The 288,358-nt window shown below is 45.9% G+C and overlaps 3 protein-coding genes and 1 pseudogene across 11 annotated transcripts; 2 read left to right on the forward strand and 2 right to left on the reverse strand.

Moving 5' to 3' along the window:
• Nucleotides 1-13,374: 13,374 nt before the first annotated feature.
• On the reverse strand, nt 13,375-168,923 carry SMOC1 (SPARC related modular calcium binding 1; the record flags this gene model as incomplete). 4 transcript variants are annotated; one of them, XM_082649739.1, is made up of 12 exons in its annotated part: nt 13,375-15,260; nt 20,475-20,719; nt 30,270-30,375; nt 32,139-32,221; nt 32,777-32,969; nt 50,165-50,245; nt 52,250-52,339; nt 66,478-66,525; nt 68,632-68,731; nt 102,832-102,944; nt 104,073-104,238; nt 168,807-168,923. In XM_082649739.1, the coding sequence occupies 12 exons, from the start codon at nt 168,903-168,905 to the stop codon at nt 15,244-15,246; spliced, it is 1,341 nt and encodes a 446-aa protein (XP_082505865.1). In that variant the 3' UTR covers nt 13,375-15,243. The 4 variants fall into 4 exon arrangements, with proteins under 4 accessions (XP_082505865.1, XP_082505863.1, XP_082505862.1 ...); XM_082649737.1 differs by having other exon boundaries at nt 52,250-52,306; nt 168,807-168,905; XM_082649736.1 differs by having other exon boundaries at nt 13,375-15,257; nt 168,807-168,905.
• LOC309818480 (coiled-coil domain-containing protein 115-like) lies at nt 79,620-100,808 on the forward strand (annotated as a pseudogene). The gene is made up of 2 exons: nt 79,620-80,180; nt 100,633-100,808. The product of its transcript is annotated as a coiled-coil domain-containing protein 115-like (transcript).
• A 62,983-nt stretch (nt 168,924-231,906) lies between the features above and the next one.
• Nucleotides 231,907-254,903, forward strand: SLC10A1 (solute carrier family 10 member 1). Its single transcript, XM_082649740.1, has 5 exons — nt 231,907-232,350; nt 242,847-243,057; nt 250,724-250,902; nt 252,445-252,641; nt 254,433-254,903. The coding sequence occupies exons 1-5, from the start codon at nt 231,995-231,997 to the stop codon at nt 254,537-254,539; spliced, it is 1,050 nt and encodes a 349-aa protein (XP_082505866.1). The 5' UTR covers nt 231,907-231,994; the 3' UTR covers nt 254,540-254,903.
• A 2,990-nt stretch (nt 254,904-257,893) lies between these two features.
• SRSF5 (serine and arginine rich splicing factor 5) lies at nt 257,894-263,175 on the reverse strand. Of its 5 annotated transcripts, none has more exons than XM_082647845.1 (8): nt 263,041-263,175; nt 262,008-262,149; nt 261,608-261,678; nt 261,372-261,470; nt 261,022-261,091; nt 259,732-259,805; nt 259,171-259,281; nt 257,894-258,716 (listed from the first exon to the last, which is right to left on the reverse strand). In XM_082647845.1, exons 2-8 carry the CDS (start codon nt 262,131-262,133, stop codon nt 258,443-258,445), a joined length of 825 nt encoding a protein of 274 aa, XP_082503971.1. In that variant the 5' UTR covers nt 262,134-262,149; nt 263,041-263,175; the 3' UTR covers nt 257,894-258,442. The 5 variants fall into 5 exon arrangements, with proteins under 5 accessions (XP_082503971.1, XP_082503973.1, XP_082503969.1 ...); XM_082647847.1 differs by having other exon boundaries at nt 257,894-258,713; nt 263,037-263,172; XM_082647843.1 differs by having other exon boundaries at nt 263,037-263,172.
• Between the last annotated feature and the right edge of the window lie 25,183 nt (nt 263,176-288,358).

The following is a 288,358-nucleotide window of genomic DNA, read 5'->3' on the forward strand; positions in this document are numbered from 1 at the left end:
TGCCCTGAGCTACATTTTGGTGCTACCGTGAAGAGTAAGATAGAGTTCCTGACCTCAAGAAACTCACAGTCCAGAGAGGCCGGTAGAACTCCTTTTAACCAAGACTCTTTTGGTTACAAGAAGAAGAAACCCATTAAGCTAGTTCAAGAAATGAAGGGGGCGGGGGCGATACTGCGGAACCCAAGGCAGGAGCACGGCAGGCCACGGGGGCCTGAAAGCCCTCAGGAAGCAAGGCCACGTTCCACCTTCCCGAAACCGCACAGTGTCCCCCGTCTTTCCTCCTTCTGCCTGTCAGGCCTGTCCACGTCCTCCCCCTCCCAACGTGCTCTTGCTTTGTTTGTCTTGCACGTGGCCGGCACTGCCACCAGCCCTTACACTCTGCCATGACCTCACAGCTCTGTTCCCCACAACGAACTAGAGCGTCCCTTTTTAAATCTGAGTGCGGGTTCAGTGGAGAAAATGTGGCCAATTTTCCATCCCCAAAGGGCCAGTCCCCAAAGGCAGAACCCTTGTAGAAGGCCGTGTCAAAGGAGTTGGGGTGCCGCGGCCTGATTACTTTGTGTCCTGTGTCCACTCCTGGTCCGAACAACTCAGGTAAGGAGAGGAGGGTGGCGACCACGTTGTATGTACTGTCACCCTTTCCGAAAGCTAAGTGATGGGAAGAAACCTATGAAGCACATGAGCCATCAAGGTGTGAAGAAAAATTACAGTTCTGTGCCATGAGCGGTCAAGGAATGGCATAGACAGGGCATCACAGGGACATGACAGAAAGAAACACTGACTCAGCCTGCAAGAACTGAAGAAGGCTTCACAGAGAATGGAACAGTTAGGCAGGATCTTGAAGGGAGAATAAGTAGTGATTTAACTTGTTGAGGGGGCTTGGTGGTGAAGAACATTCGAGAAGAAACGGCATGCTCGAAGGCACAGGGGTGAATCAGGGGCTGGTGGGGTCATGGGTTAACAAGAGTCGTCACGGCTAGAGGATAGCGTCCCAAAGGACACAAAACAACACCAAAAAAGCAGTCCGGGAGAAGGACTTGGCTGGAAGACTCAATTTTTTGCCAGCCACAAAGTTGATCATGAAAAACGCCCTTCAGCCGATGAAACGGTAGACGCAGAATCAAGAAATCAATTCCTCCCCATCTTTCCCCTTTTGTGGGTCATTTCTGGGTTATCCAGATGTTAGGCTTTGTCAAGAGAGAAGCTGGGATGAACCACAGAGAATGAGGAAGAGGAATCTGAGGACCTGGTACTAGTCGAGATGCCACCCCTGACTCGTTCTGTGGACTTGAGCCAGGCCACCTCCTCTCAGCTTCCTGAACTACAAATAAGGTTTTAATAGATGGCCTCTGAAGCCCATTACTTCTACCTTTAACACTGAGATTCTAGAATATATATACAAGAGCAGGGTGTGTGTGTGTGTGTGTGTGTGTGTGTGTGTGTGATCAAACTGCCCGTCAACCTCATCAGACAGAGCACAGCAGATGTCCATTTGCAATCCATTGGCTCCACGGCCTGTCTATTGGTGTGAAAAAGACACGGCCAGCCGTGGTGCACATGTCATGTTCAGCATTTTTTTCCTGGCATAGCTGCAGCATTCCCATCCCCTTGATTCATTTATTACTTAGAGCAATGTTAGCTGCTATAATAAAGAAACCCCAGTATGTCAGGGCTGAGCAAAACGAAAAGTGCATTTCTCACTCACGTAATAATCCAGTGAGAATGGTCCCAGTCAGCAGGTGGCTTTCTTCTACACGAGGCAGCAGGCTTGTCAGTGTTTTAAAACAAACATTGTGTGTAAAATTCTGGATTTGGCCTTCTCTGGCCACACCGCGTGGGCTTTCCCTCATGGCAACACTCCAATGGAGCTGATCAGTGGTCACCCCATGTAGACAGGCTTTATGTTCTCGATTCACCAGAGTCCCTACCCAGCCTGCCACTTTCATTCACAGGACCTCCTGGTCCCTGGAGCCATTTATGCATGTGACACCTGCTATGGGGTCAAGGTCTGGGTTTTGCATTTTGGCCTTCCACGTGTTTGGTGCTAACCTCCAGTATTCTGTGAGGTTTCAATCCCAGTTATACCACTTTTACCTTTCGTGGGATTTTTAAACAAGTACTTTAACCTCCCTTAGCCTCAGTTTCTCCAATCCAGACATACGGCTGTTGCAAAGGTTAAATGAACGATTTTTCAAAGCAGTTATCATAGTGCCCTATACCTAGCATGTACTCTGGAAATATTCCTTTCATCTCACATTAATGGTTTGTGGTAAAATCCCTTACAGCTGGTGCTATCAGGGTCTGACATGTTCCAGGGGACTGTCAGTGTTCGGGGTGGGGTGGTGGTGATGGATGGCCTCAGGCCACTTCATCCAACATACCGTCCCTCTATATGTTGGTCCAGGCAGGCTCCACGGAAGTGGAGAGAAGCTCTCCATGGTCTTGCTTCTGTAGCAGGAGCAGGTCTCTAGCTCCTCAGACTGCATGGGGCACAGAGGTTAAGATTTAGAGGGATGGCCAAGGGGCACCAAGACCCCCAGGTCAAGCAAGCCCCTTGGAACATTGGAGAAGTGGGGCAGATACGTCTGGTATCAAAGAAAGAGTGACAAAGAAAGGGACAACAGCCCATATAGAGTCTTTCATGCTAATAGTAAAGTGGGTCACGGTGGACAGAAATACCTGAGGGCTTGCAGAAGGAGGTGAAGCCTTGGGAGAAGCCACGTAGTCTGGCCAAGGTTATCCTGCAAGTGAGTGGCAGAGCAGGACTTAACTACATAGGTCCACCAGATTTCAAAGTCACTGCTTATTAACTGAATATGCACCTGTTGGGTGTGTAAGACCAGCATTGTTTACTTTCATAGTGTTGAAGAAGAAAGTTAGGAGCATAAATAGGATGACTTGTCTTGGTTTCTCCAGGACTTTCCTGGGTTTAGTACTGGAATTCACATATTTTAGGAAACCCCTCAGTCCTGGGAAATAGGGATGGTTGGTTACCAAAAAATATTACAACTGTCTTACAGAGTAAGACTTAGTACAGAATTGCTACTACTAGTAAATGGTAGTCGCTGCACACACACCTTCTACTATGTCATGCTGTCATCTTTTCCCAAACATTCCATGTCCCATTACTCTCAGCTAGCACTTCAGCTGGATGAAGTGGTGTGAATACCTGGTGTGAAAACTCAAAACTTCATCCCACAGAATTTGAATTCTTGGTGTATTGCTCCAGTTTTTCATTGATCAGTATCCTCAGGAAATGGAGTATGAAAAGGCACCCCCAATGAATCCCGAGGTTCCAAACATAGTCCTTCTTACTCTCATTGTGTAGCAGCCCAGTTCCCCCCTAAGTAACTGGGATAATCACCCCACCCAGCTCAGTGATCTCTTCTGCCTGTTAGCTTCTTGGCATAAATAATCCGAAATGGCTAGAGAGTATGTTCAGCTTCTAAATCATCAGAACCATAACTGTGTTCCCTGGTGGAGGCATTTCTCCGTTAGGCATTACGACCTCCAGACCTACTGAGCCCAAGGTTGTAGGGGCAAAAAGTAAAATTCTTCAAGAAGATTATTGGGCATAATGATGAGAGGGGTCACCCCACCTCTACTCCTTGATCCTCAGACCTATGCATCCTGTCTAGAAGAAGTCAGCACTGTATACCGGCCCCCAATTTAAAGCATACGCTGCATTCGGTGGGATAGCATCCCAACCTCACAAGGTATTATCTCCTAACTGGTGCTACAATTGAGCCTGCAAGAGGTCATTCCAATATTATGTCAAGACAGCCACATTTGAGTGATAAGAAATGTGCTAAGACCAGTGCCTCTGATGAAAGGCTGTGTTAAAAAGATATCATGGCAATAGATAAGGCACTCTGAGTCCGTGAAAGATGTTAGCAGAAACACTATGGCCAAATCCCTTAAGCTTGTTTTCTATGTCTGTGAGTCTATTTCTGTTTTGTAAATAAGTTCATTTGTATCATTTTTTAAGATTCCACATATAAGTGATAGCGTATGATATTTGTCTTTGTCTGACTTACTGCACTTAGTAGGATAATCTCTAGGTCCATCCACGTTGCTGCAAATGGCATTATTTCATTCTTTTTTATGGCTGAGTAATATTCCATTGTGTATACATACCACATCATCTCTACCCATTCATCTGTCAATGGATACTTAGGTTGCTTCCATGTCTTGGCTATTGTAAATAGTGCTGCTATGAACATAGGCGTTCGTGTGTCTTTTCAAATTATAGTTTTGTCCAGACATATGCCCAGGAGTGGGATCGCTGGATCATATGATAACTCTATCTTCAGTTTTTTAAGGAACTGCCATACTGTTCTCCATAGTGGCTGCACCAATTTAATTCCCACTAACAGGGTAGGAGGGTTCCCTTTTCTCCACACCCTCTCCAGCATTTATTATTCATAGACTTTTTGATGATGGCCATTCTGATCAATGTGAGGTAATACCTCATTGTAATTTTAAAATATCAAACAAGCAAAATCTTTTCACCAACTCAAGGATTTTCATTGACCACTCCCCAGTGACAAATTAAGAAAAGATGCTAAAATAGTGACTGCAATTTTCACTGTATTCCTCCTGAAAGCTCGGGGCATAGCTAGGGTATGATCAGGGTGGTTTAGGAGAATTCAGGAGGAAGCACCAAGAGTCAGACTGGGTGAGCCAAGTTTAGGACAAGACATAATTAGCTATACAAGGAAGACAGGTGAGGACACACATCCCGGGCAGTTTGGCAACGCTGTATGGAGAAGTGATGGAGAGAAGACGGTGGCTTATTTGTGGAGACCTGGGTTCAAGTTCTGCTGTCATATCTCCAGCAGAGTGACCCTGGCTATGTCATCTAAGGTGCTGAAGTCTCATGTTTTTCAGTCCATTACATAATTAAGGTATTTTACCTCCTCTAGAGTTTGGGGGATTAAAATATATAACTGATAGAATTTATGCATCTCACTGCCTAGTAGATTTCTCATTATTTATGTTATTATTGATATCGTTGCCCCAGGAGAAGGCATGAGAAGTGAAGGCACTGAACAGCGTGGGGCATGGAGTGGTGTAATGTACACGATTGAAGAGTGGACTGAATGTGAAAGCAGCAGGGCTTAACTGGACGTACACCAGTGTGTCGTGCCAGCATCACAACAATGAGATGTGCACAATTTTCAGGAGAGTGTGTGTGGGAGGAGTGGTTGAAGATCACAACCAGATCAAGAAATTTAGCTTTGTGGGCTAAACTAAGGCAACTATATTCATCTCCAAATCTATTGTATTAGTCTGCTCAGGCTGCCATAACAAAATAACACAGACTGGGTGGCTTCAACAACAGAAATTTATTTTCTCACAGTTCTGGAAGTTAGAAGTCCATGATCAAGGTGCTGACAGGGTTGGTTTCTGGGGCGGTGTGTCTTCCTGACTTGCAGATGGTCACCTTCTCACTGTGTCTTCAAATGACCTTTTCTCTGGGCACAGAGAGAGATCTCCGGTATCTCTTCCTCTTCTTATGAGGACACCAGTCCTATTGGATCAGGGCCTCACCCTTATGACCTCTTCTAACCTTGATTACCTCCTTAAAGGGCCCATCTCCAAATATAGTCACATTGGAAGTTAGGGCTTCAACGTATGAATTAGTGGATGAGACACAATGCAGTATCCCCCCACTGAGGGACTTTGAGCAGGAGGGTAACATGATCTGATTTGCCTTTTCATTAGCTCAGTCTGAGCTGTCTGCGTTGTGGAGGATGGTTGAGGTGGGGAGTGGATGGAGGGGAGACCAGAGACCATTTACAACTATCGACCACTGAAGGAAGCAGATGGAATGGTGGCAGTGGGGCGGGGGGGGGGGGTTGGAAAGGAGGTCCCAGGGGAGAGAGAATTAAGAGGGGGAGTTCACAGGACACGGCAACGGACTGGATGGACAAGGAAGGGAGGACATTGTAGGGAGGAAGCAAGCAGGGCTCTGGGGTCCCAGGCTTGGGGGAGTGGCTGGCTGGTGTGCCTGGCACTGAGGAGAGGTGGGTGGAGATGGCGTGCCCAGTTTTAGTTATATTGAGTTTTCGGGGCTTGTGGGACACCCAAGTGGAAGTGTCCAGGAGCCTGGATTCAGCAGAGACCTGAGCTGAGTCTGGAACAATCTCTCTAGCAGATTTCCAGAGCAGTTGCCATTCTCCTGAGAGTCTATTCTGAAATTACTTAAAATAGCCACACGCTGCCCTGCAGCCCTCCTTAGTCACCAGTGTGAAAACCTCAAACACCAGCAACCCAGCAGAGACACCTCAGACAACTTCTAGTTTGTTTTTCCAGTTTGAGGTGTCTCATTCTTCCCAACCCGTCTTCCTCCACCCCTCCCCCAGGCCTTTCATTCCTCTCACACGTCCCCTCCCCGACCATAGTTTTTCCCTCCCCCCCTCCGAACTCAGCCTATCTTGGCTCTTTTTTTTCTTTTTAACATCTTTATTGGAGTATAATTGCTTTACAATGGTGTGTTAGTTTCTGCTTTATAACAAAGTGAATCAGTTATACACATACATATGTTCCCATATCTCTTCCCTCTTGCGTCTCCCTCCCTCCCACCCTCCCTATCCCACCCCTCTAGGTGGTCACAAAGCACCGAGCTGATCTCCCTGTGCTATGCGGCTGCTTCCCACTAGCTATCTACCTTACGTTTGGTAGTGTACATATGTCCATGCCTCCCTCTCGCTTTGTCACAGCTTACCCTTCCCCCTCCCCATATCCTCAAGTCCATTCTCTAGTAGGTCTGTGTCTTTATTCCTGTCTTACCCCTAGGTTCTTCATGACATTTTTTTTCTTAAATTCCATATATATTTGTTAGTATACAGTATGTGTCTTTCTCTTTCTGACTTACTTCACTCTGTATGACAGACTCTAGGTCTAGCCACCTCATTACAAATAGCTCAATTTCATTTCTTTTTATGGCTGAGTAATATTCCATTGTATATATGTGCCACATCTTCTTTATCCATTCATCCAATTATGGACACTTAGGTTGTTTCCATCTCTGGGCTATTGTAAATAGAGCTGCAATGAACATTTTGGTACATGACTCTTTTTGAATTATGGTTTTCTCAGGGTATATGCCCAGTAGTGGGGTTGCTGGGTCATATGGTAGTTCTATTTTTAGTTTTTTAAGGAACCTCCATACTGTTCTGCATAGTGGCTGTACCAATTCACATTCCCACCAGCAGTGCAAGAGTGTTCCCTTTTCTCCACACCTTCTCCAGCATTTATTGTTTCTAGATTTTTTGATGATGGCCATTCTGACTGGTGTGAGATGATATCTCATTGTAGTTTTGATTTGCATTTCTCTAATGATTAATGATGTTGAGCATTCTTTCATGTGTTTGTTGGCAGTCTGTATATCTTCTTTGGAGAAATGTCTATTTAGGTCTTCTGCCCATTTTTGGATCGGGTTGTTTGTTCTTTTGTTATTGAGCTGCATGAGCTGCTTATAAATTTTGGAGATTAATCCTTTGCCAGTTGCTTCATTTGAAAATATTTTCTCCCATTCTGAGGGTTGTCTTTTGGTCTTGTTTATGGTTTCCTTTGCTGTGCAAAAGCTTTGAAGTTTCATTAGGTCCCATTTGTTTATTTTTGTTTTTATTTCCATTTCTCTAGGAGGTGGGTCGAAAAGGATCTTGCTGTGATTTATGTCATAGAGTGTCCTGCCTATGTTTTCCTCTAAGAGTTTGATAGTGTCTGGCCTTACATTTAGGTCTCTAATCCATTTTGAGCTTATTTTTGTGTGTGGTGTTAGGGAGTGCTCTAATCTCATACTCTTACATGTAGCTGTCCAGTGTCCCCAGCACCACTTATTGAAGAGGCTGTTTATGAGCCTTGACCTTTCCCCACAGCTCTCTCAGCCGCTCCTGATTTCCTTCTTGCCTCTCTTCCCCCTCCCCCTGCACATCGCTTTACCTCTTGGTCTGTCTGCATTTTCTTTCCTCTCTAAAGCATACACATCTTCTCATAGTTTTTCTTCCTTTGCTGCCAATCACAGCCCCATAATGTGGATCCCCTTCAAGGAGGCTTTCTAACTCCTGTCCCACTCCCTAAAGGTGCATTTGTTTCATCTCCCCATTCTGCACCAGCCCCGCTTCACGCTCTGGACCCTCAGCGTGTCTTCCCATTTGGTGTGCTTCCTCATCCCCTGGAACGCACAAACCTCCTGTAGTGCAGGACCTGTTTAGCTGTGCACAGAAGAGCAAAGAGCCCAGACAGAAAGGATCTGTCTGTGAAAAGTGAAGGGAGTTACCTGAAGCCAAAGGTAGCCCAATGGCTGAACCAGGATGAAAAGCTGACCTTCTGACTCTAAGTCCAGGACCCTGGGAAATTTACAACACCAGGTGCACTAGGGTCTACACAGACCCTGACATCTCACCTCAGCTGGGCTCCTGCTGCCTCCCAGGGGTCCTCCCTACCATCTCCCGCTGACTCCCCACTACCCTCCCTAAGGAGAATGCTGCAAAGCTTTCCCAAACCTCCTGCCTCAAGTCAGTAGACCTCCTCTGGTCACTGAGCTCTGCTGGGTCCTGGTCTCCACCAGGCCATTCCACACCTGGTCAAGGATTTTAAAGGGACCTAGGTTCAATGGGGTCAAATTAAATACTCTGGAGTCAGCTCTGCCCCGCATGGCTCGACCTGGGTCTCAAGGGTGACCCCTCAGAAATCAGAGTTCGCGTCTTTAATGGGGAGGAGGGATGCTTAGAGAAGAGAGTTGCTAAACACTGGGCGGTGGAAAGGATGGGGGACTGAAAAACCTGGGGTTTCTGTTTGCAGCTACATAGCACATGTCTAAAAGTACTCCCCTTAAAAAGCTCCAACTCCTTCCTCTGGGCCAGTATCACAGGGGGTTAAAGAATAACAGAAATGGGCCGCTCATGGGAATTTAGGAGATGTATTTATACAGCACAGAGGTCTGTGGGAGGAGTGGAGGTGAGTGGGTCACCTGGAGTCTTACCTGGTCCTGGGGTCGACGCCCCGAGGGCAAAGTTGTCTAGGACAGCAGGCCCATTAGGGCTCTGAGATGGTGGGAGCCGGAAGGTCCCTGGGCCTGGAGTTGGAGCTACTGGGAGATTCTCTCTGGGATCATCTTCCCTTGAATCTATCACTAAACCCACCATAATAGGACTTTGAGGGGAGAACATTTTCTACTTTCCCGGAATTGGTGATAAGGACCCAAAATGAAGAAAAAAGAGATGCAAAGTATCCCATATCATAAAGAACAACAGCTAGGGCCTGATACCCTCCCCAAAGAGGGCATGATACTTGAAATAGCTTTGCAACTAACCACCCTTCCCCATCCCATTCTATAAAAGAAGGTTGGGGGGAGAGAGCGGAAGGAGATAGACAAGAAACTCTGGGTGGCTTCCTCCCCTCCTTGAAGCTGAAAAATCAGGGAGGCTCTGAGAGAATTGTCCGTGGGGATTTAAGCTGGCTGCTGGCCTGACATCTCCTTTCCCAACTGGGCATCTGTGACGCAGCAGATTTGCTGATCAGTCCCCTCTACCTAGTGAAGCAGGGAGGGGAGAAGAAGGAGAGATACAGAGCCGAGAGAGGAGCCATTGAGGGTCGACCTGCACCCCATCAACTGGTACAGGAAGGATGTGTAAGTCTCCCACGGGTGAATGGACACCCCAGAAGGGAGCCAGGTGCGAGCCATAATTCAGGTACAAAACCCAAGGCAGGGTCCTCGGAGCAAAATGGACACAGGGTATATTGCTGTAGGGAAGTGTGGAAAAGGTCAAGCCAGAGCTGGACTTCCCACATAAAGGCCCTGTGCAGCGGGGGGCCCTACCCAGACCCGGCGTGGGCTCCATACGAGGACCAGTATTTGAGCATCTGCTACAGAGAGGGCAAGTAGCGCTAACCTGAGAAGCTGCTACAATGAATGGAGAGGACCACAACTGTTGTCTGTTAGGAGGCCGCCACGGTGTTCCTTTCCCTCTTCCCTACCCCATCATCTCAGGAGAGCTGCATCAGGATAAAGTGGAGGACGCATTGTCTCAGAGCCTGACCAAAGTCCCACTGCTCTCTCCTCCAAGCCAGTTAACGACTGTGCCAGGGCAAGGAGGGGAGGAGTATCTAAATCAAGCTGGAGATTGAAGCTTTGTCATTGGCTGGAACTGAGCTTGTAAATACCTGAAGTAACCAGGAAGTTATGGGAACTGCCCAAGTTGTCCTAAGGGATCCCCTACACGGAGGAAGGAGGATATGCAGAGGAGCACAGTGAAAGCGATGACTGCAGAGGGAAAGTTTCACATCTGTACCCCAGGGTACTGCTATTCCCCAACTGCTTTCACCCAGCGTTGCTTGACGCCCCACCAACTTCTCAAGCACTGGGGGCATGGCTAGTTACTCCAGGGCCTCAGTTACCGGAGACTTAGCTCCCAGGTGGGGTGGGGGGAGCTCACAGGAAGGAAGGTGCATTCACCCTCTGCTTTACCAACGACGGGGAGAACGGTAATTACCGTAAATGGGATAGATCTGTCAGAAATAATAGACGTAAAATGCACCATGTAAACTGTGAAAAGCAAGTCTTTTTATTCTTGGACAACGTAAAAATTGCAGATTTTTTCAATATGGAAAACACAAAGATAATCTACATTGTGATAGTCACCAGAGCTGTTCACCAAATATTTCTAATTCTCCTTCTGGCCACTCACCAACTGCCTTTGAGCTAGATGGGACCATGCGACTTGCTGTAGTCATTGAGATGTGAACAAAGTGACGTCACTTCCAGATGGAAGCTTTAAGAACAAGGGTACAATTTAGCATGTTCCCCCGCCCCCTCCCGCTTTTTTTTTTTTTTTTTTTTTTGCCTCCGAGAGCATGGAGAATGGAGCCGCCCTCAACCTGGGTCCCTGATGAAGAGCAGCGCCCCCTGCTGACGTGTGATGGATATGTTCCAGGAGGGAGAAGAATAGCTTTGTGATTTAAGGGTGCGGGGGATGTATGTTACTGCATCTCATCCTGGTCTCTCCTGATTCTTATGGGTAATTCACCAATGTGCCCATCATCCAGTGAAAACACCACATCCAAGTATTCAGTGCCCCTCCGCCACCAAGCGTGTGGATGAGCAAGGTTGCCCTGGTTGGGTGTGTCACACACAGGATGGTGCACCATTAGCTGTAGTACAAAGCTTTGCTACGAAGACCCCAGGCAAGAGGACCTTCACAGAGCAGCTGAGGGAAGAAGGGAAGCAATGCAGACAGTGGGAGGGATGAGGCTACACCGATGAGGTGTTGGCTGGGGTGACATAGAAGAGTATAAGGGATGAGCCAGACCTGTGTCACACACCTAGCACAGGCATTCATTGGCAGGCATATAACCAAGGTCATGACCCTTCCCTGTATTAACTCAGGAAAGTCACAGAAAGGAGAGTCGTGATCCAGGCCATAGGAATGAGGGCTTGAGTTGGTGGTACTGCATGAAAAAGGTCAAGTTTCACCTGTCACCCCTTGTACAAGTAAAAAAAAAAAAGTCAAATGCCACAGACCAGAAGATCAGGTTGCCAGGAAGCTCCTCAGCCTCCTTCGTGGGCACACCTGTGGCCCTGTGGGTCATTCAGGAACTTGGGAGTAAATGGCCGGATGAGCAGGCTGGCTCTCTCTCTGGGTTTTTTCTACAAGGGCTCTGGTGCTGCCAGCTTCCCATCCCACCCAGATCCCCTGGGGAACCAGGGGTGAGTACCAGCCTGGAAGCCCCTCCTCTCATGGCATCTGAGGGGCCCTGGCAAGATGCCTGGCCCCAGCAGCAGTCACCTCTCTCTTTTTTTTTTTTTTCTTTCTTTCTGGTCGTGCTGTGCGGCATTTGGGATCTTAGTTCCCTGACCAGGGGTCAAACCTGCGCCTCCTGCATTGGAACTGCAGAGTCTTAACCACTGGACCGCCAGGGAAGTCCCAAGTCATCTCTTGACAACATCCCCAGTCTTCCCCTCCCCACAGAGGCCAAGCATGCCTCAGGAGACTTTTGGTGAAGGAAGAAATAGGATGGACCTACCGTTCACTTCTCCTTGACCGCTGCTGGGAATGGCCCTCCTGTCTCTGGAGAAAGCAGAGGAAGGCTGAGCGGGGCTGCAGGCTGGCTCTGCCCCCTTCCCACATCAGCCTGGATCTCTCTGCAGAGGCTAGGTCAACCCCAAGTCTCCCAATGAGGTGCTGCATGGGCAAATACCTCCCTTATTTCTCTTCCCCAAATCCCTGAAGCCCATGAGAGACCTCTACAAATTAGTGGTTTTTAGTAAGACTCTAAACTATGCAGAGAAAAAAGTGTACTCACAGCTGAATGCAGCCACCCGGGGTTAAGGAGGGAGAAGGCTGTTGTTCTAGCCCCTCCAGGAAGGCATCTGGGCAGTGGGCAGAGCTCTAGGCCTGGAGAGGAAGATCTTAGGGTGACACCCAGCTCTGCCTTTCCCAGCTGGGTGTAACCCAGCAAGTCACCGAGCTCCCAAGTCTGCGTCCACACCTGTGAAATGGGATTGATGACGCCAGTAGCACTGGGCTGGGGTGAGTATTAAGTATTTCAGGGCCCGTGGACAGAGCAGCTCAGTGTCAGCACTAGAGAAGGGGGACCTATATGACCCCATTCAAAGGCTGACATCCTTTCCCGGGAAAAAGCTGAAGGAGGCTAGGGGAGAATTTCTCAGGGGCGTTATCTTCTGTTCACCTGCAAAGGACAAGGGAACAGAGGTGACAAAAAGAGACTGGTGAGGAAGCCACATCCGGGGACAGCTGCGTGTGGGCAGGGGTGGGATACAAAGGGAAAAGACGCCCCATAACACCAGACACAATCTAGAGCCTCATCTCTGCTGCGATGTCCACGCTGAAGGCCTCCAGCAATGCCAGGCAGGCCAGCAGCCTCGACCTGAATACGTGACCTGAACATGCGTCCCACAAAAGTGGGGCACGGACGGTGTGACCCTCATTGGGGGCCTGCTCCCTGTCTACGGCTGCTTTCCAGCCTGGGGTCTTGTGATAGGATGATGGCCACAACGCCCACTCCCACCAGCCTGAAGCCACAGAATGGGCTACCCCCAGCCCTGCCCCAAAAGCACCACCACCAACATCCCCTACCTTCCTTGTGAGGGCAAGAGGGAGAATTACAAAGAGGGCACCAACACTGCAGGTGAGGGCCCAGGGCATCGACGTCCTAACCGCAAAGTGTGGCGCCACCTATCGGCCACTTTGGGGTTCCTTTCCCATCTAGCACCTCAGACTTCCCAAGGTCAGAGTGGAGGGCACCCGGGCCACAGAAAACAACTAGCCTTTTAAGGAAATGAAACCTTTCCATCAGAGGAAGCCACCCAAAGAAAGAGGCAACAGCCACCAAGATTGACTCATTTTTATTTTTTATAAAACAAGCTACAAATAGTCTCCCTCCCTCCTCACAAAGGAAAACCACAGAACACAGCCTCCACATATGTGTGAGAGAGAAGATGCCCAGGGGAGAGTCTGATGTTCTACAAGGAGGTGCTTCCTCCTGGCCAGAGTAGGGGACTGGGGTCTCCTGGAAAGTCCATCCGGTTCCAGCACGCTGAGCTTTCTGGTCCAAACTAATGGGCTAGGGCTGCCCTTCCACCTTACCGTGCTGGGATGGGGCCTCCAATCGCCCTAACACAACCTCTGGGACTTTCACCCAGACAGCAAGAACCTTCTCCAGTCAGAGGATGGGATACCGGGATGGGGTACGAGATGCAGGAGATGTGGCCAGATTTCCAAAAGCAATCCATAGGGGCACAAGTCCTGGGCTACTACCCAGCCTCCCTCACTGCTGCCACACCTGCTCATGGAAGGGGTGCTAAGTGCCACGTGTTGCTCTTTGATGACTGTCAGATAGGCATGGTCACCCGGGCAGAAGAAGCTGGCATCTGACCCGAAGGCGGCCCAGCACATTGGATTCCACACAGTAAAATGTCTGTGGAAAGCTAGGCCTGGATTTCCCCGTAGCTGGGTTATTATCTCTGCACTTCTAGGCGAGGGCAGAAGTGGGAGGCCCAAGATGAGCTTTGCTCTGGAATTGGCCTCAAGCGTGGAAGCCTTTAAGAGCATTTAAGGGAACAGGAAGAACCTCAGTACTGAGTTTTGGGAAAAAAAGGCTGAGTTTCCAACAAGGTGACCAACACAACTCTTCCCTCAGGCTTATGATGACCAGAGGATGGCAAGGGGAGATAGAGGAGAGTGGAAGTAAAAGCCTAGTCTGACCTTGGCCCTGGGAGCCGTCTCGGGAATCCTCACTCGTGGGTTTGCAGGAGGTGAGAAGCCTCCTGTGGGGACCGCACTCATCAGGGCAGGCCTTCTGTCCTCTTCCCTCCGCTGCTCAGATACTAAACAGCTACTAAATAAAAGGCCCCTCTGTGTGTCTTTTCCTTCTTTGGCTCCCTTCTCATGCTTTACGTGGAGGAGATGCTAAACATGGGTGGAAATGTTTCAACTGACCCTAACGCAAATCCTTGGAGGACAATTTGCTCAGTGGGCCACCAGGACACTGTGCACCCACGGGGTCAGGGCCACCTGGGGATCCGGATGGCAGGAACACATGGGCACGGGAGCTCTCCCTTCAGGGGCCCCTCACATTGTCCCACACCCAGCCTCCCTTGAGAGGGTCAACCGCCAAGTGACTTGCCAGCTCTGACAGACACAGCAAGAGGCGGTGCCCTCCTCCCACTAGAAAAGAACTAATGGAGTCTGCGCTCTAACCACAGGGGTTGTTCTCCAAACAGAATCCAAGCGGGCTGGGGATGGAGTTCTGGGTTCCAGAAAGCTGGCCCGTGGGTCCAGAGCCCTCACAGCCCAGAGCAGGAACAGGGAGGGGAATAAACAGACAGCAGTGCCAATGGCTGTACAAAAGAACTATACAATTTACATATATAATTATATACAGTATACAAATCTCTTTCTTCTCAGTCCCAACAAGACCCTCACCCCCTCAGAACCCTAAACGTTGTCAGTAGCAGATCCAAAACCTTAACAATAAAAGAGAACAAACAGTCTTTCTTCCCTTTCCTTTTCCCACCGTGGTATTAGATATTGGTGTTTAAAAATGAAACCAAAAAGAAAACACACAAGTAAGAGTTATTAAAAGTGCAAACACGGTGGGCACCACTCATGTTACATGGGATGTGGCTGGGCTGTGGGCAGCGTCCAAGGTCAGGTGTCTGGTGATCCATCCTGCCTCCCTGGTCTCTCCACCTGCCCTTTGGTTTTCTGCTCCTTAGATGAGGCGTCCTACTGAGAAGGGAGGTATAAGTGAGAAGTTAGGGTTGGGTTTACGAGCAATCCAGCTACACATGTCCATCTCCTCACCGGAGGAGGCTTTTCTACCTGCTGTTAAACACGGGGCTGGGTGGGACACAGGTAACCTGGACTTGCAGACAAGCCCATGTTTCACCAGCCCATCTTTGCCACCACGAGGCATCACAGTGGCAACAAAATGAGGCTGCCATTCCAGAGAACTAGGTTTTGCCCAGTAAACACAGTTGGGGGGCGTGCACTCTGTACAAACCATCCTACTCCCAGATGCCAGCCTTTCAACCTGGGGCTGGGGCGGAAGTGGTAGGTGCTCGTTTATAGGTGGGAATGGTAGGATCCTTGTAGCACTAACTAATCTTTCTCTTGTGTCCTCAGCAAACAAATCGAACATGGGAGTCCAAGTAACTTGGCCAATCCCAACACTCCGCTGCACTACCGAAGCTGCATCAGGGGGCCCATAGAAAGGACCCCAGAAAGAAGGCAACTTACTGAATGGGTTTTTGCCTGATCATTTTCCCTGGGGGAAGATGCCAAAACAGGAACTTAGGATGCTTGAGTGGCCTTGACCCAGAGAACTGGTAGGGCTTCTTCTATACCTGGGCCCCTGGCCCCTCTAGTGCCCAGAATGAAGAGGGCACTTGGGGAAGAGCCAGAGATTGTGTGGCCAGGCTTCCTGTTCTACCCGGGTATACCCCTTGTTAGCCAACACCTTTAAACACAGTCCTTCTTCCCTAAGGCCAGGGCCCCCTCATTAGCGGAGAGGGGCTTTAGTGCTGATGGACATTTGCATAACCTTCTTGGGTCCTGGCTCTCCCAGTCGCAGAAGGTCAGGTGGAAGGAATCTTAGCCATCATCTGGTCCAGCCCCTTCACTTAACAAATCCAGAAACTGATGCTCAGAGCAGCTGAGGAGCTTATCGGAGGTCCAAGGCTTGTTCTGCCGAACACCCACTCCACCCCATGGGGTGCTGATCGGTTTTGGAGGCTCTGCAGGGCCTAGGTCTCCTAAGGGAGGAGCGGGGAGCTGCAAGGCAGGCACACCAAGAGCTGGGCCAGCTCCACGTGGGCCCTGGAGGCTGTGTGATTTTGTGCACAGCCCTTAACCCCTCTGGGTCAGACTGTGGAGCAGGAATTAGGACCACAGCTGCGCTGCTTCTGCTGTGCCTCTCACAGGGAGGATCAACTGAATCCACGGAGAAAGGGCTTGGAGGAGTGTAACGTGCTGTGGGGATACACGCCCACCCTCAGCTCAACCGCCCCCAACTGACACTAACATTCCTTAAGACCTGAGAAAAAAGACAGAACACAGGGTGGGGTAGGGTGAGGGGTAGATACCGGTATATCCAATGTCACGGATGAGAAAACAAACTTGGAAAGATAGCGGGACAAGCCGAAGGCAGGCGGGTGGGAGGTGAGCCAGGTTGCCAGGCCCTGAATCCCATCTTTCATCTGCTCCAGCCAGCAGCTGCTTCTCTCAGGGCTGACAGGATCTACACATACAGAGGACCTCAGATAGTCCCGCCCACCAGGCTGAGACTCAGGAGAGAAAACATACAGCCAGCGGTAACCAGCTCTCACCCTGAAGGCTTACCGCACTAATCCCTTCACCAAAATATCGCTTCATCCTCAGAGCAACTGTATATGGTTCTAATAAAACAATCAAATTATCCCCATTTTATGAGGATGAAACTGAGGCTTGGAGATGGCGTAGCTTTTACGTGGTGAAGCAAACTCAGACCTGTCTGCTTCCAGAATCATGCTCTTAACTACCAAGGAAGGCAGGGGAGAGAAAAGGTCCGAGCCCGGAGCAGGTCCATCCTTGGGCAATTCATTGGGAGAGCTGGCAACTTTTTTCAATGGAAGAACTCGGCTCCAGCCTGCCTGCTTCAGAGGGTGGTGACAGTAATCCTAATGATGGTGCTTTATATGCTGGGAAGGGCCAGTTAAGAAAGACCAGCCCTGAGAATTTAGCTCCCCAGTGAGGAATCCGGTTGGTAAAAATGCCTGTGTTCATGGGGCATTTCCCGAAAATTCAGTCCCTCACACCCAAAGCTACATTCACCCCCAAACTCTGTCCTCCCCACACCCGACTTCTGCCCCCAACTTGGTGTGCAAGCCCCTTTCAGCCCACCAGAGGGCGCTGCACAACACCAGATGACCAACATCTGCTCCATTCCCTACATACCATCTACCCAAGTGGCTTTTCTGCTGCTCCGCAGAGGAGAGGGACCCTGCGAAGCTGCCGGCAGCCTGGGGGTGCGTTACTCTACTACTCCTAATTTCTTTTGTGCATTCACCACTAACCACGTACTGAGCTAAGTCCATCACAGGCACCAGCTTGTTAAACCACACCGAATCTGTGAGGCAGATGCTATCATCTCCATTTTGCAGATGAGGAAATTGAGGCTCAGAGAGTTTGGGTAGCTTGCTAAAGATTACAGAGCTAGTAAGTGTCAGGCCTGGATGCTTCCTCTGGGTTCTGTGCACCTGGTGCCCCACAAAGCTTCAGAGGACAGCCGGGAGGCCTCCTTGAGCTCGGTGGACCCGAGGTCACCACACTCAGCCTCCCCTTGGCCGCTGTGTGCTGCACGGACCTGAACTACCAGCACAGGAAGGGGGCTGAGGGCAGAGGGGCTACAGAGCTCTGTGATTCCAACCCCACTGAGCCCAGAAGTGCTCCTGGGTGGGCCTGGGGTCTATACTAACACTGGGTAGTCTCTTTCCAATACTGGCCCTCAGGCTGTGCTCTGAGAAATGGGCACAGATTCCAAATGCCAAAGCGTAATGTCACCATACAGGACAATCCCTCTCCTATCCCTTCATCATTTGACAAGGATCTAATGCACTGTTACTGGGCGCCGTGCACCGTGCACTGTGCACTCTGCCTGAGGTTAGAAATTGAGAAGGCACACCCACAGCTACAGGGGAGCTGCAGGGGAGAATCAGGAACGTGAACTGCAAATGCAGTGTGATAAGGCTTCTGACAGCGGCAATAATCTTACGGAGGAGGATAGTAATATTGAACTTCCGCGGAGTTCCTTCAATGTCTCAGGCACTATGACAACTGCTTTGACTCACTGTCCCAGTGAATCAGCACAACAGCCCTATGAGGTGGATATTATGATTATTTCCATCTTCCCGATGAAAACACTGAAACCCGGGATGGCTGAGTAGTTTGTACTTGGGTGAAAGAACGAGTCTGTGGCCGAGGCAGGGTCCTGGGGACTCAGAGTCGTGGGAACACAGAGAGGCATCCTCATCAGACAGGGGTGCCCAGAGCGATGTCACTCACCCAGGGCCACACGCCCCAGAACAAAGGCCAGAACCCAGTGATGGAGCGGGCAGGTCCCGAGACTGGGTACCTCATGGTAACTCAGCCACTTCCCCAGCTACCTTTTGGGTTTACACTGTCAAACGAGGGTTAGAACGAGGAAAAGCCCTCATGTTTCCTCCAAGGCAATCTCAGCATTTCCCAAGCTTCCATTTCAAATAAGTCAGCACCACCCGAATTGGTATCTTCAGCCCAGACCTTTCACTGGTACTACAGACCCTCTAATTCTTTGGGTGCATCCAACTTGACACGTCCAAGCCATCCTCGTCACCTTCCCTGTCCCCCTGCACCCGCTCGGCTCTTCCTCCCACGTGGCCCAGCTCAGTGAATGGACCCACTGTCCAGTTGCCCAAACCAACCTTCATCCTTCTATGCACTCAGTCACCAGGGCCTGCAGGTCTACCTAGTCACCTCTACCCACTACTCTGCATCCCCTACGGGGTTCTTCATAACTCAGGCCTCCATCACCTCCTGTCTGGACAGCCACAGCCTCCTACTGGGGGCTCTGCCTTGCTTATCCCCAATCCATTTCCCACACTGCACCAGAATAATTTTTAAGCAAAACTGACGCTCTTGTGTCTCTGACTGAATCCCTTCAACAGCTTCCCCACCGCCCTTGTAGAGCTGAAACTCTCTCACCTTGCCTCCTACCCCTTCCCCTCCCCTTCCATCTTCAAACACGCATCTCAGTCACACTGACCTCCTTCAGCTCCTCTAGAACTCTCCTCCCTCACCTCTGCAGCTTCACTCTTCATTTGCCTCGGCTCAGAACACTCTTCCTTCCCCTGATCTTTCTGCTTGGCCACCTCTTACTCATTGCTCAGGGACTGCTGTAGAGCAGGGGCAGAAAACTTATCTGTAAAGGACTAGCTGGTAAGTATGTTAGCTTTGGTGGTCATGTACAATATACAATAGTTTCGGTTGTATATTCTTCATTTTTGAAAATTACATCCCTTTAAAAATAGAAAAACCACTCAGCTCACAGGCTGTACAGAAACAGGCCGTGGACTAGATTGGGCCCATGGGCCACAGTTGGCTGACCCTTGGTCTAGACATCACCTCCTTCCCAAAGTTTTCCAAGCCCGTCTGCCCCTGAGCGGATGGGGGTGCCTTACGTACGTTCCTACAATACTCTGCACTTGCTCCACTGTGACAGAGATATTAGGTGTCCACCAGAATTCACGCTCTCCTCCTCTTCTTGGGTTCCCAGCCTTCCTTACTGTGGGGTGTGGTCTAGTGACTGAGTTCAAGCCAGTGAAATAGGAGAGGTGACGTGTGTCACTTCCAGGACTGGCCCGTCAACCCCCCACCACAGGCACTGCTCCAGGCTTTACGCCATCTGGCTGGCTGGGAAGGGAGAAGACCCCCAGGGTGACCCTGGATGCCACATAATAAAGATGGCAGAGTCATTCTCAGCCTGAATCTCAGTGACTGCACACGAAGCAATCCCCACTCCTATTCCTTCCCCTGCATACACCATACACACACACACACCCCTAGGACCTGGAATCGTGGTGAACTACTATACGGGCAAGATGAACTAATACTCACTGTGCTGAGCTGAGCCATTACATGTGTGGCTGTACTTGTCACTGCAGCCTGGCCTCTCCTAATACACCCTCATAGCACTTACCACAAGGTATGTAAGTACTTCACTATGTGTCTCCTCCATAGACTGTGGAAGGACAGGGACCTTATCCATCCATTCCTCACTATATCAGGCGTCTAGCGTGAAGCATAACACACTCCCAGTAAGTAGCTGAATAAACACGCACCTGGGACCTCATCTACTGGGGGAGCCCTCGGCCCCCGGGCCCGGGCGGGGCAAGTCCTAGTGGGCCAGGAGCATAGGCGAGCACTCACCTTCTTTGCTGACACCCAGGCAGCCCTTCAGCTCGGCAAGTGAGATGGCCTTGTCCTTGTTCAGGTCACAGTAGTCAGTGAAACGCCGGGCGCATTTCTTGGGCTTGGCTTTCTTCTTCACGTAGCGCTTGAAGGGCTTCATTTCCCTCTTGTTAATGTCGTCGCTGCTGTTGCTGTCCAGCTGGCTGAAGTACCAGTGCACCACTCGCTCCTCCAGGGTGTGGCTGGGGTCTGGCTCTGAGAACCTGGGCCACGGGCAGACACCCCCATCCCCAAGCACACCGCTCAGGATCCTGCAGGAGCCACCAGCCCAGCCTCAGTTCCCTCCCACGTGCTCAGATGCCAGGGCTGCCGGCAGCCGGGCAGAAACGGCTTCTCTGAGCCCAAGCCCTCCCAGCCCCCATGAGCCTGCAGCCGAATCAAGCCATCCTTTCCAACTTTGAGCCACAAGACTGGACACTTCATTCTTCGGGGGTCCCCAAGTAGGTGAGCCCGCCACCCCCTCCGCCACAGCCAGCAACGTTCTCATACAAGACAGATGCTCAAGACATATCGGCTGGATATAATTCACCTGAGAAACCACAGGGATCCAAACTGTCCTTCTCCCAGCCTGGTGTTGCTGCCACACAAGCTGCCCGTTACACATGAACTTGGCATCCAAATGGACGTGACTATGGGAAAGGGTGCTCAGAGCCTGCACCACCCACCCAGTGCCAGTCCAGGTCCTGGGAGGGCTTCCAAAGCAGGAGGCAGAGCCCCTGGCTTCAAACTGCTGTCTTCGCGAAACAGAGCCAAAAAAGTGAAACCGAGCAGCAACGGGTCAGTGTGAAGTTCCCGTGGGCCGTCCCTATCAGGTATCAAGTGCGGTAAGAATTGAGGAAAGAAGGCAATTGAGATGGACGCAAACAGAGGTTCTACAGCTGGCAAGTCCAGACCTACTAAGCGTGAGTCTGTCCACATAGAGGTTTTAAGACAGGAGGCCCAGGGTGGACCCAGGAAGCCACATGTTAACTACAACCCCCAGGGGATTCTGCTAAGAAGCACTGGGCTACAGTAACCAAGAAAGCTTCCCGGTGTCGAGATGCACAGCGGTGACCGCATCTAACACAGCCCACGTATGCGTGGCGACCGTAACGTGACAAGAGCAATGCCTACACATGTAATGTACACAAGGCCCACCCATCAATTTCATTTACTCATGATGCGTCTCTTCTAGAGGGGGTGACTGGGGTCTCTGGCCAGGAGAACAGAGTCACACGAGTCCCATGGTTCCTGCTGCCGGGGCTTGGCACGGAGTGAATGTGGTCAAGGCCCTTTTGTTTAAAGCCCTGGGTAACTTTCCCTTGGTTGGGGGACTAAGGCTGAGGTTGGGAGGTCCACACATTCAAATACTTAGTCTGCAGGGCACTGGGACAGACTACGTGACGACCATGGGTGAGAGGCATGGGCAGAGGGGCTCGCTGTCACACAGGGATCCTACACCAGGGATTCAGTGCCTGCCAGCACACTCTGAAGCTGTACCCGGCAAGAAAAATATTCAAGGCACTTCCCAGTGCCTTGGGGTTCTTCTCTAGGGTTTGCCGAGTTTTCCGGGAGGGAGGGGACCATCCCTGACACCTTCGCTATGAATGAGCCAGCAAACTCCCTCCGCTACCCCAACCCCCAAGTGGCCTCACCATTTAGGGAAAAAGATGTTTCATTACCAAAAAAACGCCAAGCATCCCTGTTGAATGCCCACTCCTAGTTAAGTGGATTGCAGTCTTGGGCAGGTCCCCCTGGGCACCCTGGACCAATTCCAAGAGAGCACAATTAGTGGATCTGCCAGCAGGACCTCATCTTGACAGGTCTGGCGCAGGGAGCACCTGGGGAAGGTGTGAGGGACCGTCTGCTTCTGGCCCTTGGGGAATCTGCTAGGTCTGTCATAGAAACCAGGCTTGGAAGGGCTTTCAAACAGGCATGGCTCAGACTGTTGTCTCTGCCAGTACATGGTTCTTTGGTGGTTTTAAGCTTCCTCTACTTTCACTGCAACATTCACTCTCGAGCCTGCAGGGTATACCAGGCGGGCCCCAGAACATTCTCTATCAGGATGCTCGTGGAGCAGCAGGGAGGGTGGCCAGCTCCCTCGCAGGGCACCCTGCCTGCCCTCGCCTTCTCCTACACGCGAGAGAGGACCCAGCTGCGGGAGGAGAGCCAGGAGGGACCCAGGGGAGACACTCCAGCTATTCCCACCCAGGCTTTCTAAGGCGGCCAGGGGAGGGCCTTCCCCCTCGGCCCCTCCCGTGAGGGGGCCACGAGAACGTCCCCGCGAAGGCAGCTCCTCCTTTAACCTTTAGGCTCAGCATAGCGTAATGTCTACCTAGAGGCTGGAATAATAAAACCTCACTTGCTGAGACGGGAAGGGATGAGGTCATCCCGCCTAGACGCCCAGCCAGGAGAGGCCTGCTGCCTCCAACACGTGTTCCTGGGCTCCCGCCCGCCTGCCCAGTTCTCAGCGACTCTGTTGCTGGAGCTCCCCGCACCTTCCTTTGGGCTAGGCTGCGGCAAGAAGCAGCTCTTCTCCCGCGCTACAGCCTCTAAGCGTTTCCTCTTATGCCAGAGAGTGACTGTCATTTGGGGGCTGCTCCGTTTTTCCTCCCTTCCCTGCCTCCTTGTCTGGAGAACCGTGTTCCTGCCGTCCTCACTCCCAGCAGGAGCTCCCCAGCCCAGAGCGCCCATGCTTTCTGCCCGCTACCCCCCGTATGTCCCCCATACCCCGCAGCCGAGGACACGTCCCAGGAGACATCCCCCGAGGGCCCTGCAAGCAGTGCCTCTGCCTCCCTGTAGCACTTCCCCAACCGGCAGCCTGCCCTGTGGGCCTGCCTCTCCCCGCCCCCGTCCCCAGCTGGCGTGAGGCACTCTGCTTCTGAAATCCTTTGACTTCCAGAATCCCATGCTACCCCCTCCCCAAACATCAGAGCCAGGCTCCACATGTGTAGCTAGGCAGCGCTAGGGTCCTATTTTGGAAGCCAAGGCTTTGTCTAGGCCAAGCGCCAAGTACATTTAAGGCAAGAATTTCTTAGTGAGGGTGCGGGGCAGTGGGGTGGGATCATGGACCCTCAGAAATCGTAAACAAAGCCATAGCCCCTCTCTCTAAGATGCACATGCACCCAGAACTCTGCAGATTTTAGGGGTTTAATGGACTCCCTAAACCTCATCCAAGGTCACGGACTCAAGTTAAGAACCCTCATCTAGAGGGAAGGAGACTCCAGCCATGATCCCAGAAGAATAAGTCTGAACCTTCTGGAAGAAGATCGGGTGAGACAAAACACAGTAACTGGGAGGGGCTTGGGGGTAGTTTTCATGCTTCCAACAAAGCATACGAGAAAAAAGAAAACTACTGAAGGCATCTGGCCCAAAACGCTGAAAATGAGGTTTTGGCTTCACAGCGGCCTCAAGTCCCCAAACTACCATGCTTCACGCAAGAACTAGTTACGCCTGACATCTATCAGGAGTCCTGATTTAGCCAAACCAGTGGTGGGCACGTGTGAAAGAAGACACGAGAAGCCTCTGTTAACTAAGGAGAAGCTAAGGTTTTCCCAGGGGCGTGCTGGATGGGGTGGGGCAAGAGAGCCTCCCTGAGTCTCCAGGAACCTCTCAAGCAGTCTGTGCTGGTGGAGTCCTTTCCATCACAGCTGGACTCCTCACAATTCACCCCTGACCTCAAAGCCACAGCCCACCGAGCCCTCCAGCTCTGACAGCTTTCTAGCAGGATCCTTTAAAAACACTGGCAACTTGCACTCCCAGTTCTAGGGTTACACGGGCATCAGACTCCCGGCCTCTCTCTCACATAGGCTCACAGAACTGGGATCAGAACCGCTGGAATTCAGAGCTGCTCATCAGGCCAGGGCTGGGGACCCTATGTTAGAGAGTGTGACGGTTCTTTAAGATCACTTAACGGCGATGCCCAGGTCCTTGCTACGGGCCTGCCTACAGACACAATTCCACTCCCATTAAAAGGGCTTATTGGGTGAGTAGAGGATCCAGGTTTCCTCGGATATGGTGTGGAGAGACGCAGTGCAAGGCTGGCGTCAGCCCCGCCTCTGGGCTGTTTTGGTGGCCGTCCTGTTGCCTCCCGTCTCCAGCGATGAGGAAAACCACTAGAGCCAGGTCCCTCCCTGGACTGGCCGGGCCCCGCCGAGTCTTCTCCCAAATTAAGAGGCGGCAGGTGCCACCCTTCCCCCGCAGCCCTCTCGGTGTCGCTCCTGCAGCCTCAGCCCGCTGGGCCTCGGCTGCAACGCACAGCTGGAGAGTCAGCCCCTTTTACCACAAGGAAACTGGCGCTGGCCAAGATCTCGGGCCCAATTCCGCTGTCCCAAGCAGTTTTAAACAAGGTGAGGTGGGCTGGCCTGGAGGCACGGGCCAAGCCAAGCAGGCCAACGGAGTGCCATCTGGAGCGGGGTCCGGGCCCTGCCAGCTGTGCGGGTGGGGAGAGTTGGGAAACGCCAAGTCAGCTGCATTCCAGCCTCCTCCTTGTGAGAACATCAACAAGTCACCGCACTGGGCAGGAAGGAGGAAGCCTCAGACCCACGGTCTCTTCTTGCAGGGCCACGGGAGGGGCAGCGAGGCTCACGCGGCCCCGCCCAGCTCCTCTCAACGTTGACTTTTCCTAGGGTGGAGTGGAGAAAGGAGAGGGTTCCCCTGCGCTAGAAGGCTCTGCCAGCTAGGATCTCAGAACTCCCCCTTTGGGACTGATAAATGCTGATGGGGAGGCTGACGTAGCCAGTGGGGTGAGGGGCCGGGGGCGGAACTCTGCCTTCTGGAGCGGGAAGGATGAAGAGCATAATTCAGGGCTTCCCTGGTGGCACAGTGGTTGAGGGTCCGCCTGCCGATGCAGGGGACGCGGGTTCGTACCCCGGTCCAGGAGGATCCCACGTGCTGCAGAGCGGCTGGGCCCCTGAGCCATGGCCGCTGGGCCTGCGCGTCCGGAGCCTGTGCTCCGCAAGGGGAGAGGCCACAGCAGTGAGAGGCCCACGTACCGCAAAAAAAAAAAAAAAAAGAGCATAATTCAATGATCTAGCAACCTTCACTGAGAACAGCTCTCATCTAATGATACCTGCAGGCCACCCCCTCCCAAGCACTAGCCACAGATGTTTCCATGGATACCCCATTCTACTTTGCCTATTTTTAGATTTGGGCAGCACTGCTTTCCCCCTAAATCAGGCTAGAAGACCAGAAAAGGAAGTAGATATCTCCCTCTTCCACTCCCTACATCCAGCAAGTCTTCAAATCCTATTGATTTCATTACTAAAGCTTCAGTAAATCATCCCATCTGCCACAGCTTTAGTCCACATTCTCACCACCGTTCCCTCTGGTGTGGGCTGTAACCTTCCTGCCCCATTTAGCTCCCCTCCCCCCGTCTGGCTTCTGTAGGAATGCCCATCTAGTCACATGCCTCTCTGTGGCCCTCTCTGGCGCAAATCACAAGACCCAGGATGATCTGGGCTCTGCCCAGCCCTACAGCCTCATCTCCCACCTGTCCACAGCCTGCCTCCCAAGCTTAAACCTTACTCCTCACAATTCCTTCCACAGACCCTACCTCGTTCGTACCTCGCTACCCCTAGGGTCCCTCTGCTGGGATACCCTTATTCCTGGTCCATCTAGGTCGTGGCATTTTCTCACTCGTAAGTGAAGATGTGGCTTAAATGTCACCTCCTGTGGAAAGCCTTCTCTCACACGCCCTCCCGCCCCTGAGTCCCTGCAGGACTTCATCTGCCTCTGTTGTCACATTGGCTTTACAGCGCACTCACGTGATTACATAGCTTTTCTCCCAGGAGCTCCTCCAGCCCGGAACCATGCCCTCATCCCTGTATGTCCCCAGAACCCAGCACAGAGCTTACGCCACGGGTAAGATGTAAGAGTTTGTACAAAGCTAAAATCTCCAAGCCTGACAGGTGGTGGTTTGGGGGGAAGACACCCTCTTTTCTGCTCAGCCCAAACATCCTCCCGGTCCCTTCTTCTCACTGTCCCCAAATAGGACTGTTTCCCGCTGGCCCCAGCTGGTGTCCAGCTTTAACTGCCACACCCTGAGAGGACGCAGGAGGGATCAGCTGTGGCTTCTTTGACCTTGCGCTTGCAACCTCAATTCTACCTGAATTCACAGCCAAGGCCCAAACCCAGGAACCCTGGATTCCATAATTCTCTTCGCCAGCCCTGCTCCAGATGTGCTGCCCTGTGCCTTGGCTCTCCCACTGTAGAAGGCTGCCTGACCAGGGGCTGTCCACAGGGTGCCCAAGTCCCTTGGTCCCAGCCAGGGCGCCGTAAGGCCCTGGTGACAAAGAAGCATTACAGTGAACTTCAGGGCTAGATCTGGCCTCATAATTAGTCTTGAAGTCGTTGCTGGAGCCTCTGACGTGTGCCAAGAAAAAGAGGCCTTATTGAGACATCCCTCTCTGTATCTAACAGGGATCCATCCATCTATCCACCCATCCTTCTGGCTATTTATTCATTTAACAAATATTTACTGAGCACCTACTGTGTGCCAGGCACTATCCTGAGTTCTAGGAATACAGCAGGGAAGAAGGCAGAAAACGCTCCTTCCCTCGTTGAGTTCAATTTTCATTGGGTAGCGGAGACAGATACAAATAAACAAACCAGCAAAACATCAGATAGGGATAAGCACTAGGCTGAGAATTAAAAAGCGGTGTTGTGGGCTTCCCTGGTGGCGCAGTGGTTTAGAGTCCGCCTGCCGATGCAGGGGACACGGGTTCGTGCCCCGGTCTGGGAAGATCCCACATGCCGCGGAGCGGCTGGGCCCGTGAGCCATGGCCGCTGAGCCTGCGCATCCGGAGCCTGTGCTCCGCAACGGGAGAGGCCACAGCAGTGAGAGGCCTGCGTACCGCAAAAAAAAAAAAAAAGTGGTGTTGTGATAGAGGGTGACAGGGCTGCTCCTTTAGTTTGGATGGTCATTGAGAAGATGATATTTAAATGGAGCAGTGGGGCCAGTCACGGGAGGATGGGAGACTCACATTCCAGGCTGAAGGAGCACCTGGCATGGAGGCCCTGGGGCAGGCAAGAGCTTGGCCTGTTTGAGGACCTGAGAAGGACCAGTGGCTGGGACATAATGACAGGAGGGAGCAGCATATGAGAGAAGGGTGAGCGCCAGCAAGACCATCCTGCACGGCCAGTTCGTGGTCAGAGTTCGGGCTTTTTGCTTTTTCAAAATATATTAGGGAGACCTGAGAGGGATTTAAACTCAGTAAAACCGGTAACCCTGGCCAGCCACCTCCCTGCATAACTGATTCTTTCTCCTTCTCTCTGCAGGCCCACTCCCACTTCCTTGATTTCTAAACTATTTCTTGATACATCTTGTCTGTCTTTTGATTACAAGTCTACCCTCCAGGTAACACAATTACCAAATGCAGTTCAAACCTTTCATTCTCATCAAAACCAAACATGGTCAGGCTCACATGAGCTTGAAATGAAAAACATGTTTAGGAAAGAATTTTTTTTTAAATTTCTCCCAACATTATATCATACCTAAAAGAGGTTTTTGGAAACCACAGCAACAAAAACTCCCTTCCCTAATGACACACTGGGATTAAAAGCATTTACGAACTTCTTAGTTTTTATTTTCTATAAAAATGCCTTCAGCCTGCTATCTGAGGGTCAAGTGTCCATCCGAACTTGCCCTGGCAGCGGGCCCACCTGTGATTTTGGCCTCCCGGCCCAGGACCTAGCTGGGTTTGGTCCTTTCCCTGGCACTGAAGGCTGCCTGGATCCGAGGTCAGGCCGGGCTCAAGGGCTGCACTCCCGCAGAAGCAAATGGGATGGAGGGTGAAGTCCTGTCTCCTTAGAACCCAAGTAGAAGCACCAGGCAGGCTCCCTGAGCAGTGGGTCAGAGCCAGCAGCCCTGGAGATTTGTGGGTGGAAAGCACCCAGACCTGGAATTGTTAAGGCCATGCCCCTTTCTCGTTTCTTTTTTCCCTCTCTTCTAAAAACCATAAATAGCTCATACCCATTTTTGCATGAAACAACAGGTATGTTTTCACATTCCAAGCATAAATAACAAAAAGGCATATAATACTGAATATGCCTTTTCATAATTTCCTCTCCCTCTTCCTGGAGGTTCGGACACAGCCCTCTCGATTTTAGACTTCCAGTTGCTGAGCACCATGGGCTGCCTCTGGGCAGTTCTCATCTGTCGACCTGTCAGACCCTGTCTCCATCTTTTCAGACTTATTGCTGTGCTCCTCCCAGGGGAGGCCTGGACCCTTCCACAGGGTGAGCAAAACAGAGCAGGGCCAGAAACCAGCCTCAGAGCTCACAGGACCATGGGGGTTGCTGAGAGCAAGCTCCCTGGACAAGCAGTTTCCTAGAGTGGCAACCCACAAGGCGGCCACTGCACTCACTGTGATGTGACATAAAAGTGGGTTTTCAAGATTGCTGCCCTTGTCTGCCTTGGGACACAGAACCACTGACAGCTGTGTTGGGAGTCCTGGTGCCCACCCCAGATACACGCCCTGCTGTTGTGCTGATGCAGTCACGCTGGGGCCCTTCCACCAGCTTGGGGGCCTGGGCCTGTCTCGTGGTGGCACTCCTTGCCCTCTGGGAAGATGCGGAGGGACTAGCGCTCCCTCCTTGGTGAGCCACGTAAGCTGAGAGTCAGGCTGCCCATCCCTGCCAAGCACATGGTACTTCCCGTTGCTAAGGAGCCAGAACTCTCCCTACGCCAGCCGTGCCTCCCGCTCTGGCTTCATAATGGGAAGCCCTTTGGGACCTGCATCCTCTGTGTCATCTACCACCACTGTCATCTCCTCCACCCCCTCCTCCATCCACCCCAGCTCAGCCATACTGAACTTCGGACGTGCACTTTCCTGGGGTCACAATGTTCTTTCCTTTTTCCTGGAATGGTTTCCCTTCTTTTACTAGCTGAGTCCTACCTATCCTTCAAAACTCAGTATCACCTCCTCCGGGAAGCCTTCTCTGACTCCTCCAGACTAAATTAGCAAACGCTTCTCTGTTCTTTCACCTCGGTTCTAGCACTTACCACACAGTTTGTATCTTTCTACAGCCTAGTATCCCCATTAGGCTGCATTCTTTGAAGGCAGAGACATGCCTCGCATCCTTGGATTCCCAATCCTTAGCCCAGTGCTTGGCGTGCCATGCATGTTCAATAGTTCTGAGCAGAGGACAGATGAATGCATGCGTGCTCCGATCAACTGACCCAATGGGTCCAAATTAGTGAGCGCCGGCGATGCTGGTCGCTGGGGAGCGTGTACCTTTCGGCCTCGGGTCAGGACTGCCTCGGTCAGCATATCAGCTCCTGAACTAAGCTGGACTTGGCTCTGGCAGTGTCCAATCCCACTGCCCAGAGTCCCTTGGGATTCTCAGGAAGCCAAACTGGCACGCGGCTCCTGCCTTCTCAGAAAAGAAGAAAACCACCAAATGCTCTGGACTCCCTCCCTGCCATCCCTGTTCCCATCGTATGCCCATCCCCCTTCCTGCCATTCTGGACTCACTCCAATGCATCCATTTCTGAGACTGAAGCGCTGGAAGTCTCCAGACACTCCCGGACTTGCCTATAATCAGGTAACTACAAGCTAGAGAAAAGCAACTCCCAAAGACTAGAAAGGGGAGAGGGGCGGCGAGATTTTGGGTGGAAGGTGAGACAAAGTCACAGCTACGCGGTTTCAGGAAGAGGATCAACTTCCAGCTCTTGTTCTACCCACCCCTCCCCACTCTCCCAGGGACCCGCAGCATCTGAAAAGTCAGGGGCCCCGTGGTCCCACTGGGCCTGAGTCCCGCTCGCATTCTCACCTCCCACCTCCAGTGGGTGCTGCTGAGTTAATGGCCTGCACCATATCAGTGGTGAGAGCATCCAGTAGGCTGGTGATAAATTCCATTTTCTTCCCTTCTGGACAGCCTGAAAGACAAAGTGAGACTTGAAGGCAGATGCCAGGTAAATGATCAAGTAAACAGCTTCCTCAACTACCACTGTTTCCTCAACCTCTCCAAGTCCTTCCTGTCCAGCTAAATCCACTTTGGGAACTGTCCACAGCTCAGATGATCCTCGTAAACCTCCATGGTTCCTCTACCCACAGCCCGCAAGGGACCAATCGACCAAACAGATAATAATGCTCTCCATGTTCTTCCATTCCTCAAATCTTTTGCTGAGTATCAACTCAGGCACTATGCTAAATGTTAGGGATATTATACACACGGTTCTTCCCCTCGTAAAGTCCATAGTCTACTGGGGAACTCAAGCTAGTTCTGGTACAGGAGGACGGAGCGACTCTAGCAGCAAGGACCAGGTGCTGAAGGGGCACAAGGAATGCAGAGAACTCCAAGGTCAAAGTTGCCTCAAGTAGATCTACCTGTTTACCTATCCAAGAACCTCCTCCTTTTCTCACATCTCTCCTCAACCAGCTTAGATTATAATTATCAACCCTCCCTTATAAGTACTCTCAAACCCTTTGTCTCTCTATTCCGCACTGTGTGATTCCAGCAAAACCCCAAGCGTGGATGAACCTTCTCACCGATATGCCTTCTCCAAGTCTACACCCCCATAGCTGAATAGTGCTAGCGCAAACACCACCACGCAACTGGAGAGACGGTTTTCCTGCAAATTCATGACTACCAGCCCCAAATGGGCCCTCAACACTGCCTACGATCCTCCTCTCCGCAGCAAGTATTTCATTCTCTGCTCTCTGCAAATCCCCTAGGTCTCCGGTTAAATGCTACCTTCTCAGAGAAACCACAGATTCTTCCTGTCCTTCTCCCAGCACCTCACTCTTTCCCTTCAGAGTACCTGTCACCACCTTTTATCTCTGTTTGGATTCATTTATTTGTATACTGTCTCCCCCACTAGACAAGCTTCACTTCGGTTTTGATCATTAGACGAACCCAGCGCCTGGCACATAGGGGAATCTCAAGGGACATTTGTTGAAGAGATGGCTAGAAGGAGGGACCCTGGTCTCTACGACTCCATTCTCATGACAGAGTGACCTACAAACCTCACTTGGGAACCCCTAGACTTTCAGGAGCCTCTGTTTTCAGTCCTCCTTCGGAGTCCTGATGGGGAATAGTAGGCCCAGCTCCCACCAGCACTGACCTGCATCTGTGCTGATTAAGACTACAGTGTTCTGGGCCATCAATATTTAGTACTCTTATTGTAACTCACTGGTAGAGAACACTATAAATAAGACAAACCCAGCCCAGCAGCCATTTAGAGGTGAGCCCTGCCTGTGAGCCTTGTGTCATACCCCAGTGACAGTTCTGGGCCACCAGGAATCATTGCCCCTCAGGACAGCCTTTCCCTGTGAGCTGTCTTCTCTTTGCAGCCCTGGGGAAAAGGGTCCACAGCCCCCAGATCATTTTCCCAGTCACCCTTAGAGAAAGAACTGTAGAGCTTTTAAGGGTACGATTTTAACCCAGTGACTACATTTTAAAGATAAAAAGGTAAAAGCAAGGAGGAGAAACAGTGTGCTCAAGAGCACAGGACTAATTAGGAACACATCCCAGACTGGATGCAGATCCCATGGCTCCTGCGACGCCCCTGCCCAGTGTCCCCGCTCCACCTTACGGATGGGGAAGCAGACCCAGAGGAGGGCGCTGCTTCTGCATGATGAGGGGCTGGAGGAACAGGAAGAGGTGAAGGCACCAGCAAGGGGTAGTGTCGTCTCCTACCTGGCAGCTCCCTGTCCTTGAAGGGGTCGTCCACCTCCGCACTCTTGGCCCTGGCGTCGCTCTCACAACTGGGCATCACGTAGCTAAGAAGAGAGAGATGCAGGGGGTGAGGAGGGGCTGGAAACTGAGCTGATTTCAGCTCCTACTCCCAGCAATGATCTGTGTGGTCTCAAAGCCTAGATCTCCCAGAGCTGGTAGCAGAATATCTCCTGGACTGTCCAGCAGCTACAAGGCAATCCCAGCGTCAGTGTTCCCACAGAGACATGTTCAGGCATGTCATCTTAGTCAGTCTAGTAGAGCGCTGTTACCTTATGTCTGCACACAGGATCTTTTTGATCCATAGAACCTAGTGACTCAGGCAGGGCAATCACCTTCTCACTGGTGAACTGAGGTTCAGAGAGGTTACCTACTTTCCCAAGGTTGCCCAGCTAGGAAAGGCCAGACCTGTGACCAGAATCCAGGATACTGGGACCTCATCTGCCCACAAGCAGAGATGCTGCTCCCCTAGTGCCTCGACGCCCACCAGGCCAGGACAATAAAGCCAGGAGATGTGAGGTGACAGCGTAACAGGAAGCTGGCTCTCCTACCCCAGGCTTCACCTGAGGGGTGAGGGGCAGGACGGGCTCTGGGGGACTTACCGTGTGGAGGTCCCAGGCAGCGGACGCCCCGTGTCCACCAGCACACACCAGCAGTAGCCAGTGGATTGGTGGCACTGCACTGGCTTATAGAGCCCCCCGGGGGCACACTCGGGGATGACAATGCCCTCGCGGGGATTCTGCCGGGCCTCTTCCAGGGCGCTCTGTCTCTCCTGGTCACAAGAGTGAACTTTCTCTGCAAGAGAAGACACAGCCTGTGGTGATTCCCACTCCTGTGCCTTCCCTGCCAGGACCTGGCCTGGCCCTAGGGAACTGATGGCTGGCTGGTGAATCACCAAGGGGAGCTGTGTCTCCCACACCAGCCCTTAGTGAGGGGCTGGAGGCCCAGAACCTCCCTGCGGCCCCCTAGAGGCGGGGGCAGGAGCCTGGCTGCCCGGCGAGCTGACAGCTGATGCAGGAACGCCCGTGTGTGTGGACACTCTCCCAAGCCCAGACGTAGTAGGACAGGGCCAGGCCACTGTCCTCAGGGCAGGGAGATGCTTTGGTGCTTGGCACCCAAGGGGAGCAGAAACAAGGCCCAAACCCACTCCCTTCCAGGCCTCCAACAGGGCTGAACGGAGCTGAGCTGATTACACAACACTGCTTCCATCCAGTGCGAGAGAGAAACAGGCCCGCGGGAAGGTGTCTGTACTCAGCGGCCTCACGAACTATGCCAACGTCTCTGAACAGCCAAACCTGGTTTCTCCAGAGTCAGGCCCAGGCTGAGGCAGTGCACGGTGTCCTGTGCCAGGCCTGGGGGCCTCAGACCCACACGACTCCTGACCAGTCAACCTGCCTGACTTCCCTTTCTTGTTTTTTTGTTGATTCTGTGGGGATTTTTTTTTCTTTTTTCTTTTTAGCTATTAAAAATAAATAGCATTAAAATAAATAAATAAATAAATAGCATTAGGTTCCTTTTCTTGTTATAAAGAAAAATTTGAAAAAACCCTAATCCCACCAAAGTTAAACACTACTTGCCCTGGACCTCTTCTTTTCCATGTACACATACATAAATACATATGCACACATCTACTGTTTTTTGTTTTTTGGTTTTTTTTTTTCCGGCACGCGGGCCTCTCACTGTTGCGGCCTCTCCTGTTGCGGAGCACAGGCTCCGGACGCGCAGGCTCAGCGGCCGTGGCTCACGGGCCCAGCCGCTCCATGGCACGTGGGATCTTCCCAGACCGGGGCACGAACCCGCATCCCCTGCATCGGCAGGCGGACTCTCAACCACTGCGCCACCAGGGAAGCCCACTGGGGGTTTTTTAACAATAAAAGGGACCACATCATATACCTGTACTATCACTTTTTTGATCTACTTATTTATCTCTTTATTTATTTACTTTATTATCACTTTATTTCTTTCATGAACAATATTCCGCAACTTTCCCCTTGAAGAAGATGACAGGAATCGTCTTGGGTATCCCATGATATTTTCACAGTGTTTTACAAAAATACCATTCCGAGAGCCAGGAATTTGGTATCAGCAATGTGGAGATTCATCCTCCTCACTGAACAACAGCACAAATGATGAAAATACAGAAGCTCAACTCTGAAGGAGCCAAACCCTTTGAAATAATGACTCTGGTAATGATACACATATGAACCGGACAGATGTTGAAGCAGACTGTAGGTGCACACAGAGACGCACAGCAGCTCCATGCTGTCTTAGAGGGAAGTCAGATGATGGGAAATGCTTTTTGTCTCACTCTGAGGAAAAATGCTGAAAAAATTCTCATTGCAGGGTGAGGGAATATTCCCTTAAGCGCATAAAAATATCTGAGAGTCAGGGGACAGGTATGAATAGTACATTTGCTATTAAAATATAATACTGATCTGGAAAATGAAAAAAGAAAAGAACTATTGTTTTCATAACGCAAACACAGTGAAACTAAACAGAATCTCCTTAGCTAGAGGAACAGCAGTTTAAAACAGTTGACAGGCACTAGACTCGAGATTCTGAGCCCAATTATAACTACCACCAGAACTGCCCCTAAGAGGCAGCTTAGGAAAGAGACATAAACTGATTGGAAAAGGGGGGTCCATGGGGAGACCTGGCCTGAAGACCCAGAATTTTGAGTTCGGCCCCTGGCTGGAATGGAGCCTGGCACCTTCCAGGGGATTACGCAAGAGTTTTTCAATAGCTCTCCCAACCCCAAGTTGGTAACTTTCTTTTCCTACCTCATAGTTCATGCCACAGAAAAAGTGACAGAGGAGAAAAACCAAAGGAAAACAGCTTTTTACCGGCACCGCGTTCGTGTAACAACGTCTGACAGAGGCTTTAAATTAAGATCTTCCAGGCCAACATTCTAAAGCCATAAATCAGATAGAAAGCGAGATGCGAACAGAGGTGGAGAAAGCTTCCCCAGGGACAGAGCAAATGATGGACCTGACTTCACAGCATTGGGGATCCTGAAACTGCGGGCATGTGGAGACCAGCCAGCCGAGGAGAGGGGGGAACCTGTGGTTTGGGGACTGTCGACAGATTTCTGGAAGTCCTTGAAGGCTGTTCTGAAAGGTTTGTAGCCCGCTTCCATAGAGGTTGCACGGAGTTCCACGGAGGATACTACAAACCATACAAACGGTGACGCTCGATAATTTGGAAAGACTGGGGGTTAGCGTGGAATTCGAGAGAAGGTGAAATCCAGGGTTTCTTGTCTTTATCTGCTTGCTTATTACTTTATGACGATCCCTGCAAGTTCAAGTGCTCCTCTAAGAAAGAGACAGGAAAGGTTTATAATCACAGCGCCAACTGTTTATGAAGAAAACACAGAGAGTTTGTCTTCCGACAGAGACAAAAATCTCCCCTAAGAGCCTCTTTATGCTACTAATAGTCAAAGCAAATATTCATGGAGGAGCAGGAGCCAGGCAGGCGACAGACTAGGGGCTTTACTTGCCGAATCTCTTTGTCTGTGTGAAGTAGGCACCGTTATTATGCCCATTTTGTAGACAAGGAAGCTGAGTCGTGGAGGGATTCATGAATTTTCCCAAGTTCACTCACCCCGGAGACAGGAGGGCTGGGGCCCCAGTCAAGGGCTTCTGACGGTCAAGCCTGTCTTGCTGAACTCTAGACAGAGGTTACTGTCTCTAATTATTTGCTTTCGGGGAAAAATACATTTATTTTTATGGCGTGAAGATCCGCCAGGCCAGTCGCTTTGTAGACGCCCCAGATCTGCTGCATTTGAAAGCAGATGTGTAAAAACATGTACTTATCCATGTGAAACAGCACTGCTTCTTCTGAACCAACGACTTTCTCAGCCTAAGCACACTCCAAACCTTGTACCCTCGTATTTTTCCCTCTTTGCCTCGGAACTGGAACACCTAAGGCCAGGTTTGTAACTCACCCACCATTTACAGACAGTCACATGAATAATAATGGCTAACAGCTACCTGAGCATTTATGGTGTGCCCAGCTCTGTACTGGGCACTTCCACTAGCTCACTTCAAACTCATCACAGGCCTCTAAGAAAAGTGTTATTATTATCCTCACTGAGCAGACTGGCTGTGTGATTTCCTCAAGGTCAACAACTAGGAAGTGGCAGAGCCTGGATTCCAGCCCAGGCAGTCTGCTCCCAGGCCATGGTCTTTATCTCTCTTTAATATCAGCTCTCACTGCCATGTGCTAACCTGATTTTTAATCTAACCTATGTTTTTCTTTTACTTGGTGTGGTAGATCGTTACAAAATGGTACCAGTGAATTGCACCTCCCTGTATTCAGGGTAAACCCCTCCCTGCTGACTCTGATTTGCTTTGACCAATGGAAAGGACGGGGGTGACAGTGTGTGGTTTCCAGACCTCGGCCTGAAGAGGCCTTATAGCTTCCACTTTCCCTTTCTTGGAATCCACCCTGAGACCACCACATAAGAAAGTCAGTCCAGCCTCCAGGAGGATGAAAGGCCACATGGAAGAAAACCAGAGCGGCTCAGCCCACTGCCAGCACCAACTTCCGGGCGTGTGCGTGAAGTCATCTTGGACACCCCAGCCCAGCTGACCCTCCAGCTGGACAAGTCCAGGAGTCAGTGCAGGTAGAATCAGTCAAGGAACCACCCAGCCAATCCACAGACACATTAGAAAGAATAAATTATTCTTGTTGTGAGCCACTATATTTCTGGGTGGTCTGTTACGCAGCAATAGATAACCGAGACACTTAGACTTGCTCAACTCTTTATCAATTTACCCCGTAAGTATTTCTGCAGCCCTCTCAGACCCTTCAGCCAATCAATCAATCAATCGACCAATTATTCCTTCAGTGCTTCTCCAGACCTCATGTGAATACTAATCGGTACATACCAGGGGGCATAAGCTTATTCTGTATCTGAGGACCCAGAAGCCAGCCCCATCCTTAGGGCCACTGTCACCCTCTGCCTTTCTCAGTCACCTCCCAAATGAATCTTAAAATTCACAACTATCAGATTTTCCAGATACCAAGAAGGCACCTTCCAGAATGCAAGCCAGGGGATCTATTTCAAGGGCCTCTTCATGACCACTGGTTCAGAGAGGAAGCTCCTCAGAAGTGGAAACTCACTGTTCTAAAACATTCAGCCTCTGCTCAGGGAAGTTCAGGGGAAGATGACAAGATTAGAAGGTCTGGCCTGATAACTATGAGAATGGCCCGGGACCATCTGTAAATACTTGGAAGACATACACAGCGGGGGGACAGGGAAATATCAGGGCTGCCCAGGGCGACACGGGAATACCTAGCCACACATTCTTACACACCCATGCACACCCAGCCCCTCTAATCCTGTTCCCAGAACCAGTGAGAGCCGGTTCACTCCCCACCTGGCAGTGGATGGTTTAAATCTCACTCACCAATCTCTGACTGCCCGAGAGAAGAAACACAACAGAAAAGTAGCCTGTGGAAGGAATGAGAACGTGGTCCAGCCCTTGCCACCGGAAAGCACACAGCCCTCTATCCCAACAATCACACGGCAGCCGAGCAAAGCAGGGCTAAGTCCGGGTGGGAGTGGGCAGGGAGGGGGACCGGGGAGAGGGAGACCGGGCTGAGCCAGACAACACAAACCCTGTGTGCAGGCCCAGGGCCCGGGTTCTCAGGTGTCCAGCCAAGACAGGAGGAGCGTGGAGGTCAGCCCCGTCTGCTACGGCCAGCCCCTGCCTCTGTGCCCTCAGTGACCTGTGGTAATTAGGAGCAAAGGAGAGCGTGGACAACCTCAACCCTCAGCTAATCCCCAATTTTGATTTTAGCCCACAGTTTATCCTTTGTTTCTGGAACTTTTTCTACTTTATCATCTGTTTCTTTTTTCTTCTTCACTTAAGAAAAAAAAATGTCCAACAAACATAAACATTAAAAGATTTGAGTTTCAGGTCCTTGGACTGGTCTTTCTTTCTGGCTGCGGCCTTCCAGAGGAGGAGCTGCTGCAGGAAGGAGCAGACAAAAAAGCTGGGATGCTGGGTAACCCAACACCTGAGTGAGCAGGTCCTGGTGAGCCAGTCATATCTTGAACTCTTGGGAGAAAGAGCAGCGGAACCTTATGGTGATGGAGGCCAGGGGAGACAGGAGGAGAGAAAAGGCAGTAGTCAGAGAGGATCACTAGCAGTCAGGGTTCTCCAGAGAAACTGAACCAACAGAAAAAAATAGATAGATGATAGATAGATAGATAGATGATAGATAGATAGATAGATGGTAGATAGATTTAAAAAATATATATATGGGTATGGATGTATATGGAGAGAGAGAGAGGGCTTCCCTGGTGGCGCAGTGGTTGAGAGTCCGCCTGCCGATGCAGGGGACACGGGTTCGTGCCCCTGTCCGGGAAGATCCAGCCGCGGAGTGGCTGGGCCCGTGAGCCGTGGCTGCTGAGCCTGAGCGTCCGGAGCCTGTGCTCCGCAACGGGAGAGGCCACAACAGTGAGAGGCCCGCGTAGAGCAAAAAAAAAAAAAAAAGAGAGAGAGCGAGAGATTTATTTTAAGGAATTGGCTCCAGGCTGGCAAGCTGGAAATTCAGGTAAGAGTGATGGGGCAGTCTCAAGTCCAAAATCAACAGGTCAAGCCAGCAGGCTAGAAACTCAGGCAGGATTTCTATGTTACAGTCTGGAGGCAGAATTCCTTCTTCAAGAAATCTCAGGTTTTGCTCTTAAGGCCTTCAGCTGATTGGATGTGGCCCACCCACATCACAGAGGGTCATCTGCTTTACTTCAAGTCAATTGATTATAAATGTTAATCACATCTAAAATAATACCTTTGCAGCAACGTCTACACTAGTGTTTGACCAAACTGGCTACTGTGGCCCAGCCAAGTTGGCCCCTAAAATTAACCATCACTAGGTCCCTATGAAAAATGAGACCAAGAAAAAAGCCCAATCTTACAGAAAACCATACACAGAGAAGCTGAGAAGAGTCATAGGTCATAGAGACATGAATTGGGAAGATGCCTTGATGAATGATGCCATCTTCCCAGAGAAAGAACCAGAGGCTCTTCTCTGAGTGGCGGCTCAGTTGCTAATTAAGGGCAGCTTCTCGGGCTGCCCTGACTAAGCATTGCCTATACTACAGACAAGGGAAGTGGGATGCTGACAGGGCTGAGGGCAATGTCCTGAGAGAGGATGGTACTCCTGGCGTCTCAGATCTAACGTGGGATCCTGAGTAACAGAGGAGATAAGGCCAACAGAGAGGATGCAGAGGGGGTCAGGGGCCTTCCTGGCCCCAGGCTCTCACACAGGCTGGTACTGGGTGTACACTGGTACCATGGCAGGCTCTGGAGAGGTCAGAAAAGTTTTGTCAGACGTAGCAAGAAGAAAGAACTAACCACAAGATCTTAACTTACCCTCATTCCAGGCCTCCTCCATCCCCAAAGCTTTCCCTGGGGGGTCCCACCTAGAGCAAAGCCTCTCTCTGCTGAGTCTGTTCCCCTCCTGGACCCCTCACCCTTAGCACCAGGACTTAACAAGACTGCAAGCTATCGCGTACTTCCTGATCCTTCCCCACACCCATCCCTGACCTGCGGCGCCTCACTCATAGGAGAACCACAGGGTCTTGGGTATAAAGGATCCACAGAGTATTTAGCCCAAGAACCCCTCTATTGCTGAATCTCTGCTGTTCCATCTCGAGCCACAGGATTCTGTTCTAGCCTCTGACACTTCAGGGTGGGACCACCCACCTCTGAGTCAAGGCCAAGTCATGGGGGATGAGACCACAGAGGCCAGAAAAAGAAAATGTGTCCCTTTGACTCATCCTGGGAAATGCCACATTCAATCCTCAGACCATCCGGCACTAGATTTTCTTAAGGGAAAAATCAATACACAGTTACCCGCCTGAAAAACAAGAGGAGCTTATCTGTGTTTCGTTGCAAAAGGAATCATCCCACTGGGCCAAGAATATTAAGGGAAACACTAGCGTTGTGTCGGCTACAGTTACCCTGAAGCCCCTTCAAATACCTCACACCCACTTAGCCTCTTATCAAAAATGAATGAAATGCTGAAGGATAACCCAAAATAACAAGGCTTCTGTTAAAAACAACTTTTCCTGAATCACAACATGAAATTCCAGAGGCGTAAGAAATCACATGGCTCCTGCCTCGGGAGCCTCTGGGTCGGCGTGAGCGGCGTGCGCTGTCGGGACAGTTGCAGAGAATCTGGCCGAAGAGGAGACTGCAGGAGCAAAAGGAGGGACCAGGGGGACCCAGCCTGAAGGCACTGACTCCCCTCTTTTTGAGGGCTTGGCCCAGGGACTGGACACGTGGTCTCCAAGGAGGAGATGCTGCAGAGTGCATGATCTTGGGGAGTGATTCACAGGACATCACTGAACAGCCCTTTCTGTTCATTTGGCCACACGGGGTTCAGCACCCATCCCCTGGAACACTGCTTTTCTGCCCTCCCGTCATGTCTGGCACCAAGCGGCCACTTGGCCATCACCAATCCCCAAGTCTCAGAGTCCTCCAGGGACTCTGAGAAAACCCTGAAGAGGAGGGGACCTCAAAGAACCATTCCTCAGGGCTCCCTTTGGAACAGACAATGGTCAAGAAAACAGAGGTCCTGTCAGGGCAGGGAAGAGGCAGACTCCCTGATAAACAGAACAAAGTCAGTCCTTGAACTTGTGCTCAGGTGTGCATCAAGTAGGGGCGGAGGGAGTGAGAACAGAAACAGAATATGCACAAATTTACAATGTCACCTCTTCCACCGGAATGGGTTTCTCCATTTAATTTAATCTGAAGGCCCTTTTCCCCATAGAGTAGGCAGGCAAATGATGTGAAAAAGATAACATCATCACCCAATCTTAACCTACAAAGGGACCTTGGACCACATGTCTGGAGAAGGGCACCCCTTCTGATGAACTCACTGGCCAAGTGAAGAGATGCTGTTCAGCTCTGGTCATGGGAGAAATGAGGATGGTGTGAAAGCTCAGTCAGATGGCTGTTCCCAAACACCAGGGGGAACTCCAGCGGTCAGAGGGAAGAGTTTCTAGGAACAGGAGTCAGGGTGAGATGGGGATACCTGGGCTTCCTCGCCAAGGCTGAGAACAAGAGTAAGCGCCTAGCACTCCTGCCCCTGCACACTCCAGCCCAGGCCTGGCACGTGGGAGTTTCTGTCACTGCTCACGGAAGTCAACAACGATCAGAATAGAGGCAGAAGAGCTCGGTGATCAAGAGCGCGGGCTTGGGGCCAGATGGATCAGCCTCCACCACTTGTTAGCTCTGTTTACTTTAGCTCTCAAGTCCCTGTAAAGGTAGGGTAACCACAGCACAGGCCTCACAGGGCCATTGTGAGGATGAAACACAATAGTATATGTAAAGCATTGAACCCAGGGCCACAGGTAGTTGATAAGTGGTAGGTTATTAGCTGGTCTAGGGTAGCAGTGTCCTCAGTCAATGTACAGCAAACCCGGCCTTCCTGACCCATCCCCGTGAATGACCAGTCTCTCAGGTGGACTACAGGGATGACCTGCTCTAGGTACAGGCAATGAGGGGCACACTGTCTTTAGTTTACCTAAAAAAATAATAACATAACTAAGAACCAGTCTACTTTCAAAGATCACTATGTCAGCAACTCAAAACAATGTCTGTGAGAGAACATCCCTCCCCTCTGGGGTGGACCGCGCCTCCGCCCCTGTCTTTGACACACCACTGCCTGATGGTCAGCTCCTTCCTTAGATGCTCCTTCTGTTTCTTTCCTTGGCCCCCTTAGCACCAAGTAGAGGCCTTGGCACACGAGAGCTATTGATGGGCCTGTGGCCCTGGGCAAGGTCCTTGCTAGTCCAGGCTCCTTTTCCTCATTTAAAATGAAGTGGTGGCACATATGGTCACCTCACCTTTGACAAAGGACGCAAGAATATACGATGGAGAAAAGACAGCCTCTTCAATAAGTAGTGCTGGGAAAACTGGACAGCTACATGTAAAAGAATGAAATTAGAACAATTCCTAACACCATACACAAAAATAAACTCAAAATGGATTAAAGACCTAAATGTAAGGTCAGACACCATAAAACTCTTAGAGGAAAACATAGGAAGAACACTCTATGACATAAATCACAGCAAGATCCTTTTTGACCCACCTTGTAGAGAAATGGAAATAAAAACAAAAATAAACAAATTGGACCTAATGAAACTTAAAAGCTTCTGCACAGCAAAGGAAAGCATAAACTAGACGAAAAGACAACCCTCAGAATGGGAGAAAATATTTGCAAATGAATCAACAGACAAAGGATTAATCTCCAAAATATACAAGCAGCTCATGCAGCTCAATATTAAAAAAACAGACAACACAATCCAAAAATGGGCAGAAGACCTAAATAGACATTTCTCCAAAGAAGATATACAGACTGCCAACAAACACATGAAAGAATGCTCAACATCACTAATCATTAGAGAAATGCAAATCAAAACTACAATGAGGTATCACCTCACACCGGTCAGAATGGCCAGCATCAAAAAATCTACAAACAATAAATGCTGGAGAAGGTGTGGAGAAAAGGGAACCCTCTTGCACTGTTGATGGCAATGTAAATTGATACAGCCACTATGGAGAACAGTATGGAGGTTCCTTAAAAAAACTAAAAATAGAACTACCATATGACCCAGCAATCCCACTACTGGGCATATACCCTGAGAAAACCATAATTCAAAAAGAGTCATGTACCACAATGTTCATTGCAGCACTATTTACAATAGCCAGGACATGGAAGCAACCTAAGTGTCCATCGACAGATGAATGGATAAAGAAGATGGGGCACATATATACAATGGAATATTACTCAGCCATAAAAGGAAACGAAATTGAGTTATTTGTAGTGATGTGGATGGACCTAGAGTCAGTCATAGAGAGTGAAGTAAGTCAGAAAGAGAAAAACAAATACCGTATGCTAACACATATATATGGAATCTAAAAAAAAAGAAAAAATGTTCTGACGAACCTAGGGGCAGGACAGGAATAATGACGCAGACGTAGAGAATGGACTTGAGGACACGGGGAGGGGAAAGGGTAAGCTGGGACGAAGCGAGAGAGTGGCGTGGACATATAAAATAGATAGCTAGTGGGAAGCAGCCGCATAGCACAGGGAGATCAGCTCGGTGCTTTGTGGCCAATTAGAGGGGTGGGATAGGGAGGGTAGGAGGGAGACGCAAGAGGGAGGGGATATGGGGATATATGTATACGTATAGCTGATTCACTTTGTTATGCAGCAGAAACTAACACACCATTGTAAAGCAATTACACTCCAATAAAGATGTAAAAAATAAAATGTAAAAATAAGATGTAAAGAATAAAAAATAAAATGAAGCGGTGGTACTAGAGGCTACGGTTCCCATAGCGCAGAGCTTCCCCACGGCTCAGAGGGGGATCCAGCTCAGCCTCCCCCACCCCAGGGGAGCCCAAGCACCAGCAAGTGGCTGAGTGAGGCGCAAGGCTGCTGGGGGCCTTCAGATTCGCCCCCATGCCTGGCACCCCTCTCCACGGTCATACTGTGTCCAGCCGTCTGTGGCTCAGAGGCTCCCCCCAGAACAAAACTAACAACGCCTGCCCCACGTCCCCGAAGCACCCACTCACAGGAACGTTTGCAGGGGGCTCTGTAAATAGGGCACAGTGTTGGGATGAAGTGTAGTGGGTGAGGGGGTGTAAGGGACAATTACAAACCAACCAGCCTGTCTAAATAATTTCTCCCTGGGGCACCTAAAATGGCCATGCACTGTTCACTGTTGTCTGAAGCAGTGACCTCGTCCTTCCCACACAGACAGAAACGGAGAAGTGGAGGAAAACAAGATATTTCTTCTAGGATGGATTGTCCCAATATAGTATATAGGCATTTTTTTTCAAACTTTTCCCCCAAAGCATCACTGACTCACATCCACTCAAATTTTAGAAAAGGCTCCACCTCTACTGACTCATGCCATTAAGTGAGCTCATATGACCCTTCCACCAAAAAGAATACGAAACGCTTCAGAGTGGTTTCGCAGGGACAAGTACTGAGAAGTGGCAAGCTGGCGTCTTTCTAGTTTTTCTCAGTAACTTTGTTGACCTTGACCTGATAAGCTCTGTCCTTTAAGGACAAGAGCTAGCAAATAAAAATTCAGGCGAGAAGGAAGGAGGGGTCACGGGTCAAGGCGGGGAGATGGAAGAGATATATTTTAATGTGTCAAATAAAGTATCATAACTTCACACTTCATCCCCCAAACAATAATGTTGCACATGTGAGTGTGTTAGTAAGATATATACCCTGTTTACTTCCAAAGCCATTTTACAAATAAACACAGAATGAGGACCCTCGGACCAAAGCAGCGATAGTAGTTGCCTTCTAGCAAAGTGGCAGAAGCCGATTACAATACCTCGGCAGGGCCTTCAGTTAGGTCTTTTTAGCAGCAGAGGCCAAAGGAGAACATTGGGATGTGGTGGGTTTGCCCTTAACGCCACAAAGCATACATACTGAATAAAATCTTTGCTGGTGGAGCAAGTTCCAGACCCCCCCCAGCCACCACTGCACCTCTGTGTTCCAAGCAGACAACATGGGGTGCAGGATCAAGGCCACAGGGAAAACTAATTTTAAAACCAGGTTAAGATGGACTGTGGAGCCAGGCTCTCTGAGGCCTCCAGACGTGTTTCAGCTCCTCCTGGCAAAGGGAGAACTTGAGAAAGGCCTTTGTTGCCAGGGAGAAAGCCATAGGGATGGCCACCCATGCCTGTCCCCGACTCTATTCTACTGGCCCTGGTGGACCAAGACACCTGCATAAGATAGATGGGCAGACGTCCAGAAGGCCAGTGATAGACATAAACACCAAGGATCTGTTTTTATACAGGTATTTTAAATGCACACGAGCCCAGCCCCATCCGCGGCGGCTAACGTTCGTGGATGACTCGTTCTTCCTTCCAGCCACGTTGTGTGTGAGGTTCCAGGTGGCTGTGAGGTATTTGCTTACAACAGCTACCGCTGGTTTCCCTGAGAACTGTTTATTTTTCCAGGCCTAAGGTTATTACATCACCCCGCGGTTTCTGGGCAGGCCAAGAGCACTGGTTTGGGGGGTGGGGGATCCAGCCAGGAGGTGCTGTTGCCTCTGTGACCCCAAATCCCAGTCCTAGCAGCAGCCAATCCAGCAGGAGCTTCCAGGTGAGGGAGGAGCATACAAAATGTGACCAATGGGCCCAGAAAGCAGGCCTAGAAGAGCACCGATCCGAGCCTGGCAGGTCAGGACAGGAGCCTGTAAACAGCTTCCTTGTGATGTAGATGGTGAGAGAGGCAAACACTCTCACTTACCAGGGGGACAGGGGTCACTGTCATGGCAGAACTTATAAGAAATGCATTTCCACCTTGTGTCCCCGCTGATGGCTTGTTTGCAGGGAGCAGAGTTACCACCAGCCGCTGCATTCACAGATCTACAGAAGGAGGGTCTGCTGGGCAAGGAGGTAAGGAAGGAAAGCCGGGGTCCTTTTGGATTTAACCCACAGGGCCAGGTTCTAGGGCTTCTTGGAGTCCCAGATCAGATCGTGAAGGAAGTGAACTAGAAAAGATGGAGAGAAAGGAAAGAAAGAAATGGGGGGGAAGAAGGGAAGTCCAGTGACCTCAGGGTGGCCACAGGAGGGAACCAGGCGGAGACAGAGGCAAGGGGCCTTCGTACATGCCTTGAGGGCATGGTTTGCGATAAGAAAAGAGTGAAGGCTCACGCGACCACATTTCCTGGGAGATGGCCTTTTCCCAGAGGAGAAAGCACAGAGTTTTGTCATACAGAAAGAGAGAAAAAACAAGACTTCTATCAATCACAGCTGTGGGAAGGTGCCGGCATGTAGTAAAATCCAAAGCAGTAAGATACGGATGAAGGATGAGATGAAGCCTAATTATTGTCATTTCCTTAATCTCTTTACTCTCTTCTCTAAGATGTATTATAGATGATTACAATGTTTTGAAATTCTAGTTATATTGAGAAATGCCTTCGTCACTAGCCCCTGATACCAAAAACTCAGCAAGAGTTCCTGTTTTCTTATAAAAGCAGAACAGAGTCTCTGGCCAGCTTGCATAGGAGAAGATGCTGTCTCTCAAATTCTAGGATGTTCGCCGCCAGGTGTGCTGTCTGCCAGGTTGCAAGAAGAAGTCCTGGTACAATGGAGGCAAGAATCAAACAGAAGTCCAACAGGCAAACCTGCTGCCGCTGACCCTGCCACATACTCAGAAGGAGACACTGACCATGATGAACACATGACAAAGCCTTAAAAATGAGGGCCAAAACCTCCAGGAGGAGGGAAGGAGACAGGATAAGTCTGCAGGCATGTGTGTCATGTTATTGCAACACTTCAGCTGCCCAGTGGAACCTTTCCAACATCAACAGTCCCCAGGCCAGAAGACAAACCTGGCGTCACAGGGTCTGAGTGTGAAAGAAGGATGTTTGGGGTGTAAAAGAAACTGGGATGCCTTTTTGCCTCTGAGAGAGAGAAAGCTGAGAAGAAGAGCTCTTACTCAGTTGGCTCTCAGAGTCCCACTCCAACCTCCCCAGAGGCAAGGGCAGAAGCTCTCCTGGACCCAGAATCTTTCATTAAACTCTAATGGGAAAGTGTCCCAGGGGCCTGACTCAGAGGCTCTAGTCCATACCAGAACCAGCCGCCCGGACCCAAGTTAACATACAAGTCTACTGACTTCTCATCAGACCAAGTGAGATCATGTGAAAAGTGGCTAGCACAATACATCAGGATATTCCATTGAGTTTGTTTTCAATAATTCACGTACACCTACTATGTGCCAGCCATTTTAGATACATTAAATTCTCAGAAAAATTCTGCAAGGCATTAATGATTTTAACTAATAAGTAAGGAAATCAAAGCTCGGGGTAGTTAATTAACTTTCTCAAGGTAACCCAGCCTCTCAGTGGGGAGCAAGCATCAGAAGCCAGGTCTATAGGTTTGCCTGATACCAAAGCCCAGGCTTCTACCATTATGTGGTTGATCTCATCTACGTACAAAAGATTCCCTACCCCCCACCTATGAAGGCCAAGCCTCAGGATGCTTCCTGGGCAACCCACTTGTGAGAGCACACACAGGACAGGATGTTAAAGCTCACGTGAGAGCAGAGAGTGCAACGTGAGCTGCCTAAAGAGTTTTGCGCTGATGCAGGCTTCCCCAGGCATGTCAGGAAACATCTCAGGAGGCACAGTCCCTACTTCTAGGAAAGGGGCCCCAAAACCTGAGAAAGACACACACCCCTACACACGCTCCCACCCAAATGCTTCTACTTCAACCTTATATAACGGGGCCAGCAAACTTCTTTTCTGTAAAGGATCAGATCATATCTTAGGCTTTACAGGCCAGACGGTCTCTGTCACAACTCTTCAACTCAATGGTCGCAGCACGGAAACAGCCATAGACAGTATGTAAAGAAATGGACATGGCTGTGTTCCAAGACAACTTTGTTTGCAAAATCAGGCAAGCGGCCATTTGCCAACCTCTGTTACATGCCTATGTGACACAGTGTCCCTCACACCTAATTACATCAAAAAGGTTGACAGGCACTCAGTCAGTTTTACCACCTGATCATGATGGAGAGTGTCCCTAGTTTATTAGAAAATGCCTATGGTATCGACCTCTGATAATGATTGCTGGTCTCAGTTACTCCCAGGGAACCTTTAGCTCTCCTCCAACTATCCTGTCCTATACGCTAAACTTACAGACATAACTGGGGCAAACCAGGAAAAAATAAAGGTGGCTGGGTGCCTCTCACAAAAGGAAGGGGATTGTACCTGCCTGGAAACCATTTTTCAATATGATCCCATACTCATGCAATTGGAAACTACACAGGGGAAGAATGAGTGGGAAGGGGAAGGACTTGAGCGGAAGAAACATCACCAAACTTGACACTGCCTCTTTACTATACACAGAGAATGCAGCCCAAGAAGACAGGCGCTCTATTCCCAAAGATAAATCATTTTCTCCAGCCCCACCACTTACTAGCTGTGACCCAGGACAAGTTACTTCCTCTCTCTCATCCTTTGACTCTTCATCTGTAACATGGGGATAATAACAATACTTATAGGGTTATGGTGACACTCAAATGAGATAACACATAACTGATACGGACTAGCTATGATGACACTGATGATTCTGACTTTACTGATGATGATCTTTTCTCCTCACCCTTCTCCAAAGCAAACACGTTGAGCTAGATTCGCTAATAGATATAACAGACAGGCAGTAAAGCCCTTGCCTTCACAGAGTATAACTTGGGTAGAGAAATTAACCACTGGTAGGCGGAAAAAAATCATGGAAGCAGTTGCTAAATGTCAAACGAATGCTTCAGGCAAAAGGTGCTGTGTAATTTCAGAGAGAGCTCTCCTTCTTCTCTACCCCTTGGTCACCGTATGAGAATTGAGCCTCCTACTGGGGCTCTGCAGACCTGCTGGGGGCTCAGGGAATGCGGGGACCTTTTGCAGATACCACTTCCAGATACCACAGGCACCAAAACCACTTCTCTTTGACTTATCATATTTGCCTAACAGTGAAGGGGGAGTGGAGGAAGGATCTAAGAAGCTTCCTAATAGATGTTTTTGCTTAAGGTAACAATCACAAATGCTTTTTCGATTGAAGAATTCTCACTAGAAGAAGTATCGTTAATAGTCCCATTTTCCCTACCAATGATGATGATAATAATAAATACAATTGTACCTACAATTTATCATGCACATACTATTTATCACTTAGCCAGACATTGGTTAAGTACCATACAGACTAACTCAGTTAATCTTTACTCACCGTCCTTTAAGGGAGAGATTATGATCCTGGCTGAGAACTGAGGCTCTGTGGGCGTGGCCGGGGCAGGGGTGGGGCAGGCATTTAACTTGACTGGGTCACTTACCAAGTGTTGGAGCCAGAACGAGAACCCCTGTTTGCTGATTCCAAAGCCTGTGTTTTAACCATGGCACTGTTCTGTCAAAGACTCTGGCCCACGGAACGCCTCATGGGCTCCTTCCCACCCCAGCATCCCACACCTCCTCCAGCTTCTATCAAACAGGGAACCAGACACATGCCGAGGTACTCAGCAGAAAAAATCACCCAGGGCTATGTGACTTCACCTCATGGTCTAAACCTTTCCGTGCACTCCAGTCCCCATGACCTTTAGGACAAGGCTGGCATACTATATAGATAAACCAAAAGGGGGGCAAGGACAGCACACTCGTTCATTAATGGTCATGCAACACCCTGCCTGCCAGGGGAAAGGGATGTATCTTTAGTTTACAGTCCTTGCTGTCTATCAGGAAACGATGATATGGCTAAATTCAACAACCAGGCGTAAATATACCAAGTAGCGTTTCTCACAACGAAGTCTGAGGCTGAAAGAAGGATGATCCCCACCCCGGACAGAGATACAGATTGGATCTGTTAATACATTTTCCTGTCGATGGACATCTGGTCTTTTTTGATGGTAAATGAACTTTATCAACTTTGGTCTTCATTGATGGTAAATGAACTCTAATCTGACCACTCTTCAGAAATTACCACCTTTCTACAAGGGTTCAGCCAGTACCAAAACCTGAACACTCACAAGACCCTCAAAAGATCAAACCAGGAAAGGTAAGATTGGAGTCAGCTATTTAGAGCCTTAAAAACACATAGATCCAAGGCTCTTAAGGTTTGAAGTCCAACTTCTCTATGCCCAGCCATTCTTCTTTCAAATTCTTCTGCATGGCATATAGAAAGTCAATTAAAATATTAAAACATACCATCACACTTTTTTTTAGCTAAAAGGATCAGCTACTCATGAAAGACGATCCCTAAACTATTAATTGAAGACAAAGTTGGAAGGGAATAATCCCATCTCATCTCTGCATTTTACAGCTGTGGAAAAAACTGAAGGCCAGACTTGTTAAATGACTTGCCCAAGCCCACACAGTGACAGTCACGAAGCAACCATACAGCACCCGTGGACAGATCAAGTACATATCAATACATAATCCAAGGCAGATTATTTACCTGAATTTCTTACATTGGTATTGTTCAGTTTGGAGTCCTTGATTACCAAGTGCTTAATCCAGAGAGTGGGAGCTGTGATTTCTGAAAAAAGAAGGAGAGAGAAAATAATGTCTGGGCAAAGAGAGTATGTAACTTGAAGTGTAACCCTCAGACTTTTTAACAGCTTTTCTAAAAGCCTGAGGCATCAAGGCTTGAGCCATCTCCCTCATCCCATATCCACTTTGTCCCAACACCCTCTTGCTTCCTTTCTATGGAAGATCATCTCCCCATCAGCTCATAGGAGCCAACCAGGGCCTCCTGTGCTGGGAAGCCGAGTGGTCAGAGTCCAGAGGCACTGAGCCACTCCATCCAGGAATAAAAATATTATCCCAGGAGGTGAGGAACACGCGCCAAGCCAAGCCTTTCTCAGCTGCTTCCCTGGAAGAAGATTTAAAGGGGGTAAATCAACAAACGAATGCCAAAGAAACCACAGAGACCATTTTAGAGGAAACAGCTGAGCCGCAGCAGGTTTTAACTTGCTGAGATTCTGCTTCACGTGGGGAAGAAAGTAATGGGTCTAATGTGTGCTTCAATCCCCTTTCTAATAGTTTCTCATCGAACAGAGGCTGAATTCCTCCATCCAGAGAGTTCCAGCGTGCCTCCAGGCTCTCCAGGGGTGGGGTCACCCAGTGGACAGGTGCCATGGAAGTCTGAGGATGACCCTGAACACACTGTAGAGTGACGAGATCTTCCATGAGTGTGTTGGGAAGGTCTTCCAAGCTGACATGGTCTCCATTCCACTCCCCCCTCCCCAGTCAATCCTCCAGGGTCCCAGACTTACCAATGATCTAGGACATTTGTGGATCACAGAAACATTTTAACTTCTAGGCATGAACACACACATATGTTCCACTCCATGACCAGTTGCAAAGGCTATTTCACATTTCTATCTAAAGCTGAGCCTGGGCTAGAGACATCCTTAGCCACAGAACCAACCAGTGGCATCATTTCTTTTTATTCCACTGTCCAGTCTTAGAATCCAAGCCTGGATATATTCGGCTGAAAGCTGCTGAAAGGTTGCCATATATTGCACTGAGCTCCACATCTCATTGTCAGACTTTCTAGAAACCGCACTCTGCCGAGTTTCCTGCCCCTCCTCATGGGAGCCTGGAGTACTTAGCAAAGTACACTGAAGAATGTAGGCCCTGAGCAGCTCAAACTCAAATCAAAGCCAGTCTTCTGCACCCAAGCTCCTCCTGTCCGTTCCTCATACCTCCAGAGATACCCAACCTCTATTTTGCCACCAACCACCACTATTTCTCTTGACCTAGAATTTCTCCTCTCCCAAATGTCTCGACTCAACTCTCAAGGTCCCTACAACTCAGCCAGACCAGCTCCAGACATCAGTCTCTTTCCTGCTACTTTCCTCACTATATCCCATCTCCACCATATTCTCTGCTTTGCCCACGCCAGTGCCCCTGCCTGGAACACCCTGATTCCTCTCCCATGTTTTCAAAATCCAGCTCACGTTCCCTCTCTTCACAGAATCTTTTCCCATACCACTGTGATCTCTTTCTTCCATACGTGTCTATCACAGAAAACAAACAAACAACTGAGACCATAGAGTTCCATACAGAAAGTTCTCCTATAGTTGCCGATCTCTTGAGAGCAAGGGCTTCCATCTCGTCTACTTCTCCTTTGTCCCCCAGAGGCTTCCCACAATGCTGGGCACAGAGCACGACAGGAACTTGTTAAGTGCTGATTCATTTAGAAAAGGGATGCTGCCGGCCTGTCTTTCTCAGCCCCGGCTCCTTGGTCTTGGCAGTCCGCGGGGTCCATCCAGGCTCTGTTATTATTGGACGTTAGAGCCAGGCAGGAAGCCTGGCAAGAAGAGAGGGCCTTTCCAGAAGTGGAGGGTGTACTAGTTCCTGGGAGGGTTTGCATTTTTTTTAAAGGTTAAAACAACCTGGCTTAAACTGGGAAAAATTCAAATTAAAAAAGAAAAAAACAATAATAGTAAAGCTTAAACAAACAACCGAAGGAAAGACCTCCCCAAATCCGAAAATGGGTGGGAGAATTCGAATCTGAAGTAATACAAGAGCTTACCGTCTCCATCGAACACCGGCTGGGTCTCCATCGTGGGTGTCGGCTTAGACCCGTCATCTGAATTGAGGGTTAAAAAGAATCGAAAAGAGACTACCATTATTGAGGTAAATACTATCTACTCTCCAGCACTATTGAATGGTTGGGGTTTGCACATGGCCCGGCCAAGTCCCAGTGAACAGACCAAAGAGAAGGAAAAGAAAGAAGAAAAGAACAAGAAGGAAAAGAGAATCACAGACAGACACCAACAGTAAGACAATCCAGGTGTGTGCTTGCCATTCCAGGGAAGGGACCCAAGTTGTCATGGCTCTGGAGGGCCCCTTCTCATAACTCTGTACCAGCGTGACTCCGTCAGCCCTTGCTCTTTCCTCGGGAGAGCTGGGAGGGCTATCTTCACCAGCAGCCCTGAGTTTTGGCCAGAAGTGTTAGGAGATGTTGGCACACTTGTGGCATCAAATTCTGATATCCCCAGCTCCTTCCTGCCCTCTTGCAAAAGGTACTAGCCGGTACCTTTTTAGTGGCTTTCACTGAAGAGCTTAAGGAAAACAAGACAACATGGCGCCATTTCCTCCCAAAGTCCCAGCTATTTCTCCATCCTCATCTAAAAGCAAAGTGAAGGTAAGAAGGACATTTCTCTCTCCAGCATGCTGAACTACAAAGAATGGGGAATCCTTAGAACACTTTGAACTCTTGAAACAGCATGCACCCCAATTCCCAAGCAGAGGTGGGGGCAAACAAAATGGGAGAAAACATGAGTAATTGCACCCTGGGTTTGCTTTGAAATTTCTAATACAGATGATAGGAGCAGGGAGTTCTCAGTAACAAAGTTCTAATACTTATGGTCCTAGTAGTGTTGGCAGCTCTCTCTGTAGACCAAAAACCTCTACTGATCAGAGTAAGTTCAGACTTTATTTACCTTTCAGGACTCTGAATTATGTTCATCAAGATCCCAAAAGCTTAATTTTGAACAGTGTTTCTCAACTTTTTTTTTTTTATTGCCCATCTAAAGAGTATTTTTAGACTTTTTCTCCTAATTAATTTCCTAGTGAAATGTTAATAACGAAGATACATTGCATACCTGTTTGTGTACTGTATGTATATCTGTGCTTTATATGGAAAAAGAGCAAGTGCTCTCTTGTGCCCTAAGAACCAATTTCCACCTCCTTGGTGAAAGCTGGGAGCAGGCATCTTTACCTGTGTTGAGAACGCATACTTCCGAGATTTTTCTGTTTTCTCCCTTGGGAGGGGGAGGGAAGAAGAGCACCGTGGTCTCGGACACCGTGGTTCCACAATCCCTTCTTCCCAAGACCCCCAGAGATCTTTTAGGACTGAACGCTCTATTCTCCAAGCATTAACTATGGAGAATGCAAGTTCTCATATAGCCTGCAACGCCAGTCAGATCATCGATAATGACAGCCTTCACCATTTGGAGCTCCCAGAACTCTCGGCAGAGTTCCCTGCATCTTATCATGGGAGAGAGAAAGAACAGAGTCCTGATCCCTTTCTTACGCCAACACTCCACCTCTGGGATCTTAAGATTCAATAGCTATGGAGACCCTAACCCTCGCTTGAGGCTGAGGCCAGCAACCTGGCAGTTGTGTGACACCTGACCCTGCTATAATTCTCATGTGCCAATGTAAGACCCAACTCCCGCAGCGGCCAGGGTGATCCTGACCTATCCGACAATCACCCGCAGACGTGAGACGTGGCAGGAGGAGAGGAGTAATGAGGCTGAATATCTTATTTGCCTCAAACTGGGATCCAGAAGAGCCATCTTTTGATGCCAAACTGTGTACGTTTGATCTGGAAGTCATTGAGGGAGAAGAAACACAGAGCAGAGCCACACAGTGTCATTTTTAAAAATGGCATCACTTCCCTGACTCTATTAACACCTCTTTCCATTGAATTCAGTGAACCACTGAATGAAGTTTTTTGGCAGCTGCAATGCACATTTGGTTGCTGCTGCCGGATGCAGAGTTCACAGTCTAAATAGACCTGCACAGTGTGCTCAGCCCCTCCACACAGGGTGGCTTCATGTCAGGAGTCTTAAAGGGAACAAAGGGAAAGTGAGAAATCAAACATTCTCAGAGGGACGGCGATGACAAGCCAAGTGAAAAATGGCTTATGAGATATTTTAATATTCAATTAAGATCCCCCCGTACTCCAAGAGCTGTATCTCCCTCTGGAGCAGGACGACAGAAAATACTCCGTTTACTTCTCCCATCATCCACACGAGAGTCTGGGACTGGCCATCTGGTCCAGCAATCAGTAAAGAAATCTGCTGCTCAAGGAGAGGAAGGAGGGTTTCCAGTCTCCCCGGGGAAGTCGAGGACCTCCACAATTACCCAGGTGCAGGCCCAGAAGCCCACATAGCATGAAGCCACGTGCAGGGAGTGAATCTTCCTGCAGGGTAGGATCACCGAGGGTGAAGACATACAGCTGCACTGCCGCCATGGAGGCCCTAGCTGGAAATCTTTATGAAGTGAGAAGAGACAAAGTGCCCTGCTGCCAGGAGAGCTACCTGTGAAATCCAGCAAGCCCCAAGGATGGGCAGCCAAGCCAAAGCCAATAGGACCCTCTGACCATCATCTCCGGGCACCTGGGCGCCTGGCATCCAACCCAGCAAACAAGCGCATCCTTCTACCAAACACAGGTCCAAGGCCTGGGTCCAAGGTCCACATCAGGCCTGCTTCCTGGCAAGCCCTGGGGCAACACCAGGACCTACACTGGGCCCGGGGGAGAGAGAAAAGCTTCCGCATGTGCCCCTGGCCTCCCGGTCTCCAGTGGGGTCACAGTGCAGATACCGGCTTTGCAACCAACTAAGTTGGGTAACCTGAACCTCTCACTTTTCTTCTCTGGGCAGTGATATCCTCTTCTAAAAGTGAAGGATGGCTGCACTCCTAGCCTCAGGACACTGGGTAGCTGTAAAAGACTCTAAAGGCCTCTTAAAGAAGGTATTAAATCATCGAGTGTTAAATCATCTTATCCAACTGCTTGCTTTTAAAACTGGATTTGTAGAATTAAAATTCTATAAAGTTTTAAAAATAAAAAATAAAGTAAACCTTACAGCTCAATAAGAAGACAAACAGCCTGATTTTAAAACGGGTAAAATATTTTAATAGACATTTCAAAGACGCACGGACAGCTAATAAATACATGAAAAGATGCTCAATATCATTAGTTGTTAGGAAACCACAAATTAAAACCACAGTGAGATACCACCACATACCTACTAGAATGGCTAAAATTTTTTAAATAGACACTATCAGGAGACAAGGATGTGGAGAAACTCAAACCCTCCTTCCTTGCTGATGGGAATGTAAAACTGGGTAGCCATGATGGAAAAGAGTCTGGCAAATTCTTTAAAAAGTTAAACATAAACTTACCATTCAATCCAGAAATTCCACTCCTGGGACTCTATCTAAGAAAAATAAAGACATATCCACCCAAAGACATGTATACAAATACTGATAGCAGCATGATTCGTGATACCCTTGAACTGGAAATAATCCAAATGTCCGTCTACTGGTGAAGAGATAACCAAATTGTGATGTACCCATACAATGGAATATTACTTAGCAATTAAAAGGAATGAATTACTGATATGCGTAATAATATAGCTGAACTTCAAAAACATTTTACTAAATGAAAGAAGCCGTGTGCAAATACTACATATTGTTTGATTCCATTCATATGAAATGCCTAGTAAAGATAAATCTATAGAGACAGAAAGCAGATAACATGGTTGCCTGGAGGAGGGAGTGGGGTATAACTATAAATGGGTACAAGGTTTCTTTGGGGGTGATGGAAACGTTCTCTGGTAATGACCGCACGTCTCTATAACGGTACCAAATTCATTAACTTGTACATTTACAATGGGTAAATTTTATGGTATGTGATTATACCTTAATAAAGTTTTTAAAACAAAGCGGGGATGGAGTACCAAAGTCATCACAGGTAAATCGTCAGGTGGCAGTAGCTAGATTATCTGAGCAATCTTTAATTTGGGGGGAGACTCTCCTGTATATCTTAAAGAAAACTATATCTGAATCTCAATTTACATGAGTGCATATGATGATTTCATGTGTGTGTATATTTAATCTTGGTGATTCTTTTAGACCTCAAATAGTAAGACTTTCTTTCTCTTTGATACCATAATACTCTTTCAGACCGAGAAGAACATAGAACACTGAAAAAACCCGATTCAAAGATGACCATTTCTTTTACAGGGAGAAAAAAGTAAATTAGGAAACATTAAAAAAAAAAAAGGCAAATCTGAGAGAATTTCTCAAGGATGATGTCAAGATCAACAATAATAAGTGTTACCACATTTTGCAACACTCAGAGTTTCTGGCAGGTGGTTTTCTTCATCTATTCTCACCACCGGCCAGGGCAGAGGAAGTCACCAGGCAGATAAAAAGAGATTGAGTTTCAGCGCAAGAAAGTGATTTGCTCAAGGCTCCAGAGGCAGTGAGCAAGCGGCGCTGGAAACCACCCAGGCCCAGAGCGGGGCATCTGGCCGCACGAGATCCCCCAGCCCCCAACCACGCCTCTCCTTGCAGGTGCAGCCCCAGAAAGCCGCAGCCCCCGCACGGGCTCTTCGAGCCTATCCAGACAGTGGGTTTGTGTGACAGCACAATTCTTTGCCCTGCGAGAAGGCCTGGCCCACGCACAGACAGCTGGAAGTCACTTCGACCCCTGATGACACCGTTCAAAGCCTCCTCTGTTTGGCTTTTTGATTCCTGATTGACATTCGCTGGCGAGTGGAGATAAATGCGGGGCTGAGGACAATGTTGACCGGCTCTGACTATTCTCAGGGAAAGACTTTTCAGAATAACAAACAAAACAAAACAAAACCCCCAAAACATTGGTGTGCTTATGGGACTGAATAGAGCCCAAGAGGTCCAAGGAAGCAGGGCCGGGCCTTTCAAGGGGCTGGCAAGTCCATTGAGGAGTTAATTGTTTGGGTGTACAATGAGTTTATTCTGACCACATACAAAGAGCTTTCTCTTCCAGGTCCTTCAAAAGCAAATGTGTCAAAGGGGCCAGAGGAGGAATCTGTATTAATGGCATCTCTTGGGGTCTCTGAGACTGAGGAACATTGGAGAATGACAGAAAAAGAAACCACCACCCCCGTCCTGAGACTCGGAAGGTCTCTCAGTGATCCCAAGTCCCCTTTAATTCTTGGGCTCTGCCCAAACCATGTCCATCACCGGCCACCCTCCCTCTGGTATTCATTTAGGCTGCCATTGGCCGTCTTTTACCAAGACATGGAGATACGCTTCAGCCTGGTAGAAGTGCTGGAAGGTTCTTGCTTTTGAAGGGACCACATTTATGCCAGAGCCACATCCCCCTCAGTATGCGACTCAGGGACCCAGTGTGAAAGTCAAGATGACTTATTCTGGGCCTCCCAGGGAGACAGTGGTGCCTGTTTGCAAAAATGTCCCTTAAGAACCTGGCCTGAATCATACCAGGAGGAGGATGGAATGTTAGTTAACCTCAACCTTTCCTGAGATGCATGTCCCATGACCAGCGAGGCTCAGAAATATACTGTGAGCTGTCTTGATCCTGACCTTGGAGAACACAAGTTATCTGGGTACTTCGGGTCCTTTCCAGAGCAAGAGATGAATCTTTTACATGCCATCTACCCACTTGCACACTCCTTCCCGAAAAGAGCTTAAAGCTGTCTTTTTGCAAGCAGTTGCCCACACCGTCAAGCTCCACATTTTCTTGTGTAAGAATGGAAACAAGAGGCTGGTGAAAAAGGTAGACCAGAGATGGAAGAAGGGGGCGTGGTGACAAAGCGGAGAAGTAGGGGAGAGGTGGCACTGGCAGCAGCAGACTTGGTTCAGGGCTGGGTTCACCCAGAGACGGGGCTAATTTTTTAAAAACTCTTTATTTTGAAATGATTATACAAATGATTTTGCAACAGGTAGTTGCAAACAAAGAGGCCCCATGTACCCTTCACCCAGTGTCCCCCAGTGATACGGATAACATCATAATAGTATAATATCAGAATCAGGAAATTGATATTGGTATAATCCAGGGACCTTATGCACATTCCACCAGTTTTTGCATGTACTTATTTGTCCGTGGGTGGGTGGGTGGGTGGTGTGTCGTTCTATGCAATTCTATCCATGTGCAGATTCATGCAACCACCACCACCATCAAAATATAGAACTAGCCCATCACTACAAAGATCTCCCAAGTGCTACCCTTTTATAATCACACTTCCTCTCCTCCACCCCGTCTTTCACCCCTGGCAACCACTAATCCTTTCTCCATCTCTATAATTTTGTCATTTCTGCAATGTTATATAAATGGAATCATGCAGTATACAACCTTTGGAGGTCAGACTTTTTCACTTTGCATAATGCCCTTGAAATCCACCCAGTTGTTGCTGCATGTGTCAATGGTGTGTTCCTTTTCATTACTGAGTAGTATTCCATGGTATGGACGCACCTCAGTTTGTGTCACCCATTGAAGGACATTTGGGTTGTTTCCACCCTTGGCCATTACAGATAAAGCTGCTGTGACTATCTGTGTACAGGTTTTTGTGTGGACATAAGTTTTCATTTCTCTGGAATAAATGCTCAGGAGTGCAATTGCTAGAGTATATGGTAAGCATATGTTTTGTTGTTTAGTTTTCTAAGAAACTTCCAAAGTATTTTTCAGAGTGGCTGCATCATATTACATTCTTACCAACAATGTATGAAAGATCCAGTTCGTCTGCAGCCTCATTAACATTTGGTATTGTCATTATTTTTATTTTAGCTCTTCTAATAGGTGTGTAGTGATATCTTATCATGCTCTTAATTTGCACTTAAAAAATTTTTTTGTTGAAGTATAGTGATTTACAATATCATGTAAGTTTCAGGTGTACAGGACAATTAAGTTTTTATATATGTATATATGTGTGTGTATATATATATATATATATATATATATATATATTCTTTCTCAGATGCTTTTCCCTTATAGGTTATTATATCATATTGGGTATAGTTCCCTTTGCTATATAGTAGGCCCTTGTTGGTTAATTTGCACTTTCTTATAGCTAATGATGTTGAACACCTTTTTGTGTATTTATTTGCCCTCTGCATATGTGCTTTGGTGAGATGCCTATTCATTTATTTTGCCCATGTTTAAATTAAATTGTTTTTCAACTGTTAAGTTTTTTAGCATTCTCTGTATCTTCTACACACGTCCTATGTCGGAGAGGTGGTTTGTAACTATTTTCTCCCAGTCTGTAGTTTTTTAATTCTCTTAGCAAGATCTTTTCAAGAGCAAGTTTTTAATTTTGATTAAGTCCAATTTATCAATATTTAAAATTTTTGGATCACGTGTTTGATGTTTTCAGACACCAAAGCTCAAGGTTCACCTAGCTGTAGGTTCTGAAGATTTTCTCCTATGTTTTCTTCTAAAAGTTTTAATAGCTTTAGATTTTACATTTAAGTCCAAGATCCACTTTGAGTTGGTTTGTGTATAAGGTGTGGGATTTAGGGAAGGTCTCGGGGAGTTGTTTTTGTTTTTGTCTGTGGAAGCCCAATTGCTACAGCACCATTTGTTGAAAGGACTAGCCTTCCTCCGCTGAATTTCTTTTGCACCTTTGTCAAAAATCTGTTTGCCATGCTTGTGTAGGCCTACTTCTGGGTTCTCTTTTCTGTTCCGTTGATCTCTAGGTCAATAGGACAGTGAAAATACTCTGTATGATACTATAATGGTGGATATCACTACACATGTGTCCGTTCCCACAGAGTGTACAACACCCAGAGTGAATCCTAATATAAACTGTGAACTTTGGGTTATAATGATGTGTCAATTTAGGTTGATCAGTTGTAACAAATGTACTCACTCTGGGGGCAGATATTGATGGTGAGGGAGGCTGCACATGTGTGGCAGCAGGGGGTATATGGAAAATTTCTGTACCTTCTTCTTAAATTTAAAACTAAGTCATTAAAAAACAAAAAGAAATAAAATAAACACTGAAAAAGCTGTGGAGTCACCACATTTGTTCAGATGATCAAACGGAAGCATGGATTGAAAATTCATAAAGGGTCATGAAGGGAATAAAACACTAAAGATCTCTTGGTTTAAAAAAAATCACATAGAGTGATTCCTCCCACTTTCTTTTTCTTTTTGAAAATTGTTTTAGCTCCTCTAGTTCCATTGCCTTTCCACATCAATTTTAGAATAAACAGCCCTTGAAACTCATGGCTTTCTTTCAATGGGTGCAACAGGACCGAAGAGTGACAATTCCTCGGCCTTGACCACAGGAGCTACGTGGCGCTTAGAGCTGGAGAAGTAGTTCGGATGTGGCCGTGAGGCCTGTCCACCCACAGGCTGCAATCGCTGGCTCCCTCCAGCTTGCTGGGCCACAGCTGGAAGTGAACTCATTCATCCAAGGAACAGTGAGCAAAAGGACATACTCTCAGTGGCCTGCCAAGCTCTGGGCTGTCTCACCTGGACTTTGGGGGCACCACAAAGGTACCAGGCATAGGAATCAAGAACTTGCCGGTGGGCCATGCTCATCCCAGGCAGTCTCCTCAAGGGTCTTTCCTTAGAGGCTCTGGCCGTGGGAGCTGCCGACCAGGGCGTTTGCAGGCGCCACCTGCCTTCCCTCCCCTGCTTCCAAGCATCCCAGCATCTAGAGGTCTGTGCCCCTCTGAGAGGCTTCACCTCCACCCGAAGACACCCTCTACAAGAAGAGGCTAAGAACCATTAGAATGTGAGCTCCACGGGGCGAGGGCTCTTATCGTTTCACTTGTCACTGGATCCTCAGTAACTACGAAAGCTGGCACTTAGTAAGGTCTCAATGAAAATGTGTTGAATGAAAGAATAAAAGAGCCAAGTACGAAAACACTAATGGTTACTAACAACGCCAGGGACTCATTAGAATCCATGGCTAGAAGGCTTTTCCAGATCACTAAACCCCATCTCCTCTCTAGTCCTTGGAAATCAGGATACGGCAAGGATCCACACTCTTCGTTTAGCATCCTCCATGCATAAACTTTCTTTTGGAGACCACAGAATAGGGGCTGAGATGGAGGGCGGGGGATGCGTAGACGGAGCCCTGCTGGGGCAGTAATTAAGCGTGGGTAGAGGGAGATATGGTACATGCATGAACACTCAAGCACCCTCGCGCACACTCCTTCTACAACCCATCTCTTCAAAGCTGATATCGTGATAAGCCAGGCTTGGTCCAGGGTGGCTCAGACGCCAGAAAGCAGCAGTAACGTGCATGCAGAGAGGAAAAGAGCCACCTCTCGTGGGCCTGGAGCTGCTTAGGCACAGTTTGTAGTAGGCACGTAGCAGAATGAATGCTTCTCCACAGGGAATTCCCATGTGAGCCGAGGCCAACCCACAGAGGTCATTAGCTGCCCAGCTCCATTCAAATCCAGCCCAGAAGCAGCCGCACAGCACAGGGAGATCAGCTCGGTGCTTTGTGACCACCTAGAGGGGTGGGATAGGGAGGGTGGGAGGGAGGAAGACGCAAGAGGGAAGAGATATGGGGATCTATGTATATGTATAGCTGATTCACTTTGTTATACAGCAGAAACCAACACAGCATTGTAAAGCAATTATATCCAATAAAGATGTCAAATATATATATATATTTTTTTTTTTTAAAAAAAACAAAGAAAATAAATCCAGCCGAGGCTGGTAGGTAATGGACTTGAGCTATCTGATGGCAAGGCTGACAGATCAGTTACGGATCCAGCCTCCCCCCCTGTGCTGGGGGAAGAGAAAAAAGAGGTAGCTGGGAAGAGGGTAAATTCACGTGAACAGGGGTGACGCTCCACGTGTAGAATGCTCTGAGATTGCCAGGCTTGCACACCTCAGCCAGGCTTGAGGCAATGAGGTAAACCTCCTGCAGGTGTGCTTAACCACCATGAGGGTGGAGGCTAGAGGCTGCTTGGTCCCCTTCATCTGGGAGACCCGCCATCCACCATCCCTGCCCTAAGCACCTCCCTCAGCCCTGAGTGAGAGTGCCGCTAGCTCCGTCCCTTGAGTGACAAAGGTCTCCAAGTTGGCACCAACCTGTAGACCAGACGTCAGGAGAGATTCTAAAAACTGAGACCCAGAGAGGGACCTTGGAGAAATAACTGTGACTCACTCTTGACTCGGAACACAGACTACGGAGTAGCCAGTGGGGGACTGAAAGAAGTTTCAGCGAATTAAAGGTAGGCTGGATTTTGGAAGTTTCGCTTCTCTCCAAGATTGGTTTGACAAACACGGAAGCCCATGCAGAAAGTGTAAGCAGTTTGCTATTGTTTTTATCCTTCACTCATTTTCCTTATACTGCTCACTCCCAGACCTCTAAGAAGCAGGAAAAGAGAAAATTGCAGAAAACTCCCAATAACCCTAAATTTTCATTTGCCACCTATCGAAGCATCACCCTGGGATCTCTAAGGTCCTGGGCGCTCGGGAGAAAAAGTTCCCAGAGAGCTGCCAGAAATCATTGCCCAAGCGCTCTCCCGCTATTCTCCCATTTAATCATTCTTCACCCGCCCCACCGACACCCCACTGGAGGCTGAGAACTTCCCTTCCACACCTCATAAGTAATGAAGCTCAGGACCAGCCCCTGACTTTGTATTTGGTTATCCTGGAAACCCCCCAACTCACCCACACTTGTTAGCATCAAGACCCCTAAAAGAGGCACCTCAGGAAAATCCACAAGCCTTGGGGGGCCAGGAAAAGCTTCTCAGGGTAAAACCACCATCTCTAAACATATTTTGCTTCCCATCCACTTTCCTGCTTCAATGGAAACCCAAAATTCCTTTCTGTCTCTCAACTTCTGCAGCTTTCGACTGTTTTAGCAGCAGATCGTCAGAGCTCAAGGGGCTGCTGGGGGTCCTTTCCTCTCTTCTGATATTCCTCTGTAGCATCAATAAAACACATGTGGATGCACGTGTGCCCTCCACCCCCCAAAACACACACATACTCCTTCCATCTCTCTCCAAGGGCGAGGATCGACGGAGAAGGGAGGGGCAGCAGGATGGGAGTGCCCCAGATCAATGGATATTTGAAACTCAAACACATGGCCCGGGACCTACCCTGCATGTGTTAATTACCACACATGTGCCCATAAAGGAGTCTGTGAAACACAAGGGGCCCAAAGAACAGAGCGAGGCAAGGACATTCCAAGGGATTAAGTAAATAGTCTGAAGTTCCGACCCTCCTCCCCTCCCGGAGCACATGCATCTGGGTAAGATAACCGGACCGCCCTCCCTCCGTCCCCCACTTCTCCCCTCAGGCCCACACCTGTGGACCCAGGATCAGGAGCGACCCAGACCTCCTTGCGAGCCAGACGGCTGTGACCTGCTACCGCCTGGCCTCTCTCCCTCTCCCCTGCCTCCCGCTATCTCCCTGGGCCTCTTCCCCCAGCCTCCTCCCGCTCTGCCTTTCTCCTTTTTCTCCTCCTCTCCTTTGGAGGACTGATTCCTGGCTGGCAACCAGACCCTCCATCGCACAATACGCCTTTTCATTCCAACCCGGTGGAGAGAACTGATCCCTCCAAGCCCCATCCGTGGAGCATGTTCAAAAGGCAAGAGGGTGGGGAAAGAAGGAGCTGGGTCCGTTCCTCCCCCCCCCACCAACCCCCCAACACACACACCCAGACCCCCGGCCTCGCCCCCGTTCTGGCCATCCTCCGGGCCTAGCATCCTTCTGGGCAGGTCTTGGGCTGCAAGCTCCGGCTCCAGGGAGATGCCTTCTAGGAGACCCCACATGTGGGCATGAGCTCAGACAACGGCCCTTTGTGTCCTCCCACCTGCTGCCCTCCGGAGCACATTCCATTCTTAAGCGGCAGCTGAAAAAGGGACCTCGGCGGGGCCGACACAGGATATTATAAATGCCCTCTCGCACCCTGGTCCCATTCAAACCCCAGCTTCCTGGACAGGTGTGGCTTCAGGTGGCCCTTCCTACAGGTGGCCCGAACCTGCTTTTCACTGCACTGCCCATGGCAGACAAACAGAAGAGATTCAACACCTCTGTGGACCCTCCGAAGTAGAAGGAAAGAGAGGCCACTGGGCGGAAGTCAAGTGTCCAGGGGCGAGTCAGCCCTAGCATCTCCCCCACCCCTCTGCCAGCCCTTTGCACCAAAAAGGAAGCCTCCACACAACCATCTAGGAGGGAGGAACCCCCCGGGGTAAGGGAGCAAAGAGCTAGAAACTGCTGGAAACTTATCCCCCTGACACGCGGCTTCAGACTCTACCCCCCTGTTCCCTGCATCATCCTTGGAGGAATTGGATTCCCCCGCCTTCTTCCAACTGGATCAGCAAGAGCCCGCCGTGACCACAGGTCTGGTTCTTACTGTTATCCACAGGGTACAAAGCCACAACCAACTGGAAAGGACAAGCGGGGAAGTACTTCTCTGTGCAGTTGAAGAACCAAAACCCCCTGGTTGGCCCTTCTTGCTGCAGGTGCCTCATTCAGCATCGTGCACTCCGTTCCCTTTGGTGGGGAACGTCTGGGTGGTCCGTTTTGCATGATTGCTCTTTTTTTTCCCTACCACCAGGACCTCATGCCCAGGAATAAAGGCTATGCTCCTGAAGACTTCAGTTGCAACAAGCAAAACTGAAGGCAGCTCCCTTTTCCAACCCCAATACATTACAGGCAGACACGCCACTCACAGTGTTGATGATTTCAGATCTTTGCAGAAAGAAACGTTCATCCCCTCTCCTCCTTTCCCTCCTAGGAGGGAACTACCAACACTTGAGGCTGTCTCCCCCTGTGCTTGGAAGGACCTGGAAAGGTGCTTGCTCCCTTCTTTCACCCACTTACTCGTTCCTGCTCGCTGGAAGGGGAGCAGCCCGTAGGGTCGCTTGGTCCGTGGTTTCTAGTGGGTGGTGGTATCACCAAGCTCCACTTCCATGTCTTCTTGGAGGGACAGCATGCAGCGACAGCATGTTCTCCAGACTCTCGGCTCCTGCGTTCAGGCAGTGGGACTCTGCCTCCTGTTCTGGTCCCCAAGGAATAAGCACTTGGGGCAAGGTCCAAGGCTTGGCCTTGGTCTCCCTGTGACCGCGGTGGAGGATAAGCCTGTACATCCCACACTGATCCTTGCGTGCCCAACTCTCCACATGGGTTCTTACGAGCCTGAAGTGCCCAAGGCCCAGATTCAGGTGGGAGGGCTCAAACTCAGTCGACACCTCCGGTCTGAGTTTCACCCGAGGACACAAAATGGGGCTTCTGAAGTGCTTGCCTGTACAATAAAACTGATACCTGTTTTCCATGCAACTACCAGTGTGTATGCTGTCCTAGAAGTAAGAAGCGGTGAAGCCTAGTGTCAGCACACTGGAAAGTATGGTCAGCACATCCCAAGGACCTATTCCTCATGTCGGCTGGTCCACTGAACAGTGCTCAGACAGATGCCCTAGTCGGGCCAGCTGCACAATTTGTAGGGCCCAGTGCCAAGTGAAAATGCAAAGCCTTTTGTTCAAAAAGCAGGGAAAAAGGTGCCACAAAAGACACTAAGATATCAAGCCTTATCCTCTCTTCCACAGTCTCTCTCCTGACTTGTCACGATGTTTCTTAATTTGCTATTTAGCATTGTTCTAGGTAATGAAAAATGAAAATTCTAAGCGTACTATGGAAGCCCTGTAGCCTGCATCACAAGAGCCCTCTGCCAATGAGGCTGCAGCAGGTAGGCATAGTACACGTGTCTCTTCTGCTCACACACACACTTCTTTGTCCCACTGGACTATACTTACAAAACCCAAGTTCAAAGGAAAATAATTAAGAGTTTCAAGATAACAGCTGCATAAGTCACCTGCCCATGAAGCATCTAGTCTTAGTGCAAAGAATCTGGATGTGCTGGGACAATTATCAAGGAAAATCAAGGAGGAGAAAATGTTCAGATGGGTTTCCAAAATAAAAGAGTCAGGGCAGACTTGGGCATCCCTGCCTTCGTTGTGCTTTTCTGTTTAATGCTGGCTACACTGGTAGCTTATTGACTGAACTTCCCAGGAACCAAGAGTCTCAGGGTCCCTGCCAGCTCTGTGCACTGCACTTGCTCACCTCTCTCAGAAATTCTGGGAGCTTGGTCCCCACCGCCGTACGAGCCTTACTTACCTCCGGGCTTCTGGGAGGAAACACAGAATAAGAATGGGAATTTTCTGCAGGGCACTTTTAGCTTTCACCCCAGGCTCCTTCCATCTTGTCTAAGAATGCCTGCTTGGACTGGCTTTAGAAGCAAACATTCAGATAAAGCGTGAAACTCCACTCACCTTTCCTTCCTGAGTTACCCTGGCTCACGGGCTTATCGGTGACTGAACCTTGGGTGAGAGGGGAAACAAAAACACAGACATTCAGAATGCGTCGCGATTGGTTTCTTTCAAAGAGTTGGTAAAGCCTGATGTTATGAGCATGTGGTTATGTATATATATATATTGTATACACATCTAGGAACATTATATACAAAGTGAGTACATACACACATGCGACTGGCGTTTGTTTAACATCAGTGTCACCGATATCACAGCACTGTTGAGATGAACAATTATTTCCAGGCTCCCTGGCAATAGTCTTGACCAGATTTTTACAAAATTCCACAACCACATAACTCCTTTGTTGAACATTCCACGGACTGCCCCTCACCTCCACTTCCCACCAACTCCATGTTCTGAGCCCTATCCAGCCAGGGGGGCCAACTGCAAAGAAAACCCCTCTCGCTGCAAATGCAATGACTGACATCCCTTGCTGGTTAGGGCAGGAAATCGGCGATTTTCCATCTGCATTAAGTAGAAAATTGTTGGCCCAATTGTAATGAATGGGCCAAAATAGTCTGAGGCATGGAAGCAATTTTCTAGATGCAGCGTGTTCCTCAAGGAGGGGGCAGTCCGGGGGGTTGGCCAAACGCTTTGCCCTGCACGTGCTCGGATGCCCTGTGCCGCCATCCGACGGTCCTGACCCTGTTGCACCTGCCTTTCCCATGACACCCAACCCCGCACATGCAGGGCACAGCCAGCCGAGGCACACCAGGGCATCTGTGGAAGTCCCCGCGACAAAAGAGGAGAAACACATCGCAATCCGTACCCAACCCCTTCTCCGTATACTAGCTTTGTGCGAATTCAATTATATTTCCCTGCATGACTTGTTTCTAGCACGTTTGTTTGCTTTAAATGAAACTTTCCAGGTCATTTGCAAGGAGGCCTCGTTCCTCCCCCTCCCCACACCAAGCTCAATTAAGGTTTCCAGTTTCCATGTAAACCACAAATGAAGTAAACTTTCCTTTTTGGCCTGCACATTTTGGTTTCCTAATGTAGATACTTACTGCCCTTTCCACTCACTTTTCCCCTTATATAGCAGGGCTGGTTGAAAAATGAATAAATTTGGGGAAAAAAGGAAAACGTTAGGACAGCAGGACTGCCTTTGGAATTTCCCAGAGGTTTTAGAATAATGTTTTATACTTTGCTTGCACTTAAAAATTAAAAATAAGTAAATAAATAAAATCTCATATACACAGATTACAGAGAAATAGGACGCAGCTGGTGGATGGGATAGGCTTTTTTTTGTTAACGTGGGCTGAGCTGCATAGTGAATTAAGGGAGTGTCTTGAAGTCCCTTCCCATCTGAATGGAAGTGGGAAGTGGGAAGCTTGCCTAAATCCGTAATGCACAATCCCACAAAACTAAGAACAAAATTTCTCTACGCCTATAAAGTTGGAAATAAAAAGGACTTAATTTTTCCTATGGACTCACCCAGAGGGTTGTTACAAAGCAGTGGTTCCCTAACTTGTCTCATCATGAGAACCACCTGAGAAGCTTCCTAAACATGTGGACTCCAAGTCTCCATGACCACTGGATCCGAACACGGAAGGAGAAGCCTCCACACCTGGGTTCTTTTTGAATTCCCTAGGCACTGCTGATGACAGCCAGATTTGAGGGCCGCGGTTATGAATGTTTTCCATCACCATACGTTACATTGTTCAGGGGTTGCAAACATATGGCAACGTAGACCACCACTCTCCTCTCCTGCACCCGTGAAAGACATCACTAATTGGTTGTCACAGCCTTTGATGTTGAACTCCAACGCAGTCTTGAAATTTATCCCAGTAAAGTGTGCACCCAGGGCCACTACCAACCAAGAGCACACAAGGTACAAACTTATATGCCATGCTCTCTAGAGGTTATGGCCAATGCTTGAGAAAAGAGCATTGAACCAGAAACTTAAACTCAAAATAAATACATACACACAGACATACACTGACCCTATCACCCAGCTGACAACAGAGCAAGCATGTTTGGGTAGACTCCTCCCTGACCTGGAAGAGGGCTCATGACCACCACCAATCTTTCAAAAGTGCACCCACAAGATTCAGGAGACCATCCAAGGGGTCCCTCTCCCACCCATTTCTTTCTTCCCGCCCTTCCCTACGGTACCTGAACATACAGGAGTTTTATTCTGCACAGAAGAGCCACTGATGGGCTTCCCATCTGGGGTGACACACCAGCAGTACCCCGTGTAAGTGTGGCACTGCACCTGTTCGGGGAAGTGGGAAAGGGAAAAGGACCGTAAGTCTTGGGTCACAGTATCCACAATCACCTCCCACCTCCTTCAAAGCATCCCCAGCATAGCGGAGAACTCCTTCTACCTCTCACCCAGCATCCCTCCCCCGAGTGTCCCTAGAAGGCTGGCCAGACAACGTTGATTACATTTTCTGTGTGACCCCCCAGGAGCAACCATAGCAATTTACTGTTTCCTTACGACATTTAATGCTTAATCTCTTATACCGTACTCAGATACGTCCGCTGTGTATTCCATCCATTTGTAAAAAATTGATTGGTGAACTAATTTGGCAAGTACAAGTTGGAATGTCACCACTGTAGGTTGATATGACCCTTCTTTAAGAAGCAGAGACAAGGGAAAAGCTTTTCTTCTTTTTCTAGCTTTTCCCAGCATCCGTTCCTATAGTCAGCCTGCCTATTGATCACATGGCTTTCTTGAGAAAAGGGCACATGTGATGGGGTTAAGGTGAAAACAAGGCCACTTGTGCCTGCAGATTCTAGTTCTAGATGCCCTGCTGCACCACTGTGTGATCTTCCTCAAGTCTCCGTGATCAGGTCCACGCTGTCTGGGAACAGTAAATAAGAATGAAGCTTGTGGCTTCATTCGGAGTAACTCTCCTTTCTCTCTCAATAGCTGTCATTCTGTCCATGTCCTCCACCCCACCCCACCATCCTTTTCCCACCCACTTTCTACACAAATCAGGGCATCATCCCCCTGCGTAAAACCCCTCGATGACTGGCCATTGTACTCAGGATGGAGATGATGCCGATTTGCACGAGCTTGAGGGCGCCCATGATCTGCCCCCTGCCTATCCCCACAGCCTCATTCTACTCCCAGGTCTCCATACCCACCATTCCAGCCACAAGCTGGAATGAGCCTCTGAGGCTCACAAACACATCCTAGTGTCTCATGATTCTGAACTTTTGTTTGCTCCAACTGGTCAATCTGCCCAGAATACCATTCCCCAACCCATCCCAGCACACTCCCAAACCCTCTGTCTTCCCACCCCATTCATGATGCACCTTCTCCTTGAGGTGCCCCCAGCCTCCCCACCTCCTCTCCCTCCTTCCTCCGACCCTCCACACACCCTGGTTCCCCAAATTCAGAGCCCTTATTACAATGAGCTTAACTGCTGATCTGTCTAGTCTATCTCCCCCATTAGACTGTGACCTCCCTAAGGCAAGGGACTGAACACTGGCTATTTCTATATTCCAAGCATCTAGCACAATGCCTGACGTTTATTGTAGGCATTTGATGAGTTGAATAAATGCATGAATGACCATATTTCCTAAATTCTTGGTCTCCATCCATTCTAAAAATATAACAATTTAAACAGCCCTGCCACATTAAATGTAGACCTCAATTACAAGATGTGTGCCAATTGTGCAGGCATTAAATTGTGCGGAAAAGGTGCCTCTTGGGATCAAGGACACATTAGAATTGAGGATAGACAATAACAGCATACAAACCAAGTGGTGAGGGATACAAGGGGTACAGGGGTAAAGGAGAGATTTGACAGCCTGGGTAAAATCCAGACGTTATCAGCAAGACAGAAAAGCTACAGAAAAGGCTTCTGCTCTCGTGTGGGTACCAAACATCGCAGCTTCCCCCAAAACTAGTTGCTTCATTGAGACCTACCCATAGAAATCAGGATAAGAACAAGATGTAGGGCATCTTGTTCCTACCAGTAAAAACTGAGTGTTTTTATTTACCTCTACTGTCCATGCAGGGAAACTGTAGTCAATGCCTTTACCCCAGGACCATGTTTCACTCCTGCTTCCTCTCGCGGAGACAATCCCTAACCCCGTGGCCATGGTTCCTACCCCAGATTCTCACCCAAGGTCAATGTCCTAAGGCAGGTTAGTGCTACCTTCTGAGGAAGCCTAAGGGTGGAGTGGAAAGAAACCCAGACAGACCTGGGTTTGAATCCTGATCCAGCCAGTTACGAGCTGCCATGTTACTTAGCTCCCTGAGCCCCATCTATAAAATGGGGATAACAGCGCCAAGCCTGAAGGGCTCTGACAATGAAAACAGTGTGAGTCCAGTGCCTGGCACGGGCTGGTGGCCGGATGCAGGATGGCTACGGCAATGATTGCTCTCGGCTGTGTCAGAAACACCCGGCAAGCCGGCCTCCTAGCGGGCCAGAGCTCCCCTGGGAACCCCCAGAGGTTCAGGTGGGAAGTACTGCTGGAAACTTGGAGTTCACCCCTTCAGATTCTGTCCAGCCCACAGGGGATGGCTCTGAGGGAGGACTCCTTGCCAGTGGCAGCATTTTAATGGGGCCTGGCTTGCTGCTTCTTCCTCCTTGGCCAATAATCACCTCTGGGGAAGCCTGTCTCTAGGGCCAGGTGGCCACGCCGACTCACCCCCAGGCCCCTTGGCTCCCACGGCCAAGGCCAGCCTCCCTTTCCGTGAGGATGGTACCCCACCCAAGTCCAGCTCCGAGGCTGCACGGAGCGCCCCTCCTCCTGGGCCTGCAGAGTCCCAGCCGAGGCTGCTGGGGACAGAGCACATGCCTGCAGAAGAGACTGAGACCAAAGCTTTGTTTTGGCGGATTTAATCTGACCTCGCAGCTCAGAAGGTCCCAAGGGCCACATGCTCACTGAGAGCGCCCACTGCATCCGTATGGGCTCGGGGCCACTGCCTCCCAGCCCCCAGCCAGGCCCACAGGCCCAAACACGGGCCCTTTCTCCCCAGGGCCCTCGGCATTTTCCTCAGGCCAGGCTGCAAGGAACAGACTCCAGATGACAAAATCCTCAGGCTGAAAGCTGCTTCCAAGTCCTTCAGCATTTTATAACCGGAATTGAATGAGGAATTGTTGCCATGTTCCTCTGAGGCTTGGAATCCACCGTTATGGGCACACCTGCCCCAGGTGTGCTGCAGGAGAAGGAACAACAGTGAACACAAGAAGACCCAGAGGAGGCAGGCAGGGTCTCTGCCTGCAGGAAGTGCTGGGAGTGCCCAGCAAGGTCACTTCCCTTTGCTGAAGGAGCGCTGAGTGAATGGACCCATGGTTCTCAACTGAGAGGTTGTTTGTAAGTTGTCTTGGGGAGTTTCCAAGATGTCTTCTTGAAGAAAAAGAAGTTACAAGGAGACGGAAAGCAATGGTCACGAAGTCACACTGCAGCCCACCTTCCTTAACTGACCAGCTCTGCCACTTCATTTTAACTGAACCACTGAACTTTCCAGCCCTCTGCAGCTTTGGAAAGGTTCGCAGTCAAACCAAGCTTCAGCCTGTCCATGACTATTTAAAAAGGGGGAGATAATAATACCTCCCTCACTCAGTTGCTGGGAGGATTAAACTACATAATGTAAATAAAGCACTCAGTTCACATGGTAAGTGCCCAGTTAAACTTAGCTATTTATTTTTATTATAATTATGTTATTTTTTAGCCAACTCTCTGTACACTCAAAAAAAGCACAGATTCTCTGGTAGAAACTAAAGAACATTCTATTCTGACCAGCCCCAAGGGAAGGGGTGGTCTGAAATCAGCAAAAAGTGTGAACAAGTTTGAGTAAAGGCAGGGGAAGCTTGTTTTCATATAGAAATAGTTCTGTTACTGTCAGATGAGAGAAGTCAGGTTTCTTGCAGAAAAGCAATCAGGATGTAAATTCTATGGAATCGATGGTTTATATATACGTGATCAAGAGGTAAATCCTACCTAGTTTCACCTTCTCCCTTGCAAATGTATTTATTCTTTTAAATTAGTAAGTAATCCCCTTTGCTCTATCTCTGCCCCACAGCCCACACACCAGCCTCAAACTAATCAACTCTCAGACTTAATCTATGGGCCAAGAGGAGCTGACAAGGCAACTGACTATTTCTAGTGTCTAGCATCTAGTGCAGTTTTCAAATCTCAGGGTTGTTCTAGCCAAAAGGTACAGATACAAACCATGGCATTTGTGCCTACCCCACTCTGGAATATTCTGGGAAGGCTAAAAGGTAAATTGATGGGTCTTCCTTAAGAGACAAAAAGTGTTTTTACATCAACCTAAGTGAGGTTACTCTCTGGTTATACTGTAACTACGCTGTGCATATATATCTGGTACTCCTAAAGGTGCTTTAAAAACAGTGTGTTCTTAGGTAGGTAAATTTCATCTCTGACTCATATACTTAAATATTTTGGGCAAGAAGCCCTTTGCAAAAACAGCCCAGCGGTGTACTTCAGGTCAACCTTTCTGTCCAAATTAAGGCAAATCTGAAATTATTTTAAGCCTGTTACATTAGGTCAACTTGTAGACACCTGGAAGAACGTGGGAGGCTAGCACTCCCAGTGAGTGCAGTTGAGTGACTGATGAGCAGAGGAGAACAGAGCGAACACCAGCTCACAGGGCAAAGCCAATGGGGCTTTGGAGGAAAAAGGGAGACAATGGACCATGTACAGAGACAAGGATCACTCAGGTGCCATGCCCCAAATGGAAAACAACACCTTCTACATTTACAATGACTTTTCAATCACCACCATGACAGACACATTATCTCTTTTGGGTCTCAAGGTCACCCAGTGTGCAAATCTTTCCTAGGAGAGGTACAGGGAGCAGAGGTTACTTGTTCAAATGTTACAGCTAGTTCATAACAGCACAGGAATTCAGATACCGATCTCCAAGCTCTCATAAAATTTCAGAATTGACAGAGCTGGAAAAAGCCTTAGGGATCACCAGTCTCATCCAAACGCTTTACAAATGAGGAAACTGAGACCCAGAGACAAGAGAGGTAGCATCATGGCCAGAACCTAGTCCTGGCAGACAGAAGTACCCCCCAGACCTGGAAGGGAGATGAAGAAAGGCCTGGGTCCCAGTGCTGGTGTCTGAGCGAACTGTCTTTGTGCCCTGTAATTCTCTGGCAGATGGAACTCTCTTGGGGGAGAGGGAGAGGAGGTAAGATAAATATTCAAATCAAGAGTCTTTTGCTCCAGTTTGAGTGAGAGGCCATATCTGGAGTAGTTCGGACAATAGCATGCGGGCCTCTGCTGTGCCCCCCGGCCAGCCTGCTTTCTTCTGGCTGTTCTTGGGGGGCTTCTCAGACAGGGGTCGGATCTTGCATCCTAAAGTAGCTTCTTTGTTGTTGGACTTTTGCTGGTTTTCCTACCAGCTTCCCTAGGAGAATGGTCTCCCTTGAGTGTGTCCACTTCCTTCCCTTCTGGAATGTGAAGCTGCTCTTCCTCCACCTTTATGTCTGTCACTTTGATACAGTGATGAATACAGTTGGTGTCCTATTGGGTGTGACTGGGAATTATTGGAGATGAAAGGGTTCTCTACCGAAATAACTTTGGAATATTGGGTCAAATAAAATTAAAAGATTTCTTGACTGCAGAACTTCTCAGAGCCTTAAATCAGTTCATGATTCAGCTCTGAGAGGAAGATATCATTTGCAGCAATCCATAACTCAATTAACTGTGGGACCCTCCCTTAACTTTGTGTGGGTGAAACCGAATCCCCCTAACACTGAGTTTATTATTTTTAACCTCTCTATCTAAAGCGTTATTCCCTTTCTTGTCCCACCCTTGTTCCCCTCAGGATTGAGGAGTATCAAAGAAAAGGGGGAAACCAAGCAGGACCCTGTGGGGCCCTTCCAGGTACCAAAGCCCCATTTCTTATTTGTAGAAAACTACACTAAACTAAAGGCTTTAGTCTCCTAGGCCTTCCCTGAGTTCCAAAGAGCAGACTCAAGCAGTTACTAATTAGGGAAGTGAGAGAGTACAGAAATAAGGGAAAAGCAGTCAGGCAAGAAAAGTAATGATAGCTTAAACAATACTTCAGTGATAGTAAAACAGAGTCCTAGTTCCTCCTCAAGGGATATACATAACAATCTGACACAAGTCTTTGAGTTGTTCTGCAGAGGATGGTGACTACAAGCTGAATAGAAGCATGTGGACCCCAGACTGGTTGGAACCAGAAAGTTGCTGATTAAGATCCTGAAACATCACCCTGTTACCTCACCACCAACCAATGAGAAGAAAGTCCATGAGCTGCAAGCCTCACCCCAAATGTTGCCTTTAAAAACCCTTCCTTGAAAGCTGTCAGGGAGTTCAGATCTTTTGAGCGTGAGCTGCCCATTCTCTTTCCTTGGCACCCTGCAATAAATGCTCTACTTTCCTTCACCATAACCTGGTGTCAGTGGATTGGCTTTGCTGCACATGGGTGAGGGCAAATGGACCCAAGTTTGGTTTGGTAACACAGGGAGCATTCCATGGTAGTACTAGTGTTTTCTGAAACACGATTTTTTTCAAAAAAAAAAAAAAGAAAGAAAAAGAAAACAAAAAGCAGTATAATGAAGTGCAGGGCCTTGCTATATTTCTCTGCTTTTCCCAGTCATACTTTCTCACTATCCAGGTATCAGGCTTTCATTTAGTTTACTCTTTTTTGAAACAATTTTCCTCTGGCAAATCCCCACCTCCTTTTCTGTAATGCTTTCTCATGCCCTATCTATTAAGAAATCCATCCTGAATTGCCTTAGACCTTCATTGACAACTGGGATCCCCTCCAAGGCACCTCTACCCTGCGGCTACATCACCCCATTCCCACCCCTTTTCTTTGCACTTCTTTTGTAAAATAGAAAAATGTGAACCATATGCAAAGGGACAGGCTTGATTCAGCATTCTTCTAGCAACTACCAAACTTGTAATGAAATGACTACTATCATGTACCGGAACATCTCCTAGTGGGAAAAAGTTAAACTAAAAACAGAAGGCATGTGGCTATTTCTCTAACTCTCCTTGGCAGTGGGAGTATGAGAACTTTTTTTTTTTTTTTTTTTTTTATAATCTTCCAGTTGCTCCAAATCGGTTAGTAGGTTTTTTGGATTAAGCTAATGCACAGTGATAGTTAAGCATCTTGCAGTAGATCCACCCAGTAACTTTGTTTCAGGGCAGTATTTTTAGCAGGCACATTTTCCTTTTGTCTGCATACTCTATAGGACCTCTAAGAAATTGTTTTTCCATGGGTGCCATGTACCCTGGCTGGATGACTGAGTCCCTGGGCCATCTGAGGTTGCCACTCATCCCCCTAGAACCTCTCTCTCCATCAGAAGCTGCAGGAGAACATTGTTTATTGCATTCACAGTAAGATTTACCTGGAGGGCTTATGAAAACAGATTCCTGGGCCCCACCCACAGAATTTCTGGATTCATTTGTTCTGGGGTCATCTGGGTGACATGCATTTCTAAGAAGTCCCCAAGGGATGCTGCTGCTGGTTCGGGGACCACACTCCAAGAACCAGTGTTTTAAAAGACACTTCGTCACTCTATCCTTTCTGGCATTTATCATGAACTACTCAAGAAACAAATACTTTTCTAGGTGGGAATTTGGGAGCAAGGGGCCTTGGGACAATACTTCTCTCCAAAGTTTTTCTGTTCCCGTTGTTCTGATGACATGTGGTCTTTTAATTCATGGGTCTAGTGATTCGTGGCATTAAATCTTCTGGGTGATTTCACACATGGAAGAAAGTTTGATTGCAGTGAGACGAGCAGGGGAGACAGGAGGGATGGTGTAATCCTTTTGGTCTGGCTAGCATGAGCTGTTTCTCCCTCTGTTTAGAAGAGGTTATCCCACAAACTTCCCCCTCATCTTTAGTCAGGTCTGGCTGAGAAGCAACAGGATGCAGAAGAAAAAAAACATGGCTTTGGAGTCAAAATTAGCTGGGTTTAAATACCATCTCTGTGTAACTTTGGCAAAGTCACTTAACCTCTCTGAGCCTATTTATGAAATAAGGCTAATGGTGCCTACCTTGAAGGTTACTGAGAAGACAAAATGAGACAAGATATACAAAGCATCTAAAATAGTGTCATGTGTATAGTATGTACTCAGCACAAGCAGATTTCATCCCTTTCCCCTTCCGTTTTACAGAGAGGATGTAGGTTGTAACTTAAAAGCACTGCTATTCTTGCTGGCTGTAGACACTGTCTCCTGCTCTATGCCAAGTCTAGGGAGGACTGTCTGCTGGGGAATGAGGGATTTTCCTTTTAGAGTATTTGCCTCGTCCTCCAGATTTCAATGGAGAAGATGCAAGGAAGGAAGATAATCCCTCAATTTCAAATCCTCCTAAATGTGGGAGTCCTTGTTGACTATGGTTTTTATGAGTCAATGGTGTAATGTGGTTGCCAACGTGATATTAGTCAAGCAGTAGTGTGTTTAGAACAAGAGATAATCCCATTCTTCCCCAAGCTGTTTATGACCGCATCTGAAATACTGTGTCCAGTTTGGGGAAGGACACTCTATAAGGGGCACCTTAGCAAACTGAATTAAGAGGAAAGAGGCCAGGAGGAAAGAGAGACATAAAACCCTGTGATATGGGAATGAGCGATAGAACTAAAGATCTTTGCCAGGGTGAAAAGAAATATTTGTTGGCTATAAGACAGGATTTCACAAGGACATAATGGTGTCTGTCTTCAGATCTTTCTGTGGAAAGTGTGATTTCTATGGAATCTGTAATTTCCTTAGCTAGAATGGGGGTCAGCTGTTGGAAATTACAACTTTCAAGTCAATGTAGGGAAGGAATTTCCAACTAAATTGTCCCAAAATGCATTATGTTGTCATTGGTGGTAATAAGTTTCCTGTCTTTGGTGGCAATCAAGCAGAAGATAGAGGACTGCTTGGTGAGAGACTGTCCCTGGATGTGGTGGGTCAGGGAGAGGAAGGAGATGAACCAGATACATCTGAGGTCCCCTGTGACCCAAAAGTTCTGTGATTTTACAACTGTGCCCTAAGTTGAACTTTCGCTGGTTAAGAGTAAGGTGGAAATTTATGAACTGGTACCTAATTGTCAGTGTTAGGACCATTTTTCCAAATACATGATGAAAAACATTTTTTGTATTTTCCAAAAAGTGCGAACACCATCCCCTCCACCACACACATAAAGGTATTTTTTAAAATCTTAGTGTTAGGGCTTCAGAGACACAAAAAACTTTACTTTCTTGACTTCTGCCCTCCGATTTGGTGCCTAAAATGCCCCAGGTTTTGTAAACAGCAAATATGACACATCTTGTTCATTCACTTCTATTTCCATTTGAGGGGGAAGATATCAAATACGTTTTTACTTTTTAAAAATATCCAATGGGGGTACCCTCAAGATGGCGGAGGAGTAAGATGTGAAGATCACCTTCCTCCTCACAAATACATCAGAAATACATCTACACGTGGAACAACTCCTACAGAACACCTACTGAACGCTGGCAGAAGACCTCAGACTTCCCAAAAGGCAAGAAACTCCCCCACGTACCTGGGTAGGGCAAAAGAAAAAAGAATAAACAGAGACAGAAGAATAGGGACGGGACCTGCACCTCTGGGAGGGAGCTGTGAAGGAGGAAAGGTTTCCACACACTAGGAAGCTCCTTCGCGGGTGGAGACTGCGGGTGGCGGAGGCGGGGAGCCTCGGAGCCGCGGAGGAGAGCACAGCAACAGGGGTGCGGAGGGCAAAGCGGAGAGATTCCCGCACAGAGGATCAGTGCCGGCCAGCACTCACCAGCCCAAGAGGCTTGTCTGCTCACCCGCCGGGACAGGTCGGGGCTGGGAGCTGAGGCTCGGGCTTCGGTCGGATCCCAGGGAGAGGACTGGGGTTGGCTGCGTGAACACAGCCTGAAGGGGGCTAGTGCACCACAGCTAGCTGGGAGGGAGTCCAGGAAAAAGTCTGGAACTGCCTAAGAGGCAAGAGACCCTTGTTTTGTGGTGCGCGAGGAGAGGGGATTCAGAGCACCACCTAAAAAGCTCCAAAGACAAGCGCGAGCTGTGGCTATCAGCAAAGACCCCAGAGACGGGCATGAAATGCTAAGGCTGCTGCTGCAGCCACCAAGAAACGGCAGCTTCCTTTTTTTTCAGTATAGTTTTTAGCGCTTGTTATTATTGGTGGATTGGTTTTTTGGTTTAATTGTTTTCTTCTTTCTTTTTTCTTTTTTTTGTATTACTTTTTAATTTTTAATAATAATTTTTTTATTTTAATAACTTTATTTTATTTATGTATTTATTTTTTCTTTTTCTTTTTCTCCCTTTTCTTCTGAGCCGTGTGGCTGACAGAGCCTTGGTGCTCCGGCTGGGTGTCAGGCCTGAGCCTCTGAGGTGGGAGAGCCGAGATCAGGACATTGGTCCACCAGAGACCTCCCAGCTCCATGTAATATCAAATGGCAAAAGCTTTCCCAGAGATCTCCATCTCAACACTAAGACCCAGCTTGACTCAACAACCAGCAGGCTATAGTGCTGGACACCCTATGCCAAACAACTAGCAAGACAGGAACACAACCCCCATGCATTAGCAGAGAGGCTGCCTAAAATCATAGTAAGTTCACAGACACCCCAAAACACACCACTGGACTCGGTCCTGCCCACCAGAGAGACAAAATCCAGCCTCATCCACCAGAACACAGGCAGCAGTCCCCTCCACCAGGAAGCCTACATGATCCACTGAACCAACTTCACCCACTGGGGGCAGACACCAAAAACAACGGGAACTACGAACCTGCAGCCTGTGAAAAGGAGACCCCAAACACAGTAAGTTAAGCAAAATACAAAGACAGAAACACACAGCAGATGAAGGAGCAAGGTAAAACCCATCAGACCAAACAAATGAGGGGGAAATAGGCAGTCTACCTGAAAAAGAATTCAGAGTAATGATAGTCAAGATGATCCAAAATCTTGGAAATAGAATGGAGAAAAAACAAGAAACGTTTAATAAGGACCTAGAAGAACTAAAGAGGAAACAAAAAATGATGAACAACACAATAAATGAAATTAAAAATTCTCTAGAAGGAATTAATAGAAGAATAACTGAGGCAGAAGAACAGATAAGTGACCTGGAAGATAAAATAGTGGAAATAACTACCACAGAGCAGAATAAAGAAAAAAGAATGAAAAGAGGAATGTGTGCAGAGCCCATGGTGGCGCGGTATCTGCGAGCCGAGCTGGACTCGCTTCTCCTGCAGCTGCTCAGGGACCTGGAGGAACTGGAGGCAAAGCGGGCAGCGCTGAATGCCTGGGTGGAGGGCTGGCTCTCACTCTCCAAAGCTCACTGCACCATGGGTGCCAAGTTGGTAGGGCCTCTGCAGTATGCCTCCCACATGGAGCCCCAGGTCCACGTCTGCACCAGCGAGGCCCAGGACGGACTCCAGAGGTTCTGAATGTGAGAGCTGGCACCCAGACTCCAGAGGACGTGGGACCCCACAAGGCAGTTCTGCACAGGCGCAAGGGCCTCACGAGGACCCCAGAGCCAGACTGCTCCCCAGCTCCCCAGGACCCTCTGAACTGGTTTAGAATCCTGGCTCCTCACAGTCTACAGCAAGCTCAAGCCAGCTTCTGGGAGGGTCTGCAGCTGGCTGCAGACATGGCCAGCCTTCAGATCCGCATCGACTGGGGTCGAAGCCAGCTCCAGGGGCTGCAGGAGAAACTCAAGCAGTGGAGCCCGGGGCTCCCTGACCTGCCACCACAGAAGCAAGGCAGTGAGCACAGCTGTTCTTTGATGTGGCTGCATTATCTCAGGCCTTCTTCCTTCACAGATTGCCCCCCACCCCAGCTGTTCCTCTCTCCTTAATACTTCTCTGGTCTGCATGTTTCCAACTTTGTTAGGTGGGGAAGTTTGAAGAGGCAAAGTGAGTAATGTTGAAAGTCACTACTATGAAACCACTTCTAGAGTTGTGTTGTCTCAGGACGTATTCATGTCAGGCAGGCACAAACCTGTTAGGTTAGTTCATATCACTGAACAACTGTAACAACCTGATGCATAAATCAGCTGGGGTTTTTCATTAAAGGATGAAATATTGCACAGCTAGTGGCAGGGAAGGACAAGAGGTAGGTGCTTCAGTTTCACTATATCCTTACAAGTGATTTTGATGGAGGAAAAAACCATACACAGCTAACAGATCAGGACAGAATGGTAACTCATCAATAAAACACACACACACACACACACCTGAGTAGATGGGCAGCACTTGGCAGGTTTTAAGCCAGAAAGTAAAAAGGATCGGACCTAGATTTTCAAGAGAAATCTTTCAAGAGACCATTCAGGTTTATAAAACCTGCCATTATCTTTCCAAGAGTGAGTATTTTAATTTGTTGAAGGGCCAGGAACTCTGTGGCAATTCATTTTCCTACTGGCTTCTTGATAATTTTAGCAGTTTCTAGGAGCTAATTGTTACATTTGGTGGATGTTAGTTTTCTGTTCATAATACGAGATGTAAATTGTTTTTCCCAGTTTGTCTTTTAACTTTGCTTATGGTGGTTTAAAAATAAAAACCAAACTTTTTATTATAAAATAAAATAAATAAAATACATTATATTAAATAAAACACATTATATTAAATGGCAAAAAACAACAATAAAAAAGAATGAAAAGAATTGAGGACAGTCTCAGAGACCTCTAGGACAGCATTAAACACACCAACATTTGAATTATAGGGGTACCAGAAGAAGAAGAGAAAGAGAAAGGGACTGAGAAAATATTTGAAGAGATTATAGTTGAAAACTTCCCTAATATGGGAAAGGAAATGGTCAATCAAGTCTAGGAAGCGCAGAGAGTTCCATACAGGATAAATCCAAGGAGAAACACCCAAGACACATATTAATCAAACTATCAAAAATTAAATACAAAGAAAACATATTACAAGCAGCAAGGGAAAAACAACAAATAACACATAAGGGAATCCCCATAAGGTTAACAGCTGATCTTTCAGCAGAAACTCTACAAGCCAAAAGGCAGTGGCAGGACATATTTAAAGTGATGAAAGGGAAAAACCTACAACCAAGATTACATTACCCAGTAAGAACCTCATTCAGATTCGACAGAGAAATTAAAACCTTTACAGACAAGCGAAAGCTAAGAAAATTCAGCACCACCACATCAGCTTTACAACAAATGCTAAAGGAACTTCTCTAGGCAGGAAACACAGGAGAAGGAAAAGACCTACAATAACAATCCCAAAACAATTAGCAAAATGGTAATAGGAACATACATACCGATAACTACCTTGAATGTAAGTGGATTAAATGCTCCAACCAAAAGACATAGACTGGCTGAATGGATACAAAAACAACATCCGTATGTATGCTGTCTACAAGAGACCCACCTCACACCTCAGGATACATACAAACTGAAAGTGAGGGGATGGAAAAAGATATTCCATGCAAATGGAAATCAAAATAATGCTGGAGTAGCCATTCTTGTATCAGACAAAATAGACTTTAAAACAAAGACTATTACAAGAGATAAAGAAGAACACTACATAATGATCAAGGGATCAATCCAAGAAGAAGATATAACAATTGTAAATATTAATGCACCCAACATAGGAGCACCTCAATACATAAGGCAAATACTAATAGCCATAAAAGGGGAAATCGACAGTAACACAATCATAGTAGGGGACTTTAACACCCCACTTTCACCAATGGACAGATCATCCAAAATGAAAATAAATAAGGAAACACAAGCTTTAAATGATACATTAAACAAGATAGACTTAATTGATGTTTATAGGACATTCCATCCAAAAACAACAGAATACACTTTCTTCTCAAGTGCTCATTCTTGGAACATTCTCCAGGAACATTCTCAAGTGCTCATTCATGGAACATTCTCCAGGATAGATCATATCCTGGGTCACAAATCAAGCCTTGGTAAATTTAAGAAAATTGAAATCGTATCAAGTATCTTTTCTGACCACAATGCTATGAGACTGGATATTGCTATGAGACTAGATATCAATTACAGGAAAAAAATCTGTAAAAAAATACAAACACATGGAGACTAAACAATACACTACTAAATAACCAAGAGATCACTGAAGAAATCAAAGAGGAAATCAAAAAATACCTAGAAACAAATGACAATGAAAACACGATGATCCAAAACTTATGGGATGCAAAAAGAGCAGTTCTAAGAGGGAAGTTTATAGCAATACAATCATACCTTAAGAAACAAGAAACATCTCAAACAAACAACCTACCCTTACACCTAAAGCAATTAGAGAAAGAAGAACAAAGAAACCCCAAAGTTAGCAGAAGGAAAGAAATCATAAAGATCAGATCAGAAATAAATGAAAAACAAGTGAAGGAAACGATAGCAAAGATCACTAAAACTAAAAGCTGGTTCTTTGAAAAGATACAAAAAATTGATAAACCATTAGCCAGACTCATCAAGAGAAAAAGGGAGAAGACTCAAATCAATAGAATTAGAAATGAAAAAGGAGAAGTAACAACTGACACTGCAGAAATACAAAGGATCATGAGAGATTACTACAAGCAACAATATGCCAATAAAATGGACAACCGGGAGGGAATGGACAAATCCTTAGAAATGCACAACCTTCCAAGATTGAACCAGGAAGAAATAGAAAATATGAACACACCAATCACAAGCACTGAAATTGAAACTGTGATTAAAAATCCTCCAATAAACAAAAGTCCAGGACCAGGTGGCTTCACAGGTGAATTCTATCAAAAATCTAGAGAAGAGCTAACACGTATCCTTCTCAAACTCTTCCAAAATAGAGCAGAGGGAGGAACACCCCCAAACTCATTCTATGAGGCCACCATCACCCTGATGCCAAAACCAGACAAAGATGTCACAAAGAAAGAAAACTACAGGCCAATATCACTGATGAACATAGATGCAAAAATCCTCAAGAAAATACTAGCAAACAGAATCCAACAGCACATTAAAAGGATCATACACCATGATCAAGTGGGGTTTATCCCAGGAATGCAGGAATTCTGCAATATATGCAAATCAATCAATGTGATACACCATATTAACAAATTGAAGGATAAAAACCATATGATCATCTCAATAGATGCAGAGAAAGCTTTCAACAAAATTCAACACCCATTTATGATAAAAACCTTCCAGAAAGTAGGCATAGAGGGAACTTACCTCAACATAATAAAGGCCATATAGGACAAACCCACAGCCAACATCATACTCAATGCTGAAAAACTGAAACCATTTCCACTAAGATCAGGAACAAGACAAGGCTGCCCACTCTCACTACTATTATTCAACATAGTGTTGGAGGTTTTAGCCACAGCAATAAGAGAAGAAAAAGAAATAAAACGAATCCAAATCAGAAAAGAAAAAGTAAAGCTGTCACTGTTTGCAGATGACATGATACTATACACAGAGAATCCTAAAGATGTTACCAAACTACTACAGATAATGAATGAATTTGGTAAAGTAGCAGGATACAAAATTAATGCACAGAAATTTCTTGCATTCCTATACACTAATTATGAAAAATCTGCAAGTGAAATTAAGGAAACACTCCCATTTACCACTGCAACAAAAAGAATAAAATACGTAGGAATAAACCTACCTAAGAAGACAAAAGACCTGTATGCAGAAAATTATAAGACACTGATGAAAGAAATTAAAGATGATACAAATAGATGGAGAGATATACCATGTTCTTGGACTGAAAGCATGAACATTGTGAAAATGAATATACTACCCAAAGCAATCTACAGATTCAATGCAATCCCTATCAAACTACCAATGGCATATTTCACAGAACTAGAATTAAAAATTTCACAATTTGTATGGAAACACAGAAGACCCCAAATAGCCAAAGCGATACTGAGAAAGAAAAACGGAGCTAGAGGAATCATGCTCCCTGACTTCAGATTATACTACAAAGCTAAAGTAATCAAGACAGTATGGTACTTGGCACAAAAACAGAAATATATATCAATGGAAGAGGACAAAAAGCCCAGATATAAACCCACACACATATAGTCACCTTATCTTTGATAAAGGAGGCAAGAATATACAATGGAGAAAAGACAGCCTCTTCAATAAGTGGTGCTGGGAAAGTTGGACAGCTACATGTAAAAGAATGAAATTAGAACACTCCCTAACACCATACACAAAAATAAACTCAAAATGGATTAAAGACCTAAATGTAAGGCCAGACACCATAAAACTCTTAGAGGAAAACATAGGCAGAACACTCTATGATATAAATCACAGCAAGATCCTTTTTGACCAACCTTGTAGAGAAATGGAAATAAAAACAAAAATAAACAAATGGGACCTAATGAAACTTAAAAGCTTTTGCACAGCAAAGGAAACCATAAACAAGACGAAAAGACAGCCTTCAGAATGGGAGAAAATATCTGCAAATGAAGCAACTGACAACGGATAAATCTTCAAAATTTATAAGCAGCTCATGCAGCTCAATATCAAAAAAACAAACAACCCAATCCAAAAATGGGCAGAAGACCTAAATAGACATTTCTCCAAAGAAGATATACAGATTGCCAACAAACACATGAAAGAATGCTCAACATCATTAATCATTAGAGAAATGCAAACAAACCTACAGTGAGATATCATTTCACACAAGTCAGAATGGTCAACATCAAAAAATCTACAAATAATAAATGCTGGAGAGGGTGTGGAGAAAAGGGAACCCTCTTCCACTGTTGGTGGGATTGTAAATTGATACAGCCACTATGGAGAACAGTATGGAGCTTCCTTAAACAACTACAAATAGAACTACCATATGACACAGGAATCCCACTACTGGGCATACACCCTGAGAAAACCATAATTCAAAAAGAGTCATGTACCACAATGCTCATTGCAGCTCTATTTACAATAGCCAGGATATGGAAGCAACCTAAGTGTCCATCGACAGATGAATGGATAAAGAACATGCGGCACATATATACAATGGAATATTACCCAGCCATAAAAAGAAACAAAATAGAGTTATTTGTAGTGAGGTGGAAGGATCTAGAGTCTGTCATACAGAGTGAAGTAAGTCAGAAAGAGAAAAACAAATACCATACGCTAACACGTATATATGGAATCTTAAAAAAAAAAAAAAAGTCATGAAGAACCTAGGAGCAAGATGGGAATAATGACACAGAGCTACTAGAGAGTGGACTTGAGGACGCGGGGAATGGGAAGAGTAAGGTGGGAAAAAGTCAGAGAGTGGCATAGATATATATACACTACCAAATATAAAATAGATAGCTAGTGGGAAGCAACCACATAGCACAGGGAGATCAGCTCTGTGCTTTGTGACCACCTAGAGGTGTGGGATGGGTAGGATTGGAGTGAGGGAGATGCAAGAGGGAAGAGATATGGGGATACATGTATATGTAAAACTGATTCACTTTGTTATAAAGCAGAAACTAACACACCATTATAAAGCAATTATACTCCAATAAAGATGTTAAAAAAAAAAAAAGAGGGCTTCCCTGGTGGCACAGTGGTTGAGAGTCCGCCTACCGATGCAGGGGACACGGGTTCGTGCCCCGGACCAGGAAGATCCCACATGCCGCTGAGCGGCTAGGCCTGTGAGCCATGGCCACTGAGCCTGCGCATCAGGAGCCTGTGCTCCGCAACGGGAGAGGCCACAGCAGTGAGAGGCCCACGTACCGCCAAAAAAAAAAAAAGGAAAAGAAAAGAAAGTATTAATGGGAACATACATATCAATAACTACCTTAAATGTAAATGGATTAAATGCTCCAGCCAAAAGACATAGACTGGCTGAAGGGATACAAAAACAAGGCCCATATATATGCTCTCTACAAGAGATCCACTTCAGACCTAGGGACACATACAGACTGAAAGTGAGGGGATGGAAAAAGATATTCCATGCAAATGGAAATCAAAATAATGCTGGTGTAGCAATTCTCATATCAGACAAAATAGACTTTAAAACAAAGACTATTACAAGAGACAGAGAAGGACACTACATAATTATCAAGGAATCAATCCAAGAAGATATAACAATTGTAAATAATTATGCCCCCAACAAAGGAGGACTGCAATACATAAGGCAAATGCTAACAGCCATAAAAGGGGAAATCGACAGTAATACAATCATAGTAGGGGACTTTAACACCCCACTTTCACCAATGGGCATTTCCTCCAAAATGAAAATAAATAAGGAAACACAAGCTTTAGGTGATACATTGAACAAGATGGACTTAATTGATATTTATAGGACTTTCCATCCAAAAACAACAGGATACACTTTCTTTTTAAGTGCTCATGGAACATTCTTCAGGATATACCATATCCTGGGTCACAAATCAAGCCTTGATAAATTTAAGAAAATTGAAATCGTATCAAGTATCTTTTCCGACTACAACGCTATGAGACTAGATATCAATTACAGGAATAAAACTGTAAAAAATACAAACACGTGGAGGCTAAATAATACATTACTAAATAACCAAGAGATCACTGAACAAATCAAAGAGGAAATCAAAAAATACCTAGAAACAAATGACAATGAAAAGACGATGACCCAAAACCTATGGGATGCAACACAAGTAGTTCTATGAGGTAAGTTTATAGCAATACAATCCTTCCTTATGAAACAAGAAACATCTCAAATAAACAACCTAACCTTACACCTAAAGCAATTAGAGAAAGAAGAACAAAAAACCCCCAAAGGGGGCTTCCCTGGTGGCGCAGTGGTTGAGAGTCCGCCTGCCGATGCAGGGGGCGTGGGTTCGTGCCCCGGTCCGGGAGGATCCCGCGTGCCGCGGAGCGGCTGGGCCCGTGAGCCATGTCCGGAGCCTGTGCTCCGCAGCGGGAGGGGCCACAGCGGTGAGAGGCCCGCGTACAGAAAGAAAAAAAAAAAAAAAAAAAAAAAAACCCCAAAGGTAGCAGAAGGAAAGAAACCATAAAGATCAGATCAGAAATAAATGGAGGGCTTCCCTGGTGGCACAGTGGTTGAGAGTCCGCCTGCCGATGTGGGGGAAGTGGGGTCGTGCCCCGGTCCGGGGGGATTCCACGTACCACGGAGCGGCTGGGCCAGTGGGCCATGGCTGCTGAGCCTGCCCGTCCGGAGCCTGTGCTCGACAATGGGAGGGGCCATGGCAGTGAGAGGCCCGCGTACCACAAAAAAAAAAAACAGAAATAAATGGAAAAGAAATGCAGGAAATGATAGCAAAGATCAATAAAACTAAAAGTTGGTTCTTTGAGAAGATAAACAAAATTGATAGACCATTAGCCAGACTCATCAAGAAAAAAAGGGAGAAGACTCAAATCAATAGAATTAGAAATGAAAAAGGAGAAGTAACAACTGACACTGCAGAAATACAAAGGATCATAAGAGATTATACTATAAGCAACTATATACCAATAAAATGGACAACCTGGAGGAGATGGACAAATTCTTAAAAAAGCACAACGTTCTGAGACTGAACCAGGAAGAAATAGAAAATATAAACAGACCAATCACAAGCACTGAAATTGAAACTATGATTAAAAATCTTCCAACAAACAAAAGTCCAGGACCAGATGGCTTCACAAGCGACTTCTATCAAACATTTAGAGAAGAGCTAACACCTATCCTTGTCAAACTCTTCCAAAATATACCAGAGGGGTTAACACTCCCAAATTCATTCTATGAGGCCATCATCACCCTGATACCAAAAGCAGACAAAGATGTCAGAAAAAAAGAGAACTACAGGCCATTATCCCTGATGAACATCAATGCAAAATCCTCAAGAAAATACTAGCAAACAGAATCCAACAGCACATTAAAAGGATCATACACCATGATCAAGTGGGGTTTATCCCAGGAATGCAGGGATTCTGCAATATATGCAAATCAATCAGTGTGATACACCATATTAACAAATTGAACGATAAAAACCATATGATCATCTCCATAGATGCAGAAAATGTTTTTGACAAAATTCAACACCCATTTATGATAAAATCCCTCCAGAAGTGGGCATAAAGGGAACTTACTTCAACATAATAAAGGCCATATATGACAAACCCACAGCCAACATCATTCTCAATGGTGAAAAACTGAAACCATTTCCACTAAGATCAGGAACAAGACAAGGTTGCCCACTCTCACCACTATTATTCAACACAGTTTTGGAAGTTTTAGCCACAGTAATTACAGATGAAAAAGAAATAAAATGAATCCAAACCAGAAGAAGAGGTAAACTGTCACTGTTTGCAGATGACATGATACTATACATAAAGAATCCTAAAGATGCCACCAGAAAACTACTAGAGCTAATGAATGAATTTGGTAAAGTAGTAGCAGGATACAAAATTAATGCACAGAAATCTCTTGCATTCCTATACACTAATGATAAAAAATATGAAAGTGGAATTAAGGAAACACTCCCATTTACCACTGCAACAAAGGGAATAAAATACCTAGGAATAAACCTACCTAAGAAGACAAAAGACCTGTATGCAGAAAATTATAAGACACTGATGAAAGAAATTAAAGATGATACAAACAGATGGAGAGATATACCATGCTCTTGGGCTGAAAGAATGAACATTGTGAAAACGACTATACTACCCAAAGCAATCTACAGATTCAATGCAATCCCTATCAAACTACCAATGGCATTTTTCACAGAACTGGAACAAAAAATTTCACAATTTGTATGGAAACACAAAAGACCCCGAATAGCCAAAGCAATCTTGAGAAAGAAAAACGGAGCTAGAGGAATCATGCTCCCTGACTTCAGGTTATATTACAAAGCTACAGTAATCTAGACAGTATGGTACTGGCACAAAAACAGAAATATATATAAATGGAAGAGGATAGAAAGCCCAGATATAAACCCACGCACATATGGTCACCTTACCTTTGATAAAGGGGGCAAGAATATACAATGGAGAAAAGACAGCCTCTTCAATAAGTGGTGCTGGGAAAGCTGGACAGCTACATGTAAAAGAATGAAGTTAGAACACTCCCTAACACCATACACAAAAATACACTCAAAATGGATTAAACACCTAAATGTAAGGTCAGACACCATAAAACTCTTAGAGGAAAACATAGGCAGAACACTCTATGACATAAATCACAGCAAGATCCTTTTTGACCAACCTCGGAGAGAAATGGAAATAAAAATAAACAAATGGGACCTAATGACACTTAAAAGCTTTTGCACAGCAAAGGAAACCATAAACAAGACGAAAGGACAACCCTCAGAATGGGAGAAAATACTTGCAAACGAAGCAACTGACAAAGGATAAATCTCCAAAATTTACAAGCAGCTCATGCAGCTCAATATAAAAAAAACAAACAACCCAATCCAAAAATGGGCAGAAGACCTAAATAGACATTTCTCCAAAGAAGATATACAGATTGCCAACAAACACATGAAAGAATGCTCAACATCATTAATCATTAGAGAAATGCAAACAAACCTACAATGAGATATCATTTCACACCAGTCAGAATGGCCATCGTCAAAAAAATCTACAAATAATAAATGCTGGAGAGGGTGTGGAGAAAACGGAACACTCTTGCACTGCTGGTGGGAATGTAAATTGATACAGCCACTGTGGAGAACAGTATGGAGCTTCCTTAGAAAACTACAAATAGAACTACCATACGACCCATCATTCCCACTACTGGGCACATACCCTGAGAAAACCATAATTCAAAAAGAGTCATGTACCAAAATGTTCATTGCAGCTCTATTTACAATAGCCAGGACATGGAAGCAACCTAAGTGTCCATCAACAGATGAATGGATAAAGAACACGTGGCACATATATACAATGGAAAGTTACTCGGCCATAAAAAGAAATGAAATTGAGTTATTTGTAGTGAGGTGGATAGACCTAGAGTCTGTCATACAGAGTGAAGTAAGTCAGAAGGAGAAAAACAAATACCATATGCTAATACATATATATGGAATCTAAGGAAAAAAATGTCATGAAGAACCTAGGGGTAAGACAGGAATAAAGACACATACCTACTAGACAATGGACTTGAGGATACAGGGAGGGGGAAGGGTAAGCTGTGACAAAGTGAGAGAGTGGCATGGACATATATACACTACCAAACGTAAAATAGATAGCTAGTGGGAAGCAGCCGCATAGCACAGGGAGATCAGCTCGGTGCTTTATGACCACCTGGAGGGGTGGGATAGGGAGGGTGGGAGGGAGACGCAAGAGGGAGGAGACATGGGGATACGTGTATATGTATAGCTGATTCACTTTGTTATACAGCAGAAACTAACACGCCATTGTAAAGCAATTATACTCCAATAAAGATGTTTAAAAATATATCCAATTAAAAAGTTCCTCTTGTGTAGGAGCTTTGTTCACATCAGAACTGTGACAATCTGGCCAGTGGTGGGACAAAAGTGGCCTACCGGAGTGGGGGCTCTTTCTTGTTTCCCATATCTGACTTCACTTTTAGTTAAAATTTTCTGCCTTCATACCTCCCTTCCATGTTCCTTTTACTTTTCCCTACTTTGACAGGGAAAAAAAAAATTCTGATCCTGTTCATTTTTGAGAAGAGTTTAGTTGACTGACCTGCAGGGTCACCTCCTAGCGTGTCATATGCATCCATAGCGGAGTGGCAATAGCCCTGAATGTGTGTGTGTTCATGGCTCTGCCTGAAAAGGTTCCCGAATAAGTGTTTGCTGTGGGCCTACTATGTGCCTAACCACCGGATTGAACATTAGTCTCATAACATAAACTCTAAAAAGTGTGGAGGTTATTCCCAGAGGTCATCAGTTTAACCCCCTTGCCCCACAGCAGCCCTGCTGGATGCCCATTCAGTCCTGCCTGCCCTCTTCCTGGGATGGAAAGTTAAGTTCTGTTTGAGTAAAATAGTCCATCTATGGTTTCCTCCTCTTGAAAATAGTTTCGTAGTTTGAGTCAGAATCTGAGTCATCAAATATTTTACTCAGTGATCCTGGGTTGGCTCTGTGGGACTGTTCAAGAAAAAGCTATTGTCATCCACACACAAAGTTTGAAACAACTCTCATGCAGCCCTGTGGTCACCTCTTTCCCATTCACCCTTTGGTTCTTCTTATCTTGAAACCAACCTCTGTCTCCTTTGAATATTCCTCATGTGACATAATTTCCTAACCTTCTCACCTTAGTTATCCTCCTGGATATGCTCCAGTTTGGCAATATCATTATGAAAGTTGGCAATCTCCTTTATGGCAATCTCCTTTAAGAGGCAGTACAGAGTAGTGGTTAGGACCAAGAACCCTGGTGCCAGGCTGCTTGGGTTTGAATCCTGACTCTGCCACTTGCAAGCTGCATGACCCCGGGCAAGCTACTCAACTTCTCTGTGGCTCAGATTCCTTAGCTATAAAATAAGAATATAATAGTGTCTACTCATAGGTCATAGTGAGGATTGAATAAGTTAATGTGTGTCAGCCACTTATGAAACACCTGTGCACATAGTAAGTGCTATACAGGTGATGGTGTTATTATCTGAAAAAGAAAAGAACAGCAGAGAGGGTGATTGAAACATCCTTCACTGAGTCTCCCCTTTTCCATAAGCAGCAGGAAGGCCAGAGAAGCAGGCCTCCATCCTTCCCTCCCTCCCTCCCAAGTACAACCCTCTGCAGAAGAGAAGCTGCAGATACCACCCAGAGCTTGCTCCTTTCATTTCCACAATAGACTGTAGGGACAGACTCACCAGAGGCTATGCAGAGGTCCGATGCTCAGCTGGGAGCACCCAGACCCTGCAACTTGCTCCAAAGCAAATGATGCCAGCCAATCTGAGAGAAGATGCTCAGTGGCCATAGGCCATTGGAGCAGTGGTTGGGGTAGGCAAGTCACCACAGAACACAATGGCTACAGTGTTGGAGCTCCATCCACACTCATCTTGCCCTCCTCTGCACCTGTGGGTGACCCAGGGGGTGCCAGTTCTCTCACTGAAAAGTTGACAGTGGTGGCTCTCACCATGTGTGAGAGATCAGATGAGTCACTTAGAGACAGGTCCTCCCTGCACGTGGAGGCATCAGGCCCTGTCCCTGCCCTCATTTACAAAATTAAACATTTACTTTCATATGACCCCCAGTGGGTACAAGGATTTGTTCTTGGGTGATGAAAATATTCTGTCATTAGACAGTGGTGATGGTTACACAACTCTGTAAATACACTAAAAACCACTGAATCATACATTTAAAGGAATACATTTTATGGCACGTGAATTCTATCTTAATAGAGTTGCTATTTTAAATAACAAAACCAGGTGGCCAGCCCACAGGCCCCCGTTTGCCGACCTCTGGAAGAGCCCAACTAGCTCTCCCATTTTACGGTTGAGCAAAATGAGACCAAAGAGGAAGAAAACTAACACTTGCTGAACAGCAAGTATGTGCTGTGTTATGGGCATTTTCATGTAAATTATCATACGCAACATCTGGTTGTTTGGAACAAAAGCAATTCAATGAAAAACACATGTAAAACAAGTAGTAAGATGCCCTGGGCACAGTAGATGTTCAAATTGTCCTTTAACAGAAAAGGACAAAGAAAAGCAACAGCTGACCCAACAGTGGGTCTCTTGGCCATTATGCCATCTGTACATAAAGGATGGACTTAAATATTTAACAGTGTGACTCCTTTGAAAAAAAGAAAAAAAAAAGTTGGCACAGTCCACTAAGACATACAGAACTGGCTGTGTTTGGAGACATCCAAAGGAACTGGTTATGACTGGAGAAGCTCAGAACATTCCAGCTACGGATGCAGCCAGGCTCTTAGTACTTTACCTAGAGAGCCCTCTGCACTGTCTGAAGAGACATCCACACTATTGCTCTAGGTAAGATAGTTCCACATGACAAAAAGACGTAGCCCTTGGACTCAACAAAGATGGGATAAATCCTTTCCCCTAAGACGATGCTCAGCGCTCCAGCCTACCAACGTTTCATCAGCTGAGGTCAGCAAAGGTTCACTATCGATGAAAAACATCCCTACCTTCAGTACTTGCTGAGAACCTGGAAGAGGGAGACCCAGATGGTAAACCCAGGTGTTTCCAAGGCAAGCTAGTCACACAACTCAGCCCGCGGGGGTGATTTCAGGACGTGCAATTCTGTACTATGGGGGTGGGGAGAGGAGGTGCTAAAAAGGAACCTCAAGACCTGCTTCACAGCTCAGGCACCAGTACTTAGGAAACAAGCTGCAGTTCCCCAGGTTTTAGAAAATGCAACAGTAAGAGCTATAAAAATGCTGACGAGGGGGACCCACTGTCTTTGCCAAAAAACCACAGAACTTTCTCTTTGCACTTCCAACTTCTGAACAAAGCATCATCAAGAAGAAAATACAGCTCCCCAGATCCCTATGGCAAAAAAAAAAAAAAAGACCTCGGGAAATGAAAAAGCATATATACACGTGTGTTGGTGTGGGGAAGAGTGATTAGAATGAGGAAAACTGTGTTTCCATACAAATTGTGAAATTTTTTGTTCTAGTTCTGTGAAAAATGCCAGTGGTAGTTTGACAGGAATTGCATTGAATCTGTAGATTGCTTTGGGTAGTAGAGTCATTTTCACAATGTTGATTCTTCCAACCCAAGAACATGGCATATCTCTCCATCTATTTGTATCATCTTTAATTTCTCTCATCAGTGTCTTATAATTTTCTGCATACAGGTCTTTTGTCTCCTTAGGTAGGTTTATTCCTAGATATTTTATTCTTTTTGTTGCAATAGTAAATGGGAGTGTTTTCTTGATTTCACTTTCAGATTTTTCATCATTAGGGTATAGAAATGCCAGAGATTTCTGTGCATTAATTTTGTATCCTGCTACTTTACCAAATTCATTGATTAGCTCTAGTAGTTTTCTAGTAGCATCTTTAGGATTCTCTATGTATGGTATCATGTCATCTGCAAACAGTGACAGCTTTACTTCTTCATTTCCGATTTGGATTCCTTTTATTTCCTTTTCTTCTCTGATTGCTGTGGCTAAAAATTCCAAAACTATGTTGAATAAGATTGGTGAGAGTGGGCAATCTTGTCTTGTTCCTGATCTTAGTGGAAATGGTTTCAGTTTTTCACCATTGAGAACGATGTTGGCTGTGGGCCTGTCATATATGGCTTTTATTATGTTGAGGAAAGTTCCCTCTATGCCTACTTTCTGAAGGGTTTTTATCATAAATGGGTGTTGAATTTTGTTGAAAGCTTTCTCTGCATCTATTGAGATGATCAGACCCCGAATAGCCAAAGCAATCTTGAGAATGAAAAACGGAGCTGGAGGAATCATGCTCCCTGACTTTAGACTATACTACAAAGCTACAGTAATCAAGACAGTATGGTACTGGCACAAAAACAGAAATATAGATCAATGGAACAGGATAGAAAGCCCAGAGATAAACCCACGCACACATGGTCACCTTATCTTTGATAAAGGAGGCAGGAATGTACAGTGGAGAAAGGACAGCCTCTTCAGTAAGTGGTGCTGGGAACACTGGACAGTTACATGTAAAAGTATGAGATTAGATCACTCCCTAACACCATACACAAAAATAAGCTCAAAATGGATTAATGACCTAAATGTAAGGCCAGAAACTATCAAACTCTTAGAGGAAAACATAGGCAGAACACTCTATGACATAAATCACAGCAAGATCCTTTTGGACCCACCTCCTACAGAAATGGAAATAAAAACAAAAATAAACAAATGGGACCTAATGAAACTTCAAAACTTTTGCACAGCAAAGGAAACCATAAACAAGACCAAAAGACAACCCTCAGAATGGGAGAAAATATTTGCAAATGAAGCAACTGACAAAGGATTAATCTCCAAAATTTATAAGCAGCTCATGCAGCTCAATATCAAAAAAACAACCCAATCCAAAAATGGGCAGAAGACCTAAATAGACATTTCTCCAAAGAAGATATACAGACTGCCAACAAACACATGAAAGAATGCTCAACATCATTAATCATTAGAGAAATGCAAATCAAACCTACAGTGAGATATCATCTCACACCAGTCAGAATGGCCATCGTCAAAAAAAATCTAGAAACAATAAATGCTGGAGAGGGTGTGGAGAAAAGGGAACACTCTTGCACTGCTGGTGGGATTGTGAATTGGTACAGCCACAAAGGAGAACAGTATGGAGGTTCCTTAAAATACTACAAATAGAACTACCATATGACCCAGCAATCCCACTACTGGGCATATACCCTGAGAAAACCATAATTCAAAAAGAGTCATGTACCAAAATGTTCATTGCAGCTCTATTTACAATAGCCCGGAGATGGAAACAACCTAAGTGTCCATCATCGGATGAATGGATAAAGAAGATGTGGCACATATATATAATGGAATATTACTCAGCCATAAAAAGAAACGAAATTGAGTTATTTGTAATGAGGTGGATAGACCTAGAGTCTGTCATACAGAGTGAAGTAAGTCAGAAAGAGAAAGACAAATACCGTATGCTAACACATATATATGGAATTTAAGAAAAAAAAAATGTCATGAAGAATCTAGGGGTAGGACAGGAATAAAGACACAGACCTACTAGAGAATGGACTTGAGGATACGGGGAGAAGGAAGGGTAAGCTGTGACAAAGCGAAAGAGAGGCATGGACATATATACACTACCAAACGTAAGGTAGATAGCTAGTGGGAAGCAGCCGCATAGCACAGGGAGAGCAGCTCTGTGCTTTGTGACCGCCTGGAGGGGTGGGATAGGGAGGGTGGGAGGGAGGGAGACGCAAGAGGGAAGAGATATGGAAACATATGTATAAATGATTCACTTTGTTATAAAGCAGAAACTAACACACCACTGTAAAGCAATTATACTCCAATAAAGATGTTTTTAAAAAAAAAAAAAGACTTAGGAAAAATGGGGAAAGCGTGGGTGCCAAACAGAGCTATATCAAGAAAGGCTGTTCCTGGAACATGGGGCTCAAAGTGGGAAACAGTACATTTTTTTATGTAGCAGTAACATTACGAATGGTGTTTTATATTGTACAGTATTATTAGAACTACAATCCATCTACACAAAAAAATTAAAATGGACTGGGAATGTATTTGGTAACAACCGCTAATCGACCACATTATTGCTCAACACTAGAAGGCAATTTGGGAGTATGTATCAAATGCCTTAAAAAGTGCATGTCCTTTTGACCCCCTATTCAACTTCCATAAATTTAATCCCCAAATTTCCAGAATTCATGGTACATTCATACAATGGAATATAATGCAGCCATTAAAAAAAATGAGGTCGAGTTATGTGTAATTAACCTGGAAATAAGTCCACAATATAATTAGTATAAGAAAGCATTAGAAAACGATATATGACATTTTATCATTTTTGTCCTAAATAATGATAAGTACACAAAGAAAAAAAAAACTAGTGGGTTATAGACTTAATTGTTACTACTTCAAAGAGATGAAATCACTGACTTTACCTTTCTACCTACGTACATCTGTATTGTCGGAATTTTTTTTACAAAGTGTATATAGCTTTTCTATTTAGAAAAAAATGAAAATATTTCTCTGTTGATTATTTGATTAAGTCTCTAATATACATATATACACACACTATGTAAAATAAGCATCCACAACACGTCACTCTACTAGCTGCAAAGTATGGCTATGCCGTAACTTGTTTAAGCGCTTCTCTACTGTGGATACTTAGATTGCTTCCAAATTTTTGCAACTATAAGCAGAACTTAGATGGAAATCCTTGTGGCTAAATATTTGCACGTATCTTTAATTATTTCTTTAGAATATATTCCTAGAAGTGAAATTTCAGGCTCAAGATGTGGGCACAATTAAGGACTTTTGACCCATATTGCAAAATTATCTCATAAGATGTCAGTGCCAATTTACCTTTTCAAGTACAGTGTGGAGGTAGCCTTTTCCCTTCACCCAGGCCTGAATATTACTATCTCTTTTCCAAGTGTGAACAATTTGGTAAGCAAAATGACATCGTTATTTTTATTTGTATTTCTTTAATTACTAAGGAAAATATCATTCATAGTCACTTATTGTCTATTTGTTATTATTGTGTGACCTGCTTATTGATATCTCTTGCCCAATTTTCTACTAGGATCTTTTTCTTCCTGGTTTGTAAGAGTTTTTTGTCTAATATTAGCCTTTTGTCATTAAGGCTAAAATACGTCATTTGCCTTTTTGCTTTGTTTAAGGCATTTTTTATGTTCAGAAATTTTTAATTTGTATATATTTTCTCAGCAATAAAATCACTCAGAATTCCAAATTACTGACCTGTAAGTGGGCATTTGAAATATACCCCGCTGTACATTTAGGGTCTTGTATACTAACTAGCTACTTCAACATGTTTTCATATCTTTTCTGCATGTAAGCTCCTTGAAGGCACAGACCGTGACATTTCTTGACTCCACCATAGCCAACTAGCTCACAACCCAGAACGTAGCAGAGCTCCAAAATGTCTGAGATGAAAAAATATTGTGTCTGGGACCTGCTTTGAAGCAATCCAGTGTGGGGTGGGAGATGCAAATAGGGTAAAGATGAAACAGAATCAGCCACATGTTAATCATTGTTGAATCTGGGTGACAGGTAGGTACATGGAGTTCATTATACTATTATTTCTACTTTTTTGTATGTTTGAAAATTTCCATAAGCAAAAGGAGTTTTTTTTTTAATGTCTGCTTGATTGATTGGTCAACAGCATCAGAGAGGGGACTTCTGGAATAACAATGGTAATGAAAATGAATTACATATGCATCAAGGACACTTCTGTAGCATAAAAAAGTCAAGAGCACAGGCCTTGAAATTAGGCACAAATCCTTAGTGACCTTGAACATGTTATTCAACCCCTCTGAAACTCAGTTTTCCAGTATAAATAAGGGTATTAATAACTACCTCAAAAGGTCCTAGTAAAGATTAATGGGTGTAAAACTCAGTGCCTGGTACCAAATAGCACTCGATAAAGAGTTGCCATCATTATTATTCAGTGCTGCATAAGCTTGACAAGCTCTAGCCAACATCCTGGTGGTGGTGATCCCATACCCTTCACTGCTGAAATCGCTACTACGGCTCTGACTTCAGTTCAGCATATTGGGCAGCAGAAAACAGCTTGGCAGAGGACTCGGTAGACCAGATGTCAGGAGTTACATTCCTGATACCCAGAAGGGAAAACAGATAGGACCACACCAAAGGACAAAAGCAGTAGCTCCCAACCTTACTCAACAGGTCAGCAAAAAGCCTTAACTCCACATTCCAGTGACACAACCAAGAACAGGAGTGATGAAGCCCTTACAACAGCAGGTCATTCACAACTTGGACCGAACCCTGGCATCACCTGGGAGCTTGAAATAATAACCATGTCTGGGTGCCTCTCCCAGAATTTGACTTAATGGTCTGAGATGTGGACTAGATATCAAGGTTTTTAAAAACCTAATGTAATGTTTACCACTCTGCTGTGTGAGTTGGGCTGGGGGGTATCGAGGGAAGCGGTCAAGGGGAAACAAATTAGAGAACAGAGACCATTGCATCCCACATGAACCCCATTAAAGGCAACCCAGTCATGTGGTCCCAAGCTGTGTCCCGTGCCAGACAAACCCAGTCCCATTAGGGTCCTCTCACTCCCTCCATAAACTTCAAGAGCATGTTACTGAGTAATAATTCACAGGACTAAAATACGTTATTAACACCAGGATGCATGCATGTCAATATTCTAAACAATATTAAAACAATGTATCTGCTCTCTGGGTTTTGGTCTTAAAAAAGAAACAAAAACAAAGAAGTCCAGCTAAGAGACAGTGGAGGCTGGAGGAGGGAGAAAAGCATTTTTTTTCTCCTAGCCTTTTGGCAGCCTGTCAGTACAACTGAAGCACACTCAAAGAGGCAGACTCATTTTGTGAAGTTATTGCAGTGTCTTTGATCAAGGGGAAAGGCACATCCATTTCAATCCCTGTAACGGGGACTGACCAGCTGTCTGGCTTCCTGGCTGCCCACCGGGGTGATCCAGCCTCGAGCCTGCAAACACATGGCAGTGCTTAGCGTGTCAAACAAATGAGGGGGCTCTTGACTGTCTATCCACCCTTTGCTGCACTTCAGGGGCCCCCTCACTTAGCAATTCTGCCTGGACTAATCTGGAAGTTCCCCTCCCCGGCAAACACCACCTGGTCCAGCCTGGCCTCACCGAAACAAAAGCTGGCCAGCGGCTGTCTGTCACGAGGCAGCAAACACTTCAGAACCAAGGGGGCAGGGGTCAACCGTTCTCGTAAGTAACACACGCAGAATTACAGAGGTCTAGAGAAAGGGGGAAGAAAGGATTCCGCCTCCTCCTTATTACCCCCGTCTCAGCCCCAAACTCAGCTGTGAGGGGTTTGATTTTCTCCTGCATACATGAATTCTCAGCACAAAGATCACCTGCACTCTTTTCACTAGAAAAAATGATAAAGAATTGTTGGGGGGGAAGGTTCGACAAAAGACTTTCTTTTCCTTAGGGGGCATCATCTGTAACATCTTGGGAAGATTTGAGCAGTAGAACCAGAGTAGAGATGGGGATAATGATGATGATAATGAGAGCTATTCATATAGCATTTATGTGTTCCAAAGATTTTACATGTGTTAACTCATTTAATCCTCATCACAACCCTATGAAGTAAGCTACGGTAATACTCAATAATAGTAATAATAATAGTAACATGTAACACATATAATATAATAATAATTATTACCACATAGGACGATAATGGAGATCACAGTCTCCATTTTTCACATAAGGGTACTGTGACCCAGGGAAGTTCAGCGACGCGCCTGAGGTGGTGCGTGCATGCATGCCCAGGCCATCTAGCTCCAGGAGCAGTGTGCTAACTACCGCACTACACTGCCTTCCTCCAGTCTCCACCTCAGAGCCTCCTTTGTTTTTTTTTTTAATAGGCATTTTTATTTCTATAGAAAAGAAACAAAACAGTATAATATTCAAGTTAAAGGAGAGAACTTGATTAAACCTCTCAGAATGGAATTTTAGTACATATTTGTTTTTTATATAGATATGAATTTTAATATTTTTATACATTTCATCTAAAATTTTGCACCATACGTTTATTTTATTTATTATGATAGCTACACATTAAAGAGTCACATTTCTGGGAGAATTTTGAGACGGGGTGAAGTCACGATAAAACATGGGACGCTTCACGAATTTGCGTGTCACCCCTGGCCATGCTCATCTTCTCTGTATCGTTCCGATTTTAGTACACGTGCTGCCGAAGCGAGCACTCAGAGCCTCCTTTAAAGCTGCCAGTTCAGAGAACAGCAAGAGTATTGAGGGCTTGAGTTGGACTCCCAGCTCCCTGGCCACTCTGCGACCCGCTGTGATTGCATCTTCTGTAAATGAGGACGCTAACACCTACCTGGCAGGCTTGTGGTGAGACTTAAGTGAGAAAATGAATAAAAGCACCTCTCACAGGGCGGGCAGCCAAGGTCAGCTTAACCCTGTGGTTCTCGATCCTGGCTGAACACTTTTTTTTTTTTCTTTTTTAAAACTCTACTTTATTGGTTGTCTTTTAATTTTATTTATGGATTATTATTATTTTTAAACATCTTTATTGGAGCATAATTGCTTTACAATGGTGTGTTACTTTCTGCTTTATAACAAAGTGAATCAGTTATACATATACATACGTTTTCATATCTCTTCCCTCTTGCGTCTCCCTCCCTCCCACCCTCCCTATCCCACCCCTCCAGGTGGTCACAAAGCACCGAGCTGATCTCCCTGTGCTATGCGGCTGCTTCCCACTAGCTCTCTATTTTACATTTGGTAGTGTATATATGTCCATGCCACTCTCTCACTTTGTGCCAGCTTACACCTTCCCCCTCCCCGTATCCTCAAGTCCATTCTCCAGTAGGTCTGCGTCTTTATTCCCATCCTGCCCCTAGGTTCTTCATGACTTTTTTTTAGATTCCATATATATGTGTTAGCATACGGTATTTGTTTTTCTCTTTCTGACTTACTTCACTCTGTATGACAGACTCTAGGTCCATCCACCTCACTACAAATAACTCAGTTTCGTTTCTTTTTATGGCTAACTGGCTGAACACTTGAATCAGCGGGGAAACTTTAAAAAATACGGAGTCCCGACCTCACCACCCCTCCCATTTCCACTTCCACCTGCCCTTGGTCTGAAATCAGCAATCCCCTGGGCCCAGCCCCGAAATGAAACCTGAAACCCAGTGGACCAGAGGCCAGCCTACAGCCTTTGCCCCAAGACTCAGGATTACCGGGAAGCTGTGTAAGTCCTGAGGCCTCTGCTTCCAGCCCTCAGGTAGTGGTCCCCGGACGCTACTCCACTCCACAGAGGGAGTCTGGGCACCAGGCCCGTCCCAAGCAAGTGCTGACCCACCCTTGTCCAGTGGTCCTCCCCACTTTCTTAGAGCCACCTCCACCCCTAGACTGTGTCCCCACCTGCAGCCTGAAAGCTTTACCACCCCTTGTCCCATGCTGCCCGTGTTTCAGTCTGTGCCAACTTCAACATAGCCAGCATTACTTTTACACAAGCTCTAGCCAGCAGATCATACAGGATCAGAGGTAGGACTGCCTGAAAGGAAATTTTAGTATCTGAGTGTATGCACACACGAGTGTACATGCACGCACATGCAGACACCACACACACACACAGATACCACATACCACACATCACACGCATATACCACACACACATACACAGGCACTCACATACACAGACAACCCCGCCCACACACGGAAACCACACAACACACACACACACACACATGCACAGATACCACACAACACACACATACACCGCACACAGACACACACACACAGACAACCCTCACACACACACAGAAACCACACAACACATGCACACAGTATCACACACCACACAACATACACCATACGCACACACAGATACCCACACACACAGACAACCCCCTACACACACACACACACACACAGATACCACACACCCACACATGCACTCACACTCCACAACCCCCAGACACTTTACACTCAAAGGGAGCAGAGCTTTGTTAGAGGTTTGGGGGCGGGAAGGAGGGGCATATAAAACGGGTAGTAATAAACAGTGAAGGGAATACGGGGGTTGCCCATGGAAACTGGCGAGGATAAGAAAAAATAATCAGCCTACATTTGACAGAAGAGAAAAATGAAGACGGCCAGCAGGGAGGATGGGGACCAAGCAATGCCAGTTTCCTGGCTCGTACCTGCATGAGCCTTTCAGGACCCACTGCCAGCTGGCAAGGGGTGGCATGGGGCCCAGGAGGGGGAGGCCGGCCCCAGAAAGCAACATGGAGGGTGTCAGAGAGTCCTCAGCTGTTTCCAGAAAGCGAGGCTCTCAGGGCCCTCCTGCTCCCAGGCCCTTCCCCCCAGCCTCAGCCCAGGACCCAGGCCTGAGAGACGTGGCCAAGGCCTACCTGGGTAAAGGAGCCATCCTCGCTGCACTCCGGGACAAACACCGCCTCCTGGGGCTTCTTGGCTTGCTCGAGGGCCTGAGCCCGCTCCAGGCGACACTTGCTCTGGCCAGCGTCTAAAAGAGGGAGGAGTGCATTTGAGATTCGCTTGGATCCCACACAGGAGCCATGGACAAAGCAGCTGCTGGTTCTAGAAATGCTGGGGGAAAAGCACTCTGCCGTGCAGGGGGCCCACACACAGCCAGCTGGCTGTTCCAAGGGCACAAGGGCAGGGGCTGGTGAGTGCCACGTGGCCTCACCTTCCTCTTAGTGGTACTCAGAAAAGTTGGGTGGGGGGTGGTCATATTTATACGAAGGTCTGTTTATTCTTTTTCTCCCAAGTATCCCCAGGCCCTCCTAGGGAAAAAAATGTTCTGCTTCTATTATTTTTCACTGGGTTTATTCAAAAACACGCAAGCCCAAGGAGTCTCAAAGATGTTTTGTAGTTCAAGAACTGCAAGCACTTTCTTTGGGAAATCAGAATTCGAGAGCGGCTGGCTTAGCCTCCCACAATTCCTATAATAGCTCTGACCAGTCCAGGGGTCACAAACTCACATACCTACAGGGCGTAGGAAAGTGATATAAATTAGAGAAGGGGCTGGGCGTGTGAAGAACGGCATTCAGCTTGGCAATACCATAGGGAGTGCTGAGGACTGTGGCAAACTGGAAAACGGGAGGACGTAGCTACTACTCAGCTCCAGCCACATGTTTGCCTTGAAGGAGGGAACTCAGTAACATCACCAGAGCTTCCAATTTTTTATGGGAAGTACAAAAATCCAGACTTTTAGGTTGAATTTCCCAACTTTTAAATGCTGTCTCAAATGTTTTAAATATTTTTAAACATGTGAGCTGACCAAACAAAATACATCTGTTGGCCAACAATGTGGAATCCCTATTTAGGAGCCAGCCACAATGTCTTGCCATTTTAAGCACCTCTACAAAAAAAATAATAATAATAAAAAATAAAAGCACTAGCCAAATAGCACATCTCTCTAAGCCCTGGTGGCGGTGTTTAAAAGCCAGAAAAGTACTCATCCTTCACTGGGCCAGTCCTCCTTCCCACATTGCCCGGTGGAAAGGACATGGGGAGAGGTTGGCAAGTGAAATGAATATAGACTCATTCTGAGCTCTCCCTATGGGGAGTGCCCCATGCAGGGAGCATGGTGCTCAGGTATCTCTCCTCTGCTGGGCACGTGCACACTCACCTTTGCATCTACCTCGATGTACCACACCCAGGGTTGGGTCTCGGCACTTGGCTCGCTGGTACTCACACATGGACTCGTAGGACCTGCCGTCAGAGGCACAGACAGGTTTGGGTTGAGTCCTGGAGCAGTGGAGGTTGCACTGAGGGTCACGGTCACTTATGAGAAACTAGGTTGGAAAAAAAGTGAAAGGGTACAGAGGTTACTTTTGCAAGAAAAGTAAGGATGAGTCCATGACTTACAATACTCGTTTGCCCTTGGGAAGCAAGTCCAGAATAAACCGAAAGTTATTAAGCCCTAGAAGTGGTAGGAAACTAAGCAGCCACAAACGCTAACCAAGGAAGGCATCCTGTGCTCAGTAATTCACATATAGGATCTCATTAATCCTCACAACCCTATGGAATAGGAAATACCTACTTTGTAGATAAGGAAACGGAAGGCTAGGGAGAGGTAACTTGCCGGGTTTTACACAGCTCTAAGTGGTGAATTTGAACCTAGATTGGTCAGAGGTCAAATCCAAGCTTTCACCATTGGGACAGTTGGTCTCCTGGTCCATGCTGATGGTCTCTGCACTTGGCTCTATTTGGGTACCTCCCCAAACCAGGAACTCACTAGCAATCTCTACTTTCCATCTCTGGAAAGTTTTATTGATTAGAAAGTAGTACTGAGCCCCCAGATCTATCACCTTTCCATTCTGCCCACTGCTCTCTGGCAGAATACAAGTTAAGCAATTTTCTATGAGAAAGGAATTTCCTGACTTAATATATCATCATCATCAGATTGTGAAATGCGGAGTTAAACAGTTTTCTTTACTGCAGAACTTCCCAGACGCCTTTGGTACATTCGTACACATTATGAATCTCCAAGAGGTAGAGCAGATTAAAGATACCAAAGATATCAAGATACCAAGATACCAAAGATACTGCAAAGTATTTGCTACTCTTCCTGTTGAGCTGTGGAGTCTAATTCCCCTCCTTTGAATCTGCGCCAGCCTCAGTAACTTGCTTGACCAATAAAATGCTGTGGCAGTGATGTTCTGGGACTTTTGAGCAAGGTTACATGAAGCCTTGCAGTTTCTTCCCGGGCCTCTTGCAACACTCACTCTGGGGGAAACCAGCCACCATGTAAGAAGCCCAACAACACTGAGACTGCCATGCTAGGAGGAAGCCCAAGCTAACATGAGGCGAAACCAAGTGGAGAGAGAAATGCCCAACCAACACGGGCACAGAGACATGTGAGTGAGGAAGCCTTCAGATGAGTCTAACCTCAGCAATCATCTGACTGCAACTAACAGAGATGAAAAGGAGTAACTGCTTGAGAGACCCTGAGCAAGACCCGCCCAGCTGAGCCCAGTCAACTCGCCAGAACCGTGAGAGTTAATAAGTTGTTGTTTTAAGCCATTAAGTTAAAAAAATTTTTTTCTATTGAAGTACAGTTGATTTATAATGTTTCAGGCGTACAGCAAGGCATTAAGTTTCGAGTGGTTTGTTACACAGCAATAGATAACCAGATCAAGAGCATATGTGATTATGTATCTCCCAAACTTATTTGACCATGAACCCCTTTCCCAGTGAAGCCCTGTTAACAACTGCAGAATACAGCTGGAAAACAATAACTGGACAATACAATCCACAACTCACCCCTGCACAGGATCAACTTCCCTCAGGCTGCCCCTGCTTAAAACCCTTGAGTGGTGCCCTTCTGTCCCTGGGGACCTTCACATGGTCTCCTGGCCTGGCAGATCTGACACTGGGGCCCCTTCTCTGGCCTCAGCTCTTCCTGTTCTGTCCCCCCCTTGCTGCCTGCTGGTCGGGCACACTGGCCTACTTTCCAGTTCCCAAATGGGCTACATTTGCTCCTACCCCTGGGCCTTTAGACACACTGTTCCTTCTCCCTTTCCTCCCACCCCTGCTCAGATTTGGGTTCATCTGGGAGGTTCTCCCTGACTCTCACAGGTGAGGACAGGTCCCCCTCTAATAACCTCTCACCCACCCCACACTTTTCCTTCAGGGCTCATAACATAGTTTGATGATGAATTGATTTTGTGATTTGATTAGCAATGGAATCCCCCACTCTGAGCTCCAAGAAGACAAGGATTCTGTCTCTTCTGTCCGTGAATACATCTCCAGCATCCAGCACAATGCTGCAGTACTTGATTATTTGTGGGATGAACGCATCCCTGAAGCAGCCTTTCCCACACAGCATTTACCTCCAAACCAGCTGGTGTGACGTGACAGGCCTGGTCTCCCAGGCTCCTGCCATCCCCGGGGATCACTGGGCCACTCCCCTACCCCACCCCCCATCTCCCTTTCTAAGCTTTTCCCCTCCCTCTCACATTACATGGTGGGCAGAGGTGGGCCACAGCTTCTTGCCCTAGCTCCACTTCAGAACGTAAGTTATCTCCGAGGCTGAGAGGTGAGTCTCTTCTCTCTCCATCCCCAACCCAGGCCCCTCTGCCACTACAGCCCTCTAAGCCTCCGACCCACTGGGCACCAGGGAAAACTTGGGACCCAAAGGTCCAGCTGAATGATGCAGGCTTGGAAGCCCTGGCTGTGGGCACCTGGATGCGCACAGGACCCAGGTGGCTGCAACCAGCAAAGCTGGACTAGAAGTCTCTCTTCTTCCCTCAGACTCATTCCTCATCTGTCTGCAGCCTAGAAATGCAGCCAGACCTGGCTCTGTAGTTCTGCCTGGTGAGCAGCAGGCGCCGGCCAGAGGCTGGGATCAGTGTTCTCACACTCTGGCTTGCAGGCCAACCAGTAGCCTCAAAGCTGTCCAAGAACAGATCAAGACACTGCTGTCACGCTACTCTCTCCTGGTCCGTGGAAGTCAGGGCTACTTACATGAAGTCAGACCCTGCTTTTAAGACCTATTTGTTAGTTATTTTGCCATGTCAATCCCCAGGAGCCAGGGAACAGCATGCCCTTTGTTCTCACGATCACACAAGGAGAGAAATACCCGTATCTTCTAACACCTGGGAAAATCAAGGAACTCATCCTTGGTCACAGAGGGATCTGGTTGCCAGACCTTAAGTCTGAAGAGTGATAATAATAAGTACTGATAATCATACGTCACTTACGATACGTTAACTAATTTAACCTTCCCAATAGCCCTAGGAGGCAGGGTACGCTAAGTGTGCGTCAGTGCTGAACTTGACACCCAGGGCCTGGCTCCAGAGCCACACTCCTAACCACTACACTGAACTGCCTTTAATTATCACAGAGTAACACTGCAAACAGAAACTCTGACCCAATTGCAAAATTGGATTCAGTTTGGGATTAGCAGATACGAACTACTATATAAAAAGCAAAAAAACAAGGTCCTACTGTATAGCACAGGGAACTATATTCAATATCTTGTAATAAACTCTAATGGAAAAACAACAAACAAACAAACAACTGGATTCCCAAGTCAAAAACTGTTTACCAAGAGCCTACTCCATGTGAGACACCAACTGCTGAAGATCAGATAAGACAGCCCTGCCCTCCAGGCACTTTAAACCTACTGTGAGAAGCTCCTCATACAGCTTTGTTCACCTTCAAAAAAGAGGAATTGTGGAAGACACGGTTTCTTTTCAAACTCAAAGAGGTTGCCCTGTTGTCTCTTCACAGCTCATGGGAGAGGGGAGCTGCAGGCATCCCTGTGGTGTTGAAGAACAGGCCATAAATTTGGTTTGGAAATGGTCTGCCCTGGGCCAACAGAGATGCCATGGCAGCTCTGCCGGAGACCAGCTTCATAACTAGGGGAACACTGCGTGGAGACAGACAGGTTAAAGGCAGCTTCAGAAGAAGCCCCACCTGTCTCCACACATGGAGATCCTTCCAGCTTCAGAAGAGCTCCCAAAAGGGTCCATCTAGAAATGACTGGCCCCCAAGGCCAAGGGAAAAAGTTCTGAAACAGTCCAGGACCGTTGCTAAAGACCATCTCCAATCATCTGTGGTGACTAATTTGTATCTATTTTAGGAACCAAAAAAGACAATGAGTTCTATAAAATGGAGGTTTGTTTTTTTTTATTGAGGTATAGTTGATTTACCATTTTGAATAAGCTTCTGGTGTACAATCAGTGATACACAATTTTTCAAGATTATACTCCATTTATAGTTATCACAAAATATTGTCTATATTCCCTGTGCTGTACAATACAGCCTTATTTATAAGGCTATATTGTGCAGCTTATTCATTTTATACATAGCTGTCTTTACCTCTTAATCCTTTACCCCTATCTTACCCCTCTCCCCTTCCCTCTCCCCACTGGCAACCACTAGTTTGTTCTCTATATCTGTGAGTCTGTTTCTTTTCTGTTATATTCACTAGTCTGTTGTATTTTTTAGATTCCACATATAAGTGATGTCATACAGTATTTGTCTCTCTCTGCCTGACTTATTTCACTAAGTGTAATACCCTCCAAGTCCATCCATGCTGTTGCAAGTGGCAACGTCTCATTCTTTTTTATGGCTGAGTAGTATTCCATTATATATATGTATATATGTATATATATGTATATATATATATACACCACATCTTCTTTGTCCATTAATGACTATGCCCTAATAGGTTCACCCAAACCTCCAGGGACCCTAGGGCATTACTTGGGTCCACAAACACTGCTTGTTCAGCCATCCACTGATCCACTTTTATACTTAACAAGCAAGCACTACGATGCCCCCTGCATGCAAGGCATGGGAAGCAGAACACAGCCAGCATAGTCCTGCCCTCAACGAGCTTGCACTCTAGGGTGGAGAGAACAAGCAACCTGACATCGATCATGCAGCAAGGGAACAGGATACCACAGGACCAAGAGAAGATTTCATTCTTGGGACTCAGCAATGCTACAAAGCCACAGAGTCCAAAAGAACTTTCTGCAGTGATGGACATGTTCTATATCTGTGCCATCCAGTGTGGAAGCCACAAGCCACGTGTGGCTATGAAGCACTAAATCGTAGCTAATGCAACTGAAGGACTAAATCTTTGGTTGCATTTAGTTAACTTAACTTTGCATAGCCATATGTGGCTAGTGGCTGCCAGATTGACGAGCACAGCTATTGTGGGGAGGGGCGGGGGGGTGGGGAGAGAATGGCTCACCCTCACTGGAGTTTCTCCTAGTTGAGCCAAGCTACGACAGACTGGACCAAGAAGCAGATCCTGCGATAATATCTGCATTTGGAAACTGGACATGAAATCATGAATTCGTTATTATGGGTTTCAACAGCAGAACATCCCAGGAGTTCAACACAGTCCACCTGCAGTCACAAAGACAGAGTTTTCTTCTCTTCTGGAGACAAGAGGGACAGGCTGCAAGTACCCAGGACCTCCCACGACTGGGTCATTTCTCTCGGCCCACAGACAAAGCTTGAAGGGTCTGAGTCACCCTGCTGGAACTGAACCCCCGGGCCACAGAAGTCTGTTGTGGGCTCAAGAGCAATCAGAGTTGGTGGAAAGTTTTGGTGCTGGGCAGAGGCAAGCTGTCTCCCCGACGAGGCAGACGCTAAACCATTTCCCTCTGGGGAGGAAATAGTATTTTCATAAAAATCCTCACATCCCTTCCCTTCCTTCTTCCTCACCAAAAGACAACAAAAACAAAATAATTATGTTAAGTATGATTGTGTAATACAGAAACCAAACGAAAGGGGCTGGGACAATTGTGCATTTGCAAACGGTTCCTATTCCCTCCCTCTCTCCTTGGGGAGTGAGCGATTCCAAAGCAAACACACAGCATTTTGTGTTCTGCTCGCATCTGTAAAGGAGGACAAGCACTTGAAATACATAAAAACAATCCATCCTTCCTACCGGAAAAGGGAGCTGCCGACGGGGGCTGTGTCCACCAGAGAAGAGGTGGGGGTAAATGAAATCAATGTTAGACCTACAGTCCCTTCTGTCTGAAATGCGCACACGTTGATCCTTGCCCTCAGGTTCCAGAAGAGCAGAATGTAAACCCTGCCACAGCTTTTGCTCAGGGAGACCACTCCAGTACCACAAGCTGTGTTAGGTTTGACAGACTGCCAAGTTTCCATGACAATAGAGGGAACAACAGAGGCAGCCTAAGGTTCCATCTGGGAGGAGATGTTCAATTCTTTATAATAGGGAGTTGGTTTCACAGCCTTAACTTCCACCTGTACCATGCTGATTTCACCAGCATCTAAAATTCTAAAAAGGCATCTTGCTGGAAACATGCCTATATCTATATTTTTCCCAGGTATAGAAGAGGGGGCAGGAACTGTACTCTACAACCAGGGCAATGGTTTGGAAGTGTGAGGTCCACAAGTTGGAGGAGCAAGTGGCATTCCCTTTATGATATCAGACTAAAAATCACAGGCCAAACTCAAATAATTTGAGGGGTTTTTTTAAATAAATTCATTCATAACACAGCTTCGGCTACTCACTTTTAACTTTTTTGTTTCACTCATCAATTGCTGGAAAACAAACCACCCCCATACTCAGTGGCTTCAAACTATTCATCGTTTCTCCCAATTCTCTGGGTTGGCTGGGTTCAGCTGGGAGGTTCTTCTGATCCACATGGTTTCAGCTGAGATAACAACCAGGCTGCATTCATCTGGGAGCATGGCTGGGGCCTGGAGCATACACTGTGACTTCAGGCACTGGTGCCTAGTTGGAGTGCCTGAAGTGGCAGGGAGCCTGGCTGGGCCTCTCTCTCCAGCAGGTTTTCTTCTTTTATCCACGATGACTTCTTTCAATCCTAAATCTCATGTATAGATGTTTGACTTTTTGCCACCAAACTTTCTCCCAAGTTCCAATTCCACACCGCCACTGAAGTCATCATCCTAAGAAGCAAATGCTTTTGTGTTTTAAACACTACTGTTAACTTCCTTGGAGCTCCTGCTGCCTTGTGTTCATATGCCTATCAAAACCCTTGATATACTTCATTATCATTTATGTAGGTACATGTCTAGAAAAGACTGTGTCTTATTCTTCTTTATGTACACAGGGCCTAACCCAGTGCCTGATCCAATGCAGTTGTTCAATACATGTTTGAAGAATGAATGGGTGAATATCAAACCTTACCTAAAAGATATCCTTTTTCTATCACTTACTAGAAAAAGAGATACTCTTTGTCCAACCACCACCAAAAGTTTAACACTCTCAAATGCATAGAATAATGGAAGCTGTTGGGTCCCTTTTTTTTTTCTTTTAAGAAAAATCTATCAGATAAAGAAAGCCATACATTAACCATTGGATTTTCCCCTTGAATTTAAGGAAAGGAAAAAAACATCCCTGAGTCACCGAAGAGAATGTAGCTGAGCGGCTGAGACAGTATCCATATACCCACAGTATCATCATAAGATATCATCAGTAATTGTCCCTAGAATTCATTCCCAGTGAAACTGGCCTTAGCCTGAGAATTTTCCTCACAAAGCCTTGGAAGGCTTTCCACCACCCTGCAGATAAGTCATGTCACCCATAAGTCTGGCAGTCATCTGAGATGCCCAAGGTTGCTAAGCCTGAAGTGAGTTATGTTAAGGCAGGAAACTCTGACAATTTAACAGCCAATGTGATTAGCACTCTGGTTTTTCTGAGCTACCATATGCACGTACTTGAGTAAGAACAACAGCCAGATTCATTTATTAATCATATTTTTGACACCCTGAATTAATTTTTTCCATAGTGATTCTATGTTATAAATAATGGTGAGTGTCCCAACCCAATCTGCTAATGTCTACTTGGAAGGAAGAGAAGGAGGAGCCCTACCCCGTGTGCCTGCTGAGTAGGTAACGGGCACGTTACCTAGGCCCCCAGTGCCAGCCCCCCGAACTGGGTGGAAATCCTTGGCCCCCTCGTGCTGTTCCTTCCTGCCTCGGGATTTGGCACGTGTGGGCCCTTTTCCCTGGACTGTGCTTCCACCTCATAAACTCCTATTCATCCTTCAGTCTCAGTGCAGATGCCGCTTCCTCAGGGCATTTGACTTCTCTGCTAAGTCAGGACCCTGTGATAAGCCTCCACACACCCTGCACTTTCCACTGTGGCCTGGGTCACGATTGTAATTAAATAACCAACTATTTAATTATATGTTCCTTGCCCCTCCTCCCCACTAAGCTGAAAGCTCCCTGCAGGCAGGAACCACAATCTGCTGGGTGTCACCCTGCTGGATCCCCAGTGCCCAGCAGGGGCCTCGCTCAATAGATGCAATAAATATCTATTGAGTGAATGAATGAAGAGTAAACTGAGGCTTGGCCAGGTTGAGCTAGTAAGTGGTAGACCACGCCTCTCAGTCTGACTCAGTGGCCCAGATTCTTTCTGCTACACCTCACTGCCTCCTTCAAGGCAGGACGGCGAGCGCTGAGCCCCGGAGGGTGGAGCTGGGGGCTGTCTGTTGTTAGCTCTGGCATCAGTGGCTGGGGTCTTGGCGGCGGCCCCTCTGGTGGACAGCAGAGGAGGAGGACTCGGCAAGCAAAGGGAGCTTTCCACAAGGAGGGATTTTTTTTTCCCCGTTATGTTTGTAAGTCCAAGTCCAGCTCAAGTTTTTAGACCTCAGGCACTAAATAGCATTTCTGGGAGGTACGTCTGCTCTTGAAAGGGGGAATAGCAGTGCCTGGAACAAAAAGTCGAGAACCAGGGGCTTCCCTGGTGGTGCAGTGGTTGAGAGTCCGCCTGCTGATGCAGGGGACACGGGTTCGTGCCCCGGTCCGGGAAGATCCCACATGCCACGGAGCAGCTGTGCCCGTGAGCCATGGCCACTGAGCCTGCGCGTCCGGAGCCTGTGCTCCGGACGGGAGAGGCCAAAGCAGTGAGAGGCCCGCGTACCGCAAAAAAAAAAAAAAAAAAAAAGTCGATAACCACGTTCCAGACGTCTAGCTGCATGCAGCTCGGCCGCTCACTCTCCAATCAGGCACTGTCCGCCTCCCGTCACCGGATTCACCATCCTCACAACCAGACTTTGGTCTTTTTCTCCAAGGACCGTGTCTTTGGGAACAAGGAGCCGTTTCACATGAGAACATCACTCACCCACCCTCTATCTAATCCATCATCTGCCCTGAAAATCCACATCCCCATTTCTGCCAGCTCGCTCTCACCCTTCCCTGACCCCAGAGCCACGGCATTTACACAGGTGCAAAGGAGGGCCTCGATCAGGGCCGGCCTCAGAGTGGGGCTCCCGGAGATGGAGGAGGGGAGATAAGGGAGGTCAAAGGGAAGGGGAGGTCTGCAGTATCAGCGGCGTCTGCTCTTCTTCTCCACACCTCCACGAGCGAGGCCTGACAACAGCACGCCCGATTAAAGGGCTTTTCACGCTGCTGAGGGAAAGCAGACGTCCCCCTCCAGCTGTTTGGCAGCTGGAACCACTTCTGTTGCTTTAGCCAGGAGAGGCCTGACCCCTGTCACCCCAGCCCCACCCCCTCCCCAAGGGAGGAATTTCGTGGTCACCCCAGCCTGTCCACCCAGTTTCCCTCCTCCACTGCGCCCCCCACAGTACAGGAATGATGGAGCAGGACCCAGGGGACAAGGCTGTCTTACATCAGGTGCCGTTGTGGGGGAGGGGTGGGGGAGGGTCAGTGGGTTTGACATAGCAGCTGGGACCCTGGATGGAAAGAGGCACTAACAAGGCTGCAAAGGTAAAGCTTCTAACTCACACAGACCCTGTCCACACCCCCAAACCATGCCCCATGCCAGCCTATTAGAAAGGCGGGCACAGATCAAGGGTGGGTTAGGGCCCAGGTCATCAGATTTCCAAAATATGAAGCATTCTTCCAAGTGAAAGGAGCCAGACTCAAAAAGCTACACACTGTCTGGGTCCATTTACGTGACAATCTGGAAAAGGCAAAACTACACGGATAGAAATCAGATCTGTGATTGCCGGGGACTGGAGGTAGGGGGAGAAGTATGAGAGAATGGGAGAGGTGGCAGTAGTCTCTATCTTGAGTATGATGGTGGTGATGGAACTACAAAAATTTGTTAAAAACCATCCAAGTGTACACCTTAAAAAGGTGAAGTGGGGCTTCCCTGGTGGCGCAGTGGTGGAGAGTCCGCCTGCCGATGCAGGGGACACGGGTTCGTGCCCCGGTCCGGGAAGATCCCACATACTGGGCCCGTAAGCCATGGCCGCTGAGCCTGCGCCTCCGGAGCCTGTGCTCCGCAACGGGAGAGGCCACAACAGTGAGAGGCCCGCGTACCGCAAAAAAAAAAAAAAAAAAAAAAGGTGAAGTGTACTGCGTATAAATCCTATCTCAATAAACAAAAAAGAGAAAAGCACAAAACTAAAGAAAAACATCAGACCTCCCATAGGTACACAAAGAGGTTTCTGGAGATTTCTCCTCCCACCCCCTTCAATGACCAGGCATCAGGCTAGGTGCATTGGGGGTTATGAAAATAAACAAGAACAAAGGCCCTGCCCCCAAAAGTGGATCCGGTTGCCAAGACGGACATGTGTACAGCTAACTCCATCAGGACATCATTTTCAAAACCAGCAACCAGGAATCAAAGCCTAAGTCACAAACAGACAAAAGGATAGACTATTTGAAAATGGGATGCCAGGAAGTCCAAGATGTAAGATGGCTAACTCTTTAAGAGAGAGAGGAGAGGAGAGGAGAGGAAGGAAAAAGAGGCATCCATTCAGCAAAGAATAACTGAGCACCTATGCTGAGTGTTGGGGACAGAGCAGCTGGCCCCATGTTCTGAGGGGTCAGAGCAAGAAGTTAATGCAGACTGCAAGGATGCAGGTGGATTTCTCAGAAAAGGGGCCGTGACTGGGTGGTAAAGGATTTCAACAAGCAGGAAGGGTTGTTAAGGGCATTCTAAGCAACAGCAACAGGTACACAAAAGTAAAGAAGCAAATTCGAAAGATAGTTTTGAAATGACCATTTATGGAAGACATAAGGCTTTAGGGCCAGGTTTGGGGTGAGATCATGGAGGGTCTTAAAACTCCCATTTGCCTTTTGTTTCCTTAAAGAATTGGAAGCCAGTGAAAAAAGTAAAAGACAAGATCAGACGTGAGCTTTAGAAACCTCTGGCAGGGATGTGAAAGACAACAGAGAGACTGATTAGGGGGTTACTATAGCTGAACATAAAGGCAGGAGGAATTTCGAGAAGAGGGGGCATACATGAGCCAAGGAAGTGGCTGCGTGAGACAACTGGGTGAGATAAAAGCACCAAGAACCAAATAGCTGTCTGTGGGGAGTGGGATTGCGGCCCGGTGGAGATGCTCTGTGTTCTCCATCACAGCCCGGAGGGACTTCCGCGAGGCTAGGAAGGGAAAGGTCGGGGCAGGGGGATGCCACAAGCACGCGTGTCGGCAAGGAAGAAGGAGACACAGCGAACAGGTAGAGATGAAAATATTTCTTTGAACGAGCGGAATCCCTTAGCTTAAAAACCATTTAGGTTTTAGCCCTCCTCGATCACCGACAGGGCGACAAGCCTTCTGATCAGAGGCACAAAGCATTTATTTTTGTTTCCCGCTTGCAAGACCCCAGTCACTAAATTCTAGCCAATGGAACTCAGGAAGCGAGGGCATAGAGAAAGTCACTGGCCCATCCCCCCACCCCGCATCCCTCAAACTCTGCCACCAGTGTAAATAAAAACACCTTGCTCTCCAGGACCCAGATTTTTTTTTTTTCAGTTCTCTCAGCCCATTAGCCCCGGAAAAAAATAAAGGTTACATTGATGATATTAACAAGGAACAACAAAGTGGTCTTGTACTCAGGGTACATCCAAGAGATGGTGGATTACAAGAGAACTCAGACTTGGTATGCAAAGCAAAGAGGACAGCGAAGGTGTTCTTAAGTACCTGTTTTGCTCTAAGTGCCAATTCATCTCAATGACACACACGTCTGGCAGTCAGCGTTTGCTAAATTAGCACTATCTCTCTACCTGGCAAGAGCAATTTATTCCACCAAGGCTAGTGGTTCCTTACAAGGTTATCCTTGGACACTCCCACAGGCTCTGCCCGGGGACATGCTTCAAGTTTCCAGCGGGTATTAGTAAGAACGGAACTATCTCACACATCACTGAGCATCCTGGCTAGTGGCGATGGGGCCCAGACACGACTCCTGCACATCCTGGCCCTGCCCCACCATCCTCAGTCCCACCCTCACTAGTAGCATTTTATGCCTTGTGATGTGTGACATTTGGTTTATAACCACGGGAATGAGTAAGGAGACTGGTCAGGATTGGGGGTAATGACTATGGTGAGAGATGACTGGGCTTGGTCCTGACCCAGCTGGGTGCTGGGCAGTGACTGAGACCCTCTGGCTGGAAGGACAAGGTCCACAAACAGAACTGTTTTCACAGGAGGCTTGGTGAGATTCTGGGAAAAGTAGGAGATGCAGAATCTGAAAAGGCTGTGTTCAAGAGGTTCCAGGTCACTTTGAGAGATTCTAGGCATACACAGAGCTATTTCAGGGCCTAGGTGACAAAGAGACACGGAAATGAGGCAGGACCTTTCCCCATCTCTGCCTGAAACCCAGCCCTGCCCTGGCAACTGAACCAACAGCTCTGGCAGCTGCCGGAGATAGTTCCACTGGCACAGACTCGGGCCTTCTCATTATGGGCACTGCCAGCAATGAGGTTCCTCTGGGCGAAGGGTAAAATTATGACTAGTTTGTGGAAATATGTAAAGCACCCCAAAGAAGGGACTGAGAGGAATTGCCGTTTGAGTAGATGAGGGTCTTGTAGTCATTGCAATTTGGCAGTAAAGGTCAACGTGTCACCATTTTGTCCTCAACAGACAGAAGAGACCTGGAAATACCAGTTCTAAGAAAGACGCTAGAAGGAGTGCAGGCCCACTTAGCAGGCTGCCGAAGCCAAAACAAGCAGCCTGAACTTAAGGAGAATTTGCAAAGGCCAGCTGAGCATCCAGAAATCCAGTTTCCAAAATGGCAACACTGGATATGGTTGTCAGGCTCCCAGGCTGGTCAACAAAATGCCTCAGTACCTCATTATGTGGCTAAAATAAAGCGACTAACACACAGCCCAGAACAGAGGGGTGGGAGTCGGGCAGTCCCCCAAATGAAAGGGCTGGGCAGCTGAACCTGTTCGTGAGCTAAGACCTGAGTGTGTCCACTGTACGGACACACGCACATGTGTGTGCACACACTCGCACACTTACTAAGAGCCCTTAGCAAGTAATCTTTTGCGGGGCGCAATTACCACCTCTGGTTCGAGAGTGCAGAGTGAAGAACATTAGGGGAGAAAGCTGCTAGCTAAGTTACGTGCAAAAACAATGACTCTGGAAGTCTTTGTTTTCCTCTCCTTGTGGATTTGCTCTGTGCTGTCAGCTGTAAGTCCTTCAACACCACCAAATGTTCCCCATAGGAGGGGAATGGACACTGTTTACTGAACCCCACAGCACCCAGAGAGGTCACGATCAGACACTCCTGCACCCAGAGAGGTCACGATCAGACACTCCTGGTCACCTCCCCCTGACAATGGGTGAGTTGTGCAGGTGAGATCCCCAACCAGCATGTTTCCTGTCCACACCCCTAACACCGAGAGCCCGCAGCATCCTGTGTGGTGGAGAGGCCCCAAAGCCCCCTTTGGGACTGAACCCCTTAACCTGAAAAACAGACCCTCATCTTGGCCGCGTTCCCTTCCTCATCTTGCTAGAGGGCCACCTTTAGCCCTCACCATCCGCCACTTGGGATTCTTGATGCTGCTGCTGTTAGTTTTCTGCCCTTAGAAGATATTTGTCCACTTGCCTATTCTGCAGTGAGTCCTCCAGCCTTTTCCACTTACTGCTCCCCTTATCACCACAGAAGGGCCCCAAAGAGCCTCACCACAGCCCACCCAAGATAAAAGGCTTCCACACAAAGTATAAACATAACGGGAAGGAGAGGCAGGAGTATTACACCCTCCCAGCCTCTGGGAATTATTCCATGGCTCCACGATAACTAAATGGAGAAACTGGTATACTTTCAATGTCACGGGATTATCGCGGAGGAAAATGTCATTTTAATGCCCATTTCGCTTGGACCAGATATGATGGCATATACACACAGGCGCATCTTCGTCTCTACTTACACAGTGGAGCAATTTATATTGACAAGGGAGATAACAGACGAAGAAACGTTTTATCCACAGCACTTGAGGAAATCCACTCCCTTACAGCACTAAGCCCTGGGGATGAGAGCTGAGCAAGTACAGACTAAAACAAACAGAAGAGGAAATCCCAGTCTTGCTATGTCATCGAATTATGTCGGGGCTGTGTGTGCTTAAACTGTGTGTTTCCTTTTATTGCTCTTTCCACTGTCATCTTGAGATCCTGCTGCAGTATGCTGGCCTCCAGATCACCAAACACCAAACGCACAAGCATAGACACACACACCCAATGCCTTTAAAGTCACTCACAGACAAAAGAGAAGAAAGAGGTGGGCCCATGTGGGACTGCCATGTGCCACGTTAAACCTGATGCTGTCACATTGTCTCGGGCTGAAAATCCCCACTGCGTAGCTCAGACAAGGATTAATTACTGCTGTCCAGAGCCCGGCCTCACATCTTACTTCACACAAGTCTGAGGCTGTTTTGGGCAGGAGAGAAATCCTGCCCAAACTGGGCCAAGGAAAAGTCAATAAAACCATGTCAAATTCTACAGGCAGGGATGGTCTTGAGTGGAAACCCAGAACAAGCCCATTCCTGAGAGAGAGAGACCGAAAGAATGGTTCTTCCGTTTTCCAACCCTTTTAGGTCTCGGGCACAGAGAAAGTCTTTCTTTTAAGGATAAAAACTTGTATTTGACTTGTGAGGACCTTTTTCTTTTAGTCCAGACATTTATAACCCTTAAGTTCAGATCTCCCTCAAATGTTGGATGAGGTGACCTGATTGAGAGGACATCTACCTTTGCACTTAGCAGATCCCATCAGGTAAGCAATCCTGTGGAAACGAGGCAGCAAGGGGCAGGCTAGATTTACTCAGCAGAGCCTGCAGGGCGCACAGAGCAAGCCGGCCCACTCCCAGGGAATGGGACTCCTCCTTTGTGCTGTGAGGTACAGTGCCCACAAAGACTGCGCACTAAAGACTGTTAATCCAGGCCCCAAGGGCGGTCTCAAGGCCAAGGAAATGCTCACAATATAAAGTGAAATAAAACCAAAGTAGAATATCAAACATATATGTGTGTGTGCAGATAGATAATACTAGAGAGACAGATAAACGTGCATGTATATATACACACATACATGCATATACATAATACATGCATGTACACAAGTGTACTTAGGTATATCTTCCTTCCACTCCAGAGAGACAGAGAGAAAGAGAGAGGACAAAAGATAGAAGGAAATACACCAAAATGTTAACAGTGGCTATCTCCGAATGCTGGGAATATAGATGTGTTTGATCGGTATTTTCCTTTTCACTTTTCTTTATTTTCCAAGGTTCCTACAATATGCTTGCTTCAAGGGAGTTTGAAAGGGAAGCACACACAAAACTCCACTGACCCAGGCCTGCCTCTTAAGCAAAGTTGCCTTCAAAACTCTAGCCCAAGCTCTGGTGTCACCTCAGGATCATCAAAGCCTGAGAGCCAGAGGTCCACCCAGGCCAGGCACTGGGAGAAACTTGCCCTAGCTGGGAGTGGGAGGGCAGGGCAGCCTTCCTCTGGGCTTCTTTATCTCCTGGCGTCTGATCAGATTTCCTGTTCTGCGCCACACACACAGCTCTCGTAAAGAAGACACAGAACAACTCAGCATCCTTTCCACGGGGTGTCATGCTGGGCCGGATGATCCCAGAGCAGCATCCCTCCAGGCAACAGCCTTGTCACCACGGCATCTCCTGCTTCAGCTCAGGTGGCCCAGCCAGTCTCCAGCCTTCCCGACTGAAGGAACTCTGAATCTCACCCATCGGAATGAACTCTAATCTTCCGGTCCAAAGCGATGCAGTGACAGGGTTTGCCAGCAGCCTTCAGCAGCCTTCCAAAGGCACACATGTAGCTGGCATCAACCATCACACTGCAGGGTGATGACGGGTGGTGAGTATGCTGTCATCTGTGGGGATGGGGGAGGAGTGAAAATCCATGGCTAAAAATGAGGCCTTGGGGGGACAAGCAGCTGTGGCTTCAGGTATGGGAGGGAAAGGGAGGGCCATCTGCTCTCCCATCATTCCTGCAAGATGCCTTTTAGAACAAAAATGTCCTTGCATTTCCTTCCTTGCAAAGTGAATCAAAACTTGCAAAGTAGTTCTGTATCCTGGCTCCACAAATTGCCGCATTCATTCATGGGATAAATATTTACTAACCTTTCTATGGACCCGGCTTGGTGCTGGGCACTGGGCGCAGTGAGGGCCACAGTGACACGGTCCCTGCCCTCGAGGGCTGTGCTGAGTCTCTACAACCCTCCTGCTCACAGTTCACACACAGATAATGTTCTTCTAGATCCTAGGTACCCCCAAGCCCTACAGAGTCGAGACCCAGGCACAGGTTTCAGAGTCGGAATAAGCCAAAGTAGGACATGCCACCCATACGTGACAGACTCCTCGGGGAAGGCTCTTCTTGGTCTGAACCCTAACACGGCTGATCCCACACACAGAAGACAGTGCCATTCCTGAGCTTATCCAGAGAAACAGATCGGGCCTAAAGAGAGCCCAGAAAACTGGCTGTTAGAGGGACTCACGAGGCCCCCAGACCAAGTCCTGACGTTGCTCAGGGTCAGACAGTGTCAAGATCCGGGGGAGACTGCCTCCCAGCCTGGCCTCCAAAAAGACAGGGCTAAGGTAACGTGCTGGAGCACTTGAGGAAACTGTTCTTCGTACGGAAAGCAGAGAAAGACAATTTCCCAACTGCCTCTTTTTACCTGAATAGATTGTGTCCTCCCAAGTCTTAACGCATTTAAAAAACATTTCTGAAGAAGATGCTTAAAGTCGAAGCATCTTTACTTTAAATAGATTCTCCATGCCAGATCTAAATCTGTTGGGGTCTCAGTATCCACCAGAAAACTGCCTAAAAACCCTATATTTTAGTGTGGAAGTTCCAAAAAAGAAGACTATATTTATCTAACCTAGGCTATAAAACACCTAATTGCACAGCTAAAATTTCAAAGCACTCTAAGGGAAAGTTGGAGGGGATGGGGCCATAACAGAAATAACTTGCAGGGAAAAAGAGAGAGGGGGTTCTCATCTGTTGTATTGACTTCTGTGTGCGAGGCACAGTGCAAGGCATCTTGCGTAAATTATTTTCAGTGACCCTGACAACCCAAGAGATAATACTTTGCATCCTACTTGGCAGGTGAGGAAACTGAGGCTCGGAGAAGTTAAGCAACTGCTCAAGGTTACACAGTCAGAATCCAAGCCCACAGCTATGACTCCATAATATCACAGCCAGCAAGGACCAGAGAACCGTTTGAGGACCCACAAGAGTTACCTGATCTAACCTTGGTCTACATAAATGCTCAGCAGTCCGAAAAATGCAATCTGACGTGGCTATGTCCTCACACAAAGCTGAGTAAAGAAGACGTAGACTTCTAATACCCTGTCACCACAGTCTCACTGCGTCCCACCCACCCCCTTATAAAAGGATGGGACAGGAGGGCAGTGAGGAAGAGTAGGACTAAACAAAGACTCTGGATCCTTCACAGGCTGCAACAGCTGGTCCCCAGAGGCACTTTTCCCAGTACCCCACACTTCCCACCCCTGTGGTCTAGCTCAGCCCCATCTTCCCAGCTCCTCCAGCTGGATTGGGGGCTGCTCTGTCTCTCTCGGGGAGCTGCTCTCTGACACAGTCAGGTGAAAATAACGGGGGTAAAGTTCAGAGTCAATGCCATTCTATTTCTGATGTGGGGAAAGGGGGTTGTCCTTCTTTATGAGTCGGGGGGAAGATGGATGACAAACTAACTCAATACCCCAACTGTCAGGCAGCTGTGACATTTGTAATAGCAACCAGATCTGAGCCTTTCACAGGACACAGCAAAGAAGGTTCTATTTGGAAAGTGCTCTGTACCTGGCAGAAAATGCAGGTGTTAAAGGCAGAGACTTTGAGTCCCGGGATCAGTCCCTGGACTGTGGACTTCGGTCAAGATACTCGATGAGTCTCAGTTTCCTCATCTGTTAAGACTGGAAATGTAGCAGTTCTATCAAAAGTAGAACTGAGAATAAAAGAGTAGGTTGGTAGGCTTCCCTGGTGGCACAGTGGTTGAGAGTCCGCCTGCCGATGCAGGGGACACGGGTTCGTGCCCCGGTCCGGGAAGATCCCACATGCCGTGGAGCGGCTGGGCCCGTGAGCCACGGCCGCTGAGCCTGCGCATCCGGAGCCTGTGCTCCGCAACGGGAGAGGCCACAACAGTGCGAGGCCTGTGTACCGCAAAAAAAAAAAAGTAGGTTGGTATCTTAAAAGTTCTTGATAAATCTTAGCTACTACTATATTATTACTTCTATTATCAACTAAATCAGGGTTGTTCAAACTGCATTCTGAGTTTCACATGTTCTCACTAAAGACCCTTGGGGACTGTTCGGCAAACAAAGGTAAACTTTGGATATTTTGTGAAATTGCCCATTTTCTTTGTATTTTCCATTTGTGTGAGTGCATTTCTTTCTAATTTTATAGTACAGTGATTTTCAACTCACAGCTGTATCATCCAGAACCATGGCAAAAAGAAGTAGAAAATATTTAAGTTCCAAAAAGTTTCAAGTTAAAGAACAGTGCCACAATTACTAACTATAATCAAAATGTCTTTATGGAGAGGGCAACAATGAATATTTTTCAATGGGAGAATAATATTACTACAAACCCACAATTGCCATCTGACTCCCACAATAAGTAAATACTACTCCTCCAAACACTCTATCTAGACCTCATTCTTTCCAGTAAGGGTCACTGGCTTGAAGAGTACGATAAAAACTTAAACATTCATGTTGCAACAAAACTGTACGTTTTTTGCTTGCGCAGAGGGTACAGCTTTGTGGCAACATGAATGTCAGAGAAGCATCTCACTTCTAAAGTCTCGCTTTGTACATCGTAATATGTGTGTCCCCTTATACACACTAAAATATGGTTTGACTTAATGTAAGAGTGCCATGTATTCAAGAAGTCTCAGAATGGCTGCCCTAGGCTGGTCTGGTCTTATGTGGCTCATCTCACAATCGCTCAGAACGCCTTGTGGGGTGAACAGAAGGTGACAGTAGGAGAACCAATATCCCCATCTCCCCAAATCTTTCAGCCCCGCCTGACAGAGCACCTTTGCCCCCTCCCTCCATCCTCCCCATCCCAGCTCCTGCGGTCACCAGGAGACAACCGACATGGCCCTGCCAGCCAGCATCTCCCATCTTCAGGCCCAGGGGTTCCCAAAGCAGAAGGGTCAGTCCCCAGACCTACAGAACGGCCCTTGAATGAACAGAGCAGCAGAGGCCCACTGGACGCACCTAATCTGGCCGTTGCGAGCAGGGAAAAAGGGCTGCACCCATGTGAACAATGCTACTATAACCCAAATGGGTACCGAAAGGCTCCTCTGGTTCCCACTCCCCCTTTCCTCCTGACTCCTTTGTTTCTCCGTCTCCCACTCCCTTCCCTCAGTGCCCCCCAGCCCACCCGTGGGGAGACAGGGGAGCACGGGGTTGGGGACCGGGGGAGCAGGCAGTAGTCTGAAAGTGTGCTCCAAAAGCAGCCCGAACAGCAGAGGAAGGTCACCCCTGGGGCACAGCCTGTTCTAGCTTGGCAGGCATGCATTCTACTGCAAAATACGTCACACCTACTCCTCAAATAGGCCCTTTGAGAGGCTCTGACTGTTGAGGAGCTAAACCCGTGGTTCCACACATCTCTGGCAAACCAAAGCCCTCCCACTTCCCTGGTGGCCAACTTGAGTTTGGGGAACTGCGGGGATAGTGGTGAAGAGTGGTGTTTCCGTTCCTTTGAGCATGCCAGCACCTTCCAACGGCTGCACACCTGGCTGCTGGCTGGTGAAGAGCTCACGTTTCAGGGGAGAGGATGGCAAAGCCACTGTTTGGTTGGGGACGCCCAGAACATGCAAATGGCTCTGAGGCTTTGGCCCTGGCCAGGTTTTGCCCCCCACCGGCCTCCTCTCCCCTTCTCTCCCCACCCCTTGAATCCAATTCACTTACGGCCACACCAAGGCTGGGTAACAAGAGGGAAAAGCCAAGAAAGCCCTGAGCCGATGACAAGAAGCGGGCAGTGAAGAGGCAGAGAGCCTCTGTAAACAGGAGGCTTACGACCGGACATGGCCGTGTTCTTCTTCATCCCCTTTTGCTGCTGCCACTACTGCCCCCACATACCCTGACGGCATTTCGCAGGAGAATTTTCTCTTATTTTTCGTAAACGTTATAAGACCTAGTACTGCTACAGCCTTCCCCAGTCATCGTTTCGAAACATCTGAAACATCTAACTGCCGTCTAGAAAGCCTTCCTGAAGTCTAATCTAAATCCCTCACAGGACTTCCCTTGGTGGCGCAGTGGTTAAGACGCTGTGCTCCTGACGCGGGGGGCCTGGGTTCGATCCCTGGTCAGGGAAGTAGATTCCGCATGCATGCTGCAACTAAGAAGCCTGCGGTTGCACCTAAGACCTGGCGCGACCAAATAGATAAATAAATTTAAAAAAAACAAATATTAAAAATAAATAAATAAATCCCTCACACTGCAGTTTAAGCTTTTTAAACTGCAATATTTCTTATTGGTTAATATTTCTTATTGATTAATCCAACAAGTATTTCTCGAGTACGCCCTTAGAGGCCTGACCCAGGGCCACCCCAGGCTACAAGAGAACCTGATCTGGCTCCTCCCTTCCAGAAGCCAGTGCTCTGGTTGAGGAGAAAAGATGGACAAACAGGAAGGCACCAGACCCTGCCTGCCTCATCCCCTAACTGCCAAGACCAGTGATGGCAGGCAGGCTACAGGGTGAGGAGAAGTACAAGCTGGGCAGCTGAGGGGACTCTGCACACAGAGCAGAGGACGTGGGCACCTCCTTGGAGGGCAGATGTGATCTGTGCTCACGGCTGAGAGAAGGAAGGCAGAGCACCTTGAGCAAAAGGACCAGGCATGTGCAGGGGACAGAGGAGACACCAAAGCGGCTGCAGCAGAATGTCTGTGTGAGGACGGGGCGGGCTCCCTCGGTCCTACGGGCCGGAAGGAACCCTGGGAGGCTTGGGCAGGAAAGTCACTTCATAAAAATGGTATTTTCAGCTAGCCATTCTGGCCATTGTGGGTAGAAGAGACTTAAGGGGAAAGAGAATAAATGCAAAATGGACCGTTAAGAGGCACTGGCAGAAAACCAGACCCGAGGTGCTGACAGGGATCTGGGCTACCCAGTGGGAAGGGGGATGGAAAGAAAGAATCAGTTAGGGAGACGGTGTAGAGCAAGATTCTGGAAATGGCTATCACCATCTGCTGCTTCCAGCCCACTTCAGTAAATGCGATGCAACTGGGTCACCTCCTGCCTTCCCTGCTCCAGGCCAAGAGCTGCTTCAGGCGCTGGAGGATGTGTAAGCTTGTCAGGAGCAAGCTTCACAAGTGCCCTCTCTCCAGCCAGGCTCCTCTTGGAACGGTCCCTCCAGGGCCACCCGGGCAAAAAGGAAAAAAGCATACATTGGAAAAGAAGATTCTCTCGAAATAAAAAAATCAAACTATTATTATAAAGGAATTTACCAAGAACTGCTATATTTCCCCCATCCCATTTGCTGGAAGTCAACAAGAGCATCTAGCACTTTGTGTTCATATCAAAAAAGTCAGATCAGGGCTTCCCTGGTGGCGCAGTGGTTGAGAGTCCGCCTGCCGATGGGGACACGGGTTCATGCCCCGGTCCGGGAAGATCCCACATGCTGCAGAGCAGCTGGGCCCGTCAGCCATGGCCGCTGAGCCTGCGCGTCTGGAGCCTGTGCTCTGCAACGGGAGAGGCCACAACAGTGAGAGGCCAGCGTATCGCAAAAAAAAAACCCCAAAACAAAAACAAAAACAAAAATAAGCCAGATCAGAGCATCCTAACGCAAAGCAAAGAAAAAAAAGAAAAGAAACAAAAAAAAAAAACCCTAACCCCCTCCCCCAAACCGCAGAACGGTAACTCCAGAGTTACCGTTCCAAAGCCCAACCCCGGAGGCCAGCAACTCCGGCCCTTGACTCATTCTCTAGTGTCCTGGGGGACCCTCGTCAGACCTCAGGCCCTCCAAACGCTAGCCCGGGGACCCAGCTGCTGGCTCCCACCCTGAAGTCTTTGGAAGTGGCTGGGTGGTGTTACTCTGCACCCTGTCGGCCACCAAAGGGAAAAAGACACCTTCCCCAAAGCCGCAGTTTGGTTCAGGCAATTTAATGTCCCACAAAAGACGACTGGGTATCCCCTGACCCTCGCCCCAAGGACACATCCGTCTGCTCTCAGAAATGTCCTCGGTACAAGGCCAGTGCGACACGCGCTTCTTGAGTGAGGCGGCCCAGCAGCTGCCTCTCGGGACCCACTGGAGACTTGCAGAGGTGGGAAGGGTTCCGCCAGGGGTGTCGGTCGCCAGGGGCCAAGGGGAGGTGGGAGGGAGAAGATACAACAGAGCCAGGAACGATCCAGAAGCAAGGGCAGCAGAAGCATGTGTGGATGTCGCAGCCCAGTCTCTAAGGTGGACTTGGGAGTCGGGGTCCTCTCTCAGGGCCTGCGACATCCCCTGGCCACCCACCCCACGCCCACCGACCTCCTTAGAGGAGGATCACTGTGGGTGCGGAGCTGAGTGGGCCCTTGTCAAGTTCTGCACCAGACCCTGGTCGAACCTCCAAAAGACAGACTGTGTCCAGCTCGGTCCAGATACCTCAAAGAGGTTTCCTTGTAAAAAGACTTTTCTCCTCCTTCACCCGCCCAACACCCCTGGGCCTGTCACCTTCCGTGTCCACACTGAGAAACAAGCCCCACAGAGTCTAGCCAAATTCCCAATTAGTACTACTAAGAAGTCCCACCTGTGTTTAATCCAGACCCAAGAAGCTCTTGATTGGCTTGTAGTTTCCCCTGGAGACCACTTCTCTCAGCCCTCCCTCTCTGGGAGCTCAGGTTCCTAAAGAAGGCTCCAAGATTCAGTACCCTGTGTCCCAGACTTAACTCTCAAATGGCTTCCAGAACATCTCTCTAAAACACTCACCCCAATATCCCAGAAGGCACTCCGTTTCTCAGGCATTTCTGTGGCCAGTGCAGCACAATATTTAAGAGCATGGCCTTTAGAATCAGGCAGAGCAGAATTTCAAAACCCAGCTCCACCACTCACTTGCTGTGTGACCTTGGCACAGTCACTTAACCTCTCTGATCCTCAGCTGCTTCATCTGTAAAATAAGAATAACACCCTTCCATGGATTTGTCACAAGGACCTGTGAAATGATGCGTATAAAGCACTCAGCACATGCCTGGCACACTGTAGACACTTGATAAACAGTAGCTATGTCTATTAGGACCACCCCACTGCCCTCAGACCAAAACAGGACCGGGGAGGCATAGGGAGTAGGGAATGGAAAAGAAAGACTGCAGCACATGGGTGGCTCCAGCTGGCTCCTTCCTCTTCCTCTGCTAAGGGTCAGCATAGAGCCTCCAGGAACCTCAGATGTGGCGGATGCTGGCCCCAAAAAGGCCTCTTCCTGTGATCATTGAGAACCTGTCTCTCCTGAAGAGGCTCCTGTCCCTGAAAGAGGTCTTCCTGAGAGATCCAGACCCTCCAGAGAGTTGTTGCTCCAGTGTAGAGGGACTTCCAGAGGATGGTTCCCTGTCCAGAAACGCTTCTGTCCTCGTCAAGTATCCCAGCACTCACACCATCTACCACTTGTTGGTTCAAGAGCTATGTTTCCTGACTCGCTCTTGGAGAGTTTATGATAAAGGTGGAAAACAAGAATAAATGCAAGCATAGGATGCATCTATATGCGTGGTTTAACTATTTGGGCTCTGAATATATGTAATGTAAATCACTCTACCCAGATGCACACATGAATTGGGCAAAATGAATTAATCTAGATTTTCCTCCCAAGGTGTTACGTGAGGCAGGTTCTTATTTCACTTGCACTCTGAAATAAAGGTCCCAGGAAGCAGAAAAAGGGCCCACCAAGGAGCACCACAAAGTAGGGCACATAGAAAACCCAAGACCCAGCCAGACTACGTGCACCAAAGATCAGAAGGATCCAGAGCTGGAGCCGCCCTGGAGTTTGTCAATCCAGCTACAAAGCTGTCTGGCCTGGGCTGGACCCTCACCCCTGGCTGGCTCTGGCTCTGGCCTCAAACACACTGAGCCTGCAGAAACAAACAGGGGATTACCCTGACCCAGGCTATGAGGAGATTGCAGTCTTGCTTTCTGAAAAAGTTGCAGCTTGCCAAGAAAAATCATCTCTGATACAGACGAGGAACATCTCGAAAAGAATCAGCGCTGCACACGGGCACGATAAAGCCTGCTTCCCGGAGAGGAGGCCTATTCGAGGTCAACCTGACCTCCTGCTTCCCGACCTGGGTGCCAGCCACAGACATTCCTCCAGGCCTGGCCCTGGGTAAGTCTCTTCTCCCATCTGGGTCTCGGGTCTGAAGCCTCCTGCATTTACTCAAGGCATCTCTCCTCTCTGGCAGGAATCCCACTGCACCAGGCCCGGCAGCCCTCCTTGACTTCATTGCCCGGTTCCCGGTCACCTTCTCTTCCCCACACTCACCCCTGCCTCTGTTTAATCCCCTTCTCGTTTCATCAAGGGCTCTCTCTTAACCTCATGTTACAGGACAGAAAGGAACTCTGCTCCACTCCCCCTGGCCGAGGTGGCTTGGAGCTCCTGCTGGCTGAGCAGTCCTGCCAACTGCTTGGTTCAGCTGCGAGCAAGAAGGACCAGGCCCTTCCAGCCTCCGTCCAGAAAACCAGAGCAATGGCTGTAGAAGCAGCCTGGCCCTGAGCAATCCTGCACCTCCCCTGAGGTTCCCTGGCACGGGGAGGAGGTTTCCGCTTACCACCTTACTGAGTCCAGCTCCTTATCCTGCCGGCCCCCTCTCACTCTCAAGTGATTGCAGAGCCCTTCCTGCCTGGCGTTTATCAGGCCCAGCACACACACGGCACATGCTCAGCTGTCAATGACCTCCAAGACCAAACCCAAGGCCTGGACCCTGCGAGGCCTCCTTGGATATGTAATACCAAAGCAACCGGAAGTTGGCCAGCACTTGCCAAAGCACGTCCTGCACGTACTACCTCAACTGGCTGTGTGAAATACAGGCGTGGGTTCAATCCCTAGCTCTGGTCTGTGGCCTTGGACGTGGTGTTTAAGGTACCTGTGCCGTAGTCCACATCTGTAAAATGCACGTGATAATAGAACCACCACATCAGGATACTTCTTAAGCGAAATAAAATGTGAGTGAAGACGTGTAAAATCATGCCTGGCGTCAGACAGCTCTCAGTAAATGTTCACCATTGTTCTTGTCACCACCATAACCACCTTTAGGCTCTCACAGCAACCTGGCAGAGATTAACGGAGGTTCAGAGAGGTCAAGCAACTTCCTCAAGGTCACCACGGAAAGAAGGGCTAGAACAGAGCTTTCAGTGAGGTCTTCCTCCTCCAACGTATTTCCCACCATTCAACATCCAGGAATGCTTGACGCCTATGCGCCATTCTGCTCAAGGAGCTACAATAGTTAGCAAGGCAAACGTGGTCCCCGACTACGCCCCCTGGAGGAGCAGAACGTGTGAAGAGAGCACGCTGGTTTGGGGGCAGCTGGACAGGCTTGGTCAGAGGTGCTGGCTGTGGGACAGAGCGGGGCTCAGCTGCCTCAAAAGAAAAAGCCATCTGTCCTCGGCAGAGCCTCTAGGATTGGAGGTCACGAGAGAGAGATACAGCAAGAGAAGGACTCCAAATCTCTCCTGCATCCGCTGCCCGGCCACTGGAGCCCTATTTTTTCCACTTCCCCTTCCCCATGCTCTCAGAGGAAAAAGGACCTTTCCTGCCCCAGGGCCTGACCCGCAGCTCGAAGCAGGGAGGCTGGCTCAGTCCTCCCTGAGCCCCTGGCACAAAATCCAATACTGAAATCCAACCTAGTCTGCAGGGGCTTGACTGGTCCTAGGACCGAGGCCTCTTCTTCTGGAACTTCTCCTCAGAACACAATTCAGAGGCCTGGCCGGCTTAGCTTCATTACGACCCTAAGGCTCTCCCATCAGAAAAGTCCTGTTTCTTGCTCTTCAAACAAAGCTGGCATTTGGAGAACGTAGTTCATGTGTGTTTGTTCTCTGGACGTGCGACTTCCAGACGTTGTCAGGGTTTTGGTAATACCAAGTCGGGAGATGGGAAAAAAATTCAAAAAGGCTGTGATGTTAACCACCTCCTAGGCCTCAGTGCCAGAGGGTCCCTGAGACAAGCCCCTTTGAGCCATCCCTGGGGAGGTGTGTCTTCACTTGGGAGGAGCCAGGACACCCTTTCTGTGTGTGCTCAGATTCTTTCCAGATCCATCTGTCTTTCCTGGTGGTCTGAGGTATAAGCAGGAAACTGGGTTGCGTTCCCTTCTCTGCTTATTTTGATAAGAAGAAAGCTGGAAAAAGAACAACTTCTAACCTACAATGAACTTTCTGGATAGAGCTGCCTGACCTTAAATGGGCCCCTGGAGATAGATTCCCAGAGAGCTCGCAGCCCTCATGTCTCTTGGTTCACTCCTCCCAGTGTTCAGTCATTCCGTCAACACATACTTGAACCTAGTGTGTGCCCGGCACTGTTGTTAGTGCTGAGGATACGGTGGTGGGCAAAATACACAGCAGGCCCCTGCTCTCGTGGGCTTCACATCTTAGGGGGCTGAGACAGACAGACACGTACACTAAGCAATGGACATACTCTTTCAGCCAGGAATTTGTTCTCTGCAGAAAATAAAACAGCTGATGGTACAGCAAGTGACTGGGTCACGTGGTCAAGGCAAGACTGGAGGGTGGATGACATTTGAGCACAGACTTACATGTCAAGAATGTGCTGCCCGCACAAAATCCGGGGAAGACCAGGGCTCCTCCCCTCAAGAGCCTCCCAGTCTAGTAGAGGAGAAAAGATGCACAAACACAAGAGACACATCCCACCTTACCTACCTTACCATATCCTAGCTGATGCAGGAGGTGGGAGATGGTGGGGGAGGGGAGAGGGGGGCAACAGTCAGATTATGTAGGACTCAACACAGCCCAGGTTGAGGAGTTTGAATTTCATCCCAAGTGCCGTAGAAAGGCATTGAAAGGTTTTACACAAGGAGATGATGTGATTTGATAAACTTTTTTTTAAAAGATTCACCCCTAATAAGAAAACAAAGCAATCCAATTAAAAAGTAGACCAGGGCTTCCCTGGTGGCGCAGCGGTTGGGAGTCCGCCTGCCGATGCAGGGGACACGGGTTCGTGCTCCGGTCCGGGAAGATCCCACATGCCGCGGAGCGGCTGGGCCCGTGAGCCATGGCCGCTGAGCCTGCGCGTCCGGAGCCTGTGCTCCGCAGCGGGAGAGGCCACAGCAGTGAGAGGCCCGCGTACCGCAAAAAAAAAAAAAAAAAATAGTGAGGTTATTGAGGGTATCCAGGCCCAAGAGATGGGGATATCAGTTCAGAGCAGGATGGTGTAAGTGGAGAGAGCAAGAAGTCATTGCAGATGGGATGCAGTGCAACAGGATTTGCTGATGAACCAGATGTGGGTGGTTAAGAAAAAACCCATCCAGTAGTTCAGGCCAAAGCCAGATATCTCCTGGCACCATATCAGTTTTTCCCTGCTTTATTGAAGTATTATTGACAAAAGTTGTATATATTTAAGGTATACTACATGATGTTTTGGAAAAGATATATATTGTGGAATGATTACTACAATCAAGGTAATTAACACATCCATCACCTCACGTAGTTACCTTTTTTGTGTGGTGAGAACACTTAAGATCTACTCTCCCAACAGCTTTCAAGTATGCAGCACATTATTATTAACTATAGTCACCATACTGTACAGTAGATCCCTAGAATTTATTCCTCCTATAACTGGAAGTTTGTACCCTTTGATCAACATCTCCCCACCTTCCCCACCCTCCCCCAACCCCACCACCACTCTTCTCTCTGTTCCTATGAGTTTGACTTTCTCAGATTCCACGTGTAAGGGAGTGGCACCACGTCCTTGCTTAGCCTCTTCCCCGCCCTATCCTGCTTCCCTCACTCCCTTTCCTCAGAGAGCATGTTCTCAATAAATCCTGCGCCAGAATCCCTGTCTCAGGCTCTGTCTGAAACCAGGGAACACAACTAAGACAAGGCCTAAACAAAGACATCCCATAGGAGTCTGGGGGTGAGGGCTAGAGATGGAAACTTGAGAGTCATCAGGGCACAGATGTAAAGCCATGGGCTTCGATGAGATCATCGGGGGAAAGAATATAGCTGGAGACAGAGGGTCCAGGACCAAGGCCTGGGGCAACCCCACACCGAGAAGGGGCAGAGTGGGAGGAGGCAGCCACGGAGACTGACAAGGAAAACCCAGCGAGATCACAGGAGGGCCAGCAAGTCTCTCGCTCCTTCTAGTACACACTAAGTCCCCATACGCTTCCACCACACCCACCATCTGCACCCAGGTTTCAGAACCAAGGAGAAGAAACTACATTTCCGTGGAAATAGAATTGCTGTGTTCACTCAAACATTTATTGAATCCCACAGTGAGCCAGGCAGTGAGCCAGTGTGGCGGGTGTAAAGACTACAGACCCTGGGCTTCCCTGGTGGCGCAGTGGTGGAGAGTCTGCCTGCTGATGCATGGGACGCGGGTTCGTACCCCAGTCCGCGAGGATCCCACGAGCCGCGGAGCGGCTGGGCCCGTGAGCCATGGCCGCTGAGCCTGCGCGTCCAGAGCCTGTGCTACGCAACGGGAGAGGCCACAACAGTGAAAGGTCTGCATACCGCAAAAACAAAACAAAACAAAAGACTACAGACCCTGCCCCGGGAGCTCACCTAGGGGAGGAGAGAGCCAGCAGGTAAGCGAGGTTCAGTGTGACAACTGAGGGGATGCAGAAAGTCATGGGTCAAGTTCTGTTGGCTTTCAGTTATCTCATCTGCTCATTCTACTCCCCTCCTCTTCTCAGAGGTACCCTCTCCTCCACACACCAAAAACAGAGTGAGCCCTCTATGCCCATGAGCTGAAACAATGTCGAGCAGTGCTTCTCAACCTTTAAGGGATATGTATCACCTGGGAGCTAATAAACATGCAGATTCTCATTGAGTGGGTCTGGAGGGGACCCAGAATGCTGCATTTCTAATAAGCCTCTAGGGGATGACAGTGATGCTGGCTGGGGACCACACTTTGAGCATCAAGGGTGCAGAGAACACACTCCACCCAACAGCAAGGGTCCAAGGCAACAGCAGGAGGTCAACCTGAGCCATGATTTCCCCCAGAAAAGCCTGTTCCTGCAGCAGGCAGGGCTCAGCTAACCCCGGGCCCTACTCCAGCATTTCCAGCAACAGCACGTACAGTGCCTGAGCACATGGTGATGTGCAGAACCTTGACAGCCTGAAGCATGATAAGAAGAGTAGAAGAAGCAGGTGGCCACATCCACCTCTGTCTATCGAGTTCGCTGACTTTATGCCAGGCCCGTGCGAAGGACATGAAGTGCCTTTTTCAGTCTATTTGTACAGCTTGTCGTATTTGCACTTATATCCTACGAACGAAAAAGCTGCAGAGGTTAAATTACTCATCCAGGACAGCACAGCCGGTACGAAGGGAGTCCCACCCGGAAGCCTGCACTCTGCGTCCTGACATCTGATGAGCTAATGGAGTCGCTCTGCGCTGGGCACTGCCTGATTCTGCAACAGAGCACTGGGTCCCGGGAGGGAGGGGGTCGGGCAGATAGGAGCAGTATGCCTGGTGGGGCATCCCATGACCACGACCAGCCCAATTCACCAGGCGCACTTCAGGGATCCTGGGGTAGAGAGGAGGCCTTCTTCCCTCGGCCCCCGTTTTTCCCCATTCTGATGCCTAGCCTGATGTTTCTGGTTTTCACCACAAAGTACTGGAGGCTTCAAGACTGACGGAGCGTTTTATAAAAGGAAAGAAACACATGAGAAGCATTGGTTCACTTTCCAGCTAGACGACGCAGTGAGACCACCCAAGTTAGGGCCCCAGCCCAGCCCCTGGGAATGCTCTTTCGTTGGAAACAGAAAACTAAAAAGATTCTCCTGGGATTTATGTCAGCCGTCTCCCTTCCCAGAATACAAAGCCCTGCAAAGACATGGGATTTCATTCACCCACCTCGCAGACAAGTCCAGAGAGGGGGAGGGTTTTGGCACTGTCACCAGGATGGGAGCCCAAGAGGACAGCGGGTGGAGCGTGTTCACCTCTGAGGCCCCGGGACCCAGAGCCCAGAGACCCGGAACATGACGCATCAGGGGTGTGCAATAAATGTTTGTTGAATGAATTGATGTCTCCTTCTGCTCTACTGGGAAACTTGGCCCAGAACAGAGAAGAACGCATCGCTCTAAATTTTGCGGTGAGTAAGTGGAAATGGAAAACAGGGCAGGCTGTGAGCTTCGTGACCTGGGAAAGTCCAGGCACACTGCGTGAGATGCGAGGGGCTGTTCAGGCCACTCCTTCTCCCCCCAAGCCTGCAAGATCTCACCCACGATGGAGTGACCAAGGCAGAAGGCTGTGGCGCTGCGGGCCGCAGAGTTAAGCTCACTTCCCCTGCTGCCCCTGGCCTCTCCAAGCTGTGACTCAGGCTGGAAGCAGAGCTCAGGAGGCATCTGGCCAGCCCTGCGGCAGGAAGCTGGTGTGAAAGGGGTAGCTCAGGGCCCATTCCCGGCAACGAAGTGTGGGCTCTCAGCCCCTAGGAATTGTCTCAAAGGACCTAGGGTGTGTCGAACACCCTAAGGAACCCAGTGTTAAAAAGCACAGAGCAGGGCTCCCCATCTGCACGGCGACTGTGAACTGGTTTAAAGGGTGGGTGGAATTGCAACAGGCCACCTCCAGCCTCCAAACCTTTCCCCGTGCCTGCCCTTGGCCTAGAGCGCTCCCCTCCCCTCCCCTCACTGAGCAAGTCCACCCCCCGCTCCAGACCTCACCTGGAGCAGCGCATCCTCAAGGAAGCCCTCCTGCCCCTCTGACGCTCCAGATAGGGTCAAAGCTCTGGGGCCAAGCAGCTCTCCTCTGTAGCTCTCACCACACGCAAGTTGTATTTTGTTTCTGTGATTATTCTATTGCATCCCTGACTTAGACAGCAACTCCACGACTGAGGGCCACGTCTGTTTCGCCATCATCGTTGCATCCCCACCTGGGGCTGAGCCTGGCACAGAGCAGAAGCGAATGTGCTGGACGAACGTTAGAATAAGGTTGGAAGGACAGAGCAATGGCGTTTGGGGTGGAGCAAATAGTTTGATACAGCAGGAAGAGGCCATGATGCATGAGCATCTGAGTTACGACTCTAAGACCCAGTTGTGGCAACAGCTGTCAATCATTGGTTCAATCAATGAACCAATGTTTAACACGGGGGCCGCAGGCTCCCAGGGAAGGACCCCTCTTCTCATCGGCACCTGCCTAATTTGCATATTGGTAAAACCTATAGCCAGGTGGGTGTCAAGGACAGAGCCGGCCTGGGCACTAATCTCATCAGCACATTAGGGTTCATTCATTCACAAAGAGTCAATCACAGCAAAGCCCTGGAGACACCAGTCATGAAAGGAGTTTCCCACAACAGAATATCAGGGCTCTGGGCCTCGCTCTGATGCGATCCTTCAGAATGACTCCATTCTACAGCCACAGCGTTGGCAGCCACTACGGAGAGAGGAAGCCCACCCACACTGCCCAGGAGACGGTGGGTACGGCAGGCACCCACGCTGGTCTTAAGGTATGATGTTTGCTTCTTACCTCCACTCCAGGAGTGTGTGTGTGTGTGTCTGTGTGTCTGTGTGTGTGTGTCTGTGTGTTGTCTTAATAGGACAGTTGAGTCCAGATGGTTGTGTTAATTCTATATTGGCTAATCCTCCAAATTTATGTTGAATAATTATATAATAAAAACACACTTTTTGACAAATCTACTTCTGGCAGGTTTCCACTGATTTCCTCAAAGCCAGGAGACGGCATGAAGTAGAACTCCCTGTGGGTCTTAGGTCCATCCGAGCCCAACTTCAGTCTGACAATGGTGGGTTAAGAGCATGAGATCTGAAGTTGCCATAAGAGCTTGAAGGCCAGTTTCACATTCACAAGCCAAGTGCTCTTGGGTTTAGGTCAAGTTTAAGAGCCCAGTTTCCTCTGTATGTCCATCATAGGTCTGTGAGGATACTGCATGTGCCCGGCACCCTCTAGGTCTCCGTAAGTATTAGCAGTAATAACTGCTGTGGTTGAAATAATAATCATCATCATTTTTGAAAGTACATAACGCAAAGCTTTCAGGGTATGTGTGGGGAACAGTGACTCCCCCCGTGGGCTGGAACACAAGCTGGACAAGGGACGTGAAATGCTGGGAGGCAGAGTCCAACATGGGAGGAAGGGGCTGGGAGGGCCACACCAGGGGGCTGGGTGTCACTCTTCAGCCCGTAGGAACACATGGGTTTCTGAGCGTCCACTCTGCCCCAGGATGGGAGAGAGTTGCTTAGTCCAGTTCTTCCCATGGGCCTGACCTGGCTGTACCAGGCAGCAACAGGGTTTCCCAATGGGAAGCCGGCTCCATGAGAAAAAAGATTCTACCCCCTTCTATAAAAATAGCCCTAAGTCGGCACTGCTCCACCCCAAGGGTGTGGCCCCCAGAGGCAGCAGCAAAGAAAACATACAGCTTAAACCCTAGAGAAGCAGGAATCAAAGGCACCACAATCACCACCCCCTTGATATCCACGTTAATGGAAAGAGGACGCGTCCTCATCCCTGTATCATTTGCCTGGGTGTGTTTGGTGCCCTGAGAATTACGCAAAACACCACAAAATGCTACATGTCGGAAGGGACAGAGAAACTTTGTTCTCAATATCCCACGGTCTTTGCCAGCTGGGCAGCTATGAAAAGTGTTACCTCTCAGAATAATAATAGTAATAATAAGAAAAACAAACATTTTGTATTGCGAGGCATCGTTCTAGGTATTTAATGTGTTAATTCATTTAACTCTCAAAACAGTTCTGTGGGACACGTATTTTTTTACAGAACTTAAAGTTGAAGAAACTGAGGCACAGAGAAGTTCTGTTCGCTGGCCAAGGTCATCAGCTGGTAAGTGATGGAGCCAGGAATGGAATCCAACCAGTCTGACGCTAGGGTTCATGGTCAAAACCACATCCTACAGGCATGAAGGAAGGTGAGGTAAGGTTTTGTCCTTTAAAGAGGACACTTCATGTTGCCTCTCCTTCTGACTTCCGTTGTGTTCATTCAACATCTAACGTTCATTAACTGAGTGTCTACTGTGTGCTTAGACTTTGGAATCGTCCCTAAAAGCCCTTTGGAAAAGACATCCAAGTTCACTGGCCTACTGCACTTTGCTCAGAGGATTTTGTTCATGTAGAAACCAGAAAAACAGTGTTTGCCGTTTTAAAAAAGAGGGTTAAGAAAGAGAGTAAGTCAGAAGAGTACAGCTGTGTTAAGCATTCTTTAAACGGGCTGATGTGTTGCAGTCCAAATGTTAACACACAGAAGACTGCAAGCGTGCTGTCTCATGCTGTACACGAGGCTTTTGCACAACGTTCAGTCACAGAACTTCTCCCAGGTTATTGCTGTGCGATATTTAGATGCTTCCTAAATGTGTCATTCATTGATTAAGAAACTATGGGTCTGTGTTTTGTTTTCATTCAGGCTGCACATGTCTGTTCACGTGAAATTCTAGAAACAAGTAAAGGTCACTCCATCAGCACATGTGCACTAGGTCAAATGCGCAGGCACATGTACTCAGCAAGTATTCTCCTCAAAGCGTTTGGGTCAATTGCTTGAGAACCCACGAATGTGTAACTTAACACGTCATAATAACAGCCCGCTGTTGACAGTTTGAGACTCTATTATAAACCTGGATACTTCTTCCCTGGCTGACGTATGGGGGGAGGGGGGAGAATGAACAGCTGTTAAATGCTACTAGTAATTTGAAATAAAAAGTATCTTACTATCATCCTTCCTTCATACTTCTGGGTCAGTTTAACTCAAAAGCATTCTGCTACTGCAATGTAAATCCAAATCTTCTCAACACTTTACAAAAAGACAACAAGAACAAGATAAAAATCAGATAACTTCGAACCAATCAAATATCACTGATATCTGTCCTGCAGATTGAAGTTCCTTCCAAAATTTTTGGAAGAAGAATTATCTTGCTTTTTAAAAGTTTGAAGGTCACTGCCCTATGATAATGCAGTTTAAGTCTGAGAAGTGAAACCATTCGTTCCACATGCTGCCAGCATGTTCTAGATCTCAGGCACTGTTCTAGGCACTGGGTCCCTGCCCTCATTGGGCTTTCATTCTAGTGGAAGGACATAGCTAATAAACAAGTAAATCTCTAATCTAACACGTATGGAGGTTGCTAGGGAGAAAAACAAAGCCAGACACAGGATGTCAGTTCTTAGCCACAGGTTGGTCAGGGAAGAATCTCTGAGAAGGTGACACATGAGCAGAGGCCCGAAGAAACTGAATGAGCGAGCCCTGCGGTTTTCTGGGAGGAGACCATTTCACACAGAGGGCATGGCAAGTGCAAAGGCCCTGAGGAGGGAGTGTACCTGGAGTACTCAGGGAGCAGCACGGAGGCCGTAGCAGCTGGAGCAAAGGGGCAGCACCAGGAGGTCAGATCAGAGAGGCAGCAGAGAGCAAATCCCACGGGGCTTTGGAAGCCGCTGTAAGATGGGAAGATGGGAAGCAGAGCAGTGACTGAGCCGATTCTGGTCACAGAAGGTTCACTCTGCTGCTGTGTTGACAGTGAAGAGGGGCAAAGGCTGAAGAAAGGAGACCACATGGCAGCTATCGCAGTCATCCTGTTAAGAGTAATAGGCGTGCACCAGGGTAAAGTGGCAGAGGAGGTAAGAAGTGGGTGGATTCTGGACACACTTTAGAGTCAATAAAATCTGCTGACGGATATTGGGGGGTGAGAGAAAGAGAAAGATCAAGGATGACTCCAATGGTTTTGTCACAAATGTGAAGATGGCTTTGTCACTGATTGAGTTTGGAAGAGGACAGGGTAAATGGGTTTGTTTGGTGGGGTGGTGGGAAAAATCTGGAATTTGGTTTTGGTCACTATTAGTTTCAGATACCTGTTAGACATCCACGTGGAGATTCGTTGAGTAGGACGTGGGTGTATGGCTATATCCAGACTAGAGACATAGGTTTGAGATCGCTCTGCATACGGATGCTGTTTAAACTATCCAATTAGATGAGATCGGCAAAGGAATGAGTACAGATACAGAGGCGTTCCAAGGACCGAGCCCTGAGGAGCTCCAGTACTCAGAGGCAGAACCAGGGGATGAGGAAGAGCTGGAGATGAGACGGATGGGGAACATCCGGGAAGGTAAGATGAGAACTGAGTGTATCATGAAGGAGGCAGAGAACAGGTGTGTCAAGTGCTGCTGAAAGCCCAGTAAGATGGGGACTGAACCGACCGTGGAATTAGCCAGGCTGGAGGTCAATGTGACATTGACAAGTCTCAAAGAAGAGGTGAAGAGGGAAGCTTGATAGGTGTGAGTTCAAAATGAAGACAGAGGCAAGGACTTGGGGAAAGTGTGAATAGACAACCCTTCCAGAGAGTTTTGCTGTCAAGGGCAGCAGAGAAACAGGGTAGTAGCAAGAAGGACACATGGGAGAAATTATAGCAGGGTGGACATGGAGGAAATGGTCCGGTAGAGAGGGGGAGAAATAGTGATATAGAACACAGGGAGGCAAACGCTAAAATATTGTCCTCATAAGTACAGGGAGATGAGATCTAGTGCCAGAGCGGAGGGCCTGCCTGGGAGAGATGCAAGGGCAGTTCATCCGCCGTGATGGGAGGACAGATGGAGCCTCTGGGGATGGGCATGGCCTCTAGGTCTGGAGATGTAGGAATGGCAGACTGCAGAGGTTCTTTTCTCTTGCCTATATTTTCTCAGTGAAAGAAGAAGCAAGGCCATGACCTGAGGATGAGGAGGGAGGTGGATGTGCTGGAGGTTGAGGGGAGAATGTGTGGACTAGTCTTCTAGAACAAAGGGAGATTGAATGGGCTAGAGACACAGAACAGGACTGCCAGGTAGCCCTTGGGATAAATGGGAACAAATTTCAGTGAGAACAGAAGGGTCTCATCAGTGAGCATCAGTGTCCAGTGAGCATTCCAGTTGGAAACAGGGTAAGACTTACAGATGGACCAAGACATTCTAGTCACTGGGCCCCTCAAGAGGGAGCCTTGTCTTATGACAGCAGCTACTTCACCAGACCCAGGCAGCCCTGTTTTGTTTTTTCTTCCTTCTTCCTTTGGTGCCTCCCACTTCTGACTGCCTGTTTAGGAGCATTTCACATCTGTCAACGCATAGAATAGGCAAGGAACAGCAAGGCTGACTACCCTGAAGGCGTCGTAGTTTTTGCAGAGGTCAGCAAACTCCTCCGGGGGACACATCTGGTCCAGCTCCCTGTTTTTGTGAATGCAAAGCTGTATTGACTTTATAACACAGCCACACCCACTCTTTGACTTATTGTCTGTAGCTGCTCTCACACTACAATTAGCAGAGTTGAGTAGCAGAGATCCTGTGGCCCGCAAGCCTAAAATAGTTACTATCTGGTCCTTTACCCAAAAGTTTGCCTACCTCTGATTTAGAGCAATGGTTTGCAAACTTTACCATGCATCAGAACCTCTTCTGGGACTTGTTAAAAACAGATTACTGGGGGATTTCCCTGGTGGCGCAGTGGTTAAGAATGCACCTGCCAGGGCAGGGGACACAGGTTCGAGCCCTGGTCCGGAAGATCCCACATGCCGCAGAGCAACTAAGCCCGTGAGCCACAACTACTGAAGCTGTGTGCCTAGAGCCTGTGCTCCGCAACAAGAGAAGCCACTGCAATGAGAAGCCCACACACCGCAATGAAGAGTAGCCCCTGCTCGCCACGACTAGAGAAAGCCTGTGTGCAGCAACGAAGACCCAACGCACCCAAAAATAAATAAATAATTAAATCTTTTAAAAAAAACAACAGATTACTGGGCCCAGCACTGAGAGTATCTGATTCAATAGGTCTGGGGTGGGGCCCAAGTTTCCATTTCTCACAAGGTCCCAGGTGATACTGGTGCTGCTGGTTCAGGGACCACACTTTGGGAACCACTGGTTGAGAAAAAACCCTGAATATGTCCACATTGGTCTACTGTGCTCATCTCATGAAGATCTTATTCATGACTCTGTAGTAAACTTGAGCTTTTCTGTTCTAACTTTAGGTTCAAATGTAAAAACAGTTATTCGAGAAAAAGACACACAACTCTTTTTTTTTTAAATTCTCTTAACAGGGAAGGGATAAGTCAAGGAGAAAAAGCTGAAAGAGCCTTTTCCCATTCCTACTCTTCTGCCTAGAAGGTAAGGCTATAGCCAGAACTCTAGAAACCGTCTTGTGACCTTGCGAAAGGAAGCCACAGTGTAAGGATGATGGTATAGAAAGATAGAAGAACCTGGGTCCCTAATGATGTCGAACCACCAAACATCTGGAGTTCCTTTATGTGAGTGAATAAATCCAGATATAAAGAAGCCTTGACAATAGTTGAGTCTCTGTTAATTGCAGCCAGACACCACTCCTAAACACTAGAGGCTCAGGGTATATCAAAATATAAAGATATACTGAAGCAAGGTTACCAAAATTGTATTACATTTTAAATATATACACTTGACAAATGAATGGGCTTTTTCCACACATAAAATGCAATTTACTATAATTGTGCTGTTTACCTCTTTCAATCCTGAAAATTGTAACCTCATTTGGAAGCAATATCCAAAACATTTAAATAGAAATGCAAGTTAAAACCACAATGAGATGCCACATACCTACTAGAATGCTGAAAACAAATACAAATAAATAAAAAATCATGACAATACCAAGTGCTGACGAGGACACAGAGCAACTAGAACCCTCATACACTGATGATGGGAATACGAAATGGTGCAGCCACTCTGGAAAAATGTTTGACAGCTTCTCGTAAAGTAAGATATACACTTACCCTATGACCCAGCAATCCCACTCTTAGAAGTGAAAACTCACGTGCATACAAAAACCTGTACGTGGATGCTTCTAGCAGCTTTGTTCAAAATGGCCCAAAACTGGAAACAACCCAAATGTCCTTCAAGTAGTGAGTGGATAAACAAACCGTGATATATACTCAGCAACAAAAAGGAACAAACTATTGATACATGCAATAACATGGATGAATCTCAAATGCACTATAATAATACATGAAAGAAGCCAGGCTCAAAAACCACATCATTCCATTTACAGGATATTCTGGAAAAGGCAAAACTACAGGGACAGAAAACAGATCAGCGGTTGTCAAAGGTTAAAGGAGGATGGGTCGATTAAAAGGAGCAACATGAGAGAATTCTGGGGGCTGGTAGCACTGCTCTGTATCTGTATTGTGGTGGTTACACAACTCTGTGCATTTGCCAAAAAGTCATAGAACTGTACACCAAAAAGCGTTTCATTTACTCTATGTAAATTTTAAAATAAATTTTAAAAAAATTTAAATGAATGCCCTTCAGGAAAATAGGTCTGGGCATGGCTTTCCTGGGATGTTCTCCTTAGCTCCAGCCTCAACGTCCACCCCAATCTATTCTATCCCCAGTCCCCACCCCAGACACCGTCTGGACGTCCCCTCCCCCGCATCTAATACAGTGGTAGGCAGAGAGGATTCTCTGCCAAATCCTGGACACATTTTAACACCAGCCACTAACTGGCACCCCTGAAACTCAGAACAATAGCCATATTGTATGCGGCCCCATACAAGCCACTGCATAAACATTAGCAACAAGTTCCATGGTGACTCCCTGCTACTGGCCTTTGCAGCTGCCCAACTGCCAGGACTTGAGGATCTGCCCAGGGTAACGTGGAGTCTGGATACAGTTCAATATGTCAGTTAAATCTATAGCTCATAACGGTCTCAATCCTTGGAAACCCCCTGGTAATAATATAGACAACAGACCCACTCCCACTGGAGTCCCCCAGCTTCAGGCTTCCTAACAGTTTTCCTTGATGACCTCCCAGAGGACACCATACCCTAAAACTCTGAATGTCCAGGGTTAATCCGTGAGAGTCAAGCCATGGAAAATCCATCAGCTAAGGAGGGATTCCGACCAGGGGCACACTTGACTAGACACCTCCTCTGTATAAACACAGTGTGTCTCTCTTAACCTTATGCAGCTACTAAGCCTGGTTTACTAAAAATTGAGTATTAGGGGTACTTTTGTCAACCCAAAAAAAAAACCCTTCGAACATAAATCATTTATGGCGCCCTCCACATTAGCTGGCATGAAATACACAGAGCCTGTCTTGTGGGCAAAAGGTGCCAGAGTCGCTCGCCAGCTTCAGGCCTCCTGCCTGGCCATCATAAACTCCACCCTACATGCTTGAAATACAGTCAAAACCTTCACAGAAAGATTTCTTCCCAACTGTTTCTTTCCACCCACCTATGCTTGGTAACCTGAAGCCCGCTCTGATGTGCTATGAAGGCAGAGTCGTGTGTTGGAAAACACAAGGACTTGGTAATAGACAGACTTGGATTCAAGTCCAGTCTCTTCCTAGGGCCAGAGCACTTTTCTCAAACCTTAGCTTGTGCACTTATCAGTGGGGATAACTGGTCCCCTCTGCAGGACTGTTGACAGAAATAAATGAGAGTCTATGTAAAACATCTAACATAGACTTGACTCATAAAACGTGCTCATCACACTTAAGAATCCTTTCCCCCAGGTAATTGCCTCTATCTGGAATTAACCCACGTCAACCTGAAAACATCGCTAACACAGAAAGCAGAGGCAAATGATCAGAGGCCAGGAGGAAACCATCTGCTCCAAGCCAGGGAACCCAGTTCAAAGGGGTAACTGATATGTGAGGGAAGAAAAAGAAACTTGGTCTCCAGTTGTGTCCCCTTTTTTTTTAAATTGAAGTATAGTTGACTTACAATGTTGTGTTAATTACTACTGTACAGCAAAGTGACTCAGTTATACATATATATACATTCTTTTCCATATTCTTTTCCATTATGGTTTATCACAGGATATTGAATATAGTTCCCTGTGCTATACAGTAGGACCTTGTTGTTTATCCATTCTATATATACCAGTTTGCATCTGCTAAGCCCAGACTCCCAATCCATCCCTCTCCCACCCCCATCCCCTTTGGTAACCACAAGTCTATTCTCTACATCCGTGATTATGTGTCTGTTTCATAGATAGGTTCATTTTAGATTCCACATATAAGTGATATAATATGGTATTTGCCTTTCTCTTTCTGACTTACTTAACTTAGTATGATAATCTCTATTTGCATCCATGTTGCTGCAAATGGCATTATTTCGTTCTTTTTTATGGTTGAGTAGTATTCCATTGTACATATGTGCCACATCTTCTTTATCCATTCATCTGTCGATGGACACTTAGGTTGTCTCCATGTCCTGGCTATTGTAACTCATGCTGCTATGAACATAGGGGTGCATGTATCTCTTTGAGTTATAGTTTTGTCTGGATATACGCCCAGGAGTGGGATTTCTAGATCGTATGGTAATTCTATTTTTAGTTTTCTGAGACGCCTCCATACTGTTTTCCACAGTGGTTGCACCAACTTACATTCCAACGAACAGTGTTGGAGGGTTCCCTTTTCTCCACACCCTCTCCAGCATTTGTTTTTAATGATGTCCATCCTTACCAGCGTGAGGTGGTACCTCATTGTAGTTTTGATTTGCATTTCTCTAATAATTAGTGATGTGTCACCTCGACTAATAATCACGTGGGTCCCTTCCTAGGGAGTGTTAGACCAATAAACCTCTGGTCTCTCGATTCCCCCATCCTCATTCACACCCAGGTGGAATTCTTTTTGGCCCAAGAATCAATGAAAAACAAATTAAATGGCCAAGGTCCATGAGAACACAGATTTTTAAATGTAGTTTAACTGCTCCTACCTCCTAGGGTACTCTTGGAAAACGCCCTGACATTTTCTGGAAACCTTTTACACAGCATAACTTAAAACCCAAAATTGTTTTCCAATGGAAAATAGCTCTTCACAAAAATAAGAGAATGAACATTCATGAAAGATACAGTCACAATTTTGAAAAACTTACACAAACCCTCACCAGAAATCATGTTACCCCAATGCTACACTCTGAAATGAAAGCTGTCTTTCTCCCCAGGCACACTTTCCACCACCTGGACACAGCAAGGGGAATTTCCTAAGTTGGAATTCAATGTAACAGTCTATAAAATCAATGTGAAGTCCAACAGAGACATGCAGTTGCTTAGAGAAGTTTCCAACGAATAGAGAAGGGCAGGACCCAATCCCTGCTATCAGATGGAGTTTATTACCTGTTCAGATCATAAGGTAATGTTTCACACACTAGTTAAATTACGCAGCATACAGAGTAAACACGCACTATGCTTCAGACTTACAAGAAACTCACACACTTAGGATGAAATGCTGGTTGGTACCGTTACCAATAGGTGGTTATTCAGCACCCGATACAATGTTGAGCCTGGAAATACAGAAACTGAAGACAGGTCTCTTGTCTTCTGAGTTCTTTTGATGTAGTTGGGAATGGGGTTCCTGCCCTCAAGGAGCCCACAGTCTAGTGAGGCAAAAAGACAAATTACAGCAAACAAACCAATCCATCACCATCGAGGGCTTCAGCAGAGGTGAGTGTATAAAGTGCTGGGGGACAGAGAGGTAGAAGAGAGGGGCACTTCAAAGAAACAGTCTGCAGAGTTGGATTCTCCCAAATAAAATTCTCCCACAAAATCCACACACACACACACACACACACACACACCCCAATACCTCAGATGAACAGGAGGAAAGGGGGAAGGAAAGAGAAAGAAAACCGAAAAACCACTCCCCTGCACCGTTTCAAGCCCAGCCCGCCCCAAGTCCTAACTGTACCTGAGGAGGTTACTGCAATAGACCAAAATGGTCCCCTCTTCCAGCCCCCAACTCTAATAGGAAGAATGTCGGAGGGCACTGGAAGGCCAGCGTGCCACCCGCAGAACCCAAGGCACCGTCAGAGTTAGAGAAGCAGCCAAGATACACATATTTTTCAAAGAACCGGGAGAAAGGCCAGATGAGACAGAGGGCAGAAAGGATGCTGAGGCCCAGGCCCTCCCAGTCTGGCTAGCAAACTCTCAGGGGTCTAGCTGTGTTCTTTCCTTCTCTGCATCTAAACACAGCCTGTCCTGTGGCCAGTCTGTCCTGGTTCCCACCATCCTCTGAGCAGCAGCCAGCAAGAAGGTGTAACATGGCTTCATGCGAGGGGACAAAACGTCAGGAAAGGCGACAGCCAGCCCTTACCTTCCTGCCTGTAGATAACTGTGCAATCCTATCGGTCAACATTCACATTGGCAATGAACAGACATGCAGCTTCAGTGGCGGCTCCATTTCTATTAACTGTTTATACTCAAGAACTGCAACTTCCTTTTAAACAAGGAAAACGAAAATCTCCATGACCCCCCCACTCAGAGGAAACTATCAACATTTTAATGTGTATTCTTTTTCTGTGCATGTTTATCATTTACAAAATGGGACTCTACAATACTATATACAATGGATGGACCTCCATTTTTTCCCACACTAAATCCATTGTGAACTTATCCATGTCAAAAACAAAGCACCATTTTTATAGATTGTGCCACAGGTCTATGCCACAACTTACCTACTTTCTATTTAGGTTCGTTCTTAACTCTTCTCTTCTGTTTCTGTCTTATCCACCCTCATTTTTAATGACTGTCACTGAATTAGTGGCACATTGTCCTTACCAGCAGATTCTGTGTCTGGTGAGGACCTAACTCCTGCCTCCTAGATGGCATCTTCTCACTATGTTCCCACATAGCAGAAGGGGCAAGAGAGCTCACTGGGGTCTCTTTTATCAGGGCACTAATCCCATTCATGAGGGCTCCACCCTCATGACCTAATCACTTCCCAAAGGCCACCCCGCCTCCTAATACCATCACATTGAGGGGTTAGGATTTCAACATATGAATGTGGGGGGGGGGAACACAAACATTCAATCCATAACACTCTAAAACTCAGTAACTTAAAGCAACAATTTTGCCATGCTCACAGATTCTGTGGGTCAGGAATCCAGAAACGGCACAGTGGGGATAGTTTTTCTCTGTTCCATGAAGGACTCAAAGAGTTGTTGAGTGGTCTCCCCTCAGGTGCATGTGCTGGAGAAATCTGTCCTTTTGGAGACAGTGGCACTTATCATTCAGATGATAAGTTTCCTGACACGAGCAAGAAATGCATTCCACCAACAAGTGAGTTCATGCACACACCCAACAAGTGAAGATCTAGATGGAGAGAGCTGATTTCACTGCCTCGACGGCAGAGGTGGGAAGAAGTTCCACAAAGGTTCATTTCTTGTAAAGCTTAGTTTATGACATAACTACATCAGTCAGAACTGTTGCAAATCAGTCTCTGTTGAAAATGACAACAACTAACATCAAACTGACTTAAGCCAAAAAAGTATATGTGCTATTTATTGATGTATAACAAACCACTCCAAGATTTAGTGGCTTGAAATAATTTATGATTCTGTGGGCTGACTGGAATCTTCCTCTGCTAGTTTCACTCATGCAGTTGTATTCAGCTGGCATGCCCATTAGGCTGGAAGGTCCAAGCTGGCCTTCCTGACATGGTGGGCAATTGGTACCAGCAGTTGGCTGGAGCACTCCTGTTCTCCTGCACATGGCCGCTCATGTAAGAAAGACTGACTTTCTTACATGGTGGCCTCAGGGCAAAAGTCCAAGAGGGTGAAGGCAGAAGCTGCAAGGTCCCTTGAGGCCCAGTCTCCAGAGCTCACACAGGGTTGCTCTCAACACATTCTATGAGTCAAGGCAAGACACAGGCCAGCCCAGATTCAAGAGGTGGGGTCATAGGCTCCACCTCTTAATGGAAGGAGCCCCAAAAATCTGTGGCCATGCTTTAGCCACCACGGAAAGTTATTGGCACATATAAATGGGAGAAACAGGGGAGCTTTAAGCCTAGCTGTATTCAGATGCTCACAACATATTATCAGAAATCTGTCTCTTTCCTCTCTCAGGTTTGTTTTGCTCTGTGCTGGCTTTATTCTCCGGCAAGCTGTTCATTCGTCAGGACCAAGTGACCACCAACCACTCTAGGCCTACATCCTCACAGTGTCCCAGCCCAACCAAGAGTTTCTCTTCCCCAACAGTTGCAACAAAAAGTCCCAGAATTGAATTCATGGGCCCAGCTTGGGTCTCGTGACCATCCCTGACCCGAGAGAGAGCACACACTCATTGACCAAGCCCAGGTCACACCCGCACCCAGCAACTGGGAGGGGGGATCAGTGCACTTCGATGATGGGGACTGAGAGTAAGGGAGAGGTTTCTCCCAGAAGAAGGTAGAGATTCTATTACCAGGAAAGAGCGAGTAGATATTAAGCAGACCAAAACCTCAGATGTTTACTACAATAGGCTTCTCAGTAGGTCACAGGGCAGAGTCCCCACAGAATGCAGTGAATGGCTCTCTCCCAATGCATCATGCAACTAGGCCAGCTGAAAAGTGCCCGTTTCCCAGTGGGGTAGTATGTGAACCACTGAATGACTTGTTGCACATCTGAAAAACAAAGACGTCAGACAAAGCCTTTGGCGCCATGCACTTGCACAATTCTTCCATCTGGCAAAAGATGTCCTTTCTTGGGCATTTGTCACATTGCTCCCAAAGATGCCCCTCCCTAGTAGGAAGCAGAATGCTTTGTCTTTTAACTCAGTGGTTTTTCTGGATCAGATGCAAACACAATCTCCCCTTTGCCTCCCACGGTCCCATCAAGGGCCAACTCATGAATGAATAAATGAATGAGAGAATGAATCAAAATACCCCTCCCTAACTACAGCTGTGCTCAGATCCAAAGCCCTCGGGTACAGGGAGCAAAGATGGTCATGGAGAAATCCAACCAGTCTGTCTCTCTGGAAGCTCTTGGACTCTGCTGTACTAATCTACCCTGGAGCTTTCATCTTCTCACCTTCATGGACTTCTCCTGAGTACGGGACAAGGAACTGGAAAAAGCAATCTTCGTTTTAAATTTTATCATGTGGTAAGGCAGTTGCATGTGGCCCTTAAGACTTGTCTTCCACGGAATGGGACACTAACCTTTTAGAACTGCTGCCCAGATAAGATTCTCAAGTTCATGCCAGTACAGGAATGGCTCCAAACCCCAAAACAAGATGCTCCTCTACCCTCAAACATGAACATAACACTTGGAAGTGTAGAGGCCAGAGACTTCAAGAAGCTCCCTTCCTTCCAGGGAGCTTGTCTTGATATATGTAAGTAACTACTGGCAAGAGCAAATGGAATTTACATTTGTTTATGTTCTTTTAAGTCACAGGTTGCCTAGGCCATGGATTCCAGTCCATTTATTCCTTTCTAAAATTTTAGCCTAAAGAAGCCTCAAACTAGAGTATGCATGAGAATCACCTGTGGTACTTTTTAGAAATGCAGATTCCTGGACCCTGCAGCATCTCAGGTGAGCTACAGACTATACTTTAGGAAATATACTCTTTAAGAACTGCACATCTACAGGATGTAACAAGATTCTTATCTGCTGGGTCTCAGCTCCTCAGAACTGGCAAAATTAAACGCTCCATGAGTTGGACCAAGCTATTGGGGTTATATGGTCATGAGCCCAACCAGCCTTGGTTAGGACAGGTATGGGCAAGCAATCTACACTGTGATGCACAACCGACTTGCTTTAGCTCTGGGGAATACCTGGTTATCAGGTTTTTCACACGTAATACAAGGGGAGAGCCTTTGGGTGTTGGGGACAGGCAAGAATATGTCCCAGGGTCTCACAACAAACATCAGAGAAAAATCCCTTCATGCTTCCGGCAGGAGGAGAAGCAGCCTTTTTGAAAGAGCCAGAGCATTCTGTTCATGCTGTGAACGAGGCCGGCCCTCCAGAGAAACTATTTTACCAGGGCCTAACTCATTGGGGTTTTATCAGAGCCTAACCAACCTGGGGGAAGAGAAATACCCAATTCCAGCCCCTTCTAGCCATCCTACCCACCTAAGGAGAGGAACACACTGAGAAGCACTTGTGAAGTTCACAGTCCAGAGGCCCAGGCTCACTAAAAGACTGAGCCCTAATCATAGGACTGTAGAACACTTCCCTGGCCCCTGCGCCTCATCACCATACCACTAAAGGTCTACTTATTTACAGTCATTTCTACCCAGTACATCAGGTCTGACTTTCAATTAAAAATTACAAGGCTTACTGAAACGGAAAAAGCATAATTTGAAGAGACAGAGCAACCACTGGAACCAGACTCAGATATGGCAGAGATGTTCGAATTATCAGATCAGGAACTTTTTAAAAACTATGATTAGTATGCTAAGGGCTCTAATGGAAGAAGCAGACAATATGCAAGAATAGATGGGTCATGTAAGGAGAGAAATGGAACTTCTAAGAAAGAATCCCAAAGAAATGCTAGAGATAAACACTGTAACAGAAATTAAGAACACCTTTGATGGGATTATTAATGGACCGGACACAACTGAGGAAAGAATCTCTGAGCTTGAGGATATAGCAATAGAAATTTCAAACAGAAAACTGAAAAGCAAAGAAAAAAAAGACTAAAAAAAAAAAAAAGAACATAATATCCAAGAATTATTGGACAACTACAAAAGGCATAACATGCATGTAATGGGAATATCAGAAGGAGAAAAAAAGACAGAACAGAAGAAATATTTGAAGAAACAAAAATTGAGAATTTTCCCCAAATAAACATCAGACACCAAACCACAGGTCTAGGAAGCTCAGAGGACACCAAGCAAGATAAAATCCCAAAAAATACACCTAAGCATTTCATATTCAGAGTGCAGAAAATCAAAGATAAAGAAAAAAATCTTCTAAAAAGCCAGAAGAAATAAACACCTCACCTATAAAAAAGCGAAGATAACAATTACATTGGGGTTCTCCTAAGAAACCATCCAAGTGAGAAGACAGTGAAATGAAATATTTAAAGTGTTGAGAGGAAAAAAAAAATCAACCTAGAATTCTGTATCCTACAAAATTATCCTTCAAAAATGAAGAAGAAGTAGACTTTCTCAGACAAAAACTGAGGGAATTTGTTGCCTTATAAGAAATGATAAAAGAAGGTCTTCAGAGAGAAAGAAGATTACTTAAGTCAGAAACTTGGATCTACATAAAGAAAGGAGTAGCATTAAAGAAGTAATAAAAATTTTTATTTTTCTTATTCTTGTTTGATCTAACAGATAACAATTTGTTCAAAATAATAATAGCAACAATGTATTCGATGATGATAGCTTATGTATAAGTGAAATGAATGACAGCAATGATACAAGGGACAGGAGGGAGGAATTAGGAATACTTTGTTATTACATAAGGTACTTGCACCACCCATGAAGCAGTATGGTGTTATTTGAAAGTGGACTTGAATTAGTTGTAAACGTATATTGCAAATTCTAGTGCACGTACAAAAAAAGTTAAAAAAAATATATATATATATATACATATACAGACAGAGAGAGAGAGTTGTTATTCTAAGAAAGGAGAGAAAATGAAATCATGTAAAATGCTCAATTAAAAACACAAGAGCAGAAAAAAAGTGGAAGACGAAAATAGGAACAAAGAACATGAACAACAAATAGAAAACAGTAGCAAATATGGGAGATATGAATTCAAAGATATCAATAATCACTTTAAATGTCAATGGTCTAAATACAGCAATTAAAAGTATTTAGATGGAAAAAAGTGCGTGTGGTTGGCACAAGCCGCCTTATCTGGAGATAGCCCTCCAGGAAGTCATGCTAATAGCAAGGATTTTTGTTTCTGAAATGCTCTAAAAGCAGCCTGGAGATCCGATGCAGGCCCACCCACAGGCTCTGATGGGACTGGCTTTCCAACTCCAGGTAAGGGAAAGCTAGGCATCCAGTGAGCGGAGAAGGAGGCCTAGAAAAACCAGGCACTGCTCCTCTAGCTCCATGGAATTTGCCTGGGGACCAGATCTGGGCACATACTGGGCAGTCACTGGGCAGCCTGACCCTTATGACCCTGAGCTCAGAAATAATGAGGAGGGCCTTCTGGTCACCTCTTACCAGCAACCTACCATGCCAGGAAAGAAAGAAAATGAAAGAAGACTTCAGGAAGGAGACAGTGTACAGTTGTCTGGAGAAGACATGGCCACATGGCCTATGGAGGAAGACCTCACCAAAGAGCATCTTTCCTCCACACGTTTCCATGAGGGGGTCCTCCTGACCTCATGGTAAAGGCATAAGAGGAGGGAGATATTTGATTTATTGCACAAAAAAAAAACTAGCTTTGTTTTAAACAAAAGGAAACAGAACCACAAATTAGGCATCTTCCACATATTGATGAGCTTTTGAGCTTTAATTCCAAGGGGGAAAACTATAGGAAAAAAAGTTTGGTTCTCATAGGAGTCATCTTTCTTGTTACCTCTGTTCTTTTTATGAATAGTTAACATTTACTGAGCCTCCTGCCATTACTTCATTTAAGCTCCACAATGACCCAATGAGGTACATAATATCTTCAAATTACAGATAAGGAAGCTGAAGCTTAGAGGTTAGTTAATTTGCCCAAGGACACAACAGCTAGAAAGCAGCAGAGCCAGCAGAAAGTAGCTTAATCTTAGGTCTCTCTGGCCCCCAAACCACTACTCTGCACCGACTCTGGATGGGCAAGAAAGCCTCAAATGGTAGCAGCTCAGACTTCTCCCGTCACCCAACAGTGAGACGGAAGGTGCATTTCATTCTCCAGGTAAATGCAACTTTAATGAAAGAAGAGATACAAACTGCGAATCAGCAACAGATGTGGGCCCAGTCTTTTTCTAAGCCTCTCTCTTGACGGGAGAAGAAAGTACAATAACACACCACTAGGAGAGGGCACGTGATCCTCAAAGCAAAGGAAAAGATGAGAAGGATGGAAATGATGCATCTTGTCCTCTGTGTAGCTCCTGACTTCAGGCTGCCTGGGCCAGTGCAGATGTGAATCTGCCCCAAGAGGCAGGGAAAAACCATCCACAGAGGAGAGCCCTGGACATTTTCAGACGCTCTTCAACAAACATAAAGGGTTTCCACTTCAACCCTCAAATTGCGTATTGATTTGAAAAGGTCTCCCAGGAAAATATTGTGCCAACCAAAAAACACATTCCCTGTGCTCCAGACCACTTGCCATTTAATTTGGGCACGTCTGCACTGATTGCATTGCTATTGACAAGCATGGAGAGTCTTACGCCAAGATCTACCTTCGCTTCAAACTATCTATCGCGGGTTACTTGTTCTATTTGCTCAGCTGCACATTTCTTAACTGAAACCTTCAGAATTTGCAGAAACCGGAATCCATGTCTTTTAGGGACTGAGAAACCAGAACCCTACGAAATGGAAGGTATAATAACATGGATGGTGAAGATTCTGCATGTCCTGAGTTTTTTGGCCACATGTTCCAACCACTGTACATTGGTGAATTGGCCAAAGGCAACTCAGAAATATAATCTTCTCCTAAAATTCAGGCTATTTCCTCCCCTTGGCCAGATTTTTGCCACTTTCCCAAGTTCTCCAGGACATCTTTGAATGGAAAAGTCAGGGACAGAGCAATGGAGAGTGGAGACCTGGGTTCTGGCTCTGGCTCTGCCACCAGTTAGCTGTGTGGACTCAGGACAGTCCTTACCTAATGTAAAATGAAGGACCCCTGAGATTCCTTCCAATTATGGGACTATGTGGTCATGTTCTCTTCATGTTGGGGGCCCTCTGGAATCATCTTCATTCGGCAGATTCTACTCTGAAAGTATCCAAACTTTTCCTACGTTCGCTTTTTCTTATCAGCTCCTAACCTTGGGATGTCTGCACTGGTGGTCACCTTGGAGGTCACTTATTCTTCCTGTATTCTTCCTGTAATTCTTCCTGTAATCCTTCCTGTAATGATGAGGGAACTGGTCACACAGTAACAGGAGATCTCCCTCTCTGGGCTCTGACCATGAATGTCTGCACACTTCTCACCACACGTCCCACCCACCACTCTGCTGGGCTACGAATGTGACAGATCCCCAGATGGATACTGTGCTTGTTGCCCCATCATCCTTTCCACCCTTCCTTATACAGCCATGTGGTCAGGAGGAGGTAGGAAAAATAACCTGACTGCCAGCTCCAGAAATGGGTATCTTCTTTCCTACCCTGCACAGAGATCAGTCTAAGGAATCTAGGCCTACGTCACTCACAGCATGACACTCTCCTGGCCAAAGGGGTTGGTTAAAAATGGGCATTTGATTCAACTTAGATCAATAAGCTAAGAGCCAAAGTTTTCTGAGAGTATCTAGGAAAGGGTGACTGGAAGCCAATTCTCTCTTCCCTCCCCTAGAAAGTGTGATGTTTAGCTATGAAGCGTGGAACCACTGCAGCAATTCTGCCACCAGGAAAAGCTAGGCTTCAGATTAAACAGACACCACAAAAAGGCGGAGGGAAGAGACATAAATGCTCTGAGTGTTTGATAACACCGTTAAGTCACCAAATCAAACCAATCCTGAAACCTACTTTGTATCTGTACCTTCTATTACTTGAGCCAATGAATCCCCTTCATTGGATAAGCCAGTTCAAAACATGGTATCTGTTTCTTACAAGATAAATTCCCAACTAATGTGTACGTACCAAAGATCACACACAAAGCTGATCTACAGTTACACTTCAAAGGCCTCCCGATTAGCACCAGAGAGTAAAACCAGCTCCCTCATGCTCTTAACTATTTCCACCAGAAACCAAGGAGACTCCCTTCCTAGGCCACCAACCAAGAATTCAGGCAGAGTTTCTCTCACAGTGCTGGGGTCACGTGCAGCCTCCCCACTGGGAGGCCAATGCTGAGAAGGGAACATTGGCCCCCAGGCCCCCTTCCTCTGTACCCCTCCATGCCAACACAGAGACCGAAAGACGGCAATGCCACACAAAAGGTAGAAGTGCTTTTCAGTATCACCTATTACTTGTTTAAAAATCAGTGACAGGGCTTCCCTGGTGGCGCAGTGCTTGAGAGTCCGCCTGCCGATGCAGGGGACACAGGTTCGTGCCCCGGTCCGGGAAGATCCCACATGCCGCGGAGCGGCTGGGCCCGTGAGCCATGGCCGCTGAGCCTGCGCGTCCGGAGCCTGTGCTCCGCAACGGGAGAGGCCACAACAGTGAGAGGCCCGCGTACCGCAAAAAAAAAAAAAAAAAAAAAAAAAAAAAAAAAAATCAGTGACAACAGCTAACAAATTAATGGGTCCCAAAATGACCATCGCTGGGTGCTAATATCACAAATGTTATGTGCCTCCTGATGGAAGTACACACCAACTGCCATGAAACATACTTGCCCAAAAAAATATAAAACCTACATCTAATCAAGCCTCCGGATCTCACTATCATTTTCCAGGAAATATAAAGGATACGGGAACATGTTACACAACTCTATGGAAATGTAGTCAGCCAAAGCTAGTGTGGAAAACCCTAGAACACCTGTTTATTCAACAAATAAATTACAAAGTGAAAAGGAGGTGGAGAGGAAACTCGTGGATTAAAAGAGGATTAAGATACAGAGAAGCCAATACGTGGACCTTAAGTGGATCTTGATCTGAGACATAATCAGGGAGATTTGACTGTTGATTGAATTCTACATTGTAATCCCTGTATTAAGGGATGGTTGTTAATATTCTTTGGTTGTGATGTGCTTTTGTGGTTAGTTGTTTTTTAATGTCTTTTTCTTTTAGAGATATATATGAAAATATTTATGGATGATAAGATATAATGTCTGAACTTGCTTCAAAATAATATGATCAGGGGACTAGAGGACGGGTGGAAGAATCGAGCTGTTGTTGGAACTGTGTGAGGGTTCCATAAGAATTCACTAATGCTAATCTCTGCTTTTTTGTATATATTTGGAAGTTTTCATAACAAAGAAATGTTTTTTTTAATGAAGGGAAAGGACCCAAAGATGAAGGAGAGTCTAAGCTCTTTGCCAAAGTCCTAGTGTCATTTCCAAGAAAGCCTGTTTACTCAAAGTAACACTTTCTATATAAATTTCCCCAAGTAATTACCTTGACAGAATACTTCTGGTTGACACATCTTCTTTCCAAATGTTATTGAGAATTTCTGAAACACAGGACAAGCACTCCTCCCACAGGGTTACATTAAGAAGTTTAATTCACAGAAAATACTATATAAATTCATATCAAACATTAAATCAGTGTCTGACCTGTGTAGTGTATTTGTTGCTGCTTGTGCAATCTGAGCCTTCATAAACTTATTCACCTTAATTTCCATAACCTTAGCAGGGAGAGACCTTTCTCATCCTGACACCAAAGACAGAAACCATAAGGACAGATTAGTTACGCAAAGATGTAAAATTCAGAAGATTGAAACCAGTGTCTTTTCATAATGAAAGGCATTTGCCAGACATGACAGCAAAACAGATTAATATCTAGTATTTAAAAAAACAAAAAACCTCTTCCCAAGTCAGTCTGTGAGGTGAAAAAAAAAAAAACTACCACTCCTGTTTGAAAAATCAGCAAAAATTCAGGACAGATGATTCCCGGAAAAAAAGGAACTAATGTAGGACTGCCAGATACAATATAGGATACCCAGTTAAATGTGAATTTCTGATAAGTAACAAATAATTTAGGCCATACTTATTCTAAAACACTACTTGTTGTTTATCTAAATTCCAATTTACGCAATTTACAATTTAGGCAATCCTACTTTTCATCTGCCAACTCTGGCAACCCTAACTAATGGCCAATAAATTTGAGAAAATGATCAACCTCAGCTCTAATTATCAAGGGAGAGCAAATACAGCAAAAAGAGCAGAGGTCCCACCAGGCAGGGGTGGAAGAAGGACACTGCACCTGCACCCACCTGGCCCACCTGGAGCTCAGGGGAGGAGGCATGACCTTAGGGCCTCACGAGGGCAGGAGGGAGGTAGCCAGCACTTCAGGCAATGGGGTCACAAGTTTGGTTGAATGGCCCTGAGCATTGTCTTCAGGGGAAAGAAAAAATATGATCAGAGGCTTGGAGCAGACGACCCCGTGCAGAAGCAACACTTTTATTATTTGCTCTTAAAACTTTGCTGTGATCTATCCAAATGCATTTTTATCTTTTATGGAAAATGTTATGATGTATTATGTAATACATACAAAAAGGAATTCAAATATCTGTGCACTCACCTTCCATTTTAAAAACCTAAAACATTCCAACCGATGTTCCTCTCCCTCCTGCCCTCGCACCCTAGGTAACCACTATAACCTGAACTTCAGAGTTACCATCGCCCTCAATTTTCAGAATTTTTTTTTTTTTTTTTTTTTTTTTGCAGTACGCGGGCGTCTCACTACTTGTGGCTTCTCCCATTGCGGAGCACAGGCTCCAGACGCGCAGGCTCAGCGGCCATGGCTCCTGGGCGCAGCCGCTCCGCGGCATGTGGGATCCTCCCGGACCGGGGCACGAACCCGTGTCCCCTGCATCGGCAGGCGGACTCTCAACCACTGCGCCACCAGGGAAGCCCCTTCATACATTTTTTACATATGTTTGCACCCCTAAATAAAATACGTATAGTTGTCACATGCTTTCATCCTTCATATAAATAGCAGCATAACATATGTATTCTACAATTTGCCTTTTTTCACCCCGCATTTTGATTATGAAATTGATCCATAATAATGAGTGGTGCTTTATATTAGTCAGTTTCAGCACCGTGTAATATTCCATTATTTGAATATACCAAAATTTCTATTTCTCATCTCCTGTTGACGGACAGTTAGCTGGTTTACAATGTTTGCTACTACCAAAAATTGCTGCTGTGAACATCCTTAAACATGTCTCTTAGTATACATGTCAGTGCGTTACTCTAGGGTATATGCTGGAGTGGAATTACAAGCTCAAAGAGTGTGTGCAACTTCAACTGTAATTCTACAAAGTGATTGGACTCATTTATATTCCCACCAGCATCAATAAATGCATTTTTTACAGTTACATCCTGCTGAGGTTAATTGAAAACTCTCCTTTAAAGCAGACTGAGTTCAAAGCATGCAGAAATTGAGTCGGAGGCCTGGTACTAATAGTTACTAACCCTAAAAATCAACCCAACACGAACACGAGCTGGCTGTGTCTTATGTAGATGGGGATTGGGCTGGATTGAGACAGCTTTGGGGATTTCTTTAAATCATGCATGTTTTAATCTTCATTATTTTCCTCTAAGATTAAAATATGCTCATTGTAAACAAAATTATTTTAATTACTAAGACGCATCTTATAGAAATGGAATATCCCCCGATGAACACCATTAACAGCATGACATATAATCCACACAATTTTTCTATACATAAGCCAACTTTTTTTAATTTAATTTTATTTATTTTTTTATACAGCAGGTTCTTATTAGTCATCAATTTTTTTATTCAAACAGAAAGTCACAAAAATTATAATCATCCTCATCAGTTCACTCAGTCCCATGTAATTAATTTTTTTTATCTTGATCTTTTGTTAGCACTTTTATAAATTCATCAGTTTTCCATTAGAGTTCTGAAAATGCTTATTCATTCAGTTCAGCAGTATAGTCAGTTACCAGAAACATGTACTTGTCAGAGTCTTTTCCATGAATTCCTTGAAGATGAAACCCTTTTATAGGAACATTTTTGCAAAAGCATCAGAGTACACCCAGAACTCTCTGTAAATGACAAAAGACTTAAAAATGACCACGGTTAAAGATTTGATGAAAGTTCATAATAATGCAATTGACAAGAAATTTAGTTATTTCTGAGATATACATTTTAAAATAATAACTAGAATTATGACTTATAACATTATACCAGAACATATAAGATTTTTAGGAATTTCATGTAATGTCTGAACCATTTATATTAACATATTTCCATACAAATAACCCAAAGAAAGTTTAGTATTAGTTTTTTTTTTAATTTAATTTTATTTATTTTTTTATACAGCAGGTTCTTATTAGTCATCAATTTTATACACATCGGTGTATACATGTCAATCCCAATCGCCCAACTCATCACACCACCACCTTCAACCCCACACCACTTCCCTGCCTTTGTGTCCATACGTTTGTTCTCTACATCTGTGTCTCAATTTCTGCACTGCAAACCAGTTCATCTGTATCATTTTTCTAGGTTCCACATATATGCGTTAATATACAATATTTGTTTTCCTCTTTCTGACTTACTTCACTCTGTATGACAGTCTCTAGATCCATCCACGTCTCAACAAATGACCCAATTTCGTTCCTTTTTATGGCTAATATCCCATTGTATATACGTACCACATCTTCTTTATCCATTCGTCTGGTGATGGGCATTTAGGTTGCTTCCATGACCTGGCTATTGTAAATAGTGCTGCAATGAACATTGGGGTGCATGTGTCTTTTTGAATTATGGTTTTCTCTGAGTATATGCCCAGTAGTGGGATTGCTGGATCATATGGTAATTCTATTTTTATTTTTTTAAGGAACCTCCATACGGTTCTCCATAGTGGCTGTATCAATTTACATTCCCACCAACAGTGCAAGCAGGTTCCCTTTTCTCCACACCCTCTCCAGCATTTGTTGTTTGTAGATTTTCTGATGATGCCCATTCTAACTGGTGTGAGGTGATACCTCATTGTAGTTTTGATTTGCATTTCTCTAATAATTAGTGATGTTGAGCAGCTTTTCATGTGTTTCTTGGCCATCTGTATGTCTTCTTTGGAGAAATGTCTATTTAGGTCTTCTGTCCAGTTTTCGATTGGGTTGGTTTTTTTGTTGTTGTTGTTTTTTGTTTTTTTGTTTTTTGTTTTTTTTTTTGCGGTACGCGGGCCTCTCACCGCTGTGGCCTCTCCCGTTGCGGAGCACAGGCTCCGGACGCACAGGCTCAGCGGCCATGGCTCACGGGCCCAGCCGCCCCGCGGCACGTGGGATCCTCCCGAACCGGGGCACGAACCCGTGTCCCCTGCATCGGCAGGCGGACTCCCAACCACTGCGCCACCAGGGAAGCCCTGGTTTTTTTTTTTTTTTTTTTATATTGAGCTGCATGAGCTGTTTATATATTTTGGAGATTAATCCTTTGTCCATTGATTCATTTGCAAATATTTTCTCCCATTCCGAGGGTTGTCTTTTTGTCTTGTTTATGGTTTCCTTTGCTGTGCAAAATCTTTTAAGTTTCATTAGGTCCCATTTGTTTATTTTTGTGTTTATTACCATTACTCTAGGAAGTGGATCAAAAAAGATCTTGCTGTGATTTATGTCAAAGAGTGTTCTTCCTATGTTTTCCTCTAAGAGTTTTATAGTGTCTGGTCTTACATTTAGGTCTCTAATCCATTTTGAGTTTATTTTTGTGTATGGCGTTAGGGAGTGTTCTAATTTCATTCTTTTACATGTAGCTGTCCAGTTTTCCCAGCACCACTTATTGAAGAGACTGTCTTTTCTCCATTGTATATCCTTGCCGCCTTTGTCATAGATTTGTTGACCATAGGTGCATGGGTTTATCTCTGGGCTTTCTATCTTGTTCCATTGATTTATGTTTCTGGTTCTGTGCCAGTACCATATTGTCTTGATTACTGTAGCTTTGTAGTATAGTCTGAAGTCAAGGAGTCTGATTCCTCCAGCTCCATTTTTTTTCCCTCAAGACTGCTTTGGCTATTCGGGGTCTTTTGTGTCTTCATACAAATTTTAAGATTTTTTTGGTCTAGTTCCGTAAAAAATCATAAGCCAACTTTTTTTTTTTTTGCACAAAGGGGATTATGTATTTTGGGTTGCATTTTACTTCTTTTTACTGTGTAATATTTCTTTACAAGGAAAGAAATAATCTACATTTACCAAAAATTCTGTTATTCAATAAATATTTACTAAGCACCTGTTCTTGAACAGGATGGAGTCTATAAAGAAAATTAAGCAACACCACCATTGCAAGACTCCCAGGCTAAAACGAAAGAAACTCATAGATGAAGGTCATAATAATGGCTCCCACTTATCAAGCACCCTCTATGAGCCAGGCACTGTATCAGACCCTTAATGAATGTGGTAGGCAAAATAATGGCCCCCGAATGATGCCCATGTCCTAATCCTAGTAGTGCTACAGTATATGGCAAGGAGGAATTAAGGTTGCTAATCAGCTGAGCTTAAAATAAGGAGAACAGTCTGGGCTCTCCTGGTAGCCCAGGGGTCAGAAATCACAAGGTCCTTAAGTGGAGAAGAGAGAAGCGGAAGAGTCAGAACCAGAGAGATGGAAGCATGAAAAAGACTTGACCAGCTATTGCTGGCTTTGAAGGTGAACAGGGGCTACAAGCCAAGGCATGCAGGCAGTTTCTAGAAGCTGGAAAAGGCACGAAAATGGATTCTCCCCTGAAGCCTCCAGAAGGGAACTCAGCTCTGCTGATTATTTAACCCAGTGAGATCTGTCTTAGACTTCAGACCTCCAAAAATTTGTGTTGCTTAAGCCACTAGGTTCGTGCTATGTGTTACAACAGGAATAGGAAGCTAAGACTTCCCACTTCATCCTCCTCCACCCTGGAACATAGACACTATGCCTTCCATTGGACAAACTAGGGAACCAAGGACCCAACAGGTTAAGTTATTAGCCCAGGCTCACAGTGGCAGAGACAGACTCAAACTTGGATCTGTCTACCTCCAAAGCCTGTGCTGAGGCTGCCCCACTACGCTCCCTCTACGGTCAGCTAGAACACAGGGCAGATGGGGACACGCACTACCCTAGGGGTAAGTAAGCAAAGCACAGTGGGTGAGAGAACCCTTCCTGGGGCGAGGCTGGGAGGACTGCGTGGAGGCTTTTGAATGATGAGCGGGATTCGGACAGACAGAGATGAGGAGGGAAGGAGAGGTCAGGAAATGCAATGCAGTTCAGTGCAACCAAAGTCTGGGGCACATGAGGGTGGGGATATACAGTGAGAGGCTGGGCACCTCAGTGAGAGACCGACACTGTCCAGTATGACAGCCACTAGCTACACGTGGCTATTAACATTTAACCTTAATTGAAATCAAATTAAGTTCAAAAGTCAGTTCCTCAGTTTTACTTACCACATTTAAAATTCAATAGCAAAAAACCCCACAAAAACAAACAAACAAACCCACAAAAAACCCTTCAATAGCCACATGTGTCTAATATTGGACAGTGCAGATGTAGAACATTTCCATCCTAGCAAAAAGGTCTATCGGACAGCACCACTGACGAAGGGGAGTCGTTGAAGTCATTGTTTTTGAGCCAGTCAGGGGCACTGTGCACCTGAAAGCAGGCTCAATGTCCTTTTATAACACTGCCCACCTCACCCTCTTACTTGTTACTGCTTTTGTGTCCTCTCCCCTGGGCCTTTGCAGAATTTTTCAAGAAGAGATGCATGATAAACATGCCCCCAAAATATTTTTAACTCCCAGTGCTGTCTTAGAGGTGTTATCTAGTCCTAAAAATGAACCATTCTGGGAAGTGGGTCCAGTTTTTCTCCACTGCCAATACTTGAAAACAAACAAACAAAAAACATTTGGCCCTTATCTAATGGAATCAGATCAATGCTGCAGTGAGAAATGGTTTTTAGGGGAAGGGACACAGTCGCTCACATTTGCAGAGTATTTGTCAGGTTTCAAAGCACCTGACACATTATCTCCCAGAACCTGGCTCCATCCCGGTCCTCCGTGATGGTGGCAGGGGCTCTTCTGAGGCTCCAGCTCTTCTGAGTGGCCTTTCCTGCTTTGTAGAGGCTGCCCTGCTTTGGCTCCAGAAAAAGGAGGCCGAAATCAACCAAGGCAACGGCTGGGAAGTACATAGAGCTCCACACCTAACGTGTTTAGATGTCTGCCAAAGGTAAGATTAATTTGTGATCTAGCGATTGAGTTTAGAATGACGTCAGGTGCAGAAGGAAATCCAATTAATTGCTATACTGACCTATGTCGCTGTGGCGTCTCTGTGAGGCCGTTGGGAGTGTTGGTGGAGATCCAGTTCTCCTATCCCCTCAGTGACTCAGGGCTCCTGCACGGCACATATGTACAATGCTAACCCTGTTTGGCATGCCTCACAAGCAGCTCCGATCGATTTCCCATCCGCAGCTTAACCCTTGTCCTCTCCCAAACTGCTCCGCGGTGACAAGCTCAGGAGGAAGGGGCCCTCCACATGGACATACCCACCCCCCAGCAATGCCAGGAACTTGGCTGCTTAAACAATAGATCTCTATGTGGTCGGGAGAGAAAGGGTGCCCTGTACCTGCTAAGCGGGGCCATGCTCCCCTCCCCAGCCTCTGCCAAGGCAGGCGAGGGAGGAGGTTGGAACGAAGGCAGCGATCAGCCCGAAACACGCCTCCCCCACCCCCGCTGGCAAATAAGGCTTCTGGCCCAAGCGTCAGCTGGTGAACTTTTCTACTCTGCAGGGCTGGGGACTCAGATGTACAGGGCTGATCCCCCCTGAGCAAGGGAGAGAGAAGACTGCCTACCGCGGGCTCAGCTTTACAAATGAGCTCATTGGCCAGCTGATGTAGATATTTACCCCGGAGCCTGGGCCGGCTCTGGGTATAACCCAGCGGTCCCCAAGCTTTTTGGGACCAGGGACCGGTTTCGTGGAAGACAATTTTTGCACGGACGGATGGGGGGCGGGGATGGGTCAGGCGGTAAGGCGAGCGACGGGGAGCAATGGGGAGTGGCAGATAAGCGTCACTCGCTCACTCGTCGCTCACCTCCTGCTGTGCGGCCAGGTTCCTAACAGGCCACGGACCCCTACCAGTCCTCCTCCGCCCGGGGTTGGGGCCCCTGGTCTAACCAGCCAAGAATTCAAAGAAAAACCAATCATCGCTCCCCAACGTGGTATTTTCTAAGATGCACATCTGGAAAGGGGGAGGAGGGAGCAGAGGAGGCAAGAAAGGAGTCTCTACAAAGGGAATTTGTGTTTGCCTGACCTCAGGTGCAAAGAATGGAATTAAACATAATCTTTGGCTCGTGACACACTCAACATTGGTCTAAGCAGGAGCCACTCTTATTTTTTATTAAATAAGCTATTGACCTTTACCAATGGACAAATACTTTCAAACTCACGCCCCCCCAAAAAAAGAAGATAAAGTATTGATACTAACTTATACTAACCATATGATTTTCCTGGCCAATCCAACCCTCTGCTTCACCCTAACCTCCCCCGATCCTGTGTACCTTGTTTTTCTTTTCATATAGTTTTCTTGCAGCTATATGTATTCCTAAAAGTGTTTTTATTTAATTTTAGCTATTTATAAATTTATAAAAGATGTCACGCTGCATCTTTCAGTGCATTTCTTTTACTTAATATCATATTACCCAGATGCGTCCATATTTTTGCATGTCACTGTTGTTCATTTGTTTTGACTGACTATAATTCTCCATTGTGTGAATACATCACAATTTATTATCTACCCTCCTACTGATGGGTATTTGAGCTCTTTCCAGGCTTGTGATAGTGTGAACACGGTTGCATATGTCTCCTTCTGGACATGAGTTTCTCTTGGGCATATACACCTGGGAGTGGAATCCCTGGGCTGTAAGAAATGTGAATGTTCGGGGAATTTCCTGACGGTCCAGTGGTTAAGACTCCGTGCTTTCTCTGCCAAGAGCTCAGGTTCGATCCCTGGTCGGGGAACTAAGATCCCACAAGCCAAGAGGGGCGGCCAAAAAAAAAAAAAAAAGTGAATGTTCAACTTTAGGAGATAATGAGATAATATCAAAGTGTTTTCCATTTGATTGAATTTCCTAGAGTTTCTAAGATGATTGTCTCCTCTTCCTGTCTTCCTCAGTTTTATTTCTTTAAATTTCACATGTCAGCTCTATCAAAATATTTAAATGAAATTCTTGGTCTAACACCTTGAGTAGCCCCTCAGCTAAAACCCCCATGTGGAAAAAAAAAGCTTTCTGTCCTGAACACAGACAATAAGAAAGGCATCTCTGCAGACACAAGGACACACCCTGGTCCAGACACTGAGACAGGTTAGTCAAATAGGAGGGAACTGTCTACAAGCTGCTTCACAGTTGGCAAACGCAAGATTTTTTAAAAAGGGTTTAGGTGGAGTCAAAGCCTGTTCCCCCATCCAAGTCCGCTTGCTCAGTCTCTCCTCCTCCACCCCTCCACATGCTTATTTTTAAACAAGGAACAAAAGCCTAAAATGGAAAAAAAATAATAGTTTGTTAAGTAACCAATTTCACATTTAAATGAGAGCAGGGAGTCCAGCATGGACATCACAGTACAGTCGAATTCATTTCAATAAATATTTACAGAACGCTTTGCAGTGTGACCAGCACACTGACAAATAACATCTCTATTCTGCCCTCAAGAGGTTGTGAGCTTGTTCACTTAACAAGACAGAATTATGCATGGAGTGCCGAAGGGGCAAGTTAGAGCTGAGAAGATGAAGATGCTGGTCTGATCTCAAGATGCTCACTGTAGAAGAGTTAGCAAAAGCTGGAAGACACGTGAAAGAGATACCGAAGTTGTACGAAGGTGAGAGTGATTGATTGTAACCAAAATGGTTTTTTGCAGGAAAGTTCCCACAGAGTGATGCTAGAACTAGGTTTTAAAGGATGAATCAAGTATGTGAGAGGAGAGAGGACAGTTAAAGAATATAGCTAAAACAATTAAGAAATAAAATTTCTTAGACTTCTTGACCTTTTCTCTTATTTCTCAAACTTTTTTTTTTTTTTTTTTTTTTTTATGGTACGCGGGCCTCTCACTGTTGTGGCCTCTCCCGTTGCGGAGCACAGGCTCCGGACGCGCTTTCCTGCCTCCAGTCCTGCACCAGGAAGGTGGAACCTGTGAATCACTGTTAAACATGCATTATCTGCATTTATTTGTTCATTTCACAAGTGCCAGGCCCTGTGCTGAGCTCTGGGGATACACCGATGGACAAGACGGGCACGATTGCTGCCCTCACCCAGCTCCCAGTCTGCCGGGCAGACAGAGGTTTAGACAAAGACAGGCATTAGTCAGACTCCATCAGCCTGGCAGAGCCCCTCCCCCATTCAATCCTCCCCAGAAAGATTTTCAGTAAAGTGTGCAGGATTAAAGAAATGGCTGCCTCCTCCGTAATTAAAAGGCTCCTGGCCAGCATCCCAGGTAGCCACGCGGCTGCTCGGAGCTGAGAGGCCAAGAAATCAGGTGCTTCCTACATAATAGCCTCCAATCTGACACTTGATAGCTGCTGGTTTCCAGAGTCAAACAAATGTCAGGCATTTTATGAAGGCAGGAAACAAATAAAGGGGCAAGGATTGGGGTCTAGGCCTCGGGGGAGCTCAATTAGTGAGCCAGATAAAGTTAAACCGAAAGGGCATGCTCTCGGTTTCCTAGAAAGCCAGCTGGAAAAGATGCCAATCCCTAAGCCTCTGTCACTCAAAAGATTAGCAGAAGAGACCCAGGGATGCCCAAGGGAATACTGCAACAGCCAGATGTTTCTGCTCCTCCTGTGACACTGCCATTCACAACCAGGGCCACATTTCTGAGGCCACCAAGAAGACAGAGAAGAGAACTGCAGTCTTCTGGAATAGGTTGAAACTCAAAGACATCACCCTTTAGTGATACAGACACCCAAAAGTATCAGTAATGCTTTCTTACAGACTCGCCTGATGCCCATTTAACAGGAACGGCATGACTAGTCGGATGAACACTCCCCGCAGCTTCTGGGTGGTATGGAAAGCACACGACCTGCACATCCGTATACACTGGGATTTGGCTCCCACTGCTGTGGCTGCACCATGAGTGTTTCAAGCAAGGCTTTTAGCCTCCCTAAGTCTCACTTGCAAAATGACACTAAAAAGACCCATCTTCTTGTTCTTATAAACATAAGTGATCATGGAAAGTGCCCGGCTCAAGAACTCATAAGTGGTGGCTTTCAATGGGGCCTATACATGCATCCAGGTAACCACACACTCAAGACGGTAGCTTCCTCTTGGTGCTTTCTAAGTGTGTGTGTGTGTGTGTGTGTGTGTGTGTGTGTGTGTGTGTGTGAAAGAGAGAGGAAAGGAGAGAGAGAGAGGAAATGCAAGCTGGGACACACAAGCCTATTTACAGTTCCTGTTTGTGTTCCACCATTTCTGTCAAATTAATGAACTAAAGAAGCTGGAGGGAAAACGAACCAATGTCTCTATTTTCCCCTGAAGTCCCTAGCTTTCCCCTAAGAGCTGCTTCCCCCAGATTCAGGAGGCAAGGAAGGAGAGCCATATGGCTTGAGACGCTAGACCCGCCCGGCAGCAAATGAGCCCCCCGCCATTTGTCTCCGGGCCTCTCATGTGGGCGGGCATCCAGATTTCAGTTGGGGTGCTCTGGTCTGCGTCTCTTGTCTTGACTGTTCCTAATTATTGAAGGGAACGCCATGGCTCTCCTGACCTCAGAGCTTAAGAGCTGTGAGTCCTAATATCAAACCAAGCAGCTTCATTTAAAAGGCATGCTCATCTGCATTCATAAAAGTCACTCCTGGAGCCCTGACTTGCCCCAGCTTCGGGAACGCCTGCTGTCGAGGATTTATGACACGCCCTGGATCTAATCGGCCGCACTTTAACTGCTGCTGTTGCACATCTGGTCATAAAAGCAAGGGCCAGCCCAACACGGGGACAAACACTTTTCTTTCCTAAGTGGCTGCAAATCTGATCTCACAGTGATAGCCGGGCTCGGATGTAATCAGCCAGCACCTGGGCGGTCATTACGGCTCATCAAGCTTTGCAAGGCTTTTCCCACACACACGACAGCTATAAAGATGACTCTCGTGGTAGCAAGAGCTATGAATAAAGAACCTGCAGTCAGAACAGGTGGCAACAGGCTAGGCCGAACAATACCCAGGAAAGCGTGAGTTGGTTCAGGAGCCCATCTGTTCACAAAGATCCCAGCTACTTCCACATGGACTCTCCCACTGCCTGGCGGAGGCAAGCAGCTATCTCCATAGACAACTGCCCTGACATACGTTACTCCTCGGCCAGAGATTGTCTGGATAAATTTGATCAAATGAACACCTAAGTGGTTTAAGAGGACACTCTTCAAGCCAGTGGAATCCTTCATTAGACCGATTGGGCGCATGGGAGCAATAACCTAGCCCAGCAATGCACACAATGCTGTCGGTTCCGGGAGGTTTTAGAATGCCTTGAACAGCCTGTCCTGTGCACAGAATTGGCACGTTTCACATCGTTCAGGAACTCCAATCAGACCAAGGTTCAACAAGTAGTTCAACCTCCCGCGCCCGAACGCAGGGGAAGAGACCCTTGAACACTGCCAGCTCCTCTCCACCAGCTCTCCCCAGCCTCCACCTCTACCCCTCCTCCGCCGCTGTGCCTAGCGGGAGGGAGCATTAAAATTATCTGCTGCGGGTTTTACGAGCAGCGATCGCTTTTTAAAACAGCAACAACACAAGGTCCTTGTGTGGCTCTCGGGTAACCTAAAACCCTGGAGGCAGAGCTGCCCCCCACCGCCGCCTGCCAAGAGCACCAGCGCTCCGGGACCGCGAGCAGCATGAGGCACCTCGGAGGCGGAAGGCACCTCTAAGGGTCTTGGAGCAAAAGGCCCTGGGAGAAGAGACTGGGAGAGAGAACGCACCAGTGACAGCGGGGGAGGAGGGCAGGAGGGAGCGGGCAGAATCGGTGCTGCAAGAAAGAATGGGTGGGTGGGGGGCGGGGGGAACAATGGGAGAAATTTTTATTTCAGCAACTTCGCCGAGAAGCCCACGGGGGACTGGGTAGTAGGTGAGGAGGGGGACGAGGTCTGACGCCTCCCTTCCCCCTCTCCGCCACCTCCCCCCACCACACCACCAGGAGGAGGGTCAGCGACCTGGGTCTCCTTCCGCAGGTGGGCGCGCGGCTGGGGGCTCACTTACCCTGGGGCCCGTGGTGCGGTGGCCGCGAGCCGGGGACAGCTGCACCAGCACGAGCAGCAAGTGGGGCGCGAGCAGGCGGGCGCAGCGCGCGGGCAGCATGGTGCCAGACGGGCCGGGCAGCCGGCTGCGGACAGGGGTGGCGGGCTCCACGGGGCGCACGGCCGCGCCGGCCTTCCTGCCTTCCTTCCCCCGGGGGGCCCTGGCGACGGCGGGCCGCGGCGGTGCGGCGCGGGCTCGCGGAGGCTGCGGTCGGAGCGCGCGCTCATGAACCGCCCCGGAGGGGAACTGAGCGCGAGCGTGTGCTCTGCGTGTGGTGCTCTCCGCTCGGCCGGGCCGCGGCGGCAGCAGGTTGGACGCCAGAGCTGAGCCATGGGAATTCCCGTTATAAACCCCCGGGAGGGGTGGGGCGGAGCCCGACGGCCCTGACTGACGGGCAGAGAGGCCCGTGGCAGCCGCCCCTCTGGCAGGTGAAAGCCAATGGGAGAGAGGAAAGAGGGGCGGCTCGCGGTCGTCCCCACTGAGGAACGACTCTCGGTGGCTTGGCCGAAGTGGGCTCCAGGAGAGAGCGGGATAAAGAGGAACTTCCTCTTGGCCCTTGGGTCTGGTGAAGCCTCCGAGAGCTCCAGCAGCCTGAACCTACCAGAATGCCCGCCCGGCTAATGATAACACCTTAAGCATGTACAGTTTTCTGCACGAGTACGTGACTCGTCAGCCGGATGAAATAGGCAGGGAAAACACTCCTCGCCTCGTTTTTTCAGATGAGGGTACTAGGGCGCAAAGGGGTTCAGAAATCTGCCTCCTGGCTGCATCAACACCAAGAACAACTGGGATGTCGCCAGGTCATCTGCACAGAGCGCTGGCTGTGACCGGGGTTGGGCGTGGGGATTAGGCGCATTCGCTGCTTGCAAACAAGATTCCAGCGGGTGACACACTTAAGTCCTACAGCGGCTGCCCCGGGAGCAGAGTCGAGAAGAGAGAGAAAGCACGTGCTGGGCATCTCCTTGCTGGGGAGGGCCGCTGTGGGTATGGGATGATGCCGACCCGTGGCCCTGTGGTGGATCTGGGATTAGAACCCAAGCGTCCTGGCTCCCTGCCTGGAACTGGAGGGCCAACAGGCAGCCTCTCTGTGGCCTAGGAGCCCTGGGAGGAGAGGTTAGAGGGGAGCTGGTTTGCTGGTGGGGGGAGAGAGAGGAAAAAGCATTGGTAGGAGGGGTAGTCTGTGGGTGCAAAGACCCCAGAGATGGGTCAGAGGAGGGAGGGAGACCTCTCCTGAGTGCCCGTAGGATGTTGAAAGGCTCTGCCCAGGGCAGTCCCCAGGGGTTCATCTTGGGAATGGTCACAGACACATCACACCAGCTTCTCAACGGAACCAGGTGGTCCGCTGCATTCAACCCAAGAGAACCATGGTTTACCTTCTTATGTGGAATACAGCCCTTAGTGTTTATTTTCATTGCTATGGACCACTCACTTCAAGGGGAGGGATACTTTTCTCCAGCCAGCCTGGAAGCAGTGGCAGAATTTAACTCCTCTCCCCGTGGGCTTGAGAGGTCCAGACAAAGGTTAACTCCTTTCCCTTACTGCTGCTCTCCTGGATTGTATAAACAAGCTTCACCCCCAACTCCTGCACTCACTTTTGCCCACTCCCGTTGTCTGCCATCCAGCCTCCACCAGGCAGCTAGCCATCCTTCTAAAAAGCAGACCTGAATCACCACACTCTGCTTCAAAGGCTTCAACCTTCCCCAGCGCCCTCAGATCAGAAAGCCCTGACTGGATGCTGAAACAATAACAAAGTACTGGTTGTTCTCCAAACAAAAATGAAGAACTGCTCTAAGAGAATCGCCTGTCTTCCTCTGCTGGGAAATAGTGCAACAGTCTGACATGCTCTCTGGAGCCAGTCAGGATGGGTTCAAATCCTGGGTCTGCCACCTAGTGGTGTAACCTTGCATCAGTCACTTTACTTAATCTGGGGTCCAGTTTTCCTGTCTGTAAAATGGGGATAAAAATAGTGTCCACCTTATGAGGTGTTCTCAGGATTGAAGGAGATGGAGTATATAAAGCCATTAGAATGACTAAGTTATAAATATCACCATCTGGCATATGAAGAGGGCAGGACAAATGCCTCATCTCATTTTATCCTCAGAACGATCCTGTGAAGTAGACAGAGAGATCCAACTTGACAGGTAAGTAAACGGATACTCCATGCGATTGGGACTTGCCTGGCCTCATTTGGCTGGTAAATGACAGGGAAGATTCAAGCCCAGATTTTCAGAGTCTAATTCTTCCTCCATCATCTGATAATTGCAATCGCAAATGCTGTAGGGTTCAACAGTTCCTGTGTGCTTACTGGGAATTTTTTCAGTGGCCTGCAAGGGAGCTGAGATTCTTAGCGTCACTGAGCTTCAGGGAAAAGCAAGGGTCAGCCCTTCCAGCAAGGGTCAGCCCTTCCTGGAAACAGCCCTTATGATCTGGCATCCTGGGAATTTGCCCAGCTGGACTTGTCCATTTCTCCTGTGCCTTGTGAAGCACTTACATCAATTTCCCTGTGTCCGCCTAAGTGCTCCTCCACCAGGGTCTTGGAGGGATGAAAATGTCACTATCAGGCTCAGCAGTCTGACGGGCTTGTCCTGATTCTACCACATGGCCACATGCACCCCCATCAAAGTGGTCAACTCCTTTCTGTTGCTGGAATTCTTGAGACATCTATTGGAGTAAGTAAATGCTTGAGATGCCGCCCCCCCAGCATCTGGCAGCGCAAAGCACCGAGGGAAAAGACACTGCAATAGTCCTTTCCATCCACAACACCAGAGGCTGCTCTCCAGCCAGAAAGCTTATTTCCAAGTAGTCGCTGGTCCAAAAGTCTACATTATTCTGGATTTCAACCATGTAGCCTAGTTTAAAATATGAGTAACTGCTTTCCAGTTACTTTGCTCAGCAAGTATTTTCTTTCCCTCTGGTTGGCATGCGAGGCCTGCCGTAACCATGGCCATCATTCAAATGATGCATTTTCTTCTCCCAACTCCTCCCAAGCCTGGAGAAGGTTAGAAATTCCAGAGAACTACTAGTCCCAAAGAGTGTCTCTCTGCCAGGCTCAATCGTCTGATCCAAGCAAAAAAGTGAAATTGACAAGTTCCTTCTTTCCCTGGAGGCCAAGCTTATGGTCCAAAAATAAATCTAGCTCTCCTGGCATCTGGTCTGTCCAGTTTCAGCCATGCTCCTTGTCCTGTGGGACTTCTGTTTGCAAGGGGATATTTCAGTGAAGAAAAATAATACTTTATATCCCATACTGAGGTCTGAGGGCCTCAAATATTTAGTACTAGCTAGGAACGCCCATTTCAATATATGTTTTTGTATAGTCCAGGAGTCTTTTTTTTTTTTGCGGTACGTGGGCCTCTCACTGCTGTGGCCTCTCCTGCTGCGGAGCACAGGCTCCGGACACGCAGGCTCAGCGGCCATGACTCACGGGCCCAGCCGCTCCGCGGCATGTGGGATCTTCCTGGACCGGGGCACGAACCCGTGTCCCCTGCATCTGCAGGCGGACTCTCAGCCACTGCGCCACCAGGGAAGCCCCACTCCAGGAGTCTTGTCTCATATTCAGAGTCGAATCTTTCTATTCATTTTAACAAGCATTTTGATGAATCTCCTTCTGTGCCCAGCACAATGCTCATTATTTTGAGATCTTCGGATGTACACCCTGCCCTCTAAGAGGTTATAATCTAATTTAAGACACAGCAAACAGATACCTGGAGACCGTATTTAAGAACAAAGACTGCAGTGTGTTTTGGGGACTCAGAGAGCAGGGACCCACTATAAACCTAATGGGCAGGGAAGGTTTCAGGAAGGTAGGTCTTTAATAGTGCTTTGGAAAAAAGTGCTTCTATAATATAAACATACCTTGATTCATACTTGCTTCACCTGTGACACCACTACGGACAGAGAAAGGTGAGTGATGTCTAAAGTTCAGGACTCTTTTCAAGTATACTACTGAGCTCAGAAGCCTGGGACATCAAGAATCCTGGGGTCTGTTTCTGAATTTAGGACAACTTGCTGTAACACCAACATTGGGCTGAGGTAGTTATTATTAGTCCCATTATGCAGGTGAGATTGACCCACAGAAGTTAATCTTACCAAGGTCAGTCCTTACACTTTAAATATACATGACAACTGATACACAAACAAAAGTAAATATGTGAGGTGATGGATGTGTTAATTAACTCGTTGGGGGGAATCCTTTCATAATGTATACATATTATATTGTACACTTTAAATATCTTACAATTTTGTCAGTTATACCTCAATAAAGCTGAAAATATATATATATATATATACATGACAAAAATAATTAGAATGACAAACAATTTAGAAGATTATTTATCTCTTTTGCACACAAACTCCCTTCAAAGTCTAGGATAGCGCTCTCTAACCTAGGCTCCTTCTAGTATCAGTCTGTCATTCTTAATAAGCAGCTTCTCCCTCATAGTCCAAGATGGCTGCTCAAGCTCTATCCATCACATCTGTTTTCCGGCCCGCAGGGAGGAAAAAGGGGAAAAGAATAGCATGCCCCTCTCTTTAAGGATAACTCTCAGCAGTCACATTTCACTGTATCTCATTGGTTAGAACTTAGTGACATGACCACATCTAGCTACAAATAAGGCTAAAAAAATTGTATTCTTGGGCTTCCCTGGTGGCGCAGTGGTTGAAGGTCCGCCTGCCAATGCAGGGGACACAGGTTCGTGCCCAGGTCCGGGAAGATCCCACATAGCGCGGAGCGGCTGGGCCCGTGAGCCGTGGCCACTGGGCCTGTGCGTCCGGAGCCTGTGCTCCGCAACGGGAGAGGCCACAACAGTGAGAGGCCCGCGTACCGCCAAAAAAAAAAAAAAATTGTATTCTTAATTCAAGGTGGCCACATGTATCCAGCTGAAAATCCGGGTTTATGTTACCAAGGAAGGAGAAAATCCTGGGGCCATCTGGCAGTAGGGGCCATCCTTGTTAACATAACATCATCAACATCATGATCATCATTAACATATCTTGAGCTGCCAAGCGAAGGAACCATGGACAATGCAATGCAGTACAGAGTGTTTAGTTGTGGCTTTCCTCTAGCTCTGCACATCTAGCTCCCTCATGCTCAAAACATTAATAACCTTAGGGCCAGACATGCAGACTCTTGATGCCACAAAAATTTACTTCTGGTATTTCCCTCTCTTAGGCACCTTCAAGTGGGAGGATCTGAGAACATACTTGGATGAAGCTCAAGCCACGTAGTGCCAGGGTGGCAAGAAAGAAGCCCCCTGAAGAGACCAGCAGTCAATTAGGACCATCGGGAATAATGCTATCTTTGTGAAAATATTCTTGGCTGTATTCTTCTGTTTCTGTTTCTTTCCCTCCCTCATCCACCTATAGGGAAATCTCTCTTTTCACCTGGCTACTTTTCTGTGACCTGGTTTCAAAATTACTAATACAGCAGTAACACAAAGACTTTAACACACACTCTTGCATTTACTCTACAAGGTAGGTACCATCATTTCCCCCATTTTGTTAATGAAGAAACGGAAACTTGGGGAGGTTACATAACTCAGCCAGAAACAAATAGCAGAATCGGAACTTGAGCCCAATCCACCTTATTCCATCAAGAGCTGAATTTTTTGCTAAGCACTTTCCCTACATGATCTCATCCCTCAGGCTCAGCATATGAAGTCAGTATTATTAGTCCCATTGTGCAGATGAAGGACTGAGGCTTAACCACGTAGATTACTTTACCAAGGGTAGTCTTGAAATTTGGCTTGCACATCAAAAGTTTTGGCATCCTAGGGCTTCCCTGGTGGCACAGTGGTTGAGAGTCCGCCTGCCGATGCAGGGGACGCGGGTTCGTGCCCCGGTCTGGGAGGATCCCACATGCCGCGGAGCGGCTGGGCCCGTGAGCCATGGCCACTGAGCCTGCGCGTCCGGAGCCTGTGCTCCGCAGCGGGAGAGGCCACAGCAGTGAGAGGCCCGCGTACGGCCAAAAAAAAAAAAAAAAAAAAAAAAAAGGTTCCACATTTAGCTTAATATTCTGTGGTTGCTGAATTTATAATAAGTTTTTAACAAGGAACTCCCATTTTCATTTTACACTGGACCCCATCAATTATGTAGCTGCTTCTTGTTTCAGTTAACCTAGCAGCCAGTGTTACAGTCATCTAAGGCTGGAAGACCCACCTCCAAGTTCACTCCCACAGTTGTTAGCAGGCCTCAGTTCCTCACTGGCTATTGGCATGATACCTCCATTTTTCTCCACATGGGTCCTCACAAGATAGCTGGCTTCTCCCCAGAGCAAGAGAGAGAGCCCAAGATGGAAGCCACAGGCTTTGATAACCTAATCTCCAGAGTGCCGTACCATCACTTCTGCCATATTCTATTGGTCACACAGGCCAACCTGGTACAATGTGGAAGGGACTTTAGGGGCGTAAATACCAGGAGGCGGGGCTCAGTGGGAGCCGTCTTGGAGACTGATGACCACAGATAGTGAAAAACAACTCTGTCAGAACTGTTAACAAGAATTTAAATATAATAAACCCAAAATTGTATTCCATATATTCCTAGTTTTGAAGGTAACATACCTGAAATAGACAACAAATTTTGACTGAAACCATCAAATGTCACGAGCCTGGAACATATTCATCTTGTAAATACTGATTCCAGATTTCAAATGTATCTCTAATTGGTCTAGCTTATCATTCCTTATGGTTCTTCTGTCTGCATTTGCATCATCAAAACAGTACTTTTGAAAGTTTTGGTGGCTCATAATTTTGTTGAAGAGAGTATGGCCATCTTCTTTGCTCCATAATTGCAAAACATTTTCATTTCCAGGTTCAGAAACATAATTTAAAATCTTCAATCCAATTAATATTTTCGTTCCTACATCATCTGTTTATTCTTTGCATAGACACCTGCCTTCAACATTTGTCCATTTAAAAAAACACTACAAGTAAATCTTGGTGCACAAAAATCTAGAAGATTAATGAATATCATCATACGTCTTTTTTGCAAAATAGGAAGGTTCAGGCTCTTGTCATAAAATATTGTGTAATTAAGTCTATCTTATTGAGTGAATAAATGGATGAAAGTACCATATTTCCTTTTTGTCCTTAAAATATATTCTTAATTCACTGATAATTGAGTTTGAGAAAAATCATCTAGGATATTATCATCTAAAGATTCAGAGGCTAAGATTTCTCTTACATAATCAATTTCACTATCATTTGCTTATATTCTAGAACGCTACTGTCTCTTTGCATTCATCTTTTGATTTATGTAATAATTTTGAAGCCTCTTCCTCTATCAATTTTTTTCTTGTTGCCTGTATAAGTAGCAAATGAAAAGTCAGAATTTTCAGTTGTTTCCAATGAAAGGTAAGTGCAGACCACAAAGATGGTGTCTCCAGTCTTTTATATCTTCTTGGAAGATGACGTAATACTTTAGGCAGTGAATTAAGAAACCTGAAGGATGATAAAATACTGATGATTTATGACACTATTGCACTATTCTTCTAGGTAATTCCATCATTCTTCAGTTTTCGTATTATTTTTAGTCTTTTTCAGCATAGTTGGGAATAACTGATGAGTAATGGTAAGATAAGTCCTAGCATGATAAAATAGCAAAATGTTTCACAACATAAGAAAAAATAAGATCACTAAGATCTCATAATGTATCTTACATTTATAAAAGAGTTCCCATGTACCCATATCATAATTGCAAGATAGAATGAGTTTTATTCTATCTTTTTTTTTTTTTTTTTTTTTGCGGTACGCAGGCCTCTCACCGCTGCGGCCTCTCCCATTGCGGAGCACAGGCTCCGGACGCGCAGGCTCAGCGGCCATGGCTCACGGGCCCAGCCGCTCCACGGCATGTGGGATCTTCCCGGATCAGGGCACGAACCCGTGTCCCCTGCATCGGCAGGCGGAGTCTCAACCACTGCGCCACCAGGGAAGCCCTATTCTATCTTTTAAAAATAAGTTAATTTTATCTTTGTGCTTTGGAAGATATCTTTAAAAGAATAAAAGTCAAGAAAAAATACTTACAAGAAATGCTTTATAAAAGATACAAGTGCTTTAAGAAAATCAACAAAATTGGATCCAGTGGAACCTGGATGGTATTAATATAACTAACCCAGTAGATTTGGGAGAAGTGGCACCAGTGACAGGACCTGAAGCAGATACTATTCATGTCCGACCCACATCCCCTTGACTTCTGCCTGAGGGTTTCCTTTGGCTGTAGGTACCAGCTCATCCTTTGTAGAGAGCAGCTGGAAGTGTCTGGAAGATAATAGCCACCCACCCACCCCCCAGGTGCAACCCTCAACCAATGCGGAACCAGAATTAGTGGGTAAATTCCCCAACTTCCTCACCCCCCCAGCAAGGTGTGTCCTTCTGAGGTGTGTCCCACGGTCTCTCAGTGGGCCCCCAACAGGATTAAGCCCTAGTTGCCCACAGCAGCAGCCCTCTCATTAATGAACCATTAACTGTCCTTTTTCCTTTCCCTGTTGTACTTCCCCACTGCCTTACTGAGCTCCCTTGGATCACCTCCACATAAACTACTTGCACTGAAATTCCTTGTTTTAGAATCTGCCATTGGGGGGAAGCAAAAAAGAATATGCCATTTGGAGACTCTAAACCAAAACACAAGTTGAAACCGCATCACGCTAAAGCAGCTGCAGCTCCAGACATCAATCGTAGGGCTCTTCTTGCTCTACCTGGAGGCCTCGCACAGAACACAGCAGAGTGGGCTGATGCCAGCAAGCCAGAGAGGAGACTAGTTAATGACGGTAGGCTGCAGTTTAGGAGAAAGAATGCTTTTAGAGGTCTTTAGAATAAGGAGCTGTCTAAAACCATCAGAAATGCTTTCTCCGTTTAACAGAAAGTTGGAATGGGCTCCCGGGGTGGCAGAGGGACAGTCTGATCTCATTTAAGAAACTGCCTAGGGCAGTGGAATAGTCCTGAGGGTGGAGACGGAGGACTTGGATTCCAATCCAGGCCCCTCGGAGTTCAATTTCCATCTCTACCAAAGAGGGATCGTAAAGTCTGCACAGAGCTGCTGGGAGTAATAAATAAAATCGTGCACTGTGGTAGAATGCTCTGTGGTTTTCGTCTTCTTTAGCAAGGTAATTTGCCAGCTAGCTTGGGGTGCAGGCACCCACCTCAAAATAGATAGCCTTGTTTCCAAAGAGTCACTCCAGTCCTCTTTAGTCATGTAAATGAAGGGTCAGTAGGCATCGTGTCCTGGGAAAAAGAGAATAGCAAGCCCTTTTTCGTGCTATAAGCAGCTTTGCTCCTTTAGAGGAATTTGGCCACTGGAGAGGTAGAGGGACCCTGGTTCTGTGTCTGGGCAGTGACAGGGCTGGGGCCTTTCTGACTCACAAATCTCCTGGAGCTGTTCCCACCCTGGGGTGGCTGTGTGAGAGAACCAGGACAGGCAGAGAGCTGGGCCCCAGGGCTCAGGTCTTAGGGGAGGCCCAGTGGCTTGTGTGTGGCTAGGGGCGGGGAGAAGGCAGCAGCCCGTCTCAGCACCTGCACCAGCAGCAAGATCAGAAGAGAAGTCAGCCTCCATCCTCACCTAGACCATCTTCTCTCCTCTTCCACAAGTCAGCTGGCCTCTTCCTCCCACTGAGGTTGGCCGTGATGATGTAGCTAAAGTGACAAAACTGTCCAACAACAGGGAGAAATAAATATAAATCTAGTGGGTTTTTTCCACTTTACATGTATATGCATTCTAATGACTTTTACGATATACCAAGCAATTTACAAACATCTCATTTCATCTTCATGACAACATTACTATCCCTGATATAATTCCCATGTTTCAGAGGAGGGAACTGAAACTCAGAGAGGCTGAGACATTTTCCTGTGGTTACACAGCTACAGTGGCAGAGTTGTTTTCAACCTGAACATGTCTGACCCCAAAGCCCATGCTCATCGCCACTAGCCTGTGTTGGAAGAACTGGAAAACCAGATGGAGCTTTTCCTATGAGGCAGTCGAACAGCCCGGCTGGCGCCAGAGACAGGAGCCATGTAGTCTCCGTGGGACCTAGGTTCAAAGCTAATGGTGCAATCTGGGAGTGATGGCCTCTGTACACTAAGGAAGGGTCTAGAAAAGTAGGGCAACACCAACCATAGCCACCTTCTGTAGTATGAACTGTCTGGAATCACCCCAGGCTTTGCACCCAGCCAAGGAGGCAGCCTGCCCTCGGCCAGGAGCACTCCCTGACTGTCCACAAGGTCACTGCAATCAGCCCCAGCCCTCCCGAATTTCATCCTCCCAGCAGCCCACCACTTCCTGTGGCCCTGTGTCTGTGCTGCTGGATAATGCCTCTCAGGTGGCCGCATCTCTCTGGCCAGTTAGATCACAAACATCTCGAGGTTGGAGTCCGTATCTTCTATTTTCTGGCTTCTCCACCTTACCCCCTCCAAAGTCAAAGTCCATGCTCAGTCACACCTGTTAGTTAGGCCATTTAAATGGCCACATGACATTGAGGTAAAGGGCTATGGGGCGGCCAAATTGCATAAACTATTTGAAAATTAACTAGGATGAAATGCAGATTAAGGAGAAATTATTTGCTATTACCGTTTTCCCAAGTGAGAGGTGTATTTTCAATAAGAACATGTAAAAACTCCTTGGACGTATTTCATTCCTACGTCTGTGCTTTTACCAGATGTCTTGCACAATTAGACATCTGCACAAAGACAGAAAAACTTGCATTTGGAAGCATGTATTAGAGGCAGGAAATATAACAGTTAAGAGTCCCAATTTGGGAGTTAGACAAACCTTGGTTCAAATTCCATCTCTGTGACTTGCTGGTTGACCACAGACAAGTCATTCTACCTCTCTGAGCCTCAGTTTCCTCATTTGTGATATTGTAATTAAAAGTGCCTTCCTTGTTGACACCCATCAGGATGGCCATTATTTTTTTAAAAAAGACAGAAAATAAGCATTGGGAACGACGTGGAGAAACTGGGACCCTGTGCATTGCTGCTAGGAATGTACAATGATGCAACTGCTGTGTGAAACAGTATGGCGGTTCCTCAAAAAATTAAACATAGAATTACCATATGACTCAGCAATTCCACTTCTGGCCATATACCCCAAAGAAGCAAAAGCAAGGACTTGAACAGATATTTGTACACCCGTGTTCAGAGAAGCCTGATTTACAATAGCCAAAAGGTGTAATAGCCTAAGGTCCATCGACAAATGAATGGATAAACAAAGTGTGGTATGTGTACATACAGTGGAAGATTACTCTACTTTAAAAAGGTAAGAGATTCTGACACAAGCTACAATACGGGTATATCTTAAAGACATTGTGCTAAGTGAAATAAGTTGGACACAAAAGGACACATATTGGATGATTCCACTTATATGAGGTACCTAGAATAGTCAAATTCATGGACAGAAAATAGGGGCTGGAGGAAGGGGAAATGGGAAGTACTGTGTAGTGGGTACACAGTTTCAGTTTGAGAAGATGAAAAAGTTTGGGAGATAAATGATAGCAATGGGTACACAACAAGGTGAATATACTTAATGCCATTGAACTATATACCTAAAAATGGTCAAAATGGTAAATTTTATATACAGTGGAATACTATGCAGCCATAAAAAAAGAATGAAATCTTGACATATGGGGACAACATGGATGGACCTTGAGGGCATTATGCTAAGTGAAATAAGTCAGATGCAAAAACTGACTTACCATATGATCTCACTTATATGTGGAATCTAAAACAACAACAAGAACAAAGTCAAGCTTATAGATACAGAGAACAGATGGGTGGTTGCCAGGGATGGGTGGTTGGGCGTGGGTAAATGGGTAAAAGGAGTCAAAAGATAAAAACCTCCATTTATAAAATAAATAAGTCATGAGGATGTAAGGTACAGCAAGGCAACTATAGTTAATAATACCGTACTGTATATTTGAAAGTTGCTAAGAGGGTAGATCTTAAAAGTTCTCATCCCAAGAAGAAAATATTCCATAGCTATGTATGGTGACAGATGTTAACTAGACTTGCTGTAGTGATCATTTCACAACACACACAAATATGAAATCATTATGTTATACACCTGAAACTAATACAATGCTGTGTGCCCATTATACCTCAATTTCTTTAAAAAGGTAAATGTTATGTTATATATATTTGTTACCACACACACATGCGCACACACACGAATGCCTTCCTTGTAGTTTTATTGTGAGGGCTAAAGGGATTAACATTGGTAAAACAGCTGACAGTGCCGGCACATAGTACGGGGTTACTAAATTGCCATTACTGGCTTTAGTCCTCAAGACCAGTGACTGAATCTTGACCAGCCCAATGCCTACAAGTAGGACTGAACAAGGAGAAGATGAGTAGAGAAACCCCAGACGAAGACGTGAGGGGATTACAACCACACCAAAAGGTAGAGGGACAACAGGGCCCCAGGGAGGCCGAAGTCCCAGAAGCACCACAGGATATAAAGAAGAGGCCCTAGAAGAGATCAGGAGAGAAAAAGCTCTGCAGGGCTTCATGTGAAAGAGGACCAGACCAGAGCTGCCAGAAAAATACAAGCTGCCCTGATAAATGTGAACGTCAGATAAACAACGAATAATTTTTTGTAATAAGTATGTCCCAAATACTGTATAACCATGTTTTATTGCAAGGGACATACTAATAGTAAAAATTTACTCATTGTTTATCAGACATTCAAATTCAACTGAGCTTCCTGTATTTTTATTTGCTAAATGTAGCAACCCTAGGCCAGGGGTACCACTCATCCTTCACTACTTTACACTAAGTCAGTTTACCACGATTACAGATCCTAGAACATCCTGGTATCTAAAAATCTAGACAGGGCCGCGGGTGGGAGAGCAGAGAATGGAACAGGATTCTTTGTTTTACAAATACATTCTTTCACAGCTGAGTTCTGATAAATAGCAAGCTCTTCTAACAGTCTTAACATAGAAATTCGTTTTTAAAACTTAAATGTACAGGGGCTTCCCTGGTGGCGCAGTGGTTGAGAGTCCGCCTGCCAATGCGGGGGACACGGGTTCATGCCCTGGTCTGGGAAGATCCCACATGCCGCGGAGCGGCTGGGCCCATGAGCCATGACCGCTGAGCCTGCGCGTCCGGAGCCTGTGCTCCGCAACGGGAGAGGCCACAACAGTGGGAGGCCCGCGTACCACACACACACAAAAAAACTTAAATGTACAGCCCCACTTTTGAAGGCGCCCACCTGTCAAAGTGACAGCCACGGTCCCAAAAACTGTGCTTCTCCTGGCTTCGGAGATCAGGAGGGGCGATCCCGCATACCAGAGGGCACTGCAGACAGAGGGGCCCCATTGATAAAGGCCAAATCACCACCCTGGGCCCCAGGGTCTGGCCTCCTCCCCACAGGGCCAGCTTGAACCAGCCCCAGCATCTCCTGCCCAGGCTGCTGTGGCCACTTGCAGAAAAGGCAGTTGAAGATTCCTCTGAAATTTCAGCAGAGACCTAAAAAAGGGCTTTGTCGATGTAAAACCAAATGCAATTCCCCGGCCTCAGCCCTAAACTGATTAAAAGCTGGAGTCATTCATTTTGTTTTGAGAAGCGCCAGGGTTTTAAGCTCGCGATCCCCTCCCTCCTCACTAGTTCCAGCTGCAGGGGCACATCAGTGTGGAAGACCACACAGCAGCAGGCCCAGCGTTCGGAGGCCTGGCAGAGATTAAACCCCATGCGGCGGGGAGGGTGCCCCACCCTCACGCAGAAGGGGAAGGGAGCCTGGAGCAGGGAGTTCAAGGGGAAGAGCCCACCCGGTGACCAGGGTCTCATTCACCTCACCACGGCCCTGCTCCATCCCTCCATCAGACCCGGGAGGGCACAGAGGCCAGTCCCCTGGAAAGATCAGGGCACCACACTGAACGTGGCCAGATGTGACTTCCCTCTCGACTTTTTTTAATTTACCAGATTTATTTACCACACAACAAACTTAATTTGGAGGGAAATCCGGGGTCCGAGGGGGAACCTAAAGGAGGCATAGTTTGGGTTCTCATCCGGGCTCCACCAGCTCACTGGGTGACCTGGGACCACTGCCCCAGCTTGGCCCTCTGCCTGCTCTCCAACTAGGGAGGCCATGAAGCAAGACCGGAAACCAGTGAGATGTGTGATTGGGTTATTTCCTTCGTCCCATGCAGGACAATCTGAAGGAACGTGTCTGCTCACTTGGTCACGGTCTGTCTCACCCAACAGGATGCTGCAAGCTCAGGGCTGGAGCCCCGGCAGCTAGCACGGTGCCAGGCGTCAAGTCTGGCCTGTACATGTTTTTTAGTCGCCTGCATAAAGTATGGAAGGGGAGCCGCCGAGGGAAAGGAGAGCTGCCCTTCCCACCTGAGTGAACCTTTTCTCTTTCCTGTGACGTTTTCCCAGGATCAGAAGGGACATTTCTGCGTGCTTGGGGTTCCTGAGCTATTTTTCTCACACCAAGTCCTGAAGCAGATGGGGGTTCAATATATGGTAGCAGGCATTGGTATCTTACTCCTTTCTCCTTTGCCTTTGGGACCCAGTGTCGTCATCAGCAACACCAATACCCTTTCTGCCAAGCGCCCTACCCACAGAATGGGGCGGTCAGAGGTTAAAGGAAATAAAGAGAGGGCAGAGGCACCTGAGGGAGGAGACCAGAGGCCCAGCGTCACACAGGCTTGAGTGTCCTCGAGAGGACCGGAGGCCTTCCCATCCCCATGTGACGATTTTTGGTGCTTCCTACTTCCCTCCTCCACACACCCCCTCCCATGACATAATGACATGTTAAAAGCTTCACATATGATCTGATTTTCAACACTTTAATTGGATTAATAGAAGCCGGGAGTGTAGTGAGCCCACTACAGTGGCCCTCCCTCCCCAGGGTCCCCCTCCCCACCCTTTCCCAGCCCCTCTCCACCTTGCTCCTCCACCATGCTTAGCTCTCTCTTCCTAGACTCACTCTTCTCTCTCCCTCCATGCTGTGCTGCCACCCACACCTCCCTTTCATGCCTTCTGTCCAGCTCACTCGCAGCAGCCTCTTCCTCTCAGTGCCCAGCACTTTTCTGAGCTCCAGTATAATTTTCTCTTTCTTCCCCAAAGGAGGAACAGCAGTCCCATCACTCAAAACCCTGATGAATGGAATATTTCCAAATACTTGGTGAATGGAAAGTGTCTAAAGAAATTCGATTTTATTGCATTCTAGAATATACACTACCTGGGCTTCCCTGGTGGCTCAGTGGTTAAGAATCCGCCTGCCAGTGCAGGGGACATGGGTTCGAACGCTGGTCTGGGAAGATCCCACATGCCGCGGAGCAACTAAGCCCGCGCGCCACAACTATGGAAGCCCACGTGCCACAACTATGGAAGCCCGCATGCCTAGAGCCCGTGCAGAAGGCACCGCAATGAGAAGCCCGCGCACCACAACGAAGAGCAGCCCCCGCTCGCCGCAACTAGAGAAAGCCCGCGCGCAGCAATGAAGACCCAACGCAGCCAAAAATAAATAAATAAATAGAATATACACTACCTACCAAGAGTTACAGGACAACAGCACTCAAAGTCTTTAATAAATATGAATTAAATATAACTTGTATATTGGTTATGAGCGTGCACGTGTTACCATTAAAGGTCCTTATTCTTGAGGTGACATTTTCTGGACACAATCTGGTCAGTGGCACCACCTCATTTTTTTTTTTTCTTTCTTTTTTTTTTTTTTTTTTAATTTATTTTTTTTGGCTGTGCTGGGTCTTCGTTTCTGTGCGAGGGCCCTCTCCAGTTGTGGCAACCGGGGGCCACTCTTCATCGCGGTGCGCGGACCTCTCACTATCGCGGCCTCTTTGTCGCGGAGCACAGGCTCCAGACGCGCAGGCTCAACAGTTGTGGCTCACGGGCCTAGTCGCTCCGCGGCATGTGGGATCCTCCCAGACCAGGGCTCGAACCCGTGTCCCCTGCATTAGCAGGCAGACTCTCAACCATTGCGCCACCAGGGAAGCCCCACCTCATTTTTTATAGATGTAGCTGAACTGCAGAGAGAACAAAACACCCTACACTCTTTCCACAGTTGCATAGTAAGTAGCTGTGAGGTGCTATATCCTTAAGAACAACAAAATTCCATACAGCTAAAAAGCTCTAGACAGGCACTCACCAGAGACCGAGTGCCTACGTGGTACCCAGGACTAGCTTACAGTGAGAGCCTGAACACATGGCTTGATTTCTTTCCCCTCAATTACTTCATCTCTACAACCAGAAGGGCAGTCTGGATGGGTGGGCTCCAAACTTTTTTTATTGTATGCCTCTCTCAGTAAAAACATTTTGAGCATTCATTCCCACTATACGTATTTCTAGTTGTACTGTACTGTTTGTACTGATATATTCCAGACACAACATACAGAGAATTTTAAACGATAAAATAAATGTGAAATCGATGGTATTCTTATGTTTTATTAACCATAATGGCTTCAATTTATCACTCACTAATATTTCAAGGCAAAATATTTTCTTAGGACAAGACTCTTCACTGTTGCTTAAATCCATTTTTCAAGTAGACTTAAGATAATTTCCATTTGTTTTTTGTCACTGATTTCTTGCCAGATCATTGTTTTTACCTCGTAATATGGCTGAAAAGAGGAATTTATAAGAAAAGCTAGAGAAGTCTCAGCTCAGCCATTGTCGCTGTTTGTTTTTGCTTGCAAAACCATATTAGATTATTAATATTATCTTTAAAATAGTTTTCTTTTGCAGGAATCTTTTAAGGCTGCCTGTCTACTTTGTGAGGGTAGCTATTAGTTCAAGCTAAATATTATACTTCGTAAATGATTATTAACAGGCTCAAGCATACTATAATATATCACAGCATGCTGGAAGCATGGAAAAGGATGAGGGCACTCCCTCCTGATACATAGCTTTCCACTCACACAGCCGGCATGGCGCAAAGCATCTGATGTATGGACTGATGGAGGGAATAAGAGCCACTCTGTGATTGAACATTAATAAGGACTTGGGTTTCTTGTCTTTAGGAAGACTACAAACAGAAGTTCTACTCTTCTCTTCCGACTGTCCAGAAGACTGTCTTGGGGCCACCTTTGAGCAACAACTGCAATCTCCTTATCAATAAAGTTCTTTGATGCTCCAGTGTCTCCGTAATAGGAATCTTTCTCTGCTCCTCAATCCACTTGCTGCTGCTCAGCGCGCCCTGCTTGAGAGCTGAGCCAAGGTCATGTCTTGCACTGGGGTCTGCACACCACGAAGGGCCATGCTGTCTGGGGTGAGCAGCACTTAGTGCCCTTGGGCACAGCTGGGCCGCCGACCCCAGCCTCACAGGGTGAGCCGGAGTGGGGGCGGAGGCTTGCTCTGGGGAATGATTCTCCACTGCTCTTTCATCCCCACTCTCCACACCCAGTAGGTCCCTCCCTTCTCCACAGTACATGTCCCCTTCCCCTCCCCTCTTCCCCTACCCAGGAACCCAGTTTTTGCTTAGATTTTGCAGCCCCACCTCTCCTGCCAGGAGAAATAAGGAGAGCTCCTTTTAATGTATGAAGTGTTCACACGGGTGGAACTGCATTGGATTTTCCATCTAGGACCTTTCAACCAGTTCCGCTTCTAGGGAGAGTAAGTGACTTGACCTGGGTCACAAATCTACTATATGGCAAAGCTAGGATTTGAAGTTGAGGTCTAGATAATTCCAAAACCCACACTGTTTCCAGCTCTCCAAAAGAAGGGAGTGACTAGGGTTTGCATGTATAACGTGTGTTTCCTTATGTGCACGTAAACGTACCTATCTATTCGTGCAGTATAGTTGAATACAGAGTGAATGGGTACATAAGGAACTGAGTAGGCAAATGCTGACATGTCCCAGAAAAGCCATAGGTCCAAACACGGACTGACAGGTTGACAGCCCCTGGAGCAGACCCTCTCCTCGGCCCACACTTGAGACCAGCTCTTGGTGGCCGGTAAGGAATGAGGGTATGCCCACTCATAACCTCCCAGGGACACTGAAAAATAACAGATTTGTCTGCTTCTGACTCATCTGTTTGGCCTCTTTGGAGGGATGGGCATTTACTCCAGCCTTGGACAGAAAACTGTTCTTGTTTGAAGAGGAATCAAATTTCTTGTCAAGGTGATAATGACCCAGATACCATTTGGGACCTTCTGCACCAGCTGTCCAAGCTGGAGGGAACAAACTCGGGGAGGAATTTATGGTCCCTCTGCACCTACGTGACTGAGGGACTGGCAACCAAGTGCAAGTTTTAAAAATAAGAGAACAGAGGAATAGAGGCAACAAAACACGGCCTGCTGCGTCCTCCTAAGTGTGACTAGTGGGGGAGAGGATTTCGAAATAGCAGTCTACACTGCCTGTCGTCACTCCCCGCACGGTATCGCCAGGCCTTAGACCAGCCCCACTCGCAGTTATGAAGCATCTCAGCGTCAAGATAATGAAGATGACCATGACGACAATGGTACCCCATATGCTGTACACATACTTTGTGCCAAGAATCGTCATAAACACTTTCAAACATTATCTCAATTCACCCCACAGCCCTATGGGACTATTATTACTATCTTCAGAGGAGGAAACTGAGACTCAGAGGTGCTGGGTGATATCCCAGGTTCGAATTACTGTTGAGGGTTGGAGCCAAGATTTGAATGCAGAGCTACCTGACTCCAAAGGCCGTGACCTTACCACTGCTCTAGGAACCCCAGATTGGAAACCAAAGAGAGAAGCACCACCTTCTTACGATGCATTTCTCATGAAATAACTTGACCCAGCAAATATTTAGGGCCAAGTATTTTCTTCCTGGTAGGTGATCAGAGACTGTCACCATCCCCTCATCCATTCATTCAATAAAGACTAACTGAGCACCTACTAGGTGCCAGGCACTGTTCTAAGTACCATGGATACAGCAATGAACAAAACAAGTTCTTATTCTCATAAAACTAAGAATGTAATGAGAAGATTGAAAACAAACAAAACAACTAATATGTAATATGACAGGGGTGATAAGCACCACAAGGAAAAATAAAGCAGTAAGGGAGCTAGAGAGTGACGGGCAAGAGGGGTGCTATTTTGGGTAGGGTGCTAGAGGGAGACCACTCTGAATGGGTGACATTTGAGCAGAGGCCTGAAGGAGTGAGGGGCAGAGCCCTGCAGAGATCTGGGGGAAGAGCATTCCGGGGGGAGAGAACGGCAAATACAAAGACCTAATGGTGAGAGTGTGCCTGGAGACCAGGTTGGCCTGCCTTTCAGGTTCTCAAGCCTGATTTCCCTTTTGCTAATTTTCAGGACCACATTATCCTTATTTTACAGTGAGGAAATCAGAGACCTCGATTCAGAAAGTTCTTCTGCTCGCTGGTTTCACAGAGAGAGGAAAAGGAAGTAATTTTTGTTGTGTTTACTTACCTGACCTTATTTATCCTTACAATGTCTCTGAAAAGTGGGGATTTTAAAGTTATGGTCTGCTAGCTCGAAAGCCTATGCGCTTTCCATCATGCCATGTAAAAGTAAACCATATGACTTCAGACTGATGTAATTCCCTCCTTCTTAAGAGCACAGAGCACCAGGAAACCAGACTTCAGATCTTCATCCATCCATCCAGGGTTAGCTGAGAGCCTCCTGTGTGCTGGGCTCATGCTGGCCACTGTAGGGATACAGTGATGAATAAGACAGACACAGTCTCTCCTTCCAAGGATGGCTCCAATCACTCAGCAGGGCCACTTCCAAGACACACATCCTCAGGGTGTCACATGTACTCTCACTCACCCTCCAGCCCCAGGCCAGGACCCCAGAGGAATTCCTCCCATTCTGGTTCTGGCAGAAGGAGAATCAGTCCCGAGTTTCTGGTCCGCAGCCAACTTTCAACTGCTAGCTGGGGCTCAGTACCTTGCTCTCCTCCGCACTCTGTGAAATCCTCCCTGATAACAGAGAGCTGGTTTTCAAATCAAAACCAAACTCTCCTGCTCTTGCGCACTGACTGAGGTAGAGTGAATGAGGTAACTAAGATTCTGTTGCTTCCCAAGGAATGGAATTCAAGAGACTCCATAGTGTGGGCCAAGCCGTTGGAAGCATCCAAGATGGGTTTGGGGATTCAGACAAAGGTCTAGCCAGTTCTCATTTGATCCAAACAATAAGCCCACCACACCCCCTGCCCCCAAAGGGAATTAAACCCTGTCGAGTGTTGCCAGGAACCCATCTCTCAGTTCTCCCACAGTGGGATGTAACTTCTAAACCCAGTGGATTGACAAACAGATCCAGGGACAGCCAGCAGATAAGTGTGACTGGGGGCTGTCAAAGCTCGTTCAGAAATGGGCCTGGCAGCCACTGCTTCCCTCCATCCAGAAAAACCCACCGGGGTGGCTAGAGATCAGACCTGGAGGGAGGGCAGAGGCGGAGAGTGTTAAGTGGCAGTCAGAACCCGCCTCCCCCAACCTCAAGGGCTGCTCCTTCAGTGTCAACAAATATGCAACCAATTAATGTAATTACAGAGTTATTTACGGTGCCCAGCAAAGTGCAGCTGGGTCCTAACAGACAAGGGTGGAAGCAGAGAAAAAAGCTCTTTCTGGGGTTTGGGTGTGCGATTTTGTTGGCTGGGTTTTTGGTTTTTTGTTTTTTTCCTTTTCTTTCATATGTTTCAGTCAACTTGTGGTATCCATGTGTCTGGTGGTCATGGCCCCTTCTAGTCAGTGTGCAGGTGTTCCTGCCCCGGGGGGAGGAAAAGGAGGGGGAAGCCAGCGGGAAAAGCTAAAGGTTTTTGGATTTCAAACTGTGACCTGACAGAGAAGACTTTTTCAAGGTCCCCAGACCCACTGCACCCCTGTCTTAATCCTCTTCCACTGACCCTTTGCATAACAACCACCACCCAAAATTTGCATCTACAGCCCTTTTTTTTTCATAGCTCTGTCATGGGATTGTCTGAAATAACAGCTGTGTAGCCATTCAGTGCCCCGCACAAGACAGGTTTTAATTAGAGTTCTTGAGGGGGTTGAATTGGCACAATTAGGGCCCGCATTAATGGGGTCTCCATGTGTTCTTTTGAACAGTTTGGCCCTATTTTTTGTCCCAGGCAGGATGGGGTTGCAACTAATGAAGGTGGAGAGTGCAAATTATCTCAGCAAAAGGGCGGCCAGTGTGAGCCACCCAGGGGAGGGGGAATGAGCAGAGAAAAGCAGTTACATATGGTGGAGGCGCACAGACACTCATTTTCGTGTCTTCCTTCTTCAACATGGTCCTTTTAGAAGGAAATTGTGGCCACCGAATCTGTATTACTGGCTAAGAGGGGAAACAGAAAAGATGTGAGTCCTGGGCCAAACTAAACTAAGGATGTGTGTGTGTGTGTGTGTGTGTGTGTGTGTGTGTGTGTGTGTGAGATGCACACACAGTCTGCCCCCTCTGTATCCACAGAGTCCACCAACTGCAGATCAAAAATATATATTTTTTTAATTCCAGAAAAGTCCAAAAAGTAAAACTTGAATTTGCTGCACTGGCAACTATGTACATAGCATTTACATTGTATTAGGTATTATAAGTAATCTAGAGATGGTTTAAAGTATAAAGTGTATGGGAAGATGTGAATAGTTTGCATGCAAATAGTACACCACTTTCTATAGGGGACTGGAGCAACTGTGGATTTTGGTGTGGTGGGGGGGTGTCCTGGAACCAATCCTGAGGGACAGCTTACACGTTTTTATGCTTGCCCCAAAGGCATATGGGCATGTTAGAGGAAGAGCAAGATACAAACTTCAATTATTGAAAGTACTAACCCTTCATTATCTGAAATGTTGATTGCTCGTTACTATCCCAATCTTCCACTTCCTTTCTATCCAGATGTCTGTTCTTTTTTAACTCTTCTGAGTCCTTATCCTCTATGCTTTCTTGACAGGGCTCCATCAAAAAAGATAAGACCCCATCCCCGAGTCTCTGAGCCACCCGACCCCCGCCCCCCCATGAACTGCAGCCCGGGAGAGTACTGGGGACAAGGGTAAAGGCTGGTAGGCCCTGATGTCTCTGACTTCCCTGTGGACCTGACACTCCTCCCAGAGGGTCTTTTGTAAATGGCATTTCCAGTAAAAAGTCAACACAGCCATTTGGGTGGTAGGAAGGTCAGAACTGGAAAAACAAATACGATGGAGCTCAGTTATCAATCAACTTTAGGTGAGAAGGAGGCAGTTGGACTGAAACAGGCCTCAGTTCAGTATGGCCCTAGAGCCTGGGCTTGGCTTTGGAGTGACCCAAGCAGCTCTGGGGACTGGGGAGTGGAACCACTGAGTAAGCTAAAGGAGCAGCGGGCCACAGCAGGACGAGGAAGTGGAGGAAGGGTCACACGTAAGTTGCAGCTAGAAATGTTGTGAGCACTTACTTACAAAAGTCAGATTCAAGCCCCTTCCCATCATCGTGAGCCAACAGAGCAGCTGGCTGCCCACAACAAGGTCCTCTTATTTCACAGTAAAGCTCAGGCTCTGTGTTGCACGGGTAATGTCACCTTCCTCCATGCTGCCTTCACAGACTGCATTCCCTAAAATTTTAGCCCTTCTAGTGGACAAGGCTACGTTTGCTCTTTGACAGAGTGAATGGAGGCGGGAGGTTGGCTCACCCTCTGTGGAACTGTCTTGGCAGAGAAAAATGGAGAGAACAGTTGAAGGGTCTGAGGGCCACTCCAGACAGACAGACAGACAGACACCCAGTTCAAAACACCCCCAGCACTCAACATAGCTTTGGGTTCTGGTGTCCAGACAGTTTGGCCTTTGTCTGATTCAGCCAACTCTTCTTCTGCCATACCATCTGCAAACCACACAGCTGATCTTTATGAAGAGAATCCCACATTGCTGGTCCAATCGGTTTCCCCAAAAGACGAAATACTGAGCCCAATGTAAACCAGCATACCAGGATGTGCAGCACGCAGGGGTTGCTTTAAGACATTGCCCCTCAACAGGGGGTGAATTTGCCCCCTAGGTGATATTTGGCAATGTCTGGAGACATTTTGGTTGCCATGACCAGGAAGGGGTGCTACTGGCATCTAGAAGGTGGAGGCCAGGGGTGCTGCCATACATCCTGCAGTGCACTGGACAGTCCCCCAACAAAGAGCTATCAAGGCCGAAATGTCAATAGTGCCAGGGTTGAGAAACGCTGCCTTAAAGTCAACAGACCTGGGTTCAAACTCCAGCTCGGCCATTTCCTAATTGCAATTTTAGCAAGTCAATAACCTCTTGGTTTCCACATCTGTAAAACAGGGATGGTAAATACCTCACTCCTAGATAAAGCATTGTACTCATTCTTTCCGTTTTTTTTTTTTTTTAAACTTATAAAGAATGTTCTGGGCTATCTTTATTAGAATCACTAAAAGAATGTGGCATTTGGTGAACTCTAATGAAGTCTTCCAGCCTCGAAACTGTCTTTTACACTCGCAGCTGTCACCAGCCCCCTTCTCCAGATGTATTTCTCCCACAGAAACTAGAAGGCGGGGCGCCCAAGCCCTTGGGGAGACACCTTCTGGACACCTGATCTTCCGATCAAAGCAACACTGGGGAAAGGATTCTGCAGGGTGCGCGTCTCCCACGCCACCTGTGGCCAGCTGCACTGTGGCCCCCAGCTGCGCCCCCAGAGACTGACCCAAGGGGGGGGGCGGGGAGGGCGGCCTCATTTCCGGTGGAAGTGGACTTGAGTTCGGCCTTTTCTTTTGAACCCACAGCGACCAAACGTCAATTAGCAGAGCCCTGAAAAATGAGAGCTCTCTGGGCTCTCCGCGGGGAGGGCAGGGCACCCCGGGCCCGGCCTGGGGTTGCTGCCTCGTTCCCCCTATTGTGCCGCCAACAAGAGCGTTTTATTGAAAAGAGCTGAGTGCATCTAATGCAGTTATCCGTGTCCGCCCCATCGGGCCGTGGGCCGGGGGTGAGGCGCGCAGCTGCCACCGCCTCACACGCTCTCAACAAAGGAGCGCGCCGTGGAGAATGTGCTCCCCTTTGAACGGCTCATCTGGTTTCCATTTTTTGAAAGGTCCCCCATCTTCGCTTCCAGCGGGCCCCCACCCACCTTCTCCCCTCCCTCCTCCCCTCCCCTGTGCTCCATCCCTCCCCCTTGGAGGGGGCGCCCCACGCAGTCGCCCCCATCCGGCGAGTTGGAGGTGCAGGCTGACCCCCTCCGGGCAGGGCCTCAGGGCAAGGAGCCTGGCTTCCCCGCCAGCCTGAACCACCTTCCCAGGCTCGGGCCTCAGTTTCCCCACCTTTAAAATGCCGTGGTTGGATGCCACCTGGATGCCTTTCAACTCCAGTGGTCTCTGTGTTGTAAAATATGTGGCAAGTACATAAGAGTATAATTTAAAGACTTTTAATTGCTGCTAATTTCACAGCAGGGAGAGAACTACTATCGATATTACAGAGTCTTTTCTCCTGGCCTTTTTCTATGTGTAATAAGTCACATATAAGAGGCATGGACATATTTACACTACCAAACGTAAAATAGATAGCTAGTGGGAAGCAGCCGCATAGCACAGGGAGATCAGCTCGGTGCTTTGTGACCGCCTGGAGCGGTGGGATAGGGAGGGTGGGAGGGAGACGCAAGAGGGAAGAGATATGGGAACATATGCATATGTATAACTGATTCACTTTGTTATAAAGCAGAAACTAACACACCATTGTAAAGCAATTATACTCTAATAAAGATGTAAAAAAATAAATTAAAAAAATAAAATGTAAAAAAAAAGATTAGAAGTAAATGTATCAGAAAAAAAAATAAGTCACATATAACTTTATGATCGTTTTCTCAGGTATGTGGTAGAAAGTTTTTATCTCCTGCTTTTACTTTATCTGGAGCATTTTCCTATGTTAATAGTCTTTGAAAATATTTTTAAATGGCTGCAAAATACACTATCAAGGGCTTGTACCATAATTGAGTGAAGGGGTTCCCCCATTGTTGATCATTTAAATTGTTTTCCTCTTTGCTTGGGGTTTGTCTTTTGGTTTCTTTCCCCCCCACACACACTATTATAAATTACAAGGCAATTTTCTTTTAATAGAATCTTCAAGTGGCTTCCTAAGTTGACAGTGGAACAAAACCCCATGCCCCACTCTAAATCAAAGGCATAAGGAACGTTCTTCCACCTCTTCTGAGGGCTGGCGCGAAGGGGAAAGGTCATCACTGGCCTCCTCCTCCACTCCCTGACACCTCCAAGTTGGAAATTCACGTGTGAAGTCATGGCCCCAAGAAAGTTGTATAAACCACAGAGTCCTCAGTTACACAATAAAGATACAATCCTACTGACCTCAGAGGGCAGTTGTGAGAACTAAATGAAACAAGATATGCAACCGGCTTCCCGGATGGCTAGCACCTAGACATCCCTCCTTGTTAACTGAGGCCCAGCTCCCACCAAGCTAGTGAGGCTGGCAGGGGAATGTAGGGCAAGCTTCACCCTGTGGCTCACAGGGCACAGAGTGTGGCTAGGACACAGCTGCCAGGCTGTCCCATTTACTAAGTGTGTAACCTCGGGCAAGTTTCCTAATTCTTTTGTGCCTCAGTTTCTCCACCAATAAAATAGGAAGTTGTGAGGATTAAATGAAGTCATACATAAAAAGTACATAGCACCTCACATCTGTTAGAATAGCTATCAAAAAGACAACCGATAACACATTCTAGTGAGGGTGTGGAGAAAAGGAAACCGTTGCACACCATTGTGGGAATGTAAATTGGTGCAGGCACTATGGAAAACAATATGGCGGTTCCTTAAAAAAATTAAAACTACCCTGTGATCCAAGAATCCCACTTTTGGGTATATACCCAAAGGAAGATAAGAACAGGATAATGAGGATAATGTTATATGCCCTCCCATGTTTATTGCAGCATTATTTACAATAACCAAGACATGAAAACAACCTTTACTATGGAATGTTATCCAGCCGTAAAAAAAAGAATGAAATCTTTTCATTTTCAACAACATGGATGGACCTTGAGGGCATTATGTTAACTGAAATAAATCAGACAGAGAAATACAAATATGATTTCACTTATTTGTGGAATCTAAAAACAAACAAAGAGACTCATAGATAAGAGGAGAAATTGGTTGTTACCAGAGGTAGGGGGTGGGTAAAATGGGTGAAACAAATCAAAAGGTATAAACTCCAGTTATAAGATGAATAAGTTCTGGGGACGTAATGGACAGCATGGTGACTCTAGTTAACAACACTGTGTTGTAGATTTGAAAGTTGCTAAGAGAATAAATATCAAAAGTTCTCATCACAAGAAAAAAAAATAGTAACTGGGAGGTGATGGATGATAACTGAACTTACTGTGGTGCTCATTTTGAAATAGATACAATTATTAAATCATTATGTAGTACAGCTTGGACGAGTACAATATTATGTCAATTATATCTCAGTAAAACAGGGAAATTGGGATTGGTTCAAGATGGCGGAGTAGAAGGATGTGCTCTCACTCCCTCTTGTGAGAACAGCAAAATCACAACTAACTGCTGAACAGTCATCAACAAGAAGACACTGAAACTCACCAAAAAAGATACCCCACATCCAAAGACAAAGGAGAAGCTGTAGTGAGACAGTAGGAGGGGCACAATCACAATAAAATCAAATCCCATAACTGCTGGATGGGTGACTCACAACTGGAGAATAATTATACCCCAGAAGTCCACCCACTGGAGTGAAGGTTCTGGGCCCCACGTCAGGCTTCCCAACCTGGGGGTCCAGCAACGGGAGGGGGAAATCCCAGAGAATCAGACTTTGAAGCCTAGAGGGATTTCATTGCAGGACTTCGACAGCACTGGAGGAAACAAAGACTCCACTCTTGGAGGGCACAAACAAAGTAGTATGCACATCAGGACCCAGGGGGAAGGAGCAGTCACCCCATAGTAGACTGAACGAGACCTACTTGCTAGTGTTGGAGGGTCTCCTGCAGAGGCAGGGGATGGCTGGGGCTCACCACAGGGACAAGGACATTGGCAGCAAAAGTTCTGGGAAGTACTCCTTAGCATGAGCCCTCCCAGAGTCCGCCATTAGCCCCACCAAAGAGCCTGTAGCCTCCAGTGCTTGGTCACCTCAGGCCAAACAACCAACAGGGAGGGAACTCAACCCCACCCAACAGTAGACAAGCAGATTGAAGTTTTACTGAGCTCTACCCACCAGAGCAACACTTAGGTCTACCCACCACCAGTCCCTCCCATCAGGAAGCTTGTCTCTTAGATAAACAAGCCTCTTAGATAGCCTCATCAGCCAGAGGGCAGACAGCAAGAAGAACGATAATCCTGCAGTCTGTGGAACGAAAACCATATTCACAGAAAGACAGACAAAATGAAAAGGCAGAGGACTATGTACTAGATGAAGGAACAAGGTAAAACACCAGAAAAACAACTAAATGAAGTGGAGATAGGAAACCTTCCAGAAAAACAATTCAGAATAATAATAGTGAAGATGATCCAGGACCTCAGAAAAAGAATGGAGGCAAAGATCAAGAAGATGCAAGAAATGTTTAACAAAGACCTAGAAGAATTGAAGAGCAAACACCTAGAAGAATTAAAGAACAAACAAACAGAGATGAACAATAAAATAACTGAAATGAAAAATACACTAGAAGGAATCAATATCGGAATAAATGAGGCAGATAAGTGACCTGGAAGACAGACTGGTGGAATTCACTGCCATGTAAGAGAATAAAGAAAAAAGAATGAAAAAAAATGAAGACAGCCTAAGAGACCTCTGGGACAACATTAAACACCACACCGTTTACATTATAGAGGTTCCAGAAGGAGAAAAGAGAGAAAAAGGACCTGAGAAAATATTTGAAGAGGTTATAGTCAAAAACTTCCCTAACATGGGAAAGGAAATAGCCACCCAAGTCCAGGAAGCGTAGAAAGTCCCAGGCAGGATAAAACCAAGGAGAAAGACGCTGAGACACATAGTAATCAAACTGACAAAAATTAAAGACAAAGAAAAATTATTAAAAGCAACAAAGGAAAAATGACAACATAAAAGGGAACTCCCATAAGGTTAACAGCTGATTTCTCAGCAGAAACTCTACAAGCCAGAAGGGAGTGGCATGACATATTAAAGGGATGAAAGGGAAGAACGTACAGCCAAGATTACTCTACCCGGTAAGGATCTCATTCAGATTCAATGGAGAAATCAAAAGCTTTACAGACAAGCAAAAGCTAAGAGAATTCAGCACCACCAAACCAGCTCTACAACAAATGCTAAAGGAACTTCTCTAAGTAGGAAACACAAGAGAAGAAAAGGACCTACAAAAACAAACCCATAAAAATTAAGAAAATGGTAATAGGAACATACATATCGATAATTACCTTAAATGTGAATGGATTAAATGCTCCAACCAAAAGACACAGGCTTGCTGAATGGATACAAAAACAAGACCCATATATATGCTGTCTACAAGAGACCCACTTCAGACCTAGGGACACATACAGACTGAAAGTGAGGGGAAGGAAAAAGATTTTCCATGCAAATGGAAATCAAAGGAAAGCTGGAGTAGCAATACTCATGTCAGATAAAATAGACTTTAAAATAAAGACTGTTACAAGAGACAAGGAAGGACACTACTTAATGATCAAGGGATCAATGCAAGAAGAAGATATAACAATTATAAATATATATGTACCCAACATAGGAGCCCCTCAGTACATAAGGCAACTGCTAACAGCTATAAAAAAGGAAATCAACAGTAACAGAGTAATAGTGGGGGACTTTAACTCCTCACTTACACCAATGGACAGATCATCCAGACAGAAAATTAATAAGGAAACACAAACTTTAAATGACACAATAGACCAGATAGATTTAATTGATATTTATAGGAATTCCATCCAAAAACAGCAGATTACACTTTCTTCTCAAGTGCACATGGAACATTCTCCAGGATAGATCACATCTTGAGTCACAAATCAAACTTGGTAAATTTAAGAAAATTGAAATCATATCAAGCATCTTTTCCGACCACAACACTATGAGATTAGAAGTCAATTACAGGGAAAAAAATGTAAAAAACACAAACACATGGAGGCTAAATAATACATTACTAAATAACCAAGAGATCACTGAAGAAATCAAAGAGGAAATCAAAAACTAATTAGAGACAAATGACAATGAAAACACGACCATCCAAAACCTATGGGATGCAGCAAAAACAGGTCTAAGAGGGAAGTTTATAGCAACACAATCCTACCTCAAGAAACAAGAAAAATCTCAAATAAACAATCTAACCTTACAGCTAAAGGAACTAGAGAAAAAAGAACAAACAAAACCCACAGTTAGTAGAAGGAAAGAAATCATAAAGATCAGAGCACAAATAAATGAAATAGAAACAAAGAAAACAATAGCAAAGATGAAGAAAACTAAAAACTGGTTCTTTGAGAAGATAAATAAAATTGATAAAACTTTAGCCAGACTCATCAAGAAAAAGAGGGAGAGGACTCAATAAAATTAGAAATGAAAAAGGAGAAGTTACAGCGGACACCACAGAAGTATAAAGCATCCTAAGAGTTGACTACAAGCAACTCTATGCCAATAAAATGGATAACCTGGAAGAAATGGACAAATTCTTTAAAGGTATAACCTTCCAAGACTGAACCAGGAAGAAATTGAAAATATGCACAGACTAATCATAAGTAATGAAATTGAAACTGTGATTAAAAATCTCCTAATAAACAAAAGTCCAGGACCAGATGGCTTCACAGGTGAATTCTATGACACATTTAGAGAAGAGCTAACACCCATACTTCTCAAACTTTTCCAAAAAATTGCAGAGGAAGGAACACTCCCAAACTCATTCTCTGAGGCCACCATCACCCTGATACCAAAACCAGATAAAGTTACTGCAAAAAAAAAAAATTACAGACCAATATCACTGATGAATATAGATACAAAAATCCTCAACAAAACACTAGCAAAAAGAATCCAACAGCACATCAAAAGGATCATACACCATGATCAAGTGGGATTTATCCCAGGGATGCAAGGATTCTTCAGTATATGCAAATCAATCAATGTGATACACCATATTAACAAATTGAAGAATAAAAACCATATGATCATCTCAATAGACGCAGAAAAAGCTTTTGACAAAATTCAACACCCAATCATTTATGATAAAAACTCTCTAGAAAGTGGGCATAGAGGGAACCTACCTCAACATAATAAAGGTGATATATGACAAACCCACAGCAACATCATTCACAATGGTGAAAAACTGAAAGCATTTCCTCTAAGATCAGGAACAAGACAAGGATGTCCACTCTCACCACTATTATTCAACATGGTTTTGGAAGTTTTAGCCATGACAATCAGAGAAGAAAAAGAAATAAAAGGAATACAAATTGGTAAAGAAGAAGTAAAACTGTCACTGTTTGCAGATGACATGATACTATACATAGAGAATCCTAAAGATGCTACCAGAAAAATACTAGAGCTAAACAATGAATTTGGTAAAGTTGCAGGATACAAAATTAATGCACAGAAATCTCTTGCATTCCTATACACTAACAATGAAAGATCAGAAAGAGAAATTAAGGAAACAATCCCATTCACCATTGCAACAAAAAGAATAAAATACCTAGGAATAAACCTACCTAGGGAGACAAAAGACCTGTATGCAGAAAACTATAAGACACTGATGAAAGAAATCAAAGATGACACAAACAGATGGAGAGATATACCACGTTCTTGGATTGGAAGAATCAATATTGTGAAAATGACTCTACTACCCAAAGCAATCTACAGATTCAACGCAATCCCTATCAAATTACCAATGGCATTTTTTACAGAACTAGAACAAAAAATCATAAAATTTGTATGGAGACACAAAAGACCACAAATAGCCAAGGGAAATAAACAGAACTGGAGGAATCAGATTTCCTGACTTCAGACTACACTACAAAGCTACAGTAATCAAGACAATATGGTACTGGCACAAAAACAGAAATATAGATCAATGGAACAGCATAGAAAGCCCAGAGACAAACCCATGCACCTATGGTCAACTAATCTATGACAAAGGAGGCAAGGATATACAATAGAGAAAAGACAGTCTCTTCAATAAGTGGTACTGGGAAAACTGGACAGCTACATGTAAAAGAATGAAATTAGAGCACTCCTTAACACCACACACAAAAATAAACTCAAAATGGATTAAAGACTGTAAAGCCAGACACTATAAAACTCTTAGAAGGAAACATAGAAAGAACACCCTGGCATAAAGCACAGCAAGATCTTTTTTGACCCAGCTCCTAGAGTAATGGAAATAAAAACAAAAATAAACAAATGGGACCTAATGAAACTTCAAAGCTTTTGACAGCCAGGGAAACTATAAACAAAGCAAAAAGACAACCCTCAGAATGGGAGAAAATATTTGCAAACGAATCAATGGACAAAGGATTAATCTCCAAAATATATAAACAGCTCGTGCAGCTCAATATTAAAAAAAAAAAAAAAACCCAGTTGAAAAATGGGCAGAAGATCTAAATAGACCAAAGAAGACATACAGATGGCCAAGAAACACATGAAAAGCTGCTCAACATCACTAATTATTAGAGAAATGCAAATCAAAACTACAATGAAGTATCACCTCACACTGGTCAGAATGGCCATCATCAGAAAATCTACAAACAACAAATGCTGGAGAGGGTGTGGAGAAAAGGGAACCCTCTTGCACTGTTGGTGGGAATGTAAATTGATACAGCCACTATGGAGAACCGTATGGAGATTCCTTAAAAAAACTAAAAATAGAATTACCATATGACCCAGCAATCCCACTACTGAACATATACCCTGAGAAAACCATAATTCAAACAGACACATGCACCCCAATGTTCACTGCAGCTCTATTTACAATAGCCAGGTCATGGAAGCAACCTAAATGCCCATCGACAGACAAATGGATAAAGAAGATGTGGTACATATATACAATGAAATATTACTCAGCCATAAAAAGGAACGAAACTGGGTCATTTTTAGAGATGTGGATGGACCTAGAGACTGTCATACAGAGTGAAGTTAGTCAGAAAGAGAAGAACAAATATCCTGTATTAACACATACATGTGGAATCTAGAAAAATGGTACAGATGAACCAGTTTGCAAGGCAGAAATAGAGACACAGATGTAGAGAACAATCGTATGGACACCAAGGGGGCAAGTGGGGTGAGGGTGATGAATTGGGAGATTCTGATTGACATATATACACTAATATGTATAAAATAGATAGCTAAGGGCTTCCCTGGTGGCGCAGTGGTTGAGAATCTGCCTGCTAATGCAGGGGACACGGGTTCGAGCCTTGGTCTGGGAAGGTCCCACATGCCGTGGAGCAACTAGTCCCGTGAGCCACAACTACTGAGCCTGCACGTCTGGAGCCTGTGCTCCGAAACAAGAGAGGCCGCGATAGTGAGAGGCCCGCGCACCGCGATGAAGAGTGGTCCCTGCTTGCCACAACTAGAGAAAGCCCTCGCACAGAAACGCAGACCCAACACAGCAAAAATAAATAAATTAACTAATAAACTCCTACCCCCAACATCTTCTTTAAAAAAAAAAAAAAAAGATAGCTAATAATAACCTGGTATATTAAAAAAATAAAATAAAATTCAAAAAAATTGGAAATAATCATAATACAGCATACTGCAAAACACCTTTAAAAATAAATTTCAAAGCTGATAAAAAAAAAGAACTGGAAAGAAAAGTGCCTAAAACAGTACCTGGCACATACTAAGTGCTCAGTAAATTTAGCTATCCTCATTATTGTGTACCTGCCCTGCTTATGAAAAGAAAGTTCAGCTTTCCCCAGGAAGCAGTTTCCTCTTTTGTCCCCCAGGACTAGCCCCTTGCAAACCCTATCAACACAGACTCCTGCCTTCAGCCTCAAGCCCAGCACCACCTGGAGGATCCCAATGTCTTGGAAAGCTGGACCCCGATGGGATGCAGAGCTCCAGCATAGAGCCCAGGCCCCAGAGAAGTTCTCACAGAGCAGCCTCACCGCATCTGCACCCCTAGCCTCTGCCTCTGGGATTCGGCATGCCCTCTGGCTCAGAGAAGGGGGACAGGTTAGGAGTGAGGAGGCTGACTTGCCATGACCTTGAATCTCCTCTCTTGCCTTCTCAGGACTTTCTGTTCGCTTGTCCAGATGAGAGTAACATCAATAGCAGTCACCATTGACTGAGTGCCCACTAAATGTCAGACCATTTAATCCACACAGAAACCCTATAAAGGGACTTCCCCGGTGGTGCAGTGGTTAAGAATCCACCTGCCAATGCAGAGGACACAGGTTCAATCCCTGGTCCGGGAAGATCTCACATGCCGTGGAGCCACTAAGCCCGTGCGCCGCAACTACTGAGCCTGTGCTCTAGAGCCCGCAAGCCACAACTACTGAGCCCACATGCCACAATTACTGAAGCCCGCACGCCTGCAGCCTGTGCTCCACAACAAGAGAAGCCACCGCAATGAGAAGCCCGCGCACCACAACGAAGAGTAGCCCCTGCTCGCCGCAACTAGAGAAAGCCCATGTGCAACAACGAAGACCCAACGCACCAAAAATAAATAAATTAATTAATTAAATATATATATATAAAGAGAAAAAGAAACCCTATAAAGTCTTATAACGGCATCCATGAAGTATCAGCCCATTGCACGATGGAGTATGGAAACTGAGCTCAGAATTGTCAAGCAGCTTGCTCAAAGCAGGGGGTAGTGAGATTTGAACTCATAAGAGTCTGACAAAGTCTTACACTTCCCAGGACACCACATAGCTTGAGCCATGTGGTCAAGTTGAAGTTGCAGAGTTACCTTCCTGGAGTACACGCCCTGAGGAGTCTAAACATGGGAGGGCATTTGGGGCAGGGGCCCAGGACACGCAATTAACTTTGAATTTCAGATAAACAGTGAATACTTTTTTTAGTATAACTATATTGTGCTTATACACAATATACTTGCGCAATATTGGGGACATACTTGTACTAAAACTTCTTCATTACTTGTCTGAAATTCACAGCTGGCAGGGTGTCCTGTATTTCATCTGGCAGCCTAGTTTGGGGGAGCCTCATTCATACTCCCCAGCAGCCAGTTCAGCAGATGAGGGGTACAGTCTTGGCCTCCAGATGACACCACAACGGTGTGATGTCGCTTAATCCCCTCTCATCTCTGTGCCCCTCTTCTAACTCAGAGGTTACGTGACTTGTCTATGAGCACGAGGCTGAAACTTGAACCACACGTGGCCCCGGTCTCCCAAGCCTCCTGCTATTATCACAGTGCTCAGCGAAGTGGTCGCCACAGCCCAAGGGAGAACTGGTTCTTTCCAGGGTAAAATGGTCATTCAGCTACATTGACATAAGAGAAAGACTGGCAACATGTGAAATGTTCAACAAGTAATACAACCTAAGCACTCTCTCTTAAGATTTGTGAAGAATCTGGTGGTTATAGATGATCTTATTTGCAAAGCAGAAATAGAGACGCTAGACGTAGAGAACAAACGTATGGATACCAAGGGGAAGGGGGGTGATGAACTGTGAGATTGGGATTAGCATATACACACTACTGTGTATAAAATAGATAACTAATGAGAACCTACTGTATAGCACAGGGAACTCTACTCGGTGCTCTGTGGTGACCTAAATAGGAAGGAAATCCAAAAGAGAGGGCATACATGTATATGTATGGCTGATTCACTCTGCTATACAGCAGAAACTGATACAGCACGTAAAGCAACTATACCCCAATAAATAAATTAATTAATTAAATAAACATATCAAGGTTCTGAGTGGGGAAAAAAAAAGAATCTTGTGGTTATAAGCGACAGAAACCTTCACTTAAACTGACTTAAAAAGTATAAAAAGACTAAAAAGACTTAGACTAAATAGAAATTGATAGCTCGTGTCACTGAAAAGCCCAGGTGACCACAATGATGGAAGCCAACTGAGAGACCCTCCCAGTGCTCAAAGCTGGAGTAGTCTGAGCAACAAAACAAATAAAGTAGCACTGGATTCTATCCCAAAGTATAATATGAATATGCAAGAGTCCATACTTATATAACTAAATGATGAATACATAAACGGGGGAGAAGAGAAATCTCCCATACAGAAGAATTCCCAATAATTTATGTAGATATTCCATCCTCAAAAAGAAGCAACACAAATCCCCACTCCTTAAGCATGGGCTGCACATACTGACTTCCTTCCAAAAGGAACAGTATGGAAAGGGCGATAAAAGAATAATTTGACAGTGTCCAGCCATTGTAAAGTGAGGCATCCTTAAGGTTTTTTGAAAGCGTGCTTAAAGAATAAATATAACCATTCCTTAAGTAAGGCCCCTGAAACAGAAAAGGGCATTAGGGGAAGACTAAGAAAACGTGAATAAAATATGGACTTCATTCAATAATAATGTACCAATATCAGTTCATTAATGGAGGTAAATGTGCCACACTAATGTAAGATGTTAATAATACGAGAAACTGGGTATGGCATCTATGGGAATTCTCTGTACTGTTTTCACAATGCTTCTGTAAATCTAAAACTATTTTAAAATCAAAAAGGTTATATTCAAACAAAAATCCAGAGGCTTCAGGTGTGGCTGGACTTGGAGCTCCAATAACATGCTCACCTTTTGACTCTGCCTTCCTGCCTGTTGGCCTCAGGCTCCCGAGCTAGCAATATGGCGGCACCACCTCCACGCTGGGTACTCTCAGGTCAGAGCTCAGCAGAAAGGAGCAGCTGCTTCTTCCCCAGAATCCTGGTCAGTCTCTGTGCCTCACTGCATCTTGTTGAGCCGCATTGCTGGGGCCCGAGGTGAGAGAAGCCCTGATGGGCTTACACCTGTCCCAGGCTTCAGCTCTGAGTCAGGGGCTGATTGCTGGGGAGAGATGGACACACCAAAATAGGGGCTGTTACCTAAAGCAGGTAAATGGATGCTTGGTGGTCAAAACTCATCAATGTCCAAAGTTCCCTTTCAACATTTTCGGTGTTAAAATGTCCCTGCATGAAATGATGATTATTCTTTCTTTAATATTCCCACTTCCCCAAATAGTTAATACTCTATATCCATCTATCAGTTTTTATTTTTAAATCTGATTTAATAAATCTCAACATGGAGGAACCACTGTTCAAGTCTGGCCCACGGAGCTAAACCATCTCAGATGAGAGTGGGAATGATGAATTACTAGACCGCCCTGACCTCCTTTTAGGACTTCATCTTGAGGGCCCCAGAAGCTGATGCACCATCTGTACAGGGACCGATGGAGCAGAAAAGCCAGAAGGGTCCCCGAGAAGAGCCCTCCTTGGGCTGAAGCAGGAAAAGCTGAGAAACCCCCCGTTGTCATAATAATATTTAGTGATACTTAGGATGAGCCAGACACGCTCCTCAGCAAGTATGTGCATGAACTCCCGTGGTCCTCACGGTAGGGCCATGCAGTAGGTATTACTATTCCTATTTTATAGGTGGGGAAACTAAGGCAGAGAGTGCTTAAGTCTTGCCCAAAATCACACAGCTGGCAAGTGATAGAGCTGGGATCTGATCCCAGCTCTGACTCCAGAACCACTATACCAGAAACCATTATTTAAAAACTAAAATAGGAAAATGACCCCAAAATACAGATAGGGCTCAGTATCCAGCTTCTCACACCCAGTATTTTAGGCCTGGATTACCAGTGACCTTCCTTTGGCTGGAAAGTCACTTTACTTCAGGTGCCTTGCAGGGGAAAAAAATAATTCATCTCTTTCTCTAAAAAAGGAAATAAAAACAAACAGGTGGGGAGGGAGGGCACAGTCTACCTGAAAAAAGCGCAGGTTCAAGGTCCTGAACTCAATTCACATCTGCGTGTGTTATTCCTTCGGTTATACATGAGATATTTTAGAGCCAGCTTGATTTTCTTTTCCTCTTCTGGCCTGTCGTCAGTTTGTATAATCAATTCACCCTGCTCTGGCTCCCCAGTTACTGGCTGCCACCCAGCAGGTGTTCAGAATGAGGTTGGCATTCCCAGGCAGGAAACCTTCCTGCTGGGGACTCAGCCTGGTTGGTCCAGGGCTCTCGACTGAAAGGAGATGTGGGGACCCAGCATGCTGACTGTCCTCCAGGAAATGCCCATGGGACTCTTTTTTGGCTTTCAGTTCATGCTCACCCACCTTGAGTCCACAGTAATCATCAGAAAGGAAGTCATTCTACACCCAACTCATTATCTTGCACTATGAACCCACACTTCAGTCTGTATGCCCTGCCAGTCACTCAAACCAGCGCCCTGGGCTGTCACACCCCATAGTCAACCAGCTCTGGAGTCCTGGGAATTCATTTCCTCCATGTCCGTCAATGCTGCCTGCTCCTCCACAATGCCACTGCCTCACCTGTCCTCACCCCTCATCTGGTTTGTTGCAACTCCTTTGTTTTTACTGAAGTGTAGTTGATTTACAATGTCGCATAAATGTAAATGTTAGCTTCAGGTGCAGAGCACAGTGATTCCCATCTATATATATATATATATTCTTTTTCAAATTCTTTCCCCTTATAGGTTATTACAAAATACTGAGTAGAGATTCCTGTGCTATACAGTAGGTCCTTGTTGGTTATCTATTTTATATATAGTAGTGTGTATATCTTAATCCCAAACTCCTAATTTATTCACCCCCTTTCCCCTTTGATAACTGTAAGTTTGTTTCTATGTCTATGGGTCTATTTCTGTTTTGTAAATAAGTTCACGTACATCATGTGTGGAGTGAGGGTGTTCCACATATAAGTGACGTCATATGATATTCGTCTCTGTCTGGCTCACTTCACTTAGTGTGATAATCTCCGGGTCTTCCATGTTGTTGCAAATGGCATTACTTCATTCTCTTTTATATACATTGTATATATGTACCACATCTTTTTTTGTTCTTTTAAATGCAGATTTATTGAGGTACAATAATTTATTCACAGTAAAATTTGCTCTTTATAGGGACGCAGTTTGATGAATTTTGACAAATGCACACAGTCATGTAACCACCATCCTCATCAAAATATAGAATATTTTAATCACTCCAAAAAGTTCCCTTGTGCTGCTCTGTAGTCAAGCCCCTTCTCCCACCCCCATCTCCTGACAGCTACTGATCTGATTTCGGCCCTTACAGTCTTCTTTTTTCTAGAATGTCATATAATGTATTGTAATTATGCCATATGTAGCCTTTTGAGCTTGCCTTATTTCTCTTAGCATCATGCTTTTGAGACTCATACATGTTGCTGCATGTATCAAGAGTTCATTCCTTTATATTGCTAAGGAACATTCCATTGTATGGATGGATGTACTGTAATTTGTTTATCCATTTACCGGTGGATGGACATTTGGGTGTCCAGTTTTTGGCTATTACAAATAAAGCTGCTTTGAACGTTCACTTACAGACTTTTGTTTGGACATATATTTTAATTCTCTTGGGTAAATACTTTAAATTCTCTTGGGAGTAGGATTGTTGGGCTGAATGATAAGTGTATCTTTAACTTTTTAAGAAATTGCTGAAGTGTTTTTCAAGATGACTTGTGCCCTTGTGCTATCCCATCAGCAGTGTATGAGAGTTGCTGTTACTCCACTGTCTCACCACTATTTGTATCATCTTTTTAAAAAAAATTTGGCCATTCTAGTAGGTATGTAGTCGTATCTCACTGTGTTGGGTTTTTTTTTTTTTTCCACATCTTTATTGGAGTATAATTGCTTTACAATGTTGTGTTAGTTTCTGCCGTACAACAAAGTGAACCAGCTACATGTATACATATATCCCCATATCTCCTCCCTCTTGCGTCTCCCTCCCACCCTCCCTATCCCACCCCTCTAGGTGGTCACAAAGCACCGAGCTGATCTCCCTGTGCTATGTGGCTGCTCCCCACTAGCTATCTATTTTATATTCGGTAGTGTATATATGTCCATGCCACTCTCTCACTTCGTCCCAGCTTACACTTCCCTTCCTGTGTCCTCAAGTCCGTTCTCTATGTCTGTGTCTTTATTCCTGCCCTGCCACTAGGTTCATCAGTACTGTTTTTTTAGATTCCATGTATATGCATTAGCATACAGTATTTGTTTTTCTCTTTTTGACTTACTTCACTCTGTATGACAGACTCTAGGTCCATCCATCACATTCAAATAACTCAACTTTGTTCCTTTTTATGGCTGAGTAATATTCCATTGTATATATACACCACATCTTCTTTATCCATTCAACTGTCAATGGGCATTTAGGTTGCTTCCATGTCTTGGCTGTTGTAAATAGTGCTGCGATGAACATTGGGGTGCGTGTATCTTTTCGAATTATAGTTTTCTCTGGATAGACACCCTTGTGGAGGCTGCAGAAGCTCCTCGTGGAACTGGGCTCACAGTTTCTTCACAAAATAATTGTTGCATCCTGTCTACCTCCAAGTCATTCCTCCATCCTCTCAGTCATCACGGTGGCCAGGGTCATCCGAAACCCAATGACAATTACCCGAAACAGGCCATGGACGTCCAGTGCCTACCGGGTAAAGGCTGAAGCACTCCTGGGATTCCTGAGAGCCCAGCTGAGTTCTAGAAATTGTGGGAGAGACGAGAGAAATGGGGGGCATTGCTTTTGTGCCCAGAAAGTCACAACAGAACTCGGAAGACCAGAGACACATCGGAAGCTGTCCATGAAGCAGACCCAGAGGTTTATAGAAGTAGTGTTTAGCAGAAGGCCTGGTGCATAGCTCACTAAGCAGAATCCGTAATAGTAACAAAGAGCGCTATTATTGTTATAGGATATTATGAGTCAAAATCTTGAGGTGCTTGCCCTACGTGGAGCAGGCAGATTCCAGGAGCCAGTTGTGGCCAGACAGAGAACCCACCCCCATCCTGCACACTCTGGGAATTTACGTTTTTTTACCTTTGTCAAGTGGAGACAGCTTTGGAAAGGAGCTCTGGGATCCTGAGATGAAAGATGTTTGAATATCAAGGCTTTTCTGGACTTGTTTCTCAGCAACTCTCCAATTCCACACAGCACCCCTGCTTTCCCACCCAGATGTTCTGGGCGTCTTCATGCTGGTTCAGGAGGGCCCAGCTGCTCCGGGGCCCCAGCACTGCCTGGTCTTCCCCAAGACACCTCCGGGCCCTCAGACCCTCAGGCCTCAAGACCTCAGGGGCCTCTCTCCAGCTTCCCAGGCCCGGTGGACGGGCCCTGACACCTTCAGCTGTTACTTAAAGGTCAGCCTTGCTTTGCAGAGAGCCGGTGGCTTGGCTGGGGGGTAGGTCAGGCGTGTGTGCATGTGTGTGCGCGCGCGCGCGTCCCAGGCCTCTGCCCTCCCAGACCCTCCCCCGCTTCCCCTCTGCTCTCAGCCACTTGCTCTGTGCCAAACTCCAGCACTCTCAACGGTCCCCAACTGCTGCCACTAATCCTGTTCTGGGGAGCAGGTCAGCAGTGGAGGGGCTGCAGCTCGTGTGAAAACAACCCCGCTGGCCCCAGCCGCTCACACCTGCACGCTCCATTCATCCCCACTGTTTACACATTGTCATCCGCAATTAATGCTTTCCCAGGAACCGCAGCGGGCTGATTGCCCCTCCGTCACACAGGGACCCCATTCTGAGCCCTTGTGTCTGTTAAATTGAGCATGGGCCCTGTGATTAAATTAGAGTTTGTGGCTCTGCCACTCTGGCCCCCCCTGCATCCCACTCTGCCTGCTCCGCACCCCCTCCTCCCCCTCTTCCTCCTCCCCCCCTCCCTCCCCTTCCGCTTTCCCTTCCCATTCATCACTGGGCCTCTTGGCAGCTTGATGGGGGGAGGTGGGCAAGGGAGAAATGGCCTGGCCCCTGGGTAGGGAGGAAGAGTGGAATAAAGCAAGGATAGGAGGGGAGGCATGTCCCCTGGATGAGAGGGGCTCTGGGGAGAGGGCACAGTGCAGGAACTAGAAAGGAGACGGTGGTGTGAGGCCTTTGCTAAGTTAATGACTTAATTCCTAGAACCAGCATGGCAGAGTGGTTAAGGGTACAGGCTCCAAGGTAAAGCAGGTTGAGTTTGGGTTGGATTCCTGGATTCTGCCACTTTCTACCTCTGGGATATTATGCAATTTTAATAAATCTTGTATTCCCTAAGCTGGGCCGAGGAATCAGAACGAGCGAGGAAACTGAGGCAGCCTGTACCCTTGCTACTATGGGAAGAGAATGGCATGTTACCTCTGGGGTCTTCCTCCCCAAACCCGTAAACTCAGTCTAATCATGAAAAAAACATCAGACAAATCCACTTGAGGGACATTCTACAAAATACCTGACCGATACTCCTCAAAAACAAGGAAAGTCTGAGACACCACCACAGCCAAGGGAAGCGTGAAGAGGCGTGACGACTAAAGGTAATGTGGTGTCCTAGATGGGGTCCTGGGACAGGAGACGACGTTAGTAAAAAGTGAGGAAATCTGAATAAAATATGGACTTCAATGAATAATAATGCATCAATATTGGTTCATTAATTATAATGAATGTACTATACTAATGTAAGATGTTAATAAGAGGAAAAACCCAGAGGCAGAATATATGGGAACTCTCTGTACTATCTTTACAATATTTTTGTAAATCTAAAACTGTCTTCAAATATACAGTTTATTATTAAAAAGTGGGGGTAAGAATGGATTCGGAGAAAACAGTGGCAGGGGCACAGTTTTTTAATCTCCCATACACAGATGGAGTTTTCAGGAGAGCAAAGTCAGAGGCCCCAGACAACATCTACAACAGTATTAAGTGACAAGGTACCCCCCCAAACCACTAAGTACCCCCAAATCCTAAAAGTTCACTGGAAAATGAAGCAAGTCGATCTTAGATGAGTAGCTGAAACCTAGAGGGTCTTCTGCAGGACCCATTCACAGGTCAGGACAAGGGCACCACAATGCAGTGTTGGCTGGTGGTGCTAGAGCAGGCTGGGCCCTGTGAACTCTCAAAACTAACAAGCCAAAACTTCTTTCCAGAGGAAGCCCCACACTGAAGAGGAGGTGCTGGAAATAGTATCCAAATAGAACAGGACTGGACAATAGGAGCAAAGGATAAAGTCAGATAAAAGTAGGAGAGTGAAGTAGGGGAAACGTCAGAAAGTGCCAGACCATATTTTTTATCACTTTGCAAGAACAACAGAAGAAGGAGCTCTAGAACCAAGAAGCTACAAAACTCTTTTGACTCAACACTTTCTCCAAAAATACTCAATTCACTTTAAAAAAAAAAAAATAGTAGTAACAGAAAAGGATGGTTTGGGAATTCCTTGGTGGTCCAGTGGTTAGGACTCAGTGCTTTCACTGCCAAGGGCACAAGTTCAATCCCTGGTTGGGGAACTAAGATCCTGCAAGTCACATGACAAGCCCCCCACAAAAAAAAAGAGGATTGTTTGAACATCCAGGCAAAAAGACCAAATCACTTACAAGGGAAAGAAAATGAGGTTGTCATCAGACCTTCTGACAGTGATGCTTTTTACCAAAATACAATGGAATAACATATTTAAGACACTCAAGAAAAGAAAATGTGAGCTGTGGATTTTATATCCAGCCAAACTGACCTTCAAGTATAAAGGCCACAGGTAAAACTTTTGATAACATGCAAGAACTCAGAAATATTTTTCCATGATCCTTTCCTAAGGAATCTACTAGAAAATTAGTTTTAGAAAACAAACAAACAAACAAAAAGACTGAAAAGATACCCACACGAGCACTGGTGGTAGGCACTAAATGTATATTTACCTGTAAAATTAAGACCAAATGATGGTCATAAGTGAGACAGGATAGCATGTGATGCTTACATGCTCTGACAATGTAAATAAAATGCAACTATCATAAACTGGATAAGAATGGAGAGTGGGTATGAAAAGTTGAATAAGCATGCTGATTGCCTTATGAGTACTATTTGGGGGCTTCCCTGGTGGCGCAGTGGTTGAGAGTCCCCCTGCCGATGCAGGGGACACGGGTTCGTGCCCTGGTCTGGGAAGATCCCACATGCCGAGGAGCGGCTAGGCCCGTGAGCCATGGCCGCTGAGCCTGCGCGTCCGGAGCCTGTGCTCCGCAACGGGAGAGGGCCACAACAGTGAGAGGCCCGCATACCGCAAAAAAAAAAAAGAGAGAGAAAGAATGTAAAAGTCCGTATAGTGAAAGTTATATGACAAAACATATGAAACATAAAAGAGATATATGACATATGTCATAATAATATGACAGAAATGAGCCAAACATATTGATCATATCATTTTCCTTTTAACTCACATGTGAAAAGGAAAAGATTTTTAGATTGGCCAACAAAGCAAAATGAAAACCTACGGACGCTATGTGCAAAGGACACACCTAAAACAAAGAAATTCAGATGGGTTAACAATTTTTAAATGGACAAAGGTATGCAGGGAATACATAAATGTAAAAAACAAGAGGAGTGACATTAAAAGGGACAAAGAGGAGCATTGTATGATGCTAAAGCCTATAATTCACCATGAAGATATAAAGTTATTAATATACAACAACCACATTCATAAGGAAGAAACTATAACATTTGCAAGAAAAATATAAAGAAACATACCAATAAAAGTTCATGGCATTTTCAAGAACCAGCCTCAGATGTCACATAGCATCTTTTCCACCATACTCTACTGGCCATGGTAGTTACAAAGGCCGGCACAAAATTTTTCTGTTGACTTACATATAGGTAGAACTCTAGACATAACATATGAGGTAACAGGTGTAACTGAGATCTCATGACCTGAGTCCTGGGTTCCAATGCTCACCTTTGTGGATCATTTTGCCTCCGTGGCAGCTCTCTGTTGCTTGACTCCACTTTAAACCTTGTTTCACTGTATTTTCTATGACCGAAAATTTTACCATTGATATTTATTCCCTCAATACAGTAAGATCATTGGCAAATTATTGAATGCTTAATTTACTCAACACATTAAACCTCTCAGAAAATTTAAGTTAAATTATCCATGAAGAAAATACACAACTGAAAAAGAGAGCAAGTGAGGGGATGGGAGAGGTTAGGTAGGAATTGTGAGACCAGCAGGTAGAGGGGGCCATCAGCATAGACTCTGAGGTTACTCCAGGAAGGGGATGGAAAGGAAAACTGAACCAGCCAGTCCAGGCGTAATCTAGAAGGTCTTCTAGGATCAGTCTCCTGCCCCACCCAGAAGGGGTCTTCACCCACTGCTGCCTAGATGCAAACCCATGGTACTGCTGGAATACCAGCATTAGATACTGTCCTAGTCCATTTGAGCTATGAACACAGAAATACTGTAGACTGGGCAGCTTATAAACAGCAGAAATGTATTTCTCACAGTTCTGGAGGCTGGAAGTCTGAGATCACAGCTGAGTTCTGGTGAAAGTCCTCCCCTGGCTTACAGACTGCCAGCTTCTCTTTGTATCCTCACACGGTGGAAAGCAGGGACAGGAAACCATCTCTCTAATGACTCTTAAAGGGCACTAATCCCATTCATGAGGCTCCATCCTCATGACCGCATCTAATTCTAATCACCTCCCAAAGGCCCCTCTTCCTAATATCATCACTTTGGGGGTAGGTAGGGTTTCAGCATATGAATTTGGGGGTGACACAGACATTCAGTCTGTAACAGACACCAAACCCCAAGGCAGGGGCTGAGAGAGCGCAGGGTCTCCACACACTCACTAAGAGTCACAAGTTTCCCGGCACTACTGGGATCCACTGGGAGCTGATTCTTCATTTGTGAGCCTACTTCACCTCATACCTCATCTCTGCTCGATGTAATTAATCCAGTCCCACAACCTCAGCTGTGGCTGCATGTGAAGAAAGAGAGAGAAGTCACATGGGATGGAGGTGGAAGCCAAGGGAGTTGGGAATCTAGTCCTCCCAAAAGAAGCTCATTAAAAACATTGTCTTAATATCTTCAGCCTAGCACCAGGCATGGCACCCAGATCAATACACACACACACACACACACACAGCAACCTGGACCCAGTGATGGATGAAACGTCGAATAGGAAACAGACTTACAATAACAGTAAAAACATTGGAAGGTTTTCATGTATTATTTGTGTCATTAAACATAATTTTTTTAAAGAATGTGGGAGATTTAACGAAGAATAAATTTCAGTTTATACAAATGAGACATCATGCAAATATTCCCTGAGTGTTGACAATCACGAACCGAACAGGCTTTCCAGGCATTTGCCCTCACTCCCAAACCTCCACCTTCACCAAGCCCCCAGGGCTTCTTGGCCAGCCTGGCAGCACGTAGCTCGGCTCCAGCCGTGCGGAAGCACTGATTATCCTTGGCAGCAAGACCCAGGCTTGTGACTGGCCAGAGGAGGTCTGAGGGTCATTTCAGTGTGACTCTCTTGAACAATTTATTTTCAAGCAGACTTAGAATGGGCCTAGAGCTGAGTCTAAGACTTGGAGAAACGTTAGGTCCGTTTCATTTCCTGACCTGGCGCATCCCAAACCACATGTCCAGGGCTTTCCATGGAGTTTGAGGAGTTAGTCCTGACAGGAGAGGCAGTGCAGAGCCCAGGAAGCAGGTCAGCAGGGCTTCAGCTTTATCTTGGCACTGGGGAGGGCCAGCTGTAAGGAGGGAAGGTTGGAATCCGAGTGAGATTCTGTAATGGAAAAAATTCCACATCTGTGGGGTTTTGCACACTTTAGGAGACAAGGAGATCCACAGCCTCTCTCGTCACAGCACCATCACTACCACCTCCACCAGGAGGCAATGACAAGTAGCCTAGGACATCCATGGGTTTCACAGCCCAGTTCCTAAAAATCAATTCAAAAAAATAATATGGTTCATGGGGAATAATAGCTTAATGGGCATGGGGGTTGATTTCAGGGTGATTAAATGTTTTGGAACTAGACAGAAGTGGGCGTTGCACAACACTGTAAATGTGCTAAATGTCACTGAATTGTTCACTTTAAAATGGTTAATTTTATATGAATTTCACATCAATTTAAAAAATAAGATGGTTCGATACAGTGGCTGAATGGAAAATTAACACCTAAGAATCAGTTACCTTGACATAGAACAGAAATACCCCGTTAGAAAAGGAAACTGGAGGGAAAGTCCATTTTAAAGCAGCAACAGAAACCATGAATTACCTAGGATTAAACTTAACAGGAAAGATGTGAGGTCCAGGCATTTTACATTATCACACCTAATTTAAGTGTAGGGCAGAAATAACTTGAATATATATGGGAAAGTTCACCATAATCCTAGATAGGAATTCTGACTGTTATATATGGTAATTCTATCCACAGTATTCTATAAATTAAATGCAATCTTAATCCAAATCCCAAATTTCTTTCTGGAACTTGACAAATTTATTATATAATTCATTTAAATATAGAAAGGAAGTGTAATCTGCAATTTGCCCATGATCCTAAACAGCACAGATTACTTCTTTCGACGGTCTTACTGGATCATCTTACGTGTGTGTACATTTCTGAGAAAGCTATAAAGCACAGTGGCAGAGATTCCAGGCTCTTTAGTCAGAACTGATCCCAACTCTACAGTTTAAGGTTGTACGGAGGACCTTAGCCCTGCTACTTAACCTTCTAAAGCCTCAGCTATCTCTTTTGTAAAATGGATAGGATAATACAGTCCTCATACATATGAGGATTAAATGTAATTATCATGTCTGAGTTCTTAGCCTAGTATTTCAGGCATAATGGATCTCAGCATTCAGTAAATGGTTACTATTATGGTTATACAAATACATGATAGCATATATGTGATTTTATTATACACTGTGAGCTGGAGTTTTTTAATTTACTCTTCTATTATGGACATCTTTGCAAGTTAAAACATGTATTTCTTTATTATTTAGTGCTTAACCCAGCACCAGCACATACTGTGTGCTCAGAATATATCTGTTACATGGGTAAATGAAGAAATGAATCTCAGCTGGTCTTTTAAACCTTGTCACTGGTTGTAATGGTTGCCTTGGTTTCCAGCCTGTGGATATACTATAAATGAATAACCAGTCCTCCACTGACAGACATGTATTATTTATAATGTTCAAAACACTGAAAACAGCTCACAGATACAGAGAACAGACTGGTGGTTGCCAGAGCTGGGGGGTGGGAAGTGGGAAAAATGGGTGAAAGGGGCCAAAAGGTACAAACTTCTAGTTATAAAATAAGTCATGGGGATGTAACGTACAGCATGGTGACCATAGTTAATAACACTGTATTGCATATTTGAAACTTGTTAAGAAAATAAATCTTAAAAATTCTCATCACAAGAAAAAGAAATTCTGTAACTGGGTATGGTGACAGACGTTAACAAGACTTATCATTTCACAATATACACAAATATCGTGTTGTACGCCTAAAACTAATATAATGCATGTCAATTATATCTCAATAAAAAAATTTAACTGAAAACATTATAAATATCCATTAATGAGGATTATAGGTAGGCTTTGTACTTTAAGTAATTCCAAATGAGATAAAACATTCCCACCCCTGTATTAATTGTGACCAAGTATACCTGGAGGTCATCTCAGTGTGAATTCCTCAAGATAGATCCATTTTGGGGGAACTGGGGCAGGGCCATCATTCCAAGCCATCATCTCTCCTCTGCAGAGCTGGCTGTACCCCCTAGGAGCCTGCTGTGGGTGAGACGGTCCAGCTGAACCCCACCTCTCTGTGTGTCTTTGTTGGTTTGACTCCTTTCTGCTTCTACAGGAGAAAAACGCTGTTTCTTGGTGAGAAGTGACCACCAAGTGAGGAAGAAATATAGTGAAAATTTCTCTACAGAAAATGTAATTCAGGAGAAAGCCTGGAGCCTAAGAGCCCTTTTCTGTTGGCAAATATGGTGATTCTGAGGTCTTCAAGCTGATGGGTCAAAAATGTGTGACCTACGACCACACCGCCCGCCAGCTACACCAGCAGCTGGGGTCTGGAGAGGCCACCCGAACATCTGCAGGCTGATTGCACAAGATTCCAGGGGAGGCCCCTGCCCGTAGCCCACCACCCTTCTCCTCCCACCTCCACCACCATCCTTCATCGGAGGAGCCTTGTGTGCATGTTTGTGTCCAAAACACATAGTTGGCACGTCTAGGATGCCTTGCTCCCCACTCAGCCGACATGCTGGGCCACCTCTCAGGGAAGCCTTGCACACTCCATCTGCCGGGAGAACTAGAAGTAAGTCCTCGTGGGCCCTGGAGAATAGAACATGGTCCAGAAGGGTGGGGTTGCTCCAGGGGGGCATGTCTCCTTGGCTCCGTGGACTCCTTACCCTGTGGGGAGGACAGCAGCTGGAAGGCGGCCAGAGCAGGACTCTCGAACAGCCAGCACCTGGCAGAGCCCTGTCTCCCTGCTCTAAGGCAGCACCCAGAAGTCCAGCCAAAGCCTCCAGTTCATCAGTGGTTCTCAACTGGTGACAGCTTTGCCTCCCGGAGGCCATTTGACGATGTGGCAGACATTGTTGGTTGGCACAAGTCGGGAGAGGGGCGTTGCTGGCATCTAGTGGGTAGAGGCCAGCAGTGCTGTTAAACATCCTGCCATAACCAGGATAACGACCACACTGCCCCCACCCCTAGCCCTGCCAACAAAGAATTATCCAGCCCAAAGTGTTAGCAGTGCTGATGTGGAAAAAACTTATGAGACAAGCATGAGTGTGGAGGCCGACAGGTTTGGGGTTCAGCCCCCCAGCCCTTCCACTGACTGGTTATGGGACCAATCTTTAAATCTCCCTGTGCCTCAGTTTTCTCATTTGTGTAATGGGGTTAATGGTAAATATTTCACAGTGCTGTTGTGAGAAATAAAAGGAACTTGATATGTAAAATGCCTCACACAAAGTAGGTCTTCCACAAAGGTTATAGGTGCTTCTTAAATGGGAAAGGAAGCCAATTTTGAATTCTTCATGGTCTTTTTACAAATCAATTAAAAGTGTTGGAATTTGGAAGAGAATATTTAAACCATGAAAGCAAGAGAAGCTTATGATATTTCAGAACTACTGTGCATAAAAGATGAAGAGGAAATATGGATGTGTAGAAAAATAGTCTTAAATTAGGCTAATCAACAAAAAAGTTGTTTATACATAGTGCTGTAAGACGCTGCGAATTGTGTAAGGCTGAGTTATACTTCTAACAGGTTTTTGCCTTTTCTACAAAGAATTTCCTATATCAAAACACCATCCTGGGAATTCCCTGGCTGTCCAGTGGTTAGGACTCAGCACTCTCACTGCCTGGGGCCCGGGTTCGACCCCTGGTCGGGGAACTAAGATCCCGCAAGCATCACCTGTTTGCTTCTAAGATCCTCAAGACGCGATAAGCCCAGAAGCATAAAGCAGGAGATAACCTCGTACAATCAGAAATTTTCTTTTTTTTGTGGTACGCAGGCCTCTCACTGCTGTGGCCTCTCCTGCTGCGGAGCACAGGCTCCGGACGCGCAGGCTCAGCGGCCATGGCTCATGGGCCCAGCCACTCCGCGGCATGTGGGATCTTCGCGGACCGGGGCACGAACCCGTGTCCCCTGAATCGGCAGGCGGACTCTCAACCACTGCGCCACCAGGGAAGCCCAGAAATTTTCTTGATCTAAAGGAAATCAAGGTCTTTCCTCAAATGCAGCTTTCCCCTGGCAGAAATTAGGGGCCACCTGGAGACATGGCTCAGAGCCAGTGGTACCTGGCTGGCCATCTCCATCAGGGCTTGGGAAGTTTCCACTGGGTCTCAAGAAACTGGTAGCCAATAACTATAGATATGTCACAGATTAAACTTATGCATTTAAAAATGCCTTTTGAGATTATCATACTAAGTAAAGTAAGTCAGAAAGAGAAAGACAAATACCATATGATATCATTTGTATGTGGAATCTAAAATATGACACAAATGAACATATCTACAAAACAGAAACAGACTCACAGACATAGAGAACAGATTTGTGGTTGCCAAGGGGGAGAGGGGGCGGGGGAGGGATAGATTGGAAGTTTGGGGTTGGTTAGCAGATGCAAACTAGAATGGATAAAAAACAAAGTCCTCCTATATAGCACAGGGAGCTATATTCAATATCCTGTGATAAACCATAATAAAAAGAATATTAAAAAGAACATATATATACACACACACATATATATATGTATAACTGAATCACTTAGCTGTACAGCAGGAACTGACACAACATTGTAAATCAACTCTACGTCAATAAAAAGTAAAAATTAAAAAAATAAAACATTTTAAAAAGATTCCGCAAGCCACGTGGCATGGCCCAAAACAAAAACAAAATAAAACAAAAAAAACAAACAAAATGCCATCCGTACCCCTTTCATGGCCTCTACACACACCCCTGTTTACTCCCTGGTCCCCAAGCCCCAGCAGTCCTAGGTGTAGGGCAATCCCATCAGAGGTGACTTGCTGCCATCTGGTGGCAGCATTGGTAAGGGCAGCTAAAATTTTGTATTCGTTTGATTTTTCTGGTAAAAATGACAGAATGAGATCTAGCACGCACAAAGCATCTTTTAAAAAATTGAGATATGATTGACATGGAACATTCTGTAAGTTTAAGGTGTAAAACATTTTGAGCTGATACATTTATACATTGCAATACGATTGCAGTTGCAGCATACATGTATTTAACAGCGCTCTAGGGGTTACGGGGAATGTAAGGGTGACCAACACACCCGCACTCCTTCCCATAATCAGATGAGGACATCTGGGTTCCTGGCAGTTGATGATAACTTGGCGACCCCTCAACCTGTTTTAACATATGTTTAGTTGGAGTAGGGATTCTCTATTTAATAAAAACAGAAATTGTATCATTCCTTACACTCAAGTGAGAAATCTCCTCCAAGTACTCATGTAAAGCTCTAATGATTCACACGTAACCAAGGAAAGAGATCATTTACAAGCACACAGGTATAAAACAACGTCCAAAAATGCTTAAGCATCTTCTTTCTGACTTTGTAGACAAAATGTTTCCAACTTTCCTATATGTCTTCCCTCTTCTGTTTTCTTTTACAATATTCCTAATTGGGCAACTTTCTGAGAGGCAAATTGAAGGATTTAAAATGTAGATAATAAATCTATGATAATACTATGCCATGATTGTTTGAGTTCAGCATTTCAGCTGATTTCAAATGGCTGTCAGGGCTGGTAGTGTGACCTAGCATTGCACCGAAAAGACTGCATGTATATAATGAACAGTAAAATATCTACTTCAGTATGCATCCCCCAGATCAAGAAAGAGAACCCTGACAATAACCTCTAAGGCCCTGTGTGCTGTATCTCTCCCCACACCATCCCCTACCCCCAACAAGGGGAATCCAATATAACAATGTTTTGCATCTTGTGTGGTCCAGAGTGCCTGACTGAAAACCACAGAAAAAAAAAAAAAACTCTGATGGTCTTAAACAAAAATGGGGGCGGGGTAGAAGAGGGGTTTTCACAGGAGGTTGGAGGGTCAGATCACACTAGAAATAGACAAGAACCAGCAGGGTTTGGGGTTGGCCTGCCACCCCGATGAGGATACAGGGTCCCTTGGCAGCCTTCATTCAGAATTACTTTTCTAAACCTGGGTTCTGTGCCCACAGCAGGCAGGGGGCTGCCTAGATCACAGTGGATTCCCCCAGGCCCCGTCCAGGAAAGATCACAGGTCCTCTCTGCCCCCAGAGCCCCCAGATTTATTCAGATGACCATCCCCAACCTGGGGTCGTGACCCTGAGTGGGTTGGGGGGACAAGATGCAACCCCTTTCCAAGGGGCTTCATTTCTCTCTGGCTTCCTCTCTGATTCTCTTTCCTCCCACTCCCAGATCCTCTGAGACTGTTGTTCAGACCTTGGTCTTGAAAGCAATCAAGACTCCTCTCTCAGTTTCAAATAAAAAGCTGAGTATTCCCTTGCTTCTTTCTCTCTGCATTTCTGAAATCCTCCTCTAAAGGCCAGGCAGGGGCAGTACCTCAGGATGCAGGACTGTGTGGGTTTAGGGATGGGGAAGGTTAATATTCAGCACTATCATCCTGCCACTTATAAAAAGTTATTTCTGTTCAAAGATATTTACCATGCCTCAATAATAAACATAAAAGACCGATGCTAAAATGATCCATCGTATCATTTTACAACAACAACAGCAACAGCATCAGGATGTGTTACAAATTCACCTTTTGCTGCAAAGCCGTGACTTCCCTGAAAGGTGAACATCCACATGCGAAAGGGAAGGGCCTGAGCCTGGAGGCCTTTAATCCGGACCTGCACCGTGAGCTGCCTGTGCTCCTGTGGGATTTCCCATGGGTGCACCTTCCCACCAGGCTCCAGCCTGCCGACAGGGGCACGTCTATGACAAAGTGTGAGTGAATGCCCAGAGCCAGCAGAGAGATGCACATATCCCTATGTTGGTGGTCCCCACGAGGTTATTGCTGTATGTTTGCTTACTGCAACTTTTATGTGGTCATTTTTCTCAGTCTTTTATTAAATTCTAACTAGCATTTATGGAGTCTTAAAAGCACCTCCACAGAATCCTGGGTCCTCCAGGAACCCAGCTGGAAGCCACCAGACTGAAATATTAACCATGCTCGTTGCAGGTGGTGAGATTTTTATTTTCTTCTCCGTGCTTATCGTCACTTTCTGCCTACTCTAAAATCCACCTGTGCGCCTTGTGTAATTTTGTGTAAGCTGAACAGAAATCAGTGTTATAAAGAACTGCTGACCCTCTGGGTCCATGTTTCTCTGCCCCCAGGGACTTTAGTCTCCCATGCACTTTGCTCTCTCCCGGCCACAGAATATTTGCTTACATTTACATGTAGGTAAGAGTGCTTCAGGAGGTGAAGCTAAACTCCACTCAACCAACCTCACCATTTTCCGGGCTGAGTGGTGTAGGATCCATACGGAGCGTGACGGTAATCACAGCCTGAGCAATTCTGGGAGGATCATGGAAGAACTTCTTCGGTAAAAGTTGTAAGACACTGGGAGCTGTCTTCCTCATCCCCCAGTTCTAGCTCATAATCATCAAGTCAGCCAATCACGGTCCATCAAAGGCCTAATGCCCTCCACCCACCACTGCCTCCTCTCAAGGGCATCCACGTGACCTCTGAGCTCACAGAGGTGGGCCACATCCTTGATTATCAGTGTCACTTGACTACCTGAAAATTTGCTGTGGCCCCAGCTATGAAGCCCCCAGTTCAGACAGTTACAGATGTGTTTTGTTGACTAGAAAGTGTCCAGAAATACTCCAGGAGTGGTATCAGTCTCTCCAGTGGTATCTCTACTCCAGGAAACACGAGGACCAGATAGCTGTTCTTTCAGCACCCCACATGTACCTTTCAGCACATTTCATATTTACTCTGTAATGAGATCAGTCCTCTGAGCGTGTTTGAAAGACAGCGCTTGCCTAGTGTACACACATTGCCCAACCACATGTTACAACACTGAGCAGGTACCATTTTGCTTTAACCACAACAGACTTATAACTAACAGGCGATACTTACAATGGTATGAACCCCTTCTGTTCATCCCCCTTCTCTAACATATTCCCCTCCCCCAACCAGTCTAACCCTAGAGTCTCTGTTTGGATTGATACTTGATACTTGAGTCTCATGAAAAATGGTCATCTCTGCCTGAACCTCACCTACCCACCTGCCCCCAGCCCCGTGACAGGCACTTCAAGATACTTCATTCCTTTTTTAGACAGCTACAGGTTAAAAGTTTCCCCTATATGGAATTGAAACTGAGCCCCGCAGAACCGGATTACCTTATTGAGTTTACGATTACTCTCTCTATCCAAAACTTTATTTCCTTGCTTGTCTCCTCTGGCCTCAATCCCTTTCTTGTCCTCTCTGACCTCAATCCGGTGCTAACTAAACACTAATCAACCAGAGTCAGATGACTGAGATTGCTGTGGTTGATAACATCGTTAATGTACTAAAATTGCTATTATAGATATCACCATTAATGTACAAACTCAGGTTGTTTCTCCAGGGCAAGATGAGCTCACAGACACCTCAAGCCATGGACCAGCTGCCCAGAGAATTGTAAACCAAAGACATCCTGACTGCCGAAACCACGATTAAGAAATATCACAGAAATGTCACAAGACGATGATTAGTTCCAGTTTCTTTGTTCTTCCCCTTTAAAACATCCCTAACTCAAAGACCAAGATGGAGCGGGTCTGATACTTGTCTCCCACTCCTTGCTTAGTGCCCTGCAAAAAAAAAAAAAAAAAAATTCCTTACTTTGCTGCAAACACCTGCTGTCAGGGTTTGGCTTTCTGAGCCTCAAGCACACAAGCCCTCGCTCGGTTACAGAATCAAATACAGATTCGCTTTCCCAACTCTGCACATCCTAAATCAAAATGCTCTGAAATCTGAACGTTTTTTTCTCATTCTTTTGACAGCAAACCCTATAATGAACTGGTATGAGGCGATTTATAGTCTTTATTTAACTCATCATATGATTTACTACAGAAATATCAATGTGTTTGATTATGGTACTGCTCCAAACCCCAGTTGGGATGTTATATAATGTATGATATATGTACTATATCACCTTTCCAAACTTTGAAAAATTACAGAGGGCTTTGGATAAGAAATTGTGAACCTGTATGTGTTTCTTCAGATATGGTATTTTGGCCTTCTACATCCCAATTTATTTTTTCTAGGTAATCTAGATCACTGATTGAGAGAGGTGAATTAAAGTCTCCCACTCTTGATTTGCTTGTCTGTTTCTTCCGTATCTCCTGTAATTTTAGTTTTATGAATATTGTGCTTTGTTATTTGGTACACGGGCATTCATAACTGTTATAACCTCATTGTGAATTGCATCTTTGAATGTTATAAAGTGCCTCTCTTCATCTTCACCTGATGCGATATTGAGGTTAGGACTTGGGTTTTCTTTTCTTTGCATTTGCCTCATGCAGCGTTATACATACTTTTATTTTCAGGTTTTTGGAAAACACTTTGTCCTAGATGGGTCATTTGCTTGATAACAGCATAAGGTCGGTTTTGCCTAGGAATACAGTCTGAATTATTTTTTCTTTCAATAGGTGAGTTAAGCCTATTTAAACATTTATTGATAAGTCACATATGTTAGCCTTAGTTCTATCATGTGAATATTATACTATACTTTGTATTTTGACAGTTTTTAAAAATATTTTACTATGTAGTCTTTGTCCTTGTTGCTGTGAGTAATTCTCAAATTTTGGAAGTTTTCGGAAGTTACTTTTACAATGAAAACTTTAATACCCCTAGTTTTCTATTATTTAACAAATGTCTATTAGTTCCTTACTATGAACAATTTAAAAACAAAGTAAGCACATTTCCTCTTCTTTCCTTCCTCTCCTCTCCTGGTGGGTTTTAGTCAATAATATCTTTCTCAGAGTTTATCTTTGTATTTAAAAGTGCTATTTTATTACTTGGTTTGTCAGCTTTAAGGAATGTTTTTTGACTCCCAGTTATTAAAGGTGTGGCAATCAGTAAACTTTTTCTACTTTTCACCTACTCTCTCACTTCCTCTGCAAGTATTCGCTAATTACAGTGTTTATATATTCTCAGGACACATCATTTTTACATCCTTTTCAATCCCCCTAATGTGTAGAATTATTTTAGCATTAGTCCACAGTCAATGTATTCCAAACTTGCTTTTTCCATAATTTCCTCAATTATCTCTTAGTTGGCTGACATTCATCCTCTGGTTATTTCCTTAAGAAACGTTCATAAAATTGATATTCGCTGAATTCTTTCACGTTCAAGACTATCTGTAGTCTTTACAGTTGAAGGGTAATTTGGCTGGATATGAAGTCCTTGGGTAACACTTTGTCCTCGAAGATCTTTTAAGTATTGCACCACCATCTTCTGGCAGTGAATGTTGCTGTAGAGAACTCTGAGGCAAGCTCGATTTTTCTCCCCTATAAGAGACTTGATCATTTTGCTTGATTGATCATCTTTGAAGTCTAACAACTTTACTAGGACATTATCTCTAAGTTAATTCTTCTGGGTTAATTTGTCCTGATACAGGATATAAATTAAAGTCTTCTATATTTTCAAAAATCATGTTCCTATTTGTTATGTTCCATTGTTTTGGTTTTCTTCTAGAGAAACTCCAATTATATAAATAATATTAAATCTTCTTTTCCTGTATTCTATATCTATCATTTCCTCTATACTCTTTTTTTAAATCTTCATTTCCATTCTATTTTGTGTGCCGTTCTCATTTCTCTCCTCTGTGTCCCTTATTATGGTTTTCTTAATTGCCTATTATTTGTATTTCTTCCATTTCATCTTTATCTGTCCGATACTTAGTTTTTCCTGAGCTCTGTCAGCCCATGCTTCATCTCCTCCAGTTATCTCACCATCTCTTTTCCTGTGTTCTTTTTCTCTTCAACTTTTCATTTTGAAAAATTGCAAGCTGACAAACACATTGGAAGAATAATACAATAAGCGTCTATATATCCTTCACATAGACTCACCAGTTGTTATCATTTTTGCCGTATCTGCTTTTGCTCTCTCCATACACACAATACACAAGCACTTTTTAGAAACCATTTTAAAATGAATTGCATACATCATGACACTTCATCCATAAAAACATCATCCTACATCCCCTAAAACAAGAACATTCTCCTATATAACCACAATACTAATTTAATAATTATTCCATAATATAATCTATTATATAGTCCATATTCAAATTTCTCTACTACCCCCAAAGTGTTTTTAGATATTCTTTAAATCCAGTATTCAGTCATATACTGCATTGGTTGCTATGCCTCTTTATCCTCTTTTAATGTATAACAGACCCCCAACTTCTGTTACAACAATTACTCATTTAGTACATGCCTTTCTGAATTGGGCGATTGGGATTGACATGTATACACTGATGTGTATAAAATTGATGACTAATAAGAACCTGCAGTATAAAAAAAAAAAAACTAATACTAAAAAAAAAAAAAGAGTACATGCCTTTCAATAAAAACAATAGAAGTTTGGAAGCTGAACTTATGTGTGGAAGCAGTGCAGAACTGTCACATAAGAAGCACTGCCTTGGACTTCCCTGACGGTCCAGTGGTTAAGACTCCATGCTTCAGGCTTCCCTGATGGCGCAGTGGTTGAGAGTCCGCCTGCCGATGCAGGGGACATGGGTTCGTGCCCCGGTCCGGGAGGATCCCACATGCCGCAGAGCAGCTGGGCCCGTGAGCCATGGCCTCTGAGCCTGCGCGTCCGGAGCCTGTGCTCCGCAACCAGAGAGGCCACAACAGTGAGAGGCCCACGTACCACAAAAAAAAAAAAAAAAAAAAAAGACTCCATGCTTCCAATGCAGGGGGCACAGGTTCAGTCCCTGGTCAGGGAACTAAAGGTCCCACAGGCCTCTCAGCAAGGCCAAAAAAAAAAAAAACAAAACACTGCCTACTTCCCACCCCAGGCTCACCTCTTCCATCGTTTTTTATTTTGGCCTATTTATTTTCGCTGTGTTGGGTCTTCGTTTCTGTGCAAGGGCTTTCTCTAGTTGTGGCAAGCCGGGGCCACTCTTCATCGCGGTGCGCGGGCCTCTCGCTATTGCGGCCTCTCTTGTTGCGAAGCACAGGCTCCAGATGTGCAGGCTCAGTAGCTGTGGCTCACGGGCCTAGTTGCTCCGCGGCATGTGGGATTCTCCCAGACCAGGGCTCGAACCCGTGTCCCCTGCATTAGCAGGCAGATTCTCAACCGCTGCGCCACCACGGAAGCCATCTCTTCCATCCTTTAAAAAAAAAAGAGAGAGAGAGAGAGCGAATACATGCCAGTTATTTTGTAAAATGCCCCACATTCTAGATTTGTCTGATTAGTTCTTTATAGTTCATTTGTGTTTCTAACACTTGGATTTCCAATAAACTGCTAGCTAGGTCTAAAGACATTAGATTCAGATTAAACAGTTTTGGCTGTAATTATATTGTGCATTTGATATTGCATTCCATCAGGAAGCACATAATGTCTGGGTTTCTCACTATTAGTAATTCCAAGTTTGATCACTTGGTTAAGGTGGCTAGCTGCCAGGTTTCACCAAAGTAAAGTAGGTATCTTCCCTCTATAATTACTAATTAAACTATAAGATGATACTTTATCACTGCATGAATATTCTGTTCCCCAATTACATTTTACCTAAAGGTTTTAGGATCTATTGATGATCCTTACCTGAATTAACTATCACATTAGAGGTTCCAAAATGATGAGTTTTTAAAAATTAATTGTGTTCTTGTACTTCTGTTTTGTAGTCCTCCTTCATACAAGCAATTACTGCATTCACTTTTTAAAATTCAATGGCATAGGGACTTTCCTGGTGGTCCAGTGGGTAAGACTCCGCGCTCCCAATGCAGGGGGCCCGGATTTGATCCCTGGTCGGGGAACTAGATCCCGCATGCATGCCACAACTAAGAGTTTGCATGCCACAACTAAGAAGTCCGCATGCTGCTGCTAAGAGATTCCGCATGCCGCAAAGAAGATCTCTCGTACCCAAACTAAGACCCGGTGCAGCCAAAATAAATTAATTAATTAAAATAAATCAAAAAAAATTCAGTGGCATAATGTTTGGACAGTTTTCATCTGCTCTGTGGCAACATTTCCTGGTGAGTATTCTTTAGTTGTTGGAAACTCTTGCTAGTCTTTTCCTCTTTGACTTTAGTTTGATGCTGTGTATCACTCATTGAATGGGCCAGATATTTGCCTGAGGCTCCTGCAGAAGGGGCCAGGGTAGCCTTCCAGGCTAGCTGGTTTTCCCCACCTCCATCCGCCACAGACACAGGCCTGCTTTTTATGACTACTGCCGATCCATGTGATTCTTTGTGCAGCCCCACATGTAGGATTAAAGATGGCCACAGTTCTTTGCTGATCCATTCAGGGGTGGAATCTATTCCTCCCATCCTTCGAATCTGGGACGTCTTAGTAATTTGCTTGACAAATAGAATGTGGTGAAAGTGACATTGTGTAGCTTCCAAACTAGCTCATAATATGCCTTTCAGCTTTGGCCCAGGCCACTCGGAGGTATTGCTCTGGGGGAAGTCGGCTACCACAGAAGAAGTCTGACTATCCTGAGACCACTATGCTCTGAGGAAACCCAAGCTGGCTGCATAGTGAGGCCGCGTGGAGGGAGAGGCCGGACAAACCGAGGCACCAGACACGTGAGTGAAGGAGACTTCAGATGACTCATCTTTAGGCACCATCTGACAGAAACCGTGTGAGGAGACCCCAGCAAAAGCCACCAGCTGAGCCTGTCACATCCCAGAACTGCGAAAGATAATCATAACTTGTTGTTCTAACTAAGTCACTAAGTTTGGGGGCTTCTCTGGCAGTCCAGTGGTTGAGACTATGTGCTTCCAATGCAGGGGGCACGGGTTCGATCCCTGGTTGGGGAACTAAGATCCCACATGCCGTGCGGCCGAAAAAAAGAAAAAACAAAAATAAGTCATATGTATAACTGATTCACTTTGTCATAAAGCAGAAACTAACACACCACTGTAAAGAAATTATACTCCAATAAAGATGTTAAAAAAAAAAAAGTCACTAAGTTCATTACACAGCAATGGATAACCGAAACACCCACCTCCACTGGTGGTGTGAACCTAGACATTTGGTTTCTGCTTTCAGCTTTGCTCACCCAGTTCCCATAACTGCTTGAGGCTGCATCCTCCAACTTTAGGAGGTGTAGATATTTCTGGAGCTGTCTCACCTCTGTGTCCTCTGAGCCCTCCTGCATGTCACATTTCATCCCTCTTCCTTCACTTCCTTTTTTGGGATTTCTGCCTCATATCAGGCAATTTGGCAGGCCTTTTTACATATTTTACAGTCTGCAAATTATATTTGTCCCTGAGTTTCACCAAAAAATATTGTCTGTGGGTTTTCCCCTCCACTTTTCTTATTGTTTTTGAATGATTTCCAAGAAAAGAGAGGAGAATGCTGATTTCTACAGCCACTTCCATAGCATGTCACCACCATATTTTTTAAATGGCTACATTCTTTTAAATGCACCATAACCAATCACCTATTAATAGACATTAAGGTTGCTCCCAGCATTTCCGTGCTACAAGCAGTGCTGCAGTGAAAATCCTTCTACATCTAACCTTCTCACACTCAAACACACATTTCTGTAGGATAATTTTCTACAAGTAGAATTTTGGGGTCAAGGGCAATGGCTGATTGAAGGATTTTTATGCCACTTCAGAACGTGGCAAAACAGCTCATTTTTCTAGAGCTGAAGCTACAGTGTCCCTTAAGTAAATTCCCTCAGCCCTTATTGTTGGGCTGTTGTGTTGCTTGGTGTATTCAGTCTGTGAAAAAAACAGTCCAGTCCAATTTGGATAGAAATATGTAATTACCAGGACTTTTCCAGTTGAAGCTTCCTGGTCTCAAAAAGCAGGGTAAGTAGAGAGGTAGGATGAGGCAGAACAAGGAACACAACAAAGCAGCACAGTTAGGGGCATAGAACCAGGCTGGGTGTCAATACCCAGACTCTCAGACCTGCGTATGAATACCAATTCCACCAATCAACAGCTGTGCAAATTGGGCAGATCGCTTAACCTCTCTGAGCCTTACTTTCCTAATCTGTAAAATAAGGATAGCAATAGTACCTATCTCATGAGGCTATTGTGAAGACTAAATAAGAAATGTAATTGTCACATAGCATGTGCTCAATAACGGTCAACTATTGTTAATATAACACAAAAGATCTTCCTGCCTTCCAAATTTTATGGCATTAGAGTAGGGGCAGAGGAGACATGGAGAAAAGGATGAAGTTTAGCAGCTTCCAGGAAGAGATTTTCCTATTATCTGTAAAAGCATATTGCTGAGAACAAACAGAATGGATAAGGGAAGAGAGGGGAGGGAAGCGAGGCCAGGGCAAGAAGATTTCCTGAAGGAAACATCCACAGTAGGAGGTAGAGCTTTGGGTTTCTGAGAAGGGGCAAGGGGGGAGAGTTGGTGGAGATTAAATGGCTTAGTATCCAGGTTACAGGTGTGTTAATGGGCACTCTGCTCTTTCTATGGGCATGATACGATCAATAGTCACGTCACAAACCCCTGATCTTTTAACAGATACTGGTTGATTACTCCTCACCCCCTTGGGCATAAGACAGATGTATAAAAACTGGTTGCACAGGATGTCTGAATGGGTGGTGTCCCTAGCGTTGTTCAGTGCACAGCTGGCACAACTGTACGTGGCAGTCCTGCCTGGACTCCACCCTCAAATATTTTTTGCTTTGCATTGTGAACCACCATATGGACCACAAGGTTCCCGAGGGCAGGAACACGGATTACATAATTTTTTATACTCCCACAAGTGCTTGGCACTCAGTTGATGATCAATAACTCTCCCTGGGACTTCCCTGGTGGCACAGTGGTTAAGAATCTGCCTGCCAATGCAGGGGACATGGGTTCAATCCTTGGTCCAGGAAGATCCCACCTGCCGCCTAGCCACTAAGCCCGTGCGCCACAACTACTGAGTCTGCGCTCTAGAGCCCGTGAGCCACAACTACTGAGCCCGTGTGCCACAACTACTGAAGCCTGTGCGCCTAGAGCCCATGCTCCGCAACAAGAGAAGCCACTGCAATGAGAAGCCCGCGTACCGCAACGAAGAGTAGCCCCCTCTCACTGCAACTAGAGAAAGCCTGCACGCAGCAACGAAGACCCAACGCAGCCAAAAATAAATAAATAAATTTTTAAAAACATAATAATTCTCCCTTAGCAACTCTGTTAGGGGGCCTCTTCTGACCAGCATTTTTGGGCCTGCCCCTGACCCTCCAGGCATACTCAGTCCAAGCTCCACACACCCCCATCGGCATCTAGTAAACCCCACTCGGCTCGCCCTCCCCTTGAGACCAGATCAATTCAAGCACCAGGAAATCATTAATATCAGAACTCTCAGAGGGAAAGGAGCTTCAAGTTCTTGTCATTGAGGGCCACAGGATGTAGCCCTGTGACCTGCAGGACCCCAGAGAGCAGCCTTCTTGAGCCATGCTGCCCAATGCGTGGATCCTATCCCAGCCCTAGAATCCCAGCAGGATTCTAAAGGCCCTGGGGCCATTGTTGGAGAGCTCTTATTTTTGGGTGCTTCCTCATACCAAGCCACTCCCCACCCCCACAGAGTGGTTCGCACCCTGGTCCCCATCCTGTCCTCTGTAGTCCCACACAAAAAGCCTAATCTCATGTTTCAGCAAATACGAAACTATGAGACCCCACTCAGGCCTCTTGGGTTCCAGCCCCGCCTAGACGCAATTCTTCTGAAGGCTGTTCCCTGTCCTGCCTCTGAAGGTGCTTATCCCTAGGCTGGGGTGGGAGGAGGGAGGCCCGGGACGCCGCACACACCAGTCGTGCCTGCCTCTGTCCACTGTCACCCGCTCAGCCAGAGCCTGGCTCCCAGACAGGCGCAGAGCCAAGGTAGAGCAGTCAGGACATCGGAAAGAAAAGGCTGTGCATTCCTGCTTCCTTCTCGGCAAGTTTCCCAAGCAATGGGGCTCCTCGGGCTGCTGGCCAAAGAGCCTGGGCAGAAATAAATCTCCCCAGCCAGGGCTCCTTCAGAGCTGCCCTTTGGGGAACGTGCCCCCAGTCTTCCCGAGAGCCCCTCAGCCAGCGCAGCAGGCTCTTCCCTGTAGTTAGGTGTGTGTGGGAGCATGTTCCTCCCCCGGGATCCGTGCCGTCAGGTTTGGGGATAGGACCAAGTTTTCCCAGCATAAGTGAGAAGGACACAGGCACCTCTCCTCTTCCAGGACAAGGGTCATGGACACAACTTCTCCTGGAAGCCAGCAACTCACCTGCCCCTACCCTGTCCCACACCCCCCTTTCCAGGAAGGAAAGGTAAAACTCAACTCTTGTCACTCCCTGGGGTTTGGGGGAAGATGCGCGTGACTGCCTGGGCATGGGGAGACACCTTCCCCTGAAAGAGAAACTGAGGCCTCAGGGGCTGAGCAGAGAACGAGAGGGGCTGGACCTGGATTGGTTCCAAGAAACAGAATGCCTGTGGGCGTGCTCAGCAGGGGGGGGGGCGGGGGGGGGGCGGATATAAGCCCTCTTGTCCCAGAAGCAGCCAAGAGGTGAGGGAGGGGTGTGAGTGACACCCAGGAAGACAGCAGAGGCTGAGGAGCTCAGGAGAGGCCGGAACAGCCCTGCAGATAAGGCTCTGGGCTTTCTCTCCTTTGGGGCCAAAGCCAGAGAAAGCACAGCCAGTTGCATAATCCTTCTATTTGCTCAGATCTACGTTTTGTCCTGAAGCTCCCTGCCCTGGGAGGTGATTGAGGAAGGCACTCAGCAAGGACTGGGCAGGGCAGAGAGTCAGCAGGCGAGCAAGGGGCGTGCTGGGTCTTCAGCCTTTTTTCCACCGCTGCCATCCAGGAGGATGGAGGCCCTCAATGAGTCTGCCCAGTTCAACTTCTCCCTGCCTCACAACTTCGGCAAGCGGCCCACCGACTGGGCGCTGAGCGTTATCCTGGTGATCATACTGTTAACCATCATGCTGTCGCTGGGCTGCACCATGGAGTTCAGCAAGATCAAGGTGCACTTCTGGAAGCCTAAGGGGCTGGCCATCGCCCTGGTGGCGCAGTACGGCATCATGCCCCTCACTGCCTTTGCACTGGGCAAGGTCTTCCAGCTGAACAACGTCGAGGCTCTGGCCATCCTGATCTGCGGCTGCTCGCCGGGGGGGAACCTCTCCAACGTCTTCACTCTGGCCATGAAAGGGGACATGAACCTCAGGTAGGACGGGGGGGGGGGGAAGAAGGAGCAATCTGGGGACAGCAGCTGCATGGGAGATCACAATCAAGGCGAAGAGGGGGGCTAAAGCCAGAAGCGTGAGTGAGTGGGGGCTGGGTGGGTGCTAGGGCAGGGGGTGGCAGGCGTTGATTGTCAAGAGCTCATGCTGGGCTGGGGACAGGACCTGGGGCACATCTTGGTTTAAGCACCAAGCCAAAGGGGCCCAGCTGGTCCAGGGGCACCCTGGAGAGCCCCCTTACTCCCAGAGTTGTCTCGAATGGGGCACAAGGATTGTCTTGAAGGAGTACTGTACTGACTTAAAGCAAAGGGACCTCTGGAGAACTTTTACCTGTCTGCCAGGTGGGGCAAGTTGTCTGCTTTGAGGCCAGAGATATGAAAGGGAGTGCAGATTAGTTTCAAAGATCTCCAGGGAGATCAAGGTGGCTCGGAACCAAAGAGCACCTCCAATTCCTGCAGAGCAAGAAGGAACTTCCAAAGATTCCCCCCAGCTGTCTGGGCTGTCTTCTCTGAACTTCCCCCATCCGCCCATGAGATGCAGGAACACTTCGATGCAAAGACACAGCCAGGTAGATCCTAGAGTTTCCCAGGACCAGGTCGGGGTCCCAAGTCATGATGGGCCTCGCCTCGGCCAAAGTGGTAGGAGGGGAACAGCAGCAGCCCCACCCAGCTCATCACAGCAGAAATCAGCGAGGGCTCCCTCCTGCAGGGGCTGGTTGGACACCCGTCCTTCCAAACAGGTGGGACTCGGGTCTGGAATGCCTCCCAGGCTGAGGCCATGTCAGGCCTGCTCCCGCTGCAACAGCAGCCCCTGCTGGCTAAAGAAAACTCACCAGCATAAAAGCTCTTGCTGTTATCTAAGCCTCCGTCTCAAGCCGGTCTCTTCTGGTTCGATCCACTCTTCCATGCCGGGCAAGGCAGTAAATTCAGACAGTCCATCTGCTTGTGCCTGTCAGTATCCTGTCCCTGGCTGAACTTTACTAAGGAAACTAGCCAGGTACGGAAGCCTCCTCCTGGAGATGCCAAGCGATGCTGGGGTTGATTATTAGATGAAAAAATGATAGTGATCATTGGGGGTTCCCTGGACCTGCCATCTGAGAAGCTCTGGACTCTCTACCCATATGATTTGACCCTTACTGAGGTGGTCGATGGAGAGAGAGCTTGGCTTGTATTGTCTCCCATGGGAACATATCCATGTTCGACCACCTCACTGTGAGGAAATTCTTCCCTCTATCTAATCCAAGTCCTTACTGCTGCAAAACAAGCTCCTGGTCTTGATTTAGCCTGTGGACAAGGCCGGCTGCAGCCTCTGTGTCTTGGACAGAGAAACCTGGACTACACCTTAATTCTGTTGTAGAAGGGTTGCAGGTCAGGAAAGGGGTACTCAGGGCTTCGTGGCTCTGTAGAAGCGGCAGCGCTGGATAGGACAGCGTAAAATATTATGGCGGAGCCTCTAAGTGTGAGTGACCAGATGTCCCAGCCTTTTGAGCCAGTGGGTGCCAATGAGGTCTCTTCTGAAACACCTGTGTTTCTGAGGCTCTAGGCCTCCACCGGCAGAGCCTCCAGTGACTCATGCTCTCCTGCTAGGCCAGGCCTCCTGGTCTGGGCACCTGGGAACTGTCACTTCCACCTAGACCCTCAAGAGACAATGCTCTGCCGGGATGGCCACCTTCTACCATAACGCCCCTACCCACAGACAAACCTCCCCCTCATGTTAAACCAGGCTTCTGACCCCACTGGAGGAGCATGAATCTCATCCTCCACCATCACATGCCGCCAGGCCTCAAATTCCAAATTGAGTTCTTCATCTGGGACAACTTGTTACATGTATTATAATAATGATAATGGTGCTGATAATAAAAGACAGCCAGGCACTGGGCCAAGCACTTTACATGGGATCCTCTTACAGCTTCCCATGAGGAGGTGCTGTAAAGAGCCCCATTCTAGAGATGAGGAAACTGAGACTTAGAGAGGTTAATACATTTGTCCAAGGTCTGAAGGCTCCGAAGCCTGTGCTATCTTCAGGGTCGGGTGTGTACATAAATGAACTGAGTGGCTGGAGGGTGACCGCCAGCCTCGGAGACATGGGCCGCCCTACACGGGGCAGATGCCATGCATCTCTGCCATGGGTGTTGTGGGAACGGGGACTCAGTGCCTGCACAGCTCCCTGCTTTTCAGGAGAAGATGGAGTCCCCCTTTTTACGTGAAATCTCCAAATTTTTAATTATTGGTAACTCGCTCCAAGTTTTTAAAACACTGTGCAAGCCAAACAGGACATGACAGAGGCCCAGATGTTACACAGAAGCTATGGGTTTGAGATCTGTGTACAACCCCACGCGATTTCCCATCTAGGGCAGAAAGGAATGTTAGGACACCTATTCCACTTTACACGTGAGGAAGCGGAAGTCCAGAGACTTTCCAGAGGCTTCCCGAGAATCTGTGGGCCAGTTGTGTCTGGAGCCATTCCTGGGCTCTCTCTTCCCAGTCATTCCGCCTCACAGCTGGAGTGAGGCTGGGGGAGCGGCCATCCCAGGGCGTTGGGCACATTCAAGGAGGCTGGGCCGCAGGGTGGACCTCTCAAGGCAGCCAGGCCCAGCAGCTCCTTCCTCAAGGATGCTGCTAGACGTGCTCCAAAGAAAGCAGGCGACCCACAAGAGGAAGAGAAAGTGCTCTCACCGGGGACAGAGGAGAGAGTGCCAGAGGGAACTGGGCCCCTTTGATGGCCGCCTCTGCCTCCAGCTCACCTGCTCCCCCTCTCCCCTCCAGCCAGCTCGCAGCTGAGACAAGAGCCAATGGCTGAGGGGATAACCCAAGGATTCCCACAGCTCTCCCCACCATGACAGAGGGAGACTAAGCAGGAAGAGACAGAAGCTACCCGGGTTCCCAGAAGTTTCCCACTTCACCACAGAGTCTCTAATGGGTCCCCTCACAACTCTCTCAGCTTCCGCCTCCAGTGCCTCTATTGACAGGAGTTCAAAAACTGTTCCTCGAGCAGGGTGTACCGATGCCCCAAAGCAGGTTGTATGCAGTGCTCTGAGAACTTAAGCAGGAAGGGTAAAGAAAAAACCAAATGTGCTCCTTTCTCCCTGGTCCCTGGACCCCTGAGAAGCATCCGGGTCCACAATGTTACTATGGAACAGATTCCAATCTCAGAGCTAGAGTCAGGAAGTTGCCTCCCATCCCTATCCTTCAGGGTAACAGGATCATGACAGTCACAGATACCAAAAAGTTAGGACCAGTGCCCAGCACTCACACATGCGGAGGAGGTTCGGGGGTCTGGGAGCATGGTTCCCACACACCTCAGTGCCTGAGGCTCACCAAGTCTCAGAGCAAATTCCAAAGCTCCCGACATGCCAAGCCAAAGTAAGTATGACTCCTCTGTTCAAGGACATCAGAACAAGCACACAGGTTTTGTGTGGCTTTTCTCCTAAGAAGAAATCAATAGCTAGCACTGTAGCCCCCTGTGTGCCCTTCCCAATCTCATTCCCCTCTACCCACCCTGAAGGGAGCACTTCCCAGGATTTGCCTTTCAGCACTTCCACAGACCCTTTTACACTACTACTACATAGGTATATATCCATCAACAAGATACACTGTTGCATTTACATGGTTTCAAATTTCATATCAATGGTATCATACTGCCCATATCATTTGACAGCTTGCTTTTTTGAGATAATAGGTATATAAATAAAAGAGCTACTTCATGCACTTGAACTGCAGTATAGTTTGCTTGCATTTATCCATTCTCCTGTTGTCAGACATTTACATGGATTTCATGTTTTGTTGCATGAGCAAGTCCTATGCATGCTCCCCCTGTGCTCACATGTGAGAGAATACATAATGAACGCAGGAGTGCTGGGTCTTGAGGTTCACACATCTGCAACTAACAAGTCTCCAAAGTAGTTATTCCACTTCACACTTCCCAGGGCAGTGTATGAAGATCCCTGTTGTTCCGTGTCTTCATCTGTATTCGGAATTGTCAGACTTCTAAATTTTGTCATATGGTGAGAGTGAAATGAGTCACGGTGGTTTTAAATTTAATTTCACAGGAGGTCTAGCAACTTTTCAAATACTGTTGACCATGTGGGTGTCCTCTTCTGAAAATAATGCCCTTTGCCTATTTTTCTATGGGACTGTGGTGTTTTCTTCTCATTAATTTAGTTATTTGTTGTTTTTACATGTTGCGACAGTCTACTCACAGTTTGGGGGTTATCCTTACATTTTGATAATGATGTCTTATAAAACAGAATGCTTATTTTAACTTAACCAACTATACGAATATCTTTCCTTGGCAGTTTGTTTTGGGGGTTTCTTTAAGAAATCCTTTACTGCCTTGAAGGTCATAAAGATATTCACCGATGTTTGAAAAGTTTTACAGTTTTGCTTTTCACATGGAGATCTTTGATCAACCTAGAATTTATTATTATGTATGCTGTGATCTAATTTTATCTTTTCCATATGAATAGAGAAAATTCCCAGGACCACTGAGTGAATTTTTCTCCATCAACTTTTAATTCCATCTCTCTCGTTGACCAAATTCACAAATAAGCATAAGTTTGTGTCTGGGATCTCCCTTCTGTTCTATTGTTCTATGTCTCTATCCTTGAGCCAATATCACACTTTCTTAATTACAGCCTTTTAATAAATCTTGATATCTGAAAGTTGCCCTACCTTGTTGTTCTTGAAAATTACATTAGCTATTCTTGGCCCTTTACTCTTTCACTCGAATTTTGGGATTAAGTCTCACATCTACAAAAACTATTTCTGGAATTTCGGTTAAATTTGCTTTAAATTTATGGATAAATTTAGAGGCTATCTTTATAATACTGAATCTTCCCATCCATGAAAATGAAAATGGTACAGATTTTCTTTTATTAATCATTATTTTATACCTATGAAGTTTTATAACTTCTTTCATAAAGATCTTGCATATCTCTTTTAGATTTATTTCTAAATATTTTATCATTTTTATGAATATTATAAATGGTATCTTTTAAAAAAATTCATTTGCTAATTATTTTTGTAGTATATCAGAACTTGATTTTTTTATTGCTAATGTAATCAAAATTTCATGGATTCTCTTATTTACTAGTTGTAATGGAAATTCACTTGGATTTCCTCTGTGGACAGTCCTATCATTGGCATATAATGCAAGTTTAGTTTCTTCCTTTCCCATCCATATGTTTTTTCTACTTCTTGTTTTGCTGTGCTAGCAAAGACCTATATAGTATAATTTACAATAGGTGATGTGATGGGAACAGGTATCCTTGCTTTATTCCTCTAATTTTTCACCATTAGGTTTACTATTTCCTGTAGATTTTTGACAGATAACCCTTTTCAGGCTAAGGAATTTCCATTCTGTTGCTAGTGTGCTAATTTTTATCATGCATGAACATTGAATTTTGTTGAATGGCACTTTTCTGCATCTATGATACCAGTTTTTCTTTAATCTGGTAATACAGTGATATATATCAGTAGATTGTCTAATGTTAAACCATTTTTATATTGCTGGGATAAACCCATTTTGTTCATTGCATTATTTTTTAAAGGCATGGCTAGATTCATTTGGTAACATTTTATTTATGACTTTTGCTTCTGTGTTCATAAATGAGACTGGACCCTAATTTTCCTTTCTCATAATGTGATTTTCTACCTTTGATTGTAAAATTTTATTATTCATATATAATAATTTGGGACATGTTTCCACTTTTTTTGCTCTCTATATAATACTGAGGCTATCTGTACTTTGAATGTTTAGTAGAACTCTACTGTAAAACCATATGTACATCGTGTGGGGGTTGGATGACAGGTTTCAAACTACTGATTAAATGTCTTTAGTGATTCTAAGTTGATTCAGGTTTTCAGCTTCATTTTGAGTTAGTTTTTGCAGATTATATTTCCCAGGAAATTGTCCATTCAATCTGAATAGAAAAATGAAAGTATAAGACTGTCCTTGATTTCTTCTATGACTCTCTAAAATCTTTATTGTATCTGAAATTATGTTTCCTTTTGCATTCATAATAACATCAATTTGTGCCCTCTTTCCTTTTTCTTGGTTAGTCTCGCCAGCGGTGTCTATTTTTATTAGACTTTGCAAAGAATTTGCTCTTGGTTTAACTGATTCTCGGTTAATTTATATAATTTTTAAAGTTTACTCTCTCGTCTTTAATATTTTCTTTGTCCTGCTTTCATTAGGTTTACTTTGTTTTTCTTTTCAATTCTTGAGTGAAATGCTTAGCTCATTAATTTTTAATCTTTCTTTTCCTATATAAACATTTCAGGCTATAAATTTTCCTCTAAGAATTAATTTAGCTGCTCCCTAGATTTTTAAAATTATTTTTTGAGATATAATTTATATACCATAAAATTCACCTTTTTAAAGTATATAAGTCAGTAGTTTATAGAATATTCACAAGGTTGTACAACTACCACCAGTATCTAATTCCAGAACATTTTAGTCATCCCCAAATGAAACCCTATACCCATTAGCAGTCAGTCACTCCCATTCCTCTCTCACTCCAGCCCCTGGCAACCACTAATCTACTTTCTGTCTCTATAGATTTCAGGTAAATGGAATCATATAATATCTAGCCTTTTATGTTTCTGATTCTTTCACTTACCATAATGTTTTCAAGGTTCATCTTTGTGATAGTGTATAGCAGTACTTCATTGCTTTTTATGGCTGAAGAATATTGAATTACATGAATACACCATATTTTGCTTATCCGTTGATATTTTGTTTTCCATTTTTTAGCTATTATAAATAATGCTGCTATGAAGGCTTGTATACAAGTATTTGTGTAAACATATGCTGTCAATTCTCATGGGTATATACCTAGGAGTAGAGTCACTGGGACATATGATAACTCTGTGTTCTTGATGGATATACTCTGGACCCTTTGGACTAGGATGTAGTTGATATTCATTTAAGCCATATTTTACCTCTATGGAAACAATGAAGAGGTGTAGATAGTGAATAGGGCTATAGGGAGGAGGGACACACACTTAGTGTGGTTTTCCTGCGGTCTTGTCAAGCCCTCGTCCCCAACCTTCCCACTAGAATGGAAGCCAGAGCATATATTGTAAGGTGAATGTCTACAAACCCAAGAAGGTTCCCTAGCAGCTTCTTCTCTCGGTTGGTCTTTCTGGAGGGCCTCTTCCTACACAGGGCCCTGGGATTAACATGTATGAGATTCCAAATGGAGATGGTAATAGGACACTTAGGACAGTTAGGATACAGATTAGAGCTGGGAGGGTATACTATTTTTCAGGATCTGAGACTCACACTCAATTTCTCTTAAATAATGTTAAGGATAAACCAGAAAGTAAAGAACATGAGAATATTGGTGTTGGAGACTAGAATATTATTCAAGATAAAAAACAGGTCTGACGACCAGATTATCTTGTCACTTACTCAACAATGGGTAACTATTGCTGCCTTCTCTACAGCTCCACCATTGTGGTCCTTCCATTATTCTGTTTTTACTGCTTTGCTGCTGTTGTTTACAGTCCTCCTAATCATGGCCTCTGTTTACTGCTTTTTCTTTGCATGTTTTTTGGGTTTTGCCTGAACATGCCTCCCATGCCTCTCCAAAACCAAGTGCTCCATCACTGTGCACACATTCAAACTCCCCAAGTGAGAAAGTGCTCTTGATGTACTTAATCCTTGTTATCTTAGTTAGACAGAATCACTATGTCCAGCCATCCCCTAGGCTCTAAGGCAGGCACTTAGCAACTTAGTAGGTCAGGTGTTATTCGACGTTCCAATGGGCTATAGCCAGAGTGATGGGCTCACACAGCTTTCTTCAAAATGGGCTGTGCTATGTCAAGTATAGAGAGCAAAAAGAGTTCTACTACAGAGGAGATCAGAATGGCTCCTTCCACAGTGAAGCACACAGGGACTGAAGCAGTTGGACAGACCTGGGTTCAAATCCTGCCTCAGCCATCCTATCTGTGTGATTCTGGGCAAGCCACAACTCTTCAAGTCCCCAGCTTCCTCATTAGCAAAAAGGAGATAGTATGCTTACCTCCTAAGCTACTGGGAAAAGGAAATAAAGCAATGTATGTAAGGTTCTTAGCACAATGCCTGGCACAAAGCAGGCACTCCACAAAGTAGTCTGTACAGGCATACCTTGGAGATACTGCAGGTTCAATTCCAGACCACTGCAATAAAGCAGAATATCACAATAAAGTGAGTCACATGGATTTTTTGGTTTCCCAGGGCATATAAAAGTTATGTTTAAACTATATTGTGGTCTACTGAGTGTGCAATAGCAGTGTGTCTAAAAAAACTTACATACCTTAATTTAAAAATACTTTATTGCTAGAAGATGCTAACTGTCATCTGAGCCTTCAGCAAGTTGTAGTTTTTGCTGGTAGAGGGTTTTGCCTCCATGCTGATGGCTGCTGACTGATCAGGGTCGTGGATGCTGAAGGCTGGGGTGGCCGTGGCCATTTCTGAAAATAAGACAACAAGACTGAACCTTCCTTTCATGAATGATTTTGCCATTTGATAGCATTTTACCCAGAATAGGACTTCTTTCAAAATTGAAGTCAATTCTTTCAAACCCTGCCACCACTTTATCAACTAAGTTTATGTAATATTCTAAATGCTTTTTTGTCATTTCCACAATCTTCACGGCATCTTCACCAGGAGTAGATTCCTTCTCCAGAAACCACTTTCTTTGCTCATCCGTAAGAAGCACTCCTCATCCATTCAAGTTTTATCAGGAGATGGCAGCAATTCAGTCCCATCTTCAAGCGCCACTTCTAGCTCTCTCGCTATTTTCGCCACATCTGCAGTTACTTCCTCCACTGAACTGCTCAAAGTCATCCCTGAGAATTGAAATCAACTTCTTTTAAACTCCTGTTAATGTTGATATTCTGACCTCTTTCCATGAATCACAAATGTTCTTAATGGCATCTAGAATAGTGAATCCTTTCCAGAAGGTTTTCAACAAACTTTGCACAGATCCATCAGAGGAATCACTATCTATGGCAGCTATAGCCTTACAAAATGTATTTCTTAAATGGAAAGACTTGAAGGCCAAAATTACTCCTTGATCCATGGGCTGCAGAATGGATTTTGTATTAGCAGGCATGAAACAACATGAATCTCTTTGTACATCTTGAGTGACCAGGTGCATTGTCAATAAGCAGTAACATTTTGAAAGGAATCTTTTTTCTGAGTGGTAGGTCTCAACAGTGAACTTGAAGTATTCAGTAAACCAAGTTGTAAACGATGTGCTGTCATCCAGGATTTGTTGCTCCATTTATAGAGCACAGAGTAGATTTAGCATAATTCTTAAGGGCTCTAGGATTTTTGGAATAAGCACTGGCTTCAACTTAAAGTCACCAGTTGCATTAGCCCCTAACAAGACAATCAGCCTGTCCTTTGAAGCTTTGAAGCCAGGCATTGACTTCTCCTCTCTTGCTATGGAAGTCCTAGATGGCATCTTCTTCCAGTAGAACAGTCTCATCTACACTGAAAATCTGTTGTTTAGCGGAGCCCCCTTCATTGATGATCTTACCTAGATCTTCTGGATAACTTGCAGCTTCTACATCAGCACTTGCTGCTTCACCTTGCACTTTCATGTTGTGGAGATGATGTCTTTCCTTAAACCTCATGAACCAACCTCTGCTAGCTTCAAACTTTTATTCTGCAGGTTCCTCACCTCTCTCAGCCTTCCTAGAATTGAAGAGAGTTCGAGCCTTGCTCTGGATTAGTCTTTGGCTTAAGTGTATGTTGTGGCTGGTTTGATCTTCTCTCCAGACCACTCAAACTTTCTCCATACCAGCACTAAGGCTTTTTTGCTTTCTTATCATTCGAGTATTCACTGGGGTAGCACTTTTAATTTCCTTCAAGAACTTTTCCTGTGCATTTACAACTTGGCTAAATGTTTGGGGAAAGAGGCCTAGCTTTCAGTCTATCTGGGCTTTCCACAGGTCTTCCTCACCAAGTGTAATCATTTCTAGCTTTTGATTTAAAAACATGAGAGACATGTGACTCTCCCTTTCACTTGAACACTTAGAGACCATTGTAGGGTTAGTAACTGGTCTAATTTCAATGTTGTTGTGTCTCAGGGAATAGGGAGGCCCCAGGAGAGAGAGAGAAGGGGGAACAGCCAGTTGGTGGAGCAGTCAGAACACATACAACATTTATATCCTTTAAGTTTACCGTCCTACATGGGCGTGATTCGCAGTGCCCCAAAACAATTACAATAGTAACATCAAAAATCACCATAATATAACGAAAAAGTTTGAAATATTGCGAGACTTACTAAAATGTGACAGAGACATGAAGTGAGCAAATGCTGTTGGAAAAATAGCACCGATAGACTTGCTTGATGCAGGGTTGCCACAAACCCTTACTTGGTGTAAAAAAAAAAAAAAACACAGCTGCAAAACGCAATTAAAATGAGGTTGTGCCTGTATTAACGGGCTCTCTCTCTCTCTGCACTCTTCCTATGTCTCCCACCCAGCATCGTGATGACCACCTGCTCTACCTTCTTTGCCCTGGGCATGATGCCCCTCCTCCTGTACATTTACTCCAGGGGCATCTATGATGGGACCCTGAAGGACAAGGTGCCCTATGGCAACATCATGATATCACTGATCCTGATTCTCATTCCTTGCACCATAGGCATCATCCTCAAATCCAAACGGCCACAATACGTACGTTATGTCACCAAGGTAAGAACCTGGGGGCCTGGGCAGGGAGCGAGAACACCACCATCATCGCAGTGAATGGCTTGAGGCAAGTCATTTGGGCTTTTTCTGTGTCCGTTTCCTTCCTTGTTTAAAAAAAACAAAAGAAGTCTGCTGCTATTGGTACAACCTACTTCATGGGATTGTAATGTACATGAGAATATTTTTGAAGTTAGGAGAAAAACAGTAAAACACCACACACAACTATAAGGTATAATCATTATTTTAATAATAAAATTAAACTTTTATCATGTACCTAGTAGCTGCTAAGTTTTATGCTACACTCTCTGAGGAGCACTGTCCTCGAAGTTTATTTGCAGAAAGTCAATAATAGATGAGAAACAAGATCCAACACAATGTACAATCAGGTATTGGCAGAATGTAAGGAGGTGAGGTTAGTGAGGGCCAGGTGGTCAAGAAAGGCTGCCCTAGAGGATGGAAGGAGGGGGCACGGTTTCAGCCAGACCATGAAGAAAGGGTTGGATTTGGGTAAGCCTAGGGAGATGCCTGAATAGAGGAGTTCCAAGGGAGACCACGGGCAAACATGGCTGACTGGATGAGAAGCCAGAGGGGAGGAGGCCAGGGGGAGAGGTGGTAGGCACACTTGTATCACTTTAGGAGTGGGATAGGAGAAAAGTGGAGTGAGATGGCCCCAGCAGGTGTAGGAGTGTGCTATGAGGGCATCACGCCACTGCCCTGCCTTTGGAAAAATCAGACTTGTAGAGTGAGTGGTTCCTCTACCAACTCTTGTGACCTTGGAGCTCAGTTTCCATCAGTCTCTCCTCTGGCTCCCTGCTCAGCCCAGGATCCCAGGCTCCATCCCCGTCCTCAGGAAAAACTCACCTCCTGAAGGCCTGTTGTGGTCCCCACCCCTGGATCTATGCCTTTGGGCCGGGCTACAGGGCGTACTACTTGGAGGCCCAAGGCTTCCAGCAGCTTTGGGCCTGGAACAAAGAGGTTTGGTCAGGTTTCCAGGGTCTTTTGATTTTCACACTACCATCGTCAAGGGTAGTTTTTGCCCTTGTCCCGGTGTAGTCCTAATACCATGGCCACAGTCCCCCTCCCCACCTGCTGAAGATGTGAAGTCATTCCTCCTCCTGCCAAATGGCTCATCACCCCACTCTGCTGGATGGCATCTTCCGTTCTCTCCACCCTTACTTCTCAGAAATCTCCTTTTATTGATCATGTCCTCTACCCCCATAGCCTCCTCCCCCTCGCTCTCATTTCTAGAACGTCTCCATATTAGTTCTTCACAGCCAACGTTGATACTGGTTCACATCTCTCCTTTTTTTTTTTTTTTTACTAAGTAGAGTCACGGGACTCTACTTCCCGCTCCAGCCAACACCTCTCTTTCCTCCCCTTCCGAGCCGTGCTCCTGGGAGTCACCCGTTGCCCCCACCCACCTTCCACTCTCACCGCACTGGCCCGCAGGACAGTTCTCCAGTGGCCAGGCCTCAACAGTCTCTACTCCTTGGCCTCCAATTCACTCAGCATCTTGATGACCACCTGCTCCACTTTCTTCACCAAATCCAATGGACACGTCTCAACTCTTCTTTTAGCAGCTGTTGGTATGGCTGACCACTGCCTCCTTCTCAAAACTCTTCCTCAGCTTCAGTGGCAGGGCACCTGCTTTCCTACCACGTCTTTGGCACTGCTTTTCAGACTCCCTTGTGAGTTCCTCTGGTAAAAGTTACTTCTCTGCATTCAGCCCAAGCTTTCTGCTTTTCTTGCTTTTCTTCCCTAAGCCCAGGACCTCCCCACCACGAGATCTGGTCCATCTCAACAGCCATCTACAAGCTGATGACTGTCAGAACAGCTCTCAGCTCTCTCCTGACTCCTGAATCCATTTATTAACTGCCAAATCTTTCTACCTGAATATGCCTCAAGCATTTAAAATTCAGTATGTCTTAAATTTAAACCACCTCCTTAAGCCTGCTCTTCCCCTCCTCCCACTGTGTGATCATCTCAATGAATGGCATTCAACGTGCCCCACTGCCTGAGCCGGAAACCAGCCAGTCATTCTCCACATCCTCTCCCTCCCCACTCACACGAATCAGGGATCGTCAATTCTGCCTTCTTTTGCTTGAACCCATGTCTCTCCATCCCTGTGTCTACTGTCTTCATTCAGGCACTCTCCTCTCTCACTAGACAACTCAGCCTTCTAACCTGGCTCCCTTACCCAGTTTTAACCTGAGTCTGGAAAGAAACTATCATGTCACTCCACTGCTTAAAGGCCTTCACTGGTTCTTTAAACTCCCCCAGGAGTCATGTGGCCCCTCAGCCCTTTCTTGATTTGGTCTCAGCCAACCTCTCCAGTGTCAGCTCTCTTCTCTGCACATGCCCCACTGGACTCACTCCTACTCACCCTTCAAGTCTCAACACAATTAGCACCTCCTCTAGGAAGTTTTCCTTAACCCACAAGCCTGGGCAGGATGCTTGTCCTACTTGCTCCCGTATCACGCAACACCACTGCAACAACATGTATCATACTGTATTATAAATACCCACTCCATTCTTATTCCCCACCCACCTGCAAGAAGCAACATCCTAAGGCTGTGCCTCAACACTGAATTCTCAACACGCACAGCTAATAACTGAGAATAAACAAAGGAATAAAGGGCAAGTCCTGTCTCTCCCACACATTAGCAAAAACAAACAAACAAAAAAACAGAAACATGTTGTCTATCATTTCACTTACTCAAGATAGTTTGTGGGATACAGGAATAAAGAAAAAAAAATTACAGAACATAAAAATGTGAAGTGACTCCTGATATCACTTAAAGCAGCTCTGCCCCCCTCCACTTTATAGGTGAAACCAAAGACTAGAACCCCAAGTGCAACTGATATAAGAACATGTCTCCTTACCTCAGAATAAAGTGTTCTTCTGAGAAAGACAAATACAAATATGTGGTACATATATACGATGGAATACTACTCAGCCATAAAAAAGAATGAAATGACATCTGCACAACATGGATGGACCTAGAGATTATCCTACTGAAGTCAGTCAGAAAGAGAAAGACAAATACCATATGATATCACTTATATGTGATATCTAAAATATGACATAAATGAACTTATCTATGAAACAGACTCACAGATGTAAAGAAAAGACTTGTTGCTGGGGGCAGGGGGTAGGGAAGGGATGGAGTGGAAGTTAGGGGTTAGCAGATGCAAACTATTATATATAGAATGGATGGACAACAAGGTCCTACTGTATAGCACAGGGAACTATATTCAATATCCCGTGATAAACCATAATGGAAAAGAATATGAAATATATACATGTATAACTGAGTCACTTTGCTGTATGGCAGAAATTAACACAACATTGTAAATCAACTACACTTCAATTTAAAAAAGTGTTCTTCTGAGGATGCAAAAAGAATCTCAGATCTTAAAGTGAGAAAGCCCTTCAAGATGAAGTTCAGTCTCCTGCCTTATTCTCATTCTACTCCTGTTCCTCTTGTGTTACACATCCATGACTCAATTCCACAGCAAAAAATGGAGTCAAAATGACCCCAGAGGGGCTTCCCTGGTGGCACAGTGCTTGAGAGTCCGCCTGCCGATGCAGGGGACACGGGTTCATGTCCCGGTCCGGGAGGATCCCACATGCCGCAAAGCGGCTGGGCCCGTGAGCCATGGCCGCTGAGCCTGTGCGTCCGGAGCCTGTGCTCCGCAACAGGAGAGGCCACAGCGGTGAGAGGCCCGCGTACCGCAAAAAAAAAAAAAAAAAAAAAAAGACCCCGGAGAACATTCAAAGGGCTGAGATATACTTGGGCTGGAAAGACAGAGGCCAGTAACAAAGAATCACATAAAATGCAGGTGTACCTTGGGACACTTTGCTGCTGGCCAAACCTCCAAGGTTAGACAAGCAGAAGGGCAACAGCTCCGTTTATCAATTACTCCCAAACAGGAATCACTCCTGTGAGGATGCAGAGAAAAACAAGTGGTCAAGATGCAAACGCTGAAGTTTCCTCGTGTTACATTTCTTTGAGGACTGTGCTCATCCTTAATCTCCCCGTTTCATAATGTAGTGAGTTACAAGCTGGAAAATGAGCAAACAATTGTCCCAGCCTCTTTGCACACCTAACACTCCTAGAGACCTTCAAATCAAAATTATCCAACTTCTGGTAACTGGCTCTGGCAGAAGGTTAGGGTTATCTGCTCAAACTCTGCTCAACCAGTTGCATTCCCTAGAAGGAGGTCACACTTAAACACGCCAAGATACAATTTCAGGGATGCCCCATTTGGAAAGGCAATTCAAGTAATACTTTAACTTACCCATGCAAGGGTTTATTCAAGCCTACATGGTTAGAAAGTTGGTGAACCTGAGCATGACATATGGTCTAAGAGCCACTCTTACCATAAGCCATCCATCACTCTTCAATAAGGATCCCGCCCTGACACTGACTCAACCACTCTACCTATGCTTTTCCCATACCTGCTGCTACGGATGAACTGACCTGACTCTCCTAAATCTCACAGCTTCTGCCAACTCGTGGCTTCTGCTGCTCCCAGGCCTTTGTGTCAAAATTTTAACACTTGCCTCCGCTCTTGCTTCCCTCTCTGTAACTCTTCAAACTCCCTAAACAAGAGGAAGGATCTCACCAGTTAGGTCATTCTTCAACCTGCCTAGGTCACCGATGCAAGAAGAGTTGGGTCAGGTTATCCCTGGGATCACTGGCAAGCTGAGTCGGCTACCCATGAATGGACACTCATCACAGCTTCAATCAGCGATGACAGGACAGTGCAGGTGGTAGAAAACATGGTGACCTATGAAGAAGCACCCACCTATGGCCTCTTTTCTCAACAGGTCATGGACATGAGATCGCCACAAATAGCAGGACTGAGAGTGACAAAAAACTTTGGGATGTCAAATTCCTCTCTTTTCCCTGAGTAGTAATAGGAGCTACAATTTAGTCAGTGGTTCTAATATGCCAGGTCCTGTGCTGTCAACCTCACTCAAGAGAGGTTGCATGACTCACCAGTTTACATGTCTTGAGGATGGCTTTCACACCTGGGTCACACCATTGTCTGTGCTCACCACTCCAAAGGCCCCAAGACTGGGAGAACGAAAGTGAGGGGATGAGAGTGATACTCACACAGAGAAAGAGGGCTTCTGGATTCATTCACAATCCCTGTAGCCCAGTACACCCTATGTTATCCATTACACTCTTTTGATAGGGGCAAAAACTGGACATTAGGTAGACGACAAACCCAAAAGGCAGAAATTAACTCAAAATGCAAGGGCAAACCAAGCAGTTCATCAGTCTTTCAATAAAACCTGAAGCATGTTGTTACTGGTGAGATTCCTTCCTTTCCTGGGACAGGACCACCATCAGTACAGGTGATGTTTCATATGATCATTATCAGTTGCAACATGGCTTAAAAACACAGAAATGCATAACTGTACAGCTGAAATTAGAGCAATATAAATAAATGTTAAAATGTCGCTAGGACAACACTGTAATGTAATTAATGCCACTGAATTATACACTCAAAAATGGTTAAAATGGCAACTTTTGTGTTATATGTATTTTACCACAATTTTAAAAAATGGTAGTAGGAAATATAAAACCCCACATGTGCGAATGAGCTGGAAACGGAACCAAAACATATAACCATTACAAAACAACACGGTAAGTTCAAGAAAAGTTTGCTATATATCCTTTTACTCAGAAGATGAGAGGGACAGAGGCTTAGGTGTATGTGTATATTTCATCAGTTTAGTGTGTCATCCTCTAAAATGCACAGACAGGTAAGCACACTTTGAAAGCTTGCATCCTTGTTACATGCTGAAAAATCTTAACATTCTAATTTCATAAATCTGCCTATTGAAAATTTTAAATGGTAAGATGTTAACTATAAAATAATGTATTTTAAAACATATAAAAACATACCATTGTTCCTGATGACAGTTGCTTTCACAGCACTTACCTGAGGCAGGGTGGACCTGCACTTTTTTTTTTTTAATTGGAGTATAATTGCTTTGCAATGTTGTGTTAGTTTCTGCTGTACGATGAAATGAGTCAGCTATATATGTATACCTATATCCCCTCCCTCTTGGACCTCCCTCCCACCCCCGCCATCCCACCCATCTAGGTCATCACAGAGCACCGAGCTGAGCTTCCTGTGCTTTATAGCATGTTCCTGCTAGCTAGCTATCTTATGCATGGTAGTGTATATATGTCAATCGTAATCTCCCAATTCGTCCCACCCTCCCCTTCCCCCCAAGTCCACATGTCCGTTCTCTAGTCTACGTCTCTATTCCTGCCCTGCAAATAGGTTCATCTGTACCATTTTTCTAGATTCCACATATGTGCGTTACTATACGGTATTTTCCTCTTTCCGGCTTACTTTACTCTGTATGACAGACTCTAGGTCCATCTACGTCGCTACAGATGACCCAATTTCGCTCCCTTTTATGGCTGAGTAATATTCCATTGGATATATGTGCCGCATGTTCTTTATCCATTCATCTGTCATTGGACATTTAGGTTGTTTCCATGTCCTGGCTATTGTAAATAGTGCTGCAATGAACATTGGGGTACATGTGTCCTTTTGAATTATGGTTTTCTCAGGGTATATGCCCAGTAGTGAGATTGCTGGGTTGTATGGTAGTTCTATTTTTCATTTTTTTTTTTTTTTTTTTTTTTTTTTGCGGTGTGCGGGCCTCTCACTGTTGTGGCCTCTCCCGTTGCGGAGCACAGGCTCCGGACGCGCAGGCCCAGCGGCCATGGCTCACGGGCCCAGCCGCTCCGCGGCATGTGGGATCTTCCCAGACCGGGGCACGAACCCGTGTCCCCTGCATCGGCAGGCGGACTCGCAACCACTGCGCCACCAGGGAAGCCCTATTTTTCATTTTTTAAGGAACCTCCATACCGTTCTCCACAGCAGCTGTATCAATTCACATTCCCACCAACAGGGACCCGAACTGCTTCTAATGATGCCATTATTGCCTGAGCCATTTTGAAACTCCTTTTGGGAACTTCCTTATCATCCAATCTGCAGGTCACTCAAGAAAGTAGGCTCATCCCTTTACAGTTATACATCATTTAGGATCTAAAACCACATTACCTTACTTCATTACCTGCTTTAACCATCTTTGGTTCAAATGACTTTGGCAATTTCCAGACGTTAAATTCATCGTAAAATGGATGGATGAAGTCCCTACCCATAATGGAGGTATTCAAGACCAGTATGACAGGTTCTAAGAATAACTTCTACTGAGCTCCAAAATGACCACAGCAATGGCAGTATTGTAGGGATATGTGGACGGGCTTCAGAGACTTTGAAAGAGAACTTTCATTTACAATATTCACTTTGCCAGAGGACTGAATAGTCTCATCCTTCAGAGCCATAGCACTTCGCTGAAAACCTGCCGTCCAGAGATCTCGATCAGAAGCTGTGCTTGGCTCAGTCTTCCTAACGTGTTAATCAGATCTATGACCTCCAGGACGCTTCCTAGCTACGGATGAGAAATCCAAAAGGATGAAAGATAAAGGTCTTTCACATTCCCTCCCACTTCGAATACATTTATTAAAGTGTTTTCCACCTCCAATACCCACCAGTGTTTCCCCAGCCCTCTCTGCTCTTCCACATGCCCAGTATCCTTCTAATTGCATTTCCTCCTTGTCCTTATTCACAGGGAGGGATGATCCTCCTGCTTTTGTGCAGTGTGGCTGTCGTAGTGCTCTCTGTCCTCAACGTGGGCAAGAGCATTTTGTTTGTCATGACACCACACTTGCTGGCCACCTCCTCCCTGATGCCTTTCATCGGCTTCCTGCTAGGCTACGTTCTCTCTGCTCTGTTCCGCCTCAACGGACGGTAGGTATTACTTTAGGTCCCACTGTCCCACGGGTCTCATGCTCATTCTTGTCTCTCAGAAAAAGGTAAGATCCATGATCTCGGGAAGGCATTTTTCAAGCAATATATTCAAATGTCTCAACTGAACAATGAACTCTGGACTGAGAAATACTGGGGAGGGAAGGTACTGAATGAATAACACAGATCCAGAAACAAAACACAAAGACCAAAGGCATCGAATCATCCAAAGGGCAGCAGTTCATGGCAAAGTGCTCCCTCCAGAGCCTAGATTCCACCTCCCGCCCAACTCCCTGGTGGCAAATGGCAGTGGAGTAGCTCCATGTCATGACAAGCGCTGACAATCCCTTTCCCACTTCTCCTCCCTGTCTAGGTTTTAGTCTTGACACAACACCTTGGGTGGCAACTCTGCTAAGTGCCACTCAGAGCTGAAGTAGTTGCGGACCTCTGCTAGAGCCTAATCCAATCACAAACACACCTGCTACTTTAGGGGAACAGTCAGCTTGAGTGCCGGGTGTGGACACATCAGGCACCCTAGGCACCCTGTCTATACAGAGTGGTACCCCATCTCAAGATTCCCTATTTTCAGCCACATGGCAGACAGATGTTTACGCAGGGGTCTAAACAGTTGCACTCCAGCCTCATACCACAACGTCCCGAAGAGCTGTTTTTAAAATACAATTTTAAAATAATTATCCATTTCAAAAACCAGGCTAATTTAATAAAGAACAAATTACTGTAGGATGCAACACATGGTGATATAGCAGTCAAAAGGCTGCCAATGACCACTCATGAATTTTCACGAAGACAGAATGATACAGGTCGTGATAAATGGCCACAGCATCAAGTGCCCACAGTAGTCTCCTTCATAGTAAATGTGCTGAGACAGCGCTGGCGATTTTTTTAGCAAAGAACTATTTTAATATACTAATTGCACTTCAGTGAATAAAATGTTGTATTAAATGTTAACAAACATTCCATTCTTTAATCCATAAAATGGAAAGCAAAACCGAGGATGTGTTCCAAAGACAGATAATGGAACCAAGCTTTTATTTAATCATTGTGTTTTGGAGTTAAAGATGTCCAAGCCAGAAACTGGACCACAGGGCAAGGTTCCCATTTAGACAATCTTCTACTTTACATTTAAATTCTAACTGTCCTATATGTAAGCCCAACATCTGCCAATGAATGATTCTGGCTCCCATCTTCCTTTTATCCCTCCAGCCAGACATTTCTCCAAAATTCACTTTGATAATCCCACAAGTGACAAATTGTAGATTTCCAAGCTACTCAAAAATTCCCTCATAAAAACTCCCCAACAGGAACCTAACAGTCACCATCTCCCACAAGGCTGGATTGGTGATTTAAGAGATGGGCCAACTTGACTTTTCTCAAAACCGTGCACTCCACACGTGGCTCATTTTCATCTGTGTTGGACTGTCAGTTTCTCTTAGAGTATTTGGGAGAAAGGAGATGAGCAAGTGAAGTTGCACCCTCACGTGCCTTCTCTGAGGGCATATGGGGTTGTTTTTTTAACCTACACAGGTGCAGACGCACTGTCAGCATGGAGACTGGATGCCAAAATATTCAACTCTGCTCCACCATCCTCAACGTGACCTTCCCCCCTGAAGTCATTGGACCACTTTTCTTCTTTCCTCTCCTCTATATGATTTTCCAGCTTGGAGAAGGGCTTCTCCTCATTGCCATCTTTCGGTGCTATGAGAAAATCAAGCCTTCCAAGCGTAAGTACTGAATTGTTCCCCTTTGAGCTCTGCTCCCATTTTGGACATGATTCTGCCAGCAACCATCTCTAGCAAGGACCTTTTGGATAGGGCTGTAACCCATAAAGTCATTAGGAACCAGGCAGCACCAATAAGCAGGAAGGGATTTCAAAGAGCCATGACTAACTATAATAACGGCACTTCATTTTTGCTGGGAGAATCAGCTGTGGAGTTTGCCTCATAGAACAGAGGCAACTTTGGCTACTTTAACTGGGGAGACCATGCAGGACTCAGGAGACCATGTAGGACTCAGGGTATAGAAATAGGACAGAACTGTCTTGGACATTACATAGTTGTGAGATGTTGCGTGAAAAGTCCTATTCACAAGATGTCACTAAGTTTCCATGTTAAGAGTAGGTTCTCAAGCCATGGAGCCAGGTCAGAGCCCCAGCACCACTGGCACTCCTATATGAGAAAACATGAAAGCAATGCGGCCCAATAATCCAGAATCGAAAAGTGAGGATTCCAACTCTGGCTACACAGTAAACAAAACTTAGGTATAAGCTTATTAAATTAATAACAACTATCAAAAGTCTAGATTTAATATAATTTAAAGCCCACCGAGTCCCTTAGTGGGCTTTAAACCCCCCCGTTTTTTTTTTCAAATCAGAAAACTCAAATCTCAGTTGGTAACATATTTCAGTATTTTATAACTCTAAACATTAGTATATTCATCTCAACCACTCAAATCCTTCAACTGACTCATTTCCCACAAACTTGAGGATGCCTTCGAGACCTCTACACCCTGGAGACTGATTTACACCTTATGAGAAAGATACAACTTACCCTGGTAGAATTTATCATCTTATAGTAGCAAATGAAGACTTACAATTAACTTAAAAGATGTAGTATTGGTTATCAAGTAGCCAAAAAGAAACCAATAAATAAGTAACCATACTTCAGAACCATTTTTACTAAGCTTTGGTTCAATACTACAGTGGAGTTATGGAAAAGAATCTCATCTGATACTTCTCTTGAGAGCAACTCAAGATATTTGTTACCCATTGAACACTCCACCTTCTTTAACAAAAGCAGCAGATTCCCAGATTTGCAGTTTTAGTCCCAGAAAGGCCTGAAATGTGCTCAAGAGGCCATATTCTGAGTCTATGGCTCTCAAAACCAATGCACCTAGCAAGACCCCTGTGGCAAAACTAAGTGCAAATAACTCACCTCTTTGGAGCTCTTGTACTGTCTGGGCCCAAGCAGCAACGCTCAAGTTAAAGAATCTGTCACAAGTTTCTGTGCTTTTGACCCTTGTACCCTTCTAGAGAGATGGGAGAACAGGAAAGGGGGACCATAATCATAGCTCCTCGCCACCGCCATGCAGGCAGAAAAAGGGGTAGACCCGACACCACAATGATAGGGGTATGGAAACACCCCTTGGTAGACTTCCCACTTAATGCATTTTCCTCCCTGCCCCCACTGGCTCCCAGAAGGCAATAGTCAACCTCTGCATACATAAACTCAACTCCCCATCTGTACTGTGTGTACTAAGAAGTCAGAGATGGAGTGATGAAGAGTCAGTGCTCTTTATTAGACCTTTTGTTACTAGTATTACCATCAGGGATGTTGAGGGGAAAGCAAATCTTTCCTCCGTTTGTCACGGGAGAAGAGGTGGTAAAGAGATGGGGGAAAAAACAAAAACACAGGACACCCTAGGAGTAAGTTGGTATTCTTTCATCTCCCAGATAGAACAAGTTTTTTAACTATTCTTTTGTTCTTCCTAACCTATGACCCTCTTCAACTTTACAGATAAAACAAAAATGATCTACAAAGCTGACACAACTGAAGAAACCATTCCAACAGCTCTGGGAAATGGCACCCACAGAGGGGAGGCGTGCCCCCCTTGCACAGCCTAGCCTTCCCCAGTGACCTGGATTCTGGTCAGAAGGCAATTCAGAAAGCCAACGTGGCAAACTATACAGAGAGCAGAAAGATGAACCACCACCAGTGGGGTCTCTTTCTCTAGCATTTCCACCATAAACTATCAGAATCATCAAGCCTTGCGTGGAGGACAAAGTGGGAGTCTACCCCAAAAAGCCTCACCTATTCCCAGCTTACAACTTGATACTTGTTTAAAAAATAAAAGACTTATTCAATGACAGCCCTACAAAGGCAGGAACCAAAACTGCCTTTTGCCCTTGCATCTCTAAAACAGTGCCTGATAGGCATAAAAAAGCAATTTCTGAACTAGTCAATAAATGGGTTCTTACCCTAAAATCAAATACCCAAATTCTGTTCCAAGTTTTGTGACCCAAAAGGGAAATACAAGCTCAGAGTACTGTAGGATTAACAGACTTCAGAAGTCCTTTCTAACCTTAAATATTCAGATCCCATTCCTTCCCTTTTGACGTCACTGGAATTAAAGCTCCTGAGAACATGACACGAAGTACGCAAAAGCAGACATAATAAAATGCAAAAACACTTGGATAAAACAAACTCCAAACCTCAGCTATAATCAAATGAAAGAACGTTTTGAAGAACACAATTCCAGAAGAGAAGGAAAACTTTAAAAAAGAAAAGCCAAAAAAGTACAAATACCAACAGAATAGTTTCACTAATCATCTGTCCCATCCCTTCATTAGGTATCAGTAGTTTCCACATTATGCTCCCTCCAAATTCAGAGTACTGTACGCTATTGCCGAAATTAGCGGTTGCTAAGTCAAAGTAAAGTAACTAAAATCCTTAAGTTTCAAATTTTCCCCAATGAAATTCAGACATTTTCCATCTGGCTCATAGGCACAAAAAAACAGGTGAAAGGGCTTCCCTGGTGGCGCAGTGGTTAAGAATCCGCCTGCCAAGGCAGGGGACACAGATTCGAGCCCTGGTCCGGGAAGACCGACAAGCCGTGGAGCAACTAAACCCGTGCGCCACAACTACTGAGCCTGCGCTCTACAGCCCACAAGCCACAACTGCCGAAGCCCGTGTGCCTAGAGCCCATGCTCTGCAACAAGAGAAGCCACCGCAATGAGAAGCATGTGCACCGCAATGAAGAGCAGCCCCTGCTCGCCGCAACTAAAGAAAGCCCGTACACAGCAACGAAGACCCAATACAGCCATAAATAAATAAATAAAATAAATCTAGGGAAAAAAAAAAGGTGAAAGATTAACAAACTAATAGGAACACTTGCAAACAGCTGACCATGCCTAGAGTTTCTTGTAATTTTCGTACCACTTAATGTGATTAGGTTCGATTGAAACCAAGACAAGTAAATTTTAGGTCTGGCAAATGTCCAGAACTACCAGTACTCCCAGCACCAGAACACCTATAATTTGGGTCACTAACGTCTTAAAAATGCAAATTTGTTTTAAAAAAAAATTGTGAGAAGATCTACCACTTATCAGCCTTACATATTTTACCCACATTTACATATCTGTTCAAACTGTTTTCTCTCATATCTAGCTGACATCATCTACTAGTAGACTGGGTGAGGCAAAACAAATGTTAAGTTCAGCTTTTTGAGGAAGGAATGGCTGAACTTGAGATATATTACACTCAAACTTTCCTTAGAGGACTAAGTTGACCCCTGAACAGCCAACCTCCATGTTGCTGAAAATTCGAGTATACTTTAGTCAGCCCTCTGTATCTAAGATTCCACGTCAACTGATTCAACCAACCATGGATCATGTAACACAGCAACTCGTATTTGTTGAAAAAAGTCTATATATAAGTGGACCCATGAAGATCAAACCTGTGCTGTTCAAGGGCCAACTGTATATAAAAAACGAGCTACAAGGAGGGGGCACGGGTTCGATCCCTGGTCCAGGAACTAAGATTCCACACTCCACGCAGCACAGCCCAACACAAAACGAGTTACATTACGCCCTGCAAAACCTGGTCCTAAAACTTTGCTTAGGATTATATACCCACACTCATTACTTCTCATGTCCTGTATCTGGGAATTCAGGCCAACTTATCAGTTCAAAATAACTTAGTCATCTCTGCCATTTGTTCAAAGAAAGGGCTTTACCTTATTTATTAAAGTGGTAAGCCACTGATGTTACCTATTTAATGACAGAGAGGTGAAAAGTCCCTGGTAAAACGTCGAACTACACCACGTCACCCTGAGCTACCATATCTAAAAAGCCCAAGGGGGAAAATAATTGTGCCTTTCCATTTCAGATACACTGTAAAGAAAAAAAACCTAGGTTCCCATTTAGTAAGCAGAGTACCCCACATCTAAGTGAATAAACAAGTATACCACACAAACTCTCCCCAGAAGAGTTTGCGTTAAAAACATCAGCTTCACAATTGTATGGCCTGAGTCCTGCAGTCTTGAACACGGGGCAGCTTTCATGCCAAGAACTTTTAACCCTAGCCTCCACATATGGAGATTCCCACTACCCAATCCCCGCCTTTGGGGAAGCCCAATCTTCCCAGGGTTTCTAATTCTGCATTCCTCAAAATCCCTGAAAGGTTAGGTCAGATGAGTGTGGAGTGGTTTGGGGGTTCTGGAACTAGACTTCCTGGGTTCTAATACCAGGAATTATATATATACTACATATAATAATTAAGGATTCAGTGACTATACAGACAAGGGACTTTATAGTGGCTACTGTTATTCACTGTTATGCTTACAAGTATTTATCTAGACTAGCACTCAAATGAGTCTATGAAATTCCTAGAAGAAACAATAAAACTAATTTCCTATAGGTATAGGGCTCTAACACTTAACAGAGATGGATGTAGAACCTTAGGCAGTTTTCACTACCCAACTGTTTTCCCTACAGACTGTTACATCCATGTCTCAGGACAAGAAAAATCATGTGAAAGCCCCTTAAAGCATTCATGTGCAGTGATTTTAAAAGTTTTATGTGATGATCTCCGACCATCAAAATTATACTACAACCTTTAAGTTAGGCATGAAACATTAAATTTTACAATCTTCCTTCCCAAATTGTCCTTCTCTTGGCTATGGAAGGCCTAAATAACGTGACACCAAATAAAACTGGGTGGTTAAAGAACAGGAGGATCACGCACAAGGGAAACCGTCGTAACAACTGTTGGTTATCACTGTTTTGAACAGTTCACACTTCTTTGCCCATCTTCTGACTAGCCAAGAAATGTCAACAGTACTAATTTAAAAAAAAACAAAAAAAGGCTCACCATACCTCACTACTACAGCCTTCTCTACCAGGGATTTTAAATGTGTCAAATGTGCATGGGGAAGGAGGAGGATGTAGCCATACTTCCTTCAAACAAACAGACAAAAGCAGTTTTATAATCTTTTATTATCAATAACAAACAGCTGCTTTAACGTCTTTGCCAGGCAGCTGTTAAAGGGTGGGGGGACGGACACCCTTGACCCTAACAAGGAAAACTCAAATTAAGCCTTTACGTACAAGCAAATTTAGAGCTCTTTTAAGTGTCCAAAGCTATTAATTAGTTTAAGTGAGGCATTAAACTAATTCTGTATTAACATATTTGAATAACCAGGAACTAAAACGTTCAAATTTTTTCTAGTACAAAAAAATTAATTTGCTTTAGTTATAAAAGAGCTCTGTCAATATACACAAACTATATACTTCAGACATTCACAAAAATGTGAGCAGAAGGCTTATCAAAAACATTTAATACAATTAGTTTTCAACAACCCCTGGTGGTCCACATCTACAAAGATACCCAGCCCAACCCAACCCAACCCAACCCCCCTCCAAATCCCACCCCCACAGAAAAGCACATACTTACCAGAATTTTTAGCAAGTATGGTTTGGGAATTTTTTTTTTTTAAAAAAAGGCCCCCAGGGCAAGTTATTTACAGTTTAATTGCCACTGTCAACTGATCTGGACCTTGACCGGGACCGGGACCTGGACCTGGACCTCTGGCGATCCACAGATGCTGGAGACTTAGATCTACTTGAAGAACCACGTTTCTGGCTCTTCTCAGGCACAGGAGACCTACTAACAGAACGGGACTTGCTCCGGCTCCGGCTCCGGCTCCTGGACCGGCTGTAAGACTTGCGACTCCGGGAACGAGATCGGCTACGGGACCTGGAGGAACTCCTGGTCCGGGAACGAGACCTGCTTCGCGACCTACTAGGAAAGAAAGAAAACAGAAAACAAAAAACACTAAGTAGCAGGCCCTACAATCCATTAAATAAAACTCTGACCTAAAAATTTAACAGGACGCCCCTGGTGGCACAGTGATAAGAATCCTCCTGTCAATGCAGGGGAAACGGGTTTGATCCCTGGTCCAGGAAGAACCCACACGCCGCGGAGCAACTAAGCCCGTGTGCCACAACTACTGAGCCTGCGCTCCAGGGCCCGCGAGCCACAACTAGTGAGCCCAGGTGCTGCAACTACTGACGCCCAAGCACCTAGAGCCCGTGCACCGCAATAAGAGAAGCCACCGCAACGCGAGGCCCGCGCACCGCAATGAAAAGTAGCCCCTGCTCGCCGCAACTATGAAAGCCCAAGCGCTGCAACGAAGACCCAACACAGCCAAAATAAAATAAATAAATTTATATTAAAAAACAATTTAAAGAGATACCTGTGCCTTTTGCTGCCTTCGATTAATTTGATTTTTCTCCCATTTATTTCTTTTCCAGAAAGTTTTTCAATAGCATTCTTTAAGTCACCATAAGAGGCAAACTCAACTACCCTACAAAGAAAAAAATGCCATTTGTAAAGTTATATACTTCTTGTAGTCTCACAAACTATGTTATCAGTCTAGTTTAAGTACCTTTTTTAATGTTCATTTTGCTATCGCTATATTGAGTCATCTCTTTAGGGATAAAACAGCACGAGAGCAAGACTTTGCAACCTCCAAACCGTTGACATTTTAAGCTAGATGATTCTTTGGGGGTGAGCAGCTTTCCTGTGCGTTACAGGATGATTACTAACATCCCAGACCTCTTCTCACAAGATGCCAGCAGCACCCTCAATCATGACAACCAAAAGGTCTCCAGAACTGCCACATGCACCCTGAGGAGCAAACTCAACCCTGACTGAGAACTGCTACATTCCAGCATGCCCAAATTTTGAGAGCTCAAACATTCAGAGTAAAACTTTCAGAATATTTTAAAAGGCTCATACTCCAGTACATACTCACCCTTCATTTAATTTAGGTCGATGTGCATCCGCAAAGGTTACTTCCCCAGCTTGTCTCATGAAATCTTTGAGATCCTTAACACAAGACGATTGTGTTAAGCAGAGAAAAGGAAACATGACACACAAACAACCACATTGTATAAAAACAAGACTACTGAAAGAGAAGATGTTAGATAAAGTACAAACATGGTATTTACCACACTTGTATTCTATCAGAATTTAAAAATAATATATGTCAGGGCACGAAATAAGCAAATAGCATATTGCTTTTAAGCAAAATGCCAGGAAATTCAGATTTTAACATTAAAGTAGTATTAGTCTATACTGAGCTCAATACAAAAGGAAAAAAACAAAACAAAACAAAAACAAAACAAAAAGAAACAATACATATTTTTAAAGTAAAGACTAAAGTAGAAATTTTATATTTAAAAACAAAACATTTACAAGACACCAGTTATCTTGTGCCCCATATGTCATTAAAAAAGTTTACTTTACCTTTATTATTATTTCCCTAGGCTAGTCAAGCAGCAAACCATTAATCGGTCGGAGAAACCTTCATGACATATGCCCGACTGGCTCTTCGCCACCCACTTGAAGGATACTACCCAATCGATGGAAGCCTTTAATCGCACAGCCCTCCCTATTAGCAGACTACTGGCGGATGCAGACATGTTCTACTCTTGTGTAGTTACCAAGGACCACTTTACTGCGATCAGGATTCCAACGACCACCTAATTTCGTATCTTTCAACTCTTTTCGACCAGGACCTCTTATTCGGAAGCGTTACAGGAAGACAGCTCTCAACTTAGGGATCAGATCACGTTATCAACGCTCTGGGATCGCTGCAACCTGGCACTTCAAGGAAGTGCACCGATTACGTCTAGACCGGCAAACACAGATCTAGAGGTGGCCAATTGATCACTGTAGGAGCTGACTGGCAAAGTCAACCAGGCCCAACCAAGAGTGACCAAGACAACGATTAGGATAACCCACAGGCACTCCTCGTCATAAGGCCAACGACACAGATAGGCTGGCAAATAAAGGGTTTAATATTTGGTTAAAATTGATTTTAAAAAACAAGAAAATATATCCTCAAAACATTTACATTTGATCACTAATATTAAAATTTGAAATATCCCCCAATTACATTTAATTAAAATTTTAAAATTACGATTAAGTCCATTAATTTAAAATTAAAATTACTTTTAATAAAACATTAATAGAAACATTAGCTACCCACTAGTATTTAAAAAGCCACATTACAATATCTCAAAACTGTATTTCAACAAACCTGCCAGCTGACTCTTGAAGATAAATTCTCAACTATAAGCCGATTTTCTGTTCTTACAGGTGGAGCATTTCTGAGGAAGAAAATGAGCGCTCACAATGGAAGAAATGAAGCAACGTGCACTTATTGTGTTCAGTTGTGGGCAAGTTCAAGCAATCAGATATGACAAGTCATTCAAATGACTTCCGCCAACAGTTTCTGCATTATTTTATGACACACACAGGATCAGTGGACGTAACAGAACTGATTATACACAAACAGCAAAATCGCTTATTGCTAATGGTTTTTAAACATTAAAGACTCCTCCTGCAGTAACGCTTGTTCAAAGCAGCCATCCACCATCCATCACATACCGTCTATCATTTCGAGGTCTGCGACTACTAAAACGGTCTGAGTAGCGTCCTCTACCTCTTCCGCCTCGAGATCGAGCCCTAGCATGTTCAATTGTAACCCTACAGAAAGGGAGGAAACATCTTCATTATCCACTTAAGCTATGTCAGAAACTATTTAGAAATAAACACCCAGCTGACCTAGTCTGCTCTATTTCTGCAGTGCTAACTAGTGATAAAACTAAAAACAAGATCCTCACCTTTCACTGCAGAGTTCTTTTCCATCAAGTTCATATACGGCATCATCTGCATCCCTGGGATCCTCAAATTCCTAAAATACAAACATGAAAAAACCCGAATGCTTCATACACCTTTAAAAGTGTATTCTACAACCCACTGAAACCAGTAAATACCTGTGAAAGCCTAGGAAGAGTATCTTAATAACAACAGCATACAGCTCAGCCACATCAAAAAGCGACCAGCAGTGATTTCTCTCAGCCAGTAGTGAGGCTCTTTTATCCCTTATGAAAATTCACTGCCTCAATGATGCAAAGCATTTCCTAAAGATACTCTACCTGGACTCAATAAAATCAGAAGCACTGCTTACCACAATCTTTACGCACTTAACAACAGATAAATCAACCAGTTCTAAATACTCACCACAAAACCAAAGCCTCTTTTCAAATCAATATCTCGTATTCGTCCATACCCCTTGAAGAATCTTTCCACGTCTTTCTCCCGGGCCGCTGGATTTAGCCTCCCGATGAATACGCGACAGCCACTCATGTCCCGCTAGTACTTCCTGTCAGGAAATAATTCAATTGAGATAACACCGGTGAAATGTCAGAAGAATGTCTGGTCAAGGGATCAAAAACATAAACGGCATAAAATAAAATGTTTACCCGGTGATGTTATAAACAAGACTGCCAAGAGTGCCTCTTAACTAGGCCAGGTCCCTTGCAGACAAAATTAAAACTCGGCTCCCAACACGATCCTTCCCTGGGCCCAGACCGCAGCAACCGCAACGCCCACTGCCGCCTCTGGAACTGCGCAGCCGCACTCTCTCCCCGGCTCTTCTGGCCCCCTCCCGTCTGCCGCAGTCAGGAAAGGCCGAGAAGTGCGGGCGGAGCCGACCCCCCCTCCGCAAGGCCAGCCCAATGGCGACGGGCTGCGCGCGCGTCGCCGCCTCCCAGGAGAGTCACAGCGGGTGGAAGCCGGAATCTCGCGACGCCACCGCCTCGCCTGCGCAGACGGCGGCGGGCGGCCGCGGAGCAGTCACAAAATGGCGGCCTCGGAGCCGGCGGTGGGGACAGCCGCCCGTGCCAAACTCCCTGTCCCCTCCCCCCCGCCCGACCCCACCGCTCCGGGTCACTGTACCCGCCCTGGGACAGCCCCGACCACACCCCGAGCAAAGGTCTCGGCCCACTACTCTCCGGGTTCGGAGAGTGAAGGAGGCAGGGAGGGGCACACGACCCCGCTGTAAAAACGACCGTGACCAGGACCGCCCTTCCCCCGTCAGGTCCCCTCAAACAATACCCAAAGGGAGACGTGCCCCAGCGCCCACCTCGAATAAACTGCGCTCATTGGACGCCGTCCTCCGCACAGAGAGCAGCCCTGACCACTCGCGATCTGAGCGGCCATGAAGAAGCCTCGATCCGAGAAGCCTTTCCCTCAAAGTGAGCCACTCACCTACCGGACAGGATCTTTGGCAGCTGAGACCCAGAGAGGTCCGTAGTCTGCAACGGAGCCGGCAGCCTCCCCGCAGACCAGGACTCAACTCGTCTACGTCTCTCCACAACTGACGCACTTAGCTGTTCTGGCGTCCTACAAAATGGAGGGCGCGTCCTTGCGTCACTTCCGGGACCGCCCCTGGCACCGCCCCATTGGTCGGGGACAGAGGTGTCGGGGGGCCGGACCTTGTTATGGTGACGGTCTAAGTAACCCGCCCTCGAGGTGGGCGGGGCCGAGGGGAGGGACCTGGCATGGGCGTGGCCGTCAGGTTCTCGGCGCCGGAGGGGCCCCGCTGGAAAACTGGCTGGTTCCTATTAGGCCGTGAAGTTCAGTTCATAATTATCTCCCCCATAAAAATACCCTAAGGGAAATGACACCTTTTGTTTGTTTGTTTGTTTGTTTTCGCCGTGCTGCGGCATGCAGGATCTTAGTTCCCCGACCAGGGATCAGACCTGTGCCCCCTGCAGTGGAAACCCTGATTCTTAACCACTGGACAGACCACCGGGGAAGTCCCCACACCTCTTCTTTATCTTAAGTTTTTTTTTAATACCCTGAAGCATACTGGGTGAAAGAAACTCAGGCTTTGCAAAAATATCTGGCCATCTCTGACCCCTTGCTGCTTGCAATTTACGGTTGCACTTTGGAGGGCGCTCCCTGATGCTCAAGTGAATATTTTAACCATATCACGGACTTACGGGTTAGTTATAGTAAGAAGTCTAAGGAGCTGCAGTATTGTTTAAATGGAAGGTTTGGGGGTCATGAAATACTGAAATTGGGACTGTGGCTAGAAGGCTATCTGAAATTGAGGCCAGAATGCAGACCTCTGCTTTTCCACACTCTAGGACTGTGCTGGCTAAGAAGGTGTTTCAAGCTACTTTTAAATCCAAACGGTATTTGGTTAACTCCTGTTCCGGTTTCTGTAATGTAACACATAAAAGTCTACCATTCTTCAGAAACAGAAAGTGTGTTTTCAGAGTAAGTGTGAAACGGTAGCCCTTCACATTCTTAACTTTGCATTTTCCCAGTAAGGTTGGCAGGCTTAGAAACTTAGGCAATAAAGAGAATGATGGTGAAAAAGTTACTTTTCTTTAATTTAACCCCATTTTTGAGAGATGCCCAGAATCTAGGGTTGCTGCTTGCAACTAGAGTTACACAGAAATAAAGTAGTTCAAGAAAGAGCAGAGCTACCAGCCCTTACTCTGACCTCCAGGGCCCTTGGGAACTCTGGATTAGAACTTGGATAGTTTGTATGGCATGAACTCATCCATTCATACGTTTGTATGTTTATTTTATTTTATTTTATTTTATTTTTTTTGCGGTATGCGGGCCTCTCACTGTTGTGGGCTCTCCCGTTGCACAGGCTCCGGACGCACAGGCTCCGGACGCACAGGCTCAGCGGCCATGGCTCACGGGCCTAGCTCTCCGCGGCACGTGGGATCTTCCCAGACCGTGGCACGAACCCGTGTCCCCTGCATCGGCAGGTGGACTTTCAACCACTGCGCCACCAGGGAAGCCCTGTATGTTTATTTTTAAAAAGCGCCTCTGCGAGTACAGAGCAAAATTGTGAAGTTAGTTATGGTGTGGCCAATTAAGGATGGATTTAAAAGAAAATATGTATTTGTTAAATTAAAACACTTAATTTTAGCTGCTAGCCTGATAAACGTAGGCATTTTATCATGCACAAATTGTTCCAAACCTGTACTTATTTAATTGCATTTGTTTGCTTTCTGCATAATTAAAAGAAAATCAGCCTCCCAATTATTTTCTACATGCTGTGTTGAATATGGAAGCAACATCTTGTGATTTCACTCACTAAACATTAGTTTCGCTGCAATAAAAGAAAGTAATCTGGAAAATATTTTCTGCGGTGAAAAAGAAGAACGATGGTGCTGTACACCAAAAAAAAAGTAGCTGCTTTCAGCCCGAGGTGTTCTGATTTTCTTCAGGATTAATTTTTTAATAAAATCTCTTGATTTATTTACTGTTAAAAAGTTTGTGACTTCCACAAATTGTTCATTAGTAGTTCCTAGTGACTTAATCTACTGTATTTTAAACAACTTGTCTTCTGCAGTGTTCGTTTTTTCAGTGAAAACTGCCTGTCTCCCTACCAGATTTTCTTACCAACTTCTCCAATAAACACAAGGTCATCTTCCATGAGCAGAATTACTCTCCCTTCTATGTGATCCTACGATATTCTGTGTACACTCCTATAATTCCTTCATCACTGACTTATAATAAAGATATGTGTTATTCATGTTTTTGTCTCCAGGAATGCCTAGCACAGAAAAGACAGTATTTGTAGACCTGGGTTTGCATTAGCATTTCTTTCAAGTGTTCCTGTTCCTATATTAATGTTTCAACAAAATGACTTGGCATCTTTTTCCTAAGACATCCAAATGAGTAGCAAATCTTTAGTAAAGGAAAAAAGATGCAAAGAAATTACAGATTAAAATAAACAGAGTTTATCAAAGCCATCTCTTTGGGAGACTTTCAGCGTAACTGTGGGAAGTTTCCTTCATCACATCCCTGATTTTTATCTAACTCAGGAGTCAGCAAAGTATAGCCTTTGGGCGTAATCCAGCCTCTCAACTGTTTTTGTATGGCCTGAGGATGATTTTACATTTTTAATAATGGGGGGCGGGGAATCCAAAGAAGAAGAATATTTCATGACACATGAAAATTATATAAAATTCAAAGGTCAGTATCCATCAATAAAGTGTTTTTGGAACACAGCCACTCCTGTTCATTTGCTTAGTGTCTATATCTGTTGTCCTGCCACAAAAGCAGGGCTGAATACTTTTGACAGAGACCATATAGACCAAAAAACCTAGAATAATTACTACCTGGCCCTTTTCGGAAAACGTTTGCATACCCCTGAGCTAAGTGATTCCTAAACTTCAAATAGCTCTGTAAATGCTTCCCCCAACTCCCTTTGTCAGAAAGTAAACTCATAAACAAGGAGACAGGATTTGATCTTTATTTTTCAATAGAGTTTCTTTTGTTCCAATTATAAAAAAATAGATACGCATTGTCACAAAAATGTTCAACAGGAAGAATAATCGAAAGAAGGCAATGCTCACAATCTCATCTCATCAAATCAACCTCTGCTTATATTTTGCTGTATTTCTTTCGTGTGTGTGTGATTTTTTTTCTGACTGTTTAATTTTTTTTCCAATTCAAAAGTAATACCTCATCATTTTTTAAAATATAGATATGAGAATTTAAAAGGTCATTCTTATTTCCAACCCTAAGGGATAACTATTTAGGTTTTTTTATAATTTCCCTTTAGTGTTTTTCTATAAGCACAACTGTATTTTCAAAATATGAATCATCCTCATATATAGAAATGGTATCATGAGGGGTTTTATTCATAAAACTTAATCATGGGCATTTTCCCATGTTTCTTTAATATATTTATGATCAAAAGTGTATATTCAAATTTTTATCTGTTTTCCACTTAATATGACACAACTATATGCCTAAGGAAAAATATTTATTCTGACCAACAATTCTGTTTTTCCGAAAATGTCCTAAATATCACCAGATGCTTAAAAATTCCTATCCAAAACTCCCAACACTAAAAGTGTTGACTTCCTTGCTTCTAGATAATAATACTAACAATTTTTTTTAAAGAATAAGTATCCTTAAATAATTTCTCTTGGAAATGTATGGTTTTTTCAAATGTTCGATTTTTGACTCAGATTCACCCCTACATACTCATCTGACTTCTTTCTATTGCTACATCCTGCTTTGGTGGTTGTTGTTTAACATAGTGCACAGTAATTAAAATACCTGTGAACCCATTACTTTAATCTGAGTCCCTAGATGAGTCTTTCTTAGCGCCAGCTGTATATTAAAATCACCTGGGACGTGTTTGAAGCTTTCTGCTGCCTGAGTCCTCCTGGCAGAAAATTCTGCTTTAATTGGCCTGGGGAGGAGTCCCAGTTTGTTAGTAAGGACTGCAGGTGATTCTAATACTCAGCCAGGAGTATTCTCTAATACTGACCTAGGTTCAGGAACTCACTTTTTTGTTCTCTATAAAAACCATCTTCCCTGCTCCAAATACTCATATGTCACTCAGGTTGTGGCTGGAGCCCTGACTGGGACACAAACCATTTTAACATCAAGATTAAATTCAGGGCACCTAAGCATATTCTCCTTACCATCCCCTTTAATATTGACAGCTGCCATTTCCTGAGCCACTATTATGTTCCAGGCATGGTGATAAGGACATTACTCCCATTATCTCAGTCAATCCTCAGGCCAGCCCTTCCATGTAGGTGTTATAACATTGTTTAAAGGAGGAAACTGGGGCTTAGAGAATCTAATGCTCTGTTCTGCCCAGAACATCCCACTTACAGATTTTCCTGCCACAGCCCTGATCACAAAAGCTGCAGCATGACCTTCATGGGATACCTTTCTGTGCAGTAGGGTGGCCCCAGAAATCCCAGAAACAGGAAACACTTTTGAATTTGCAGAGTTCTCACCACCAAGGCCAGAGAAGTTTAGAGTGAGGTAGAAATTAGAATAGGCAGAGTATCTCTGCATAGGGATTGAACTGAAGGAGAAATAGGGCAGTATCTTTAGAGAGCAAAGGTTAGCATAAGAGCTCCTGAGAAGGACTTCCCTGGTGGCGCGGTGGTTAAGAATCCGACTGCCAATTCAGGGGACGTGGATTCGATCCCTGGTCCCGGAAGATCCCACATGCTGCTGAGGAACTAAGCCCACACGCCACAACTACTGAAGCCCACGCACTCTAGGGCCTGCGTGCTGCAACTACTGAGCCCAGGTGCTGCAAGTGCTGAAGCCCTTGCGCCTAGAGCCCGTGCTCCACAGCAAGAGAAGCCACCGCAATGAGAAGCCCGTGCACCGCAACGAAGAGTAGCCCCTGCTCACTGCAACTAGAGAAAGCCCACGGACAGCAACGAAGACCCAGCACAGCCAAAAAAATAAAAATTAAAAAAGAATTTTTGAAAACCTCCTGAGAATATTTTTTAAGGCAGAGATAGTAATTCCCACTAATTCAGAATTTATTGACAAAAATTAGAAATTCTTTATAGGTCCATAGCAGTGTGGTTATTCGATATCGGTGTGTGCTATGAATTAACACCCAATATAAATTCTAGCTTTAGTTGCTGTTTCTGTCCCACTTTTACCTCTACTCTCAATTATCCTCTAACTCAGTGGTTCTTGAAAAGAATCATTTAGGCACTGCTGTATTTCAAATGCAGATTCCCCGTGCCATTGTCCCAGAGAGCCTGATTCAGGAATCGGAGGCTTAGGAATCTGAATATTTAACTGGCACCTTAATCGGGTGGTTTCCAACTATAGCTGCAACCACTAACCAGACCCGCATTTTTTGGTTTACTCCTGCCTTTTCTGTTATCTCAGCAGCCATCCCATGTTTTCTCTCCTTTTCTCAAGTGACCATTTTTCCTTCGTTGTTAGCAGGGGTATCTACTATTGTGTAGCAAACTACCCCAAATTTAGCAGCTTAAGACAGCGAATATTTACTATCTCACAGTCATTGTGAGTCAGGAATTCAGGGCTGGTTTGACTGTGTGGCTCTGGCTTAGAGTCTCAAATGAACCCACAGTAAGCTGTTGATGTTGATTGGGGCTGCAGTCTTACCTGAACTAGAGAGATCTCCTTCCAAGCTCACTTGCCTGACTATGGATGGACCTCAGTTCCTTGCTGGCTGTTGGCTGGAAACCTCAGTTTTTCTCCATGTGGGCCTGTCCATAAGCTGCCTGAATGTCCTCACAACCTGCAGCTAGCTATCTTAAGAAGGAATGACCTGAGAAAGAGAGAGTACATCCAAGATGGAAACGACAATCTTTTCATAACCTGATCTTAGAAATGATATACCATAGTGTTTTAGTTTGCTAGGTGCCATAACAATGTACCAAAACCTGGGTGGGTTAAAACAATAGAAACGTATTGTGTCACTGTTCTGGAGGCTGGAAGTCCTACATCAAGGCGTCGGCAAGGCCATGCTCCCTCTGACGGCTCTAGAGGAGGATCCTTCCTTGCTACTTCCCAGTTTCTGGTGTTTACCAGCAATTCTTGGTGTTCCTGGATTGGAGATGCATCACTTCAGCCACATGGCCATCTTTTCCTGTGTGTCTTCACACCATCTACCTTCTGGACCTGTCTGTCTTTCTTTGAATTTGTGTCCAAATTTCTGCCTTTTTTTGTTCTTATTGTTTTCTGTATGCTTGTTTGTTTTGGCCGTGCCGTACAGCATGTGGGATCTTAGTTTCCCCCTACCAGGGATCGAACCCCTGTCCCCTGCAGGAAACTCAGAGTTCTAATCACTGGACTGCCAGGGAATTCCCCAAATTTCCCCTTTTTATAAGGACACCGATCACATTGGATTAGGGCCCACCCTAATGTCTTCATTTTAACTTAATGACCTTTGTAAAGACCTACTTCCTGATAAAGTCACATCTGAGGTACTGGGGGTTAGAACTTTAACATACCTTCTGGGGGGGGCACACAATTCAACCTATAACACATAGCTTCTGCCATATGCTATTGGTCACACAGCCAAACTTGGTACAATGCGGAAGAGAAGTACACAGGCTGTGAGGACCAGGACGGGGGATGGTTGGGGGTCATCTCAGAGGCTAACTACCACAATACTTCCTGCTTCACCTGGAAAGTAGAGACAGCCTCTCTCTCCCCTCTATCTTCAAATTACATATATCTTCACCCATCTTCCCCTTCTCTGTCTCAAAGAAAGAAGGAGCTAAATTTCAAACTTTGGTCCTTTATGCACCAGATTCCAGACCTTGCTCCATCAATTATTTTTTTTCAATCTTAAGTCCCGACCTCTCCACTATCTCTTTAATTGTCAAACCTTCTTAGTTTCCCTCTTTAAAACTTAAAAAAAAAAAAACCCCACCTATGTCGCTTGTCAAAGCTGCCCCATCTCACCTTTCCTAAGCCAACACATTTAGCTACAGAGCAGGTAGTTTTTACACTCCGAGGTGCCACTCTCTCCAGCTCTCATTTACCTACAGCTGGACCTCCACCCCGCCTCTCCACTGAACTGCCCTCAACGTTCACCTTGACCTAATTGCAGAATCCAGTGGCCTCTTTACAATCTTCATCCTCCTTAATGAAAGCTGCCACCCATCTTTCCCTTACTGTATGCCAGGCATAGTGCTTGGGGCTTTGGAGTTATTAGCCAATCCAACCTTTATACAACTCTCCAATGTCAGTTCATATCCTCTTTTCTTTTTTTAATATGTTAAAACCAAAGCACAAAGTCACACAGCTGGAAATGGTGGGACCTTGATTCAACCCCGTGTGCCTTTTCTAACTCTGTGGATCTAAAGGATTTTCTTTCCAAAGTTAAATGACTTACTCAAAGGGGAAGTCAAAACCTTATAGCATTTTTTAAGTCAGGAGAGCAAATTTTGCATCATGGGCAAGTAACTTTAGCTATGTTTTTGTCTCTGTGTTACAAAGATGCGGGCTAGAAGGTGTAAAAGGATTCAGCATCAACCCTTACTAGCAAGGACCGAAGCATCTAGGCTGCGTTACAGGTGACATCCACAGGGGAAGTAGCTGAGCCCATCAGCTAAACGTGCAGAGCTGGAATAAGACGTGTGTTGGAATTTCAGGCTCAACACTTAGTATGGGAAGCTCCAGAGACTAAAATAGGGCCCGGCATATCACAGGCACTCCAATCATATTTGTGAAGGAGAGAATCCATGACTTTCAGTATGGTGCTGGACCTTTCTCAGCCTCAGTTTCCGCATGTGAGAAATAGGTCAATAATCATAGTTAATTCATAGGGTTATCATGAGAATTAGGTGAGATAATGCATGTAAAGTATTTGATCCCGTGCCTGGCACACTCCACACATTTCCACTCTAATGAGTGATCCAGGCAGCCCTATCTCTCGAGTCAGAAGGGACAAAAATCACAGGGGAGGTTAAACTGCTATAACAAAGGGAACCAACAAGACTGGGACTTAAAGTACACGGAAGTTTCTTTTTCATGACCTCAAATCCTTTGCAGGTAAATATAAAAGACAAACATTCCAAAGTGAAACCATTCAGAGGTACCCCTCAGTGCTGGTTGTCCTGTACATCTACTCCACCCCACAAGCTGTCAGCAACTGGGGACTGACCAACTACCAGGCTCTTTCCATCTCTGATATCCAGAGGGAAGCCTCATCGTAAGGGCAGAGCTGTGATCCAATAGGCCTGATACATTTATAAGAGAGGAATGGACACCAGAGCTCTCTCTCCACCATGTGAGGACACAGCAAGAAATCCCCATTAGCAAGCCAGGAGGAGTGCTCTCACCAGAACCTGACCACGCTGGCACCAGCCTCTAGAACTGTGAAAAAAATAAATATTTGTTGTTTAATCCCTCAGAAAAAGAAAAGAAGTAGAAGAAGAAGAAAAAGGAAGCCTCAGAATACCAATTCTCCATATACCGATTCCTAACAGAGCCATTGTGGTGTACACACATTACCAACCAAGGTTCTTGGTCTCCTTAATCAATAGAAATTGATATAAGGCCAGATAAGCAATTCAGGCAAGGCTTTATTGGGGCCCCAGCTGCAGCAGGAGGGAGTGAGAACAAGTAAAAGGTTCCCTTGCTCACTCATTCCCTGATGGGGGGCGAGCTGGTTCCTTATACGGGGTGAGGGTAGGGGCGGGTCCAGGGGTTGGGCCGGAGGCGTGGCTTAGGTGGTCTGCCCCTCCCTCTGGTGGTGGTGTGTGCAGGGGGCATGCGCAGTACCCTGCTTTTGCTCCCAGCTCTTCAGAAGTGGCAGTTGGGTTTTTGGTCTTTTTGTATCTTGTTGTCCGTAATTTGCCCCAGCTGCCCATGCATACAGTTCTTTTTAGTCCCTTATAGTTTCTCTGTATTTTGTTGCTTGAGGAGACGTCTGTCCAGGTGCAAGGACTGCAGCCAAGTGTCCCAGGTCCCAGGTCCCAGGGCCCAGCCTGTCTCACACATACCTCCAGAAAGAGACCCCCTCCCCCTGATCAGCCCCAGTCCTGGCAATGATTCCTTCCCTAGTACAATAATTAGAGTCAAGGCACACAGGACCAATCTGGTGAAGAATACCTGACATTTATCTGTTTGATAAATCAGAGTACCCAGAAGTGGGCCAAGTTTAGTCCAGAAGAAATGGCTTACTCTCAGATAAAGGGTTGTGGAAGGGAATGGGAATCTTCTTCCTGATCACTGTATCTCAAATAAGCAGTCTTCTGATTTAACAGCTTGGATATTGAGTATTAATTCAAATGGCCTTGGCCTAAGGAGAATTGGGGTCAGATATCCTGCTGGTGAAGCAATTAGTCCATCCTGTTGATCTCTGTGGAGATCTTGTTGCATCCACAGTGAGATATTATTAGGAACCAGAGCAGCAGAAACTTGGATCCTGGTGGAAAGCCAGTGACCAGGAAAGGCCCAGCACCTCCAGCATTAGCACATACGAACTAGTGCAGCTTCTGGGTTGAGGTTTGTGGCTTCCAGGTGATCTTGATGAGGCTGACTCTAATCTTCTCTGATGGTTTCCACCACCCTAAATCCTGATTAAGGCTCATGTGCTCCCAGACCCTGTTCAGAACAGCAGGGCACATGGTATAAATAGTTGAGTATTGTATAAAATGGAAGCAAGGAAAGGGGCTGGAGGTGGAGACAGAGAGGATAGTGGTGGATCTCATCTACCATGTTAATGAGCTGGGACTTTATCCAGAGGACACTGAGTAGGTGTTGCAAGATTTTATGCAAGAAGAAAATATGATTAGATTTATGTTTTAGAGGGGGAGGGCTGGAAGGGGGACAGTTGCCAAAATCAAGACTTTTTATATGACAAGGAACGGAATCCCTGGTACAACCACCTAAAAAAATGAGTTTATTTATTGGCGAGTATAACGGAGCAATTTACAGATAGGCCCAGCTGTAGGCTTGGTTTTATCCAGAGCTCAAGCAGAGCTCTGGCATCCATCTCTTTGCTCGACTTTCTCTGAATATGAATTTCATTCCCAGGCAGGTTTGTTTTGTGTTAGCAAGATGCCAGCAGCCCTAGCCTCACAACCTCACACCTCCAAAGTCAGAGGAAGAGAGAGCATCTCTTCCAGGATCTCCCAGTGAAGCAACTCAGATCCTCCCAGAAGCTCTAGCAAACATTTCCTAATGTCTCACTGCCTTTCAGTTGGGTCATCTGCTCATCCCTGACCCTATCACTAAGGCCAGAGTGACTGGGTCTTAGTCTGTTCGGGCTACTATAAGAGAAGACCACAGATTGGGTGGCTTAAACAACAAATATTCATTTCTCACAGTTCTGGAGGCTGGAAGTCAAAGAACAGGGTGCCAGCATGGTCAGGTTCTCAGTGAGAGCCCTCTTCCTGCTATGTCCTCATAGGGCCTTCCTTGGTGTGAGCACAGAGAAAGAGAGACCCTGTGTCTCTTCTTGTTTTTATTAGGACACTAATCCCATCATGAGGGCCCCACCCTCATGACCTAATCTAACCCTAATTACAACTCCAAGTCTTCACCTCCAAATACCATCACGTTGGAGGATAGGGTTTCAACATATGAATCTTAGAGGGATACAAACATTCAATCCATAGCAAAATATGCTGATATGGACTTTAGCTAAGCAGGATCCATACTGCAAATGGGGACCCTCACCAGAAATGGTGGTGGGGCAGCTCCACTCAAGCTATAGCTTACCAGTGGGGGAGGGGTGGTTCCCCAAAGGAAAAGCAAGAGATTGTTTTACCCAACAAAAAGGGTAAAAGGATGTCGTGGTAGCCAACTCCCAAGATAACCCCCAAGGATCCTCACATCTTGGTATCCACACATAGCCTCCCACATGTATCAGGTTTGGTGTATGTGACCAATGGAATATAGCAGAAGTGAAAATGTTGGAAATTCAGTTTTAAAAGACGATGGCTTTAAAATAAATAAAGACTATGGCTTTTTATAGATTTCTTTAATTTTGTATCTATATGAGATGGTGGATATTCACTAAACTTACTATGATAATCATTTCATGATGTATGTAAGTCAAATCATTATGCTGCACACCTTAAACTTATTCGGTGCTATATGTCAACTATACCTCAAAAAGCTGGAAAAAAAAAAGAAAAAAATCATTAATTAGAAATTAAAAACACCCCAAGGATTTACTGTATAACACAGGGAACAATATTCAATATCTTGTAATAAACTATATGTAACAGAAAATAATCTGAAAAAAAATATACATTACTGAATCACTTTGCTGTATACCTGAAACTAATACAATATTGTAAATCAACTATACTTCAATTAAAAAAAAAAAATAAAAACTTAATTATGTTTTTAAAAAGACTATGGCTTCCATCTAGAACTCCTCCCTCCCTCCCTCTCTCTCTCTCTCTCTCTCTCTTTCTCTCTCTCTCTCTCTCACACACACACACACACACACACACACACACACACACACCCTTGTGAGGAAGGCAGCTGCCACATTGTGACCCTCAGGCAACCTATGGAGAGTCTGACTGAAGCCCCCAGCCAATAGCCACGTAAGTGAGCCTGGAAGCAGCTCCTCCAGCCCAACAGCCTTGAGATGACTGCAGCCCTAGCTGACAGCTTGACTGCAGCCTCAGAAATGACCCTCAGAACCACTCAGCTAAGCCTCTCCCAGATTCCTAATCCTCAGAAACTATGGGAGATAATATATATTTGTGGTTTCCAACTATTAAGTTTGGGGGTAGCTGGTCACATAGCAGCAGATAACACAGATGGTGAGGCAAAACCAAGAGTTGTGCATTCAGTCAATCATGGGATTGATGGGGCACTGGTAAAGGAAGGGGACAAATGGGAGTGATATTGAGGAGGCGAATTATAACAACTTGGTGATTGATTTGCATGGAGAGTAAGGGCGATAAGAATCAAATTTCACTTCCAGGCTGTAGAGTGGGTGCTGTAGAAGATACAGGAAGAAGGGGTAATGCCCGCGCGCGCACTCACGTCAGTTGAGTTGCAACGTCCAGGGAGGAGATTCCATCAGGCAGCAGGACCCATAGGTCTGAAGCATGGGGGACAGATATGGATCAGAGCAGTTTCTAAGATCAAGTTGAAAGGAATCCCCATATATATGACTAGGAAAATTAAAAAAAAACACTCAGGTTTTTGTTGAGGCAAAGACATGGAGGGAGTATTTCGTGAGCAGATCAAGAATGTGTTTGTCTTGGAAGGAGCTTTCCAGTGGCCAGTGGAGAAAAGGCCATCAGCCTATAAGATCCCAAGCATGAACACTATGGGGACGAGGGTTTGGGGAGACTAGCGGACTAGAAACTTACAATCTGGGCTGGGGCCAAAAGTATAGGGATAGGACTAATTTGCCTTCAAATTCAGACAAGACCCTGGCCCAGCTGGTGTGTGTCTACTTTTCACCTTATACATTTGCATATGTCAACCTGGCTCACATACTCTGGATTAGTCCATCAAAAACACATTCTTGTTTTATTGCATTTAACATTTATTTGTAAATACATGTTCCTGGCTGTTACCATAAGGCACGTTAAGTGTATTTTTAGTGTTTCATTCAGTAAGTCATTTGCCAACCTTGACATGGCCTGGAGTCTGGGCTGTAGTCCCCACAGCTCAAAGGCATCTCGCCTGTCTCGAAACTCCTGTAGCACTTCATCTTTGTACATCTCTAGCAGCTATCACAGGCTGCCTTGGAGTATTATTATTTGTGGGCAGCTTATAAATTCTTTGATGTCAGAGACACTGTTTTATAAACCTTCGCAGCCCACTCAGTGAGAAGAACGATTCCCCATGAGCCGTAAATTGTAGGAACCAGCTTGCACAGGATGTCACTTGCACTGGCTGGTCAGTGCCCACTCCTTGTTCTTGGGGAGCAGCACGTCCTGTCCTCATAGTAAATTCTCTCAGCAGTTATATTGCTGCTGCCTGGAGCTACTCCACAGGCATCCCTAACATGCACATCACAGATCAATGAGGTTCTCTCCACCCCTGGAATTTGGAGTTTTGAGCTGAAACACCCCACACTGAGGCATCTTAATGGCAGCGTGCCGGAAAGAAGTCGGCTTCCCAGTCTGTGGCTGACATGCCCAGGGCTGCCCTGATGCTGGTACCTTCTGAAACTGATTGAAACCTCCTGAATTTCATGAGATGTCCCAGCACCTTGCCCTAATTTCCTCTTTTTGTTTCAGCTAGCTCAAGTTGACTTCTGTAACTTGAGCATGAAATAGCTTAACATGCAACATTATCCAGTGCAAGCAGCAAAAGATAGGTTCATCACTGAGGACTCAGAAAGTGTCTCATGAAATCCGAGGGCAAGAATGTGCCCAGCTCAGAGAAGTAGTCTGGAAACAGGAAGTGGGAACTGTCAGGAACTCAGGAATATAGTCTCTTTTGTCCTGTCTGTTTTCTGTTTTTGTTTTTACTTCAGTTCCTCTCTCCCTGCAGCCTGGCTTTCCCTATCTCTCAATGCACATGGCAGAAGATGGCCACATCATATCACCCAGGTTTCACATCTCCTCCATCCACAAGCAGATTCCAGCATGAGAGTGGAAGCTCTTTGTCCCAATTCCAAGTTCCCTGGAGAGGAAAATCTGATTAGCCCAGTTTGGGCGAGATGTGTATCCCGGTCCAATCAGAGGAAATGATGTCCCATGGTACAAGCATGGCCATCAGAGAGCCCACATCATAGATGAGGATAAAGTTTAAGAGGGGTGCTGTAAACCAGGCTGACACCTCCGATGCTGAACAAACAAGCAGCTCAACTTCAAAATGGCCCAGTGTGCCCTGGATCTAACTCACAACCACCCACCACCCTTCCACCAGAGCAAGCCGAAGTGGCTTATCTGTCTTCCTACACCAGGCTCTGCTCGGGTGAGGGTGTGTGACACCACCTTGTCTGCCTGAGTCATGCCTGCTTTCCTCACTATGTCTAACTAGGAAGATACCGTAATAATTACCTACTGTACCGGTAGCATTCAGGAATAATTGGGGGCCTACTATGTGCCCAGCACTGTGCCAGGGTTTTCATTGACTTATCTCCTTTGACCTTCACGTTAACCCTAAGATGTGTATTGCTGAGCCTGTTTTATGGGAGAGGAGCTATGTCCCAAGAGGTCTATTTCCCAAGTTCAATAACTATTAGTGACAGCCGGAGATTCAAACCCAAGTCGGTCTAAACTCTTTCTACGGCAAGCAGAGGATGAAGGTGAAACTGAGTTCAGGCTGAGGATCTCAGACACTGCAGATGCCCCCTTCCTTTCTGAGGCTCTGACACTGACTTCCCAGAGCCCTAACTTAACACACTGCCTCTCTGCCTCTCTGACCCAACCTTCCCCAGGAAAACGGGGTCAGGGAGGAGCAGAGTTAACGTGTTGGAACAACAGAGCCTGAGACCTGCTCAGTGGTTTCTCTTCTGAGTCTCAAAGCATTTTGTGCTCAGAACCTCATGTACGTTAAATCACTTAAACCTCAAAACAAAACAAGTTTTCGTAAGAGAAGAATGAGGCTTATTGAAAGTAACTTCCAAAGGTTGCACAACAAGTAAATTTTTTTTTTTTTTTTTTGCGGTACGCGGGCCTCTCACTGTTGTGGCCTCTCCCGTTGCGGAGCACAGGCTCTGGACGCGCAGGCTCAGTGGCCATGGCTCACGGGCCCAGCCGCTCCGCGGCATGTGGGATCTTCCCGGACCGGGGCACGAACCCGCGTCCCCTGCATCGGCAGGCGGACTCTCAACCACTGTGCCACCAGGGAAGTCCAACAAGTAAATATTTTAACTCAAGCTGTTTATCTCAGAGGCCTCAAACTTTTACTACCATGACAAAGCAATAAATATTGGATATGTGCTGAAGAAAAATTTAAGGACTTCCCCAGAGAAGTTTAAGGAAGGAATATGACACATAAAGGAGAGGATGAGGCTAAGAAGCCATTTTCCCATGGAGGGGAAACCAGCTGAACTGAAAGGCAGCTCTGGGTGTGACGGGCCACAAAACATACCAGGGAGCAGCTGCCACCTCCTTGCCGGTGAGTCGAGTTTATGTTTACGTTGAGTTCTCAGCTGCAGCAGCTATTGCACCTAACTTGCCTGTGTGTGAATGCCTGGGCTATGTGAACCCCTGGGGGACACACCGAGACTTCCCAAGGGATATCTGGGCACTAAATTCCATTTTAAGAGGTCCACCTGCCATTCAAGATCCTTGTCATAGTCAGTGTGGGCTGCTATAACAGAGTACTATAGTCTGAGTCGCTTGTAAACAACAAATATTTATTTTTCACAGTTCTGGAGGCTGGGAAGTCCAAGATCAAGGTGCCAGCAGATTAGGTGTCTGATGGGGGCCCACATCCTGGTTCGTAGACGGCCGTCTTCCCACTGTGTCTTCACGTGGATGAAGGCATGAGGAAGCTCACTGGGGTCTCCTTTACAATGTCACTGATCCCGTTACCTGATTATCTCCCCAAAGCCCCACCTCCAAATACCACCTCTTTGAGGGTTAGGATCGCAACATATGAATTTTGGGGGACACAAACATAAAGTCTGTGACAATCCTCCAATTTGATGTGAACTCTTTCCCAAGTTGATCTGACTGTGAACTTTCCCGTTGTTTCAGGCATCTCCTTTCCACTAGCCCCTTTCCCACTAGACAAAGATTCCGGATGAGTGGGAGGTTAACTTTCTTTTGTCCAGTGAGAGAGGAGCACCTCCGAGGCATCAAACGAAGGGATCATTAGAAATACTATTGGGTAGGTATCGAAAAAACGATGTGTCTAATAACAGGATTACAAATCCCTCGTGAGTCAAATGGTTTCCAATCCTTTGCTTTCAGAATAATTGGAGGGGGACATAACCAGGTTGCCAGCTAACACCTCATTAAGCATCATTTTTGATCATTCATAAAAAGGTTTTTTATGTATGACTCAGAAGGAATTTCACAAACTGAGTGGGATTACGGCAACAAAACTCCACCCATTCCCATCGACTTGTCTGTATAGAGAATGTTCTTCAGCACTTAAATGTATAGATGTCTCTTTCTTGCAATTAATATTATTCATCCAAGGTTATATGGAAAAAATAGCCCTATCCACCCCATTAAGAGATGTATTTCCAGTAAAATTACTTTTGAAATGGAATAACTATCAAAACTTGTAATATGTTTGTAATATTTTATGTTGTTTTGATCACAGGTAATTAAATTTTTTAAATTTCTATTTATACACTTAATTTTGATGCATAGAAATATGAAGCGGTGCTTAAAAATACTTTCAGATATAAAAACACATTACAGGGCTTCCCTGGTGGCGCAGTGGTTGAGAGTCCGCCTGCCGATGCAGGGGACACGGGTTCGTGCCCCGGTCCGGGAGGATCCCACGTGCCGCGGAGCGGCTGGGCCCGTGAGCCATGGCCGCTGAGCCTGCGCTCCGCAACGGGAGAGGCCACAGCAGTGAGAAGCCCGCGTACCGCAAAAAAAAAAAAAAAAAAAAAAAAAAACACATTACATTGGGGTAAAATTCTATGGGGGCAGTGGAATGGAAGTGAGCTCAAGAAGAGAAGGAATGATATAAATTTTTGTCTCATTAGAAGAGCTGGTTCCTGTGTATTAAAATGGACCATGATGGGTATCAAATTGCAATGATATGCAGCTCCCAATGGATTTATTAAAAAGTGATCTAATGGTTTCTTTGTGAAATGTCAATACTGAAATTACACCTGAAATTACATCCTTTGCAACTATTTAACTAGATGATGAAAGATTTTAGATGTCTACTTAAAAATGTGGGGGAGGGCTTCCCTGGTGGCACAGTGGTTGAGAGTCCGCCTGCCGATGCAGGGGACACGGGTTCGTGCCCCGGTCCGGGAAGATCCCACATGCCGCGGAGCGGCTGGGCCCGTGAGCCATGGCCGCTGAGCCTGCTCGTCCGGAGCCTGTGCTCCGCAACGGGAGAGGCCACAGCAGTGAGAGGCCCGCGTACCGCAAAAAAAGAAAAAAAAAAAAAATGTGGGGAAAAGTACATAGCTTTGCAAAGTTTGTTTAAAGGCTAGATGAACAGTAAGATCAGAAGAGCACGGGCCTGAGCCACCGAACTCAACCCATGAGCACAGGGGGCTAGATTTAAAAGGGTGAGTGTTGGGATTACCCCACCCCCAGAGAGTCTGAGACCGGGCCTCACCCTGAAGCCTCTCTCCCATTTCCCTTCAGGTGACACTCTACGAAGCACAGGGCTTTTCTCAAAGGCCATTTCAGGGCCCTCTCGTGGCACCTTTAGCCCTTCCAGTGGGGTCACCAAGTCTATACAACCACCTTCTAAGTCAACAGCTCTCAAACTCAGAGAAACACCAGTCACCCCATTGGTGGGTCTGCTTAACAATGCAATTTCTGGGCCCTCCTTAGACCCATGGAATCATATTCTCTGGGGGTTGAGGAAGAAACTGTCCCAAATCTAAGCAGGAATGGAACTCTCTGGTCTGGTATAAATAGCTATTCTTTCTCAGAAGAATTTTGCATTCTTGATAAAACACTTGAGCAATTTTCTGATAGACATTAACAGGCTGTAGTACATTTTCTGGAACCTCACCACCCTACCATGGTCTTAGGAGGAGCCTACAGACTTATACAGTCCTAGGAGGTTTCTGATAATCCTTCTCCCCTCCCCCTCCTTCTCCCTTCCTTTCTCCCTCTCCCTCTCCCCCACCCCCTCCTCCCTTTCCCCTTCCCTTCCTCTCTTCTTTGCTCTTCTTTTTTGCCTCCAGTATGACAATGATTATCTAAACCAACACTGTTCAATAGAAATATAATGAAAGCCACAAAAGCAAACCACACATATTATTTTAAATTTTCCAGTGGCCACATTTTTTAAAAGGTAAAATGAAACAGGTGAAATTAATTTTAAAAATATATTTCATTTAACTCAATATCTTCAAAATATTATCATTTCAATATGCAATTAATAGAAAAATTATTAATGTGATATTTAAAATTTTTGCCATATTAAGTCTTGGCAATCTGGTGTGTATTCCACACTTCAGCACATCTTTTTTTAATTAATTTTTATTGGAGTATAGTTGATGTACAGTGTTGTGTTTATTCAAGTGCTCAACAGCTGCATGGAGCTTGAGGCTACCATATTGGACAGCAGAGATTTAAACATTTTTATTATTTCCTTTTAAAATGTCTCTGCCAAGAAAGGAGTCTTTGAATTAGCTTTTTTTTTTCTATTTTTTTAGAAAGCTTCCTTCAGTGGAGGAACAAGGGTGTCATTGGTAAGAAAGTAATAATGATTCAAAAGGAACAGGGGTTGTGTGGCCTTGGCCACCACCCCTTAGCAACATTGTTTTAGGTCATATTAGAAACTTTGACTACCACCAGGGCTAGGAAGTGAACACAGGACCTGGTTTCCTTACTACAAAATGAAGCTACATGTGGAATGTTGCATCCCCAAACCCTTTATCCCAAGCTCTGTACCTAGGTTGGAAATCACAGTTGCTATGTGTTATAGTGACCTGCATAGCGCAGAACCTTCAGGCAAGAATGGGACATTCCATTCTCCTGGAAAAGATTTCACATAATAAAATTTCTCATGGTACATGGATTTTCAGAGAACCGTGTTCCTCAGCCCTATGTTGTTGATGTTAAATAACACAATCGGTTTTATGGTTCCTAGTGGTAACAAGAGTTAAGTGAGATAATATATGCAAAGTGCCTGGTGCATAATAACAGCTCAATAAATAAATGGCAGGTGCTCTTACTGTTGGTAGGAACATTGTTAGCATTAGTGTTATTCATCTAGGTTTCCTGTAAAATCATCCTTTCCTTCTGCTGCATGGGCTGCAGCCAGTTAAAGTTGGACAGTTTTTCTTTAAATCTTAGCCCACACAGGATTGCTCCGTATAGAAGCACCACAGAGGCTCCTGGTCTAGGAGTGTCTAACACTTCCCAGAGCCATGAGTTCTCTTTTTACCAGTGACCACTGCTTGCCTTACCTAAGACGTCTGTCTTTGCTCTGTCGGGGCTTTACTTCTGGACTTCGTTTTATTTTTCACGCACAAATACCCTAAAGGCTCCTTGAAGAAGAGAACCTTATTTTATCAGGAGCCAAGCCCTCATTTCAACCCTGTGCACTGGGTCAGGGCTACTTGTCCAAAGTGCCCCCACCCTGACACACACAGGATGTCCAAAGTCTCCCCAGGTCCTGTTTGTTTTTTCTATACAACGCCCACACCTAGATCTCCCACCGCCACTCTCATTCACACCTGAGGAGACCAGGTAGTTTTCAGTGCCCTCCCTCAACCTGTCTTTGTCAGACAGGTTCTCCCACCTCCGGAACTTTCTTTGAGTGTAGAACCCAGTTGGTGGTGGTACTTTTTTTTTTTTTTTAACGAGGGATCGAACCCATGCCCCCTGCAGTGGAAGCACGGAGTCTTAACCACTGGACCACCAGGGAAGTCCAATTTTTTTTTTTTTTTTTTTTGGTGGTACCTTCTTGTTTTCAAATGCAATGATACTGGGATTACTAAAGTAAAAATGTATTTATTTTGAGTGGTTTAATTGCTTGTAAATAAATTGCTTATTTTTCTATATGCATCTCATAGGGAAAAAGTGGACTCCTCAGATAAGCAAGAAGAATCCAAAACACCCCCATAAGCATCCTTCACACATCACTGATGTGTAGGCAGCCTTCCAGGCCACCTTCCCAGGCATTTTTGTTTGTTTGTTTGTTTGTTTATTTATTTTTGGCTGCTTTGCGTCTTTGTTGCTGCGCGTGGGCTTTCTCTGGTTGTGGCGAGCGGGCGCTGCTCTTCGTTGTGGTGCGAGGGCTTCTCATTGCAGTGGCTTCTCTTGTTGCAGAGCACGGTCTCTAGGCGTGCAGGCTTTCTCTACTTGTGGCATGTGGGCTCAGTAGTTGTGGCTTGAAGGCTCTAGAGCACAGGCTCAGTAGTTGTGGCGCATGGGCTTAGTTGCTCCACGGCATGTGGGATCTTCCCGGACCAGGGCTCGAATCTGTGTCCCCTGCCTTGGCAGGCGGATTCTTAACTGCTGCACCACCAGGGAAGTCCCCCAGGCATTTTTTTTTTTTAAGGCATTTGTTCTTTTGTCAAATCAAAATGAGGATCACCCTGTTGGCAGTATTATACCTTTTTTTTCTTTTTCACTTAGCAAGAATATACCACAAACATCTTACTCAGATTTTGACACCACGACTTTAAGTAACTGCTTGTCATTTATGAATTTCATTTGCAGTGTTACTGAAGGCCTCATGGCTTTTTCTCTTTGTGATGTTTTTTCAGCACCGGCAACACAACACTGAGAGGGTGACTAGTGGGTTGCAAAAGTGTGACATACAGCTGTGCATCTCTCTCTGGCCAGGACAGGAGGTTGCTTCACCCCGTCCCTCTAAGCAGGACAAGCTTTCCTGAAAGAAGCCACCAGAACAGGCCACAGACACTAAGGGCTCAGCAGCGGTCAGTTGGACAAATTTATCTTGTGGCTAATCTGTAGTTCCAAACGTCAAAAAAAAAATGCATTTTAACACGTTTGGGATCATGCTACACTTGACTATTAATTCTTTTTAAACTGCTTTTTTCCATAAATCAGGAACATCTTTTCCCGTCAATAAGTATAATTTGAACCCCTCATTTTAAAAAATTGTACAAAATTGATAGACTATTGGCAACTATTGAAGCACAGGAATAGGCACACGGAGCTCTGTTGAACTATTCTCTGATTGTGTGCCTGTTGAAATGTTCCATAATAATTTAAAAAAATAGGTTATAGTGTGCTCTTACAGTCCATCTTTAGTTTTCTGAGACCAAACCCTAGGGTTAGGGAGATTGAGGTGAGTGGCCAGCTTGGAGCAGAAGACCTATTGGGAGATTTAGCGTAGGTGGACCTCACTCTAGAAAAGCCGCTGTAAGGTGGGCAGGACCGGAGGTGGAGGAAGAAGCAGAGGGGAATGTGAGGGTCCGGGGGGCGGGTGGGGTGGAGGCGGAAGGGGAGCCGTTGCTGTGCGCAGATGCAGGGCCCCTTCCAGGGAAGCCACGGTTGCTGGCTTCTTCCTGCCTCTTGCTTAGACTTTGGGTGCCCCAGCCTGTCTTTAGCACCTGGGCTGTGTGGGAGGAGTTCCCTCTGTACCCGTTGGAGGCAGACCTTGGGTGCCCACAGATGCTCAGGATAGGTATGGGGACGGATAGGGTGGAGAGGTCTCCCCAGGGAGCATTTTCCACTTGCTCCCGCCTAAGGCACGCTTCTCCCCTCCCACACATACTCCTCCCGTGAGTACACGGTTGCAGAGTAAGTCAAGGATGCGGGGGAGAGGTGGTCGCAGAGGAGACTGGGGGCTGAGGGAGGGCTGGCAGTGAATTAAGCAAACATGCAACTTGTTCTAGCACCCAGGCCTTTCTGTGTGATTCCACTGAATCGATCTGACTCAGGACAGGCCAGCAAATGAGGGGGGACAAAACCGAAAAAAAAGGAGGATTGATCTCTTACACAGAGAATTAAAACTTCTGGCCCTTCAGACTTTTTGTTTTATTTTCCTCCTTTCTTTTTTGCTTGCACAGTGTTTACAAACCAAAATAATAAACTTCTAACATTTGGTCTAAAACCAAAGTTATTACTGCTAACAATGAAAAATTAGGGGATTTCACTTAAAAAATTGTGTTTTGGGACTTGTTTAAGAGCATCTGAAGATTGCAGACCCTTTGGCTGTGGGTGCCAGCGGCTGGGTCACCCCCTCCCCCGACCCCAGCAGCCTGGCCCCGGGGGATTTGAGCACAGGGCCCTTGGTTATAGACTCACAGAATGTCAGGAGGTCACTTAGTCCAGAGTTTTCCAAACTGTGGGTCTCCCTTCATTAGTGGCTCTTGAAGTCACTTTATTTTGAGAGGAGAAGAGAGGAGAGGAGAATGCAGGCTGACAGAGGCAGCGAAAGTGCTGGTGAGATGTGTGTGCTGCAGGGAAGTGAAATCCAAAAACCCCCAAAGGTTTGAGAATTACTGGACTAGGCTAATCCTCTCATTTTACAGATAAAGAAATTAAGGACCAGAGAAGGAGAATAACTGACCCAAAGTCACACAGCTAGCTAGGGTGAGTGCTGGAGGAGGATGTACGGCCCCTGAGCCCAGTCTACCCACCTTGCTGGGGGTTGGGAACACTGAACTCAATGTGGTCAAATCAGGCTCAAGCCAATACTCTTCACTTATTAGAAAGGAAATGCCCAGGTCCTTAGGACAATGTTTCCTCAAGGTAAGGGACCACCTGTACCAGGATCACCCCAGATGCTTTTGACAGATGCAGATCCCAGCCTCAGCCACCTGCTCACCTTAGACAAGTTACCTAACTTCTCTGAACCATTTCCCAGCTGTGAGGTGGGGCTCGTGAGAGCGCCAGCCTCACAGCATTGCCTGGAAGTGCTCCCATATGATTTCTGACATAACGGTGGTTACTATCACCTATTAATTCTCAGCTAGGAGCCAGCCATTGCACTGGACCCTGGGGGACAGAGATGACCCAGCCAGTCCCCCTCTTTAGGGAGCTCACAGTCTAACCACTGATCACACCGGGTCCTCCCTCTTCAGAGCAAGACTCCAGCTCCTAATGATTCAACGAGGCCTGTGACAGTTGTATTTTCCCCAGAACAAGTAGGTATTTGCACCAAAGAAAGGAGCCTCTGGCTGGTTGAGGGGATTCTCCTATCCTGAAGATGATAAAGCCCCTCTCAGTTTCCTTATCTGTAAAATGGGCTTTCTCCATCCTCGGGATGGGGAGGACAGCGTGCAGATATTTGGGCTGAGTGCAGAGGCCTGGAGAGCAAGCCAAGAAGGTGAGACTGGCAGGGACAAGATGTTCTGGGAGCAGGACCCCGTGCTGGCCCCTCGGGAAAAGCCCTGGACCTATGGGAAGGGCACCATGGGCAATGAAGCCAACAAGATGGGAAACCCCCGAGGCCCTGCCCCGCCCACCTGGCCACCGGACCTGTCTGCCCAGAAGGGAGAGGCTAATCAGAGACGTCCCTCCTCTGAAGCCTTCACCTTTCTCCTTCTTTCCAACCTTGACTCCCAAGCTGAATGGACACGGTTCTCCTGTTGATTCCAGCCCACCAGCACTGTGTGGTTTTCCTGTTGTGACGGCTGCAGGGAGGGCCACAGAGGGAGGCCAGGAGGTGCCTTCCTCCGCACGCACCAGCCTGGCACCAGCAACAAAGCTGCCCTGTTCCCACTCCTGCAGGTGGCTTCAGCTACGGGGTGCCGTCCAGAGAAAAGTCTGGGGAGACACGCCTCTCTCCTTTGGCAAGCCTTTAACTTCTTGCAATTAAGTTTGAATAAAGGTAAAGTGATTATTTCACCTAATTGATGCAGATCACTTAACCCTCGCACAGTCCTCCTGTTCTTATTCCGAGGCAGCAGAGGAGACCCAGGCTGCCAATAGCGGCAGACCCAGTACATTGGCCCACTAAAGCAGATCATTTCTGAAGACCAGCATTTTCTATACAACAAAATTTTTTCATCAAGAATCATGGAATAAAAAAAAAAAAATCATGGAATAAAACAAATAATAATGGCCAGAAAAGAAACACAGTGAAGTTTGTCTCATATTTAACTTTGTATATGAAAGCATATATATTTTTGGCATCATTTTTTATTCCTTATCAAACTATTATTGCAACAGTGTATGATTTGTAAGAGAGAAAAAAACCACACAAAACTCCTGTCCCCTAAGAAAGCCACATGTTTATTTCTCCATGGTCCCCTTCCAACCTTCATCCATGTGAGCGCATGTCTTTACATGGCTATAATGAAAGCAAATCTATTTTATGCCTTCTTTTTGTTGCCTGCCATATTATAAGCATTTTCAACATAGCAACAGCACCTTTATAATTATGGCTCAAAGGACCCTAAGTGAACAACAATGGGGGATGATAATGTATATGCAACAACTCAGTGGTTTTTGTTTGAACAACAAAAGCAACGAATGAATCATATTTCTCAGCAGCGGGAATATAAAATCATCCTTGTTAAATTTAAAATAAAACATAAATATTATATTACAGAAAAAAGCAATGGATTAAATACCTTAACTACATTTATGTTTGGATGGTGGTTTTTTTTTTAACAAAAGGGGAAAGAACACATGAAGAAATGTTTCTGAATGAATAAATGAACCAAACCATTTGTTTCATCCTTGGAATTGATTATCTGATTTTCTCCAGAAAAAAAAAAAAAAGAAGATGCAAATGATTCAATCCAGGTCTTATTATACATTCTGTTATTATAAGTTCCTGATCTGGTAAGCACACACACACACACACACACACACACACACACACACACACAAACACTTGAAAAATCTCCCATTCCTAACTATGTGCTTAGTGCACGCCACCTGGTGGACAAATTGCACTGCACTCTGTCTCTCTCACTGGAGCTGACATGAAGTCACAGGTGCCAGAAAGCTCTATAAAGGTTCGAAAACAGGTTTATCCCTCATTACCTAATCCATTTTCAGTGTTTGACCGCCACTTTATTAACTTGAACCATTTCTCACCTTCACCAGGATTTTAACTTTAAATTGAAGGAGGACCATGTGCCTGAGCAATAAACTATCCAAATGGAGCAAATAAGAATAGAGCTTGGGCTTCCCTGGTGGCACAGTGGTTGACAGTCTGCCTGCCTATGCAGAGGACACGGGTTCGTGCCCCGGTCCGGGAAGATCCCACATGCCGCGGAGCGGCTGGGTCCGTGAGCCATGGCCACTGAGCCTGCGCGTCCGGAGCCTGCGCGTCTGGAGCCTGTACTCCGGCACAGGAGAGGCCACAACAGTGAGAGGCCCGCGTACCGCAAAAAAAAAAAAAAAAAAAAAAAAAAAGAATAGAGCTTGGCATTAAAGTTAAATAAACACACTGAAAAACCAATATGGCTTGTGTCTGTGATAGTGCAGGAGAGCCTCTTGGCACAGGGCAAGCAACAACTGACAAAGCTTCAGGGAGAAATAGGTAAGTCAACAATTGTACTTTGAAATATTACCACACTCCTCTATGCCCAAGCAATACAATTAATAGACTGAGCTATTAGCTATGTATAGCACTCTGAACCTGGAAAAAAAGGAATACATGTACTTTTTGAGATACGCAACCTTTAAAACAACATCGTAAGCCATAAAGGAAGCCTCTACAAATTCCAAAGGATCTTTACCATTCAGACTGTACTTTGATGACAAAGCAATAAAATTAGAAATGTATAACGAAAGTAGAGGTTTTTAAAATCTCAAGACAGGCAA

This window comes from Grampus griseus, assembly GCF_964374135.1.
Source record: "Grampus griseus genome assembly, chromosome: 2".
Classification (NCBI taxonomy): Eukaryota; Metazoa; Chordata; class Mammalia; order Artiodactyla; family Delphinidae; genus Grampus; species Grampus griseus.

Coding starts and splice junctions, on each gene's coding strand:
- SLC10A1 (XM_082649740.1), top strand. CDS start 231,995: ATGGAGGCCCTCAATGAGTCTGCCCAGTTCAACTTCTCCCTGCCTCAC. Junction 232,351..242,846: donor AAAGGGGACATGAACCTCAG/GTAGGACGGGGG, acceptor TCTCCCACCCAG/CATCGTGATGACCACCTGCT. Junction 250,903..252,444: donor CTGTTCCGCCTCAACGGACG/GTAGGTATTACT, acceptor TAACCTACACAG/GTGCAGACGCACTGTCAGCA.
- SRSF5 (XM_082647845.1), bottom strand. CDS start 262,133: ATGAGTGGCTGTCGCGTATTCATCGGGAGGCTAAATCCAGCGGCCCGG. Junction 261,471..261,607: donor AAAGAACTCTGCAGTGAAAG/GTGAGGATCTTG, acceptor CCCTTTCTGTAG/GGTTACAATTGAACATGCTA. Junction 261,092..261,371: donor AGACCTCGAAATGATAGACG/GTATGTGATGGA, acceptor TTTCTTCCTCAG/AAATGCTCCACCTGTAAGAA.